General features: G+C 48.6%; 1 protein-coding gene across 2 annotated transcripts; it reads right to left on the reverse strand.

Annotated features, from left to right (window-relative positions):
* Positions 1–60,202: 60,202 nt before the first annotated feature.
* On the reverse strand, positions 60,203–230,634 carry LOC138503862 (dispanin subfamily A member 2b-like). Of its 2 annotated transcripts, XM_069623920.1 has the most exons (3): positions 230,383–230,634; positions 146,257–146,328; positions 60,203–60,734 (listed from the first exon to the last, which is right to left on the reverse strand). In XM_069623920.1, the coding sequence occupies exons 1-3, from the start codon at positions 230,626–230,628 to the stop codon at positions 60,522–60,524; spliced, it is 531 nt and encodes a 176-aa protein (XP_069480021.1). In that variant the 5' UTR covers positions 230,629–230,634; the 3' UTR covers positions 60,203–60,521. The 2 variants fall into 2 exon arrangements, with proteins under 2 accessions (XP_069480021.1, XP_069480022.1); XM_069623921.1 differs by lacking the exon at positions 146,257–146,328.
* Positions 230,635–288,358: the final 57,724 nt, after the last annotated feature.

Below are 288,358 nucleotides of genomic sequence, written 5' to 3' on the forward strand. Positions count from 1 at the left end.
GTGGAGATGTTTAGATTCTCCATGCATAGCTCATCATTACAGTGTATGTGGACATCAGCTCTTTTGTAGCCTGTGAGGGTAACTGGTGTCGAGGGCCCAAGTGATAGTCTGACTCGTTTTTCCAAGGCAGCAAGCACCACCGGCGCCAGTATGGAGTTGTCCGAGGGGGATGAGGGCATGTCATCAACTGTCAGTTCTGTTTGCACAGGGCCAGTATCCATCCGCATGCTCATAAAGCTTTTACGGAGAGCTTTAGGATTTGGATCGCTACAGGATGATTCAGGCTCAGGTGGCAAAGAGCTAATTGCGCCCATTGGTAGTGATTGGGCACATGCGTAGGAGAAGGCCACCTCATGTTTTAGTAGGTCATGATCAGTTATTGACGCCCAATGTGCTGGTGCTTCCGCACTCTTACCTAGTACCGTTTCGGCATTTTTTACAGTATTTTTAAACCTGGACATTTTTTTTTTTTTTGAGTTTTTTTAGAGTTTTTACAAGGAGACGATTCCAAGGGACGCCCACTACGGAGACTTGAGACCATTGAACCCACTCATACAAGATAAGAATTTTCGTTTAATAAAGTCCTAGGTCTACTTTGTCCAAGCTCCCAGCCTCACCGCCTAACAGCCCAACAGCCACTTGGAGCCCACTTCGATGCGCGCGCGCGATGCGCGTGCGCAAGGGCTATATAGAAGACTGCAAGCTGCAGGGGCGGGCAGATAGGCGGGGCCAGGCAGGGAGTGACTGCAACAACAAAACACAGAAGAGGGACAAAACAAACCGTTAGGATGTGGGCTAAAATGAGCACATAATAGGCAAGACGTAAAGGAGTAGCTGCGGCAAAGCCGCAGCGGCGCTATGCAAAAAGAAACTCAAGCGCCTTTGCAAAAAAAGTTAATAGATAGTCATTTACTTCTTAGCCTGTCCAATACAACGGCGTTTCGCCTGCAGTGGTTCTTCCTCTTGCGCACAACGCTCGTGTAGAACAAGGTGTAGGGCAGTCGCAAAGCAGTTCCACGGGATGTTTGGAGTGGAGCAGCAAGTCCGGGCAGCCCAACAGCCACTTGGAGCCCACTTCGATGCGCGCGCGCGATGCGCGTGCGCAAGGGCTATATAGAAGACTGCAAGCTGCAGGGGCGGGCAGATAGGCGGGGCCAGGCAGGGAGTGACTGCAACAACAAAACACAGAAGAGGGACAAAACAAACCGTTAGGATGTGGGCTAAAATGAGCACATAATAAGCAAGACGTAAAGGAGTAGCTGCGGCAAAGCCGCAGCGGCGCTATGCAAAAAGAAACTCAAGCGCCTTTGCAAAAAAAGTTAATAGATAGTCATTTACTTCTTAGCCTGTCCAATACAACGGCGTTTCGCCTGCAGTGGTTCTTCCTCTTGCGCACGACGCTCGTGTAGAACAAGGTGTAGGGCAGTCGCAAAGCAGTTCCACGGGATGTTTGGAGTGGAGCAGCAAGTCCGGGCAGCCCAACAGCCACTTGGAGCCCACTTCGATGCGCGCGCGCGATGCGCGTGCGCAAGGGCTATATAGAAGACTGCAAGCTGCAGGGGCGGGCAGATAGGCGGGGCCAGGCAGGGAGTGATTCTTAGCCTGTCCAATACAACGGCGTTTCGCCTGCAGTGGTTCTTCCTCTTGCGCACGACGCTCGTGTAGAACAAGGTGTAGGGCAGTCGCAAAGCAGTTCCACGGGATGTTTGGAGTGGAGCAGCAAGTCCGGGCAGCCCAACAGCCACTTGGAGCCCACTTCGATGCGCGCGCGCGATGCGCGTGCGCAAGGGCTATATAGAAGACTGCAAGCTGCAGGGGCGGGCAGATAGGCGGGGCCAGGCAGGGAGTGATTCTTAGCCTGTCCAATACAACGGCGTTTCGCCTGCAGTGGTTCTTCCTCTTGCGCACGACGCTCGTGTAGAACAAGGTGTAGGGCAGTCGCAAAGCAGTTCCACGGGATGTTTGGAGTGGAGCAGCAAGTCCGGGCAGCCCAACAGCCACTTGGAGCCCACTTCGATGCGCTTTTTCAATATAAAAACACAGGAATATCAGCAAATGTGATTTAACGAAAAAGTTAGAGCCTGTTCTTCAATGATTAAGATTGTGAGGAGCAGATTTTGTGAATATTCACTTATCCCGTTAATTGGGTTTTAAAAAATGAAGGTTACTCCAATTGTATTATATGGGATTGAATTACTAACGTTTACAGATAGGATGCTTACCTACATTTTTTTCAATCAGTGTGATCATACTTGAATTGGGTCTCCAGTCTCTATTGGAAAATATGTGCTGGGGGAGATAGTGGTATTTTTTTATCATTTGAGGCAAACCATGTTAAGGAATTCAAATACCTTCTTAAAGGATTTTAGAAAAAGATGTGTGGCTTTTATTAGACAGTTGGACCTTGATGAAATGGTCTCAAGAATTTTAAAGAGTATGATCAAAAAATGGGATAAGATATGGGAAATAGCTGACTTGCAAAGGTTAAAAAAATATAAAATTGAAAGTATACTATATTTACCATGTAATGAAAATAGACTATGGGCCTCTTCACAGCATTACCGCCAAACCCCCCGGGCGCTATTAGCGCCGGATCAAGGGTTTGGCGGAACTGTAATTCCCCATTCACCATTGGGCCCATTGGGGAATTCCGCATTCCCCATTGGACCTAATGGCAAATTTTCGGCACGATTACTGTCAGCGGTATTACTGTGCAGTAATTGTGCCGAAATTTTGTGAATTCCCGGCACGTTTACCCCAAGCTCAGAGATGGGGGTAAATGCTGCCAAACCCCTGATTTGGCAGATCCTTAAATGCGGCAGTAATAGCGTTACTGCCACATTTAAGGGTTACCGCCAAACTCAACTCAATGGCAGAGGCGATTGGATAATTCCTTTGGAACATACTGAGGGCAGGGACTTAGATTTCTCTTCTTTTAGACTTAGTAAAGTTTTTCATTCTAATCTTTGATGAGTTATGTAGTGTGATTGAACAAGGTGAAGTTCTATTGAGTAATGTTATATAATGTGTTTAGCTTGTTTTATCTGTTTTAAGATGTGGTAAATGAATATTTGTATAATGTGAATGAATTAATTTAATAATCTTTACAATTCATCCTTTTATATGTTGTGTAAGGTATTATGTGTATCAAAAATGCAACAATAATAAAAAAAACTTCTAATTGTTAAGATGCTTGGGTATGTATTCTGGGTTCAGTTGGGGACACTTGCTCACTTGAGTTTCTGTAACCAGTGGGCTGAACAGGTCAGCGCTCTTCCTTTCAGGGTGTGATACTCTGTCCTCATGCCTCTTCCTCTCCATAGACAGTTTCCATCCTTTGGCAATGCCTGATTGGAGAATAACGCTGTAGCAGCAACTGTTAACCATCGTCTCATAGGGATGGCCATTATTGCCTCTAGTTGATCTCATCCCCAGTGTCACCTGTGAAGCCGGCCCTGAAATGTTCACATACCGTAACCTTTTACTTGCCCGTCACCTTTTTCTTCTTGACCAGTTGGCCATCCCTCCACATCACCTCGATTTTCCTTTCTTCTCTACTCTTTCAACCAAATGTACCAATCTCCTTGTGTTCGACTTCCCTCCTTCTGGTCCTGCCAGGCTCAATCTGACCTATAGGGCAATGTCCAAGGTTCAGGCACAACATGCCACTGTGGGCCAGCTTTTCTTGTCAATATGGGTCAGTTCTTTTTATCACAGTTTGATGAGCTACTTCACTGTGCAGCCAGCAGTTTTAACTTAACGAAATTCAAGAAAATTCACAATTTTCAGAAACCTTTGCCAAAAAACTCCACCTTTGCTACATAGTATGTGACAAAAGGAACAAATTGACATTTGTGACTACGAGCCACTTTTTAATTTGTACCAGAGCCACTTGTTGGCCCAGTCTGACCCCGGCTCCTACCTGGAGCAGACCTGGCACGCCAGAAGATGCCTACTCTGTGTCCAGGGGACTGCTCGCCACCTTCTATACAGTGCCTTCTTTGCTACCAGATGTTCCTGCCTCATCCTCTTCGTTATCTCCTTCACTTCTACACGGAGAACCCACAATATGAGAGGCATAAATTGGTACTCGTGGTAAATCGTGGTTTGAGTTTTCGATGGCAAGTAGGTAGTTGGATGTTTTGCGTGGCTAGCCATACTTCCTCATCAATCTTATAGAGAGGGGCGTCCTGCCTTCTCTTTTCGGCAAACGTTTTCATTTGTTCTTGGGCATGTTTCAACTGGGAGGAAGCTTTCTGGAAACCCTGATGTAATTTTCTGATGTCTTCTTGTGCCGCTGGAATGAGCGAGGTCTCAGTTTTGATTATAGGAAATGACGATAGATGATATCCATATGGCAAATGAAATGGAGAATCAGCCAATGAGGACTGTTATGCGTTGTTGTATGCAAATTCAGCCATGGGCAAGAGGGTAACCCAGTTCTGGTTACAGACTGGCACACAGCAGCATAGGTATTGGTTGATCACTTGGTTCACTCTCTCTGTTTGACCGTCTCTTTGAGGGTGGTATGCTGAAGAAAAGCAGTTTCATTCCCAACAGTTTGCTGACTTCTCTCCAAAACCGCAAAATGACCTGGGGAAGACCATGTAGTCTAAATACATGTTCAATGAACAGACTGGCTAATGTGCATGGTGAGGGAATGGGAGCCAGGGCTATAAAATGAGCTGTTTTGGTAAACAAGTCTACAATAGTCAGAATAGTAGTTTGTCCCTGTACAAGAGCCAGATCGGTGATGAAATCCATGGAACAATGAGTCCATGGGCCTTAAGGTATGGAAAGAGGCTTTAACAATCCCATGTTTTTTTGACTGCTTGTTTTAGCTCTCAAACAAATACTACAACCTTGAATATAATCACAGATGTCTTTACCCCCAACCCTTCCACCAAGCGCATCTCTCCACCTTCTTTCGTGTTTTCAGCACAAAACGAATGTCCAACCCCAGTGATATCATGACACCAACATAAGAAACATGAATATCGTCTTGGTCGGTAACCAGCATTGGTGACCATGAACCAGAAGTCCTTGTTTGTGATTAAGAGGGTTTTCGTCTAAGAAGCATTTTCTTTGTGTCTTGGTGTAAGTAAGATGTAACTGCTCTTCATACCCATCCAATTTTGATTGGAGGGTTCATAGTATTTGGGGTGGTGCTATGAACAGAAGACGTCATTCAATGGGGTCAGAAAGCATCTGGTCTTTGCAGGATAGCGCATCAGCTTTGGTGTTTCAGTTTTCAGGAGTATAAGTCACCTTAAAATTAAATCAAGAAAAGAAATGTATACAATGGTTTTGCCTCCGATTAATGGATTCAGCTGTTTGCAGAAATTCAAGTTTCTTATGATCTGTTGTAACAATAATGGGATGTCTCGCTCCCTCTAAATAATGTCTCCAAGTGATGACAGCTTCTTTTATGGCTAGTAATCCTTTGTCGAAGATGCTATAATTCTGTTCAGCAGCATTGCATTTGCAAGAGTGATCGGCTATAGGGTGTTTCACACTGGAATAAGGGTCAGTTTGGAACAAGATTGCCCCCAGAGCAAAATCAGATGCATTGGCTTCTACTATGTACGGTAGGTCTAGGTTTGGATTCTTTAAGACGGGGCTGTGGTGAACTTAAGCTTTAAGTAATCAAAAGCCTCTTGGGTTTGTCTATTCCATACATAAGCATTTCTTTTTTGGAGGAAAGTGGTAAATGGAATAAGAGTCTTGTATAATTGCGGGATAAAGCAACAATAAAAGTTTGCAAAGCCAATGAATCTTTGTAGTTCTTTGATAGTCATGGGTATAGGCCAATCCAAAATGATGTCTATCTTTCGAGGATCCATCTCAATTTAGCCAGCTGGAAGGATGTAACCCAGGTAGGCCACCTTTCCCTGATGGAACATGCATTTAGATGCTTTTGCATAGAGATTCTGTCTTCTCAAGCAGGATAGTGCTTCTCTTACATGCAAGACATGTTCTCTCTTAGAGGCAGAGTAAACCAGGATATCGTTGAGATAGATAATAATGTAGACATCCAAAATGTCCCTGAACACGTCATTCAAAAAAATGTGTAAAGCTGCAAGGGCATTACATCACCCAAAGGGCATCATAAGGTATTTGCAATGTCCATATTGAGTATTGAATACTGTCTTCCACTCATCCCCTGCAGCTATTCACACTAGGTTGTATGCCCCTTTTAAGTCTAATTTAGTGTAGATGGTACTTAAACAGGCTTGGTCTAACAAGACTTGGAACAGAGGTAACGGGTAACGATTCTTGACAGTGATATCATTAAGTTGTCTATAGTGAATTCACAGCCTGAGCTCTGTTTCGTCCTTTTTGGGTATGAAGAAAATGCAGGCCGGAGATGTGAAATGGTATATGAATCCGTTTGCTAGATTATCGTCTATGTATTGTTTGAGTATGATGTGTTCCTGGTCTGTGACAGTATATGTTCTCCCATATGATATCTGGGCTCTTGGTAACAACTGTATTTGACAATGATATGGTCTATGAGGGGGAGTTTGTTGGCTTTAACGGGGTCAAAGACATCAAGGAAGTACGGTATTCAGGGTGTATATCAGGTGTATGTGCTGCAGCCAAACAAGGTTGCCTAATACTCTTGGGTTTAGTATTTTCCATAGGAGTTTGACATATTTCTAGGCATCTATTCCCAGAGAATTAAAGTTTCCTCAAGGCCCAATTTATCATCGGGTTGTTATGTTACATGGTTTTATAAGGCACACGGTCACCTAAAGGCATCATGGCGCTAGAGATAAAGGAGCCCAGGGACCAAGCAGCGAAAATGCAAACAAGCATATCAGGAATCAGAACAAAAGCATTTTAGAGCCTTTTGAAAAGACAAATGATTAGGTAATAGCTTCAGTGAGGGAGGGAGGGAGGGTATTCCAGAGCTGGTCAGCAGCAACGGAAAACGGTTGTGTACCGTCAGACACGGAATTCCCAATATCACCTGAAAGTGAGGGGCCGCAATAACATCGAACTGAATTACCTCTCGATGTCTCTTGGAGCATATCCATAACAGGACATTTCGTGTGTGATGGGTTCGGAAACGGATTGGATCTGTCTACTGAAAAGATGGGTTCTTCCAATTTTTTAGTAATGGTACCCTTTGGTCATCGGCAAACGTGGCATCAATAACATTTCCTGTAGCACCACTATCGACCATGGCCAGTACATCCATCCACTTCTGGGTGGCTACTAAGACAGTCACTAGTTTAATGAAATGCCTTTGTGGTTCTTTTAATCTCACCAATGGAGGAGAGGTAGAGAAGACTAAGTGTACACTCCTCGGTTTCTCCCTTCCAACCAGCGTTTGGTTTAGTTTTCCGATTTAGGGATAGGTTGTTTTAGACAGGATCATACCGGATGTGCCTATCCACCACAATAGAAACAAAGATTCCCTTTCCTTCTTCGTTCCTGTTCTTCTGGCATGATTTTTCCTTGTGTACTCTGCAATTGCATAGGCTCATGATCTGCTTGAGGGGAAATGGTTCCCTATCTGTTGGGTTGGTGGTTCTTCGCCACTCAGTGCATCTATGTTCACCTTTCTGATCTTGCTAGCGTTGATCTAATCTCACTTCCAATGCTATCACTCCTGCAGTGGCTGGTGGGTTCACTATTTGGCTAAGCGCATCCTTCAAATCATCTAGCAGTCCCCTCGGGAATAAGATTAACTGCACGTCTTCTGGCCCCATTGTTTTGGGGCGCTAGGTTGCTGAATTGAGCGATGTAGGATTGCAGTTCTTTGTTCCCCTGACGTGAACTAATTTCTGAGCGATTGTGTAGCATACTGCTGACCGAACATAGCCTGGAAAGCCTTATAAAATTCATCATATCGACCCAGAATAGGGTCAACAGAGCCTAGAGTTGTCTAAGACAGGGCTGTCTTGTCTCGATTAAGGAGGATTAATTATATCTTTGCTTGGCCTGAAGCATATAGTCCAGGTCTATTAAGGAAATGTGTTTTGCATTGAGTTACGAAGGCCTTAAATTCTTTAGGTTCACCCCTGTATTTCTTGGGCATTGATGGTGTTGGAATATTAGGACCTGCTGCTGGAGGCAGTAGTGTGGCCAGAGTTATTATAGGACACAACAAGCTGGTGGCCTTTGACCCACTGACTTGAGTATTGTTTCCCTCCGAAACACCACAGGGGTTAACCGCAGGCATCTGGCTGACCATTGTCTCGACCTTGTTTTGTAAAACTGTGACGGTCTGAAACAACATGGCATTTTCTTGCCTAGCGGTATTAACCGGAGCTTGGAGTTTCTGCATGGATTCCACTATTTTCTTAAGCATTGCTTCCATGATTCAGGAATGATGACGGTCTTTCAATCTGTCAAACTTTAATACAGACCTGAACTTTGGGACTCATGAAGTGATTACACCAGGACAAGGAAGAGAAGGAGGCCCCGACTTTGACTATATCAGAACCCCTTCCATTCCCTGCCCAGGTAATAAGGTGAATCTTGAATGCGAGTAGATTCGGGCAGGCAGGTCTTCTAGGTTGAAGAGCTGCAGCAAAGCAGGGAGAGATAGGAGAACAATGAGGGCACAGCTCGGTAGTCTTCCCCACCCTTAGAACCAATAGGCGGTATTAGTCTTACCGGACATGGGAAGTCAGTCCGCAATAAATGGTAGACTGCACAATAATGTGGCTACAATATTGTGAAAGCCGCTTCTGATGAGAGAGTGGCTAGGAAAGGAAATTATATGTACTCAGAGGTGCTATTCACTGGGTGAAATGAATGATACATAGCACTAAAAGTTCCAAACAAAGTCTGGTAGGCTATGGTTCAAGACACAGAGCCATGAATTGAGAAGAAAGTTATGACATGGTAGTTTATGTGGTCGAAGGCAGTAAGGTTTAGCATAGGCGTGAGTTTAAACCTAAGTATTTAGCATGAATTACACTTGTGATACTAAATACATAATAAGCAGTCTTGCTGTTAGTAAAGGGTCCCCAGATGTCTTCTTTGCATGGGCTGTGCAAACTAAATGAACGCAGTCTTCGAGAATGTGGCCAGTAAAGAAGTTTTGAAGTCCTTGCAGTGCAGATTGCATGAAGAGAAAGAACGCTGTCTCCTGGGTCTCAGGGAGCGAGTCTTGATAGATTGCAGTGGTTCGCCGCTAAAACCCGACATGAATGATTTTGAAACACAAGTGCGACGCAACACGCTTGTCCCAAATAGAAACCCCATTTTACTTCCGGATTAAACACACTGCAGGTTGAGATAGGGACAGTACCACCGCCTTTGTGAAAGGGAGGATGGATTACCATGGACCATATCTCCTGGTCCAGAAAGGCTGCCAGAGTCTTCCTGATTGGAGACGGGATACTGAGGTTTTAATCTTAGTGCTAGCAGTGTAAACCCTGACAACTATCCATGACAGTGAAAATCGAGTAAACCTGCGTGTGCATTCCTCTGCCTCACATGTGGAGGCTGGGTGTGACATATAATTTAGCCTGAATGATGGGGTTGAGCGGTATCGCAAGCCATGTGTGGGATTTCAAGTCAAATATAGTGCAAATGCATTAAGAATGTATTCAGGCAATGAGCAGAATTAAAAATTAAGAACAGAGAATTACATTTAGTTTGGTTTTCTGGGCTGTGCGCCAATCTTATCTTTGTTATGGAACACTGCGAGCACATTGCATATGCAATATTTCTGGGACGCACTTCAAACAGTCTGGGAAGTGTTTCAATGGCTTTGGTCTGTTATAGTAAACACAACTAAATGTTCTATCTAAAAATAACAATATAAGGAACTACAATGATCTGTGTTTCTGGTGAAGTTGGATGAGAAGGAAATAGCCGTGGCGCGATAAGAAAGCAACTCATAACTGAGTGAAAGGTGTAGGCAATTTTCTGTTGACCTTGCTGTAGGCAATAACAAGTAACTTTCTTCTGCTAAACGCTTACAGTGAGGTATGGCCTAAGCGGCACCCTGCTCCTGCTAAACGCTGATAGTGAGCTATGACGTAAGAGACATCCTGCTCTTGCTGATAGTGAGGCAAGCCCCTCCAATACTATAAAAAGGCTGAGTTCAGGAGGGCTGCAGAAGCTGTTCTGATGGGGCTGGAAGAGACAGGAGGCAGACCAGATGGAGGGTGTGAGGAACACCCATAGGGAAACACTGGATCCACTCTTTCTTATGGAGAGGGAAGGAGGAAGTCCCTCATTTTTACTCGCCTGATTTTTGACCCACTAAATTGGATGTGCTGGTGTTTGAGTCACCAAACGATTATATATATTATTTTTAATGGAGCTGTATGCTGTCTAAGGCACTCATCTCACCATCTATTCAACATTTACTATTGCCAACACCATGGTCAACTCCAATTGACACTCAAACCATTTACAGCATCTTTTCCTATTTTTTTTAAACACTTTTTATTTGCATTTTTGTAAACACAACAGCTAAAAACAAGTCCAGCATTCCCCTTCCCGCCAGCCCCCTTCATTTAAACACTTTTTATTGACATTTCAATATAACAGTTCCTCTAAACCTTCCCTCCCCTCCCCCCCACACCAAATCCCGAAAAAGATCTCTGTCTTCCATTAGTCACAGCAGCCCAGCACAAATGTTCACAGTTCGGTTAGAGTAGAGTCAATCCATCTGCAATCCCCATTTCCAAGATCCCCCTCCCGCATCGCGGCCTCTCCCCCAGATACCTCACTTCACGGAGGGCGCATATCATTATCCTTTGCAAGGTCATTCAACAATTGGGACCAGTGGACTGTTACCTCCCCCGCATCTTCCTCCACCTACAAATTCTGCAAAACCGTCAACTCCGCTAAGCCCCATCTTCGTACGTCCTTCCTCCATAACTGGATTGTCGGACCCAGAGGGGACTTCCACACAATTGCCAATCAGCGTTTTGCCAATATAAGTAGAAACCGACCCATTCTGTTCCGTAACTTGTTACGTTTCCCCCCGGTAGGTTCCCCCACAAACAAATCTCCAGACACCGCTCCAGGTTGGCTCCCAGTAACTCATTTACTCGTTTAAGCACCTCATCCCAGTACTCTATTATTACCCCACACTCCCACACCATATGCCAAAACCCTGCCTCCTCTGACCCACATCTGGGGCAATCACCCGGATGTTCCCTGTTCATCGCCTTAAGTGCCAATGGGGTAACATACACCCTACGCAAAATGTTAAATTGAACCAACTGGAAGCGGGCGTTCCTCGAGGATTTCCAGACCAAGTCCCAGACCCGCTCCCACTCCTCACTCGAAATCGAGCGCGCCATATCCGCTTCCCATTTCTCCTTCACTTTCAGCTCCCTTTCTGCCGTCCTCCATCCAAGGGCATTATATACATGCGAGATACGTCCTCTCACCACTGCCCGATCAAGTAATACTCGGAGCACCGGGCATGATTCCGGCTCCTGAGGGATCCCCTCCCATAACTCCGCCATCCTCCGAACCACCGCCCCATATGCCAGAAAAACTCCCCGTGGCAAGTCAAACTTATCACAACACTTCCTGCAGGTAAGGAGCTGTCCTCCCTCAAAAAAGTCCCCCACCGTTTCGCATCCTTTTTCCCGTAATCTTCGTATCCCTACCCTCCCAATTGCCTGTCAGCCCCCCATGGCAGATTCTTTTCATAGCGGCCCTTAACCCCCTTACCGCCCACGTATTTCCTCCACGTTTCTCTTACTGCTTCAAAAACCACTGACGTCCCCACATTGCCCAGTGGGTACCACAAGAGTTCCACCAACCTACATTCCCACTGCAATGGCCCCAACAGTGTTCCCAGGATGCTCCGCCTCTGGATGATCCCACACCAGCACCAATTGTAGTTGTGCCGCCACAAAGTACTTTTGTAGTCCGAAAGCCCAATCCCCCACTCTACCTCGGTCTCCGCAAAGTTTGCAGGGACATCCGTCTCCTCCCCGAGTCCCACAGCAATTCCCTGATCTTGTCATACAACATTTTAAAAAACACCTTTTTTGCCACATACGGTATATTCGTAAAGAAATAAAGCAACCGCGGGAGGATTACCATTTTACATAATGCCACCCTACCCATCAATGAGATTGGTAAAACCTTCCAGAACTGGATGGAGTCCCCTATTTTGGATAATGCCCCCCCAATATTGTGTACAAACATGTCCACTATGTCATGGAACACCCGCACCCCAGGTATCGAAAGGATTCTGTCTCCCATCTTATCCCCAATTCTGGTAGTTCCTCCACTGGACATTCCCATAGCCCTCCCAACGGGAACAAAACCGATTTCTCCGGATTTATACGGAACCCCGACATAGCTCTAAAATTACGCAAGATTTCTAAAAGGTACGGGAGGAATAACCTGGGGTCCCCTACGTATAATAACAAGTCATCCGCGTATAGGGATACAATATGCCTCTGCCCATCCACCTCAATTCCAGCCTCACCCATCTCCTGCCGCAGAAACGCCGCCAGTGGTTCTAAGGCCAAAGCAAACAAAATTGGGGAAGCCGCGCACCCCTGCCTAGTCCCCCTCTCCAACTCCCATGTCTCCGAAGCCCAGTTATTAGTTTTCACCATCGCAAGCGGATTTGTATACAGCAAGGATAGCCATCTACAGATGTTTTCCCCAAACCCAAACTCCTGTAACATCCGGAATAGCCACTTCCACTCCAGGGAATCAAACGCTTTCATGGCGTCAAACGACGCTATAGCCATGTCCCGCTTTTGTGACTTCACCCGATCCATCACATGATGCAGCCGGGAAATATTACCGACGTATTCCTGCCCCCTATAAACCCACATTGATCAGGATGTAGCAAATTCGGCGCAACCGCTGCCAGCCAGGCCGCCAAAATCTTCCCCAGGATTTTCCCATCTACATTTAAAAGCGAGATGGGCCGATACGCTGTGCAATCCCTCGGATCCTTCCCCTCCTTCAGGATCACTGTGATCACTGATGCTCTCATCGATTCCGGGAGACACCCCCCCACTGAAACGTCTCCTCATAAACCCTCAGAAGCTGCGGGACAATGAGATCAGAGAACTCTGCATAGAATTCCACCGGGAGCCCGTCACTACCTGGCGCTGTGCCCCTCCTCATAGCGCGTATCGCCCATCGTATATCCTCCTCCCCTATGGGGACCTCCAAATCCTCCCGACTATCCTCACCCAGCTTCAGCAATTGGAGCATCTCCATGAGGTCCTCCACCTCTACGTATCCCCTCTCACATGTGTAGAGCCCCTTAAAATATGCCACAAAGGCCGCATTGATCTCCCTTTGTGTCCCAGCTATCCCGCCATCATTAGATCGGACCCGAGTTATGACGTGGCTCGGGGTCTCCCTACTAATGAGCCATGCTAAAAGCTTGCCCGCCTTATCCCCTTCCCCGTGCAGCCTCACATCCCGTCTGTTATCATCGAAGTGTGCCAGCTCCGCCATGGTCTTCTGGTGGAGCTCCAGTGCTCGCGCCAGGGTTTCCCCCACCTCTGCCCCACCTGCTGCCTCTCTATCCAGTCTCGCTATCTGGGCCTCTGTCCGCTGTAGCGCCTCTAAGAGGCGTTTCCTCATCCTGACTATCATGGCCAATCATTTCCCCCTAATGGTCGCCTTAAAGGCGTCCCATAACATCCCCCTAGTGCCCACCGTGCCCTCATTTAATTCAAAGTACCGCCCAATATCTTCTCTAAGTTCCGCCACAAACGCCCCATCTCGCAACGCCTCCATTCTCAACCGCCACAACCACCGTGGTGGGCTCTCACTGGGCCCGCACAACATCGTCACTAGAAGAGAATGGTCCGATAGAATGGGCCCCCAATATATTGTTTCCCCAAAGTAATAACAATACTCCCTTCCCACTACCAAATAATCTAAGCATGAGTAGGAACCATGTACACTCTAGTAGTAAGAGAAACCCCTTTCCTCCCCATGTTTCTCTCTCCAGAGCTCCACCAAATCCATTTCCCGCATTATCTCCCATAATGACCCCGCCATACACTTCTTTGATCCCCCCCTAGTACCTTGCCCGTCCAGCCGCTCATCTAGATGACAATTAAAATCTCCCCCCATATTATCAATTCCCCCTTATAGGCCCCCATCATACGCAACACAGAGGGGAAATACTCTTTGTCATCCACATTGGGCGCATATGAGTTAACCAAGCATAGTGACACATTCTCCCATGTACCACGTGCCAGGACTGTCCCACCCCCCCATCCGTCATCCCCCGCTCCTGTTTCAACAGCAACCCCTTTGCCACCCAGATAAGAACCCCCCTCGCCTGAGTGGAGTATGTTGTACCCCGTATCTGACCCCCCCACTGCTTCTCAAGCTTCCCCAACACCTCCACATTTGCATGTGTCTCCTGCAACAGGGCCACCTGTATCCCCTGCCTCTTCAAATATTCCCCCACCCTCCTCCTTTTCTGATAGTTCCCCAGCCCTCGAACATTCCATGTCCCAATCTTCAAACTTCCCATTTTACTCCTTCAGCGTGTCAGACCTTTGCCCCCAAGTCAGCCCCTCTCCCATACATATGGCTCAACCCCCTCTGCCCTCTCCCACTTCTAGCTGTTGTGTCAAAGTTTACCTCCAATAGTCTTATACCCCTCTCCCCCTCCCGCACCGAACCCCAACTTGGTGCCTTTCACCAAAACTCTCCCCCCACCCCTGACCCTTCCCCCTATCTTCCCTCCCCCATTCCCTCATCCCTTCCCTTCGCTCCCTTCCCTCTCCTCCTACCATAACAGTAGACCCACTACACTATTCCACCCCTCTTCCTTCCCTCCCTCGGGGCTGGTAGTGGTGTTGGTTAAACCTGGGACCTCACCACCTGCCCCATGCAGCCCTGCCTGCAACTTCCCCTCCTTCCCCCGTACCACCTCACTTCCAAGAGTCGCGCCTGCCGGGGGTCTCCCTCAGCGGCCCCATATCAAACTTTGTCCATACCTTCCCCACCTCAAACCGACCCTCCCCCAGGGCCAACCGGAGAAGGATCCACTTTATATTGCCCCATGTCCAACCAGTCCCATACCTCCTTCGGGCTAGTGAAAAACCAGGACTTCCCTCCCGACAACACCTTCAACTTTGCCGGATAAAACATCATATATTTTAAATTGAGTTCCCTCAGACGGCTCCTCACCGCATCGTAGGATCTCCTCTGACGTTGTACCTCGAGCATAAAGTCCGGAAAAATCCTCAACTTTGCACTTCCAATCGCATATTGACCCACTCTGCGAGCATCCTGCAGAATGGCATCACGATCCCGAAAGTTCATGATTTTGGCCACCAGTACTCTAGGCGGTGCGCCCGGCGGCGGAGGTCTTCCCGGAACCTTATGTGCCCTTTCCACTGTAAAGAGATTGGACAAGCCCCTGATCCCCAGGACTTTTAGGATCAGGTTTTCCACAAAATGCTCCGCACTAGGGCCCTTCTCCCTATCCGGGGACCCCAACCAGACGGATGTTGCAGCACCTGGAGCGACCCTCCGCATCCTCAGCTCTAACTTCTAGGGTTCGAGTTGCGCCTATTAGGCCCGCCACCTGGTTTTTCAGCATTTGGACGTCATCCTCCACTGTACTGACCCTCTGTTCCACCTCTATCTCTCTCACATACTTTGCGGAGGTCCGCCCTCACCAACGAGACATCCACTCGAACCTCCTTAATGCTTTCCTGAACAGTGTCTCTGGAGACCTGTATTGCCTCCATTAGCGATTCTAAAGTCAAAGGGCTTCTTTCCTCCCCTGGGGGCATCCCCTGCCGGTCCAGGCCCTCTTGTCTCTGGGGCCTGTCTTTCACCTCTGTGTATTTCTCCATCCATTGCTGGCTTTTGCCCATGGTACCCTGGTTCCAAAAAGGGCCCATCCTCAGGCGCAATTCTTTAAGATTAGTCCTCAACTGGCAGCCTCGAGCCTATATCCTCCTACTTCGCCTGAGTGTCCCCTCTACTGCCTCCAACCTCCACCGATTCCACACTAACCGCCTGACTTCGGCACAGTCCTCCAACCTGCGCTCCTTTCTTTGTCAGCGATCCTCAGTGTCCACTGTACTATTCAATCAGGGCCGGTCTCCAAGGCCCTCTCAATGCTACCCGCTCCAGTCCAGGGGGGGGAGCCTCCTTCCCAGGGCCCCCCCCCCTCTTCCCACTCCACTCAATATATCCTTGTTGGGGCTGGACGTACAGACAGCCCAGAATCAATCAGGGAGACCCACAGAACCCCCATCAGAAGAGGAACCAGAGATCCGGTCCCTTGGTCCCCGCCCTAGGGGCCTCTTCCACCCAATCTTGTGCCACCTCCAAGGGCCTGCTCCAAGCCCACAGCCAGGGGGAGTCGCCGCCTCGTCCAGCTAACCCTCACCGGCGGAGGGTTAATATCTCTCCCAGCCTCCGTGCCCTCCTTACAGAGCCGACACCTAGGCCCCCTTCCTTTCAGGGACCTGCCGTCAGCAACGTAGACAGATCCCTCCACATGGAACCTGGTGCGCAGGTCCCCATCCACCTCCGGCACGTGGCCGCTGCGGCCGCCGCTCCCGCAGTCCCGCCACCTGGGCTTTCTGTTCCACCAAGGGACGCTCTCCCTGCGGCAGCACTCAAACTTCAGTCCCAGCCGCAGTGTTGGCCGGCACCTCCTCTCCCCATCCTCCTGGCCGCTCCTCCTCAGGCGTCAACCTCCAGCTCTCCGCCAGGACTCCTCCCACCGCTATCTCCGTGGGCCGAACAGCGTCCTCCTCAACAGCGACCCGCTCCGCTGCCCGCCGCCAGATCCATATCTCCTCGCACTCCACCTGCAAGGTCCATTCCCCCACCTCTGTCAGGAGCTCCTCGGTGTTCACCAGGATCCTCGCCGCCACCAGGGAGCACCACTCATCACCAGCCCCCGCGGGCTCCACGCGACTCGTCCTCCTCCCTGCTACAGCTCCACAGGGGCCATCTTGAGTCACTCTTCTCGCCGAAGCGCCAAAGTTTTCGGCGTTGCGAACACGTCTCACACAACTCCACAGCTCTGCTCAGTCTGATTGTTGGACACCCCGGCAGTTCAACTCCATTCCCCAGCGTTTCCTACAGCATCCATGGGAAATATACACAGGATTTCATGCTTATTTGCGGCGGCCGCACAGGAGCTCCTGAAATTCACCTGCACATGGATCGGCAGTTAGCCACGCCCCCCCCCCATCTTTTCTTATTTTTTTTGATGAATTTTGCTATCCATGGTGATTCTGATCAGTGGTGTTTGGATTTAATATTTGTTTGGTTTGGATTGTACAGGACACAGGCATCTGGGCATCCTGCCTACACCTCTCCTCTCCCTACCTTCTGAGGATAGCAGTGAGTATGAGCACATGTTTTACCCATCTATAATATCACATTGAGAAAGGGGAGAGGTATTGAGGGGGCAGGTCATTCTATGAGGTTGCTTAGTAGGATCTGATGAGATAGACAGTTACTTTTGAATGGCTATTATGCTTCTGAAAGGAACGATTGGTCTTGAGTAGACGGAGGCAAAAATAATAGTAGCTGCATATTCATTAATAACCTTTTGTGTTATGTGTAGTGACTATAATGGTAGTAATGTTTAAGTATGACTCATAATTAAATGATTTACACTATACACAAGTGTACAGGCATTCATTGAGTGTTCATTACTGAGAATCTTGTCAGAAGCATTTGAAAATGTGCATAATGTGTGGGGCATCTTTTTAAAAGTAATGTGTATTGATATGTTATATATCGTGCACATCATCAATACACACAAAGGGTACTGGAAGGTTTGAGCAGTGGACCATAAATAAATTATGTGACATTAGTAAACTGCTTCTGTGCAGATGAACGAGGATAGCCGCCCACTGCAAGAGGTTGTTGCCTACTCTCTTTACTGATACACAGTGACACGTATATGCTTTTCCCTACATCTACTCCTACCACAGCCCCTCTTGGGGGGGTCTTGGACACTCCCCTAGGCGTGAAGGGAAGGCTCTGCGAGGTAGGGATGATAAGAATCACTTCAGGTGGGCACACATGACTCTAAATAGATAAAAGCCATAGAAAGACATTATATTGGTTAAACTGTCCACAATCTAAGGCTTGTGAATCAGTTTTGATTCACATGCTTTGTATAGAACAGCAAACAGTACCAGATATAGGTGGTGGGGGAGCTGAAGGAATGATAAAAAATAAAAGCTTAAGTACAGCCTGTCCCACTGTGAGTGAGATCTCACTTGCATCTACACAATATAAGGCGAAAGAGTGCACAGAACTCCAAGTAGCTGCCCAGCAAATAGCATCCAATGGGACATTTGCAACGAAACGTAAAGTAGCCCCCAAGCTTCTTGTTGAGTGAGCTTTATGAGATAAATGAAGAGGTTTGTTTACTAATGTGTAACAGCTGAATACAGCGCACAATTCACCTCACAATGGTAGATTCGGGCCATAATACCTCGTCCTGGGGTTTCCCCAACTATTGCCCTTTCCATTCTGCACCAAATCTTCTCTGAGTTACCTTCTAGCCATTCCCTATCACCCTCAGCTGCGATGCCTCGTAGTATGTGTGGATGTTGGGGAGGGCCAAGTACCCTTTTGCTCGAGCTGCCATCATCACTTTCATTGATATCCCCCCCGCCCATATATACGTAGATATTTGTTTCTGAAGGGATTTAAAGAAAGCCTGCAGGGGTTTAACCAGCACTGCCTGGAATACATCAAATATTTCACCATTTTAATCGAATGAACTCTACCCAGCCAAGACACCTTCAAAGGACCCTGTTTGCCCAACAATCGTTTCACGTTCGCCAGGAGTGGCTCATCATTTGCTTCATATATGGAAGGTATAGTTGTGGTAACCTGAATACCTAGATAAGTGAGTTGGTCCTTCCCTATGGTGTAAGGCGCACTTTGTTTAAGTGTGGATTCTTGCATGGGGTGCATGGACAGATTTAGCATCTCTAATTTCTTGCTGTTGATTTTAAGACCTGCCATCCTCCTTTGCCCCCGAACCATCATAGCTTTTGGATGATTCCCGTTGGTCACCTCTGAGTCTGTGAATGAGAGTATTAGGTCCTCTGCAAATACCATGATCTTATGTTCCTGCTCCCGAATGGGATACCCTTGATTTGATTAGTCATTCGAATTTTAGTAAGTTTAGTAAGTAGGGGTTCTAGATAGATTGCGTATAACATAGGAGATAGTGGACACCCCTGTTTTGTTTCTCTCCTTATAGCAATCGGTTGCGACAAGGAACCATTTATTGCTAGTCTGATTTTTGGGTTCACATAGTTTGCCTGGATCATTCGAATGAAGACAAGGCCAAATCTCATGAACTCCATTGTTCGAAACAGAAAGGACTACTCCTCGCGGTCGAACGCTTTCTCCGCGTCAAGTGCTATCAACATGGCCGGGAGTTTAGTTCTACCAGGTGACAAATTCTTCTAATGTTGTCAAAGGTCTGTCTGTTTTTATGAGCCCTGACTGGTCCAGCAAGATCAGGTTTGGGAGTACGGATTCTATTTGGTTCGCCAGTATTTTCATGTATATTTTTGCATCCATATTGATCAGCGCGATCGGTTTGTAAGAACCGCATTGCCTGGGGTCTTTATTGGTTTTGGGAAACAACAACATTTTGACCTCTTGCATGGAGTCCGAGATCCTGCCACGCTTCCCTAGTGCACTATAGAGGATGGTCAGTCTCAGAGCTGGTGTGGCCCGAATAGTTGTATAGAATATTGCAGTACAGCCATCTGGCATTGGCACTTTGTTCAGTGAGGGTTCCTTGATGGCTAGGGTCACCTCTTCTTCCGTTACATCGGCTTCCAGGTGTTCTCTAGTGAGTGGTGTAATTTTTGGGAGGGGTAGAGATTGTAAATAGGTGCCCTGTAACTCTTGGCTAGGGGAGTCTAAGGAGTAAAAACTAATGGAACTGACTTAGGAATTGGCTTATTATTTCTCGGGTGTTTGTGATACGGCCCCTTTTTGATCTTTGATGTGGGTTATAATGCAGCTAGCCCTTTTCCCTGTAAGATATCTGGCCAATAGGGTATCAGCCTTGTTTGCCTTCACATAATAAAAGGGCCTTCTCAGCTCTCCTAGTGTATAATAGATTCAGCTGGCTGCGTACACGTCTGTATTCCTGTTTCGTTGTCCTGCTTTGGTACTGTGCCATGCGAGTCATGATCGCTTTTAATTTCCCTTCCTCCTCCACGGCCCTCATTTATTTATCCCTTGTCACTTATTTATATGAGGTGCCCCTCAGAACTGCTTGAAGGCGTCCCATACCATGGGCCCTCCCATGTCTGGATTGTCATTGTTAAAGAAATACTCCATCATCTTGTCCTTGATCTCCCCCATCAAGACTTTGGGGGTCATTCCGAGATTGGAGGTAAGGGAAAAACGATGCTGGTAATTGAATACCAGCATCATTTACCGCTACGGGGTATTCTGACCAACCAGACCACTATTTACGGTACCGTAAAGTACGATGCAGTAAATAGCGATTTTGGGTCGCGCGCGCGACACACCATGCCGATATTAGCGGCATGGCGTAAACCGGAGTTGATCACAAGTAAAGCGCACACGTAAATAACAGCCTCCTTAAGCCCGTAAAGTACCTTACCGGCATGGAGTACATACAGGCATCTCAGAGAAGGTGCAAAGAACCCTGAGCAGTGGTTCCCAGAGCCACAGGTGCACGCAATAAGCACAGGTGTAGGCAATGGAGTCTGCTACAGCAGAAAAGGATCACACCCACATACCAGACCCCCACCCACACCAAGATGATACCAATAGTGGTAGCAGTAAATGAAGCAGGAGGCCCTGCTTGCAAGGCCACAACTACAATAACAACACCTACAACACCAGGCCCCACCACAGAGGAGACACAAGAGGAGAAGGAGGGTGAGACAGGCCCAGCATGCAGCACCAGTGCAGCCACCGTCACCACCCCGGCAACCCCCATTCCCACGCATCAGGTCCGGTACCTCAAGCTAATCCCTGAGCAGATCCACACCCTGTACCAGATTGACTGTGACACCATCACCACCATAGTTGACCTGAGAAATGACGAGATAATGAGCATCATAGAAATACGCCCCACTATCCCCCCTCAACTGAGGGTGGAGTCTGTGCCCCACTTCCATGCCACAGGCACCTACCAGCACACAGTGGGGGCCATGCATGGCATATCACAACCGTTCATTTCACGGACACAGAACCAAGTGCTGGATCACCTCCTCAAGCACACAAGGGACTACAAATCCCTACCATGGACTACCCAGGAGATATACAACACAAAAGTTGCCTCCCATGTATTGGCAGTTATGCCAAATTGCATAGGTGCCCTTGACTGCACCCACGTGGAGTTGGCGGACCCGCATGACATGGAGGTGGCATATCGCAACCGCAAGCAATAGCACTCCACCAACATGCAGACGGTATGCAACGCAAGCAAGAACATCACACATGGGTGGGTCCGACATCCAGGACCAACTCATGACTCAAAGGCCCAGCTGAAGTCCACGCTACCCTGCCACATGGGGCGACATGCAAGACGACGTGCCTGGCTGCTTGGTGAGTTGTCTGACTGTGCCATGCCAGTGCATCAGTGTCATGAGGTGGGTGCCTACATACTCAAACCGGGTTGAAATGTTGATGCCAGTGCACGTTGTGCACCCCACCAAACACTGTGCCACAGGGCCAGTGTAACGGCACATGAGTACAGACTCCCACATTGATGAAGTAAGGCACACACCCAACACTACATGACCAACATGTGACAAGGCCACATACCACAACACATGCACCACTCATCAGCGGCCCTCACACACTGTAAGGGCATATAGGAAGACACACTGCATATGCCCTATGTGCTGCCCCAGCATATCACCACACCGGAGAGTCATCCCTGGGAGTGGATTGAACTGAGGCCAGCAGGGACACCACACCGCATCACCAGTTTGGCACACCCATAGGATTGCTGGAAGTCACCATAGTACGGATCAGTGCAGTATGATGATTATGCCACTGACTACAGCCAACACACCCAACTTCGGAATCTCACAGTACACAGCACTTCATGGATCTAACCCCAAGACAGCTGCATGCATAAACGATGCTTATACTACAAGATGTGCGTGCCATAGTCCATAGACCATCTCGAAGACGCTACCCCCTACATCATTCCATTGCACATGACACATAGCAGGGGCAGGAATGGGGTAAATGCATCCATGGACATGTGCGTATGGGCATAAATGACCTGCTGCCATGTAAGACTAGTTCAGTTCACCACCATGACAGTCCAAACACTTTCCTTCATTGCCTACACACGCATGTGTTGGTGGCTGTCCCTTGACATGCGCAGAGAGCCGGTGCTCCGGAAAAAGAACATCTGGGCACTAGTGGCCCAGAGGGTCAGCGCAGTCAGCACCACCCCCCACATCCCCAAAGACTGCCGCAAGCGGTGGGATAACCTGCGACTGAGGGTGAGGAGCATCTTCTCTGCCAACCACCGACAGGCCCAGGAGACCGGGGGGGGGGGGCCAAGTTCCCCGATGAAACTTATGCCATGGGAGGAGACGTGTGCCGGCCTGATAGGACAGGAATCGATAGAAGGCATTGGCAACATGGAGTGTGAGGCACCGTGGTCCGCTGATGGAGGCGAGTGTCCAAAGTCGACACTACCAATGGCAATTACATGATATACACTCCAAAGGGCCAGCCAAGGCACCTTGTCATGGTGCCCTCCCCCCATCCAAATCATGCCGAAACAACTGCCACCCAAGCAAGGCCCAAGTGCAAGGTCATAATGCACATCACAGAGTGCACTAACTGGAACATCCCATGATGCACACTGTGTAGCTGGGTGGCCAGTGTGCGAGTCAGACTGCACAGTACCAGGCCAGGATGAGTGACTCCGACACCTGCATACATATCACACCCATGAATAGAAAATAGTGCTGTTGCATACCCAAAAGGCCATAAACCACAAATGACTGAATATGTGAATATAGCCATGAATGTAATTTGCGTCTCAAATAGTCACTCATGCCGTCCCTCTCTTCTACCCCCACAGGCAGTGAGCATGACAGCGAGGAGCCCGAGACCAGCTGTCCCACCACCTCCAGGGGCAAAGGCAGGGTCCGCCGCACACCAGCCAGGAAGGACACACCCACACCGGCTCCTGCAAGGCCCATGGAGGGTGCACCACCCCCATCCCTCCCTGCATCGGCACCAGGTACGTTGTCTGCCCCAAGGTTGGAGGAGTCCAGCATCGCTGGGGAGGTGGCAGCCACGGCCCTCCTGGAAATCGTGCACAGCCCCTTGTCCATCTGTGGAGCGTCAGAGGAGGACTCATACCCCACCGTCCACACCCCAGAGCCCAGCAATTACCCACAGGTGTCGTCCAGCGACTCAGGGGAGCCTGACACACCTGGCTAATGTGCACGTGGAGAAGCACAGGAACACACCAATCCCATGCCCAGTCCCCGAGTCGAAGCCCTGTCAGGGCATGTAAGCCCAATCCCCTGCAGGGATGACACCCCGTCAAATGATGCACAGCGTGCAGCACAGCTCACTGCCCTCATCACTGAGGTGATGCAAGACAATTGCCAGGGCAGGGTGGAGTGGCTTGAGGAACTAAGGGCAATGCGGCAGGTGATGACGGACAGTACAAACTGCCTATGCGAAGTACTCGGACGCATTGCTGATGCACTTGAGGCTGCACGTCCTACTCAGCTGGCTCAGCAAAAGGACACCCCCGCAACCAGTTGCTCAACCCCGGCAAGCCCACTGCGACGTTCACTACATTCACAGCGCCGCCGGGACATGCCTCTCCCGGGCCCCGGGAGCACGGAGTAGTTTGCATAGCTGCCACATGTGGCCTTGATGGACACCATGGGACTACTGTTGGGGAGTTGGGGGGAAGGCGGTGAGGGTGTGTTGGGGAGTTGGGGGGAGGAGGATGGGGGGTGAGGGTGTTTTGGGGAGTCTGGTGGGAGGGGGGTGGGGTGGTGGAGGGTATGTTTTACACTTATGCACTTTAAATTTCAATACACCGTTTGTGATGCAAAGTTAAACCTGTGTGGACATTCATCATTGAGCATGTGTATCATGATATCTGACAGTGCATGGTGTACAAGTATCCCCACACCCAGTGCCCTATTTCCCCATGTCATGCCACCCTCTGCTGACTTGTGTTTCGGTTTTAATGTCCAATCAATGTTTGCCACACGACATGTCCCTCCTGTGCACCGGCACCATGATGCTGTCCTGCCCCTTCCTCCTCCTCCTACACTTCATCTGGTGTTAGCAGTCCCATGTCAGGGGACAGGGCCACGTTCCAAGGGATGCACATTTTGTGCATCATTACACATGACATGGGGGTCTTGGACACCTTCACATTGCAGTAGATGGGTGCCCCACCCGACCAGCTTAGGCAACTTATTTGTGCCTTCTACAAGCCAAGTGCCTGCTTCATCACCACACGTGCACGGGTATGGGCAGTATTGTAGGCCTCCTCGGGCCTGTTCTGTGGGTTTCTGACAGGGGTCCTGAACAGGGGCAGACAATGTACCTGGCGCCGATGCAGGGAGGGATGGGGGTGGTGCACCCTCCATGGGCCTTGCAGGAGCCGGTGTGGGTGTGTCCTTCCTGGCTGGTGTGCGGCAGACCCTGCCTTTGCCCCTGGAGGTAGTGGGACAGCTGGTCTCAGGCTCCTTGCGGTCATGCTCACTGCCTGTGGGGGTAGAAGAGAGGGACGGCATGAGTGACTATTTGAGACGCAAATTACATTCATGGCTACATTCACATATTCAGTCATTTGGGGTTTATGGCCTTTTGGGTATGCAACAGCACTATTTTCTATTCATGGGTATGATATGTATGCAGGTGGCGGAGTCACTCATCCTGGCCAGGTACTGTGCAGTCTGACTCGCACACTGGCCACCCAGCTGCACAGTGTGCACCATGGGATGTGCCAGTTAGTGCACTGTGATTTGCGTTATGACCTTGCACTTGGGCCTTGCTTGGGTGGCAGTTGGTTCGGCATGATTTGGATGGGAGGGAGGGCACCATGACAAGGTGCCTTGGCCGGCCTTTGGGAGTGTATATCATGTAATTGGCATTGGTAGTGTTGACTTTGGACACTCGCCTCCATCAGCGGACGACGGTGCCCCACACTCCATGTTGCCAACGCCTTCTATCGATTCCTGTCCTATCAGGCCGGCACACGTCTCCTCCCATGGCATAAGTTTCATCGGGGAACTTGGGCCCCCTCCGGTCTCCTGGGCCTGTCGGCGGTTGGCAGAGAGGATGCTCCTCACCCTGAGCCGCGGTCATCCCACCGCTTACGGCAGTCCTTGGGAGTGTGGGGGGTGGTGCTGACTGCGCTGACCCTCTGGGCCACTAGTGCCCAGATGTTATTTTTCCAGAGCACCGGCTCTCTGCGCATGTCCCCGCTGAACACGATATCAGCGTGCTCCTCAAGGGTGACCACAAAGGCCTACAATTCATCCGGGCTGAATCCCTGTTTGCGGAGCCAGTCTGCTGTTTTCTTAGGTGCTTTTGGCATTCCTCCAGATTCTGTTGTCCTTTTCCAGGTTTCAATCGCTGTTTCCACTTTGTTCTATGGCGGTATTGTTAATTACGGTGCGCTTCATGCTGGTAAGGGCTTTTTCAGACCCTTTTGCGGCATGGCGCTAGGTACTTTACCGGCATAGTGCAAAGCTCGTGCCCGCAAAGTCGTAATAGGCCGCAATTAGCGGTCTGTTACCAAATTGGACACATTCTTTGCTCCATGCCGGTAAAGCCTGGTACTGACCTCCAACCTCGGAAAGACCCCCTTTGTCTTTTATAATCTTTGTGGGGAAGGACCAGCGCCACAATTTATTGGGTCAACCCTGTCGCTGCATGCACGCAACTAATGGATCGTCGTCGAATAGCATAATAAGCCTTACTTCAACCTGCCTGATTTTGCCTATTAAAGAGGCCGCAGCCCATATATAGTCGATTCTGGAGAACAACCGGTGTACGTGTGAGTAGAATGTGTACCCGTCTGAGTCTTCTTTAAGAGTCCTCCATAAATCTTTTAGGGTTAGGTGGTCTATTCTACATTCCAGGACCTTCGAGGGGGTAACCCGGCCTTGATATATTCTGGCGCTGCCACCCTTTGATGGATCCCATTCGATATTCAGGTCCCCCATAAGAATTATTTGCCCTGAAGCAAAAGTCTCCAACTCTGCCAACGTAGACCTGAGGAGACTGCCCTGCCCAGTGTTTGGGGCATATACCGAGGCTATCGTCAACAACTGTGTCCCCATTTTGAATTTTACAAATTGGTCCCCATCTCCCTTCTCCCCCTCCGTGGCCAGGATATTGAAGTCTTGTATTTGCCTGAATCCTACGAGAGTGCCTCCATTTGTTTATGTTTATTTAGATCCCAGTCTGGTGGTGGGTGCACCACTGGAGCCTACATTAGTTTCACTCCATCCATGAAAACTTTGATCACTAGAATTTTCCACTAAGGCGCCTTGTGTTGCGAGGTAGTGTATGCTGCCAGAGAAGCTAAATTTACCAAAAGCAAATTGTATACGAACCCAGAGTCTAAAAGGCAGAGAGTTAGGTAACCATGTCTGGAGGTGAACAGTATATTGGATTCATTTCCTTCTATGTGCACCACATTACGAATAATTTCCACTTATTGAAATTGAAGTCTTATATTCCTGACAGAACGTATTAGGTCCATGAATCGAGGCAGAACCTCGTTACCAAAGTATGACCTCAGGAGCCAAGCTGCCAAGTTCACAGTTGATGGACTGGGGTGCATTACCTGCTGACTTTGTTGGATCAAAAGGGAGCAACTTGATTGATGGTTAAAGTGACAACTGTAGGAGGTGAAGATGCCACACTTATTAATCCTACATGCTCCAACATGACTCATGAGCACAACATCAAGCTCTCCCACAAGCAATTTATAAATTGCTTTGTGTAGTAGGAGAATTGGGGGAAAGCTTAAGCAAATCTTCCTTATCAGTTCTTACATAGTGTGTTCTAAAGACACCTTGGTTGCAGATACGTGAAGGCAAAAGATGGGCACTTTGCATCTGTGCTCGTCATAAACATGTCTGGATGTCCCAATTTTGCAAAGATCTAATTGTATTTGTGTTGACCTCCCACTTGTGCTCCTGAACCAGCAATCTTCTTAGGGGGTATCAGCGATACAAGTGTGCACTCCCAGTTGGTATTGAGCTTGTAATAACACTTTGTGAAGTACACACCACCTCCCTATTTACAGAACTTGCAGAAACAGCGTCAGTGAGTGCGTTACCCCTTGTGTATGTAGAAAATGACTGTTGATTGTGTGTTTAGGAGGACACTTTGTGTGAACTAGCGTTTTGAAGCTGCATAATTCCTGGTCCATTGCCAAAAGGTCTAACATGTTTATGTGGAGATGCTTCATGTGGTGTCCGCATGACCTGTGCTCTGACAGCTTGGCAGCGTGCTCCCCATCCAAACTTTGTGTTTGCTGCTACAGTCACATGCACTGGCAGATTTACAAAAGGTTGAAGTTTCAACATATTCGCAAGAGTCCACCATTTCAAAGCCTTTACCAGCTTTTGGAAAGCAATCACTAGCTTTCCCATTCGCAAGTTGATTGTGGCCATTGTCTTGATATCACCTCCCACAAAGGACACATTGTAATGCACGCAAATGGAAAGAGAAGTATGCAGGATGCCATCATTCCAGTCTCAATACAGTGTGCTCTGCACCAAAAGAGAATTAACCCTTACTTGTGATGGGTATCCCACCCATTTCTTTGTGTGCAGAGAAGCCCTGCACACTTTTTAGATTGTTTTGGGATCAAGTTTGACTTTGGAACCTTTAAAGAGAAGGTTAATTAGTGAAGTAGATCCTTGGCCTTTATTAGGTTCTCCTGGCAGTCGCTGGCGCTTTCCCGGATTTTGAGCCTACCATGCAGATAGTGGTAAGATAAGACCTTCTGTCTGCATAGGTTTGCTGTGACTAGAGCCAATGCCTCTGAACACGAGGTGCTGAAGCAATCCCAAAAAAATAAGTATTTTTAAAGGCTAATGCTTTCTGACTACCTTGCACTTGAGAATCTTCCAATGACCTCAGAACAGTAAATATAAAGGCGTGCATCTTTCATGCCCAGTGTTGTCATGAGTCCACTTCTCTCCCCTTTTAACAATGGTATTACTTATTGCAATATTATCATTCTTAACTTTTGAGGTTTGACAACCTTGTTTGCTGGGCGCAGGTGTAACACTGGCCTCATTGCTGGGTTCTTTTGGTTCGATGAAAGAGTAAATACTGAAGATTAGGGACTTCTTTGACGACCCCTTTTGGAGAAGTGTTGTCACTTCATCTTGCAGACAGACGTTGCACATGATGAGCTGGTAATCGTCTTTAACATTGGGGGTTAATTGCATTGTTGTCCAATTAGGTTGATGCATTAGACATGCTGCAGTGTGCTGAGCACCCACTTATCTGTTGTGATCCCCCCATGCATTGGTAAGCAATGTTATCCAACTTCTTACTGGGATGCTCGGGAGCATAAATGTAGCAGTGGGTCCCTGCTTGGAGGGCCTCTTACACTCCTAGAAACGTAGCCCTTGATGAACTGAGGTAGAAGAAGCTCACTGGCAGGGTGATATTCCTTGGTCAGGGATCAGAAAAACATTTCCTTTCTTCCCTCGCCCTCCGGCCCTCCCCTTCTACTCCCCTCCTTCTACCGCCAGTCCTTTTTAAAGAGACACGCCTTGTGTTTACATACACAACACTCCCCACCCCCTTACCCATCTCATTAGTTGTAATCATATTTCTTCTAGTAACGTTTGTGGCTTCTTGATCATTCCACGGGGTCTCTCACTATCACACGGTTCCCTCAGTCTTTCACTTTCGGTGGTTTCTTGCAATTGTTCTTCCCTTGTTTTTGTTTCTCAGTCAGAGTTCATTGCTCTTTTTGGATCATCTGAACCATCCCCTTCTTCTAGTGGTCTCTGCAAATGTTTAAAGCATGATGCTTCCCGGTATTTCTTGGTGGTCTGTTTGCGCTGTTATTGTCTCTCTCGTCCTTTTTTCTTCTGTTGCCTTTGTTTTACGGGTACTTCTCCATTTGTGAATTCTTTGGACTTTGTTTCTCTCCTTCCATCTATGCATTCATTTGTTTTTTGTTTCTTCTTATCCCTTCTGCATATGTTGTCTCTATTTCAACTGTTGATAGCCCTGTTCTGTATGATATCATGAGCTCCACTGGGGTCATTCCTGTAGCCTTGTGGGGTGTATTTGCATAGTGATGTAACATACAGCACAGTGTTTATTGTACTGACATATTCTTGATTGCTGCCCTTTGTAGTGTCTTCTTGATGGATACCAACAACCTTTCAGCCATTTTTTTCACCTGTGGCCATAGTGGTGTGCTCTTTTGGTGTTGGAAACCCATATTTCTTGAATACCTTCTGTCAAGCCCATGGAATGGTGGTCCATTGTCAGTCTTCGCAATCCCCCATTCACTGAATACCTCGCCTAACTTTACTGTAATGGGGGAGAACACAGAAGATTGGGTGGCCTCAACTATCGGGAATCTCGAGTGCGTGTCAATTGCCAAAAGGATAGATCTTCCTTCGGCCCAGGCTCCAAAGAAAACTTGTACAACTCGATGCCACAGGCCTTTTGGTATTTGTGTCGTGGGCAGCGGCAGTGGAGGACCTGTGGAGTAGGTGCACTGGCAAGCGAGACAGCGATTTATTATCTCTTCCACAAAACTGTCCATATGAGGAAACCACACCTGGTTGCGTAACAGATTTCACGTGACCATCATGCCCTCACCCTGCTGGTCAGAACACAGCTCACCTTTAGCTAATGTTGCAGTTTGTCTCAGATATAGGACCAAAGGAAAGCTTTATTTTCAGCAAGCAAACACAACTAAAAAAAACACCACATCACTACAGGTAAGGGCCTGTCCAGCCCCCACCGCGGGGACTAGAAGGACAGCCTGCATAGTGGGCCTCCCTTCTGAAAATTACGCCCCCACCCCCACCCCGGCGGCACTTACACCTAGCCTCCTCCCTGGGAGGAAGGGGCGTCTCTGGGCCCAGCCACATCAGACTGGGCTCTGGGGAGCAGTTATAAGGCAAGGGGGCTGCCAAGCTCCTTCTCATGTGCAGCCCACCCTGAAGTGTCGCTCGATCTAATTCAATAATTGAAGATTCGTTCCTAGAATATTTTGGAATTTCGAGGTAAATATTCTGTGGTTTCGGGCGTACAGGCCTGACCAGCGCAGTTTACTCAGTATTTGAAATTAAGGGCAAGCATTTTGCTGGACCGGGGAATGCATCAGCAGGCTGTGGCTCTCTTGGTTATGGGCAAGATTGCTCGAACAAATGTGATTGTGTACCCTCGGCGGTCAGAGTGTCGCGAGTTGTTCATTGATGTTGGCCTTCACAGTATCTGTTCCTTGTAGGGGCAGCGTCGTCCCGCACCGAGCCGCGGTTGTGGCTATTCAAATTTTGTGTTCGCTCTGCAGTCGGCTTGATGCAGGGACATTGTTTTTTCATTTGGTGGTGGGGCTTGGGCATTGGTCTCAATTTCAAGAGGTGAGGGGGGGGGACTTGTCTCTCGGTTTGTTGAATGGTAGGCGTCCTCCTTGCTTGGTACTGCATGGTGGTTTTACATGTACCGCAAAATATGTGTATGTTTATTTCATGCACCTCTTGCTGACGCCGTGTCGCACTTGATTTAATATGATAGCCTGGTTGTGAATGTTTAACATGTACCGCGAAATATTTGGCTGTTCATGTGGTTGTTTGTTTCATGCACCCCTTGTAGCCACCGTGCCGCACCAACGTTAATATGAGAGCGTGGTTTATTTGATGCACCTCTTGTGGACGCAGTGCCGCACTTGCTTTATGATGAGAGATTGGGAATTTTTTATGTGTATTGCAATGTGTTTAAATACTCATGTTGTTGAATTGCAGGCACCTAGTGAGCCCGCCGTGCCGCATCTGATTGAATGTGAGACGCGGATCCCAGGTCCGCGGGGTATTTAAAAGCCCCGAAATGTGTATGAACACGGACCGCAACAGATTTGTAGGGCTCGGTTCTTCATCCGCGGTCACCTTTTTCGGCCGCCGTAGTACATTGAACGGAATGTTCGGTTAGTCACGGGTTCCAAGCAAGCTTGGGTGCTGCAATTTGTCTAAAATGGACAGCGAAGCACTAGCAGGGACAGGTTATTTTTGTAATACACGGTTTGAAGCCGGCGTGCCGCATGGCTTCACTAATAACATAGTTATTAGGGTCCTCGGGTGGGTGTACCATCCCCTGCAGTCAATGGGTACCGGGACGTGGCACCAGCCTTTAAACATGGATATTTTTGCACCTATCAGGCAGCCTTATTGCTCACTTTGTTTGCTTTACAAGTGCGTGCAGCTTGCTTTTTCGAATTTGCTGCAACGTTATGCCAGAGGGGGTTTATTTATGTAACTCCGGCAGGTGAATATTTCCACAAAATGCACAGAGACTATGGGGCTTTGTAGGGTTTCAGCTCCTGCTTGTTTTGAATTTAAACGTTTCAGAGCACTTTGGGGCATGTCGCGGCGGCGCCGCTGGTTTAATGCCATCTAGCTTTGTAAGGCTAGCACATTTCAGGCTATGGGATTGGAATGGCATGAGAAAGTAACTTGGGGCCCATAACCTCTGCCGTTGGGGCAACTCAAACGGGTCAGAGGAGGTACTTACGGCCATTTGGGCAGGAGTTGCGTAAGGATCATGTAGGAGCAGCTTGGTTGAGCAGTAGTAGTGCACATTGTATGTTATCATAATTGGAAGCAAGGAAATGCAGTACAACACAGGTTCGAATTCACTGGATCTACTGGGTGTTAATTAGGAACAAGTTACCTGTAACTATTGTTCTCCAGCATGGATTCACATGCTCATGAATATTCCATCATCAGGCTGGGAATCCTCGGTAAAAGAAAAAAGTTTCACTTTCACTTACAAACTGTATTTCTCCTTTAAACCAATCACTGCCCTCTGGGTCATACTGCCCCATCCAATGACAGTCCTCTCCCTAAGCCCTTCCTCTGGCAGCCATCTTCAGATTTGCTAAGCACGTGAAGTGGCAGTATGACCAAGAAGAGGCGCAGAGGGGTCGGAGGGACTGTTCACATGTGAATCCATGCCAGACCCATGCTGGAGAAAAATAGTTACAGTTAAGTAACTTGTTCCTTCTCCAGCTTGGGGTCTGGCATGGGGATTCACAGTCTCATGAATAACAAACACATAGCAGTACAACATTACTCAACCACGGGAGGTGGCAAGGCAGAACAGAAGCAATTAACTCTTACCTCTGGAACAGACTCACCTCAAGCAAACAGGTTGTGTAGCACTGCCTGGCCAACTCTGGACTTATCCCTGGAATCTCTATTGACGTAGAACTTGGTGAAGGTGTGCATGAACCTCCACCATGTCCAGCAGGGGCACACCAGCTAGGAACACTGTTGTCGCAGCGATCACTCTGGTGGAGTGGGTTCTCAACAGCCAGGCAGCTGTCGGTTCGCCAATCGATGACAGTGCATGTTACAGCCGGAGAGCCACCTTGAGATGGTTCACAGGACCAAAGTTCACAAACAGTTGTGAAGTCTTGGAAAAAATCTTTGTGCGTGCCATGTAGAGTAACATGGCACGAGCAGTGTCCAGCGAGTGCACGGACCTTTCAGCCGGTGATGAAGGCTTTGGGAAAAAATCAGGCAACACCAAAGGCTTGTTGAGGTGGAATTCCGACTGAATCTTCAGCACGAAAGAGTGGTGCGTCCGCAGCACCACCCTCGATTAGTGTAAAGTTAGGTATGGCTGCTTGCAGGATAGGGCCTGGATCTCACCTACCCTCCTGGCAATGGTGATGGCCACAAGGGAAGCCGTCTTCCACGAGAGGAACTTCAAAGGGGCCTGATGCATAGTCTCGAAGGCCCCCCTCCCCCATGACCCTCATCAGAACAACATTGAGTTCCCACGTCTGGGCAGGAGCCTTCACTGGCGGGAAATATCGAAAAAGTAATTTGAGGACCTCCTCGACAAGTCAGTGAGACCAAAGTTAAGATCTTCCTGGGGTAGTGGGAGATGGCCGCCAGATGCAACTTGATAGAGGAGTGTGCCAGTCCGGCATTTGCCAAGGATAAGTAGGGAAGAATTTTCGGGCTGTGACCCTTAGCAGGGTATTCTTCTGCGACCAGTACCACGTAGTGACATGCTTCCACTTGTGACCGTAGCACTTCAAGGTCAACAACACCCTGGCCTTGCTGAGGACCTCTCTGCAGTCCACAGGTAACTCATATCCACCAAACTCTAGGGCTGCAAGAGCCAAGCCCTCGGGTTCAGCGATCCTGTGTCGTGATGCAGGATTGCGCCTCCTTCTCTGGTGATAAGATCCGGAACCACCGGCAGCTTAATTGAAGGTGACACTGACTGACTGAGAAGCTCCCGATACCAAATCTGTCTCACCCATGCTGGGGCGATGAGTATCACCTTGCACGGACACCATCTAAGTGTGTTGATGGCTCGTAGCAGGAGAGGGAACGAGGGGAATGCGTACAGGAACAGTCCTTCCCACAGGAAGGAGAACGCATCCCCCAGGCTCCTCAGCTGGTGGAACCTGCTGGAAAACTTCTTGCACTTGGAGTTTGTTGCCATCGCAAACAGATGACCTGTCTCTCTGCGAGCAGGCGGTCCACCGGATCCTGACAAAGCTCCAACTCGTGGCAGGAGCGCAATTCCCTGCTGAGGGAGTCTGCGATCGTGTTCTTGACTCCAATCAGGTGAAGAGGGACAAACATCCCCTGTCTGACAGCTCATCGTCACAAGTCCTGCGCTTCCTTGGAGAGCGCTGGGGATCGAGTGCCCCTCTGCTTCTAGATGTAAAACATGGTGGTGGTGTTGTCCGTGAAGATCCTCACCACCTTGAGTTTTAGAGACGGGAGGAATCACTTGAGTGCTCAGAACACTGCCTGTAGCTCCAGGATGTTGATGTGAAGATCCTTCTCCTCTGGCATGCAGACGTCCGATGTGCTCTCCCAATTCCCTCTAGGGAGGCGTCTGTGGTAACCATCTCCTGGTGTGGTGGGTTCTGGAATCTGTGCCTTGGACGATGTTGGATTGAATGCCCCACCATACTATCGCCCGCCAGAACTCATCGTTCAGCAAAATGTTGCAAAGCTTTCGGCCACCTGTATTCAGCAGGTGTCCAGGAATTCCTGGAGGGGTCGCATCTGCAACCTGCAGAACTGGACGAGGTAGATGCAGGACGACATCATGCCCAGCAACGACTTCATGGCATGCACTGTGGCTGTCTTCTTTGACGGCAGCCGCTGCACCTTCCCCAGAATGGCTGCTATCCTCTCCTCCGAGGGAGACACCAGGCAAGACACCATATTGAGTCTGGCACCTAGGAACAGCACGTTCTGTGATGGCATCAAGCAGGACTTTGGATAGTTGGAGAATTCCAGATCCGTTAGTAGCCGGACGGTCGCCCCGTGTGTCCTTCAGCTAGCTCTTGCGAGCAGGCACGAAACAGCCAGTCATCCAGGTATGGGTATAGGCGTACGCCGCGTAGGCGTAGATGGGCCACCACTGGTGCCAGGCACTTCGTGAACACTCTGGGGGCCCGACTTCAAGCCGAAAGGTAGGGCCTTGAACTGGTAGTGCTGTCCTAGCACCATGAAGCGTAGACATTTCCGATGGTTCTTGTGAATGGGGATGTGGAAGTAGGCGTCCTCCAGGTCCAGCGACGTCAAGAAATCTCCTATTTCCAGTTGCCCAAGCATGTGTGGCAATGTGACCATCCTGAATTTTTGGGACTTGAGGCATTTGTTCAGAAGTTGTAGGTCTAGGATGGGCCTCCAGCGCCCCGTCTTCTTTCTGACTAGAAAGTATCTGGAATAGACTGCAGAGCCCCAGAGTCACTGACAAACTAGCTCTATTGCCCCTTTTCACTGCATGGCCTGTACATCTTCCAGGAGCTGAGGGATGTGCTGCTCCTGATGGGAAACCCGGAGGCATATGCAGACACCTGTGCTGAAACTCCAGGGTATGTCCTTGGGCAAGAGTGTCCAGCACCAATCTGTCGGTGGTGATCTTTCTGCACTCGCTGATGAACCTCGTTAGCCGGCCTCCCACCGGGGTGCATGGGTGGTGGCCCAGTTTCCTGGTCGGTTCAGGCTTGTATCGGGGCCAGCATCCTGCCCTGCGGGCGACGACGGTGCGGTCCTCCTCTACTGTAGGCATTGATCTGGAAGGCTGATGGTACGATGAGGAAAAACCTAGGAAGACCTGCTCAACTTTCCCGTGGAGAAGCGAAAAGAAGAGCAATGCTGCTGGAGGGTGCCCATGGAACGGGCCTTCTTGTATCTCCCTTGATGGCCTGGAGGGACTCGTCGACGACCTTCCTCCATCGAAGGGCATGTCCAGTACCTTCGTGTGAACCTCCTGGCAGAAATTTGTGGCCTTCATCCAGCCTTGGCGACAAAGGCAGACCCTTTTCCCCATTTGCCAGAACCCTGTGTCGGTGACGTCCAACGCCACTGTGATGGCGTCTGATCATGCTACCTCCCCTTCCTGGAAGAGAGCGATTGCCTCCATCTTATTGTCGGGTGGAACTCCAAAATCGGCCCCAGCTTGTACCACAACTCCCTGTCGTACCTGGCTAGGATCGCTAGTGCGTTGGCCACCTTGATAGTGGGTGCCGCAGTGTAAATAACCTTCCTTCCGATGGCGTCCATTCTCTTCCCTTCGCTGTCTAGAGGAACCCAAGAGGACGGGTTGGCCGACCATTTCTTCGCGGCCATCGATACCACCAAATCCGGCGATGGCTGCAACCTCAGGCACTTTGTTACGGATTTTGGTACCCAATACTTCTTTTCCAGCCTATCCCTTTTGGCTGGAGTCATGCAAGGGTTCTTCATGAGGACCACACCCTCTTCCCAAAAGTTGTCCGGAAGGGGTACCGCCATGACCGCCTTTCTCTTGGCCTTGCGCCTCTGGTACAGGAAACCCTCCTCCATAGTCTCCTCGGGCACTAGCAGGAATAGCTCGGAGGCTCTTGATACCATGAAGTGGAACGATCCCACTTCATCCGGTGCAGACACCCTATGTGGAGCATCCAAATGTGGGGATTCGCCATCCGCTGCGACGATATCCTCATCATCATCCTCCGTCGTCGTGGCACGTATCCGTTCCTGTGTCTGCTGGGGGAGAACGGACCAGACATGGTGGTGGAGATTGGAATGGGGGCGTTGGATGACGCTTCCTCTTCTTCGTTGGAGGTAGATCGGGGACCTGGGGAATGACAGGTACTGGAGCCGGAGGCATCCTCAACTGGATCTCTGATACCAAGGTGTGTAGCGTCGACAGAATATCCAAGGAAATGTCCCTTGGCTGAGATGGCAGAACAGGAAAACTAGGTCCTGCACCGTCATCACCATCCTCATCCTCTTCCACGTCCTTGTGGACCGTGTGTAAGGACTCCTGCTCTTCGTCGTCCGTGGACGAGACCTCCATGGCTTGGGCAACGGCCTGGGAAGGCTGTTTCGGGGCTTGCTGGCCCCCCCCCTCCTTTTCTACCCCGAGCGTCTTGAACCAGGGCCTGAACCAGTTGCCCTGCTCCCAGCGTGCCAGCAGACTTAGCCAAAGTCACTGCAGTGGTGTCGCGCCTTGGGGGCTACCTTTGCAGGGTCAGCGCCCTTAGCTGCAGCAGTCACCATCTCAGTCATTGACAAGGTCTTAACCTGAGTCGATTGGGCCTGCTTGGGCTGCTCGGCCTTCTTTTCCTCTATCCGCGATTTCTCACAACGTTTAGCCGGGGTAGATAGGAAGAGCTCTATTGCCGGCTGGCAATGGAGGCAGGCAGTGTTGTCGATCGCTACTATCCACCTTGGGACCCACTTCTGCGGCAAACTCGGACTTGCGGTTCTTGACCTTATCTTGGGCCCCACAGATGAAGCGCCCTCATAGGACTTAGAAGACCGCTCCTCGGAACGTCGGTTCCTGGTGAGACATGACCCTGCGTGTCGCACGAACCAGAGGCCTTGGCGTTGAACTACACCACAAGTCTACTGTGCCTGTCCCTTGTCTTCTTTGAGAACCCGAGGCAAATTTCACACTCCATCTCCTTGTGGTTCCGGGTGCAGGAAGTAGAGGCATTGTAGGTGTTTGTCCTCCACAAACAGGTTCCATAGTCCACATTTGGTACAGGGCTTGAAGAGGGACCTTCCCTCCTTCTCCCCCATCATGGTGGAGGGTGAGGGAATAAGCCTGATGGTCTTCTAGAATCTTCAACGATCTTTGCCCTTGAGGGGCGCTGAAATTCATAGACAACGGATCCCACGATCAGCAGATGGAGAAGAGAGCACACTGGCTCCTTATAAACCAAAATAGATGTTTTTTTCATCGAAAACCACCAAAAACACATACAAATAGCTCAGAGAGCAAACTCGAGGACTCCCAACACTGAAGCGTGCAGTACAAATCTGAAGATGGCTGCCAGAGGTGGGGCTTAGGGAGTGGACTGTCATTGGGTGGGGGCAATATGACCCAGAGGACAGTGATTGGTTTAAAGGAGAAATACAGTTTGTAAGTGAAAGTGAAACTTTTTTCTTTTACCGAGGATTCCTAGCCCGACAACAGGGAATATTAATGAGCATGTGAATCCATGCCAGACCCCATGCTGGAGAACAACACCTCTTTCTGTACTATAACAGGTTCAAGGATTCCCAGAAAGGAGACAGTTTATTGATGTGTCGGTCAAGGTACAAGTGAGGAACAGAAATGGTAATGTTGCCCTATCAGGACGAGGGTAAAAGGCTTTGGGTGAACACAAGACCTAGGCAATGTCCACAGGATAGGTCAGGGTTATAATTGCATTCAGTAGGCCGTTACTTACAGTGGCCGCAGAACACGTGGTCGAGGTAGGGAGGCTTCTTGGCCCCCCCCCCCTTTTCCGGTTGCCTGCAAATTACCAATACGATTTGTTTTTCATCAATTTAGGACACACGACATGTCTCAACTACGTTCATTCACCAGACAGGTTTACCAGCATCAATATTTTTTTAACAGTCCCAGCGGTGATGAGTTCGAGGAAGAGGCCGAATTTTGTGCAATTTTCCAGGAGAAAATGCACAGCAAAGGGAAAGACTGGGCCAAAAGGATGCTGGAGGTTGAGCAAGAGTTACCCACTCACCAGCAGGTTGTGCAGGACTCAGCAAAAGGTTGTGCAGGCCATGGTGTGCGCACCCCCAGCTCTGGACACTCCACCGGCGAGTGAGATGCCTGCCATCAGACACCGTCCAAAACTAAAAGGGCAGTGCGTGTACCAAGGGGTAAGGTCGTATTTGTCTTGTCACAAGATGCTGTGTTGTCACAGGTGGCAGGTAGTCCTGAAGCAGCACCACCACCAAAGAAATGCGTATGCGTAAACTAGGTGGTAAAACGGTGGTCATCTTGCTGCAAGAACCCTTGTTGGTAGAGGTGGCAGTTAATACCGCAGGCCACCCTGTGGAAGTGCAGCAGGCGGTCCCGCCGGCAGCGGGACACGCCGCAATTCGGGGGATCAGTTGGGCAGTGGGTCTGTAGGTCCACTGCCTGCAGGTGATGCAGAGGTAAATCAAAAGATAAGCAATGCTTTGGATGAAATGCTTAAATTATTACAGGCAGTGGTGCAGGCACCAAAGGAAGGGGCCAGCAGGGACCATTAGCAGAGTTTGGGAGGGTCCCCCAGGACCAGCCTGCTGCAATCGTAGGAGTTGGGGGTAAGTAGCACATATGGCTTGGGGGGGAACGTGTAGTCCTGCCAATTCTTTAGCTGAACCGACTAGACAGTTTTGGGGGACTCAGGGGTGCAGTTTCTATAGGCTAAAGGGGTTGTAACCCCGGCTTGGGGGGGGGGGGGAGATATATATATATATATATACACACAAAAACACACACACACACACTTTTCTCTTGGTTGGCAGCGGTCTTGATGGAAAGATATCCTGAACAGGGGCTAGCCTTAAGGAAATACAAGGATGTTATTGGAAATGAACAAAGGAAGTATGGCTGCACGAGTTGGATAGATTATGGCAGAGATTTTCGATCTAAAATGGCAATGGTGCCCGACATGACATGGGATCAGAAGGACATGGAAGGATGGGTGTCATTCATGGGTGGTAAGGACAGGGCCAGTAAACCAAGTTTTGAAGTACCAAAAGCTACAAGGAAGCCATGGTATGGTAAGTCTGAACACAACCAAAAAAACGGTTGGTGGCCCTTTTAGCCAGGCCCCTCAGCACAGAGGAGGAATGATCAAGTGCACTGTTTTTTTCTGTAGGAAAAGGCCTGCAGATCATTTAACAAAGGGTCTTGTAGCTGGGGCTCTGGGTGCAGATTTCAACACCAATGCTCTAAATGCGGGGGAATCACCCAATTGCAATTTGCTTCAAACCTGAAGGGGGAGCAAGGGGCAGAGAGCAATTCATAGGTGCCCAGGAGGGGGAATTGGGTGAAAGGGCCCTCCCCTGTGGACTGGAGAGTTTTGCAGGAGTTTTTACAATATTATCTGAAAAAGGAGGATTAATTGATGGAGTGCTTTAGCCAGGTGTTCAAGCTCCCTTATGGGGGACCACTGACGGGTCGGCTGGCCAAGAACCTCCCTTCCGCATTTCAACAACCACAAGTGGTGAGCGACAAAATAAAGAAGGAACTGGAACTTCCAAATTGCATAGTTTCTCCTTTGGGCATTGTGCCCAAGAAGGAAAAGGGCAAGTTCAGATTTATCCACCACCAGTTATACCCGAAAGGGGACTCAGCCAATGATTGGCTAGATCAGGACCACTGCTCAGTGCATTATGCGTCCTTTGACAAGGGCATGGTGGCCGGCATGAGCAAATAGGCACTCTTGGCCAAGGTAGATACAGAATCGCCATTCCACCTCCTACCTGTACAGCCAGGGAGCTTTCATCTATTGGGATTTCAAAGGGGTGGCAGTTTTTACATCGACAAATGTATGCCAATGGGTTGCTCTGTGTCTTGCGCACTATTTGAAGGTTTCAGCACTTTTAGAACAGGCGGTGCGCGCAGGGTAGAGTAACAGGGTTGCATCATCCATTATCTGGATGATTTCCTGTTTATGGGTAGTGAAGGGGAAATGGACTGCAGTCATGTGCCGTCTTCCTTTAAAAACTTGGACAGAATGGGCATTCCGTTGGAGAAAACACAAGGACATACAGAGGTATTAACCTTTTTAGGTATTCAAATAGGTAAAAGAAAGGGTACTCGCAGGTTGCCAAGGGAGAACGTATATGTTGTTGATTAAGAGAGCACCTTATCGAATGACAGGACCACGTTGGAAAGAGTCCAATAATTGTTGGGGAAATTGAATTTTGCTGTCAAGGTTAGTGCCGCAGGAAGGGTGTTCACTTGCAGGTTGGCAAGGGCTACAGCTGGAGTAGCAGTGGCATCGCCATATCCGGCTGAGGTCATGGTTAAATGAAGACTTACGAATGTGGCGGTCATTCCTTTTAGGGGTTAATGGTGTGCAATTGTGGAGAACCCTGTGGCAAATGAGTGGGGAATTGCAGATGTGCTCTGATGCTTCAGGTAATGAGGGATTTGGGGTAATCCTGGGCCAGGAGTGGTGTGCACAGAAATGGCCGACCCAGTGGCACAAGAAGGGGGGTACAAAGAATATCATTGCGCTTGAGCTCTTCCCCATTGTCATAGCACTCATGTCGTGGCCCAAGAAACTGGAAATCAAAAAGGGGGAATTTTTGGTCTGATAAAGCAGTGGTTGAAGCCATAACTTTACAGTCTGCATCATGCCTGGCTGTCCTAAGCCTTTTGAGGAAATTGGTAGAGGTCTGCTAATACAGGAATATCGAGTTCACGGCTCGGCATGTGCAGGGTGTTGTGAATGTTGCCCTGCCCAGGGTGTGCACGGATGCATTTGAGGTGGCATTATTTAGGGCAGCATTTGCACTGCCATTTTCTGGGGCTTTTTGGGTCAGTGAATTAGTATCAGCTGGCAGGCGGGACCAATCTGGGAAGGCCTGCACCCCAGATGATGTGAAGTTGGTGTCAGAGGGCAACAGTGAGGGGTTCAATATCAAGTTGAGACAATGTAAGACTGACCAAGAGGGTAAAGGAAAGTGGGTTGCTCTGTACAGCCCTCCCCCACCCCCGCAGGGATAGCCGTCCTGTCCTTCTTGGTAATCAGGCCCCAGCAGCCACCCCCGTTCTGATGCATGCTAGTGGAGCACTGCCTACCAACTACCAATTTAGGAAAATTCAATCAACCACACTGGGAGTTGTGGGACTATCTGGCAAGGGTTGGTCCTCCCACAGTTTTCGAATAGGTGCTGCCACCACTGCCTTTATGCAAGGGATGCCCGCACCGGCGATAAAGAAAATAGGTAGATGGGTTCCAAGCCATGACCGGCGCTGTATGAGGCTGCAGGGCAAACCCAACCTCTGTCTGGGAACTGAACAGAGGGAGACATCAACATAGGGAGGATTAACTTGCTGATGTCCACTGCTTGGACACTGTATGACACTATGCTTTTGTACAAACAGATTAAGCGATATGAATTGTGGGGCATTGGTTTATTGCTCGGGCTGAGAAAGCGGCCCATCAATGGATCTTGAGTCCCGATTTAGGACTTCTAAAAAACAGGGTGGTTTGGCTCATGTCAGCTGGGATGAGGAGGCACTCCTTGTTGCCCGCAGTGCACAGGCAGCTGCAATGGAGACCGGCACCTAAGTTCTGGCGGTGTATTTGGGTGGAAATGACCTCGACATCATGGGGAGGGGCCACTTTTCGCTCAGATACAAGTGGCTCTGGGCATCGTGGCACAGGAATTGCCTGGCGTGGACATCATTTGGTCAGAAGTAGCACCCAGACTAAAGTGGCGGGGTACAGCATCCCACGCAGGGATGGAGAAATCTAGAAGGAATTTGAACAGGGGGGGGGGGGGATTGGGAAATTCACAAAAGCCAAGGGCTTGGGATTCATTAGACACTTGCTTGAATTTGCTCCCTTCCCACTACAATACTGAAGGGGTGCATTTAATAGACAAGGGGAATGATCTCTTCCTCACAGCAATACTGGGGGGACTGTAAAGGCGGGTTGTACCTAGATTCTTTGGGAAGTGTGAATTTCAGCATGTGGGGGCATTGGGTCAGTGGGGGGCCAGCCCCAAAGCGTGGCAGAGTTACGGGGCGGTCCTAGCCGGGGAGGAATTTGATTCTTTTTTATTTTTAAATTTGTTACTTCACAACAATTACTCATCATATAGGTGCATCTCTAATAGCCAGGCTATCAATTTTCCTGTTCTTACACAGTAACACATACATTAACATTTCAAACAAGGTGAACGTTAACCAGGGGCGTTGCTAAGGGGGGGCTAAGGGGGCTATAGCCCCTGATCTTTTGGTTGTAGCCCCGGATAGAATCTCAGGAGCTACAGCCAAAAGTCTAGCTAGCCCCCAGTCCCGACAGTTCCGACATCAGCTTAGCCCCGGGTCTTTTCCAGACCTAGCAACTCCCCTGACGTTAACTGTCTCCATATACTATCCTTGCAGATGATTCACAAGGTTCTAGCGAGGGGTGATCCAGCCATGGGGGAGGGGGGGACCGCCGAAGTCCTTCTGAGTTTATACACATCTCTCTCGTGGCGTCATTGGTATCAGTATAACTCAGGGTGGTCTAGGTTGGTTTGTTCATGGGGGTTTATCATCTGAGGGATGAAACAATTTTCTTGTGATGTCTTTCCATGCTTCTAGTGCCATACTTGAGTCTTCAGTGGATCTAGCTACACTGTCTTCCCAGGCATTTGTTTCAGCACTCACTCACCTTTCTAGCTCTTTATGCCATACCTTGTACTTTGGTCCTGCAGGCTTTTTCCAAGTCATTGCGATAGTCCTTTTTGCTAATGTGCACGTTACATCCATTAGTCTTACTTCATGCTCGAGTTTCACTAGCCTGGGATAAGTTCCCAGGAGGCATTCGGCAGGGATCCACTCGTATCTGGTCATGCCCGCCTTTTTGCATACCTGCCTTATTCCAGACCAGAGATTCTGTGTCTTGCTACATTCCCATAGCATGTGGACCAGATTTGCCTTATCCACCCCGCACCAGATACAAAGGGACAGAGCTAGTTTGCTGATTTTCGCCATTTTGCATGGGGTTAGGTATGTGCGGTGTAACACATTTAACTGCATCAATCGGAATCTGTGGTTTCTGGATACCTCCTTGGGAAATGTTAGTGCTCCGTCCCATTCCTTATCTGTCATTTCCTGTCCCAGGTCTGCCCCCCACCTGGTTTTCAGTTCAGCGGGGGTTGGGAGTATCGCTTAGGTGACTGTATATTTGAGACACTGGTCTCCATCCTTCCCCCAGTTTATATAGCAATGTCGTGAGGGGGGTCTGTGTCAGGTTCCTCTGGCCAGGTTTCCCCATTTGGTTCATGCTATTTTGTGGATCCTTTGATACCATAGGTATCGGCCGGTGTGGATATCCTCTTCTGCCTGTAGTAAAGCAAACTCCCGGAAGGTTCCTTCGGCATATAGATCACCCTAGGTGTAGACTACTTTTCTTTCCCAGAGCCTGATGTTCTTCAGGTCAGTGTCTGATTTGCCTAGGTCTGAGATCATTGGCACTTACGGGGAGTATGGGTGTTTTAAGTGCATAAGCGTGTTAGCCAACCTAGGAAGGAAAATATGGCACAGGACTAAGAAGGGTGCATTTCTCAACAGGCTGTGTGGCACCCAAATAAATTCCTTCAATTGTATTGGGGAGATCATAGTTTTTAGCAGGGTTGGCTCAGAGGTGGTTTCGTCTGCTAACCATTTAGTCACAAAGCTCAGTTGGGTGGCGAGATAGTATTTCTCTACGCTTGGTAGTTGGATTCCACCCTGTTTGTACGGTAGGACTAATGTGGATATTGCCACCCTGGGTCTGCCCTTTCCCCATAGGAATTCTCAGATCATTGTTTCAAGTAGTCGGAAAAAGGGTTTTGTCATGTAGTAGTGTACGTTTTGAAATCCATATAGGAATCTAGGGAGGACAATCATTTTGATTATTGAGGCTCTGCCCATCATTGATAGGGGTAGTTTCGCCTAGAATCCCATTGATTTGCGCAGTGCAGGCAATGCTGCCCTTGTGTTGTGCTCATGCATTAACTCGGGGGTGTGCATTATCTGGACCCCGAGGTATCGGAATTAGGTGGTCCGCCATTATATACCCACCCAGGGGAGTTCTTCTTTCCTTTTGTCTATCAGCCCTGCCAGGGGGAACAGACAGGATTTTGTCTTGCTAAAAATTGTATTCCGGAGACCTTAGTTAATTATCAAGGACTTCTAGCGTTGTTGGTACATTGAGATGTTTGTTTTTGACATACAGCAGTACATCGTCTGCATAGAGTGCGATGATATGATCCACTCCACCTAGTTGTATTCCTGCATCGAAGAATTGTTTCCTAAAATAAATGGCGATGGGCTCCAATCCCAGTATGTAAAGCATGGGGGAAAGCGGACACCCCTGCCTGGTCCTCCTATATAGGTCCCATGCCTCAGACGCATATTTCCCAGATTTCAGCCGTGCTCTCGGTTTGTTGTAGAGTATTTTGATCCATCTAATGAACCCCGAGCCAAAGCTTTCAATGACAGCCACAAACTACTCCCAATATATGGAGTTGAATGCCTTGATGGCATCTAGTGACAATAGCGCATACAATTCCCCATTTGTGTCAGTTTGGGCAATTATGTGTTGTAGCCTACTCAAATTCATAGTTGTGTTGAAACCTGGCACAAAGCCACTCTGGTCCATGTGTACGATGTCTCCTATTATTCTGGAAAGCCTTTTCGCTAGGATTGTGGTTAATATTTGCACATCGTAGTTGAGCATAGCAAGTGGGCGGTAGGAGTCACACTTGTTTGCTGGTTTATTTGGCTTGAGCACTGGGACCACCAGGGCCACTCTCATGCTCTCAGGTAGGACCCCTCATTCGTACGACTCTTGGTAGACCTCGTGTAGCAGGGGTGCAGAGAAGCTTCATATGTTTTATAAAACTCTGAGGGTAGTCCATCATTGCCTGAGGCCTTGCATGTGGCCAAAGATTTGATTGCTTCTGCTAGGTCTTCAGTTGTGATGTCCATATCTACTGTTTTGGCCTGTTCGGGAGATAATCTGGGCAATCCTATTTCTTCTACCGTGTCTGCTATTTCATCTTGGGGTACTCTGTGTTCGTGAGAGTATAATTGTGCGTAAAAGCCCTTGAAAGTGTCATTTATGCTCTGCTGAGTCTGGTGCACCTCGCCACCTTCATCCTGCAGTACAGTGGTTGTGTGCCTAGGGTGTTCCATTTTGCAGAGCCAGGCCAGCAGTCGGCCCGGTTTATCTGCTTCCACGTGTGCTCTGTTTGTTCTAGTAGCAGTCAAATTTGGCTAGTCTGTTCCACGCTTTTGTGCAGTCCTCTCTATGCGTTCTGGGTTGTTCTCTCTGTGGGGTGTCAATTCCAGTCTCTCCATTTCCCGTTCCCTTTGGTCCAATTCCCTTTGCAGCAGTTTTCTGATGCCTCCCGCATTTGCTATGATTTCCCCTTGTGTTACTACTTTTAAGGCATCCCACATTGTGCTTATGTGTTCTACACTGCCCGTGTTTTCTTCTATGTGATTATCAATGGTAACTTGTAGATCTTCTTTGAATGCCTGATCCTTCAAAGCTTCTACAGGCATTCTCCACATGGCGATGGGAGGTCTGGGGCTGATATTGTTCCATTCCACCAGAAGTGGCGAATGATCCGAGATGGTTTTCCCTAAATATTGCGCTCCTTCTATCTGGGGTAGGTGTTCCCTGCTTATGAAGACATAATCTAATCTTGTATGGAGGCCATGTGGGGACGAGAAGTAGGAGTAGCCTCACTCTCCAGGGTGTAATTCTCGCCATGTGTCTGCTAAACCCAGCCGGTCCGTCATGGTGTTCAGAGCTGTTGTAGCCGCCCATGGGCCTCTTGGTTGGGGTAAGGACCTGTCAAGTGCCAGGTTATGCACACAATTAAAGTCTCCCCCCCATATAAATAGGCCATCCCTGTATTTCATAATTTTAGTGCACAATGTGTTCAAATAAGCTGGGATGTTATTGTTGGGGAAATATGAATTTACTATGCATACTTCTGTTTGTTCTACGCGTCCTCATAGTATCACATATCTGCCCTCAGGGTCCTTTTCTGCTTTGGTTAGGTGAAATGGGAGCTGGGGATTGATCCAGGTGTACACACCTCTTGCTGTCATGATTCCTGCCCCTCATGTCCCCAGCCCTCCAAGATGTCAGGCTGGAGCCAGGCCACGATCATCTACATGGCCCTCAAGGGCCTCTCCATCCCTCCAAAGACCCACTTGGGAGTCAGACTTGGCGCTTGTGGCACCAGACTCACTCCCATAGGATAACATTGAGGATTGGACTTGTAGTGCATTGATGGGGACAAGATGGATGCCCCCACATATTTTTGTTCCCAGAACTGCATGTGCAGTCTAGTCTTTTGGGTGTGGTTCAGCCCAGAGACTATTTAAGCCACACCCAGGCTGAGAAGCATGCTTTGCGTGTTCTGCACCTGCAGCGTGACACTCCCCGTGTTCGGATCGGTCTCCAGTAGGCCTGCATCTTTCTTCTGCGCTTATCTTCTGCAAGAACACCGTTAGGAACAGCCTTACCTTGCAGCGCTTCTGCCCATCATTCATCGCTCCTTCTGTTATTTGGGCATCTTCGGCGGTGTCATTCCATCGCGGCAAGCCGCTTCCCAAGGAAAACTGTACGAGCTTCAAACGCTTACCTGAATCCCAGCCGCTCTGGGGGGGGAACTGTCTCCAGAACTTCTCATCCATCTGCAAGAGGGAAAAGACACTCCAGGTTAGCGTGGAAACCTCTAGAGGTGCCACATACCACTCTTACCCACCGCATTTATTCTTCATAACCGGCATCCACGCTGAAAACGTCACAGCACCTAAAAGACACAGAAAAAGAACTTAGCTCTATGGAAATACGAAAGGGGTGCATTGCGCATTGCGCTCTCACTCACCTTCAGCGCTACTCATCTCAGCAGAACGCCACCATCCCCGGACGCCGGCCATCATCTAAGGAAGGAAAGGAACGACGTTTGAGAACTGTTCAAAAGACTCATTATGCTTACCTGTTGGACTCTTGCCAGTGAAGTAACTAGGCAGCAACGAGCCCACATCAATCAACGCACCTCTGCGCTGAAAGCAGGACGGAGAGCACACTATCCAAGAAAACAAGGTGAGCTGTGGATCGAAGGGTTGGACCCCAGGGAAGAAGGGGTTCAAGCACACAGACAATAGGGGGTTAACCCAGGTCCAGTCTCCAATCGAATAGCCTCCAGGGAAGGGTTTGAGGTCGTAAGAGGTCAGAACAGGCTGAGTGACGTCCCCTTGGATACCAGGTGAGCGTTACACTTGCATAGCTTGAGTAGGAGGTCCCTAATCCCTGCCCCCCCCCCCGTGTTCCCTGATTTTGGCCTCAGATTCTGCCATGCAGTGCGTTTCTTGCAGTAAGGCTATCCCCACTCCTTTCCTATGAAGATAGGATTTGATTCTATTCCTGTGAAGATAGGTGCCCAGACCAAGCACATTCCATGTCATTATCTTTATTCGTCCTGCCATGGCGATTTAAAGGGGGGGGGGGGGGTGTTTCAGGTGCCCCCGACCCATATAGTAGTTGTCCAAGGTGGCTGTCAAACCACTGATGTTCCTCCTCAGCTGCATGTTCCGACTCATAAGGTCCTCAACTTCCTCCCACCCTCCTCCTCCCCTCGCTTTGCCACTCGGAGACTTACCAACTTTTGTAACCTTCATTCTGGTGAATGAAAAAACCAAACACCACAACGAAGAACTGCCCCTAGCAGTTACTTCCAACTCAACGCTCGGGGGCTCCCGAACCTTTTGGTACGGGCACGGTGTAGGCATTTGGCCTGCACTTTTTCTGGTGGGGTGGGTCGCTGTCTTTCTCTTGTTTGTACCTTTTTGTGCTCCTGTCCAGTAATTTCCTCCGTTTGTTGTGGCGTTAAATGAAATCTAATGGTCCCTTCTGTGCTTCAGTGGGAACATCCTCTTGTGGTGTTGGTCGTTCGTTTATCTCCTGTCCGCGTTCGCTATTTCCTCCGCGTCGTCTGCAAGGTTATGTTCAAGCCACATGTTTGCTGCAGCTGGAGTCTCTAGGAAGATTATAAGGGAAAAGCAAAGTACTTTGAGACGCGCTGGGTAGAGTAGCATGTACTTAAGATTAAGTTTCCGTAGCCTTGCTTTTACCGGTACAAAGGAGTTCCTTGCGCCTTGCACAGCAGGAGTATAATCTGGATACATGACTATTGTGGAATCATTTCTCCTGATCTCCCCCTCCTTCCCTTGAGAGTCGTAGTATCGTCTCTGTCACGAAAGTTTAAAATGTTCGCTATTATTGGTCACAGATGCGATCCTGGTGGGGGTTCCTTTTGCAGGGATCTATGGGCACGTTCTGCAGAGAACCCCTGGGTGATTTTTCCTGCTCCGATTTCTTGTTGTAGCATTGTTTCTATGAATTCTGTTGGGTTCAAGCCCTCCATATCTTCCAGGATCCCCAGTATACGGATATTATTACGACGGGCGCGTCCTTCTGCAGCCGCAGAGCGTGCCTCTAGTCTCGCCACTGTCCTCTCCAGTTCCTGGACTCTTGCTTTCAGGTCTTGTGTGACTTCAGCGTAGCCTTGTAGCGTTGTCTCTGTTGCAGTCACTCTTTCCGCCAGGTTACGGGAGTCCTGTCACATTAGCTGCATGTCTGACTTTACTTCCCCTATCGTGTCAATGAATGTGCTAAGCGCCGCAATGGCCTGCAGGACTTGCGTATCTTTGGGATCTGTCTCTGGGTCTGACAGTTCTGTGGAGACATCAGCATCTTGAGCTGGTTGCTGCTTGGGTTTGACTGTAGTATATGAGTCCAATGTGCCCTATTTTGATTTTCGTTTAGGGAGGGAGTGGGGGGGCGGCCCCATCTCCTTTCTCAGGGCTTCCAGTCCATTGTGGTAGGTTGCGTGCTGTGCCTCTGTGGCCTGCTTGGTGTGTCTCTGGCCGGCAGCAGGCCGCTCTTGCCTATATAGTATACCTTGGTTGGGTATTCGGGTACTCCGAATTTAGGTGGCACTCACAGCTCCACCTTCCTGTGTCGACCTACAAGTCTATTCAGGAATGTCTCAGTTTATTGTGTGCTCTGTTTTCGGTCCCTTCATTCTGCTCTGCTCTGTGTCCTTTATCTGCTAGTTTCCAACCGACTTGTTGGGTATTCTGTTCTCGGGTTTTGGGGGTGAGTGGGCTGGTGTTTCAATTGCTAGGGTGTTGGTCCTGGGGGGGTCTTGCCTGCAACCCGTCAAATGCCAGGTGTTGTGGTTTCCTGCTTTATTGTATCCGTTCAGTGGAACTTCGCCCTTCTTGTCTCGCTTGGTCTGTTCACTCGATGAGGCTCAGTTCATCTATTTGTTTTGTGATTGGGCTTCAGTCTGAGCATGCTAGCCGCTTCTGTAGGATCACTGCAATTTTCAGTAGAGTCCAGTGTCTTGGACAATCTCTGGGCATCAGCCAGCGCAGGGTGTGGTGGACGCCTTCAGTGGTTGAATCCCCTCTTTTGTGGGTTTCAGGCGGCTTTGTGATGGTGCATATCGGCAGCCCCTCTTGGGCCTACAATTTAGGGCTCTCCTTGTTTGTCTGTTCCATCTATGTTGTTGGGCTCTGTGCGTACTTTGCCATTGATGTACTCCGGCTGTGACAGAACTTGGCTCCTGACTGTTCTATGCTACACTGTTGCTGAATGGGCACTGCAGTTCCACTGCTACTTGCACGTAGCTTGCTGAATCGGTCTGTGCATGCCACCACTCACCGAAGTTTATGGCCAGCCCCTCTGTTTTGTTTCTCTCCTGATCCCCCCCCCTCTTTTGGTAACTGCTTACGCAGTCCACCTCACGGTATTGATCAAGCCGCTAATGGGGGTAAGGAGGTTTGGCGCCTGTTGATGCTCTACTCACAGTTCCCTGGTCGGCTGGTCCATGTGTCTCAGTCCCTCTCTCCCCCGGGGTTGCGCCGTCTCAGACTCCTTCACCTGCTGCCCAGTCCCCAGCAGTGTCGACGGACGGGGCCACGTTCTTCCGCTGCCTCGCTGTGCTGCTCGGTCTCTGCAGCTGTGTCTGTCTGTGGGTTTGCTGCAGGGACCTCTCCCACTTGGTGGTATTTCGCGGTTTCTGCGCCCGCTCCCTTCAGGTGATCCAGGGCTTCTACTGGCCCTGGTGTCTCACCTTCTGTTTACGGAGCTCGACGTTGCATGCTCAATAGGAGAGCCGCCTCTGGCTGCTGCGGTGTTGGGTGGGGATCCCTGCTGCAGGTACAAGAGACGCTTCTCGTGGCTGTCTTTTCCCATGGCACTGCCGATTCTCCCTTCATGCGCACCATCTTGTGGGAGCGTTCGATCCCGCTATAAGCGGCGCCATCTTGGGTGCCGCAGGGGCTCAGTTTTTATTGCTTCGTTTTCTGGGCTGCAGCTTCCAATTTCTCACTGTTCGACTGTACAGTGAACAGGAGAACAGCACACTGCACACTGTTCCTCTATACTGCTCTGCTCATTGTACCCTTGTCGGCTGGTCCGTGTGTCCCTGCCTCTTTCCCTCGGGGTTGAGCCGTCTCAGCCTCCTTCTGCCGCCCGGTCTTCGGCAGATGGGGCCATGTTCTTCCGCTGTCTCCCCGTGCTGTTTGGTCCCATCCGCAAGGTCCGTCCGTGAGCTTGCTGCAGGGCCCTCTCCCATTCGGTGGTGCCTCACTGTTTCTGCGCCCGCTCTCTTCCGGCGATCCGGGACTGCCACTGGCTCTGGTGTCCCATCTGTTGCTTACGGAGCCTGACACTGTGTGCCCAGTATTGGCGTTGTCTCCAGTTGCTGTGGCGTCGGGTGGGGACCCCTGTGGCAGGTGCAAAAGATGTTTCCTGCGGCTGTCTTCCCCTGTGGCACTGCCGGTTCTCCACTCAAGCGCACCACCTTGCAGCAGCGTTCAATCCCGCAACAAGCGCTGCCATCTTGGGTGTCGCAGGGGATCACTTTCTACTGCTTCCTTTTCCCGGTTGCAGCTTCCGATTCCTCTTGGCAATGAAGTCGGGCTTAGGGGAAGGGTTCTACTATTCCTGGATTCAAATCTTATTTCTGTGCGTGCTGTTTTAACGCCACAATGCTGTCTGTTACAGGATCATGGACAGGAGCTCCCCACGCCATGCGCGCTGACCACGCCCCCCGGGGAGGAACTTGATGCTGCGGTTTCAGCCGTGGGCGGTTTCCGATGGCCGCACTTGAGCTAAATTCAGACGACGGGCACAGAGTCCTTTATGGGCAGTTGAGACTCATCAACGAGATTCAGTGGTCCCGAAGAATTACTGCTTGACAGTTTACAATCCGAAGCGGACCTCCGCTAATCTGCAAACCAGAAGTGACAAGTGTCCCCGGAAACTATAATGTAAGGACAAGCCTGACAAAACAATGAGCTACCTTAGAAGTCTAAGGAGATGTGTACTTGCTTAGGGCTGGGACAGCCCCCACAAAATTTTGTACGACTCCAATAAATGTGTTTCCAAATACACATTTGTTCTTGTGATTCTTGAATGGGCAATGGGGTATTGCCCTGCTAAGGTGCTGACCAGCCCCCGCAGGGGGCGCTAGAAAGACAGCCTGCAAAGCAGGCCGCCCATCTGACCAACCGTTTCCCCCCCCCCCCCGGGGGCACTTCCACCTTACCTCCTCCCTGGGACAAACGGTCGTCCCTGCCCCAGCCACATCGGCTGGGCTCCAGAGAGCAGTTCTAAGGAAAGGGGGCTGCCCAGCCTATTCTCTTTTGCAGCCCCCCCACCTGAAGTCCTACCCTTCCTCTACCTTTAGGCAAGACAGCAGGGGTGCGAAGCTGGAATTTACCTAGTAGGTCTTGGGTCTGGGTTAATTTAGATGTAATTAAGGACGCCGATTGCTTGTTAGAAGGATGGTTCATTTATATGTAATTAAGGTTTGCTGAGTGCTTTTTCTTTTCAGCGGACTTCACAGGGTGTAAGTTTGCGAGCGTGTTTTGTTAATGAGTTGTGTACGGTTGCTAACTTTTTCTTTCTGTCACAGGTGGAGTTACATGACGGTCCTAGCCGGGGAAGGAGTTTGACGCTGCTGTTTCGTCATTGGACGGTTTTTCCAATGGCCGCTCTCGAGCCAAATTTGGACGACGTGCACCGAGTCCTTTATGGACAGTTGAGACTTCTCGTCAACGAGATTCAGTGGTCCCGAAGAGTTACTGCTTGACAGTTTTCAATCAGAAGTGGATATCTGCTAATCTGCAAACTGGAAGTGACAAGTGTCCCGGTGAACTATTAACCAGGTTACTCACCGTAGTGCCCACCTTACTCCTAGTCCATAGTCCCCTTTCCTCCATACTTATGGGACATCTCTCCATCCTGTGGTATGGGACCGGAGCGCTTTGCAAAAGCATCCAAACATTTTAGTCCCTCCTTTCTTTCTACACAGAGTAATCCCGCCCATCTCGGCTCCGCCCCGCGCATCGCCCATCAGTCCTTTCCTATCGCCAGGTCAGAGACTTTTAGCAATAACAGAGGAACCTTATTAGAGGGGACGGCGGGCGGGCATATGGAGGAAAGGGGACTATGGACTAGGAGTAAGGTGGTCACTATGGTGAGTAACCTGGTTATACTCCTATGTCCCGTCCCTTTTCCTCCATACTTATGGGAGATTCCCAAGCACTCCTTACAAGAACTACGGGTGGATGGAAAAACCATTTACTGAAAAAGGTTCTTCAGCACAGCCTGAACAAACTGGGCATCAGCTCTTGAACTCAGGTCTAGACAATAATGTTTACAAAAAGCCGATGGGGAGGCCCAAGTAGCTGACTTTGCAATGATCTCCCAAGGGACATATTTCTGAAAGGCACCCGCGGCTGCCTTGCCCCCACCAGGTGTGCATGAATACCTTTAGGGGCTTTCAGTCCTTTAACGGTGTAAGACTCTGTAATGCAGGCTGCAATCCATCGGGAGATGGTCGCCTCGAGGCCTGCTTAGCTTGTGGATTACCAAAAGGTGACAAACAGTTGAGAAGAGCTCCTAAGTCCGGAAGTTCCATCAAGATAGAACTTAAGAGCCCTTCTAACGTCCAGACAATGTAGAACCCTTTCCGCCTCTGAAGTGGGATTCGGAAAAAAGACCAACAAGGAAATAGTGTGGTTTAGATGGAACTCAGAAACCACCTTCGGCAAGAAAGTGGGGTTTGTCCACAGGACCACCCTATCCTTCTGAAAAACCAAGAAGGGATGTTCCACCACCAAAGCTTGAAGTTCACTCACGCGCCTTGCCGAAGTGACGGCCACCAAAAAGGACACCTTCCATGACAGGTGCTTGAGGTCCACTGTGGCCATTGGTTCGAAAGGCTTATGGCACAACGCCGTCAGGACCACATTTAGATCCCACGCAGGGTGCAGACTGTGAATCGGAGGATAAAGGCAGGTCAAGCCCGCAAAATCTCTCTTGACCACTGGATTAGCCAGAGAGTAAGAACATTGGTCTGTAGATAGGTAGGCGGAAACCGCCGAAAGAGAAGTTATACAGGACAGAACGTGAACACCCGACTCTGCTCGCTGGGATACAAAGGACAGCACCGTGTCAATTGTAGCCCCCCCATTGGGTCCAGCTGTTTATTCAAACACCAATGACAGAACCTGAGCCATTTGCTTCTGTACTGGGACCTGGTTGAAGGTTTCCTGGCTGCCTGGATAATACACATGTTATCCGCAGACAGGCTAAGATGTTCTAACGACCTGAACTCAAGCAATATGCCGCCAAGCAAAGTGATTGTGGGGAGGGGTGCCACAGTTGTTCCCCCTGGTGAAGAAGATCGGGGGTCACCGGTAACCTGATCGACGGATACACTGACAGGTGTTGAAGTTCTGAGAAGCAAAACCTGGCTGGCCACCACGGGGCTATGAGCAGAAGAGAACAGTTCACCGAGTTCATCAATTTGCAAATCGTTAGATGAACTAGAGGCAGAGGTGGGAAAGCATAAGCCGTCATGTTGTGCCATGGAATCTCGAGAGCATCCCCCAGAGAGGAGGCTCCCAGTCTGTTTCTGGAGGCATACAGAGAAAGCTTGTTAGCCACAGGAGTGCCCCAACGCTGGAAAATCCACGATAGGACCTCCGCCTTCAGTTCCCACTCGTAGCTGACTATAGACTGCCAACTGAGGGCATCTGCCGTGACATTCTGCCGTGACATTCAGCTGGCCCGGAATGTGTACTGCAAGTAGCCATACACCATGACGAACCGCCCATTCCCAAATATGGATGGACAGGTCCACAAGAGGGGGAGACTTGGCGCCCCCTTGCTTGTTGATGTAATACATTGACACCGCATTGTCCGTGCCAATGCGAAGCACTTTGTTGGCAATAATCAGTCTGAACGCCTTGAGCACTAGGAAAATCGCCAGGAGCTTCAGATGATTTATGTGGAGGAGCCTGTCCTGAGGCGACAAGAGAACCGAGACCTGAAGAAGATCCAACATCGCACCCCACCCGAGAAGGGAGGAGTCCGTCGTGACCGTTACCGTCGGAGCTGGATCATGAAACCCCACCCCCACCGACAGGTTGCCAGGAGACGACCACCAGTCCAGGTCCGCTCAAATGGAAGCCAGAATCGTTATCAACTTGGAGTCCAGATCCACAGCCTGAAGCCAAGAGCTCCAAAGAACCATCTGAGTCCGCCTCATCTTGAGACGAGCAAGAGGAAGAGCCAACACGCATGAGCCCATGAGGCCCAGAAGCCTCTGAAACCACCAGGCCGACATGCTCTCTGACTGCGCAAACATCTGACACGTGGTTAACAAATCCGCCATTTTGTCCCCGGTCAGGTACACTCTGCAGTCGATAGTGTTCCAGCGAAAACCCAGGAAAATCAAGTCCTGCAAGACCATCATGGAAGATTTCCGCCAGTTCACCGACAGCCCAAGATGGAACAGGAGCTGAGACTGAAGATTGCACGCGGCTTTCAACGGGCAGGGCCTGCGTAAGAGCCAGTCGTCCAAATACGGATACACATGGATACCCTGCAGACGAAGATAGGCCGCAATCACCGACATCTTCGAAAAGACACGCAGTGCCGAGCTGAGGCCAAAAGGAAGCACTCGAAACTGGAAGTGCTCCTCTCCCACAGAGAAACAGAGATCTCTCCTGTGTGGAAACCAGATCAGAATATGCATGTATGCATCCTGAAGGTCCACCACGCTGAGCTAATCGCCCATCTGCAAAGAGGACCGTATCTGGCCGGGCGTGATCATCTTGAATTTCTCTTGGGGTAGGAAAAGATTGAACTGGAAAAGGTCTAGAATGGTGCGCAGGTTAGCCTGGTTGGGTTTGGGCACCGTAAACAGCCGGGAGTAGAAGCCCTCCCCTCTCAAAGGGGAACAGGTTCCACAGCTCAGAGGTCCAGCAGTTTCTGAACCTCGGCTCTTAGAGAGGACGACCCAGACTGCTGGAAAGGAGGGTTGAAGGGTGGGGTAAGGGTAGGCGGAAGCGGAAGCCCGCCCAAGCGACTGACAAGACCCACCGGTCCTCGGTGATGGTCTGCCATGCCTCCCAATGCGCCCTCCCACCGGGGTCTCGTGCGAGCACAGAGAACCCTCATTTGGCAGGCTTTTCAGTGGTGTTACCACCTGAACCTGCGGAGGAAGCTGAGGAGTGGGAGAAAAACAGAGTCCGTTGCTGCCTCCGGCGGGAATTACCCGAAGGGGTATCCGCTCTGCGGGATTTCCGATCTAGAAATCCTCTGAAACCAGAGAAGGATCAGCTTTGCGACAACGGTATGTGCTCTGAAAGGGGTTTTAACTAGGACGGACAAGGACTTAGCTGTCTGGGTGCTGTCCTTCGTTTTGGTCAGTTCCACATCCTTTGTGGAATGGAAAAGCTCCTTACCATCAAACAGCAGGTCCAACATCTTTTCCTGCACCTCCTTTGAGAACTTGGTGGCATGCAACCACGCCTGACGAGAGGTATCAAACCCCAGCATAAGGCCCCCCCGAGCCGAGGTGTCGATGTGATGAGCCGCGGCCGCAACAGATACTTGGCCAAGACCCTGACATCGGACAATCCCGCCTAAAGTCCTCCAACTTCTCGACCGGAATGAACTCTTCGACCTCTGCCAGACCTTTCCACATCTTCATGTTCACCCCCGCTAACACCAGTTCTGCATTGGCCTGCCGGAGCTGCAGGGCCGAGTTAGCAAAAATCTTCCTCCCAAGGGAGTCAAGGAGCTTGTCCTCTTTCCCCAGAACCTGAGTCGCCGTCGTAGAAGAAGACGCTGCAGGCCTGGACTGCAAAGTGGCTGCGGCCACCACTGTGGAGGAAGTGGGTGGGCAAGATGACAGAGCCACCTCTTTCGAAGAATGCAGCCTGTATCTTACATCAATTTTCTTATTGACAAAAAGTACAGAGTGTGGCTTTTCCCAGACCCTGCGGACCTCGGCCAAAACGTCCTTCTGCAAGAACAGGCCAGTACGCTCCGAAGAAGACAAGGTGAACGCCCCCGATAGCACACCCTCCTGTGGAGCGGATGCCTTGGGCACTGGAACCTCCAACAGGCTCAGGCTCATCATGACCAGTACCCGGTCGTGAAAAGCTCTGATAGAGCGGGGCTGGTCTTCATTGCCCTAATCACCCTGTGCATCATCCGACAGGTCAGGTTCCTGCTGAACCGTGTCGGGCATCGCCTTGTCCACGGGGGAAAACAGGGGCAAGGGTCAGCGAAGGCACCTTAGGCAAGGGCGGGCATATTTCCTGGAAGAGACCCTTGAAATATTCCCTCATGGGATCGGTACGCATAAGCGTCTGAAATTTGCCGAAAAAGGCATCCTCCGGAGACGGTTTTGGTGCCGGTGCCGGAGGCGGCCTCTCATGAGGAGGATAATTCCAAGGACGCAACAGAGAGGGTTGCCAAGCAGGCCCATCCCCCAAAGTGTCCACAAAAATCAAGGGTGCCGAACCCACAGGCAACGAGATATTGTGGAAGGGGCATCCTAGCGTTCCAGCCGTACACTGGGCAAAAAGGATGTGCACAAGGAACTTTATGATCAGCCAGAGGACCCACTCCTGCACCGGCCGATGGCCGGTGGCGTAGTTGAAGGAGTATCACCCAAAATGGCCGCTGTGGTCGTGGCGGGAACAGGCGCCATTTTGTCATCACCTGAGGGGAATTGAGGCACGTGAGGAAGTGAGGCAAGGGTCCCCGTCGATGGATCAGGGGTCTTAATCTTAGCCTTAATGTAAGGAACCTCAGCTGAGCCGGTACTATGAGGCCTGGAATGTTTCTGCAACATACCAATAGCCGAATTAGCCTTCACAGGAAAAGCCCCGGCACTGCCGGTAAAGGAGCCTCTGCTCCCTGCCCCCTCAACAGTTCTGGCGTCGCCACAAGAGCGGGAAAGGTGAGTAACAACTTTCACCGAAAAGGCCTTGCCAGGCCTCTCAGAAGTGTTGTTAACTTTAGCCTCTCCACGAGGGACCTCGGACTCTGGTCGGTAACAGCCTTACAAGCGCGGCCCTCGAACATCCATTCGGTAACACCAAGCCCAGCCGAGGCCTCGGGCGTACCCCGGTACTGAGGGAAGCCGATAACGAGGCCTCAGAGCAAACTCTGGTACCCCACACTGCAGTAGAACAGGGTCTACAGGCAGCCCCCACAGGAGGGGCCTCGAAGCGTGCTCCAGTAATCACAGGCCCCTTACGGAGACCCTCGGAGAAAACTCCAGTACAATTATTAGGCCCCGAAGGCACTTCGAGGCAATCCCCGGTGACAGAGCGATCAACGCTCCTCCCGGCTTGGGATGAACCCAAAAAGGTGTCTCCCGGCCGGGGTGCTCTGAAAAGTAGCAAACTTACCGGGCGTTTCTTCTTTTCGTCGATAAATGCTTGAAAATGCAAAGGAGTCCGATGAAACCCCTCCTCCCATCGCTCCAACCGACGTTGAAGTGCCTGGACCGAGAGGGAGTCACAATAAAAACAGGAGTCACAACGGTGATCCGGACCCAAACACTCTAGAGAAAGAGGATGGGGATCCGCCCTCGCAAAGCGTCGGTGACACGATGAACAAACTGGAAAGTCTAACTTGAACGACAGACTAGTACACGATCGCTAGCGAGAGCCAGAGAGGAGGAAAAAAGGGAAGAAACTTCCGAAGATGCAAGTGCGTCCAGTCTCATTCGAGCGGAGAAAAGGACTGATGGGCGATGCGCAGGGCGGAGCCAAGATGGTCAGGGTTACGGCCGCGGGCCGGGCCCTGCGTAGAAAGGGAGGAGGGACTAAAATGTTTAAATACATTTTTGGATGTGTTTGCAAAGCACTCCGGTCCCGTCCCACAGGACGGAGAGATGTCCCATAAGTATGGAGGAAAGGGGACGGGAGGTAGGAGTAAATATAATGACAAGCCCAACAAACCAATGGGCTACCTTAGAAGTATAAGGAGCTGTGTCTTTACTTAGGCCTGGCACCGCCCCCACAAAACGTATGACTAATAAATGCGATTGCACATTTCCAAATATACACCATGTGTCCTTGTGATTCTTAGGTATGTGTAACCATTGTATGATGTCTTATGCCCCGCAAGGGGTGCAGGGGGAGGGGTGGGCAATGGCCCAGCTAAGTGTTGCACTGGTCATTCACAGTTACAGACTGAGAGGCAATAATACCCATCGAATTGGTAGTCATTTGGGTTATGATGATGAATGGATGAATCATGTATGCTGGGCATTCAAAAGGTAACCAAACTAGCAGACCTTTTTGAGGGTAAATTCCTGACATGATCTCTCCTAACTGATATTACCAACCTCAAGGGTGCATATGTATGCATCCTCTGAAGATCAAGTGGCTAAATGTCATTCTTGGGTGTCTGACTCATACCCAGCACTATAACCCTTTCAGTGATACAGGTCAGACATTTACTAGATATTGAAATATTATACACCTCAATGGAGCACCTATTAACAATCTCCAAAAGAGGTAAAGAAGATCCAGGCATCACCAACATACGGTTCCCCTTGCCCCTATAGAAGCCAAGCAACCCATTCTTCAAAAAGTCACCCAGGCTTATTCTGACTAACACCACCACCCACACAAACACGTAGTCATTCAACTAAAATTGGTCAAGCGCCCATGTGTGCTTACATAATGGAGTCAAATAGAGCGTGCCACTGGAATCGTATCCTCTAGATGCAGAAAATCCACATTGTGCACACACCACGTTGTACCACTTAATCTTAGTTTCCAGAAATAAAGTGTGGGAAATCAACACTGCCCCTGGGACTACTCATCTATGGGCCCAGATGTTAGCGGTTTTATGTAGATATTCAGTGGGAGAATCTCGCTCCAGACTTCTACATCAGGATCTTGCAGGGGAGTTTTTGGACTGGTGAACTTTGCATGAATAGGTATAGTCACTTGCGGGGTGATGTTTGGAAATGCAACTTCTGTTTTTCAGGTTCCCTGGCAAAAACATAAATCTAACTGGGTCAGGAGTTCTTACTACAGTGCGAGGTGGATGCCCACATCCTCAGCTTTGCATAGGTCAGGTGGGGGACATGGAGCTCCACGCTAAGGACGGTGCTAACAGCAACTAAAAGTCCCTGCATTGGCTGATTATAGACACGAGTTCCGCATTTTCGCTGAAAAATGTAGGCATTATTGATATTTGAGGCTGTTATTAACATATTGTATTATAAAAGGATTATGTGCGTGAAGTATGCTGGATTATTTCGATTCTGTGTAGAAGTTGCTATTACAATAGGATACTCAAAAGCTCAGTCAGGAGGGTGGCAGATCTTTGTACTGGGGTCTGTTTGTTATGAATATTTATGGTGGGGGAAATGCTGCAGGGTATCGTATTGACACACGAGTGGCCTTTGTCTTTTATAAAGGTAGGAGAGACTAAAGGAAGCAGTATAGCGGTCCATGGTGGTACACTGAAATACAGCTCTTTAGCTACAGAATAAAATACTCAGAGCTAGAGAGACACAAACACATAGTGTCAACACACTCACTCAACCGAAAGAGGTCTATGCTCTCCACAGTCACAAATGCACAATACAACAAGGAATACAAATGTGGTATGTATTTTACTAGTGCCCAAAACATCCCTCACAATGCAGAAAGCTCCCACAGAAAGGTGTTATGAAAAAAAAAGGCAACAAAACGGTTATAGTCTAAACTCGGAAAGGACTCATTCGTTTGCTCCGTGTAGGTAATAAGTGCTGCTACAAGAAAAGCCATTGCTGCTATAATGCAGGCTGCTTCTACAGAGTCAGGAAAGAAAGTAGCGACGCCTCACAATTCTCCAAGCGTGCCAGGATGGTGTAAATTTAGAAGTCATAGTGGTATATTCACAGTGCTGGACCGGTATACTGTGGTTTGCCAGGTTACTTCCCAGATCCAGGCCCCCAGAAATTGGGGTTTAATTCAGCCTGCTGGCGGATTGCGCTTTGAAAAGCAATCACACCAGTGGCCAGCAGGACGATGAAGAGGATGATGAAGAGCAGGCTCAGTACAAGGGCTGCGATATTCAGGGACTTTGCTGTTGAGCCATAGCTGGTGGCCCCATGAATATCCCCCACAATCTTTCGATCCCGTGCCTAAAAAACAAAAAGTAGAGATTAACAGATTTAGAGATGAAGACGGCATCTAAAGAAATCAGAAAGACTATGAATGGCAGTAGATCACAAAGGTCTAGGTGCGGTCAGCAGTGCATTGCATTCTACGACAATATATGGGATATTATATAGTGTGAACCCATCAAAGAAACATGGCATTGTACGGGTCGTTAAGGGCAACATAACGTAAAAAGTGGGTTACAATATGTGGCATGGAATGTACCAGCCACAGGGTGGGATGTGATGTGAGAATTCAAAGACCTAGTGGCACCAAGCTATTGACTGGAGAGTAAAGTCTTGCCTTCCTGACCTGCAAGAGCGTTGGTGCCGACTGGATTGACACCGGGATGGTGTTCCAGTGGGCAAGGGAAAGCTGGTTACCTTTTTCTTGGCATACCAGTTTCATTTTGAGCCTAGGGATTTTCTGGCTCCTGTAGGAGAAATAATTATTCTGCTAGGCAGGCTCCTGTACGAGTGGTGGTTGCCATATTGGTAACACAGGGAACTCGGAAGATTTCCTACGTGCCTCTTTTCTCTGGATACTCTGGTTTGTTTTCTACTTCTCTTACCCTCTTCTCCCAGTCACCCCGCCACTCCTTTTTCTCCACATCCCCTTGAAACAAGTAATGGGTTATAAAGCTTCCACAGTGTGTTATTCTTTACTTCTAGCAAATGTGTTAAGCCAGTTTTTGTTATATTTAACTGGTTAATTATGTAGGGACAAATGTGTTTTAAAATTTACTATTTAGACCAGTTTCAAAATTTGTTTGGCAGTCAACCCACTGAGCTCTACTTGAAAGGGGCTGGGCTTGCTCACTACCTTCGCTCGCCTAGTGCGACATAAGGCCACTTTGAAAACCATTTTATGGGGAACATTTCATCCCCAACCCAACCCTGAATACAGGCAGCTTAAGAAGGATTCTGGTTGGGGTGTGAAGTCAGTGCAGCTGCCTTAGGATGGGAGAAACGTGCATCTCTAGTTAGGAGTCGTGCTGCATTTGAATACTGAAGGTTTGTACTTGGGATTAATTCTTGCTCGAGGCCATGCAGCCTTGCGTCTTAGTATTGGATCCCACTAGAAGTGTAAAATGGACGTTGGCAGTAGTTTGGGCGGGGCTAGTTTAGGAGACATTTCAAGAGCCTTGGACTTGTGTGTGTTTGTTAATTTTGGCACTTCTGAACTACAGACTGGACCACGATACTGATGCCCTAGACAGTGCAAACATTTTCATACTTCGCTGTTGGTTTACAGGGTTATTACAAAGGGTGGATATTTCCCTGGGGCCTCTGACCCACAGCCCTCTTTTCGGAGCGAACTCAGAATGTTTGCTATTGCTGTATGAAGCACACAATTAAGATGCCATTTTCGCTTGCACAGTGCAACATGGGGGGGAACTTTGAACACAAAATCCAGGGCCTCTTTTGGTTCCTAGTCCACTTCCGACGGTAACTCAGCTCAAATTAGGTCCACTGGACTTTGTATCTTCATAACAGACAATTCATCAGGTTTTGGAAAGTGGCGCTGTGGAGGGATGTTTCTGCGTTTCAAAGGTGCTGGCTATGATCCATTGAATATACTTTAAGAAATCTGCACTGACACGTGCTAGACTTTTCACCTCTCCGAACAAAACCCAAGGATCCTAGTTTTGACCAGCTATTTGGAGCTCTACCGATATCTGTAACCAATCTGACATTTCTCATTAGATTTAGTTTGCACTGGTATTCATAGAATAGGGTGTATGTATTACACAGCCTCCCACCTCTTGATTCTTCCTTTCAGTCTCACCCATCCCTGTGGGCTACAATATATAGTGCGATAGCAAGTTGGTAATTGCAACTATCCTGCACAATTCATTTTTACTAATATTTTATTCGGTCATGTCAAACATGTCAATATTCGTTTGTCCCCGCATCTTTGAAACTTCACAGTTTGCACACACATATTTTGTATGTTTTTCCTGTAGAAATATGTCATTTTGTAACAATTACACAACAAAGGAAAAAGGGCTCTTTTAGAGACGGACATGACTTACTGAGCTGATGAAGGAATTTGAAAAGGTACATGAACATACATATATATATTTAAGGGAGGATTGGGGCGTAGAGTTAGGAGCAGACAAAAATAAGGTGTATATTAAAGAGCCTAAAGCTGGAACATGCATGTAGTGGTAGACTGGGGTCAGTTAGTGGTCGGCGGTGAGTGGGTGTGTGAGCGTGGCGAGTGGGAGTGCTTTGCTGGTTAACAGGTGGAGTTTAAGTCTGGCTTTAATAATGCCACTGATGGGCTATAGGTTGTTGAGAATGGCATTCCATTGGAGAAGGGCAAGTAGAGAGGAGCGGGATGTGGGCCATGGAGGCTGGGGGGACAAGACTGTGCAGAAAGGACGACTGCACAGTGCGAGGGAGGGTAGAGCAGTGCAGTCAGCAAGTCCATGGATACATTTATAGACTTAGAGAAGGAGGCTTTTATATGAATAGCCATTGAGCCTGGTGACAGCGGGAAAGGGATCAGAGTGTGTTGTAGACGGTGTAAGTAACAAAGTGGAGAACTCTACTTAGTGGGGAGAAGGAGTAGGGGGGCAAGGCGTAGGCTTAAATAGTAGCCTAGCTTGCTGAGCACAAGAGATCAGGCTTTGGCTGAACGATGGGGAAAACAAAGGCAGATTCTCATTCGGTTAAGAAGATGAACCCTGACAGCGGTTGGAGCAACAATGATTATTTCCTGGAGTCCTACGTCAGTCAAAGAAAACCCCAAGCTTTTAAGTCTTGGGTGATGGAGTGAGGTGGTCAGGAGAGGAGGTTAAGGTTAGCACTGGGGCAGGAAGAAAGAAGATTTCCGTCTTGGTGATATTAAGCCTCAGACTGCAATAATATATGGCTGAGAGGCAGCTGCATAATAAGTCCACAGAGAACAAGGGTGGAAGGAAGGTGAAACATCAACAAAGATGTAGTATTGAAAGTCAAAGGATGAGCGGAGTTTGCCGAAGTAGGAGGTTGTTTTATAGCAGGATCGTCCACTGGACAAAAGAACAGTCAGGAGCCACTGCTTTCTTTTTTCCCCCTCCTTTGCACCAACTTAACTTCCTTCTCCCAAACGCCTCCTCTTCCCCTACCTTCGACATGCTTCCCTTCTTAGTCTACCCTCCTTCTTAAAGAGTGTGTCACTTTATGGATACAACAGAGGTGAGATGTGGGTCTAGAACCGATCCTTGGGAGACTTGAAGGGGAAGAGTTCCAGGAGAGGAGGATGGAGCAGTTAGAGATAAGCTACCCACTCAAGAGGTCCTTGAAGCTAAGGGAGAGAATTGGATGGTTTGAAGGGTGGCAGGATCATTCATTGTATCAACAGCTTCTGAGAGGGCAAGTAGTAAGAGGATGGAGGAGAGCAAGTGAAGCTCAAGATTGTGGACAATACGGTTAAAGACATCTCGAGTATGGTCATACATGGAATTATTAATTATGGGGCCAAGAGTGGCTATTCTGTAGCAGGCAGGGAAGAAGCTGTTTGGGAGGGTCCGATTGAATGAAGTGTGGAGGGGTAGGCGTAGGTGGGCGTAACATTGATAAAAGGGGTAAATGGGAGCACTGGACGTGTGAGCGGAGGATGGGTAGGGGCTCATTGGGGAAGTGAGCAGGATAAGGTGGGGGAGGGGTGATAGGCAAAAGAAAGAAAGGTGTGCTTGGGAGATGCAAGAAGGTGGCCAGGGTGTCACATATCCGATTTGGGGGGAGGCTACAACAGGATAGGGAGCATATTTTGAGTAGTTTGGGGATGAGAATGAAGAAGGGAGGAGAGATCAGTATAGTAATCAGAATTGGCAGAGTGAAGAGCATTGGTAAAGGCAAGGACAGAGTTTTCTAGGCAATAAGAATCATGGGTGAGCGATCAATTCCTCAGCGACAGAGGTGGCGACACCTGGATGTCTTCAGTTTTGGGATGGCTGGAGAATCGGGAGTTGAAGGCGGGGGGCGATGCAAGCAAGGACAGTGAAGGCCAAAGAAGATGGCAAGTGTGTCAATGAAAGCAGAAAGGGAAGAAGTGAGGGATTGGTCAAAGTAAGGGTCCGAAGAGTCGGTGCAAACTTACTTTTGGAGATGGATGAATGGGGCAGAGCTGCTCAGAGAGCAGACGAGTTGCGAGAGAAGGATTGGAAGATGCTAGCGACGAAAATTGCATTAGGGTGGCTTGCGTCAGGCACGAAACTGCACATAAATACTAGCACATGAAAGACATTGTACCACTTTACTGACTTAACTATTGAGAATTACTTTTTTTTTTAAACCAACTAAGTGAACCGGGAAGCAACCATTAACCCGCTCCTCATTCCCTTCAACTACCCAGCGCTTTAGTAGCATATCTGTGGAAAAGCATGTTAGATGGTTGATATTTAGCCCCAAATCTCTGCTCTGCATGCCGTCATCACTAGCTTGCTCTAGAAGATACGAGGGTCTCTGCTCTGATAAGCAGCAAAATGCCGACCTTGGTCTTTTGATGGTGCTTGGTGCTAGTTTAAATCTCCATCCTCCCACCCATGCGCCAAAAGCCACAGAGGGCAGTGCTTGCATTACAGACAAGAGCCCCGGCCTCACCATGTGAACCGGGTACCTCACATACAAAACTAAAGGTTTCTACCACAGGGGAGACTGAAAAGGGTCTCATCTGTGAACCGATTAGCCTCTGGCATTAGATAACTAGTCACTCCATTAACACGCCTGTCGCTATGCTTCCTGTCTGACCGACCCACCTGTAACCAGGGTCCTTTACTGTTATTACGTTGTCTTACAAATGCCTGCATTTACTGTATGTAACCTACAAGTTTCTCAAGCGCCCAGTTACCTCGGGGTTCGGTGCGCGATTCAAATAAATACAAATCCCTCTCCCCGACTCCGACAGGATAACTGCATTCTGTCTGAAAGCAATGGATCCTTTAAAGTGTACTGGCCAATAGCGACTTTATAAACTGCATCCAACTTTAGACCCCGCCCAAGCACTTTATAAACTGCATCCAACTTTAGACCCCGCCCAAGCACTATCAGCGCACCCAAATTCTTCTACTTGGAGCACTCTTCTAACTGAACTATACAAGCCCTCCCTGACAAAACATCCCCACTACTCCAAACCCTGTTCCCCATTCCCTCATAACATCACTGCCTTTTGTTATCGCCTATGATTATAGTACAGGGCACTCCAACCTCACCCCCCCACTGGCCTATACGCTGCCGTCTCCCACGGAACCCTTCAAATCCCACAACCCCCCCGCTTAGATTAATGGCCATCATAGAAACCTTGATTACCCCCAATGACACAAATGATTGCTACCCCCCACACTGACAGACACCTTCAACACTCCCCAGATGGTAAGGAAGGAAGGAAGGCCGGACTGGTTTCATTATTAACCAAGCCTGTTTCTCTGTCCTTTTGCCATCCTACTTTCTCCAATTTTACTTTCAACACGTTACCATCCAACATATTGAACCTACAGCTCCTGTCCTCAACTCACCCTTGCTGGCCTTCTGTCCTGTGCCGTGGAATGACGGGTCACTGATGCTAGAAATGCATCGGAGGGACAGGGCCCCCGTATCCTTGTCCTTTACTGCTTTTTATCATGTGTTCTGTCGTGTTTTCTGCGCAGGAGTTCATGTGGGACTCCTGGCGGTGCAGCTCTCTTTCTTTTGGTTTGGTGAACGGACCTGTGGGATACCCTTATGGGACCCCTGGGTGGGGGTACAACCCTGTGCCCCTAGTGTATGTTTTTGGGCACCTGTGGGTGGCCCGCAGGGTATGGGCTGGTGGCAGCCCCATGCTGAAATTGACAGGTGCGTGGAGTATCCTCCATGTTGGGATACCCTGGCCCTGCTATTGGAATCAGTTGATTCCTGATGGAAAACAAGATGGCCCCGGTGGCCTCTTGCTTTCTATTACCCATTACCTTGTTTTCCCAAAGTCCTGGGAAGCCCTGACTCTGTCCCTTCCCCCTGACTGGCTGTTGGGTGGAAATGCCATATATGGTGTTGTGAAGGCCTGGCCAGACTAGACTAGCTGGAGCCTTCCCGGTGATGCATGTTGTGGGTACCTCCTGTGGGTGGGACCTGGGTGAATAGAGTGTGTAACTAATATGCATTCTGTGTTGTGGGTGTCTAGTATCTGGTGGTTGACACAATGACTGAGACAACCCTGCCCAAAAACGGTATGAATGGAGCTTGGAGTGTTGAATGGCTCGTAACTTGTTGTGAGTGTCTGGAGAGAAGTGAATGGCCTGAATACCTTGTGTGCCTGATTGGCTGCCTGCCGCATGAATGCCCGTAGTGGTGATTGGATGCTTGAGTGTGACCCAGCGGAATGAATGGGAGATCAACAGTATATCTGGGGACCTCTCACTGCTAGGAATCGTGTTCAGAAGCTGAAGTCCACTACGACGAGTAACTGGACTAACTGACGCTTAACCTTGAAGCCCTGCTGGACGAGAAGAAGTGCTGTTGCTCTCCTTCACAATCTGAAAGCTGCTGTGCCTCCAAGGACTGACCCAGAGAGGACCTGGTAAGGCGCCCTCTTCCCAAGCTACGAGGGACCATCGTGCACAGCTGATCTTTGCCAACGCTCCCTGGTAGACAGACCTTCGACAGGCTGCCAACCCAATACGGGGACAGCTGCGGAACTCCAAGGAGAAGCACTCTGACTGTTGTCCGCCACTGTCGACGACCGCTGTCGTCGACCGGAGCAGCTGTGCTCCCGTTTGCCTAAGAACTTCCATTGATCATCGGACACTCTCGTCTGCATCGCCATCTGCTTGTCTCCCGCTGGAGAAGGCCCGACCGTCGACGCGCCGAGGAGCATCCACCGGTGGGTTTCCCGCCACCTAAAGACCACAGAGACGCCGACGACTCGACGCCCTTGCTGGGCCACAGTTCTTCATCATCTCTTTGCGGTCCAGAACTATTGTCACCGAGGTGCCCCGCACGCCTCTTCCTTGCAGGACGCCAACGCTCGAGGCTGCCACTTCCCTGCCATAGTTCACCCTGTTCACCGCCAGACGTTCGATGACCCGTGACTCCTGCCTTAAAGGGAGGGCACTCAAGAAGGGCCGTCGATTCCCCGACACCGAACGCCAAGTTCCCGGACACCTCTCGACGATCCATGGCTCCCGCCTGAAAGGGAGGCACTCCAGGATCGGTCAGCGCATCGTCAGAGAACTCTATTCCACCAGGTACATTGGGGGGGTAAAACCTTAACAGGAAGAAGTAAGACTATTGAACATATGGACTGGGCTTGTGCGATATATCTTGTTTTACAGGTTGCCCAGGTGGGGGGGGCGGGATCTCCACACAGAACTGTGTCTAGGTAACGGGGCCAGCATTCTGCCTATTGTTTCAACCACCTTACGTTCCTGCCTATCTCTATTGCTGGTTTCCTCGTTATTAATCTGTGTGACATTTTAACCGTACAGTTGATGCACTTTAATGAGATTGGATAACATTAGTGGTACCACTTCAGAATTGTATATATTTATCGTTATTGACTTCCGAGTACAAAGTGCGTTATTGTGATTGTGTACATACCTTTGAATATTAATTATATAAAGACTGTTTTCAGTAATAGTGTGTGGACATTCCTTTGTGGGGGTTCGGGGACTACACTGTACTTAAGAACCAGCCCGCATCACCTCCTGAGAAGCTAGGCCTGGATTGCTCGTCCATTGCTACCTTATAGAGAATCTTGGCTGGGGTCTTCTGTGCCTCTCCTCTACCATATAGAGAGCAAAAGTACAGACACCCCTTACCAGTCTTTACAGTCACCCCAAAGGAGCTCAAGGGAACAGGCCCTTAAGCTTGGGAGCTGTCACTGGGTGAAGAAAGGCGACCATAAGGCATGCAACCCCGTTATGCCCCTGTTCACTCCTGATGAAGGCTCCCAGGAAGAGCTTGAAAGGGATGGGACACAGGACCCCAAAAGGTGCTAATAGGCAGATGGCACCAGCACCGAAACCCCCAGTGTCTCTCTCCCTATTCAAAAGGGGGAGAGAACACTAACAATAAGAGAGGGGGAGGTAGGAAGACACGTACATAGCTGCAAAGTGGCCATTTGGGTGGCATGCAACGAGCATGCTGCTGAGAGTGGTGGACACCATCAGCCACGGATTTAACATCAACAAGTCCATGGCAATCGTCTTCTTGGATGTCGCCAAAGCATTCGACAGAGTCTGGCACAAGGGACTGCTGCACAAGATGATTGGCTTGGGATTTCCAAACTACCTAGTGAAGACAATTGCAAGCTGCCTGGGAGACCGCACCTTCCATGTCGCCATGCACTCATATGTCATCACATCCCATCCGAGCAGGCGGGCCACAGGGATCGAACCTCGGGCCCCTCCTATTCAACATCTTAATTAATTACATCCCGACAGATCTCCACAAGACCAATCTGGCACTGTATGCGCACGATGTTGCAGTCCTCTCCCAGTCATTCAGCAAAAAGCAAGTGGCAAAAAACCTGCAAGCTTCACTGGATACCATCTCAACGTGGTACAGCGATTGGCGGATAGAACTCAACACCAGCAAGACAACTGCCATGTTGTTCACCAGAAAGAAGATCAAGGAGCACCCGCAGATGAGCCTCAACGGAGAGACCAAGTGGGAGAGCAGCAGCCGCTATCTCGGTGTGACCCTGGACAGCAAAGAAGCCATATCGAGAATACTCAGCAGAAGGTAACAGAAAAGATGGAAGCGCTGTACCCACTCTGGACAAAGATCCAAGTCCACAAGGCGATCATCAGACCTACCTTGACGTATGCCTCCCCAGCATGGATGACCTGCCATGACCAACACCAAAAGAGTCTTCACATAATCTAGAACCAGGCACTGCGAATAGCGTCTGGAGCTCTATTCTTCACAAGTATAGCTGAACTTCACACGGAACTGGACAGCGAGATGTTGGATGAACATCTAGCGAAGCCGAGTAAGAACTTCTGCCAAGGACTGGACCAACACGCGAACCCTCTGATCAGAAGATTCACTGCCACCACTGAAAACCCATTCGACCGCTCCACATAGACCCTGAAGAATCCAAACCCACAACTACATACTCAACCCGAGAAGCTGGGGTAGTGAGGCTCAAGCCTCGGTGTCCAATAATCACAGCTGAGGGATAAAATCTATCAGCAAGAAGAGCCAGGGGCAGCCCTGCAGAAAGAACACTGTGCTTGGAGTGCATCTGGATTCTGCACTCTTGCAGATCCAGCCATTTCTTTGGGTCCTCGTTTACTTTACTGCTCGTTTTACTCCCTGAACGGGGTTAGGTACTGCAGCTGGGGACGCTGTGGATCCAGCCCATCGGCAAAGTTAGTCATTCCGCTAACTTTCATCAGTGCTTAATCCGGCAGGCATGTAGCCCCGCACAGGGTTGGGAGCAGCAAGTGGCCACGACAAATCCAGTTGGAATATCCGTGGTGGGAAAAAGCAGCCCACAATGCAGAACATGCAGTGTTTGAATCCAAAGTGTGGTGGAAGGGGGACGAGAGGAAAAAGAAGGATCTGCAGCAAAGGCAGAAACCGGGTCACGGAGAAGAGCAAACCCGGCGAAAGATGTGCTCTTTTCTGGCCCGGCTCCAGCAGGGGGGCAAAGGGGCAAGGCCCCCCCAGAGCCAGCCTCTGCCCCCCCCCTAGAAAGGAGGCCATGTCAGTGATATTTATGACCACCAGGCAACCGAGTGAGTGGGGGGGGGGGGTGGTGGATAACCACAGGTGCACAACATGGGGCCCAAGTGCGGCCCCAGCATGTTGATTGTCCCGCAAGCAGCTACGGCCGTCCCCCATTAGGAAAGTCTTTTTTTGACTTGCCAATGGGCAATGCTGACCTTCTATTGGTGGACTGCATTCACTATGTGGCTCTTACTAGTCACGTAGTGCATGGGCTATACTAACAGAGGGCCAGCACTGTGGCTGGCATGGCGTGGAATGTTGCCGGAAGGCATTTCAGCCTTGCCACGCCAGCTGCAGCGCAAGCACATCCACAGTGCTGGTAAGTGGGGGTGCTCTCATGTTCTTTATCAGTGTTTGTGTGCTGGGAGTTTGGGGTGTGTGCAGGGGATTATCCAGCATTGCAACAGTGTGTCGGGTGAAGTGCAAAAAAAGTCCTGCTACTCCCCCCCCCCCCCAAAATGCAGTGTGCGCAATTCCATACACACAGCCTCATTCACGCAGCTTCACCTCCCATCAACTTTCTTTTTAGTAACATTAGTGGCATATGGCATTTTAACACCTACACTTGCATATGGATTGCACCAACAGAAGTGACTTCACAGAAAAGGACTTTGCAAGGAGCATCATCAGTTTTTAGTACTTGCAGGTACAATGGAAGTGACTTTAGAAAGGTTTGCCATAAGTAAGCCAAGTGGCAAATAACTTTGTGGTGTAAAATACCTAAATTGCACTGTTATTATAACTCTATAGTCATTAGGATTTGTTTTTCTTAATGACTTAACAGCATGATATGCTAACAAACTATGAAGTGAATCACTGCAGATAAGGCACAATGCGATTACATGATTTTCCCAGGATCACACACTTTGGTTCGTAGTGAAACCGGGATGCAGACAGTCATTTGTTGATGCCAATTCTATTTAGCTCACCGTCTTTGCGAAAAGGCTCTTGCGCTGATGCAATCCACTGGTCACTCTGTTTGGGGGTATGTGAGTATAGTGTTTGGTTGGGGGTGGTGGCCATGGGGCATAGTGTGGGGGTGCAGGTCATGGGACAGTTTTTAGTTGTGGGATTGTGGCCATGGGGCATAGTGTTTGGTTGGAGGGTGGGGGCCATTGGGCATAGTGTTTGGTTGGGGTGGGGGCCATGGGGCATAGTGGTTGGTTGGGGGTGGGACCAATGTGGCAAAGTTTGGTTGGAGGGGTGGTGGCCATGGGGCATAGTGTTGGGGTGAGGGCCACAGGGCAGAGTTTTTAATTGTGGGATTGTAGCCATGGGGCATAGTGTTTGGGGGTGGGGGCCATGGGGCATAGTGTCTGGTTAGCGGTGGTAGCCATGAGGCATAGTGTTTGGTTGGGGGTGGGACCAATGTGGCAAAGTTTGGTTGGAGGGGTGGTGGCCATGGGGCATAGTGTGGGGGTGCGGGCCACAGGGCAGAGTTTTTAATTGTGGGATTGTAGCCATGAGGCATAGTGTTTGTTTGGGGGTGGGGGCCATGGGGCATAGTGTCTGGTTAGCAGTGGTAGCCATGAGGCATAGTGTTTGGTTGGGGGTGGGACCAATGTGGCAAAGTTTGGTTGGAGGGGTGGTGGCCATGGGGCATAGTGTGGGGGTGCGGGTCATGGGGCACAGTTTTTAGTTGTGGGATTGTGGCCATGGGGCATACCGTTTGGTTGGGGGCCATGGGGCATAGTGTGTGTTTGTGGGGTGGTTGCCATGGGGCATAGTGTTTGGTTGGGGGTGGGGGCCATGTAGCAGAGTTTGGTTCAGGGGGTGGTGGCCATGGGGCATAGTGTGGGGGTGCGGGCCATGAGGCATAGTTTTTAGTTGTGGGATTATGGCCATGGGGCATAGAGTTTGGTTGGGGGGGGTGGCCATGGGGCATAGTGTCTGGTTGGAAGGTGGGGGCCATGGGGCATAGTGTCACATGCAAGAGTGAACCCAATCATAAAGCTAAGAGATGTACCTCCTTTGCCTTTTGTGGAAACCCGACACAACGAAGGCCATACTCCCAAGAGTATGACCAACTCAAACAGCAAAGTATAGCAGTCCAAAATAATGAGCTTGTGCCTTGCAAATCTAAAGCGGCATAATGCGTGAAATGTTTGAGCGCAGTGTTCTTTCTCCTGAATGATTTGTCTACTTTGTCCACTATTGCCAATATATCCTTATGAAAGAAATGAATTATAAAAATGGAAAATCTGTAGTACAAAATGTACATTTGAAATACACAAAGACCGGCACACCTAATAATTTTTTTTTTTTCCATGTGTTTAATAATAATTGAGGATTGAAGAACACTCCTGTCACTCCTTCGCCTGCCGCTCCTCCCGCATTTAGTTTTCGGCCCACTATAGGCAGCATGTAGGGTACATTCGGCCCTCTGGCAAAATCAGTTGTGCACCCCTGCTCTAAACATTCAGCAGCAACCTCAGAGACATCATTCTGAGAGGCTGAATTGCAGGAGGCCTGGCCAGGATTTGTTTTCTTACCCTAGACAATGATTTATGCCCCACAGCCATGAAAGTACAAACAACCAGGGAGATGGAGGGCCATTCACACCTCCAAGTTAAGTAGCACACTTATTCAAGCAGGCTGCCTACAACCATTTTCTGAAACCTAAAATCACAATTTTGGTTCTGTAATTTAAAGTATGTTTTTTTGTGGGAATATATTGGTTTTCCACATCATTCTTAATAAAATGGTTACCTATAAACTGACAGGGGGGCCTTACAAATTACATTCAAAGTATATATTCTGCTGCATTAACTACTTGAGTATAAGTGAAAAGATAAGGTTGGTAGTAACAAAAATGTAATTCTGGAGGGGGAGTGTAGTAAAATCAAAAAGTGATAGATGCAAATCAATGTTTGAATTAAACATTATCACTACCGTTGCTCTGCGCAACATTCCATGCCATCATTCTGTAGTATGTCTGTGCGATTAGAGAAGGGGACAAGCCATTAGCAAATGACCTTCGGTGCTGCCACCGAAAGGTGCAGTTCAATCTCAATTGCTAGGTAGTGTTGCATCTGCACTGGAACACAAGCAACCACATGAATTTTTAGGCCCTGTGGTTTAGCAGTTTTGGAAGGGCTTTTGACATTAGTGACAGGGCCAAGGCTGATATGTAAACAATGCAATGGAAGGCTGGTCAGAGCAATGGCGGTGGTTCTAATTGATTCAGAGACTTTCTACCTATTAGGTACAAACAGAACTCATGCTGTGGAACACAGATTCAATGGCAATAAACTGTCAGGAGAAACACACATTCTATGGGCGGGTCTGGTCATTTACCCACATAATGACTAGCCATGGCAATGTTAATGCCTCACCACCAAAACAAACTTTGCAGAGCTCTTTGAGCAAGCTTTATTACAAAGTAACAACAAACGTGTTACTGTACAGGGCCATACAAAGTAACAAACGTGTTACTGTACAGGGCCAGTTTTATATCTAAGCATTCTTTTGAGTGTTTAATTACTTAATTGCCTCTGTAAATGAGCTCCTGTTGTAGTAAAATTCTCTTAATGTGTGTCTTCAGCAAGTTGATTTTATAAGCAATATATTTGTCAATGCCTCTGACTTGCACTGAAGTCCTGTCTTAAACAGGCAATCACAAAGCCAGCAGTTTTGCCTTGCTTATAGGTATTAGCAGACATTTGGCAGGCAGTGCCATCATATGCCCAGTTACTGGCAGCATTTTCCAGCTTTTCCCATCTTATGGCCAGGTGGTACCGTTATGGCAGTACCTGGCAAATGCCTATCCGTGCCTAATCACAATCCCAAGCTGTTGGGTAGGCCAATGCATGTTGCCTTGAGTTAGTCTCCCTAAGTGAACGTGTATGCCCAGATGTGGGTGTCTTGCTTGCTATGCCTAGGGAATCAAGCTGTACCTCACTGAGCTGGTCCAACAAGGCCCTACCTGAAAATTACAAGGCTAGGTTGGCAAGTATTGACCAATTTCAGATCTTCTCATGCATACTTACCAGTGGGGCTCTGACCTAAATAGAATGTATCTTTGTTTGAAAGCCTAGTCTACTCTGCCAGAACGTTTCATGATTCAAATTGATAAGTACTGACTTGATAACCTCATTCTGTTTGAGTAAATTTACAGAGTTTGCATGCAAACAGAACAGGTCATGTGGTTTGTGGGATTTGTTTGGAAAGTATGATGTAAATCTTGGGTGCTGGGTGTTTAGGCAGTGCCAGAAATGAAATATGAACACCCCTAAAATAACAAAAAAGAAGAGTTTTCTATAATGTTACAGACAAAGAATAAAAAGTGTACATCTTTTATACTAAAAAGCAGTTTTTAAATATTTTCTAAAGAGTGCAATCAGAGGTGGATTTAACATTTGGACAAGGGACAAATGCCAACCCCTCCGCCCCCTGCTCTACTCTCTCCCCTCGAATAAGAACAGCATGGCTAAACAGGCCCTACCAGTGAGATCTTACCTTTTTAACGTGTCTCAGAGGCAGATTAATTACAACAGGAAGTGATTAGAGATGAGAAAAGGTAAAAAGATAGTGACCATTGCTGTGGCACTTTAAAAAAAAAGTTATATAGGGTTTTAAGAAGGTATTTAAGTGTGATTGTTGGGTGATTAGTAAGGGGATACAGAACAAGCTGTGTGAAACAATAACTTTTTCATGCATTTCATTTCACTTTGTGTCTGTATGAGATTTTGTGTAGGTTCACATTAATTGCTATGCTGGAGCTTGTAGGCTTCCATTCAGGATGGGGAAAATAAAGCTACAGTCATAGGGGGTAATTTTCCAGGTCAAGCGGTGTGGAAGAAGTGGTGCTAAATGCATTTAGCTCCACTTTTTATGAGCTGCACGATTTTATATGATTTAACAGGCGAAGTTGGAGAGCATATCTGACTTAACAAGGTCCCCCTGCCAAAACCGGTGTTCCACCAGCATTTATTTTTATGTTGGCGGAAAACCAATGGATTCCTAAGGGATCTGCCTGACGTTTACACCTGGTATAAGCGGGCAGAGTCCAAAGGAATACGATGTGGATGGCTCCCACAATCGTTAATTGTGGAAGTGATTTACACTTTCCAGACACGTAGTGGTAAAGTAAGGAGCAAAGGCAATTTTCGCCTGCGTTTTACTCTTTATTTTTCCAGTACTTGGTGGAAACAATTAAAATTAATGAATGTGCAAACAGGAGAATAACGCTCTGTGCAATATAGGATTCAAAACAAAACGCCCCCCTTAATCTTTTCATCAACATGTTTCTACAATGATGAATACATTGTGAGGTTGGTTTATCATGTGACTTGTGCATTTCTAAAGTAATCTGTATAACATTTAGTATTATTTTAGGTATACAAAGCCAAACTTAAACACACATTTGTACGAACTTGAGCTCGGAAGATGTGGGATCAAGTTTCTAAATTTCAGGCTAGACTCAAATTATGGCTTTACCACTTGATCAAATTATGGCATATTTTTAATTTCACTATGCCTTACCTGGTGCCCTAGAAGTGATTCAGTTCGCATTATAAGCTATTCCAAAAAGCCTCACTCATGGTTTAATAGATGGACAGCAAAGGCATTAGGACACACACACGCACATCTAACTTTGAAAATGTCAGGCCACATTTATTGAACAAAATTGTGTCATTCAATAGCAAATCAAAGTAAACACACCAAACAAAGAGTCATTATGGACAATTGCATTTATAACCAGTGTGTAAACAGTATGTACCAGACAATGATGTACAGGGGCACGCCCCACCAGGAGCGATACCAGGAGGCCACAAACCCCTCAAACAGCACCATCTGCCGCCTGATGCAGCCCTTACAGCCCCAGGACCCCCTTGCACTCTCAACTAAAATACATTTTGTGTTTAAAATGTAATTTTGGACATGAACCATTGATAGGCGACATTCAGAATGGGACTACTGTAGTGTTTCAGTTGGAAAGGAGGGGCGGGGGAGGTTGTGGAATGGGTGGGTTGTATATAAATGTGTATTTTATTGGAGGATATGTAGTTGTGCTCAAAATATTCTTAAGATCAAAAGACTACCTGTGTTGATTGGACATGGTATGTTCTGATCTTGAAATTAAAAGAAGTTGAAAAGAAATGTCATTTTGTAGGAAACAAAATCTCCTATTCCTTGCTTCAGTATTCTGCAGGGGGCTCTATCTTTCACAAGATGAAGGGAGCACAAGCGTCTCCTCCGGGGCATGCTGGGAGTAGCCACAGTGCTCAGGAAGGTATTGTTGGGCAGACACCATGTGAGATGGTACAAAGACTGGGGGCCTCACTGCTCAGCCCCCTCAGAGGATGAGGCATCACCCTCAATTCTCCAAAGCCAGGCAAGGAAAGGCATGCTGGGTGCTGGTGTGAATAGGTGGGAGGGGAGGTAAATGGGAACCGTGGATAGGGCAGCTAAGGGAAGGTGACTGGATGGTGAAAGGTGAAGGAGGATCCGATATAACAGAAAGGGGAGAGCAGATGGGAAGGGAAGATAGGTAGATTGATGTTGCAACACCATTTGCCTTGCTTCTCTTTTGCTATGTAATGTTTTTTATAGAGGGGTGCAAACATATTTTTGCAGATCTGGGAAGAAATGTTTTGCTGGATCACGGATCTAGGAAATCTGGATCAATGCCAGCACTTTGTTTAGGGTACTCCTAGACCCACACCCAATGGAATGTGGGGCCCCCTGATCACAACCCTGGCCCACCCAGATGAAAATTCCTGGAGCCAGGCCTGGCTCTTTTCAACACACATTACTCACAGAGCAGCAAGACACTGCATGGGTGCAGAAGTCCCCTCCTTCCCCCATCAGCTTGCATAAAAAAGTAGTCTGCTCGGCGGGTAACACCCACATGGTGGAAAGAGCAGCGAGGTCTGCTTACATCAGCAACTTCAGGGAAAAAGATGGACAGCGTGCGCTCTCCGCAGGAAAAAAAGTGATGTAACTAGTGATCAGTGCATGCTGAACACCTTTCTGGTGACGGTGCAAGACCCTAGTAATGGAAAATTTGCTTTTCTGCAGGCAGGGTCACCCCTCCCTCACACTTTTCTTTCACAACATCGTAGAGTACGATTGCAGATTTTAAGTGTGGGATATCATTGACAAAGTAACACGCAGTATTAGCGGTTTGAGCAGAAGCCTGCAGTCTGCACATCGACAGGGAGCACAGCACGCAGAAGTGAGAGCAAAAGTTCCCCACCCAGCAAGAGGAGAGACATGTCAATGTTATTGCACTAGATGGCACGGGCTCCGGAAGTCATAATTAACCTCCCAGTCACGAGTTTAGCAAGGAGAACGGAGCCAGATGCAGCTTGCCAACATTGTCAATATGGAAAAGTAGATAACTACATTAGGTAATTTGTACAAGCTCAGCAGCATAAGCCTGGAAGTGGCAGGTCTGTGCTGAAAACAACCCCCTCCTCAACATATATACAGCATGCACATGTAATGGCAGACCCATAAACAAGGTAAGGTAGGAAAACATAGGCCGGAAACTATTACACCAAACAAAATACTCGCAATAAAAAGACTGAAAATAAACCACGCAAGATATGCTTTTGGGGAACATGGGATCAGGTGAGCGGGGGCTCTGCTCCATTGTAGGACCAACTAGAGACCAATCCCTGCAGTCACCCTGAGGGGGTACTCAGCCACTCGGGTCCCCCCAAAAGACCCATATATACATCCTCTTTCTGCTAATGTCCCATGTTTCTTGTGAAAATCTCCATACCTGCTATTGAAAGATGAACTCGTCTTGGTGGAACAATTCATTGTTATTCAACAAAACGGCCCTGCGTTTGATAAACTTGAGGCCGGTGTATTGCTTAATGCTTTGTTTAATTTCCTTCTGGGTATTTCTATTGCTTTATTCAAAGTCTGCTCCCTGCCAGTGATGCCTAGGTAGCATCTCAGATACCATGACCTGTCTGTCTCCAACACCCTGCAATCCGCCTAAGAGGTGCACATTTCCGCCAAGAGTGACTACTTTCCCAATTGTATCAAATCATTGCCCCCTAACTGTATCATCAGAAATTCGGGTAGGGAGGTGGAAGGGTCTCTGACCCCTAAAAGATTGGCTAACCCGTTGTGTAGGTCCCCCGACTTCATGCCAGGCGTACCCAACCAAGCTGTAATTAATGTCAACCCTCTTGTGTGTCCTCCAACCATCTGCCTGCTCTTGCCACAAGTGTCCCAGATTCCAAGCTGACTTGTAGGTGATTGGTCTGCGGGGAGAAAGGCCAGTTTTAAAATTAAATCTTTCCTGATGTATTTCTTGTAAAAGCCAGATTTCCAGCCCCCAATTCCTTTGTTTTCTCACCCATCCCTCCCATCCAAGCTGAGGATGCTGCCCCAATCCGGAAAGAACGCGAACCAAACTCTGCAGAATACCAGCCTACTGCCCCGATTGCTTTTTAAGCACAGTTTGCAATTGGAACCTGCTGAGGGCCTTGCCATTTTTATGCCTAAACAGCTGCCCACCCGGTTGAAGGTGTATGCGGAGGAATGCTCTGATGGTGCACACAGGGCAGTACCTCTTGTCATCTATACAGTACAAATGAATAATTCTCTCTTTTCCCAGCTGATATGTTTTTGGATCTACTTAATCTAATGGCCATGCATTCCTTGCCCAAATTGATGTCGCATATCGCTAAACCCCAAAATGATTTAATGTGAAGACAGCCCTGAATAATGCTGTCTCATGTGCTGTTGCATAACTTATGCAAGAGGTCTATTACATGTTTCAGCTTTTCAAAGTTTAAGAGGCGCCTAGTGTCTTTCTTAACTCCCTCCAATTTGGCCCAGCCTTTGAAGGCATACCTTGTCAGCGAACTGTGTGGTCCACCGCCCACTAACCTACAATAAGAGACAGGCGCCAGATGCGATGATGCCCAAGCTTTGCTTGTTTTGTTTGAATGCCCATTCAAGAAAATCATTTGCATGCCTTTGTTCAATATCTCAGATGTCACCAACCTTAGTTATTTCACCAAATTCTTTTAGGCATTTGCTGTACAGTTTGGCAATTTATTGGGCCAATGCATTTCGTGTCAGCTCCCCCCAAATGACTGGGCTCACATGCCTCTGCTGGAAAGGGTTGCTTTGAGTCCTGCAGCACTCGTGCCTTGGGTGCTGTCATCTGCAGATTTTTGCCTTGCTGCACTTTCTTTTGAATGGATGTGAAATCAATTGTTTTTTCCCAATATCTTCCATACTTCTTCGGGTACTGCTGTCATCATCAAATCTGCTTGCGGATGTACTGCTCTGAAGGTTTGTAGCTTTAAACCAGATAATGCATCTGCAGCATCATTCTTGCCAGAAATATGTTGGGCTCTTATCACAATGTTGTATTTTAAACCATGTTTAGTTATTTCCTTTAATACGGTTAGTACTAGCTGGCATGATGTGGACCCTTTGTTTATGACGTGCACCACCACCATGTTGTCAGATCAGGTAATCAGCTCTGCATTAATCAGGGTGGCACCCCATATGTAGATAGCCATCCATATGGGAATAATTTCCAACAGTGATGTTTTTTTGTCCAACCTCTGTTCTGCCAAAGGGTTGGCCAATGCCCGGAGCACCATTGGTTACCAAAGCAAATTCCAAAACCCTTGCCACCTAAAGCATCCGTGAATAGGACTCTTGTTGCTGTAATTTACAGACGTGCGCCAAGTGACTACCATTTAAGTTTTTCAGCAAATCCTCCCAAACTTCTAGATCCTTCCAGATTGTGCTGCCTAGCCTTATGGGATGGTGCTTTTTTTGTTGCCCCGCTCATTTTCATTTTAAGGCTTCTGTGAAAAACCCTCCCTTGTGGCATAATCTTTGTTGCAAAATTTAGTTTGCCTGCTAGGGATTGGATTTTCTGCAATGTCGCCTTGTTTCCGTTAGTGATTGTGTCTAGTCAACCCGCTACCTTTCCATGTGGCATGCAACATTCCCCGTTGCCAGAATCAATTTATATTTTTGAGAAAGCCAGCACTTGCGTTGGCCCCAGAGTTTTGTTGCTTGCTAGTGGGATCCCTAAACCTGCCATGATTTCCTCAAATTTACTAAGGGCTGTGGTACACAAATGGGATCCTTCCGGTCCTGCAAACAAAAAGTCATCTAAGTAATGAACTAAAACCCCTGGCAGCACCTTCTGTAGGGTCCACTGTAAAAAGGAACTTGCTTGTTCAAAATATGAACATGAAATGTCACAGCCCATAGGAAGGCATTTATCAAAATAAAATTGGCTGTCAAAATGAAAAACAGAGCCAATGGAAAGCACTCATGAACTGGGAAAAGCCTAAAAGCAGATTGTATGTCTGCTTTTGCCATCTGTGCATTCCTTCCCGCCAATCTCACTATGCCCACTGCTTCCTGAAAGTTACTGTACGAAACTGCTGCCTCTGATGGAAATTCCATCATTCACTGAGCTGCTCCGAGGGTAGGACAGGTGGTGGATTAGCCTGAATTCACCTTTTTTGGGGTACTAGCCCCAATGAGGAGCATATACATTCCTTGAAAGGGATTTTGCAAAAAGGACCCTCCACCCTCCCTAGCTTCAATTATTGCTTTATTTTTGCCCTAACTATTTCTGGGTGAGCAATGATTGGGGATGTGCTGTGAGCCTTGCCCTCAATGGTATTCTGAAACCTTCTCTAAAAAACTTTTCAATAAAGTTTCTAGCTGTGATATCCGGAAAATGTTGAAGCCATTGTGTTAATTTGTTCAACTTAACCAGGGATGCCCCTAATGCAAATGTAATGGGTGTTTTTCCCTTCTGGGTTGTTGGGGCCTGGTCGGCAGGGCGGATTCTTAGAGCATCTTCCTCTGCCACGGTCTCCCCCAAATGTGCTGCACTGGTATTTACACTCCTTACCCCAACTTCAGAAACCTCTTATAGTTACAGCATTCTGCTGTGTTACCCCTTGAAGCCCCTTTGTTTTTTGTAGCTGCGTATCTGTGGCTCTGTTGGCTATTTTCAAAAGGGGTGCCTGGATCTGTTCGGAGGTGGTCTACCTACCTGGGTTCTTTGCGTGTTGCGGTATCTCGTATATCTCGGTATCTTCTGGTCCTGAAAATAATTCCCATTCTTGCTACTGTGCATGTTATGTGGGCCGTTTTCTTTCAATACATGAAACATATATAACTTCTAATCTTCCTAACCCAAGTCTGGGAATCTGTGCACCTTTCCTAAAACCCGGTCATGATTTAACCAGGTCAAGGTATGTATTATGTATTTACAATACCTGTGGTGGTATGCTACTAAAGCTGTGCCCTGTGTGAATTTTTCTAAAATGATTATGGATAGGATGTGAAAAGCTACTTCTCATTCGGTCTCTTAGCTCTCTTCCTATTTTCTGTGTTTTTTCACTATGTCATAACCCATTTCTTCATACTCTAATAATGAAAATCTCAATTAATGGTTTTTTCCAAATCCTCCTTTTAATTTTGGATTCAATATGCCAGGCGATTGTCTATCTTTGTGTGAATGTTTTCCCTGCTGTTCGCCTACCACATTTGGTGGTAGAAGGCCCTGGGCCCCCTTTTCCCCCGTTCGGCACATAACATGCTGTTACACGGTCTTGGGCATCCTCGCTACTGGTGAGAGTCAGAATCCGAACTTTATTTTTCACTATTGGAGCTGTCCCTGTTCTTCCTATTTCTCTTAATTGTTTTTTCCAGTTCCTCGGCCCCCTTCTTTATGCCACTGTAACTATTGTTCTAATATCACGCCCAACTCCTTCTGGGCAGTACCTTGTTTCTCTTTTCTTTTTTTTCCCCTTGTAATGCCCTCTGTTACAGGCATGCCGATTGTGCCCCTGGCCCTTTAAGGGCACGCACGCGACGGGGTGATGTTCACTCTGTCGCGTGCGCCGTATAAACGGGGTGCTCCCGGCGGCTGCAGAGCCACCGGGGAGCCCACATGAACTGCATCACGACTCCGTGTCTGGTGTGTTTGCGAGTGGGGGGGGGGGCTCACGATCATGCAGTCTCGGTGACTGCCAACAGTGACGACGAACGATCGGACCCAACCCCGGGACAGGCAGTGATCTTTGCAGAATGCGTGGATGATCTGACGCGAGTGCATTTTGCAAAACATGCCGCGGAGAGGGGAGTGAGACGCGGTCGGTGGCCATTTTGTTAAACAGGCCTTGGAGGTCACGGCTTCATAACAAAGCGCCAGTGAGCCATCCAAGCCTAATTTTTGGACGATCCAGTGGCGGATAGCCACTAGAAACAGCACATGTCATTTTCATAGTGACTTATTTACAGTTTCACTGTTTTTCACCGAGTACTTGGGTGAGGCACCAAGAAAGGCCTGCTGGGTGCACACTTTGGGGCCCACCCTGCTCAATTTTTGGATCCTCCACATCTGCCTGGTTACCTGATCTACACATTGTGGAACTGCCTATGCCTGGCTGCATCTGAGGAACATTGGTATCCGTGGGCTGCCTGTGGCTACAGTTAAGGACCATCCACTGCAGAGGAACACTGTCTTGTGTGGTGGTGAGTTGCGGCCCCATTACTTGGTCATCCCTGGGGTGCCTGTGCGCTTACCACCATGAGCCAAGCTGCAGCGGCTGCAGCTGCCCCCCCCCCCCACCCCCCAACAACCGGCTGTTCCTGCACAACAGCCACCACCCATCCTCCCACCAAGACCTTTGCCCAAGCCACCTGGTGCCCTACAACATATGCCCGAGTTTGATGTCTCAGGCACGCCATCAAGTCTGGGATCAAGGTGAAAGATATGGATGGACAGACTCAAGATATGCTTCAGGGCCACAATGGAGACTAGTGATGACAGTAAGTTGGCCACCCTCCTATACTGTGCAGGCCCTGCGGTACATGAGATATTCCTGTCCCTGCAACCAGCGAATGGGTCATATGCGGCAGCGAAGGATGCGCTCCACAACCATTTTCTGCCGATGGCAAATGCAGATTATGAACGTTTCCTCATGGGGGCTGCGCGACAAAAGGATGAGAGTCTTCATGTCTTCTATGGGAGGCTGCGCAGACTGGTGGTTCCGTGTGCATGGAACGACCCAGACACCACGATTGGTAACCAACTCATACAAGGGTGTGTGTCTGGCAAGCTGCGGCGCCAAATCCTGCGAGAGCCTGGCATCACCCTTCCCCAAATCCTAGAACTTGCAGGTGCCATGAGGTGTCCGAGCAGCGGGCACCCAGAATGGAGGCCGGAATGCGCCCCAGCAAGGCGGATGACATCTGCGCAATTGGCAGAGGCCATGGGTTGAGACGCCCCGCGAGTAGCCAAGGACCAAGAGCACAAGCAGGGAACAACTCATGCCTGAAATGCGGATACGATCTCCCGCACCCAGCAGAGTGCCCAGCCATGGGTATAAAGTGTGGCCGGTGTGGGGGTGCCGACCATTTCACCAGGATGTGTAGGGCCACAACTCCGAAGGTGGTTCCCAGGGGACCCGTCCGGGCTGGTTTCTTCCACCCCCAGAGGTTGTCTAATGTCGCCCAGGTGGACCAGGGTGATGATGGTGCCCCTCAGGAGGGTGACAAGGAGGAGGACGATGAAAGTTTGTGTCCAGCGTTAGCGTCCTGAAGAACCCCAAGAGACAGCCCAGGTGTAACATGTTGGTCAACGGGGACTCAATACCAATGCTAGTAGACACTGGTGCATCAGTCAATGTGATGGCCAGAGAACACTACGACTCTATGCAACCCCTGCCAGCTCTGGCAGCGCCAAAAGCAAGTATCTTCACTTTTGGGGGCGACCAGCCAATTCCCCTGGACGGCTTGTTTGTGGCAGGGGTCAAGTACGGGAACACATCAGTCCGAGCCAGGTTCTACATCACACCGGTGAGCAACAACACCCTGCTATGCTGTGCGGCGGCAGAGGCCCTTGGTATTGTGACATTTGCATACTCAGTATACCTGGACGACATACAAGTATTGCTGGGCAAGCACGCTTCCCTGTTTGAAGGAATAGGACAGATGGTGGGTGAACCTGTACGGCTACACATAGACGAGTCAATTCAACCAGTGGCGCTCAAACATTGGCAAGTACCCTTCCACCTTAGAGACCTGGTGGACCAGGAGCTTGACAACCTCGTTGGCTTAGGCATCATTGAAAAGGTGGAAGTCCCCACTCTGTGGGTAGTCCCCATTGTCATTGCCCGCAAGCCCAAACAACCCGATGCAGTGAGAATCTGTGTGGATATGCATCTCCCCAACAAGGCTGTAAAGAGGGAGCGGCATCTAACCCCCACCATTGATGACATAACGGAACTGCAAGGGGCGAAATTCTTCTCCAAGTTGGATTTATGAGCAGGGTATCATCAGGTGGTCCTGCACCCGAGTCCCGCTTTATAACAACATTCACCACTCATCGGGGGTTATACAGATATAAAAGGCTGAGCTTTGGGGTCTCATTAGCGGCGGAGGCGTTTCAAATCATCATCAGAGGGGCATTGGCGGACCTGGATGGAGTTCTTAACATCAGTGATGACATCCTGGTGTACGCCAAGTCAGAGGCGGAACACCAGGCACGCCTAGCCAAGAGATTTGAGCGCCTTCGCTCGCTGGGACTCACTCTGCACAGAGACAAATGCGAGTTTCTCAAAACTACCATTGAGTTCTTCGGGTTTGCTTTCAATACAGGCGGCGTGTCACCTGATCCCCGCAAGGTGAGGGACAAAGGAGACCAGAACACCGGAGAATGCAGCTGATGTGAGCAGTTTACTGGGCATGGTCACGTATTGTAGCAGCTTCATCCGGAATTTGGCTTCCCGCTCAGAGCCATTGAGGACATTCACGAAAAAGGACAGTGTGTGGCAGTGGGGGCCGCTTGAACAGGCAGCTTTCGATGACATCAAAAGCGCCCTTGCGGCTGAGGACACCATGGCATTTTTTGATCCGAGCCTACAGACTGAGATTGTCAGATACTAGCCCCTATGGTCTGGGGGCGGTTCTCACACAAGTCGGGAGTGATCAGGAAATCCGCCCGATAGCATACGCCAGCAAGGCACTCTCCGACACTGAACAACGGTATTCGCAAATCGAGCGAGAGGCCCTGGTGGTGCTGTGGGGTTGCAGACATTTTCGCCTATAGATCTTGGGGCGACCGGTGACTGCGATTACGGACCACAAGTCTCTGTTGCCCATCATGGCTGGCTTCTCATGCAAGCCACCAGTGAGGATAGAGCGCTGGATGCTTGCTCTCCTAGAGTATTGAGTTTCGATGATCTATCGTCCGGGAAGTAATAACGCTGCTGACTACCTCTCCAGACATCCAAGAGGGGGCTCCCAGTTGTCCACGTCAGCAGAGGAGGTGGATGAACATGTTCGGCTTGTCATAGAAACAGCAACCCCAAACTCGATGCAGGTGGAGGAGCTAGAGCAAGCCTCAAAGAAAGATGAGTGTTTTGAAATACTGAAAACGGCCATGGGGCAAGGTGCCTGGAAGACTGTTGGAAGCTTTGGGCCGAAAAACAAATGAGGCCAAAGTGGCGCTGTAACAACTCTGGCAGGTGCGCGAAGAATTGACATTCTCGGATTCTGGGCTTCTGCTGAGGGGAGACAGGATTGTGGTCCCCGAAGCCATGGTTCAAAATCGCCCTGGCGCACCAGGGTCATCAAAGCGCCCCCAAGACAAAGGCTTGGTTCCGTCAAAGGGTGTGGTTCCCGAAGCTGTAAAGGAGAGTGGAGGAGTTTGTGGCATCATGCGTGTGGTGCCAGGCTGCCTCACCGGCCCAGCGCGAAGCATCTATCGAAACGATGCCTCGAGGGACCCGGACATTGGCAGTGGTTCATGCTGACTTTGGGCCCACAACCAGGGGCACCCACTTCCTAGTGGTGGTGGACGAATGGTCTCGGTACCACGAAGTCGAGTTTGTGGAGTCGGTGGCGTTTGACAAGGTGGTGATAGCACTGGAGAAGGTCTTTGCCACCCATAGTCTGCCCACTGTTTTGTGCTCCGACAATGGGGCGCCCTTCCAAGGAGACCACTTTGCAGACCTCATGAAGGACTATGGCATCCATCATAGAAAAGTCACTCCACTCTGGCAAATGTGGAGGCAGAGCGCATGATGCGCACACTAAACAAAGTGTTTAGGATCGGTCAAGGAAAGGGCGAGTGCCTACAAAGGGCACTGTATGTGTTCCTTCGGGGATACTGGATGACACCCCACTCCTCCACGGGTGTGGCACCAGCAAAGCCACTGTTCCAGCGATGCCCGAGACACATACCCGAGGTGGGGGAGCGAGAGCCGGCTGTCATCAACAATGACCAGGTGGAAGAGGAGAGAAGGGTAAGGACTGAAATGGAAAACAACAAAAGAGCTCTGAGACCCCCAAGGATTGCCACGGGAGACGAAGTACTAGTGAGGAATCGTCACCCACAGGGCAAAATGTCTCACGTATGAACCGGCTCCATTGGACGTAGTGGCGGTCAAGGGGTCTATGGTGACTGCATCTGATGGAACAGCATCAGTGACTAGCAATGCCAGCTTCTTCAAGAAGCTGGCTGAGCCGAGGGCAGAGGCCATGTAGGACAGGGGCCTTTAAGATGCACCGGACGAAGGTGGGGGCGAGCCCCCACAATGGACTCTCCGGCCTGTGGGGGGCCAGGTGAAGGGACACCGGCCAGAGAGGCAGGAGTTCCCCCCTGAGAACAGGGCGTGGGACACCTGCCCATCTCACAGACTATGCGACAGACTGAGATGGTAAGGCTGGTCGATAGACGCCCAGGCCGTTTGGCAACGTGCCATCGGGGGGATCCAGGGTGGCTGTCAATAAACGGGGGACTGGGGTTTTCTAATGTGTGCTGTTAAATGTGTGGTAGTTTAGATCCTCTCTTTTCAAGTTTTGTTGTTATGGAAAAGGAGGAGTGTGGCGCTGGCCCTTTAAGGGTGCGCACACGACAGGGTGACGTTCACTCCGTCGCGTGAGCCGTATAAATAAACGAGGCGTTCCCGGCGGCTGCAGAGCCACCGGGGAGCTCACACGAACTGCATCACGTCTCCGTGTCTGGTCTGTATGCGAGTGGGGGGCTCACAGTCATGCAGTCTGGGTGGCTGCCAACACTGATCATGTCCTGGCGCTTCCTTTTCCCAGACTAATCCTCGTGCTCATCCTGGTCCTCTTCTTCCTCTTCGGCTTCTTCCGACCGGATGGCTGTTCACCCATTCCTCCTCCAGGGGTGACCACTGCAAGCTTCTTACTTATAGCATCCATGCAGTGTGCCACTTCCGCCTCCTTAGCCCATTCCAAGTGGAGCCTTTTAGCCATCATGGAGTGCGTCAGCCGTTTCTTACGGCTTGTTGCACTTCCGTGTTTATGTAGCTGCTGTTGTGCCGTCATAACTGCTCTCAGCCCAACGATAAGGATTATTATAATTGTTATTTTATAAGTCCCCAGTTGTTGGTTTCTTCAGCTCGTGTTACTGAAATCGTAAAAGCTCCTCTGCAGGTAGGATAATAAAAAGTGCCTTTTGCAATGCATTTGAAAGCAGGAAGCAAAAAATACCCAGGACCGTGTGACGCCACCTTCTCTCCTGCTCTGGAGAAATGACCCCTTTCACACTGAGATAGCTACTTGCCTCTTGAGCTCCGACTGTACTAGAAATATATCCGCTGCTTCAGCACCTGCGCTCAACCACAGATGAATAAGTTATTTTTTGTTCTGCGACCTCGGCATTCAGCTCTTATGAGCCATTCTGTAGTGTCGTCTCTGACAGTTGTTTCCGGCGGCATCACCCAGCATCCGTGGCTCTGCAGGACGTGCTCAGAGTGCAAACAGTTCTGGTATCAGTGGCAAAGCCCTTCATAGGAATGACGGAGCAGTTCCAGTGCAAAGAGCTCGCAACGCACCAGTTCATTGGCAATGTGGTGGTCATTAAAGTAATCAACACAAAACATAAAAGGAGGTTCTTGCATCCACTGTCTACTGTCTTTGACGTGCAAAAATATGTGGCGCCAAGTCATTAAGCAAAGTTTTCAACATCAGGAATAACACGTTTGGTCATGAAATCTGCAGATCTAGTTGGTTTATTACACAACTCCTTTCATTGCATGTATTAAATCACTGAAAGTACAGTGGGTTTAACTATAATAGTTATGTGGGCATTATCGTGCATTCAGGGACGTATGATTTACCACTTAGGATGGCAAAATTTAAAATCACAAGGTTACCCTGTTAGCATAACATGTTGCCGGAGCGATTTACATGTTGGCAGGTAGCCCTATTATGCAACCTGTTTTGAGAAAAAAAAAAAATCCAACTATTTGAGCAAAAATGGTAAAACGGCCGATCAGAGGAAAGGTTTTAGTGCCGACATCCACCAGGTACGTCTGTGCGGTTCCTCAGGCCAACTGGTGCGGTACAAGCATATCCACTCAGGCTAAAAGGGGATAATGGGTTAATGTCAGATTATGTGATTGTTCCGATTGATGTAGAACACGCGCAGCTACCACCCAGGGGCAGGCAGAAGTAGTCTGTGGCATGATCTGTTATTGCACATTGCCATAAACCCCTGGAGGAGTTGGGTCTGCAGCGCCTTGGGTAGTAGCGCCTGGTAGCGACCCGGGCAAGTGAGTTGGTTTAGGAGTTCTGTCAGTTACTGGATGGACACACTTCTGCTGCTGGCTACGTTTACCAGTACTGTGCCTTTAACTGCCATGAGAGACTGCATCCCGCACTGCAGGTGAATTAATTAGGTAAAATAGAAGAAAGGGGTTTTCTATGTAAGCCTATGTGCATTAAAATAAACAATCCTCCCAAGTTTAAATTCTGTAATGATTGATAGGTACACACTTGTTGGTGATTACAAATGGGTATGTTTTAATTCAAATTCTTCACATAGTGTCATTCTTTAGTGAACTTGTGCCCATAGTGAAATTTTTAGTGAAATTGTGCCATTCTTAAGTAAACTTCTGCCGCCTTCCAGCCCGCCCTCAACCCTGATAGGCCATCAAGATCTGCCTTGCTGACCTAGTTGCCATCACAGTTCCCCGTTCGCTTCCTTGCATCCTGCACTGCAGATGAGTTAAATTAGGTGAAGACACTCCTGGGACTTTGTTTTGGGTGACTTTGCCTGTTTAAGTGCGTAGGCCGGGGAAGGGGGCTCAGTTTCCCCGGCTTCTCCATTTCCCTTTTCCCCTCCCTCCTCCCAAACCGCCCCCCCCCCCGACCCCGATATGGCAGATCAGTGCTCATAACTCACCTTTCCAGGGCAGCTCTCTGCCCGTGTAGCCCCTGCAGCTAAGGGCCCCAAGCCAAAGGGCAGCTCCAACAGAGGCGGCTCCAGGTTGTCTGCCGGTGTCCGCAGGGGAAGCGAGTGGCCAGACATCAACCAGCAGCAACTACCACGGTCGGCGTGGCCGGAGTGTGGAATCGCTGTACTCTGAAGCCCTACCACTCAACCTATCCTCTTAAACTTGAGACGCACATTTAGGGAACTGTTGATGTTATATTGATTCACACCTAGAAATTGCCACACTGAGATGGTACCGTGCATTATGCATTGCACACTTAGAAAATTATTAATGCTAGATTGATTCTCACCTAGAAAGACCACTTTGCCATCCCCATCCACACACCTGCCCCTCCTCCTACAGCTCCCCTTACCCCCATCCTTGATCACAAATGCTGGAACAAAGTCAAGATACTCCCTGACCTAGCTGAAGCCCTGCTACTCCATCCCACTGCAACGCTGCTCTGTGGTAGACCATTAATGGTATTGTACAAAAGACTGCATCTAAACAATTGCATGAACAAAAAGTTCTAAAAATGCTACCACCAAAGGTTTGAACACCAAAAGTTCTGTGTGGTATAGTGAGCGGTGTGTTGCGGAGGACACCCCCGCAAAAAATAAATAAACTACTCTGCAGCGCCGGTTCCAGATCAGAGAAGTGAAAGGGAACTGGCGCTGCAGGGACTCAGTGTGAAGAACAAGGTAAGTGGGGTTTGTTTATGTTGGGGGTGTGGGTGATGTGTCATGGGTGTTTTGTGGGGTGGGTATGTACGTGTGTTCGCATGAGAAAGGTGCAAACTTTTGGTGCTTCACACCTTTCTCATGCAAACTTTCCAGCCGCGGCAAAATCAGCCGCGGTCGGATTACTTAGATCCCCATTAACCACAGATTCCTTCAACTCTGGTTTAATGAATCACTAATTCTTCTCACCCCCTCGCGCCACGCAACTTCAAGCAAAGAACCGTCCCCCAAATGGTTCACGCCCCACCTGAGGAATGTCAAACAAAATAACCCTTGAACGCAAATGGCAATCATCTGAAACCAATCTCAGCAGATCCATGCAAGCCCACCACCACCCTAATTACAAATCCGAGATCCGAAAGGCTAACAAAAAGCCTATTACAATAAACAAATTCTGAACTGTTGCAGCAGCAAAGAACTCCACAAGATCTCAGAATTCGTAAAACCTACCTGCACTGCTGCCCAATCCACCCCCACACAATCACTCTGCGACTCCCTCTTGCTACATTTCTACAACACCACACTTGACAGGATGGCAACCCTTAACACAAAACTGTCCACTCCCTACCCCACACCAACCCCTCCTAATCCCATTGCCCTGACGCCCACTTTACCGACCTTCGACTCCTTCAAATCCATCTCTAGAGACGAGTTCCTTGACCTAACATCAGCCAGCAGACCCTCCAGGTCGCAACTCGATCCCCGCACCGCCTCCCTTCTGAAAGAAATGTTCTCGTCTACCTGCGCAGGAGAACACGCAAGAGCCATACTAAATTACTCCCTCACCTCAACTCCCCTCTGGTCACTTCCCTGAAGCCTTTAAAATGGTGCATGTCAAGCCACTTCTAAAAAAGGCATCCCTTGAAGAATTACAGACCAATCTACAACACCAGATTTCTCATAAAACTATTGATCGGACTGCGTATTCCCAGCTCAACTGCTTTGTAGAATCCAACAAACTCCTTGACTCTGCACAATCAGACTTCAGACCGCAACATGGAACAGAAACCACTGATCTCGATCTGGGATGATCGCAAGGTCACGGCAGACTGAGGGTTGTGCCGCACTGATTCTCCTCGATTTCTGCAGCCTTTGACACAGTTAACCATTCAATCCTCCTTGACCCCCTCCACTGCCTAGGAATCCCCAACTCAGCACTAAAAATGGATTGCCTCTTTCCTCAGCAACGGGAAAGAAACTGTCCTTCTCTCCTCTTTTGTCTCAGCTGCTCGACCAGTGAACACTGGAGTACCTAAAGGCGCATGCCTTTCAGCTCTCCTTTTCAACCTCTATCTGACCACTCTACCAGGAATCATCCACACACGCAACCTCTCCTATTACAACTACGCCAAAGATACCCAAATTATCCTAAGAATCCCCAAGACGGTCACCATCCCGCGTCCTGACCTTGAAGCCTTTTTCCGCGATATTGACCTATGGATGACAACTACCTCCTTCTGAACCCTGACAAAAATGAAATCATGGTGTGCGGCAGGCAGTACTGCCCTTCTCTCACATCCGCTCCCATGGCCCACCACCCCCACTCTCCGATACAGTCAAAAACCTAGGCTGCACGATTGACTCTGGCCTAACCCTCTCCCGTCAGATCAATAATGTTTCAAAATGCTGTCACCATCACCTCAAACTTCTTAGATGCATTTTTCCTTACCTCTCCTACCCCAACAGACTCGCTTCTGTTATGGCCATTGTTATATAGAGACTGGACTATGCCAGCTACCTATACCTGGGAGCACTGGAATACCAACTGAAACTCCAATGAGCCCAAAACGCTGCCCCCAAACTCATCGCCCTGGGTCACAGCGACCATGTCTCTCACCAGCTCTCCGAACCCTGCACTGGCCCCCAGTGAGACAAAGGGTCACTTTCAAGACCCTATGCACTACCCACCGAGCAGTGCACAAGACCGGCCCAATGTACATACAAGAGAAGTTAAAACCCGACCTCCCATCTTGCACCCTGAGAACAACCACTGCCCTCTTTCTAGTGATCCCAGCCTCTAATTCTCTAAGGATCAGAGGATACACCTTCTCAGACTTGGCCCCAACTCTGTGGAACTCACTCCTCCCTCATAACCTACACTACATGACCTTCCGCAAAGCTCTAAAAACCTGGCTCTTTCCTTAAATCCGACTAAGACCATCTAATACGACTGAGACCTGCAACCAGATGACAAAGTTCAATGAAGTCCCAAACAATGATGCCACTGAATACGCCTGTTAAAGTCAATAATACGTTTACCCTGAATGCAGAAATCGCAAACGCGCACTTGAAATCTGGAATACCAAGCTCATTAAACCAAAACTCCTCCCAGACACTCACCTCTCCTATCTCTATGCTCACTCTCTACACCACCACACAATTAGAGCACAGCTACACCCCTCAATCAATTCGACCTAGCTGCTCACATACAAACAATACTCCGTGAACACCTCAACATTCTGATAAAATGCAGGTATACTGCCAAAAAAAAAAAAAAAAAAGAAAAATCGGCCTAGCTGCACACAAGCGCCCTACACAGGCCTAACGCAGCCAAAACCCAGTCTTGATGACCTCCCTCAAGACTGCACACATTCAACCGATAGCAAATACCACCACATAATGCTAGGATGCAGCTACCATCAGGCAATTGCATCAGCTGCACACAATTGGTGCACCCAAGCACCCTATGACACCCTACTCTCTCGACTGACGTGGACTAAGGTCCCCGAGGGCGTTCAACCCACCAGCGCTTTGAGGTCATACCAATCATATATAGAGCAGTATATAAAATGGCAAAATGACAAAACAAACCACACCGGGCGCGTAGCACTGGCGCGTGAGTTGGCTTAGGTGCTGTGTCAGCGTTTGGTCGGCAGAGGGTCGGCTATATGGAATAGTGGCCCGAGGACACGATGTCAAGTGCAACACCATGAGGCAACCACCTCAGCCCTCCATGAGTCTGACCCAGTCTTGGAGCTGGAACCAGATGACAACTTAAGGAGGGAGGCGAGTTCCAACTTAAAGATACCCTGCTATACTGCAAACACATCACAATGTAAATGGGGAGAACAACGCAGTGACTGTGCTGGATGATACTTAGGGCTTGAGCATGGAATACCCATTTGAAGTCGAAGTCCCTCTCGGAAAGGGTTGAAAGGGTGAAACAACCGTTGGGTCTCCAATTAAAGAAATTGGAAACTGTTCCCCCTCCCCAGCTATTTCTCTGTGTCTGGTTTTGACCAACAAGACAGCAAATGAAGCTAGCCCAGACGAGGAGAGGGTTTACGTGGCCCAGAACTCACGCGCTTCCAAGAACAATTCTAAAGCCGCCTTCTTAGATCTATTGCAGAAGACTAGCAAAGACCAAAACAAGCCGGCGAAAGACACACCATTAACTTCAAACAATGCTAGGATGGAATCAGAAAACATAACCAGCCCGAAGAATTTGAACTCTGGTGTTGTGTCAATGTTGGATGTTGCGATGGAGCCTTGCCACTCAACTTAGGGATCCCAAAGATAGAGTGCAAAACAAGAAGGACCAAGGTTTTTTTTTAATTTTTTTAAAAGAGATGTTGGGAATCGCGCTCTTATAGTAACCGTAAAATATTCAAAAGCGATCCCAACACCTCTCGACTGTGTTCACAAGCCTTTCCCAGAACCACAACCACCAATTAACACCCTCTGGACGCTAAACACCCACAGGTAATGTAAATTACATAGGGAGTGAGATCTGACATACATTATTATTAATACAAATGAACCCCATCCTAATAGAAACTCAAATTTATTAAATTCTTCATTTGTAGAGAAGGAGCCAAGTGCACTGCTCCCATGTTGCCTATATGTTGGGAACCAGAGTGTGAAATACGTGCAGTGCCAGTGAAAATACCAATACAAAGGAGAATCCCGGAAGAAAGGTTCCCATTGAGAAAAGCATGCCTGTATACACCAAAATTTGAATGAAATCCCAGAAGAGGGAAAAGTGAGCAAAAGGGAAGATTGGTGATGTCACACGAAGTAGGGCTGACACACCCAGAAGAGATGAAGAGGTAAGAGAACAAACATTCTGTAGGTGTTAAGAAGGCGATTTTCGGGATCGAGATGAAGATGTTTATGCTACAGAAACGATGAAGATATCAAGTCCTTTTACACGTGTACAGATGCAAGAAACGCAAGCAGACAAAGTATTCTTAAGGCTAGCTATGTAGTGAATAGTTTGCGGCATGCGCCAAAATATATATGTATAGGAGAGAATGAACTATGGACTATTCCACTACACATTTTAGCGAAGCTGGACCCAGAGAAAGAAGGGCTTTTCCAGTGTGTCTCAGTTGAAAAGCAATTGAATTTAACGGCGAGGCTAGACCAGCACCAAGAAGCCAAGGCCGCTTTGCTCCCAAAGGATCAGACAGTGGTTACAAGTGCATGAACAGAACAAACTCCTGTTCAGAAGATGGGCACGAGAGCAATGAAGACGTGATAGCTTCATGAGAGCATTTTAAATGCAGCAGAACTCGCATGGTCTTCAGTTACATGGATGACTGAAAATAGATAATCATGACATGCTTCGGCAACTCCAGGAGACAGTATGCTTATTCCCAGGCACGAAGAACAACCTCAAGGCCAATCTTCAAAGGGCTAATTGACTGGCAGACAGCATAGTGATGATGAATAGTAGGCTAAGTGGTGGGAATCTATGGTCAAGACCAGTCCACCAGCACCTGGATGCCATCCTGCGTGCTTTTGGCATAGGTGGAAAAGTACTGACAGATACAAGGGTGCCAACCAATTATAGAGGGCCATGTAGTTAAGAGCCCTATAGTTTGTTTAACCAATGGGACGTCGTGTATTTGATGATGTTTGTAGTGACGTGCACTAGAGAAGGGCTTAGTTGGCCCCACATGATGTTAGAGACCCAATCACTTTCCCCAACAAGTATGGAACTTGTACCTAGATTTTCCCTCTAATCCCATCACTTTCGCAAATAGGTTTTTGTAGTTTACTACATAGGAAGACGTTAGTAATGATGTTTTTACTATACAACCTGCTTTTTTAAAAATTTTGCTGAGCGAGAAGATCGAGAGAATTGTTGATGTTCATTGTAACTCCCCGTTTTAGACAATTACAAATAACAGATGTGATTTGCCAACTTCCTGAGTTAGTTTGATTGATGTTGGAGTATCTTCTGCATCCCCATCCATCTCAAGGTATTGCTACCTCGTCTCAAAGGACTGGGTCGATAACCCCAGTTCATATTAAAAAAAAAGTCATAAAAATTAATTCACATTCAACACATCATTCTAATTAAAGTGACTTGTGCAATACAATATATTTTATATTCTAGAAAGATAAGCAATCAAGGTCACCTTTACCCTAAACAGTGACACCTACAAACTGATAGCATTCGACTAGATGAAACATACAAATGTCTAAAACCTACAAACTCAGTTGTTGGGTACCTTTATCTAGGTCCTCAAAATAGACAAAAAAAATCCTTTTCTGTCATCCTGCTAAATTGAGCAGTGAACAAACTCCAAACACGTTTAGTTCATGTATAACTCAAAAACCATTTGAAGAACTTCAGGGGAAATTCTTATGTCACAACCAACACTCATCAACGTTCAGCACATCGCCACTGGTTGTCTAGCATCGAGATTTCCAAAGTTGGTTTGTTTTTTATAAAACCTGGTGGAACAGTACACATAGCTACAGTTAGTGCTCTAACCTTGTTCCCATTAATTACCAATCAAATGACTAACTGGGAACTTTCCGCGGAATCTTTAATTGACAATACACATGCAGTGTCAGAGAGCACCTTCTAAGTGAGTGACGATCTACAGACAAAAAGAGGCAAAGAGCAAGGCATGGATCCAGGACTCCCTGTAAATCATTTACAGTTAGATTTACTTAATTGTGACACTGGAGCACTACATTCATCCTGAGCCTCGAAGTGCATTCAACCTTCATAAATGCTTGACCAACTCCAACTATCCTTGTGAGCTACCCGTATACCAATAATGTCTTAAAAATGGAATACAAGATTTTCGCGTATGCTCTCAGTGTAAAAGGTTGAGAAGTTGCCTCTACGATTTGACAAACGGTTCAGTGGAATATTGTCAGCTGATCATACACATCCACTCACCGTAATGTCAAATTAGTGTTGGAATGGTCGGTTTCTTATTTTCCGCCCCCTTCTCTCCATACACAATGTTCATTGTTGAGCGTCGCGGCTTAGTCACTGCTGCAAAACAAACAGCAATACGCATTTGGAATCCGCACAGTTTTACATGCATACCCTCAATTGGCATACAAAAGATCCCTCAATTCAGCCATTTACCTCTTATAGCTTGGTGATAACACCCTGGTAACGCAAGTTGAACTCTAGTGGACATCCACTGACCAAACCAGTCCCTACGCCAAAGCGGTCTTATATTCTCCATCCAAGTCAGCATGACTGTGGGGCTCTGCAATGAACTGACTGCCGCCCAATAGCGAGCACCACGTCTTATACTGGAGGCCATCTTGGGAAGGCCAAATCATTATAATGGTCACTACAACCAATACCTCAGTCGTTGTACCGTGCTAACTAATGCACCCGAGTATGTTGTAAACGCCAGAAACTCAGCATTTCAACACACACAATCCTCATTATTCCACAGCATCAGCCCTGCATATCGCCACAGCAACAGTTCCCAGAATACATCCCCAATTGAGAGATGTAACTTGAATGCTGAAACATTCATTATGCATTCAACCAATCGATAGTCTCATTGAGGCCGTTTACAACAGTATTACACAAAAAGATGAACCGTTGTTTTTGATCAAACAACCTCTTATTAGATGGACTGCCAGAAAGTGTAATATGTAATAACACCGTCCATTTGAAAGAGTCATAAGGATGGCTCATCGCCATAAAGTGTCCCACCAGGGGTGCATTAAGTACCCAATTCTATGCTCTATGATAGGAGTCTTCACTTTCCTTTCCGTCATTCTAATATACAGTTTACTGCAAAGACACCAAATTGTGTAAACAACCATTCTGGAGTTAGTTCGTGAATAATTGTTGTGTCCAATTCCTCCTGAGTCATAGGTCCACTTCTTCAGTTCTGCTCGTCGAGCTACAACAGCTACACACCCCAGCAGTGTGTGACCCGCTGGTTTAGACAAACCCCAGTTCTCTGTAATAGTCATTTGTGACTGGTTAGATCCCCAGATATCATTCCTTGTCACCAGATCTTTAAGATTAGCGCCTCTTTTGAAGGCGCACAGTGGTGATTCTAGAGGGCCCTCCACCCCTGAGAATGTGCCAGTTCCTTTTAACGATACCATTGATTTTATTAGACATTGGGTTAAATGTGCTCCCAATTCGATTATTGGCTTCTGTTTTAGTCCTCTACTCGAGAAGAGCTTCCCTATTGTTTTTCGGCTGCTTCCGAGCCTTCTTAACAATTGACTTTCTCTTCAGATTGAATGAACATATGGATTCCAACAAAACGACCCTCGGAAATGGCTGCTCGATTATCACATAATACAGCGGAAATACAGTCCTTCATAGTAAATCAAAAGAAATGCAAGAATGTATTTGGTAAAATTCCACTCCAGGGCAAGAAGCGCCCGTTATCGAGCGCACCAATCTACTCTTTGAACGTACCTGCTGCTAACACATATGGCACAACTAGAAAGAAGCCACAACACCACAAGCAGCATATTGGTTCAGCCAGTCCCTTTAATGCCTCGACCCGAGCTTCCCATTTCTGTTGAACTCCATGGAGCTATAGAATTGACCTTACTGCCAACACGAGATATGCAAGATGCATCATTCTCAATGTCATCGTCTTTAGGTTCCAATATCTCGGGACGTACCCATGACGACACATAATGGGATGCTAGATGAGGTTGACTGAAACCTGAAATCGACCATGCTCTTACACCAGCGGGTGTGGCTGAGATCCAAAACAACGTTACATCTGCATTATCCATATCGCTAACCCGGTTCATGAAGCTTTACGAAACCATCAGGGACACACTAAAAGATCAATCTATGCTATTAGCCAGGATTCACTCGAGATCTTTTTGGAATAATTTACATCTATGATCCAAATGAGATTGGACAAGGAGGCTGAATAGTCAGCCAAGCGGCAAGCCTGCCTGATTGATTGGAAAAAGGGGAACAATACGACAAAACTGCAATGATGGCTTCAAATCTGGAATCAATGAAATGGCTCTGATCCATGGATCCCAGATCGATGAGTAAAACCCACCCTACTTCAATTAATAGACTGGATGAGTTGGTCCCGACTGCTGTGGCCATCAAGCTATGCAAAACTACAAGCAAGGAAACGGCCAAGAACCTTGCCCTCAGTAAAAACGTCTGACCGCCCTCAAAGGGGGGGAAACAACCTCTGGCAATAAAAGTGAGACTTTCACAGACCATCAAGACTCAACCAACTCAACGCCCGCCTTACCTCTTCCAAAGCAAGTAGCGAGTGGCACAATCTGTCCACAACCCTGCGTTGACTGAATGACCTGCAAAATGGGTGGTTGTATTCTGGAATCTAGAGCAGGAATACTCAATCTTCTGCAGTCAAAAAACCTTCCTCATGTTTGACAATTCCTCAAAAATGCTTATGGAAACAGGGACGGAATCAAGAATATACAACTGGAGAAAACCCCCAATTAAGAGCATTTGTAAGGAATAGAAGAACCCCTCAAACGTCTCCGCTAAACCCAGCTATAGCTCAGAAGATTAACCCCTGCAAAAACTCAAATTCAAATCAATTGGAAAGACGATACCCGGAATCTGCCACCTTGAATACTTCAGAAATAGATTAATGACTGAGTTTTAAGTTCTATTGGTTTACAGGTCTGACGAGGAGGTGGATGAGAAGGACCCGTGCTTACTCAGCCGTTCTTCTGATCTTCTCCTAAGACGGAAAGACAACAGTACAAATTAGGGACGGCGGATACACACCCTATTCCTGAGGAAAAATGCACTTATTATTTACTGCGTACAGATCTTAATATTACAACGTCATCTCTTATCCTTCTCTCGTGTATCTCGGGTGGGAGATTAATGCTCGCCTCCTTGTCTTTAATAGAATCAAGAGCTCCCTGCGCTATTAGCAGGGGGAATCTTCATTCTATGTCAAGACGGAGGCGAGCATTATGCTTGTTCAAAGCTTCTTACCATAGCTTCTGCCAGTGCATTAATTGGCTTAAAGTAAAACGTTCTGAACGTGCTATCACTCGCCCAATCGGCTGCTTTCAGAATATCTTGCAATGTCGCTCCTTGACGGAGTGCTTTGGATGCCCCCGCTCCTCTTACAGAGTGTGCTCCAAACTTCGCCATGTCTATCCCTGCTAGACTCATGACTTCTCTAACCCACCTTGCTATAGTGGCTGTCGCTACACCTTTATGCGGTTTCCTGCGCGCTATCAACAATTGCGTCGTGCCCGACGGTCTCAGCTCAGCTGTTCTATTTATATATTCTCTTATGCATGCGGCTACGCACCATTTAGGATGGTCTTGCATATATGGATACGTTATTGACGAGGAGTCTGTCTTTGTCCTCCTGGCCAGATGGAAAGTCACTCCGTCTGGCCCGTATATCATTCTGTCTACCTCCAAAGCTCTGACGTCTGCTACTCTCCTGCAAGAGATCATGCATAGAAGCATCGCTAATTTCTCCGACAGTCTTCCCAGTGTTAGGTACCTATTACTGGGCCAGTCGGCTAATAGTCGAAGCACGACTGTAACGTCCCATAGAGATTTATACCTCGGTTGCGGAGGCTTTCTGCATCTTATCCCTTTCAGGAGTCTAATTACTGCCACGTTCTCACCCACTGGTACTCCATCAATAGGCATATGGCCTGTCGATATTGCGGATCAATATACCCCTATCGTGCGGTAGGCTTTACCGTCCTGCAGAAGTTCCGCCAGGAAATTCACGATCTCTACTAGAGGGGCAGAAACGGGATGAAAACCTCTCACCTTGCACCATCTTGACCATTTGTACCAAGCTGCATCGTAGCTCCTTCTAGTCGATGGAGCCCATGATTCTGCGATTAGGCTCGCAGCTTGAGGCGAAATTCCCGGGAGATTCCAACGTCTCCTGCTATCTTGCACACCATTAGCGGCATCGTCCCCTTCACTCTCAGAGGGTGATACGACCCAGCTGGGTCCGTGAGGAGATCTTCCTCTTGCGGCAACACTCAGGGATAGACCGCCATCAGTTCCATTAACGCTGGAAACCAGACTTGGAACTTCCATATCGGTACTACTATGATCAGATTGGCTTCTTCCTTGCGGACTTTTGTTAGAACTCTGCTTATCATTATAAATGGAGGGAAAGCATATAGCGTTTGACCTCTCCAATCTTGCAGAAAAGCATCTGTCCCTGCTGCTACTGGGTCCAGCCTCCAGCTGAAAAACCTGCTCATTTGAGCGTTCAGTCTGGACGCAAATAGATCTGCGTGAAACGGTCCCTAGAGCTTCTCTATCCGCTGGAATGTCGCTCTGTGCAGCATCCAGTCGCTGGTGTCTGTGAGATGTCTGGAGTTCCAGTCTGCCACCACGTTCTGGGATCCTGGTAGATATTCTGCCGTCACTGCCGTTCCCGACTCGAGACACGAGTGCCAGAAGTCCTTGGCTATCTCTGCTAACAATCTGGACTTCGTCCCACCTAAGTGATTTATGTATTTGACTGCTGAGATGTTGTCCATCTTCAGAAGTATACATGAGTTCACTCTATCCTTGGTGAAGGCTCTGATAGCAAAAGAGCCGGCCAGAAGCTCCAGGCAGTTTATGTGAAGCTTGAGCTCCTCCGAGCTCCATCTGCCTCCCGTTTGGAGTTCTCCGCATCGGGCACCCCAGCCTGCCCTGCTGGCGTCCGATTCTATTACCATGTCCGGGCGGTCGCCAAAAATGGCTCTGCCGTTCCATGCCTCCATGTTCTGGAGCCACCACTCTAGCTCCGTTCGGGCTTCTTGGTCTAGCTGGACAAGCTGGTGATAGCCGAGCCCTTGCTGTAGGTGTCTTATTTTCAACCTCTGGAGCGCTCGGTAATGAAGGGGTCCTGGGAATATCACTTGAATTGACGCCGCCAGCAGACCCACAATTCTTGCGATTGTTCGCAGCGATGTGGTCGGTCTGGCGAGGCAGGTCCTTATCTCCCTTCGAATATCCCTGATCTTCCTGTTCGGCAGCTCCAGGGTCGCAGACCTGGTATCTATAATGAGACCTAGGAATTCTATCCTCCTGGCTGGTACAGTTTCTGATTTCTCTTGGTTCACTAGGAATCCCAAAGAGGTTAGTAGGTTCGCTACCCATCTGGTCTGATATTGCAGCGCTTCTTCGCTGCTTGCCATTATTAGGATATCGTCTAGGTAGATGATGATCCGAATGCCCTTCTCTCTGACTGCTGCTGCTACTGGTCTCATCATTTTCGTAAATGCCCAGGGAGCGGACGCTAGTCCGAAAGGCATCGTGGCGAACTGCCATAATCGCCCGTCCCAGTTGAAAGCCAGGAAGGGTCGGTATTCCTGATCTACTGGGATCGTGAGATACGCGTCTTTCAGGTCTATCCTTGTGAGCCAGTCGCCCTGTCTGAGCGTGTCTCTCAGTTGGTGAGTCCCTTCCATCTTGAAGTGATTGTAAACTACCCACTCGTTCAAGTCCTTCAGATTTATTACTGGCCTCACTTTCTCTTTCCTGTGAACCAGGAACATATTGCTTATAAATTTCGGAGCTACGCATTGGCTCGATGGCCCGTTTCTCCGCTAAACTCTGAAGTTCTGTTCGTAACAGGGCTGCTTCTGTTCTCGCTGTCACTATCAACCTGGGGGTTCTGTATTGGATCGGGGTCTGAGTAAATTGTATGTGTAGGCCTCTGACTGACTGAAGCACCCAAGCGTCGCAGGAAAGCGCGCGCCAGTTCTCCCAGTACATCGCTGTCCTCCCCCCTACTGCAGGGTAAGCGGATACTCTCACCTGTGGGAACGTATTGACCTCTTCCCTGTCCTCTGCCTCGCTTTCCTCTGGGGAAACGGCCTCTGGGTTGGAAGAAGGTGTCTGGCTTCTTATCTTCCCAATATTGCGCTCTGTTCGATTGAGGCCTTCTGGCTGACTGATAACGACCGGACGCTCGGCCTCTGTAGCGACCGGTCCCTCCAAAAACCCTTCCGGGGAAGATTTTTCTAATGGAGGCTTGCGCTTTCTCCAATGAGGTGTAGGTCCCTACGAACCTCCCCATCTCCTTTCCGAAGGTCTCGCCGAACAGCAGTCCTTGCGCGGCCTCTCCTGCTTCGTAGGAGGACAGGTCTCCTAGCTTTTGATCTATCTTCAAAAGCAGTCCTCTCCTGCGCTCTGAGGATATGGCGCAGTTCGCGTTACCTAACAGGCATACGGCTCTTTGGGCCCAGTTCGCTAGTACATCCGGGTCAATTTCTTCCCCTGTGTCTTTCGCTCTTTCTGCCAGGTCCATGATTGGCTAATGGGCCTGCTAGATCCATGACCTTCTCCTGACAACTCCTCCAGGAGCGGTCGATCCCTTTCCTAGGGTCTCTATTCGATTTCGCCACAAACGCTAACATTTTAGGGTCCAATTCTGGCGCTTCTGCTACCTTCCCTGGGAGTTCCGGCCTGGGGCATTCCGCCCTCATTCTTTGCCTCACTTCCTTCTCTAAGGCCTTGCGCAGCCTCTGCGTCATGTATCGTGCCACTCTCGGGGAGGGCACCCATTCCGAAGATCTCGGGTTCCTAATCTCCTCGGGTTGGAACATGTCTGAGGTTTCCACTTCTAGATGATTCAGTTTTCTCAGTCTCTTTTTCGGAGGCGGTAGGCTCCCTTCGTCTCCGTCTTTATCTTCCTCCTCCTGCGATGATGTTGGAGATTCTACGAATTCCTCTTCTCGAGGGACCTCCTCTCCTGCGTCTCCCATATTCTCTTCCCCTGGGTAGGGGGTCATGAGGCTCGGCACCTCCGACTTGGCCATAAAGGCTTCTCTGAGCCTATTGAAAGCGTCGGATGCCTCCGGGGCCTTTGTATTCGCCCCTTCAGGTTGGCCCGGGGGGGTCAGAAGAGTTCGCGCTCTTCCGGGCCTTCGTACACCCCTGAGGGCTCTCTGGCGTGGCCCTGGTGGACGTGCTTGTTGATGGTACGGTGCTTCTGTCCTTTTGGCTTAGGAAAGTCTCGATAGTTAGCAGGCGGTCCTGCAGGGGTCTGACTCCTAGAGCCACTGCCTCTATGAGTGAATCACCCAGCACGTCCTTGAAGCTCTGAGCCAGATCTTCCGAGTACGAGGCTTCTTGCTCCTCCTCACTCCACTCAAAATCGCCATGATATGTGCTGGTAGGTGCCTGATAGTACCTGAACAGGTGTAAGGGCACGTCCACTTCTCACTCCTTTATCTAGAGGCTGCACCTGACTGCAAAGCAGCTTCTTTACTTTTTTCAGTGTAGACACTGAGTTCACCAATTCGCTCTTATGAGCGCTCTCCGGTAAAGATTATCGATCTAGCTCTGCCGGGGAATCGGGTCGCACTGCCCGCGCAGCGGTTAGCTCCTCCTTCCCGAGGGAGGGAGGACTCGTCCCTCGCTCTATACGCAGAGTTCCTCGGCGAAGCCCCGCCTCCGCGACGGCGGAGGACTGGGGAAAGACGTATCTCCTCCGGCGTCGTCCGCGTTGGGCGTTAACTCTGTCTCTCGCGCCTCCCTCACGAAGGTGGGGGTCTCGCTCCCTCCTGTTGGCGCGAGTGCGGTGTCTCAGGCCGGCCCCTGAGGTGCTGATACTGCAGCACGGGGCCAGGCTAAAAAATTAAAGTAAAGGATTGTCGAATCCTCCCTACGCTGCGCGATCCCTGCGCGCTGTCCTAATGATAGGTCATGAGAAAAACGCTATCTATTATCGCTACAACTGATATCCCAAGACAAAAGCTGACAGAAATGCGCAGCTAAGTGAAAGGGTACTTATCTCTTGGAGAGCAGGAAAAGAAGAGGAGGTTTACAGGAAGAGGAAGGACTAGGTCACATGACCAGGACACTGGGTTCAGGGCCTAGGCTGATGGGAAATGAAGTTTTGAAAAAGAAAAAAAAAAAAAAAAAAAGTGTTTGTGCCATCGGTAAGATGGACATTTTATTTGTTGTGTTGAAACTGCTGGAGAGCAAATAAATAAGAAGATGAAGCATAATGCTCGCCTCCGTCTTGACATAGAATTATATGGTAGTGATTGAACAACTCCCGATAATGGTGGACGGGTTGATATTAAATCAAGCAAATGTTCTAAACCTTTTACGCTACATTCCTAAGGTCAAATTTATAGACTGATGACATCAAATTTGTCCAATTTGGGGAAGAATAGAGATTGAATTGGGTCATCCTACACCTATTCCTGCCACTAATTAAAGAAGCTTTGTTACAGGCGGCCTCCTACTTTCTTCTGTTGGGATTTGAACTATCAAAAGGATCGCACTGTAAGGTAATACCCCTCTCCAGTAAAAAAAAAAGTATCAACAGAAAGAGAAGCAAGTTTGTGAACATCGAAGGAAAGAAAACAGGATAGCTGCATAACATCAACTCAAAAATTAACTGAGATTGGGGACGACAAGCAGTCGTTGATAACAGTGAGATTTGACCAGATGAAAAGGAATGAGAAAATAAAGGTTAAGATCTATAGTAACAAACCCATGCTGCACAGCAGAAATGAGAATGGGCTTATAGACAGAAGAAAAAGAAAGCATGGGCTAGGATGCACCTAGCAGCCATAGCATATTTAGTAAAAAGTGGGTGGGGAGTGCGAAGAACCAACCCACAGCACACTGACAGATTATGCTTTCAAAGGGTGAGGCAAGTTCGAGGGGCCAGCGAAAAGATGAAATGCGGCCCCTGAATTTTGAAAAGCTAAAACAAATGTTAAGCCGGGTGAATACATTCACACATATATGCAACCAAGTATTGCCTTGCGCTGACCTACTTCGGGGCCCTCAGGTTCAGCAAGCTGATAGCCTCTGATACAAGGGCCAATGATGGTTTGGCAATGTTCGATGCACACATCTGGCGGTACTGCTTGAAAATAGAGATAAGAACAAACAAAAAAAATGTAGGTTGATCACCCTGTACTGCATCGAGGATAATGTCAAGCTGCCCGTTAGGCATCACAAATGATTTTCTTGCAACTTGCCCCCAGCTAGGGGGCTAGTTCTTAATACACAGGGGCGGCAAGGCCATTTTAAGTCCCAGGACACCCTCACAAAATGCTACGCCATGGGCTGGCTGGGACAGCACAAAATAGGGAACCCGCTTCTTCGGAATAGGAGCAGAAACCTCTGCAGGGAGTGGGGGCATAGACCCACAGGGGTCAAGGAAATAGGGGGCTGGATGTTTCAGAAGATGCATATGGCCAAATGTCTCTCAACAGATGGGAAGGCCCCAACAAATAGACCTAGATAGGGGGAATCTCCTTTATAGGCAGGACAGGTTGGTGATACGAAGAAAGCAGAGACAAAATACCTTTTAGAAACACTATAACCCCCCCCCTCTCCACCAGTGGGCCACCAGGGACAGGGATGACGTACATGAGAGGCTAGCTGACCTGGGTGGCATCCGAGACCCACCCCAGACCTAGTACTACAGCTGGGGGGCAACAAGCTTGTAGAAATAGGAAGACACAACACAAGACATCTGCACATCCCTAACAGGGATAGCAAGAAGCAGGAAAGAAATTGAGAGATTTATGTTGGAATGATGCCATGGAAGCGTGCCTCATCAAGCAGAGCCATTGACATAGCTAGGAGAAAGCTGAACAAAAGCACAGAAATTCTGCACAAGAAAATACCTGAATTTAGTCCGGCGCAGGATTAGAGTTTTTTTCCCCACACCAGACCCATTTCACAGATTGAAACCACCTGTCAGTGAAAGGGATGGAGCTACTTCACACAGGGATCCTGAACGCCTTAGCAACAACGGGATGTAAGTAGATCAAGTGTCTTTTGGGGGAGCCGGAGTGGCCATGAACCCACTCAGGTGTGGCGGCCTGGGCCATGGGCATGGGCCTGGAAGGAAACTGCCATCAGGCACAGGAGTGCTCACGAGTCAATTTACAGGTCCCCGACACACGGACCTGGGAGCTCATGCTGGGGCACCCTGTGAGCAAAGAAGGGCAACTTCCAGTAAGTACAGAACTAAGAAAAACACTGTATACCTGTGTTGGAGAATACCCATAATACTAACGCAAAACAAGTTTTTAATTGTTTTTATTTGCGTTTATGGAAAAGAGAAATTGCATATTAAAATGTTCTCAGCACGAAAGTTGGCATACAATGCGGGCAATACATTATAGTCACATAATTAAGTGCAGAAGAGTTGGCATCAATTACGTGTCGATTACAGTGAGAAAATGTGTGAGGGCAATTACTAATTAAATCTTTTCTCCCCACATAGATGGCATCCAAAAGAAGTCCATGCCAAACATTTTTATCCTAACAGATTCAAAAGGGGGGCATGTGGTGACTAAGAGTTTCAGTGTGATTTTTGTTGGGGCAGAAGCAACAAGCTGTTACTACTCCCTGACCCCAATGTATACAATGTTTCATTCGCTCTTTGGTTCGAAAAGGATTAAATTTGAAACTCATGTACAGCGCTCGTGCTTTGTTGCTTGGAAAATGTTGCAAGTACACACATCGTACTGAGCTTTTCTTTGTAAAACAGGCATACTCCTGATGCAAGCTGCAATTGCCTAGTGCATCAATTGTACAAGACCAGTCGTATGTGTAAAGCTTTTTTTTTTCACTCTGGATGTGTATTTAGTTCCTGTTCTTCTGCACCAATCTTAACAGTGTTTGCATTCTTTCACAAAACGTGACAACAGAAGGAGAATCCTGTAACATACCATTCAGGTCTTCATATAAAGAATTTCTAGGAGGATTACTAATAATACATTTGGAGTAATTGAGTAATCTCCATTGATATTTGGATGATAAGGAGCAAATTCACAATTTGTGCCTACCGATTAAGTTAGGCAATGATTTTGCAAAGTCTCTTTCCAAATTGAACCCTGAATGCGATTTAATAGTGGACTCTAAAAGACACATGTCCAGACCATTTAATAGGGTCATTTCAACTTTCAAATTATAAAATTCAATTGCTGGTAGTAGTAAAAATGTGCAGAGTTTTTCATCTGAGAAAGAAGCGGCCTGAGTTTGCATGTTAACGTGTTTCTCCACATTGTTATAGAAGGCGTATCGCAGAGATTATACCCAAGATAGCAAAGTCGAAAAACATGTTCAATCACATTGACCTGGCCGCTGGGAGGCAATTTAGTCTTTTTTTCGACCTGCAAAGACAACAATCTTTGATTTCTCTGCATTAGTTTGTAGGTTATTTGTATATGCGTAAACCATGAAGATCAGAAGTTTAGTTTGAAGCCCATATGGGGTTCTACCAAAAGGTAGATCGGCAAACGCCATCCAATTGATGCATAGTTTACGAGTCCAACAGGAAAAGTTCTATTGTCTTGCCAAATCTCAGAGATCAATTAAGTAGAGATTGACCAGTGTTGATGCCAAATTTCAGTTAGTGAACCTTCCTGATTGATACGCACACAATAGCTTGTGTTTTGGTGCAACAGTGATACGAGCAAGATTATATTGGCAGAGATTCCATAAATTACCATCTTTTGCCATAGAATGGCCCAAATAAGACAATCAAATGCTGAGGTCATATCCAGCGATGTGATATAAATGGGCGCAATCTGAGATTTTGACTGTCAAGAAGCTGAGCCAAAATAGTGCCATTTAATGTCAAACCCATTCTTTTTCAAAATACTATCTCAAACCGGGTCAAAATTGCAACGTGTTGAATGATGTTTTCAAGATCTTTAAGTATTAGAATGGAAAAGACTTTGGAAGAAGCATCCGTTATGGCACTCGGTCTATAATTGGAGGCATTAAGAGGGTCACCTTTCTTATGTATTATTGAACTATGAGAGATTGTAACCAACATTAAAGCCAGTAACCAACATTAAAGCCACAGTTTTGAAAATTAGGTCATATTTGATTTTCAAGATGGATGCCCATAAAGTGGGATCAGATTTATTTGAAAACACGCTGGAATGCCGTCTGGACCTGCTGCTTTCAAATATTTGTTTTGAAATGGCCCATTCAATGTCTTTAGTATTCAAACAGAGTCCCAGAATTACATTTCCAAATTGGGGAACAATAATGTATATAGTTTGGAGGTGTTTGATTTTTGCGTGTAGTGTCGAACCCATGCCTCAGCAGAGATTGAGAAGTCCATGGACACTACTTTGCCGCCGAATACATCCCTCATTGGAGCCCAACAAGATCTTTTATCTTGTTTACATAAGTATTTGATCATTTTCTGATGATAGTCAATGTGGATGTGAATTTTCAAAGAGGTTATTCTGTTCTCATTTATCTGTATAATCTGCTTTTTAATCTGATAATGTTCATCTGAGAGATTGAGAGCTAAAAGTCCTCTTAGTTATGATTTCTAGTTTAGATTCTGCAACCTCTAATTTATACGTAGGTTTATTACGAGTAGAATTAACCTGCGTAGAATCAGCAAGTGGATTTGCCTAACGCTATCATCAATTAAGTTTTCGGATTGCAGAATGCCCAACTCACAAATATATCCATCCATTATGTGCAATTGTCCTCTCGGTAGGATGAGAAATTGATTACATGGCATTATTCCATCAGCGAGACAACCCATACCGCTCAAACTCTACATGGTATAGAGTAGAATGTTTCATGGTATAGAGTAGAACGTGTTTCATAAATCACAGATCTGTGATGGAGATTAAGTTTAACAATCATGTGGTCTTCAAAACAAGAATTGAATGTTGTAGCCTTTTCACATCTAGTTATTATAGATGAAGAAACATACAAGCAGTCAATGTGTGATTTATAACTGCCTTTGCCAAGTGAAAGTGTCACTTTCATTTTTGAATTTCACTCAGTGAATGTCCCATTCCGATAGGAATGAGTTCCAACTTTGGCCTTTAGTATCGGAAGATGAATATCGCTCTGTGGTGTTTGTGAATCGGATGAACATCGCTAACTTGGCACCATTACAGTTAAAATCACCACCAATAATAACCATATTATGGGTGTTATAGTAAAGGCATTTTCAAGTATATTTGAGAGTTTGCCAAATATATGTCAGATAAGTCCATCTTCATGGGATTCCAATATAAGCTAATGATGAGAAAAGCAAAATTTGCAATTGAGTTTCAACAACCAGCAATCCCTACTGTGAGGATATCAACTTAGCTTTGGCTTGAGGATGTTATCTACAGCGATAGCTAACCCCCACAGTGCCCCCCCCCAATAGGTCTCCCTAAACTACCTCTCTTAGCTTGGGAGGTAAATGTTGCATATCCTTTTTAGTTAAACTGTTTGAGCATCATGGTTTCTTGTATCAGAATAACAGAAGGTTTACGAACTACTTCCAAATTATTAAACCACGAGTGCATGTCTTGTAACCACAGGAATTCCATGAAATAAACCTCAGACCTTCAGTGCTATTGTTGGGAATTCACTTGTTTGATGGATAGAACCGTCAATGGTTCAACCCACGATCAATCAAATTTTCGTTTGGTGCTGTGAGAGTGATGTTATGTGATTGGTTCATGTTCAAATTCACAGTTTCTTCTGTATGGGTTTCAATAAAAGCATGAGCATCATCCTTGGAGTTAAACATAGTAAATGTAAAGCCCCTATCTGAACGTTGTTCCCAGATAAGTTGTGATAATGAGTGAGTGAAGTTGACATATCATACGATTATTGTTTTTAAGAGGTAAGGTCAACCAATCAATATCGTCTGAGTTCAATAACCTCAACGATGTCATTTGTTTGAATATATCCAGAATGTAAGACCGATTAATTCTGTTCGTTCCATTAATTTCGATATCACTTTCGCACCCTAGAATGTTAGTAGAAATAAAGTGAGAAGAATTATATTCTCCCTCATTTGTGGAATCAGGTGCATGAGAGATGGGTAGCTCACCTTCAAGTGTATTAGAGCCGAGATTAGACTGAGGAACCGACTCTTCAATACCATTTTATTTCATCTTACTGGGTCAGCCATTACCATGGAAACAGCATCACCCTGTAATATTTTCTTACCCTTACTGGGGTAGAAATTAGACATGGTTTGTTTTATGTCTGTTCCACCACTAAGAAGTCTTGGCGGCAGAGACATTGAGTCCACTGACGGAATGCATGATCGTTCCTGAACATTAGCCACTAGCGCATTAAGTGAAGTTCCAGATGGGAACTTTATTTTTTGTATGTTTGGTGATAGAATCATCACTATTATTCTTAGCATTGTCATCAACAATTTGAGTGAAACTTTTCTTTTGCTCATATTTCTGATGGAGATCTAATATCTCATTGTCTTTGGACAAATTACAAACGTTTTTAATGGAGGAATTATGACCCAATATTTTAATCTGTTTTTAGATTTCTTTGATAACAAGTCTGTTTGCTTATTCCTCTTGGCTCTTTTCTTAGCTCCAAGCTCTTTTCACTTCATTCTGCGAGAGAAGAATGCCTCTCGTGATGGAGACATTTGGGCAACAGGTGCAAGTAAAGACTTGTTCATCACATTCTGTGCGGCTGTTCCATCTATTCGTTCTATGAAGTCAGAGGTGAAGGACTGTTGGGGCATCAAGATCGTACCCTGCAGCTTTTGTCCATTGGTATTAAAAATTGGATTTGCCCTGAGAGTCATTCTTAGCTAGTCCTTGCAGTGCCATTATATTTTGCTCGAGTTCAGTAATCTTAGCCATATTGATATACAGTTTCCCACAGATCTTTGCCGTTGAGTTGTAGAGTGTCAGAGACATGGTTGGAACCCTGTACGAAATTCTCCCTCGACAGTGTAGAATGAACTTGCAAATAATTTAGAGAAGCAGTTTGAGGTGATTGAGTTGAAGTGTGGGTCTCATCAGTTTGGCATGTTCTGGATGTGTGGCAACCAAGTTTAATATTAGTTGAGTTTTCAGTTATTCGAGTCCCTTGTGCAAAAATAAAACCCCTCCAATTTATACATTTTAGCAAGTAAGTGACAAAGTGGTCTTAACCTCCCAAATCTCATAATGAGTTACATCATGTCCCTTGTCCAACAAGTTTAAAATTCTTGTTAGAACCGGGAAAGAGTACATGTCAGAAGTATTCAAGTCTTGTGATAAATCAATGTTGGACAAGGAAGCATTTGTAGGAAATTCTCAGAGCATTAGTAAATAATGGCTTGTTCCTTAAAGAGCCCTGGCCCTCCATAAGGACATTATTTGAGATACATTTCTCATGATGTGCATTGGCTTTGATAGGAGAGCTTGATTCTGGAAGGTCAAAAGAGTAATTGTTAGGCATAGTGACAAACTGAGGATCATCCAAGAGTAATGACCTGGTACTTGCATTGGTATATAGAGGCAAAGGTAATAGAGCTCTGAGTGTGGGAGAGCCTAGTGATAATCTTACCCTCTTGCCCATTTCCGCCATAACAACTGGGGCCAACATAGAAACAGACACAGCATAATTTCCAAAACAATTGATCGGATCCACCCGATCGAGATTAGCAAGTATGCCAAATTCATTGGTGGCCGACTTAGTCTCAGGTGTATCTGATTTATTTACTTCCTGCAATGAATAGGAGAGTGAGTCAGGTTGCGTAGGGGAGAGATGATGGATCTCTGACCGAACTTGTGATTACATCATCACCATTAAGGGGATTCTTACATAATCCTATTAAAGCGCTTTTCTCATTCAAACATCTTTTAGGATTGCTAGGTGAATTTAGTAAGTGGTTCATGTTTGCACCTGCGGATGATGTTTTCCTAGGAAGACACCTGCCACTTCTAAGGCCAACAACCATCAATACGAACAAGATAGAAGCAGACTAATAACACTTTTAGCCAGTTTACAAGTGTAAAATCGGCTAAACTATAAAGGGGAGTGAAGTAAGATCAAGTCACTGCTAGATGAAAACAGATGGTTGATATCACATCCACCTAAACACAACAGACAAAATTTAAATGGGAATAAAATATTCAAGATTTTTTAATCACACCCATAAAGGTGTGATTATAGAAATTCAACGTACGCTTCAAGTAACAGTGCCTTTACGGAACAAGGCCATCTCACACCCAGGGATTCCTACCGTTAAGGTTCACTACAATCTAAAATTCAGCAACAGCAATTCATCAAATGAAGTACTACCAACTTGCCCCTTTACTGGCTATAAATTACGAGTTTGGAGGCATGGTTAAAAGAAACAGAATCATGCCATCAAATCACCCATAACTTAAGAGCAAGAGAAACAGTATAAAGTTGAGCTAGGATGTCCCCTCTCTCATATACAAAGCAATTTCAACACTGAAACAAGATATGTAATTATGTTGCAACGGGAGAAAGTATGTACTATCAAGTTTTGTAAGTCCAGGGAAGAAGAGTTTTTGTATTTAGTTCAAATCAAAGTTGCACACCGTAACAGTGAGGCACTCAGGGGCAGAAGATTCGAAAATAATGCATAAAATGTGCTAGCCAAGATAAAAACTTCCCCAGTACATCTAGTAAGGAAGACAAAAAGCCAAGGTTAAGTGTGTAAAGAATATAATCTTGCGGGCTGTGGGAGGCTCTGAACGCGAGTTGTTCACACTCCTGCGCACACTCCTGTTCGAAGAAGGCAATAGACGAACTGCTGTACCAAAGTGTTAGAAATCCAACCACAGACCTAAACGATTCAGCCGGACTGCAACAGGCTATGGACACTTTTGTTGCCCACACTCCTGTATTCACTCCAGTTTAAGAAGGAAGAATGCACGCTGTATGTCGCAGTAAGCTCAGCAATTAAGGTGAAAGCCTGAAGAGTGTGTGTTCTATTAAGTAAATAGAAGAGTTATTTGATACTTGTCAATTACAGTAGTGTGCAGAGCACCAAAAGTAGTATCAAGGCACACTGATGGAACAGTTGATTCAGTACAGTCCCAGTAATCTTCACATCAATATGCATATCTCAGGCGGCAGCAACAAATAATGCCTGACACTCCCAGGGGCTTAAGTAAAAGGCTTCTCCTTCACAAAGAAAAACACTGTAGAAAGACTGAGAAGGTGATAATCATCAGCTGAGACTGTCTCTGAGAGCCTCTCCGCCTGGAGCAGCCCGGCAGAAAGAATACTCTGCTCTGAGTGCATCTGGATTCTGTGCTCGCAGATCCAGCTTTTGCTTTGCCCGGATCCCACCCACCCCTGAAAATGGTACATTTGGACATGCACAGGACAACAGTTGTCTGAAAGTCGTGGAACAGAAAACAGAAGGCGGCATGGGCCTGGAAAGAAATTGCCATCAGGCACAGGAGTGCCCTCCAGCCAATTTACAAGTCCCTGTGATAAACCTGAAGGTATCTCACCCACTAGTCCCTGGGGATCTGTCATCCAGGTGGCCAGGGTATGGCCATCGCTTTTGGATCCAGTTCCTGGGAGTGGCCCAGTGCATGAGGATCACCTGGGGGAGGGGTCTTGTGGGAGTGGTACACCCGATGGCGAGACACGGTATCCCTTTCCCCCCAGCCTACCAGGTAGGATACTCAACCCCCATGCACCTTTCCCAACACGAACACTTTCTCACGGACAGCTCGCTATGAGAGAAAACGGGCTAACACCCAAGCCGTATACCTGACTTGTCCCAATACAAGAGTCAGGCAATTTTACACACACACACACACACACACACACACACACACACACACACACACACACACACACCTTCCATTACACTTCCCCCACATGGATAAAAGGCGGAGTACGAGAGAACACACTGAGCGAGGCAAAGCATACAAGGAAGCAGCAGCTCCAAGATGGCAGCTTAACACAAGGCGAAAAACTGCAAATCCGAAGGGGATCGCAAGGAGGGAAGTACCCTTGACCTTTTCGATGAGGAACCGTTACTTTCATGAACCTTCGAGAATAGAAAACTTAAGACCAGGAAACCAGGCTGAAGAATCCTGCATTATGTGTCGGCGGTACCTGGGATTCTCCTGCGTCAGTCAAGGCAGGGAGAATTGCTTGCCACCGTGGTACTGTCCTGGACTCCAACAAAGCAGTGCCTGTGCAGTTAGCACAGCCAGTGAGTTTGGCAGACTGATACCAGACCGGTCTGTATTGAAGCCAAGGGTGCAAGCAGCAACATTGTACAGTGAACGCTGATATTGTGTGAAGCGTATGTGATAATCAACGCGAGTAAAATTTAACAGATGAGTCATTGAACTGTCATGGCCACAGGCCCCAGAACACAAAAACCACACCATCTAGTGATGGGGAAATGGGTCACTTGACTCACTTATGTCCCTTTGGGACCCATAAACACAGGGGCCCTGGCTGGACTCAGTCCTGGTGCTTTTGGCGCCAGCCTCATATAGATATGTGAGCAGGAACACTTTATTTCAGTGCAGGGGGGCTTTTAATTTACAAGAACTTTCCAGGAGCTGAAAGCTTTTGTTCCAGAGAACATCTTCATGTGCTGACTCATCGGCTGTGGCAGGGTGTGGCAGGCAGTCTAAACCTGGTGGGCGTGGCTTCAGAAGCTCAGCTATATAAGTTACTCCATCCTTAAGGCCGGTGCTTTGCGTTACTGTGCACTCGCGTGCAACGTGACGCTCACCGCCGCTTGGACCAGTTTACTTACCTTTGAAACCAGGTTTTCTCCTGCATACTCACCTACAGGAAACAGGTGCTTCATCGCTTCGTCTGCAGACTCATCTCCTGACATCCGGTGATCTTTATCCTGACGGCGCAGCACCGCACTCGCATCCACGAACTCTGACCATGTGAAGAAGAAGACAGACAAGGTTAGAACATCCGTTCTAGGGCCGCGCTGCATTTGAACCCTGCGCACCTCCTAGTTAACAATTTAACAGCTACTGTACCACTGCAGCTTCGTTCCTCATTCCCTCCGGCTGCCGCCTCGAGCTCCGCAGCTTCTGCCGGGCCAGCAACATCACCTGCAAGGGAAGAAAGCAAAAGAGCAAACATCAAAAGTGGAACGGACAGCAATACAAGACAACAAACTTTACAATACAACAAAACAGACGAGGAAAGACAAAGGCAAACAGGAACACTTACCTGAAGTATAGTGGCTTAGTCGGAGCAGGACTGAACTACCACGTGCAAGGGACCAGTGAAGCAACTCGGTCCAGATCATACAAGCGCCGCTGCCAGAAGCAGCAAGACAGAGTGCTCGCCAAAACTAATCAACAGGTGAGCTTTCCAGGGACAGCGCATCACATGGGTACCACGGTTTGGGAGAAGGGGTCTGGAAGGGAATCATGCACACAGGCTGGCATACTCACGCCCCCTATTCTCTGAGCAGCATCACCTATTACCACCATTCACCAGATAAGCGCAGAGGGCGAAGTCAGACCCGAGCGACCTCACCCCCGGGAGGGCTGCAACCGTGCCCCAATGCCTCCGCAGAGACCAGGTTGTGTGTAACATGAACTTTGAAGCCAAGATACGATACCTTGGACAGAGTGGTCTGGCACTGCATGCATGCTCATTCAAAAGTTTCTGTAAAATATCCAACTGAAAGTGTGACAAAGAATTGTCTACAAAGAATTATGAATCGAAGTGGTCCTGCAACGGGTCAAGCAAAATCCTGTGCACAATCGAAAGTCTTCGATGTTAATAGCATAAAGAAAGTTTATGACAAAGTAGATGCAGTTGGTCCGAGCCCAGTAGAGGGAGATTAATTGAGCATTGTGTTAAAGAGGATCTGAGCCCGGCTGGTGGGGGTTTGAGGTGGATAGTGAATCCCCTGAGAAATTGAGTACTTGTGAAATCCTCAGAGGAAAACATGTTTGTCGGATCAGGCCCTCTGAAAGAAGAGACTGAGAGGCAGACACTTGGACACGGAAGGCTCTGATGCGAATGATTGAACTGCATCCTCATGCTAGAGAAGCCAGAGACTTTGCTAAGCCTCACTGTACCACCTTGTCCTGTGCTGAAAACGTGGGGAAGGGAGGCCAACGGCCTGAACATCCTGACATATAATTTTGTGAACACTTCTTTTTCAGAACACCGTTTCCCATGCTATTTGTATTTAGAGGTAAGGAGTTTATTAGTATAGGACCTTTTATTTTGACAAGACACCACTACACTACGATATTATCTGATGGTCGTAGCTTGCTCCCATCTGTAGATTTAGGATTAGATAGGCATTTTTCAAACCCTATTTGAATTCAGTAAACACCCTTCAACTGTGGTCACTTGTGTCCGTGTTACTGAAACACCTGTGTACTAGCGCGATATAAATAAAATATATCATACTGTTGATACCATGCCTTCCTTACATGTGGTGTCAGGGGTGGGATGCGATTCAACTGACAAAAGTTCAAAACCCATGCTAACAATCGTCATATCACCAGAAGGAGACAATAGGATTATTGAACTCCTTGACTCTGATAGAATTTACACAATAAAATAAATCTTTCTCCCAGCTTCAAATCCCAACAAAATTTGTTTTTCAAACCCAAGTATTGTTAGATACCCTTCCGCTCTCCCACTATAATATCCAACTATGGGATTGAACAGTCTTAAAAATAAGACCTGTACACCTCTTCCTAAGAGCTGGTGACCTGAATCTGCCTTTCCCTAACCTTTTTCCTTTGGTACCAGACTTGTTTCAGTTCCATGGCGTGTAGAGATCAAGCCACCTCTTCTCCTGCATCAGGATCCAGTTCAGCGGTGTCAGACGACTTCATAATCCTTTCGGAGGTTGAGACCCATTTATTCTGATTCAGAACGTGTCACAGAGGGAACCCTTACTCCTCCGGAATATATGGCAGACCTTGAAGAGGTCATGGTCCAACTGGCCACCCACACAGGCCACTACAGGGAAGTGCTCGTTACGTTTCTACACCTATACTGGGTCTAGACCTTCCTGTTACGTATTAACTTATGATATCACAAAAACAGATCGATATTTATCACTATTTCATTATTCAATTCACCAATTAATGTGTCCACTACATGCTATTCCTAACCAGAAGCACACCCTATCCCTTTGGGGTGTGCTGTCCCTAGACAAGAGGTGATGCACCGCCTAATAGTATAGATGAAGGAGAAGCTATGCCCATCACTACAATTAATCTAATAAACCAAAGTTAAAAAATGGCTGGGTTCCAGTCCCATAAACATATGCACACTGGACATTTCACGTGGTAGTATTTCTGGTTTCTTTATTCACTCTCTGTGAGGTGTGTACTTTTTGTGCGGAAGAGAAACACTTCTCTGTAAAATAGAGGTTAGACAGTAACACATTTCATTCCTTTTGTAGCCTGTGGCTGAAGTATTATGGTTTCAGAATCAAAAGGAAAATTCAACGCTTTCCACCAAACGGAAAGCGACCACTAAGATTTGATGCAAACAAGCAGTACTTGAAGTTGTTACTTATCCTGCGTATCCCAAACGCCACTCGGGGATATTGACACATTCACATGGTCGACCGGTTTCAATGACTGCTACTGTGGTAATTTTCTTCAGGACTTAGCTCATGTCCAGATGCAGTCAGTCATATGTCCATCAGATAAGATAGGGCACCCAACCCAGCCTAGGAGATTTAAACAATTGTTTACCCATGTGTAGCATCATAGACATCATTTATGAAGCATTTAATGCTACAAGAGACTGTTCAACGACAGTAACTCAACGAAGCGCTATTCCAAATAGCTTTATCAGCAGCTAAAAACCCTTTGAAAAAGGGGCAACACGTGTGCTCCGCAACAACCTCCCCCACTCATAACTATATGCAATAGGTTGTATTAAAATTGTATATTCAGAAAATATGTAATAAGGGGCAGGCATGCAGGGTTCTACAGGACCTATAGCCTGCATGATCAGTTACTTTGTTACTTGGCCCATCTCCCAGGCTTCATGTTGAAGCAAACACACGTGAAAAAGAAAAAAGGATTTATTATTTAGTTGCCTTCTATCATTTATTTTTTCAGAAACAATTCTGTGTAATGTGCGGCGCTTTATTTGTGAGAGATTCACATTTCCCATAGTGCGTCTTGATTAATTAAAAAATAAATTTAATATAGGGACCACGTCAGTCGTGCCCTGTTTCACATTAAATTACTAGCCGTTTTGTTGGGATGCCGTGGTAGCAACGTTACTTGTTGTACAGATGCAGCCACATGTGAATGCATTGTCCAAGAGGCAAGGCTATAAGCATTTTCTAGAGGCACGGTAAAGGATAACTGATGTGTTACTCGTCTCACGTTCTTTGTACTGTTTTTGATGGTTAGTTTCATATTTTACAATTAAGCTTCCATTTTATTCTAATGTATTCTTGTTGTTTAATGTAAACTGCTTTGGCGTAAAGCGCTATATAACCCTAATAAAATACAAATACAAAGTGTCACAGAGTGAACTCTTACTCCCCCGGAATATATGGCTCCACGATCTTAAATTTAGAGGACCTTGGAAAAGCCCAAGTATATCCACCTTGCAAACGGGAAGGGTTTGTGAGAAACCAGAAGGTGTCTTACCCACTAGTCCCCGGGGATCTGTCATCCAGGTGGCCAGGACACGGCCATCGCTTTTGGATCCAGTTCCTCTGGGTGGACCAGTGCGGGAGGATCACCTGAGTGAGGGGTCTTTGGGAGTGGGACACCGAATGGCGAGATGCGGTATGCCCTTCCCTGTAAAACCTTTACCCCAGCCTACCAGGAACTCAACTCACCTCCCCCTCCTTTCCCAATACAAACACTTTCTCATGGACAGCTCGCTATGAGAGAAAAAGCTGTATACTGGACATGTCCCAATACAATGGTCAGGTAGGCTCAGGCAATTACTGACCATTACACACACCTGACTTCCATTACACTTCCCCACACGGATATAAAGCAGAGCATGAGAGCACATTCGGAGTGAAACAAAGCACATGAGGAAGCAGCAGTTCTAAGATGGCAGTTTAATGCAAGGCGAAAGACGGCAAAACCGAAGGAGATGGCAAAGAGGGAAGTGCCCTTGACCTTTGACGAGGAACCGTTCCTTTCATGAACCTTCGAGAATCAAAAATGTAAGACCAGGAAACAAGGCTGGAGAATACTGCATTGGAGGAACTCTGGGCTCTCCCGCGTCAATAGTCAAGGCGGGGAGAGCTTGTCGCTGTGGTACTGTCCTACAACAAAGCGGTACCAGTGAAGTCCACAGAGGCGGCGAGTTGGGGAGACTGATACCAGACCGGTCTGTGTTGAAGCCAAGGTTGCAAGCGGCAACATTGTATATTTAAGCGTATGAGATAATCAACGCAAGTAAAATTGAACAACAGATGAGTGCTTGAACTTTGAAGTCAAGATACGATACCTTAGACAGAGTGGTCCGGCACTGAGTGTGTGCTCATTCGAGAGTCTCTGTAAAGTATCCAACTATAAGTGTGATAAATAATTGGGAGCAAAGAATTTTGAATCAAAATGGTCCAGCAACAGGTCAAGCAAAATCCTGTGCACAATTGAAAATAGCGTACAGAAAGTTGATGACAAAGTAGATGCAGTTGGTCCAAGCCCAGCGGAGGGAGATCAGAGATCAGCGGAGAGCTTTTGGTTAAACAAGTTTGTGTTAAACATTGAAATTGGTCCGAGCCCGGCAGATTGAACATTGTGTTAGAGGATTTGAGCTCGGCTGAGCGGGATCCGGGGAGAGCCGTGAATCACCCACGAGCATTGGATGCATGAATATACTACGAGAATTGTGTTAAAAAGGATCTGAGGTGAACAGTGAATCGCCTGAAAAATGGAGTACATGTGAAATCCTCATGTATCAGGCCCTCTGAAAGAAGAGACTTTGACACAGAAGGCCCCGATGGTAATGATTGAATGGTATCCTCATGCTAGAGAATCCAGAGACTGTGCTAAACTCGAGTGTACCGCCTTGTCCCATGCTAAAAAATGTGGGGAAGGGAGGCCAACGGCCTGAACATCCTGAAATATCATTTTGTGAACACCTTTTTCATAACAGTTTCCCACGCTATAGGTTTATTAGTACAGGCCCTTTTATTTTGACAAGACACCACTAGGACTGCATTATTTGCTTGTCGTAGCTTGCGCCATGCAGATTTAGGATTAGAAACAAACCCTTTTTGAAGTTCAATAAACACCCTTGAACTGTGGGCACTTGTATCCGTTTTACTGTTGATACCATGCCTTTCCTACATCCCAAACACACGGACCTGGGAGCTCACACGAAGGGCACCCTGTGAGCAAAGAAGGGCAACTTCCAGTTCCTGGCCCAAGTGCCCAAAAGTACAGAACTTAGTATTATGGGTATTCCCCAACAAACAGGTGTGCAGTGTTTTCTAAGTTATGTTTTCATTAGTATGTGTAATAAAAAGCCACTGCTTTTTTATTGCCATCACAAAACCAGTTTCTGCGTATTGTTTTATGTATTTACTGTATAGAGAGTATGTCCCATAAGGCTAGTGGTCACACAGCTTATGCTCTATAGGGAACAAGTTACTTACCTGTAACTGTTGTTCTCCAGCATGGGTCTGGCATGGATTCACATGCTCATGAATATTCCCCGTCGTCAGGCTGGGAATCCTCGGTAAAGAAAAAACCAGTATCAGTTTCGTTTCTGATCTGTCTTTCGTAGTAATAACCAATCACTGGTCTCTGCGTCATACTGACCACAGCCAATGACTGCCCTCTACCTAAGCACCGCCTCTGGCAGCCATCTTCAGATTTGGAAGCACGTGAAGTGGCAGTATGACCAAGTGAAGAGCCGCAGAGGGGTAGGCGGGAGGGTTCGCATGTGAATCCATGCCAGACCCATGCTGGAGAACAACAGTTACAGGTAAGTAACTTGTTCCTTCTCCAGCATGGGGTCTGGCATGGATTCACATGCTCATGAATAAAGAATACATAGCAGTACACACATGCACAACCACGGGAGGTGGCAAAGGCTCAACATTAAGCATTACATCAAACTCAACATTAAGCATCTTACCTCCTCACCAGGCTCACCTCAGGCGAACAGGTTGCGCAGCACTGCTTGGCCGACCCTGGACTCCTCCCTGGAATCCCGATCGACGCAGTAGAATTTCGTGAAGGTGTGCGTCGACCTCCACGTAGCAGCCCTGCATATGTCCAGCAGGGGCACACCAGAAAGGAACGCCGTGGTAGCTGCGATCGCTCTGGTGGAATGGGCTCTCGGACGGCCAGGCAGCGGTCGGTTTGCCAACCGATGACAGTACATGATACAGCCGGAGAGCCATCTGGAAATGGAAGCCTTCGAGAGAGCCTTCCCCTGATTGACAGGTCCAAAGTTCACAAAGAGTTGTGACGTCTTCCGAAAACACTTCGTGCGGTCCACGTAGAACTTCAGCGCTCTAGCCACATCCAGCGAGTGCAAAGTCCTCTCAGCCGGCGACGAAGGCGACGGGAAGAATACAGGCAACACCAAGGGTTCGTTGAGATGGAAGTCCGACGGTACCTTGGGCATGAAGGAGGGGTGCGTCCTGAGCACCACCCTCGTGTCGTGAAAAGTCAAGTACGGGGCCTTGCAGGAAAGGGCCTGGATCTCTCCCACCCGTCGTGCGGAGGTGATGGCCACAAGAAACGCTGTCTTCCACGACAGAAACTTCAACGGGGCCGAGTGCAGAGGCTCGAACGGAGGTCCCATGAGCTTGGTCAGCACCACGTTGAGCTCCCACGCCGGGGCCGCAGCCTTCACCGGCGGGAAAGATGTGAACAGTCCCTTCATGAACTCTTTCACCAGACGATGAGACCACAAGGACGTCCGTCCCGTGGTCCTGGTGTATCGGGAGATCGCAGCCAGATGAATCTTGATGGACGCGTGTGCCAGTCCAGCTTTGGCCAGCGTCAGCAGGTACGGCAGAACTTGGGGAGCCGTAATCCGTAGAGGGTTAATCTTCTGTGCGTGGCACCAGACAGAGAACCTCTTCCATTTGTGTCCGTAGCATTTAAGAGTCGAGGACGCCCTGGCCTTTGCAAGAACCTCTCTGCAGTCGGCCGGTATGTCGTATCCTCCAAACTCTAGCGCTGTAGGAGCCAGGCCTGCAAGTTCAGCGATTTCGGGTCCTGGTGGAGGATGGCGCCTCCTTCCCTGGAGAGCAGATCCGCGTCCACCGGCAGCTTGATTGGCGGGGACGCTGACAAGTCCAGAAGGTCCGGGAACCATATCTGCCTCGGCCACGCAGGTGCGACGAGGATCATCCTGCACCGTGACCTCTTGAGCTGGTTGACGAGCCGGATTAGCAGTGGCAAAGGAGGGAACGCGTAGAGGAACAGGCCCTCCCAGGGGAACGAGAAAGCATCGCCCATGCTCCTCGCCTGGGGAAACCTGCTGGCGAACCTCCGGCACTTGGAGTTCGTCGCCGTCGCGAACAGGTCGATCTGGGGAGTGCCCCACCGTCGGAAGAGGCGATCCACTAGATCCTGCCGTAGTTGCCACTCGTGGCACGAGCGCAGCTCCCTGCTGAGTGAGTCGGCGATGGTGTTTTTTATCCCTGCCAGATGAAACGGCACCAGAAACATCCCTTGGGCGACTGCCCAATGCCACAGGTCCTGCGCCTCCTTGGACAGTGCTGGGGACCTGGTTCCGCCCTGTTTTCTGATGTAAAACATGGTGGTGGTGTTGTCGGTGAAGATCCTCACCACCTTGCCCTTGAGGGACGGAAGGACGGACCTGAGGGCCCAAAACACTGCACGGAGCTCCAGGACGTTGATATGTAAAGATTTCTCCGTCGGGAGCCAAAGGCCCCTTGCGTGTAGATTTTCGGTGTGCGCTCCCCACCCTTCCAGGGAGGCATCCGTGGTCACTGTCTCCTGGTGGGCTGGGGTCTGGAAGTCCATGCCCGCCGTCAGATGCGTGCGGGTGTCCCACCACCGGATCGCTCGTCGGAAACTCTCGTCGAGTGTGATCCTTTCCTCGAAGCTGCCCGTCGTTTGGATCCAGCGCGCGTCCAGGAACTCCTGCAACGGGCGCATCCGGAGCCTGCACATGGGAATGAGGTAGATGCAGGAAGACATCATTCCGAGGAGGGACTTGATGGACCTCACCTTGGCCGCGTCGGCCACCAACATCCGTTGCACCTTGCCCAGGATGGTCCTGGTCCTCTCCTCCGACGGGGAGGCCAGAAGGGACACTGTGTTGAGCCTCACTCCCAGAAACAGAGCGTCTTGCGCGGGTACCAGGTGGGATTTGGCGTAGTTCACGGAGAATCCCAGGTCCGTGAGAAGTTGGATGGTCCTTGCCGTGTGAACCACGGCGAGCTCCCTCGTCTTGGCTCGGATGAGCCAGTCGTCCAGGTAGGGGTAGACGTGGATCCCCTCGCGGCGCAGCTGCGCCGCCACCGGTGCGAGGCACTTGGTGAACACCCTGGGTGCCGACCGTAGACCGAAGGGGAGGGCTTTGAACTGGTAATGACGCCCTTGGACCACAAACCTGAGGAATTTTCGGTGCCCCTTTAGGATGGGAATATGGAAGTAGGCATCCTCCAAATCCAACGACGACAGGAAGTCTCCTTCCTCCAGCTGACCCAGGACGTGCTGGAGGGTGACCATCCGAAACTTTTGCGCCTTGATGAACTTGTTCAGACGTCGCAGGTCCAGGATGGGGCGCCATCCCCCCGTCTTCTTCTTCACGAGGAAGTATCTCGAGTACACTCCGGAGCCCCGAAGCCTCTTTGGGACGAGTTCGATGGCGCCCTTCCTGAGCATCGCCTTTACCTCCAGGAGAAGTTGAGGGACGTGAAGTTCTTTCCTGGCCACGGGGGGGACGCGTGGACACCTTCTTTGAAACTCGAGCGCGTGGCCCCGGGCCAAGGCGTCCAGCACCCAACGGTCGGTGGAGATGGACTCCCACACGCTGATGAAGCTCGCCAGCCGGCCTCCCACCGGGGTGCTTCGGTGGGGGCCCGACCCCACGGTCGGTTCAATCCTGCTTGGACGAGGCTTTGCCGCCTCGACCTCCTTGGCGACGACGGCGGAGTCCGCCAGACTTGCCTCGTCCTCTGTAGGCCTCCTGAGACGACGAGCGGGCCGCTTGACGGTAGGTGGAGAAACCGCCGCCGGAACCTTTGGAGGCGCCCTTGCCTCCGTTGCTCCGAAAGGGCGTCCGTCGTTGCTGCAGAACTCCCAGGGCCCGGGCCGTCTCAGTGTCCGCTTTAATGGCCTGAAGGGAATCGTCCGCTGTTTTGCCAAACAGGTTGTCCCCATCGAAGGGCATGTCCAGGACTCTGGTCTGAACGTCTTGACGGAAGTCCGTAGCCTTGAGCCATCCACGCCGCCTAAGGCAAACGCCGTTGCCCAACTGGCGGAACCCAGTGTCGGCGATGTCCGTCGCGACGGTAATAGTGTGGTCCGAAGCCACCTCACCTTCCTGCAGGATCTCCAGGGCCTCTGTCCTCTTGTCGTCCGGCAGGAAGTCCAGCAGGGGAGCCAGTTTGTACCAGAGCTCCCTGTCGTAGCGGGCCACGATAGCCAAGGCGTTGGCCGCTTTAATCGTCGTCGCTGCCGACGAGATGACTCTGCGTCCCATAGCGTCCAATTTCTTTCCCTCACCGTCCGGTGGGGAAGTCGATGTGGAGGCCGCACCCCCCCCCGCTTTCTTCCTGGCCGCCGCGGAGACGACGGAGTCCGGGGTAGGCTGCGCCCGGAGGCACAGGGGGGCCGTGTCCGGGACCCGGTACTTCTTCTCGTACCGGTCTCTTCTAGCTGGCGTCGTGGAAGGGTTCTTGAGGAGGGTGAGGCCCTCATCCCAAATGTCGTCCAATAGAGGCACTGAGAGGACCGTCTTCCTCTTGGCCTCGCGCCGCTGATAAAGGAAACCTTCCTTCTTCTTCTCCTCAGGGCAGAGTTGAAAAAGCTCGGATGCCCTGGAGATCATGGAGTGGAACGATCCAATCTCGTCGGGCGGAGAAGCCCTGGTGGGAGGCGACGACGGTACATCCTCGTCGTCCGTACCCGTCGCTGCCGTGTCAGTCCCCGTATCATCCCCTCGGGTGGACGGGGAGGAAGGCTGGAAGGGGCGCGACGGCTGAAAAGGAGGCGGAGGGTGGATCCTTCTTTTCTTGGTAGGGGGAACACCAGAAGGTCCCGGTTCTGGGTCCCCCGACGGGAGAGGTTCCGTCGGCAACGGTAGTCTCGTCCTTATCTCTGAGCATAAGGACTGTATAGCCAACAAAATGGCCGCCGAGTTGTCTCGCGGCGCTGGCAGAGGGGAATCGGACGGGCGATCAGGGGCCCCATCGGTACCCTCGACGATGTCGTCGTCACCTACGTCGGGATCCATCCCGACGGGTCGGTCTTCTTCCACGCCGAGGCCGTGGCTTAAGACTTCGACCAGCTCCTCCTCTGAGGTTGAGGCCGAATCTACGACGACGCCCTGCCCCCTTTTTCTTCCCCACGGGGGATTTCACGGGGGTCCTATCGATGGGCACAAAAGATGACTCCCTCCGAGGTGGCAGGGAGACTCTGAGCCCCGAGGTCGCCACCACTGGTGTAGCCTGCACAGGCTGAGCCAGGGCCGCCGCGACAGTTTCGATAGAGGGCTTGGCCGGATGGATTAAGGCCTTCACCACCTTAGGTGCGCTCACCGCCTTATCCTTGAGGGGGGGGACACCGCCTCGCTCCCCCTCCGATGGGGCCTTCGAGCTCGACCGGGGCCTCTCCAGGAGCTTCGCCGGGTGCTCGGCCTTCCTCTTACCCGACCCAGAGCGTTGGCTCGTGGTTGATGGTGCCGGGGAGGGTGCGCCCTGCCTGGCGCCCGTAGAGCCCGACCGTTCGGCGCTCCCGGTGCCAGCGGACTCGCGGTGCTTGGCCTTATGTTGGACCCCCGTCGCCGGGGCGTCCTCAAAGGACTTAGAAGACCGCTCAGATTTCTTCTTCTTCTCGCCGGACGGGCTCTTCCCTTCTAGCCAGTTGGCGAGACGTTGATGGCGGTCCTTCATGGTCCGCTCCGACATGTTGCCGCAAAACGCACAGTCCTTCTCCACGTGCGTCTTGTCCTCATGTAGGCAGTAGAGACAAAAGGAGTGTTCGTCCTCCTTGAAGACGTTCTGCAGCTGGCATCCAGGGCAGACCCTGAACAGCTTTCCGGGCGTCGAGCTTCCCTTCTCCTGGGCCATGACCGGGCCTGAGAAACTTCTGGAGTCCTCCAAAAGCGTAGCTCGACGAATCTTCACCCTTGAGGGGCGCAGACGAATCCGACACGGGTCCCCGTTGATCGGATAGTGAGTCGGTGGAGCTTGAGGCTCTTTTGACCGAAAAAACGAAGTTTTTGAGAAAAAACGTGAAAAAATAGCACTAACGCTCGAGAGCAATAGCACGAGGATCCCAACACATGAACGTGCGGTAAAAGTCTGAAGATGGCTGCCAGAGGCGGTGCTTAGGTAGAGGGCAGTCATTGGCTGTGGTCAGTATGACGCAGAGACCAGTGATTGGTTATTACTACGAAAGACAGATCAGAAACGAAACTGATACTGGTTTTTTCTTTACCGAGGATTCCCAGCCTGACGACGGGGAATATTCATGAGCATGTGAATCCATGCCAGACCCCATGCTGGAGAAGTACAGAGCTCCATATATTCTCTTCCTGGACTAATCCCTAGTCTTGCTTCCCTGGGTCCTGGCTAGGTCGGAGGTGTGAACCTTTGCAGGGAAGTGGTAGGTGTAAGATCAGGTTACTGGTGTGAAGCCAAGCCCTATGAGCACAGGCTCTGGACCTGGTTACAAGTGGCAGGCTACAACCTAGCATGAAGGTGCTGGTGAAGGATTTTGTGATTAGTGTGCGGAGAGCATGCCTAGACCAATTGCTGGGGTCTGGAAATTGTCATTTGTGCACTGGGGCGGGAGGGGGGGGGGGTAAGAGGAGTAGGGGGAATTATTATTAGACCATGTGGTTCCTGTCACTTGTGTATCGGGGGCTTGCAGTAATAACACGGTATGAAACCCTATATTCGGTCATTGTGGTTTTAATCTTGGGCTTGGTGTGTAGGTCATTAGACTAGATAGACTAGAAACATATAGATCAGAGGGTGGATGCGTTTGCGCCTTTATATTAAGTTGTGAATCCCAACACTGGCGAATGCACTGGGGATTTGGGCAGAGAGCCTGCTATCACTGCATCAAGATGTGGATTCTAACAGTCATCTGGTGGTGTACATTGCCAATATGTGCATTCTACTGTGAACAGACTGCTTCTTTTAGATGCAGTCCATTCACATTTAGGGCCTAAACGGAGCAGGTGGCACTCGCGCCTCTATAGGCTAACATTGTGAACATTAGAGTACTGGGCTCTAGACCCTGCCTTTGCAGACATGCAGCAAAATGTGCCACACAACTGTGCTACAATAATAATCCTGGCTGTTGTGTGGAAACTATGGCACGAGAACACATGGGCCAGATGCCTGGAACTGATGCCCGCGGTATATGCATACAATTCCTGGCACTAACTTGTAGGAAAGTAAACCAGGGCACTACACTATGAAGTAGCTGATCTATGCAAATGTAATTGCGTGACAAAAAAGGGTTGATTTTAAAAACGGAAGAAGTTAACAAATCAGTACTACTGTAGCATTTCGACGCTGGCAAGAGTGTACTGGTGTTAACATACTGGCACATGTGTATTAGTAGTAGACCTGCGAGAGCGAGAAAATTCATGGGTAGGGTTGAGCCAGGGAAATGGTGCTCTAAACTGGGGAGGGGCCTATGTCAGGGGCTGGGGGAAGAAAAAAAAAAAGCTAAAATTAACTGGGCAAGAAAAGCGTCCAAACAGGACTAAGGGGAAACAAAAGTGGCTAAAGGTTTGGGGGAAGACAATTGGGCTAAAGGGGGTGGGGCATGAAAAGGGGCTAAAGGGAATTAGGGGCAAGAAAATGAGCTAAAGAGCAGTGGGGCCAAAAAAAGGAGCTAAAGGCAGCTGGGGACAATAAAAGGGGCTGGAGGCGAGAAACAGGGAGTAGTTGTACCGGGGGGTCACTGGTTATTAGTGGATGGAAGCACCTTAGAAGGGGGAGAAAAGGGAACTGGTGGCAAACTAGATAAGGACAACGCCAGTGTTCCGTAAGGGGGTGGTGGGGGGGGGGGAGAGACCTGGGGCAGAGAACAAGGTAACGAGGATGGTGGCCCAAGGGGAGGAGTTGTTGGGGAGACGGTGGGGTAGGGTAAAGGGGATGGCGGCACTTGGGAGGCTCGGGGAAGCGCTTGTGTTTGGGACGGGAGCTGGGCCAATGGTGCTTTGGGGAGGAGGTGTCAGACTGCACCAGTGCTTTTTGAATGGCAAGGGGAAGAAGGGGCATCAGAGATGGCAAGGAGATTGAGCATTGCCCCAACCTTTAAATTCACCAGCAGCTACAGTCAAATGAGGAAATGCTCCTGTCCTATCCCAGTCAGTCAATCAATGAGCGGCTGGGGTAGTACAGGAAGACAGGTGGCTGGGGCAGTAAGGCAGGCATACACTCCTGTAAGTGCTGCAGGGGCCTGGGGTCTCGTGGTCTGCCCCTAGTTTGGGAAGGCACTGACCCGAGAAAGAGTGGCCAGAGCCCCAGCTTTGACCCAGGCGGGCCTGAGCCCTGCTGTGCTCGCCAAGCTCAAATTAATAGATTGCATGTTACACACTATATGGACTTCTAGTTCCTAGCTCTCCGTCATTCAAATTAATGGGCTGTGCCTGCCCTATGATTAGGAGCTGGCATTTACTTCCCAAATCTATACAGACAGGCTGGACTTATATTAACTCGCTTCAGATAGCAGTGATCAAGCGGTCGAGGATAGATCTCAGAAAGGGTATGAGGTAGACATGAATACAGAAGAGAATTGCTTCGTTATATATGAAATACACCCCTCTGTTTTGACATTCACTTAGTGAAACGTACCTTAAAAACGGTTTCATGTGGAATAGTGTGTTAAAACAGCATAAGAAACTGCCCGAGGAAGTGTTCTAGCTCTGTGTTCTGAACCCCCACTGCCCCCATCACGGTCAAAAGCAGAGTTGTAAACCAGTCAGAAAAGTGTGAATACAAAGGCTTTGGAAGGATGAGACTTCAGTCGAAATGCCAGGGGGGGGGGGGGGGAGTTACCAAAGCGCTTGTACTGAATGTCAAAGCACATGTTATTCTCCTTCCACGCCCAGTTAGTTCCAGGAAGGCCCTTCAGCATTCCCACTTCTTAGTCGCAGGTTACTCCACTGCACCAAAAAAGTACAAGCACGTCGACAAGAAGGGCTGGGCAGGTGGGTCGTTTGAAGGAAGAGGAATGTGGACTAGGGGGTACAAAAATCGCTACAGTAGCTAACTTGCATTTATTATGCCCCTTCCAGAATATGCGAAGTGGCAGCAGTCACTACACAATGGAAGTAGCCTAAAGTATTTGACACCTTGCTCTATTTAAAGAAAGAAGGTGGTGTAGCCAAGGGGCAGGCAAGCAGAATGTGGGTGGGTGCTGCATGGTATTTTATGTGCGTCTTCTTTCAAATTGATTGTAACAAATGGCAAGAAGCTTCCTTTTCTATGCTTGGTTTCAGAGTGGCAACTGAAAAGCATTTCATGGAAAGTGCCTCCATGTGAACACAAATTGCTTGCAGAAAGCATGCAGCCCAAGTGGCTGTCCTATTGGAATGTGGTGCGTGGACCTCCACGTAGCAGCCCTGCAGATGTCCAGCAGGGGCACACCAGCCAGGAACGTTGTGGTCGCATCGATCACTGTGGTGGAATGGGCTCTCGGATGGCCGGGCAGCCGTTGGTTCGCCAACCGATGACAGTGCATGATGCAGCCGGAGAGCCACCTTGAGCTTGAAGCCTTGGACAAAGCCTTCCCACGGTTCACATGACCAAAGTTCGCAAACAGCTGTGAAGTCTTTCGAGAAAAAAAAAAAAAAACTGCCACATAGAACTTCAGGGCACGGGCAACGTCCAGCGAGTGCAAGGCTCTCTCAGCCGGAGACAAAGGTTTTGGGGAAAAAAAAAAAAAAAAAAGGTAACAAAGGTTTGTTTAGATGGAATTCTGACGGAATCTGGGCATGAAAGAGGAGTGGGTCCACAGCACCACCCTCGATTTGTGGAAATTCAGGTATGGCTGCAGGACAGGGCCTGTATCTCACCCACCCTCCTGGCGCAGGTGATGGCCACAAGGAAAGCAATTTTCCACAAGAGGACCTGGAGATGGGCCTGATGCAGACTCGAAGCCCCCAACACCCCCCCCCCCCCATGAGCCTCATCAGAAACACGTTCAGTTCCCACGCTGGGGCAGGCGCCTTCACCAGCAGGAAAGATCGAAAAAGTCCTTTCAGGAACTCCTTGACGAGCCGATGAGACCAAAGTGAAGACCTTCCTGGAGACCTGGTGTAGCGGGAGTTAGCCGCCAGATGTACTTTGATTGAGGTGTGCGCCAGTCTAGCCTTGGCCAACAAGTACGGAAGAATCTGCGGGCTGTGACCCTCAGAGGGGTAATTTTCTGTGACCGGCACCATGTAGTGAAACGCTTCCACATTTGACCGCAGTGCTTTAGAGAGTCGACGATGCCCTGGCAAGGACTTCCCTTCAGTCCGCCGGAAACTCATATCCTCCAAATTCTAGGGCTGCAGGAGCCAGGCCCGCAGGTTAAGCGATTCTGGGTCGTGATGCATGATTGCACCTACTTCTCTGGTATGAAGATCCGTGACCGCAGGTAGCTGGACCAGTGGTGACGCCGACTGGCTGAGAAGGTCCGGGTACCAAATCTGCCTCGGCCAATGCCGGGGCGATGAGTATCATCCTGCATTGACCCTGAGTGTGTTGATGGCTCATAGCAGGAGAGGCAATGGATGAATCATGTAAAGAAACAGCCCTTCCCACGGGAAAGAGAACACGTCTCACAGGCTCCTCAGCTGATGGAATATGCTGGCAAACTTCTAGCATTTGGAGTTCGCTGCTGTCGCAAACAGGTCGATCTGGGGCATGCCCCACTTGGAAAAGATGTGATCCACCTGGTCCTGCCAAAGTTCCCACTCGTGGCAGGAACACAACTCCCTACTGAGGGAGTCCGCAATGGTGTTCTTGATTGCCGCTAGGTGAAGGGGGACAAGGAACATTTCTTGTACCCCAGCACCACAGTTCCTGTGCTTCCTTGGAAAGGGCCGGAGAACGAGTGCCCCCTTGTATCCTGATGTAGAACATTGTGGTGGTGTTGTCCGTGAAGATCCTCACCACCTTGCCCATCAGAGATGGAAGGAATGACTTGGGGGCCCAAAACCCTGCTCCTAGCTCCAGGATGTTGATATGGAGATCCTTCTCCTCTAGCAGCCAAAGGCCTCTGGCGTGAAGACACCCGGTGTGGGCTCCCCAGCCTTCCAGGGAAGTGTCCGTCATGACAGTCTCATGGAATGGAGGTTTCTGAAACCCAGTGCCATAGGCGATGTTGAAACGGTCAGCCCACCACCCGACAGAACTAGTCGTCCAGAGTGATCTTGTCGGCAAAGTTTCCAGACACCTGCACCCAGCAAGCGTCCAGGAACTCCTAAAGAGGTTGCATCTGTAACCTGCAGAGCCAGATGAGGTAGATGCAAGACGGCATCATGCCAAGCAATGACTTGATGGTCCATACTGTGGCAGACCTCCTCAGCAACAGCCGCTGCACCTTCCACTGAATGGCCACTACCCTCTCCTCTCAGGGCGACGCTAGGCAGTACACTTTATCCAGCCTGGCTCCAAGTAACAGCGCATTCTGCGATAGTGTCAAGCAGGACTTTAGATAATTGATAGAGAATCCCAGATCCGTCAGCAGCTTGACAGCCGCCTCCGTGTGTCTGACAGCCAACTCTCACTAGCGGGCCTGGATAAGCCAGTCTTCTAGGCACAGGTATACTTTAATCCCTGGCAGTTGCCGAAACCACTGAGTCCAGCGATGGTGGTGACCTCAGGCACTTGGGGCAGATTCCAGTACTAGTTCTCCAGATTAGCTCGCTTGGCTGGAGCCATGCAAGGGTTCAAGAGGGCTAGACCCTCCTCCCACAAGCCATTCATGGAGGGGTATCGCCATGATTGTATTCCTCTTGGCCTTGCTCCTCTGGTTCAGGAAACCCAGCTTGTGCCCGAGGAGACAAGGAAAAAGGAACAGCTCGGAGGCTTTGGTGATCATAGAATTGAACAATCCCACCTCGTCCAATGGGGACACCCTAGGCTGAGGAGACCCACTGCCCGCTCCAACAAGATAGTCGTCCGTCATCGTGGCTGTGTCCATACTCGTACCCATGTCCAGATATGCTGAGGGAGATGGGACCTGACGTGGGTATGGAGGCTGAAATGGAGAGTCGGAAGGCGCTCTTTTTTTTCGTCGGCTGTTGAGCGGCCTGGGGGACCAATGGAACAGGCCCTTGTGGCATCCTCTTCTGGATCTCTGACACCAAGCTGTGGAGGGTTGATGGAATGTCCAGAGACACATCCCTCGGCGGAACTGGCATGATCGGAACACTAGGCCCAACGCCCTCCTAGTCGCTGTCGTCCTCGTGGACCGTGTGTAGGGACTCCATATCCTCGCCATCCATGGACTACATTTCCATGGCTTTGGCCTCTGATTGATCGGGGGCCTCCTTGCCTCCCTTTTTTTCCTTCCTGAGGGGCTGGATCCGGGTTTTGAGGTGGTGTCCCCTCCTCTGGAGTGCCGGTGGACCTTGTGAAAGTCACCATGGCAACTTCTCGCCTCAAAGAGGGATACCTTTGGTGCTGTGAGGGCTACCCTCTCAGGGTCAGCCCCTTTAGCCTTCGAAAAAGTAGCCGCCACCAGCTCTATCGTCGACAAAGCTTGGGCAGCTCAGCTTTCTTCTTCACCGTCCGCTGCTTCTTGGGCTTCTCCCGCAGCTTAGCCTGGTTTCTCTTTGAGGAGGCGCTCGATTGCCGGCTGGCAATGGAGGCGGAGGGTGATGTCGATCGCACCCTGTCTGCCGTGGGACACGCTTCTGCTGCGACCCCGGCCGACCAGGCCTTGGCCTCATCTTGGGCCCCCACAGATGAGGCGCCCTCACAGGAAGCCCGCTCTTCAGACCGACCGGCCTTTGGTGAGGCATACCCCTGCTCGGGGGATGGGGTAGAGGCCTTGGTGTTCAGCGATGCAGCCAGTCTACTGTTCCTGTCCTTGATCATCTTCTTGGAGAATCCGCTGCATATCTCGCAACCTCCTTCCTTGTGGTCCAGATGCAGCAGTAGATGCATTGTAGGGGCTTGTCCTCCACAAACACATTTTGGGTGGCCCACACTTGGTGCAGGGCTTGAAGAGGGATCTTCCTTTTTTCTTCTCCGTCATGGTCAGAGCGTGCAAAGCAGGCCCGATGGCCTTCTGGAAACTTTGACGATCTTCATCCTTGAGGGGCACCGAATTTCACAACAACGGATCCCACTCTTGGCAGATGAAGAGAAGAGCACACAAGGCTCTTTCAAAACAAAAATAGACCCTTTTCCCACATAACCAATGCCTGCTTGACTTCACATAACCTTGAGGAAACGTATGCTGCAATAGCATAGGAAATTCTCCAGAGGGGCAGGCTGGGACGGCTATGTTGAATACGTTGGAGGAACATCCAGTCGAAAGAACGTTACCAGTTGGTAAGTAACTTTCTTGGAATGGATTGTGTCCTCCAACGTATTCCACATCTTTGACAGACTCCCGAAGCAGTACCAGAAAATGGAGGAGGGAAAATAATTTAGAATACCCAATCAGAAGGCAGAATAAAGAACTGCCTTACCAAAGGCCATATCTTGACCATGGAGCGTATCCAGGGAGTAATGTTTGACAAAGGTGTGGATAGAAGCCCATGTGGCTGTGTCACAAATATTCCTAATAAAACTCCCTGCTGTACAGCTGTGGAAGTAGCCACGCCCCTGGTAGAATGAGCTTGCAAACCTTCAGGAAAGTCCTTTCCCGCCAATCGGTAGCATTCAGTAATGGTGAGGATAATCCACCTGGACAAGGTCTGTTTAATAACTGTCTGGCACAATCGGTGTCCAGCATTCCCCACAAAGAGTGGATCATCCACTCTGACCCTGGACATCCTAGAAATATAAAAGTTCAGAGCTCTCCTAGGGTCCAACCTATGGAGTCGCTCCTCTTCCTTACCAGTATGAGGAGGATAGAAAGACGGAAGAACCACCTTCTGGCTTAAATGAAATTCAGATACTACCTTAGGCAGAAAGGAAGGACGTACCCTCAGTACAACCCTATCCTTGTGGAACATAGCAAAGGGCGGCTTAGATGAAAATGCCTGCAATTCACTCACTCTGCGAGCGGATGTAACCGCAACCAAGAACACAGTCTTGAAAGACAAAAGTCTCAAAGTACAAGAGTGCAAAGGTTCAAATGGAGCAACCATCAGGAATTTCAAGACCAAATTCAGATCCCAAACCGGCACCTGGAACGGGGACGGCGGGAACACATTAGTGAGCCCTTCTTCAGACGAGCGCTTGAAGATAGATAGCGCCGCCAGGTAACCTTTAATGGTACCTACTTGAAGGCCCCTGTGGGCCAAGGAAAGCAAGAAAGAACCATGGGAATGGAACACTGAAAAAGGATCAACATTTTGTCCTCTGCACCAGTCGCAAAACTTATGGCAACAGTACAGGGATTTTGTTGCTGGCCGCATGGCCGAAAGCAACACCTCCATCACGTCATCCGGGAGGTCCCAATCCTTATACCTCAACCTTTCAGATACCAAGCGTGAAGGTTGAGAGACTTGACCTCTAGATGGAGAACCCAGCCCCTAACCCTCTCTCCCCACCTCCCCCTGTTGAGGTAATGCATGGCCACTGTATTGTCCATCATGATCAGGACACACATCCCCTGCACAGACGGCAGAAAAGCCTTCAGTGCTCGCCTGATGGCCCTCAACTCTAACAGGTTGATGTGGAGTTTGGACTCCGACGGAGACCAACGACTGTTGGCGGTCAAATCTTCGGCATGAGTCACTACTGTCACCTCCGGCCACGGTTGGCAAAACTGCTCCCCTTCATCAGGTTCCCCTCGTTGGCCCACCACAGCAGATCCTGTGAGACCAAGAGTGGAATCTGAATGGGATTAGACATCTTGCCCGAGAATTGTGACCACTGCATCCATCTTGAGGACCCACTACAAGGATCTCATCCTCAGCCTGGCCTCTGGCACCAGAAAAATGCAGGATGCCATGAGGCCGAGCAACCTTAAGAATTCGAAAGCCCGGAGACTCTGGGCATGTTGAAACTTGTCCACCATCTGCACAATGTGATGAGCCCTCACCTTGGGAGGCGAGCACTTCCAAGGACGTGTCCAACACAGCCCGATGTACTGGAGCTGTTGGGAAGGTGTCAGATGAGACTTCTTGAAATTGAGGGAGAAGCCCAGCTTGTGGAGGGACCGTCAGGTGAGACCGAGATGATCCATCACTTGCTTGGGATAAGGCGCCCGATCAGCCAGTCGTCCAGGTAGGGGTAGACGTGAATCCTCCCCTAGCCTGAGATACGCTGCAACCACCACCATTAGCTTGGTGAAGACCCTCGGGCGGTGGTCAATCCGAATGGCAGAACCCGAAACTGAAAGTGCGAGTCGCCAGCTGCAAACCTCGGGTACTTTCTGTGCTTTGGATGAATCGGCACATGAAAGTAAGCATCCTGTAGGTCCAGAGACACCAACCAATCCTGAAGTCGAAGGACCTGGAGGATCTGAGAAAGAGTGACCATCTTGAACTTGTTCTTCCTGAGAAGTTTGTTCAACCAACGGAGGTCCAAGATAGGTCTCAATCCCCCGTCTTTTTTTTTTTTTTTTTTTTTTAATTCCAAAGAAAAAAAAACAAAAAGAGGGGGAATACCATCCCTGGTTTCTCTCTGCTACAGACACCAGTTCTATAGCGCCTTTTTCCAGCAGGGTCAAGATTTCCTGCACAAGGAGCGTATCTCGAAGCTTCAAAGAGATTCCCCGGTGGATGGTCGTGAGGCCGCTTTAGGAAGGGAAGGCAGTAGCCGTGGGCTATTGTATCCAGAACCCATGCATCCGAAGTAATAGCTCGCCATTCTTCGAGATGTTGAGACAGTCTGCCCCCAACCGGCGAACAATGGAACATGGCCTCATGATTGATTTGGAGCGGCTGCGGCAGCACCTGAAGGCAAAGAGGCAGCTGCCCGAGCTGCTTTGGCACCCCCATTTCCTGGACCACCACGGGTACTTTTACGTTGACCCCTTTGACTGGCGGCTCCTCTCGTTCTACCAAAGGAAGAGTAGTAACGAAAAGAACCTCCCCTCCACTGCTGTCCCCAAGGACGAAGAGGTAGAGGTTGACGCACAGCTGCGCTCAAAGATTGCGCTGCAGCTTTTGAGTTCTGCAACCTCTCAAGGCTCACGTCAGCCTTGCTGCAAAACAAATGCGTGCCATCAATGTTCAAAAGACTGGCTTGCACATTCGGAGCAAAACCTGACTCCCCCCAACCACGCAAATTTGCGTATAACGGTGCTCGCAGCCATGGACCGGCTAACACTGTCGGCCGTGTCCAAACCAGACTGAAGGGATTCCCACATGGCATCCTTGCTATCCTGCATGAGAGCAAGGAACCAATCCTTTTCTTCCCCTTCGGGAATATGCTCAGCCACTAGAGAAACTATTCCACAGAGTGTGTGAAAATCTTGCCAATGCACAAGTGGAGTTGGCCGACTTCAGCACCATACTCCCCACAGAAAACACCTTGCGTGCCCAACCGTCGAAGCGTTTGTCATCCCGATCAGGAGGGATGGTAGGGTACCCGCTTGCCTCGAGGTGACCTTAGCCGCCTGAACCAAACTCTTGGGAGTGGGGAGAGATGAAAGGTAGATTGGGTCGCTACCGGAAGAGAGGTATTTTTTAGTTAATGATTTGTAAACCGCCGGAAGAGATTCCTGTGTCGGCCAAGCAGCCGCCACCCTCTTCTGCAAGGTCAAATGAAAAGGTAAAACCGGGTCAGAGGACGGACCTTGATCCAAAATATCTGTTAAGTCATACCGAACAAAAGCTTCTGGAGGACTAGACCAACCAAGATACTCAGTCACCCTAGCCATCAGTCTCCTGTAGGACTACTCAGTATGAGCCCCAGGCTCAGGCCTGCCAAACTCCACCTCAGGAGAAGTGTCCAAGCCACTTGCATCATGAAGAGATTGACATAACTGACTGTGCCCGGAAAAGACAGGAGCCACATCAGGCTCAATCGGGTGAAATTCTAAATCTGACCTCTCCTCATCCTCAGATGTCACCCACAGGCCTCACAGATTTGCAAGTAGCCTTCCCTGGAGGATCCACCGTACCATGGACCTCCATCAGCAAATTCCAGCTAAAAGGCCGTGAAGGCATTGAGGCCACTGACGGCTTTGGCGTCGACAACAGCGCTGACGGCACCGAGGGCTGGTGTGAAGGCAAAGCTTCGACATTCGTATCCGATGGACACAGCGCCGGAGTCAACACCGACCTTGAGCCCTTACCAGACTTCTGCGGTCTCGCCCGGGACGAGGACCGGAATCTGGAAGCACGTTTCTGGTGATTACCCTGAACCTTGTCCGAACGGGAACTCGAAAGTTCCTGATGAGTATCGCGCCAAGGACCCGAGCCCGAAGGCGCACGAGCCACGGAGCGAGACTGTTCCTTGCCGGCTTCTTGTGAAGGCGCGGACGGAACTGTGCCCTGGGATTGGAAAGTCACCAGCATCTGCTCCATGAAGGCTGCCCACTCCTCTGGAGTCGGGGACTTCGTAGAACAAGCCACTTTCCACACGGTGCCATCCTCCGAGGAGGACGGGGAAGGTGACCGGTGACGGCGCTTCCTGGCATGCCGAGACGAGGAGGACGATTGGCGGGCACCACTCCGGGACCGAGATAACCGGGACTCCTTCCGATGCGGAGAGTCGCCCCTCGAATCGTTGGTGGACATCCCCTTAAAAGGTTACGAGACTTACTTTGTTAAGAACCTCTACCTATCTGTAGCTTCCCCTTACGCTCCAGCAAGGCCTTAGCAGCCAGCAACTGGCACTTGGAGCAGTCATCTGTGTCATGACTCTCGCCCAAGCACCACATACAAATGCGATGTGGGTCCGTTAGCGACATCTTAGACTTGCAGTCCCGGCAAGTCTTAAAGCCAGACTACGGAGTCGGAGGGGTGGAAGAAGAAGACGTTCACGAGGAATAAATGAAGCGCGGCGAGTCTCCGAAGCAAACACGTTTGCGGAAAAAACTGAGGCTACGGGCACTGTGCGTCCCATTTATAACATCCGGTGACGTCGCCCTCGACGGAGGCCTTCGAGGGACATTGACCTGACGACATCGACGCAGGACGCCCTCTGCCGAAAATGTTTCCAAGCTCACAGCTGTGGACATTACATGCCAAAGATTTGGAATATGTTGGAGGACACAATAGATTCGTAATATGGTTACAATATCACTATAGTGCGATATGCATTTCATACAAGGATGGATCACCATATGTATCGTTAATATCAGTGTGGCCGATATTACCAAATTACTGTGAATGCAAGCAGACATCCAAGGCCAAATGATAATGATGCTGAAGTGCTTAGTTTAACTTGAGTGAGGTTTTGATGATATCAACTTTTTCAAACTATGCGACCAATTTCAAGGTGCTGAGATGCACGTGGTGTCGCTTGTGCGAGAGAAAAGAGAACCCTCACAAAGAACCCAAGCGCCATAAAAACCTTTGCATGAGTATGCTAATTTTTTTATTATTAGTTATTTTCCCGCAGGGGTGCCCTTTGATGACACGTGTTTCAGCAACGTAATTGCCCTTTTCAAATCTGGGCCAACCATGAATTAACTTTATTCAATACTTTGTCTCTATTCGTTACAATAAATTTAATTCTCTCTAGTCTTAAACCAGTTATACATATGTCATGATCACTGCTTCCAAGGAGCCAGGACCAGCCCAACGTCCTTGGAAGCAGGCCCCTAATCCTAGGCACCAGCCGGTCCCCACAGGGACCTTTTGGACCGTGTCCTGGCGCCGGTGGCACCAGGCTCATCAGAATCATCGGTCCCGGCACTGGAAGCGCCGGGCTCATCATTGGTGTGAAAGTGCTTGGGTGGACTTACCTGCGGCAGACCATGCTGCTTACTTACCAGCCTCTTAGAAGCCCTCGGTGAACAGGGACTACTTTCTTACCTGGGTGGGGCAGCTCCACTCCCTGGATACAGCACTGGAACTCTTCTGGAAGCAGGAACTCTTTTCTTACCTACGCGGGGCCGTGGAAGAAGACGCCTCATCACTCCAAGGCTATTTAAACCACACCCGATTGATGAAACATGCTTCGCGTTATTCTGCATCTGCAGCAGAACGCTCACCGAGTCTGTTCCAGCCTTTCTTCTTTTGATCCTGAACCTGCAAGAATTATACTTACCATTCCTGTACCCGATCAACATCAGCACCTGCAAAAGACCAGAAACAACAGGTTAGCAAGACGAACTTTACACGCAGTGCTTACTCACCTGATCCATCGGCAGCGGCCGTGTCTCACGCTGCACCTTCGCCTGCAAAGATCAACAGCATTGTTATACTTACCGGCACGCTGTGCATTCCGGATTCTTCACGCTGCATCTTCACCTGCAAAGACAACCGCATTGTTACACTTACCGGCACGCGGCGAATTCCGGATTTCTTCATTCTGCATCGTCGCCTGTAAAGACAAAGAAAGAGACATTAAGCAGGTACTTACTCACGCCCGTCACGCTCGTCGCAATCAAACGCCTGCGAATACTCCGGCGCCTCTTCAACACAAACTAATCTGCAAGGAAAGAGACAGTTAGAGCGCTTGCCATACTTACGGATTTCCAGGCGCTTCACTGCCACGCATTAAAAGACTATAAAGACAAAAGGTGTCCAGAAACTTACCGGTCGTGCAGACAACAACGGTAACCATCCTCTGAAGTCAAGAGGCCAATGTTTCACCAGTGAAGGAACTGGCAACGGCACCCTGCACTAGACGCAGATGGAGAGCCCAGCATTCACCTATCTAAGGTGAGCACGTTGACCTGGGAGGGGGGCTCTACAGACAAGCTGGGAAGAGAGAGAGAGAGAGAGATAGGGACATTCAACAACCCAGACCTTTAATCCCCATATTCTTTCACCTGCAGAAACCTCACCCTTCGAGTTCGACACACAGTGCGAAGAGGTTCGACCCCAGAAGCCAATCGAGTCCTGCACATCACTTTGAGTCACAGACACCTTCCTGCCAAGACCCGCGCCTCCGTGGGAATCAGGTGAGCGTTACAACATAGTGATAAGCCCCAATGCAGTGTACATTATTCAAATAAAAGATCACAGAAAAGAGGGGATGGTATAAGGCAGGATTGTAAGGGTTATAATGTACAAAAATCAAACGAAAAAATGCAAAGGAAAATAATTATATTCATTTCAGGAACACATTCTTTATAGCATATACATTGTGATTTCTTCAAATATCTAATTAGTTGCACCCAGTCGCATTGTGCTATATTTAATACAAGTTTCCTAATCTCATTAGTTTTACAAAGAATATATATATATATATATATATATATATATATATATATTCAGACTCTCTCCATAGCACTTTACATTGTTTGATCCCAAGGCCACAGAACTTCCCTTATTTTATAACACCTTCTTGGCTGATGTGCCTACCTAATTTCAATTAGATCAATTTTACTTAGATTGGTATGCAACATTTTGGAAAACACCCTGACCGTCCATATTGTGTCTATTCTTGAGTTAGTGTCTGCACATTTCTCAGGTTAAATCCGTCCTGTGAAAGTTAAATATTTTTACCTTTGATGAACACGTTACAGCTTGTAAAACTTGTTATAACACTTCTTTACTGGGTTTGTGTTAGATAAACGTATAATCCCATCATATTGCTTTAAATGTAAAAAGCGTCATTCATACATATGCTCGTAAATGTAACCATACAAGTGTTTTATATCCATACACCCAGTGTCTCAGTTCTTGTAGTAATGCCTATAGAGCTCATCCCGATTCACACAAACGGGTCAATTCAGATTCTATGCCTCACGGCCCAATTTGTTTAACAAAATACATGCGTTATTGCTTATCGAGCAGCCATATACTGAAAACAATGATGGTTTGGATTTACTGTGTTCAAACCATACAGGATTTTAAACTTAATGTCCAGTTGACGAACTGCAACAGATTAATTAATCTTGTTATGTTGTTTTCCTGCAGCTACTTGTTTTACAGTCTCGGCGCATCGGCTGTGGAGCAACCCGACGCGTTTGTTCCGGTTTCATAAAATGTGTGTATGTTCACATGGTTACCACGTGAGTCCTTCGTCGCTTACCATTTGCTTAAAAAAAAAAAAAAAATAAATAAAAAAAGGGCGCCATGTTTTGGGAACATCTATTGTTTTGTTGATTACGGCTGCGCCGTTCAGCCCAAAGTTAACTACTTTTGTCAGTTTCTATTCTTTTACGGGTTCCCCTCCCAGCGGATTCTCTTTTTGCCTATAATTTTTCCTTAAAGCCCCTAAAGTGTTTACAGAGAATAACAGATCAAGCTAAAACTAGCTGCAATTTCGTTGCACACAAATTATACGCACATAAACCCGAAAACTGGGATTAATTTGAATCATATAAATACATGTTTCAGAGTGAAAGGTTTCCATGGTATTCCGTGATTATCTTTTTTGTTGCATGTATTCTTATCCCTTCTTACATAGCTTTGTGCATATGGTGAGCAGACTTAAATAACACATTACTCACATAGCATCACAGATTATTTCTTGGATAACATCACGTGTTAAGGGAATCCACTTTCACTTAACATAGCTTCTAATTAAATCGTAACTTGTAGAAAACTAGTCGACTTCGTACTTGATCTTGTGTGAAGAACAGACAAAAATTAATTATTTAATTCACTCACAATAGCTATTTGAAATCCGCATGTTAGGTTCATATCTTCAAACACTTGTGTAATTAAGAACTACAATCCCCTCAACAAATGGTTCTCCAATTAATCTAAAGCCTTGACCCATTCTTGGCCCATAATTATTATTCCGTCCAAATTGAAAACAATCTTAGCGCTAATCTTTTTTTTTTTTTTTTTAAAGTTATACGTTTCTGTCCAATTCCGACCAGATTATGGTCATCTGTTGCCCTTATCTTGTCAATATGGGAAATATGACTTTATACCAATGTCCTTCTGATTTGCATTTATCCCCTCTTCTAGTTTGGGAACCTGGATGTTGCAGAGACTGGTTTTACCTATTTCTATATTAAACAGGTCAAATCATGATATTCAATTGTAAAATACAAGCTCTGTTTTGGGTTCTATATTCAAAAAGCCACCTAATTAACATTCATTCAAAACGACTTAAGTCATTCTATTTAATGTTTCATTTAGACCTTATACCTTATTTAGGTCATCCCATAATTTTCAAAGGAAAGATATCATCTCATTATCCTTGTTAAGTCCCATCTCCAATGTTCTGAATCTGCATATTCTCTTTGCTTCTGCTTGCCTGAGCAATAGTTCCCTGTTCCCTCCTCTTCTTCCCAATGTTATCTTTTTCAGTCCAATAAACTTTATGTCTTGTTTCAATTCCAGTTGGTGTTTTGTTTGCCAGTGATGTGCGAGTGGCAAAGCGGAATCTTGGCTCCAAATACCGGACACATTTTCTCTAATCCGTGTCCTCACCTCCCGTATTGTGCTTCCAATATAAATTAGCTTGCACACACAAATCAATGCATATACTACACACTTACTCCTACAGTTTATGTTTTCCTTGATTTTGATCATGTTGCCTTTGCGGTCTTGGAAATGACATGTGCTTGTCTGTGCAAATTTGCCTAGTGTGCAGGTCCCACACTTCCTGAATCCAGATAGATCAGTACTTAGCCATATTTGCAGTGCAGTATTAGGTTTTTCCCGGAAGTAACAAAGGGCTCAAATTGTCTTCTATGTTCTAGCCTTTCTGTAAATGATCTTAGGAAAATATTTTGACTAGTTTTCTACAAGTTACAAATTAATGAGAAGCTATGTTAAGTGAAAGTGGATTCCCTTAACACGTCATGTTATGCAAGACAGAATTCATCTTAATATGTGATGCTATGCGAGTAATGGGTTATTTATGAAGATAGAGTAGAATCTAAATAGGGAAGCCGTCTGCTCTCCATATGCACAAAGCCATGTAAGAAGGTACAAGAATACATGTAACAAAAAAGATAATCATGGAATACCATGGAAACCTTTCACTCTGAAATATGTATATGATTCAAATTAACCCCAGTTTTCGGGTTTATGTGCATATAATATTTTTGTGTGCAACGAAATTGCAGCTAGTTTTAGCTTTATCTGTTATTCTCTGTAGACACTAATGGGGCGTTAAGGAAAAATGATAAGCAAAAAGAGAATCCGATGGGAGGGGAAACCGCAAAACAGAAACTGACAAATTGGGCTAAACGGCATAGCTGTAATCAACAAAATAGGTGGTTGTTTTGGGTGCTGCGTGAATTTGGGTTTGGGGGAAATATTTGTAGGTGGTTGGCCCTCCTATATGAAAAGCCGCTGGCGATGGTCAGGACAAATGATTGGGTGTCGGATAGATTGGAGTTGGGGAGGTGGACCCGGCAAGGGTGTGCAGTCTCGCCAATCTTGTTGGCCCTGGCCCTGGAGCCACTTGCGGTGTTCCTGAGGCAAGAGATGATGGAGGCCGGGAATTGAAACGGGGGGCCTCAGACACCTAGTGTCTCTTTACGCGGATGACCTCTTGTTGTATATAGTGGACCCTGAGGTATACCTTCCAGATTTGTTGGATACTTCGGAATTTTAGGCGGATGTCAGGTTTTCGGATTAACCTGGAGAAGTCAGTGCTGTTTCTGCTAGGGGGGGGTACAGAGTCCCTCACTGGGGGAGCTACCAGAGCTGGGAATACGATGGGAGACGGAGTCATTCCGATATCTGGGGATACGAATATTTCATGATTTAGAAGACATGTTTGTGTACAACACGGGAAGGGCATTGTCCGGAATAGGGGACTCTGTCCAGTTCTGGAAGGTATTACCGCTTTCCTTGATGGGTAGGGTGGCCCTCTGTAAAATGGTGATTCTGCCGCGATTGTTGTATTTTTTTACTAATATACCATAAGTGGCCAAGAGTGTTCTTTAAAATGTTAGATGTTAGGATTAGGGAGTTACTATGGGATACAGGGAGAAGGAAGGTGCCCTTGAAGATACTGCAGAGGTCAAGAGAGGATGGGGGTCTGGGTCTCCCAGATTATGAGAAGTACTTTGTGGCGGTGCAGTTGCAGGCGGTGATGGTGTGGGATCAGCCGGGGGGGGGGGCGGGGTTAAGGGTTCTTGGGGGATTGATAGGTAGTTGGTCGCCAAACAATAGGCCGGTGGAGCTTCTCTGGTATCCACTGGGGGATAGAGGGAGAACAGTGGTTTTTGAGGTGGTGAGGGAGACGTGGAGGAAATATGTTGGTGGGAGAGGGGTAGGGGGGGCGGTACGAGGGTAATCTCCCGTGGGGTGTTGATCAGAAGCTTTGTCAAGCGATTGGGAGAGTAGGGGTACAGAGACTTAGGGAAAAAGGCTGCGTGACCGTGGGGGATCTTTTTGAAGGGGGAGATTGCTTACCTGTGCGGAGTGGTGCCAGAAATTTTACCTATCGCAGGGGTTTTTCCTAGCGTATGGGGCAGTGGTCCATAGGCTGGCGGAGTTGTGGGTAGAAATTCCGGAGGAGCCGAAAACATGTCCGGTTCTCAGAGTATTGCTGGACCAGGCAGGGGGGGCCCCGCATATCACGGATATAAAATGCCCTCAGGGAGGGGCATAAGGAGATTTGAAGCACAAGGGAAGATGGGAGGCGAACATGGGTTGCCCTATATCGAGTGAAGAATGGGTCAAGGTGTGGGGGTTGGTCCGACAGACATCGAGGAATGCCCGGTTTCAATTGGTTCATTCAACATCTTGCATAGAACATATGTGTCCCCGGTGGTGCTTAAGGCCATGAACAAGGATTTATCGGATGAGTGCCCTAGGTGTGGGGTGCCACGGATGGGGTTTTAGCATATGGTATGGAACTGCAGGGTAATAGTGGCGTATTGGGAGGAGGTTCTGAAAGGGGTGAATGGGTTGCTGGGAACTAGAATGGAGCATTGTCCGGAGACGTGTCTGTGGGGTAAGCTCCATGGGGGGGCAGGGTGGGGGAAGAGGCATAAAGGGCGGAATAGGATGAGCCGGTTCCTACTTATACTGGATAAACGCTGGATGGCGATAGCGTGGAAGTGCCCTCAGGGTCCGTCGGTGGTTCTATGGTGGAAAGATGCTCGAAGGTGGGGGTTGGCGGAAATGACAGTTCTGCAAAAGGTGGACTCCGGACTGGAAGGGGAAGGTGTTACGGTCCAATGGGCTCATCTGCTGAATGATCCGTCTAAAGACAATGATTTACGACCGCCGTGAGGATTTACGGATGAGGAGGGGGGGGTGGGGAGGTGACAAGGGAGGAAGGGGAAGGTGGGTGCTGGTGAGCTGGCAGGATAGGTTGGACTCTTCGGGAAACCATGGACGTGATGGATCAGTACTGTGTGATCGTTGGAAGGCCCGGAGGCCGAAATTTGGACATTGGAAGGTAGGGATGGGGAATTGGGGAATGGGCGGGGGAGGGGGTTATTACTCTGTTTGTTGGATGTATGTAAGGGAAGGAGAGGGGGGGAGAGGGGTTGGGTGTTCAAATATGAAATGCTAATAAAGAGTGTTACAAAAAAAACTAAAAAACAAATAGGTGTTGCCAAAACATGGCGCCCATTTTCTTAGCAAACGGTAAGTGACGAAGGACTCACGTGGTAACCATGGGAACTTACACATTTTATACAACAGGAAAGAACATGTCGGGTTGCTCCACAGACGACACGCAGAGACTGTAAGACAAGAAGCTGCAGGTAAGAAACAAAACAAGATTAATTAATCTGTTGTAATTTGTCAACTGGACTTAAAGTTTAAAATCCCGTATAGTTTACACACAGTAAATCCAGACCATCATTGTTTTCATTATATATGGCTGATCGATAAGCCATAACGCATGCATTTCCTTAAACAAGTTGGGCCGTGAGGCATAGAATCTGAATTGACCCATTTGTGCGAATCGGGTGAGCTCTATAGGTATTACTACAAGAACGGAGACACGGGGTGTATGGATATTAAACACTCGTATGGTTACATTTAAGAGCATATGTATGAATGACGCTTTTTACATTTAAAGTAATATGATCGGATTATACATTTATCTAACACAAGCCCCGTAAAGAAGTGTTATAAGTCTTCAAAAGGTAAAAATATTTCACTTTCACAGGAGGGATTTAACCCGGCAAATGTGCAGACATTAACTCAAGAATAGAGACGCAGCATGGACGGGAAGGGCGTTTTCCGAAATGTTGCATACCAATCTAAGTAAAATTGATTTAATTGAAATTAGATAGGCGCATCAGCCAAGAAGGTGTTATAAAATAAGGGAAGTTCTGTGGCCTTGGTATCAAACAATGTAAAGTGCTTTGGAGAGAGTCTGAATATATATATATAGATCTTTGTAAAACTAATGAGATTAGGAAACGTGTATTAAATATAGCACAATACAATGGGTGCAACTAATTAGAGATGATATTTGAAGAAATCACAACGGATATGCTATATAGAATGTATTCCTGAAATGAATTTTTCTATGCATTTTCTCTTTTTTGTACATTATAACCCTTACAATCATGCCTTATACCATCCCCTCTTTTCTGTGATGTTTTATATGAATAATGTACATTGTATTGGGGTTTATCACAATGTATAACTGGTTTAAAACCGTGTTTGGTATTATAAAAGTAATGAAAGAATTCAATGTATTGTAATGAATATGAACAAAGTAATGAATAAAGTTAATTCATGGTTGGCCGAGATTTGAAAAAGGCAATTAAGTTGCCGAAACAAGTGTCATCAAAGGGCACCACTACAGGAAAATATCTTTAATAAATGGGCATACTCATGCAAAAGTTTTTGTGGCGCTTGGTGTCTTTGTGAGAGATCTCCCTTTACGTTACATAGAACAGATACATACAATATCACTGAACCTGTGTTAGTAGCACTTTTTCAACCTCAGGCGGATGAAAGGCTGAGATGAGTTTTTTTTAAGAAGAGACTAAACCAGTGACTCTCGCACTGAGGTGTGCCTGAAATAAGTCTAGCAATTATTGTATAGAATTCCAGAAAGACAACCAATTTCTTATCCCCGTTCTTTCTTATTTAGGGTCTCTGCTGAAAGTGTTACACGTGTGGAACCCCCTGTTTTGTTTTAAGAGGCCTAAACAAGAAAGCCTGCCACCCCAGAAACAAAGATCCACATGGCGCTGGCCAAATCCAGGAGCTTACATCTCCACAATTTTAGGGGTGGCAAGAGAGACCTCAAGGGTTGCTGCTGCGACCAGTGTCGTCCATCCCTGGAATGCAGCCGCCCATACAGTATTTTCTCCCTTTAGGAATAACTTAAATAAATTAAACGAGACGTTGTCTACAACAAAGTTCAATCAAAAAACACATCTGTCACTTAAGAAGTGTCCTGGTCCACCCTGAATGTTCCCCTTGTACTCCCAAAATGTTGATGCACTGTTTCATAATAGTAACCATTTATATAGCAAACAGAAAAAAAGACCAAAACTGTATTTCGGCTCTTCAAAAAACATGGCTGTGCCTGGAAACGCTTTGGGAAATGTCAAATTTCATTCATACCCAGCACGGTTAAGTAAGCTAAGAAATCAAAGAGGATTTATAGAATCACAAAATTATATTTGGGGGATTGGAACTAAGTACTGCCTGACGAGGCCTGAGAATCGTGCTCCCAAGACTCATTACTCATTGACCCAATGAGCAACCCAGATGAACTCAAAAAGGGTGACATGGCCCTACCAATTCTCTCTCCCTCTCACCTTCCTTAGTATAACAATTCAGAACTAGATACACTAAATAGACAACACTTCACAATTGTTCATTGGGTCAATGAGTCTTGGAAGCAGAATTGTGTTGGATCCTGGTAGCCTACATCTTACTGAGTTGTACCATAAGATTAGGAATTCGCTTGAAAGGAGTGGAGTAAAGTAAATAGCCGGTGCAACCTCACAGATTGTTTTAGTTTTGAGGCCAGAGAAGGGCACATAGCCTAGAATAATTTAAAAAGAACACCTGGATTTCACAAGAGGGTGGCCTAACAGACGCCGTTGAGTTTTCTTAATTGGCATTAAAGTGATTAAAATCCATTGTAAAAAAAAACAAAAAAAAAATACTAATAAAAACGTGCGTTACGTCATTTATATAATTAGTCACTAATACAAAAACAAACAAAAAAAATACAATACAATCAGATCAATGCAGGTTCCAATTCCACAGTAACTCGATTTGAATGCCATTAACAATTTTAATGACCACATAAACATAAGTTGCAAAAAAAGAAATATTGGCTTCAGAAAGTTACGAGACAAATAAGCAAGTTCTACATTTCTGAGTGTGATTCTAAACATAGGCGACAGCGACATCTATTGGGCAGGAGCAGTGTCACCACTTGTCTTTTCGCTGGCTTTGAGTAGGGATTCAGGTGGGGAGACCTGGCCCAGTCCACTTCAAGACCGGATCTTGCCTGAAACGCCTCGGTGCCATACGACACTTCCGCCAACCCATTATTATTAGCTAAAAAAGGACTTTGCATCCTAGCTCTCGTAGGCACATAAACACCTGCCAAGTCTCATAAAGCCAACATTCAGGAGTAACTGAAAGTGTTTAGGCAATTTTATAGGTACGGGATGAGTTTACCTATGAAAAAAACCGAGCTGCTCAAAAAATCTTCTAGAACATGATCACGCTGGTCATTGGATGAATTTTCCAAAACCGTCTCTGTGGATCTCGGAAATCCAAGTGCACCATTCAAGGGTTTTACATCTCTAGGTTGACATACTGCAAGTACTCCAACCAATATTGTGCTGTGCTTTACTCTAGTCAGGCTGCCTTCCCCCTATGAGGGCAGGTCACTGGTCGACCACAGCTACCACTAAGTGAGCAAGTGAAAACTGCTTAGACCAGCATGTAGTACTCGACCGTAGGGCTAGGATTCCTGAGGAGGTCCACCTACCAACACGATTAATCCTCTTCATTGGGTCTCCCTGGCAGAGAAGTGCACCATTTAACCGATTCCAAGGGGATGTGTAGCGCTGAACAAAAGGCCTGATTAAGTAAAGAGTGACAGGCACCCCCAGAAGGAGAAGACATGACGTGTATACGAGAGCACCCCACAACACAACAAGAGGCGCACAGACTAGGAGAGCCTGTGCTCTGCATCCCAGTGGACCTCAGTCATAAGGTACACGAGTATTAGTGAACAGGAGCCTTACAGTTGCAGCACATGTTCTGCATCTGCGAGTACATTCTGGTTTGTAGAGAACACACTAGTAGCACCCGATCTACATCCCCCGGGCACACACACATCGAGGCACTCAAGGGCCAGTAACAGTGGGTACACCAATTCCAGCTTAAATACCCACATCCTCTGCAGTATCCATGCTCAACCCAATACACCACCAAATATAGCCACACATGGAGCGACTAGGAAAGCCTGCCAGTGAGGTATATAGATCTACATGTTTCGAAGATGCTGGGAGCTATTTAGCTGCCGCTCCTGACCTTCGAGAGCATGGTTAGCTTAAAACCAACAGCTCCCAGGAACTACTTCTGGCCTCACAGTCCAACTGGTGCCTTACAACATGCAGACAGGACATTAACTGAGTAGTTGAGAATGTTAATAAAGAAGAATTAAAAAACATCTAGTGCACATTTAAACATAATGAATCATACATAACAGGAAAAACACCTAAAGTGTGCATCTCCTGTGGAAGTCCGCTTTGCGGTGCGCTGGGTACTCACTACTTTTTCCCCCAGTGGCATCTGCTGCCTAGTGGGTGATGCCGGACACCAGGAGCTGGTTTTAGCTTCTACTCAGTGAATCTTAATTTCGAACCCTAATCTGATCCTCATCCCAACTCCTCAAATCTAAAATGGGACTTCCCCTCACCCCAATCCACTTGCACATAACAATGCTCCACTGAAAGCCACCAGCTGTACCAAAATCCATTACGCTGCTCTCCCCTGAATAAACCGCCTCATGCTTTTCATTTCTTGCAGTTATGCAACTCTGGGCCCATGCCAGGGGTGTTGCTAGGTATGGAAAGGATCTGGGGCTATGCTGATGTGGGGACTGTCGGGACTCAGGGCTAGCTAGCCTTTTGGTTGTGGATCCTGAGTGTGGTGTCACGTGCCCAGATACTTCCGGGTCACGTGACACCCGGAAATAAAGGAATCACCGGAACTGGCGTTAGAACGCCAGTCCGGGTTTATGCAGCCTAACGTGTGGTCGCGTCTTCCTTTGCGCCGCGAAGCGCTGCGCACTATGCCAGGCCCAAGCCAGGCCTACCCACGAGGTCGGGCCCCGCACACCAACAGGGACCCGACATCACACTGGCGACGAAGGGGAAGAAGAGCCCGTGAGCAGAGCCGTGTATCAACACGCGCGGCATCCGAGCCTCATTTTCACCCCCCAACATTCTAAATCAACACGCAGGATGTACAGAAACTTTAAAAGCCTCGTTCTCTGCCCCCCAACGTTCTAGGAGCATCACGCTTGGAACGAAGTGGCTGCAGCATGTCCCGCCTCATCCAAGAACAATTTAATTTTTTTTTTTCAATTTTATTTTTTTCTTATTGAACATTTCAATTATCAGGAGGCACAGCCAAGCCAACAAGGGTAACGGAAGACACCACTGCGAACCAAGGCCGCCACTCAGGCACCCAGGCACCTGCATCACGACACTGGTGAGAGAAGCTCAATAAGCCTGTGTTTTGGCTGCGCCCTCACCCCAGCAACGCAACATGTCCAGTGGACAGTCAAGCCCCTCAAGGGCCACCACTAACTCGTCAACCAGAAGGAGCATCACCACAGATCACCCCGACCCAGCGCTCACCACGCTCATGCCTCCGTTTGACCCATTCACCACTGGAGCAGCCATTCGCTGGGAAATCTGGCTACAACAGTTTGAAATGCACCTCGACGCCAGAGATATCACAGTATCAAAGAAGAAACGCACCTTCCCCTTGCTCAACATCGGGGCTGCTGCATTACACCTGTTCAACGCCATCCCAAACCACGGAGACGGAAACGACTACGACGCTGCAAAGACGGTGCTCACCAACATGTTCAAACCAGACCTCAACCCGGACTATGAACGCTTTCATTTCTGCATGGCCAGGCAGCAGGAAAACGAGACGGTTGATAAATTCCATGCACGCCTATGCGAAATGGCGGTCGGCTGCGAGTTCCCCGACGAGGAGTTCGCCATCCGCCTTCAAATAATCAACGGCATATCATCGGAAAAACTGAGGAGAGCTATCCTCTCAGAGAAGAATGTACGCCTATCCCACATCCTAGAAATGGCACGCCTTCGCGAGCAGACAGACGACCAGGTAGCGGTGATCGAAGCAGCGACCCAGAGACTTCCACTTGACAGCCCGAAACCAACGGAAAACATTGCAGCCATATCCAGACACCGGAACACTCGTGTGAAGCCTGAGCAAAAAGCCCACATGCCGCAAGGGAGGGACAAAGCCTGCAAATGGTGCGGCGGCCCATGGCACAAAGGCGAGTCCTGTCCCGCATGGGGGTCAACCTGCCGTAAATGCAACCGCCTCAATCATTACGCTGCAGTCTGTCTAAACCCGCCGAACCGAAATGACAGCAACTCCGCGACCAGGGCAAGAGCTCTGGAAAAAGTTTGCACTCAGAGAAACTCCATACCAGCCTAACGGGCAAGGAAAGGCCAGAGCTGTTGATCACTGCCAAAGATCCCCGGACACAAGTGATAGCGACGACAGCAAATCCCCCGAGAGGAGAGACAAAGACAGACGGAAAAGAGGGAACAAGTGGATACACCGGGTGCACCTCATCTCGGCCGTTGAACCACATCGATCCCGACAACGGAAGAGACCATCGTGCACGATCATCGCCAACGGAGAACCACTAAAAGTAGTCAGACACTGGCGCAACAGTGAATGTAATGCCCACGACCGCATTCGGCAAGCTCCGCCCGAAGCCTAAACTCCACGAGAAGAAGGTCCGACTATACGCCTATGGATGCAAGAAACCCCTACCGGTGCAAGGATCTTTTAAATCAGACTTTGCTCATAACACCACCAATTGCCGGGCACGCATATATGTCGTGGATGCTGGCTGCGAAATGCTGCTAAGCTGTAGGACAGCGGAAAAACTGAAATTAATACAATTCACTTTCAGCCTTCAACACAAAGAACTCGACGGCCTACTAGAACAATACCAGAAGATATTCCAAGGCATCGAATGCCTCAAAGGCCGAACCATCAAGCTCCACATAGACCCTACCATCGAGCCGAAAGCTGTACGTCACCGACGGATACCGTTCCACTTGAGAGAAGCAGTGGAGAAAGAACTAGCTAAGCTCGAGGACGCAGGAATAATAGAAAAGACATCAGGTCCGACCCCGTGGGTGTCCCCCATGGTGGTTTCCCAAAACCCCAATGCGGTACGCATCTGTATCGACATGAGACTTCCCAATGCAGCCTTCGGAAGAGAGCGCCACATAACTCCAACGATAGATGAACTCATTGTGGACCTCACAGGAGCAACAATCTTTAGCAAGCTTGCCCTCAGATCCGGCTATCACCAGCTCAGATTAGCCAAAGAGTTGCGATATCACTACATTCTCCTCTCACCTTGGTCTGAGAAGGTACAAACGGCTAAACTTTGGGATATCGTCAGCCGCGGAGGTATTCCAACACGAAATCCGCAAAGTTCTCACCGGCCTAGGGCGAACAACGAACATTAGCAACGACATTCTTGTGTACGCATCCAACGAAAGAGCACCACAAACGCCTGGCAGCAGTCCTAGGCAGATTGGAAGAAGCCAGTCTGACACTAAACGCAGAAAAATGTGAATTCACGAAGGAGGAACTATGTTTCTTCGGTTACATATTCAACGCAAAAGGTGCGTCGCGGGACCCCTCTAACGTTAACGACAAGAACACCAAAGCCCCTCAATCGGCCACTGAGGGGAGGAGTTTCATGGGGATGGCAACCTACTGCGCGAGGTTCATTCCAGACCTTGCCAGCATCGCAAGCCCACTCCGGGAACTAACCAAGAAAGATAATAAGTGGGAATGGACACCTGTTCACCAACAAGCATTCCAACAAATCAAGGACACATTATCGGCCTCCACAACTATGGCATTCTTTGACATAGAAAGACACACCGAACTTCTTGTCGAAGCCAGCCCAGTCGGCCTCGGGGCAGTATTAACTCAAACAGACAATGAAGGCAACGTGTACCCCATCGCATTTGCCAGTCGGGCACTCACCAAACCAGAACAGAACTATGCCCACATTGAGAAGGAAGCCCTTGCTATCCTGTGGGGATGCCGACATTTTAAAGTATACCTGCTGGGCAAGCAAGCAAAAGTATTCTCGGACCACAAGCCCCTGATCCCAATATTCCGAGGATCGGCTCCTCACCCACCAGCACGCATTGAAAAGTGAATGCTGCAGTTGCAGCCTTACAACATAGAAGTGGACTACTGCCCAGGGACGGACAATCCAGCCGACTACCTGTCCCGTCACCCGCGGCCCGCCACTGATGGGGAACAACGCCACGCGAAAGAAACAGATGAACACGTATGTCATGTAGTCGCCTGCGCCCGACCATGGGCTTTGACCTTACAGGAAATAGCAAGCGAGACGGAAGCAGACACCATCCTGACACTACCACAGCCATCCAGTCAGGAAACTGGAAGAACTACCTCACATCCATGGCCCAACGCACCAAGTCTGCTCAAGCCAAACTTCGGGCGCTATTTGGGATCCGACATGAACTCTGTTGCCCCCGAAGGTGTACTCCTCAAGGGTCACCGGATCGTGCTACCCGCGTCACTAGAGGAGAGCCCTCAGGCTAGCCCACAGCGGACATCAGGGCATCGTCAAAACGACATACTTAAAGTCCAGAATGTGGATGCCCAACATACGAGTAGTGGAGCTGGTGGAATCCTGCGCAGCCTGCCAAGCCTCCAGGAGGGCCGAGAAACCAGAACCCATCGCCAGCGCCCCAAGAAGCAGCAAGCGGTGGGAGGCAGTCAGCATGGACCACTGTACCATTGCCGGCGAAGGATGCCTACTCGTTGTGATTGATGAATTCAGCAGGTATCCACCAACGCGGAGACAACGATCCTCACACTAGAAAAGATCTTTGCAACACATGGGATTCCGACAAAAGTCAAGAGCGACAACGGACCATCGTTCGCCAGCCAAGAGCTGCGCACATTTTTCAAAGACATAAACGTAAAACACAAGCGGATCACCCCAAGATGGCCCCAAGCAAACGGTGACGCTGAGAGGTTCATGGGGTCACTCAAAGTTATCCGCATTGCTAAAGAACGAGGGCATCCATGGCTGAAGGCAGTGTACCGATTCCTGAGGACGCACAGACAAACTCCACACTCCTCTACAGGAATCAGCCCTGCTGCCCTCATGTTTGCGGTACCCATACAGGCAGAGCTCCCGATACATCCACAATGGGTAGCTCCGGAACCTGACATCCCAGCCGTAGATGCTATGAGACTGAGGCGAAATGAGCAAGAGAGTAATGCCAGGAGAGCCAGCCACCGAGACTTAACACCAGGAGACACCGTCATCGTCAAGAACCGGGCGACGCCCAAGAAAATGTCCCTCAATTTTGAACTCCAACCGTGGACAGTCAGCGCCGCAAACCACAGTATGATTAACACCACCCAAGGGAGTGAAACAGTGACAAGGAATGTGTTGCACTTCAGGAAGGTGCCACCGGAACTATGGGAAGAGAGCCCGGTATCCCCAAGAGGAGAGCCGGCGACACCTTGCACGCCCGGAGACCAAATGACACCCAGGACCTATGCCACCCCAAGAGAGCCGGAGACACCCCACCAACAAGAAAATAGGACTGAACCCGAGCGCCCAGTGGCAGACAAGCTGGAGAGGGGAAATCCCCGATACCTCCTGAGAGAGAAGCCCAGACCGTCGTCCCGCCTCCAGGGATACGTGGTGGACGGAGTCTACCTTCAGAAAACCCGGCCAAGATGAGGTCAGAGTGGCTCAGAGTGTACGGTACCCGTTATAACATGTTTGTTGTTTAACTGTTGTAAATCACCTCCAAGTTGGAGATGAATGTGGTGTCACGTGCCCAGATACTTCTGGGTCACGTGACACCCGGAAATAAAGGAATCACCAGAACTGGCATTAGAACGCCAGTCCGGGTTTATGCAGCCTAACGTGTGGTCGCGTCTTCCTTTGCGCCGCGAAGCGCTGCGCACTAGGCCAGGCCCAAGCCAGGCCTACCCACGAGGTCGGGCCCCGCACACCAACGAGGACCCGACATCACACTGAGCTTCTACCTGGGCCTACAACCAAGAGACCTGGGGCTATAGCCCCCTCAGGCACCTCTAGCAACACCTCTGGCACATGCCCATGTATTCTGTCACAGCGGCGGTGTCCCCAAAATTGATCAGTGAAACAAATCTGCATCGTCGCCACTCATCAAATCCCTCCCTATGGCAACAGTGCAGGGGCCTCACTGGAAGGCCACTTAAGAAGAGTTAGAGGATGGCCCAGCCCCCTTGTGCCTGGCCGCCACGCCTCTCCCGAGGGAGGCGAAAGAGGCTCCCTCCCTACCCTCCCACCCCCCAACCTGACAGCCAAAACCGGCTCTGGGTTGGGGCGCTTAAGCGGCCAGAGCTGCAAAGACTCTGCCTCTTTGCAGCCCGGACAAATGGCCGGGTACTGAGTCACAGCCAGGGCTTCGGTTAGCGCACAAGCCTTCAGAGAGTTTGTTATCTTCCAAGCCACCATTCTCCTCAATCACCAGAGCTCACATGTTTCCCGAGGCCATGCGTGAGAAGGCCAAACAGCAGTGTTTTTGCTTGGAGTTCTGGGACATGTTTACCTAGATTTCAAATGAAAAGAAAACACTACCATTTCCAAAATGCAAAGGGAAACAAGCATTGGCAATGCCAACAGTTTGGACTTCATGTAGGCATGGGAAAGGCGATTGCCAGGCACTGTCTTAGTGGTAATAACTGGCTATTGATGGTAGCAGGTGAAGGTGCCAAAGGGTGCGACTACATGGGCATCTAATAGCAGTGCCTGGCAAATGCCTACTAATTGTACACAAGCCAAAACTGTTGGCTTTGCGAGTGCTTGTTTTTAACAGGACTAAGGACACTCAAAATACTTATGAAAAGAGTGGCTGAAGCGAGACCAGGTGAAGACATTTTTATTGCACCAGTAGCACATTTACAAATTAAGTCATTAACTCTCATAAGATTGCTTTGAGCATTTCAAGAGCAACGTTTGATGTTAAGGCTTGATAAAAACGAGCTCAAAGAGTTCCTGTGGCGCTGTGTTTCGGGAGGGACAGGAACTGGGTGTGAATAGCCATAAAGATTTGCATGGCCATGGGCAGTGAACGGGTGGACAAATAACCAAATACCTACAAGCCATGTGTCCGTCCTCATATGTCATTTCTCCCCATCTGTACTGTACTGCAATAGTTTTGGCTTACGTGTGGCGCTAAAGAGCTAGCCAATAGCCACAACTAAAAAGGACTGATGGTCTTCTCACGCATGGCCATGGAAAACTTGAGAGCTGGATCACCCTCTGCTCTCAAGGTCACATGAAGACAATTCTGATTTTAAATATTGTTTAGCACACTGTTCAAAGCAACTTTTCCTCCATAGTCCATGGACACCCAAACTTTTAGCATTTCTTTCTGTATCCTAACCTGACTTTTTACAGAGGAGTATCGCTAAGAATTTGTTGGTGACTGTACAACAAGCCTTATTAGGAGTATGCAGTGTGGGAAAAAAAGTGGTGATAACGGAATTACTGCCACTTTTGCTGCTTCCCCATACGAGTTTGACCCCACAGTGGTGGGGGGGGTGGTGCTGGAGGTAAATCCTCTCAATTTCTGCTGGAACATTAAAATCAGCGGAATTATCACTGCGGTAATTCCGCCAAAATAATGAATGGCGACTAATACCACACCACCGTTTGTAATCCGGAGAATCAGTGGGACCAAGTGGTAGTAACAGTAATTTCGATGGGTGGATTCCAGTGGATTTACCGCGAGAATACCACCTAACTCGTAATGAGGGCCAATGTGCCTTGGAACAGACTGGTGGCCGCAGTAGCTTTTCTTTTGTTAGTGTAACTTTTTACTGAGCCCTACTGCGTTTGGCTCATGACTGTGGCTAGTGTCTAACATGGCTGGGTGGCAAGCTCTTTTGTCTGTTACTTTGACCATTTTTGTCTCTTGGATTCCCTCCCACCCTTCGCATTTGGGCATGCAGTTGCCCGAGAAAGCTTCTTTTGTGGGTCCTTGCAGGACACGCATATAGGAACCCAGGAAGTGGGCTGGGACTGTCTGGTCCCAATACACACTACTGGTTCCAGGCTGTCTGGTGTGCATGAGAACCCCAGTGGGCCCCGATTGGACCACTGCTGATGTGCATGCATAGAGCAGATATTGCCATTTGTGGACTAGGTGCGAGCACTCACCTGACTGAGGATAAGGGGACGGGTCCTACATTAATTCCAGCAGATCAGAAAAGATCTGAAGAAGGAGCCAAGTATTTTGGAGGAGCTGAGCAGAACAAAGGACGATCCTGAGACACACGTGAAGAGGGTTAGAACCAAAATCCTGCTGTTGTCTCGGTTGAGCCCTGCTTTGCGAATGATCTCAGAAGGCCTGCGAAGGTGCTTTGAACCCTTGCATTGGTGGGACAAATCACTCAACGTCTCCTGGTAACCCTGCAAGTGAGCCTGTTCTGAAGTGTTCCTGGGCCATCCAGTTGGCTTGGTTACCATGCAGGAGCTTCGACCTGAGACTGAGGAATCTCAGCTTGTACAACAAAGCACCCTTCTGCCGAATTTAGTCGGACCAGCACCTTTGGGCCACGAGGTAGACTGTTGTGTCATACTGTGAGTTGGGTTCCCCTGCGTCACTGTGCGACAGTGACTGTCACTGAAGGTGGTTTTCCCACATTCTTTCCAGTGCTCCAAGGCCTGCTGCATTGGTGCTTTCCTAGTCCTTCATCCAAATCCAGAGTAGCAGCTTCTGTCCCACACCAGACCTGTGTCCGCACCCCTAGCGCCTATGCATCTGGAAACAGAAACGAGGCAGGGAAATCGCACCAGACAACCACCTCTAGACCTGCCTAGTCTGGACCAAAACCAAGCTAAGGGCGGGAGTAGTGAAGTCACTTATCAGTGGCCTTTTGGTCATCCAAACACATTTACGCAATGAAGGTTATTTTTGGCCTTCCCGTTGGCTTGGGTAGTATTTGCTTCCTAAAGCCCTCCGAAAGTCAGGAACAATTTTGTTCATCATAGCAGATCCATCCTCTACTGACTCTTGGAACCTGTTTCACCCCTTCACAATTCTTCCCATAACTTTTTCCTGCTCTCCAAGAAATACTTTGTGAACTTTATGCATGACTGTGCGCTTTTACACTTGTTTGTTTGGTTGTTTATTTGGTAATGCGCACCAAACCCGTAGCCGGGCGCAACAATATACACAAGAAGTCTTAAAGTTTAGTTACAGTATTAAGCACAAATATATACAACACAAATGCATAAATACATAGAAGTACAGAGCATAGCTTGGGATGTCATGTCAAGGGAACATTGACATGTTTATCTATATAGACATACAACCATATTTATAAATCAACGTCATATCTATATAGCATATATAGCCTTATAGGTAATCATGCATGCACGGTTACCTAGAGTACAGAGTAGTTCACTGATGCAAAGGTTAGGTGGGGACAAGGTGTGGTAGGAGTGGTGTGGATCAGGTTATGTGTCATTAGCGCGCAGCCATTTGAGTACCTTATGTCTAAATTTAGGGTAGGGTTGTTCATGTCTGAGGTCAAGTGGTAACTTATTCCAGCATTGCGCAGCTTTAACAGGAAAGCTGGTTCCTCCTGCTGTCGATCGTTTGAACCTAGGAATCTCCAGCATGAATGTGTTAGCAGATCTCATAGGGCGGGTGGCTGTTCTCCTAGTGATTTTTCCACTAGATCTGGGGGAGCTAGGCTGTTCAGGCATTTGGAGGTAAGGGAAGCAGTTTTGAGGAGGATTCTATCCGTTATATTCAGCCAGTTAACCTCTTTCCTGAATTTGGTTATATGCTCTCTATAAGGGATGTCCAATGCTGCTCTGAAGGCGTTATTGTGTAGTCTTTGAATTTTATCGGTGATATATTTGTTGGCTCCGGAGTACAGGGCATTGCAATAATCTAATCTCGACATAAGAGTATTGGCTACTGTGATACAGCTAGCACTGGAAAGGTACGGTCTGGGTGCTCTGATGAGTTTGAAAGTGTAAGTTGTAGAGGAGACAAGGGTATTAACTTGCTTTTTAAGTGTGAGAGAAGAGTCCAAGTAGAATCCAAGGGTTTTAACCACATACATCACCTTGATAGGAATGTTATCAATGTTGAAAGATGCGTAGTTTGGGCTTAGTTTTTGAATGTTAGCTTCAGAGCCTAAGATTAGTATCTCCGTTTTATCGTCATTCAGGCAGAGGCCATGGGATACCATCCATGCCTGAATGAGGGTGTAGATCTTGTTCACCAAGGCTGAGTCCCACCCGAAGTTGCCGGAAAGGGGTATGAGGATCTGGGTGTCATCTGCATAGTTCATGTAGGGGACACCCAGTCCAACTTGTCAAAAAGAGGCTTGGTGAAGATGTTGTACATGGTAGGGGAGACACAGGACCCCTGTGTGACACCGCAGGTTATTTTGATAGGGTCAGAGGCAGAAGTGGAGAAGACTTGCATAGTGCGATTGGCTAAGAAGGATTGGACCCAGGCTATAGCATCTCCGGTGAAGTTGGAGGCAGAACTGAGGTGGTTGCATAAGACTGCATGATCCACCAAGTCGAAGGCTGCCGACAAATCCAGTAGGAGGAGCAAAGCTGTTTTTCCATAATCCTTTAGTTCCTCAATTTGTGTCTTAAGGTCTAGCAGAGTGGTTTCTGTGCCATGAAGGGGGCGGAAGCCAGATTGCCGCAAGCCAAGTAGGTGGTTGGCTTCCAGGTTTTCCTGGATTTGTATGTAGGCAGCTTTATCTAGGATTTTAAGTAGAAATGGCACAGTGGAAATCGGTCTATAGTTGGTGGGGATGGTGGCGTCCAGGGTTTGTTTTTTAAGTAATGGGAGGACCCAAGAGTCTTAGAGATTGGCAGGTACTGTGTTGGATTTAAAGGAGGAGTTTAGAAGCTTGGAGATAAAAGGGAGCTATGTCCCTAGCTGCATCCTTTATTATTTGAGCAGGGCAAGTGTCGCCCCTACAGTTTGAAGGTTTGAGGGAGAGTATTTTTTCTGTGTCAGTTATGGCGATCGTCTCAAATCTAAAGGGTGTGGTTGTCCTAGACTCGAGGTGGATATGTTTGTTGATCAGAAGATGACAATGTGGCCTTTTTTTGCAATTTTGCATTGGAGAGAGGAGATTTTGTTTGATAGGGCATATTGTATGTTGGTGCAGCATACTTTGTTTTTAGGGGCGTTGTCTGTCGGTTGAATTGGGGATTCCAATTCTCGGAGGATGGAGAATAGCTCTTTAGTATTAGAGTTAGCTTTCGCAATCCTGTCATTGAAGGTGTTCTTCTTAGTTTTGGTTATTTCTTTTTTGTATAATTTGGCAAATTCAGTTAGATTATTTTTGTTGTTTTCAGAAGGGGAGTGATGCCAAATCGATTGGAGCTTTCTTTTTTGTAGTCTGAGAGATTTGAGATGAGGCGTAAACCAGGCATTTAAATGGGCTTCCTGTTTGGCTTTGAGCAGTTTGGCAGGAGCGACTGCATTCAGTGCACTGGTCATAGCATCATTGAAGGTATTTACTAAAGTGTCAGGATTGTTACTTTCCGATCCAGAGATAGCAGGAAGGAGAAGAGGGATAAGTTTTTCAACAGTAATATCCTTCTTGCTTCTGGTCAGGAGAGCGGGTACCATATTGTTAATCTTAGGGCTGAGAAGATCTAGTGTCACAGAAGTTTATCAAGTAATGATCTGTCCATGTTTGTGGGACAATATCGGTGATGTAGATGTTGCAGTTCAGATACCCAGTCGAGGGTCCTTCCTTTAATGTGGATACGGGAGAGGACTTTCTGATTAAGACCGTGGTCATTTAGCAAAGCTGCAACTGACTCTGCATGTTTGTTATCGGCATCATTAAAGCCGAGATTAAAATCGCCCATCAGTAGAGTTTGAGAGTGGTCTTTGGTATTGTTATCTATAAGACTAGTTAGGTCATCTTCAAATGTGCCTAGTGGCCCAGGGGGTCTGTATATCAGGTGGATTGATAAAGTGCGGTTATTAGAGAGGGGCAATTTAGCTGTGAGTATTTCACAGGAGGAGTAGCATGCGGACGCGGTAGGTCTAATGGGATGGATATTTGAAGATGATGGCAGGCCACCACCTCTGGCATTAGGCCGGTCAGCTCTAAGGATTTGGTAGCTGTCAGGCACTGCTAACATGTCAGTCGGTCCTGCCGTCTCGTGTAGCCAAGTCTGTTATGGCCAATAGGTCCGGGTTATTATTTAGGATGTCTGCAATTTCAGTAGCATGGGCTACCACTGATCTTGCGTTGATGAGGGATCCTGTTAGCGTTAAAGAACTGTTAGGTTTGGTTGTTAGAAAGGTTTTAGGTGATGGGGTATTTTGGATGGTGCGAGTCGTGGTAGGGGTTTGAGCACACGTATGGGTAGACTGTGTTGCTGTCGGAGGAGAGTTCTTTGGCTGGGTAATAGTACGTCTGCTAGCATGTTGGGGTGGTTTCTTATAGGTTCGTAGATGCTAGGCAGTCTAGACCTGAGTCTCAAGTTTCTATCCTTAGGAGGGCTTGTTTTGATATTAAGGGCCATAATAGTAAGGATAGCAAAGGTAAGTAGTAGGGTCTGAGCGACTTTAGTGGAACAGGCAGGGGACATTGTCTGGCTATGCCAGGAGCATACTATGTACTAACATCTAGGTATTGTTCAGTATGGATAGCAATGTATATATTTCTGTGCTATGCCTAGAAGGTGCTATTCATCTTAGGGCTAGACTTATAAAGTTAGGGTTGCCATCTCTGAAGACTGTTGGCGCTATAAACGTCATTCACCCTTTCCCTTTGCAGGTATTTGTGGAGTTATCAACTTTTTCACACTGACTCCAGTGACGCATTCACCAAGTTGGGTGAGGTTACATTCGGGGGGGGGGGGGGGGGGGCAAAGTTATAGAGGGGTCCCAAACATAATTTTTTTCTCCATAGACTGAAAGTTTGCGCATGAATACAGCCCAAACAGATGGATGGATTTTCACCAAATTGCGGCAGGAGTGGGGTCAGAAAGCGTGCTTTTGAAGCATCAGAAAGCGTGCTTTTGCTGGAAATCCGACCAGTAATTCTTTTGCAAAATACTGAAATGAACATCCCAAAAAAATGTGCGATATCTGGGTCTGCTCTGCTGACACATTTCCCTGTTCGCTCCGCGGACTGAAGTCTCATTGGCCTGCGGTACGTTGTGATGTCGGCAAACATTGGACATGGCCGATGGTTGGCTGGAGGGAAGCGCGCTGTGCGTCAAAGCTTTTGGAAAACACCACTATGGTGTATCGGAGGATAGTGGTGTGCCGAAAGGTGTTGGAAAACATGGTTAGCAGGATGGGCTGGGTGAAAGAGGGCGAAGATATTGGCAATGTTTTGTGCTGTAGGCTACGGCTGGTGGTGGTTATGTTGACTTAGTGCATTTGCATTGTTTTACGGTGGTGGGTTTGTGGTGAAATGTTCCCATGCTGGTCTGACTTGGCTTGTAGTGATCGTGTGCAAGGCATAGCCTTTTTACTGCATGGGCATGGCATATAGAAAGAGCCTAGGGCTGGAGCACCACCCCAGCAATGTAATGCCTCCATGCATGGGAGAGCAGTGAGGCACTTATCGGTTAGATATGCGGCAGAGTACCTTAAGTGGTCAGTGCCTTGGGAATGGGTAGTGGATTGCAGATGGCAGAAACAAACAGAATGGGTGGCATTCGTACAGGGAAGGAATTCTGGGGATTTGGACGTTTTATGGTGGTTCTCACAGAGCATTTGCAGAGGCGACTATCCTTTTTTGGTGAGTGCAGGCAGACTGGCTGTATTGCCTTCGAGTGGATTTGGAAGGAGTAGGCTTTTGGGTACATAGATCTCCGTATGTACGGAAGGGGCCAAGGCTTGGTCACACAATTGCTGCAACGGAGGCCATAACGACATGGAGAAATGGAAGGATTGTTTGGCAGCACACTGTTGAGATATTGACCATTCCTGCAGCTACTGACATACACTGCATTGGAGGTTAGGTGCACAGGGAACTATCATATGTTGGTCAGTGTAGGCAGACTGTATAGGGGATGGGGAGTGCATTGGAGAGGAGGATATTTGCAGTCTGTGTACTATGTTGTGTTGTGCCTGATAAGGCCCTACTGCCTTGTGTGCATGGCTATGGCCCTTGGCCGTAACAGTGTGGGCACTGGTTGGAAGTAGGTGTGAGAATGTTGCCTTGTTTGGGTCAGTTAGTGTAGCTATACGTATGCAGGAAAGCACAGTGGGAAAGGTTACCATGTATGCCTCTATTGCCTTCCAGTGGGTGTGTAGTAGGACTAGGCAATTGGGTGCATGGACGGAGGCCATAGGCCTCTGCCTATGTACCCCAGAGCCTAGGGCTTGGGCTCAGTCTTGCTTCAGGGAGGGCAGTCAGACGTTGGCACATGGAAAGAATTTGTAAGCAGGTACTCACATTATACTTTATCAGTGGGCAATTGTAGAGGCAACTATCATTTTTTGGTGAGTGCAGGCAGACTCCATTGGGGATGGGGAGTGCATTGGAGACAATATGAGGATATTTGCAGTTTGAGTGCTATGTTGTGTTGTGCCTGCAAAACCCCTAATGGTTTGTGTGCATGGCTGGGCCCTTGGACATAACAGGGTGGCCACTGGTTGGAAGTATGTTATAGAACGTTGCCTTGATTGGGTTCATTACTCTAAATATGCAACTGTGGACAGGAAATGTAAGTTGTCACATGTTTCCATGAATGGCTCTATTGCTTTGCAATGGGTGTGGTGAAGGAGTAGGCTGTTGGCAACAAAACCGCAATGCTGCCATGTATGGGAGTACGGTGATATTGGTATCTGGATTGCACACATGTAGCAAGACTAGCGTAGGTGTTCGGCACAACACCTTAAACGCAATGTAGGCATGTATGGGAGGACTGTGGTAATGGTGTGTGAATTGCACACATACATAGTGCATTGAGTGCAGGTAGAGTGCATTGGGGATGGGGAGTGCATTAAAGACAATATGAGGATATTTGCAGTCAGACTGCAACGTTGTATTGTGTCTGCAAAACCTATACTTGCTTGTGTGCATGGCTGGGGCCCTTGCACATAACAGGGTGGGCACTGGTTGGAAGTAGGTAACAGACAATTGCCTTGATTGGGTTGATCACTGTACCGATATGTACCTTTGGTCAGAAAAGGTAAGGGGTCACATGTTTCCATGCATGGGTGTGGCGAAGGAGTAGGCTGTTGCTAACAAACTCGCAATGCTGCTATGTATGGGAGTACTGTGATATTGGTATGTGGATTGCAGACATATGTACAAAGAGTACTTTCACTTTGCCTTAGGTCATTTTCCTAAGTCATTATAAGCATACCTTGTGCCATACAATACACTTGTGAATATTTAAGTGTCCTAAGGTCCGCACTCTTTGCAGAATCACTGTGGAGGACATGGTGCAGTTCGTAAAGGAGCATTGGTGAGATAAGACACTATTTGCGTTAGGAGTGTTTGGCCGTGAACAGAGCATCACTTCAGGGAGTGTAGTAAGAAAGTGGGACATAAAAGGATTGTTTTACTGCGTAATGTTTGTGAGATGGCCCATGTATGCAGATACTAACATATAAAGCGTTGTGGGGTAGGTGCGCAGGCGACAACCTTGAGGATATTGGGGATGGGGAGTGTATTGCAGAGGATATAGGGATTTTTGTAATCTGTGTACCATGTTGTGTTGGGAGTGGCAAGCGCCTACTGCAGTGTATGGATGGCTACGGGCCTTTGAGGTAACAATGTGGCCATTGTTCGGAAGTAGGTTTCAGAATGTTGCCTTCTTTGGGTCAGTTCTTATACCGATATAACTCCAGCGTACACGGTTGGAAATATGTAGGTCTCCTGTGGGTGCTCACTGTCACAGTATGGTTGTGGAGGAAATTTAGCAGTTGGCACACCAGTAGAGGTGGCGTGATGTGACTGCGCTTGAATATGGAGTACATCATTGGCCTTGTTGCCATTCACGGACTGAGATGCCACAAATAGTACAGTATTTTGTACCTCTCAGAATAACCTGTACTTTAAGAGCGAAGGAAGCTAGTGCGACATGACACGAGTTAATAAGCATTGCACAAAGTATGGATAATGTACAGTCCAACACATACATTTGCAGCCGACATCATGAACGCTGTTGAGTACAGCCATATACAGGATGGCAGGTCAGCTGATTGTCACCTTTGTTTGGCATACTTGAGATGGGCAACGGAAGCGGTTGGAGCTTTTAGTGTGTGAAATTTTAATGTGTGCATCGCTTCCGTTAGCTATGCCAGTGTGCCACTTACACCATCGCAGTAGTCACAGGAGTCAGTGACTTTACTATGTCTGCACTCCAGGTATATGTGCGTGCCAAGCATAGCGCACTCTGTCATGCGAGCACCTAGCTCTGGAAAGGAACAAACAGCAAAAGCGGACATGCGCAGAGTATACGTTTGCAGAACACTCCATAGTAACAATACAGCGAGTGGTTGGAAGTGCTTTATTTTGCCACAGAATGTAACAACAACGTGCCAGTTGGTGCATTCACCGCTCTTATTTCGGAAACAAAATCCAGTGACCAATGCAGTCTGCACAATTCTGTACTTCTGTTCTCGTCTAGCAAAGTGGGAAAAGGAGTATGGAGGCGTGCTTGGTGGCCCGTGTGGAAGAATATATTTTCTTTGAAAGGTAGAGAAGGTAGCATCTGTACCTCTGGGATGCCTTACAGAATAAAGGTTTGCAGGTTAGTTCATATAGCAGGAACCGCAAGTGGACATACCGGGCCATATCAGTCGGCCCAGATAACGATGGAAAAGAAATTGCTTATGGTAATCTTCCAATGGTTGGTCTATCAGCCGTCTATTGTAATGTGGAAGGAGTGGCACGTGCAGTAAGGTGCAAGATATCCGAGTAGAAAGAGGAATAAGAGTAGATTTAAGTAGCAGGTATTAGTTGCAGCGTACAGGAAAAAACATTGCGGGAAGGATAATGTAGTAATAGCTGCCTACCTGTTGGACCATTAACTGTGTGTTAGTGCGTAGCGTCATTAACCCAATGCCTTGGTCTCTGGTTTGTAGGTAATACTGTGATTGTACGGCTGCACACAAGAAAATGTCTTGGAACGGTTGGGACTAGATGCTGTTTTCATGAGTTTCTTTTTTTACAAAAATGGGCAGTGGTAGCAAGTGTAGTTGGACATACGGCACAATGTGTCTGTAAAGAAAGTAATACAACAAGAAACCTAATTGGGGGTACCTCAGATTGCTGGAGAATGGATGAGCTGGTAGGTGATGGGAGACATAACAGTACAAATTTTGAGTATGTTATGGAGATTTGCTCCTAGGTACACTGTTGCTACGCACGTATAACAGTTGGCACTGTACTGTAGAAAAAATAGCAATACCTACTGGGTGTGGAGATGGGTAGCAATGCTGATGTTTGTGGGTGCAGAACGCGTAGATCATTGTACAGTACTTTCTCATGCAGGTGCTTTTGATATACAGGATATTTCACCTCTGCATGTTTAACAGCTGTTATGCACTGTTCAATAGATGTGATAGCATTAGATGCAGTTCTTGTATGTAATTGGTGGATGCAGATGTAATACTTTAACAGTAGCAAATCAGGGAGTGCTGCTGAAAGAGTACTTGAAAGAGAAGAAGGACTGGCCCCTGCTTTACTGGGCCTCTGTCATGATTCCTTCCCCTCATGTCCCCAGCCCTCCAAGATGTCAGGCTGGAGCCAGGCCACGATCACCTACATGGCCCTCAAGGGTCTCTCCATCCCTCCAAAGAACCCACTTGGAGTCAGACTTGGCGCTTGTGGCACCAGACTCACTCAATCCCATAGGATAACATTGGGGATTGGACTTGTAGTGCATTGAAGGGGACAAGATGGATGCCCCCACATTATTTCGGTTCCTAGAAGTGCATGTGCGGTCTAGTCTTTTGGGTGTGGTTCAGCCCATAGGCACCTGGGATACCAGAGACTATTTAAGCCCCACCCATGCTGAGAAACATGCTTTGCGTTTTCTGCACCTGCAGCGTGACACTCACAGTGTTCGGATCGGTCTCCAGTAGGCCTGCATCTATCTTCTACGCTCAGCTCGTTCAAGAACAAGAACACCGTTAGGAACAGCCTTACCTTGCGGCGCTTCTGCCCATCAGTCATCGCTCCTTCTGTTCTGCGGGCATCTTCGGTGGTGTCATTCCCATCCCAGCACGCCGCTTCCTAAGGAAAAGGGAAAAGAACAGAAAAAAGGCATTAGTAAGCATTCTGCAAATCTTCGCCTATTTTTAAATACTGGATGAGCTTCAAATGCTTACCTGAATCCCAGCCGCTCTGGGGGAACTCTGTCTCCGGAACTTCTCATCCATCTGCAAGAGGGAAAAGACTCCTGGTTAGCATGGAAACATCTAGAGGCGCCGCATACCGCATTTGTTCTTCTTAACCAGCATCCACGCTGAAAACGTCGTGGCACCTAAAAGACACAAAAAGAACTCAGTTCAATGCAAATATGAAAGGGGTGCATCGCGCTCTCACTCACCTTCAGCGCTACTCATCTCAGCAGCATGCCGCCATCCCCGGACGCCGGCCATCATCTAAGGAAGGAAAGGAACAAAGTTAGAGAACTGTTCAAAAGACTCATACTTACCTGTCGGACTCGTGCCAGTGAAGTAACTAGGCAGCAACGAGCCCGCATCAATCAACGCGCCCCTGCGCTGAAGGCAGGACGGAGAGCACCCTATCCAAGAAAACAAGGCCCAGTCTCCAGTCGAATAGCCTCCAGGGAAGGGTTTGAGGTCGTAAGAGGTCAGACCAGGCTGAGTGACGTCCCCATGGATACCAGGTGAGCGTTACAGCCGTGGCCTTCGCGGTAGTGGGGGAAATCGCACGTGATGCATGCTGTTCTTCGTAATGTGCTTGCCATGGAAATGGAACTATGGTTTAGGGATTCACATGGATGCCCATGACAACGTTCGTGCTTGTAGTGACACGTTGGTCAGTGGCGGTGAACTACTGCAATTAGTAATCTGTTGCACCATTTACAATGTACGCTGCAGACACACGTGTAGTAATATACGGAGGACAAGCTGAGAGCAACCCCTAACAAGGAGCACACAAAAAAGGTATTTACACGTCCCTTTAGCAAAATTAGAAAAAAAATTAAAAAAAATAAAACACTTTGCACAACTTCTACAAAGACGCCCACTTTCTATGAAGCTTAAATGAATGGTTCGCCCAAAAAATTTTATTGGCCAAAAAAAATGGGCAATAATAAAAAAAATATATTGGCACTATGTACAATGGAGAAAATGAAGCTCAAAAGGGAAGCACATGGGGGCATCCATTTTGTGAAATGAATTCCGGCCTGTGCTTGCTTTTGCGGCACTAATGAAGGAAAAGCCAGCCAGCTGTAGTAAACAAAAGCCACCACTGGGTGGCTTTTCCTTCATTGGTGCCGGGAGTCGGAGGACGGAGACTGGAGACTACAGGCAGAAAAGCTGCAGCTGCATCTCGGTAAGTGCTATTTTTTTAAATAAAAATAAACACTAGCTGTGTTTTTTTTCCTAAGTTTTCCGGGCTGGAGGAGCCCGGGGAGCCCAAGCCCCAAATGGGAAAGCTGCTATAGGCAGAAAACACGGCATGGAAACTCAATAACGCTGCAGTTTTTCTTTCTAAGTTTCTCAGGCTCCTCCGGTTCGGAGGAGCCTAAGAAACTTAGAAAGAAAAACTGCAGCGTTTTCAAACACAATAACGTTATATTTATGTTTGCGGTAGCTTCAAAAGCTACCGCAAACATAAATACAACGTTTTTAAAGCTGCGGTTTTATTTCTAAGTTTTCCAGGCTCCTCCAGCCCGCAAAACTTAGAAAAAAAAACGCAGCTAGTGCTTATTTAAAAAAAAAAAAAAAAAAACACGAGATGCAGCTGCAGCTTTTCTGCCTGTCGGTCTCTGTCCTCCGAGTCCCGGCGCCAATGAAGGCAAAGCCACCCAGTGGTAGCTTTTGTTTACTACAGTTGGCTGGCTTTTCCTTTATTAGTGCTGCAAAAGCAAGCACAGGCGGGCATTCATTTCACAAAATGGATGCCCCCCCGCCACCTCCTCCCCATGTGCTTCCTTTAGTACATTTTGAGCTTCATTTTCTCAAAATGTTACATAGGGACTTCAAGTGCCAATATATTTTTTTTATTATTGCCCACCTTTTTGGGCAATAAAATGTTTTGGGCGAACCATTCCTTTAAAATGTGTTTGTGCATCCCCGAACACAGGGCAATAGGTTGGCGAAAGCTGCACCTTATGGGGGTGCGCACGTGCTACATCCGGGTCTTTTGAGGGTGGCTGCAATGGAAATGGGACTGTGAAGGAGTTGGGATTGGTTTGTGGGTGTGGTGTGTAGCAGATTGTGCCAGAAGGTCCGTTTGCCAATAGGAGTGGACATGGCTACGGGGACGGGTGTGCCGTTCAGTATGCAGACTATATGGCTGTTGGGCGACTCGTGGATATATTAGGTACAAGTTCACGCACAACTTTGTGCACTAGCAGCACACCTCGATTTCCATGTCGTCGAGTACACTGGTATGGAATACGTGGGATGCAGTGGTTCCATGTGGGCCCTTTTTGTGCCAGTTTGGGGATGCTTGCTCATCCAGACAGTTCATTGTGGAGGGAACAGTTTAGGGCAAGTAACCGGCATTTCACTGCAGTTTGCAATGGAGACATTTCGGTAACTCATGGAAATGTTTCCAAAATCTCACATCATTTTTTCTTGCATTGCCCAAAGACAGAGGTGGCTGCGCTCTTCCGTCTGTGGCCCACAAATGGAGAAAGCGCGGTGCAATGTGAACAAGGCTGTTTGCGTGACATTGGCATGTTCTCCTTCCACAATGAAAACAACGTTTCGTAGTAGGAACATTTTTTTGTTCAGATGCAGTTCATCTTACTGATGCTGGCAATGAGATCTTTCTGCGTAATATCCAAAATGCCGTGCAGTGCTTCCTGCAAGCGTAGGAAGCATTTTCCCTGTGGTTGTTCACCACTTTTAACGTTGAAAATGCAAACAGCACAAAAAGGCTCTTTTCAGAGCCACAACTCTCTTGCAAATGTGCTCATTGTTGCCATCTCGGTGTGCTGCGCTTATAGGCAGCGTTACCACCTGCATGCTTGCATTCAACTTCTATTTTTGAACAGTGCAAGGTGGCTCTGAAAGGAGCCTTTTTGTTCCCCCCACCTTCTGGCTGTGTGGCATTTTTCCTGTTATAAGACACGCCAGAAAAGCCAGCAGTGGAAGGGATATTTGGCAAAGAGTACCAACCACAGGGATAAGAAATCGTACGTGGGGAGCAGATGTGGGGCGCACCTTACTTGGTTAGGGGGCAGTGTTGGTCATGCTACCGGACCGAAGCCTCAAGAGCACTTTACAAATGTTCTCCCCTACACAGTACCACGTCGCAGCATATGCACAATACAGTGACCTTTGAAAGGTAGGGGTCTGTTGCACTGCATATGTCCTCCAAGGCTGATTGCGGTAAGCGGTGGCCCACTGGAGTGTCCCTAGTGGTGGCAGGAGCAGATGGAGGATGCTGTAGAGGACAATAACCTACTGCCAGCTTGGAAGGGGACAACCCTCCGAATAGCTGCCTGTTGGTTCGCTTTCAGGTGCCACCGCATTGAGGTGGTGCCATAGCTGTACAAGCCAGGTTTTCCACAACACTCAGTGCACTGCACCTGGTTTGCACAAGATTTTGGCACATCTCCAATGGTCCTAAATAGTTTCCACACCCAGGATTGACGCTGGCTGTAGGCAATGGGTATTCCTTCTACTTTATTCTCGATGTCCCTCCACATTATGACGCAAGGAAGGGGCACTGGGAAATGGGGAAAGCGGGATGTGCAAGTTGGGCGGCAATATCTTATGTTCCCCATTATATGTTCTTCTAATTTCTCATGGCGGCAAATGCAGGAGCAACGGATCGATTTTGGCGTCCAGGCAGTCAACTTGTATATGCCTAGCGTTTACTTCAGTTTCGATGGCCGTATGTTCCTGTGGAAAAGGTGCTGCTTCTGGTGTACTGCTTTGCATTCCGGTATGCTCTGTTAAAAGACATAAAATGTGGTTAATTCACATGAAGTATTACAATGTGAATGCGTTAATCTTGCCACTATGGGGTTACTATGCTTACTCATTTGGTCATGCAGGAAATTCTCCTCCAGCCATTCAAGGGTGCATGCCCTTGCAGTAACCTTTTCCCTTTTCACAGTGCGGCGGGTAACAATGGGCCCATCGTCCCCACTCATTCCTTCATGCGGAGAATTCTCCTCCAGCCAATCTAGGGTGGAAACCACTGCTGCGCACAAACAGAAAACATCATGCTTTGCTACTATTGTACACTACCAGACCTTTGCAATTACAACAAACTTGTGTACTTACCACGTTGCTCTGACGTTCTGTTCTCAGTAGTTGCCGTCTGCTCATCTGCCTCTTCGATTGTGCAGCAGGTGTGCGGTAACATTGATGAAGGCAAACGTCACTTCTCTTGTTGGTGCTTTCCATTATGCTGCATAAAAGTACAGATTTTGTACAGGTAAGGCATTTTCCCTTCCCATTCATGCACTTGCTGCTGTTTGTATATGTGTTTTGTCTTTGCTGTATGCTAGCCCTTTTTATGACCACCCCTCCCTTTCGCTGCATGTTGGACTCCACCCGATCTCCACAAACGGACGCAGTGCTCCCAACCTTGGTGCCTGTTACTATAGAGCCACCAGCTTCAGTATGTTGTACAGTACATCTTTACAAACTAAGCGTATCCTGTAAAAAACGAATGCAATTCAGTGAAAGACACATTACTACAGGGACGCTATGGTTCGCTTGTGCAACTCAAACCCCATCACCATTCCTCAAAAAAAAATGTACAAATTTGTTTTATGCCGCTAAATATGGGGTCCTGGAGAATGCCTCCCTACTCCGGGTATTTTATTCTCAAATGCTTCTACAATGCCAGGGGAATGACTCCCTTTCCCCTGGCCTTTTGTTTGCCTTCACGACTTACCACACCAGGGAATAGGGCTTCCTTCCTCCAATGTGTCTTGGTTTCAAGGTGCACAACATCAGGAGGTACAGCTTCCTTCCTCTGATATCTCTTGGCTTCACGGTTCACAAAGGTTGGGGAATGACTCCCTTCCCGAAGCCCTCCTCAGGCTTAGTACTGCCAGGGAGAAAGGCCTCCCTTCCCCTGGCTACTTGGCTCTTTTTTTCACAATTCACATTTCACACTGCCAGTGGGATAACTCGCTTCTCCTGGCCCTTCAAAAGTTCACAATTAACAGTTCAATATTACCAGGGGGAATGCCTTCCTTCCCCTGGCCTGGTTTGCACTTCAAAAGTTCACAATTCACCACAACTCCCAGTCTTATGGGTGCGGCTCCCAGAACTGTATTTCTCTTGGACCTGGTTACTATCCTGCAAGGTACTGTGACTATGAAGATAACTTGGGTTAATCTTCATAAAAGGGTACAGGTCCCAGACCTGTGAGAATTTCTCCTCTTGGTACTGCCGACCTGATTCACTATGCTGCTAGGTACTGTGACTAGGGAGGGGACTTCGATTACTCGCCATAAAAGGGTGCAGGGCCCAGACCCATGTTCAGACACTTTTCAGGCCTTCTAAAGACCCACCAACCGTCCCGGCAACCCAGGTACCTGGAAAGGGTTTGCTGGTGTTCTTCAGTCGGTCGGGGCATATGCTCCGTTTCGGGCCTCTCGCGGCCCCTGCTTCTTCCCAGTGTGCTGCGGCGGCACTGCAGTATGTGGTTACTCGTGGGCTGCGTGTCTCCAGTCGACCGTGCGCTCCATCTGCCTTTCATGTCTGGACGCCTGCTTTTCCACGGCTCGGGTCAATCTTTCCATGGCGGACCAGGTAAGAACATCTATGCCTGTAAAGCAGCGCTTCCAGCCAAGTTCTCCTCTGCTCTCCACTCTAGTCGGCTTCCTGTCTCGCAGTTCCTCCAGGGAGGGTTTCCCTCTCCTTCCTGGTTTCCCTCTTCAGTTCTGAATGTGTTCTGCCCAATCAGGTCTTCGGAAACACTAGACTGTTCATTGAGTGCTCTTTATGCTTCTGCACTTCTTGGTCTTAGTACTGACCTTGAGGTCTTCCAGTGAGTCAAGTTGTCCCTCCCCCGTCCATGTACTTAAGGGATACACGTCCCTTGAGGAGTCCACACTCTTCCGCGTCCCATCACTTCCTATGTTGTTAGTCTGGGAAAGACATAGAACACTAGGGAAAGTGTTGGTATAAGGGAGGTAGGAAGGAGTGTTTGGTGGGTTATGGGAAACCCTTGTTCAACCCAGGTTATCACTAATGTCGTAGGGGGCTTCCCTCCCCATGAGATCCACCCACTGAGTACCACCCACAGGGGGACTTACAGGTAGCAGCATCACCTCCCTCGTGGGAAGGGAAGAAGTGACGGCATCTGGGGATTCATCACACTTCACAATCTAGACATATTATGAGTTCTCTCCATTTTCAATTGCACGCCCAAGATTAGTTGGAAATAGATTTAAGCGTAGTCGCAAAAATTTCTCTCTCCAACAGGCATTAGGAAACCAAATGAGGCACTCGTGTATTCAATGCCTTTTCCTGCTGCACAATTTGAGCGAATAACTTCAATTTGTTACATCGCTATACATCCTTAACCAATCATATTCCACTGTTTTTTCCTCACCAATAAAGAATTTTCCGTCATCGTATCGTTGTTCCAATTTCGTTCAGAGTGGTTTGGCAGATATGTACCCATTCATTGATAGACATTTGACTCATGTGATAGTAAAGTTTTTTATTTATTATGGCATGTTAGTTTAAAACGTTTGCAAAAGAATTAATCTAAAATCACAATGGAGGTTCCCAGTATTCCATTCTGTTCTTTCGTTTTAACTTTTAAACACGCCAAAGGGTGTTGTGCATTCACGATTTTTATCCAGATGGGCAACCTTTTCCAACTCACGATAGCCTCCAAATATAGCAATCCAAGTTCATAACTTATTGCACAGTTAGGAATGCATTGTGGTAGGTGCAAGACATGCTTCCAAAAGCTGCCCTAGAGTCGCCCCCAAGCTAAATTCTCTGTAATCAGCGTAACCTCAGCACCATACGTTATAGTTGGTACCACTTTCACTTTGTAGAATTCCACAATGGGGAGCATCGAGTAGTACCCATATTTGCCATTAATAACCAAGGCCTGGTGCACCAAACATAGGATCTTCGATCTGATTTAAATAGGTTATCCTTGTTAGAACCTGTAAATAAATAAAAACCCAAATATATGAAATAAGGCACCCTTTCTAATTCACTATGTTGAAGATGGCACATGTGGACAAGTGATTTTCCTTCCTGATTTTAAAATGCAGATGTTCCGTTTTTTTAAACATTTATCATCAGGTCATTGTTCACAGTGAAAGCCTACCATGCTGTCAACTAGCGTTGTAACCCAATAGGCGTCTGATCATGAAGAACTAGACCGTCCACATATAATAGCCAGATGACAGCCATTGGGCCTAACTGGGGAGGAAAGAAGAAGTCTTTAGTTGTTCTCCCATGTCAGATATAAATAAGTTAAAAAGCAAGAGGGCCAACACACAACCTTCCTCTGTTGGTCTTGAGCGCCAATGATAAAAGGCCTTGTTTATTTTATTTAATCTTATCTTAGCCATAGTGTTGGGGTGAACGGCCATGAGCATATTAAATAGGTGTAGCGGACTACCCCCAAATGAGACGTATGTGCAAGAGGTGATCTCTAGTTATGCTGTCGAATGCCATTGTGTAGTCAATAAAGGCTGCATAGATGGGTTTGGACTCGGATAGCTTAATTGTTTGGCAGGTTCAGTACAAAACCACCAGGGAAAGCCTCCAAGAATCCAGGATCAATTTGGAGGTCCGCACACTCTGAAATATCACTATGAGAAACCCTGGCCATAACGCTGGATTTGCTTTCAGGGTTACATATGATAGACCGTCAGGCCCGGGCTTCTGGAATTTTTTTAATGTGGACAATCAAGGCTTCTGTCCTCTATATGAAGGGGTAACTCCCATGTCTCAGCAGCTGGAATTGTCGAGTCGTGCACGACTATCTCTCTAAAGCTGTAAATAGATCAATAGGACATCCATGCGATTTCGTAAATTAGATTACGTTGGAATCTTGTTTGGACTTTGTCCCTATAAGTAATCAATTTCTAGAATTCTGGAGTTTTTTCTTATTAAGATCTTCAGCATATTCTGTGCATCTCCTTCCATGAGAGTACTTCTGTACTGTTGCAGCCAGTTTTTATAATGGGACTTCTTGCGCTCCCAAACAGGCGTAGGTGCCAATTACTATAGTTTGGCTTGCTGTTCTCTATTGTGATCACACACTGTTGGATCAAAACCATGACCAGTTGTTACAGGACATTTTGTCTGATTTGGCATTTCCTCGTATAGCTTACTCAACATCTCAGAATACGTGTATTGTTCTAGATAAGAAGCTATACTTATCTCACTGCTACAACCTCTTATGATGCCCCACTACCTGCTTTGTCACATGGGTAATTCGCATTCCGTTATTTAGCCAACGCTATTGAGTCTTCCTCTGCCCCATTACCTACATTGTCACTTGGGTAAATTCATATCTTGTCATTTAGCCTTTGTTACAGTTGCAATCACTGTTTTGATGCCCTATTGCCTGCACTGATCCTTAGCTTGTGCGTTTAGCCCTCGCCCTCCCTATCCCCCAGCACACTCACTTCCACTAGTTATATACAAGCCACCACTGTTAATCTTCATGGCTAATTTACGGGATGTCACGCTCACCATGACCACCCTACTACCTCTCTTTAGCTCCATCACACCCACCAAATTCCTTCCACCTGCTGCCACCAGCCAAGTGCCTAGACCCACCTCTGCAGACCTAGCAAGACATACCATTGCCGAGTCAGTGAGTAGTGATCACCCACTCACCCCCATCCAGTGGATTCAGCGCTATGCTACAAGGCCCAAGCCTAACATACCCTGTTCTACCACGGTTAAAAATACTAGACTTCACTCACACTAAACCCAAGTACTCTCTTCCGCTTAAGATTCCATCTACCAAACCGACATCAGTGCACAGTAACCTCACCTTCACAAACCATACAGTTCCCCCTCATGCGAATAAACAATACATTATTCCGCTTGCCCCACAAGTAGAGACCCCTCACATCCTCAACGCCAGATCCTTGATCGCTCATGCGCTAGATAGCAGATCTCATCGCCTCTAACAAACTTGATTTTTTTAGCAGTCACAAAAACGTGGCTTCACCCAACAGAAGGACCTTCCATCATGCTAGCTGTACCAGAACACTACCCAAACATCACAGAACATCTAGTAAAGGGGGTGGAGTCGCAATTGCCAAAAATACATTAGGCATCGGAGAATGAGATAGTCGCCCTCCCTCATCTGGAGAACTTCTCTCCATTAAACTCCTCTTTCAGCCGCATGCAGAGCCCCCATCAGTGAAACATACTCTTTCACCCACACAAACAATACTAATGCATCTTTTCTACCATCCCCCTGGCCCCTCTCCCTCCTTTGAAGAAGACATCATGAACCTCCTATCCTCTAACACCAAACTCTGAGCCCAATCTATCCTCTTAGGAGACCTTAACCTTGGCCTCCATGATCCGAACGACTCAAGCCTTAGCGGTGGAGAATGCCATCACCAATCTGGGCTTCATACATAGAATTACAACACCGACTCACTCCAAAGGTCGAACGCTAGACTGGGTCTCAGACCTTTCTATCACCATTCTCCAAAACAACCCATTAGCTTGGTCGGATCACCACCTCATCCTGTTCTCCATCCCTGGATCCTCCCCCTCTAAAGCCACCTCAGCCCTGCCCCCCCCACCCTAGCTAGAAATTGTCGCAATATCACCATAGACAATCTCCAGCCCCTCATTAGCAACATCCTCAATGAGCCAAAGTTCAGGAGCCTAGACCCTACCAAATTGGTAGACCTTAACGACACTCTTAAATCAGCACTTGATACTGTAGCCCCTCAAACTCAGGAAATCCAAACCCATTGCACACCTTAAGTGGTTCACCCCTGAACGCAAAAGCCTCAAACACCAAAAGATCAGCGGAATCCACTTAGCGGAAATCGCCCACCAACACCAACAAAACTGCATTCATGTCAGCCTCTGCAATTCACAAAGCAGCTATCCTTTCTGCAAAAAAAGAAGCCTATAACTCCAGGATCCACAATGCCAAGTCGGGTACTAAGGAGCTCTTCAGCATCCTTAAAGAGCTCGAATCTCCAGCTCCCCCTACACAAGACTTTCAAAGATGCAGAATGGTGCACAAAAATCCAGCAAGCCCTTGCAGATAATATCACTACTACAAAAAGATTGAAACCAAGAAAGCTAGCCTCACTATCGGCTCCATGTCCGCCCTGGACCCAGCAAAAATCTTGCATCCCCTTCACTTTCTTGCAAGTAACACCTAAGGAAGTAGAAGACATTATAAAAAGCCTAAAAACTTCCCACAGTCAGGGGCACACTTGCCCAGCCTCTATCATCAAGGAGGGAGCAAAAAACCTAGCCCCCTTCATTACAACTCTGATAAATTCTTCCTTCTCGTCTAACCTGGGTTATGTCTCAAAAACAACCTTGATCCAAATATCCCCATAAAGTAAAGGCCCATCACCACCGTCCCGTTCCTTCTAAAAATCCTGGACCGGGTGGCCCATCTGCAAATTCAGAAGCACCTAGAGGAGAATGAACTCCTAGCCCTTAGCCAATCAGGCTTCAGACCAAGATATGTTACGGAGACAGCTCTCCCGGACCTCAAGATCCAAATGGATGAGGCAAAGGATAAAGGCAAGCTAGCTATCCTCCTACTCCTTGACTTATCGGCTGCCTTACTCAAACACCTTACCACAGCTGCAGCATTCTCCACTTACGCATCCGATTGGGTCAAATCCTTCCTCTCCAATCGGACCACCAGAGTCTACTCCCCATCAGCCTCAGCAGACCCAACACCCATATTCTGTGGTCTCCCTCAAGGCTCTTGTGCGTCATAACCTTGTGGTTCCAAGGTTCAACCTAACAGCTGGTGGAGCCAGCTTCCCAGTACAAGCTGGGAAACAATGGAATTCTATTCCCATCCCTCTCAGACAAGAACCCTCCTTCCTCACCTTCAAAGCTAGAATAAAAAATTGGCTGAGCAACAAGTCCTTACCTTAAGATGTTACCGCTTTGTTATCCGACCACTGTTCACTGCTTTTGTATAATGTCTCCAGTGGTCTCACCCACCTGTATCTATGGTCCCAACCTCTGTCGCTAGATTTGCCTTCAATGTACACTGCCTTCATCATGTATCTAACATCTAAGTTTCTCAAACGCCCATTTACAATAGGGTTCGGTGCGCGATATGAATACACAAATACAAATGCACACTTCTTATCCACATCGACCACCTGGTCTCATTTCCTCCTTCGAGGAAGACATCACTCTCCTCCTCTCCCAGAACACTAAACACAGCTCCCAAATCATGCTTTTGAGCAATCTGAATCTAGGCCTTCATGACAATCTACACCCAAATGCCACAGCCTTAGAAAATGCTCTCATGGGCACTAGAGAGGCTGCATCCGAGATGCCCGGGTCTCCGTGAGCTCTCCACTGAACCTACATCAAGGGGAGGCTGCAACACTGCCAATCAGGAATAAACCCAGATCTAATACTGCAGGGACACTGCCAGAGTGCTCGCCAGCCAACGGCTCAAGTTTAGAGACGGACGGGGTGCTGGGTGCGCCGCTTCAGAGCACCAGAGAAGTGGGCACACACTCCTCTGGAGCGTGGCTAGGCGCCAGCCCTGTCCAGAGATGTGAAAGCTGCCCAAACCCTGCGGACCACGAGCGGAGTGGTGGCTGTGGGGAGAACGGGGTCCTTGTGGGGAGCTGAACTTGGGAAGGCGGCGCAGAAAGGAGCAGTGTCCGAGGCCCTGTTGCGGTGGGAGAGGAGTGACAGCCTCAGCGCGAAACTGCAACCTGCGAGGAGCAGTTGCAGGCAAGAGGAGCGGGTCGAAGTAACGAGGCCAGGCGGCTGGGGACACCATTCCCCACATCAGGGGTATGCACAAAAGCCCAGCAGCTGTCTAAGACGGTGAGTGCGTTGCCCCCAACACGAAAGTTGGACAAAATTGAAGGAGGACCCGAAAACTAAGCTTGGTGTGCTGAACAGGGGGTGTACAATTGCTGGCGAGCCGTGCCTGCACCGAGACGGCGGGTGGTCCGTTTCTGAGTAGCGGGCCCTCCCGGTGGAACAACACGCGGCTGGGAAAGTGTGTGATGGACACCCTGCCTAGCGAGAACTGACAGGTGTCCTCCTAGTGAGGAATAGATATAAGTTGTACCCTGTCTGGGCCGCTGAGACAGGGAGCGAGCCGAAAACCCCAAGAGGCTCTTTTGGACTGTGGGACCCTGATCCTTAAGTGAAGAGGCTCAGTAATCCGTGTCCAACATAGAGGCGACCATATTGTTACGAAAGCATATCTAGGTTCTGGTTTCCTGGATCTCCTGGGGACCTCTTTACTGAGAGGTAGACTCAAAGCAGGGGAAAAACGCTCATCTGACTTACTGCGTCTGAGGCGGCTGGCCTGAGGCAAGTGAGCCCGGCCGCTGCTCCAGCCAGAATTGACATTGAGGCGAGAGCTCGGGGCAGGCAACGCTGGAGCACATCATTCACCGGGCCCCCCATGGCGGACCTTCAGAGTGAGTCTGCTGACACGCTCAGTGGGGCGGGGAGCCTGCCTCAGTAAACTTAATCTGGCCTCACAGTCGCCCAGGACAAGAAGTCATACTGCATCAAAGGAGCGGAGGGTGACGCGTGGCAGTGGATAAGCGGACCCGGCAAGTGGAGGGGTGACCCGGAGGGATCTGATGCAGTCACTGGACATGCGCGGTAGGGGCCTACACTAGAGCCTCAATGCTGGGTCCGGGCCACATGGTAGGTGCTGCATGCGCATTCCTGAATGGCCTACATGTGTAGAAGTGGGGTACAAGCCCACCACCATTTAGACAGCATACAAGGGAGATTGTGGGCCCGGGGGTGACCTCGCCCAGGGTGCATTATCCACAACGAGGAGCCTGCATTGGGGATGGGGGGGGATAAAGTGGTGCACCCCATATAAGAGCTATATGGCTAAGGGAAACAAGCGGCAGTCCCGCTTGCCATTAACGCAGAAGGAAGGACTACACAAGTGTGCTAAAATGACGGCACAGCAAGGTCCCTCAGACAAGTCTCCGCCAGCGATTCAAGTGGAGATAATGGCAGGAACAAGGGTGGATACTCTGGTGTCAGAACTTGGGCAGGTGCTGGCGGAGAGGAGGTTGGGCTTTTCCTCCAACACGAAACTGGATGGAATGGCGTACAAGGTCGACAGGATGCAGGAGCACATCGAGAAGGAGAGTGGCAAAGCCTCGGAGGTTGAGCTCCGGGTGAGCACGCTGGAGGATACCAGCAATGAGGTGACACAGGCAATCCGTGATATGTGGCGTGAGGTCAAGTCCGTCAAAGATTAGCATGAAGACCTGGAGGTGAGGTCGAGAAGAAATAACAGTCGGGTGGTGGGGATTCCAGAGAGGCATCCTCGCAACAAAGAAAAAAAATATGGAGGTCTTCAACAGGGAGGTACTGCAGGGACCGTCGCCATCATCAATTCCTAGTGGAGAGAGCCCACTGGGTGTCACAGGTTGCTCTCAGACCGGGCCAGACTCCCCGCCCAAGTTTTGTCTATCGAGACTTGGACACGATACTCCACAGAGCAAGGGAGCTAGGGGAACTCACTTATGGAAATAATGTCAGTGTCATTTTACCCGGACTTCACCCCCATCAGTCCAGAAAGCCTGTCTCTCCTTGGCGGCAAAAAGGGCACTCTGGGATCGTGGGCTAGAATACTCCATGGTGTATCCATCAAAACTACGGGTCCAGCATAGAGGCCAGACACTTCTTCACAGATACGGAAACGGGGCATGAGTTCCTTGAATCACTTCCGAAATGAACAGCTGTGCCTTACAACGCAAAGATCAATAGACTGGGTGGAGGGGCGGGGGGGGGTGATGCTCCCGGTCCTACATGAGCCGGGTCTATGTGGCCTCTGGTAGCTTTGACGTTGCTTACTGGGTTCACCTGATGGGTCTTGTATGAATCAGCTTGAAAATGATAAGTCCAATTGCATATCATACAAATGTTCTGCAGTCCTCCCCTCAAGGTTCAAAGTGGTGGAGGTTGCTTGGGTAGCATTGCCCGGTGCCCCCGGGCTGTTGCCTATGGTAATTTGGGGGGGGGGGGGTAAGTTCTTGGGGAATGGGGCTCATGTTAGTTAGAATGGATTCACATTGCGGTAGACGGGTCATTAGTCAGTGTATATTCGGGGCAAGCAGGTAGATAGGAAGAGCCTACATGTATAGCCCACACCCTAGCAATGACGAGTCAAGTGATCAGCTGAAACGTGCAGGGGACTCAATAACCCGTAAAGCCCACAGGGTAGTCCAGTACTGTAAAAGATACAGGGCCAAAGTGATTATGTTGCAAGAAACTCACCTTGTGGGTAGGGGGAATGAGGGTGTAGCTAGAAGCTGGGGGGACTGAAAATACTATACCTCATACTAGGCCGGGGTGATTACGTTGGGATTTCACATTAGTGACACTGGTTGATCCACAAGGGAGATTTGTCATCATCTCGGGTTGCTGTGGTAGCACAATGATCACGTTTATCAACATATACCGCCCTAATGTGGACGATCCCGAGTTCTTTGAGACCCTAGTGAGCAGAAGCCAAAAATACCTACAAACCTACATTTTATGGGCAGGGGACCTTAACATCACACTAGACCCTAAAAAGAGATCTGCTGGGGAGGAGAGGCGACGGAGGCAGTCCAGAGGGGTATGCACGATTTAGAACTGGGGGGGATGTCTGGAGATTGTTCAGGCCGGAAGTGAAGGAGGGAGTACTCGCATCACTCGACAGTGCATGGCACATCGTCCCGGTTGGATTATATCCTTGCTTGCCCGCAACTTGTGCACCAACGGCAGACTGCGAGCTGCTCCAGAGGATTCTCTCTAACCATTCCCCCCTGTCCTGTGGACACTGCTCGGACCAGGTAATACCCCCGTCCTCATTGGAGATTTAAGTCAGCAGCAGTGTCAGATCTGGTGTTTAGGAGTGTAGTCCAAAGCATGGTTAAGGACTAGTTCCGTGAAAATCTGGGTACTGTTGCGGGGGCCAGCTCAGTATGGGAGGCGTTCAAGGTGGTTCTCAGGGGGTGGGGGGTGCCACTACCTGGAATTGGGGGGGGTGCTACATCTGATAAGGAGGCAGTTAAACTAAGCCAAGCTAGAACTCAAGGGTTGGATGGTAAGGTGGACGGGGAGGCGGATCAGTGATCACTGGCTAAATTAAGGGAAGTACTAGATCGCTTCAATGATCTATCCGAGTGGGAGATTACGTTTCTGGCCAGCCCGGCAATGGCCCATCGGTACGGCGAGGAGGGGAGGCCGGGCAGACTGCTGGCGGCAATGGTAAGGCAAGAGAGAGGGAATAGGGAAATAACAGCGGTGAGAACTGTGCAGGTGGCAGTAAAACCGGAGACAAAGCAGACGTTTTTAGACGCTTTCACTATTATGAGTCGTACACCTCGCAGGGTACATTGTCTGAAGCAGAGCGAGGCGTATATCAGAAGCGGTGTTGCCAAGACTCAGCGAAGAGGCCCTAGCGGTACCCATCACAGTTGACGAAATCCTAGGGGCGATACGATCCTTGCCCTTCTCCAAAGCGCAATGCAACAATGGGATCACAGCTGAATTTTACAAGAAGTGGGGCCCTGAGGTGGCTCGGCATATGCTTTCGGTGTGCGAGGAGGGTTTGGAGGCTGGATGTTTGCCCCCATCTGTGCGCGAAGCTGTGATAACATTAATACACAAGCCAGCAAAGGATCCCCTCGAGTCCTCCACATACCTCCTGATCTCACTGTTGAACCTGGACACAAAAATATTTGCAAAGGTATTGGCGGATCGCCTGCTCCCACATGTCTCATGCATGAGACACATGTGGACCAGTCTGGGTTTATCCCAGGCTGGTCAACCTCATTAAACCTGCGTTGATTGTTTGCTATTCTGGCACAGATCGACCCAAAGGTACAAGCAGTGGCAGCGCTACTTGACATGGAAAAAGCGTTCGACTCGGTGGAGTGGGAATATCTGTTCGAAGTGCTGCACCAGTGGAGGAGTCCCGGGGTATTATCTCTCCATGGTGAGACTATTGTACAAAGGGGCGAGTGCACCTATTGGTATTGGGGGTACTAGATCTCGTCTCTTTAGGTTGGGGTGAGGGTCCAGGCAGGGTTGCCCGCTATCTCCCCTACTTTTCACTATGGCAATAGAGGTCCCTCAAACCACGCATTTGTTGAAATACATAAGGTGTTCGGCTGGGAGCAGAGGGGTGGTCTCTGCGATTTACAAAGTAATCCAAACAGGGTCTCCCAGGGAGCCCCTAAAGTGTAAAGTGAAATGGGAAGAGGACACAGGGACGCCCCTCACAGACAAGTAGTGGGCAGTTATTGTGGATGTACACACAAAGGGGCCTTTAACACCAGACTGCAGCTGATACAGCTTAAGACTCTCCACAGAGTATCTCTCCCCGGCCCGCATGCATCAGTTCGACAACACCAGCGCTGCTTCTTGTCCAAGATGTAAGGCTGACTCGCCGACTTTATACATATGATATAGGCCTCTGTTAAGCTGTGTCCATTCTGGGGGCGGGATTGGGGGGTGGCGGAGACCATGTCTGAAGTGCTGGGGCAGTCAATACCTAATGATTTGCTATGTTGTATGTTCGGGTGGCTCCCGGGGCTGCCCAAACAATATCGGAAGCTACTCTCCACTTGTATCATTGCGGCCAGGCGATGCATTTTGATGAGATGGACAAGCCCAGCCGCCCCCCCCCCCCACCCGAGTGTGGGTGCCTGGCTGACAGACTTGGCCTGGCTCAGTGATACGGACAAAGAGTATGCTAACCTATGCGGACTGCAGAACCGGCCTAAAAATATTTGGAACCCCTTCACCGCCTTTTTGCTGTCGGCGTACTGACTCAGTTTCAGTAAGCTCCTGTGGGCTGGTCGGGTTGATCCAGGTGTGAGGTTGTCGCTAGTAGGTGTGGGATATGCACAAGAGGCTGTTCCCCCTTGATCTACGCATTCCTCCAGCATGCTTTGCATGTCCCGCAAGTATAGGTTGTTCGTTGTGGTTTGGGCTCCAGATTGCAAATGCCCGATTTCCCATGTTATGTTTAATTGTGATTTTGTTTGATCAAGGTTGTTGAATAAAGAATGTTTTTTTTTTAAAAAGCTCTCACAGAACTATGCTTCTCACTGCGCATCTCTGACCCAACACACTGGGAAGGCAGAACCTTGGATTGGGCAGCAGACCTAAACTGCAATACAATAATCCTCACAAACTGTGCTTGGTCAGAACATAACGTCATCTCTTTTGAAATCCAAGACACGAGGCAAACATTACTTAAATGATCAAAGAGTTCCCGGGCCCTAACCAGAAACAAACGCCTGATCACTCTGGAGAGTATACTCCTCTTACTTCATCCCATCACCAATCCACAGAATAACCTAGACCCAGACCCTACCATGCTGGTGGATTTATATAATCAGAACCTACCCAAAGCCCTCGACCAACTAGCTCTGCTTAAACTGAGGAAAGCTAAACCTCAAGCACATCTAAACAAATGGTTCACAGCTGATTTGAAAGCATTACGCAAAACAAAGATTAGTGCCTCCAATGCCTATAAAGTTGCTATCTTTATAACTAAAAGTGAGACGTTCAATAATAGAATTCATAATGCCAAATGAAGTACCAAAGAGCTCTTCACCATCCTCAAAAGAGTTGAAGGCACCCATCTCCCTGCCAGACTCCTGCAATAAAGATGCCCTTTGGTGTGCAAACATCTAAAAGGCCCTATTGAACAAAATCACGCTAATACAAGTGAAAATTGAAGCGAGAAAAACCAGCCTCACATCTACAGCCAAACTTAGTGAACTGAACGAGTCACCTTCCAAAACATAGCACCCACCTGCCTCTGACCTCTAAACTGGCCAGTCTTTGAATTTACACCAGTTACACCCAAGAGGTTGAAACTATCATGGCGAGCCTTAAGCCATCCAGATGCCAAAGCGACATCTGCCCTGCCACAATCATAAAGGAGGGGGGCAAGGAATTGGCCCCTTTTATCACTTCCTTCATTAACTCCTCATTTGCCTCAAGCAATGTCCCCAAAGATCTCAAGGATGCCTGGGTCATGCCACTAATCAAAAAGCCTAATCTCGACACTAGCATTCCTACTAATTATCACCCGATTATAACTAAGCCCTTTCTTTTGAAAATATTAGATAAAAGCAGCCTACATCCAGATCTCGAAGCCAATAATCTTCTGGGCCTCCGGCAATCCATGTTCAGACCTTGACATGGGACTGAGACAGCCCTCCTGGATTTAAAAACTCAGATGTATGAGGCCAGGGATAACGGAAAGCTGGCCATACTCCTATCAGCAGCATTTGATTTAGTCAATCACAATATATTAACTAAACTACTCACCTTACCACAGCAGCCTCCTTTTCCACCAAAGCCGTAGCCTGGGTCCAGTCTGACGGATATAGGAGGGTTGTTCCTCCCGCTGCATCTGCAGAACCCTCCCAAATTATTTGTGTAGTCCCGAAGAGTTCGTGTGTCAAACCTTTACAACATCTTCACAAAGCTCTTGTTCGACCACTTAGATGATCTTGGTGTTTCTTACACCAACTATGCGGACGATACGCAAATCAACACACTTTCAGGCATATACGACTTAGACTCAACACTCCTAAATGAAATATATAGCAAAATACAAGCTTGGATGGCCAAGCATGGTCTAGGTCTCAATGATGACAAGACCGGTCTACTGCTCATCGGCTCTAGGCAACTACTCAACAAGCTAGGTCACCAATATTCCTCCTTTAACATAGATGGGACAAAGATCAAAGTACACAAGGATGTCAAAACCATAGAAGTCTATTTGGACTCCACCTTACCTCTCTCTCTAGACAAGTAAACGCAACAGCATCAGCAACTGCAACAGGTCCAGACTTATAAATGCATACAGAGACCCTTCCTGTCCACCAACTGCTGCATCACTTTGGCAAGAGCTCTTATACTCTCTAAATTAAGCTATTGCAATAAGGCACCAGTCAGCAAAACCTTAACAAGTTACAAGTATTGCAAAATAATGCCCTTAGAGTTGCCCCAAACATTCATCGCTCTAACCACATTTCACAAACCAAACGGAACACAAACTGGCTCCCAATAAAAGATAGGATCACATTCAGAACCTTAATGATCACCCACAAATGTCTGACAAACTCAGCCCCCCCCCCAGTACCTGGTTGACTTTCTCTAGAAAAGAATCTTCTAGACCCACAAGAACGAATTACGCTCATTGTCTCACCATCCCCAAATTCAAACCGACTAAAGCCAGTGGGGCGGGGGAAATCTAGCTAGCAGCCAAGACTTGGAATGCTCTGCCCCCTGCTCTAAGGGCAGAGCCTTCTTTCCCATCCTTCTGGAACAAAGTAAAATCAATCTCCCAGTCTAATTAATGACACATCGCCCTCGTGACTGCTGCTTAAACCATGTGACCACAAGGACTACAGTCTTAGGGGCCGATTCATGGAACAAACGTGCGCCGAAAATCTACGCGCAAGTAGGCGCAAGCAGGCGCAAGCAGGCGCAAGCGGAAAAAAAACAGGCGCACGCGCACGCGCGCGATTCATGGAAGTCCCTGCGCGTGTTCACCGCGCGATGTGCGCCAAACCCGTGCATGGCGCACAAGTCACTGCAACATCGCGAAAGGCGTGCGCGACGGTGCGCGACGCGCACAGTGAAAGCGCACAACCTCAGCGCACACAGCAGAAAGTGGGCGGGACATGGGGCGTAACGCGCGGAATGGGGAACAACACGCGAAAATAAGGGCGTAACTGGGGATGCACTGCACGGAAGCAGAGGTAACGCCCACACGCACACGAACCACACGTATTCATGGAATGGAATAGGGCAAACCCACGCACAGCCAAAGCCGCGCACAAGCTGAAACACGTCCGCCACACGAAGGCAGGCGGTAGAGTCCCAGCGCATCAAAAAAGTGGCGCCGCGGGAAGTAAAATACGCGATTGAGCGGGGTACGTGTATTCCGGGGGTGCGCGGGAAGTTACACACGCGAATGAGCGGGCTACGTGTATTCCGGGGGTGCGCGGGAAGTGACACACGCGATTTGGCCGGGTACGTGTATTTCGGGGGTGCGCGGGAAGTTCCACACGCGATTTGGCCGGGTACGTGGATATCAGGGGTGCGCGGGAAGTTCCACACGCGATTTGGCCGGGTACGTGGATTTCATGGGTGCGCAGGAAGTTCCACACGCGATTGAGCGGGGTACGTGTATTTCGGGGGTGCGCGGGAAGTTCCACACGCGATTTGGCCGGGTACGTGGATTTCAGGGGTGCGCAGGAAGTTCCACACGCGATTGAGCGGGGTACGTGTATTTCGGGGGTGCGCGGGAAGTTCCACACGCGATTTGGCCGGGTACGTGGATTCCAGGGGTGCGCGGGAAGTTCCACACGCGATTTGGCCGGGTACGTGGATATCAGGGGTGCGCGGGAAGTTCCACACGCGATTTGGCCGGGTACGTGGATTTCAGGGGTGCGCGGGAAGTTCCACACGCGATTGAGCGGGGTACGTGTATTTCGGGGGTGCGCGGGAAGTTCCACACGCGATTTGGCCGGGTACGTGGATATCAGGGGTGCGCGGGAAGTTCCACACGCGATTGAGCGGGGTACGTGTATTTCGGGGGTGCGCGGGAAGTTCCACACGCGATTTGGCCGGGTACGTGGATATCAGGGTGCGCGGGAAGTTCCACACGCGATTTGGCCGGGTACGTGGATTTCAGGGGTGCGCGGGAAGTTCCACACGCGATTGAGCGGGGTACGTGTATTTCGGGGGTGCGCGGGAAGTTCCACACGCGATTTGGCCGTGTACGTGGATTTCAGGGGTGCGCGGGAAGTTCCACACGCGATTGAGCGTGGTACGTGTATTTCGGGGGTGCGCGGGAAGTGACACACGCGATTTGGCCGGGTACGTGGATTTCAGGGGTGCGCGGGAAGTTCCACACGCGATTGAGCGGGGTACGTGTATTCCGGGGGTGCGCGGGAAGTTCCACACGCGATTCGGCCTGGTACGTGGATATCAGGGGTGCGCGGGAAGTTCCACACGCGATTTGGCCGGGTACGTGTATTTCGGGTGTGCGCGGGAAGTGACACACGCGATTTGGCCGGGTACGTGGATATCAGGGGTGCGCGGGAAGTTCCACACGCGATTGAGCGGGGTACGTGTATTTCGGGGGTGCGCGGGGAGCAGCACACCCTCTACAGTGTACCCTCTACACCCTCCACGGCCCCTGCAGGTGGCTCACACCACAGGGGCCTACCCAGCACATGTCCTGCAGGCACCCCATCCACCATGGCCATGCCCACCAGCCAACCCACATATCAACTAGCACTACTGCCCACCAACGCATGTCCCCCTGCACCCCCAGCCACCAGGGGCAGCCTCCAGCAGGCCCCCACCCATGTCCCCCTGCACCCCCACCCCCTAGCATCCAGGGGCACCCTCCACCAGGCCCCCACTCATGTCTCCCCCCACCCCCCACCCCCCAGCAGTGCAGGGGCAGCCTCAAACAGGCCCCCACTCATGTCCCCCTGCACCCCCACCCCCTAGCATCCAGGGGCACCCTCCACCAGGCCCCCACTCATGTCTCCCACCCCCCAGCACTGTGGGGCACCTGCCAGCAGGCCCCCACCCATGTCTCCCACCACCCCCACCCCCCAGCATCCAGGGGCACCCTCCACCAGGCCCCCACTCATGTCTCCCCCCACCCCCACCCCCCAGCAGTGCAGGGGCAGCCTCAAACAGGCCCCCACTCATGTCTCCCACCACCCCCACCCCCCCAGCATCCAGGGGCACCCTCCACCAGGCCCCCACACATGTCTCCCAGCACACCCACCCCCCCAGCATCCAGGGGCACCCTCCACCAGGCCCCCACACATGTCTCCCAGCACACCCACCCCCCAGCATCCAGGGGCACCCTCCACCAGGCCCCCACTCATGTCTCCCACCACCCCCACTCCCCAGCAGTGCAGGGGCACCCTCCACCAGGCCCCCACTCATGTCTCCCACCACCCCCACCCCCCCAGCATCCAGGGGCACCCTCCACCAGGCCCCCACTCATGTCTCCCACCACCCCCACCCCCCCCAGCATCCAGGGGCACCCTCCACCAGGCCCCCACACATGTCTCCCACCACCCCCACCCCCTAGCATCCAGGGGCACCCTCCACCAGGCCCCCACTCATGTCTCCCACCACCCCCACCCCCCAGCCACCAGGGGCACCCTCCACCAGGCCCCCACTCATGTCTCCCCCCACCCCCACCCCCCAGCAGTGCAGGGGCAGCCTCAAACAGGCCCCCACTCATGTCCCCCTGCACCCCCACCCCCTAGCATCCAGGGGCACCCTCCACCAGGCCCCCACTCATGTCTCCCACCCCCCAGCACTGTGGGGCACCTGCCAGCAGGCCCCCACCCATGTCTCCCACCACCCCCACCCCCCCAGCATCCAGGGGCACCCTCCACCTGGCACCCACTCATGTCTCCCATCACCCCCACTCCCCAGCAGTGCAGGGGCACCCTCCACCAGGCCCCCACTCATGTCTCCCACCACCCCCACCCCCCAGCCACCAGGGGCACCCTCCACCAGGCCCCCACTCATGTCTCCCCCCACCCCCACCCCCCAGCAGTGCAGGGGCAGCCTCAAACAGGCCCCCACTCATGTCCCCCTGCACCCCCACCCCCTAGCATCCAGGGGCACCCTCCACCAGGCCCCCACTCATGTCTCCCACCCCCCAGCACTGTGGGGCACCTGCCAGCAGGCCCCCACCCATGTCTCCCACCACCCCCACCCCCCCAGCATCCAGGGGCACCCTCCACCTGGCACCCACTCATGTCTCCCATCACCCCCACTCCCCAGCAGTGCAGGGGCACCCTCCACCAGGCCCCCACTCATGTCTCCCACCACCCCCACCCCCCAGCCACCAGGGGCACCCTCCACCAGGCCCCCACTCATGTCTCCCCCCACCCCCACCCCCCAGCAGTGCAGGGGCAGCCTCAAACAGGCCCCCACTCATGTCCCCCTGCACCCCCACCCCCTAGCATCCAGGGGCACCCTCCACCAGGCCCCCACTCATGTCTCCCACCCCCCAGCACTGTGGGGCACCTGCCAGCAGGCCCCCACCCATGTCTCCCACCACCCCCACCCCCCAGCATCCAGGGGCACCCTCCACCAGGCCCCCACTCATGTCTCCCCCCACCCCCACCCCCCAGCAGTGCAGGGGCAGCCTCAAACAGGCCCCCACTCATGTCTCCCACCACCCCCACCCCCCCAGCATCCAGGGGCACCCTCCACCAGGCCCCCACACATGTCTCCCAGCACACCCACCCCCCCAGCATCCAGGGGCACCCTCCACCAGGCCCCCACACATGTCTCCCAGCACACCCACCCCCCAGCATCCAGGGGCACCCTCCACCAGGCCCCCACTCATGTCTCCCACCACCCCCACTCCCCAGCAGTGCAGGGGCACCCTCCACCAGGCCCCCACTCATGTCTCCCACCACCCCCACCCCCCCAGCATCCAGGGGCACCCTCCACCAGGCCCCCACTCATGTCTCCCACCCCCCAGCACTGTGGGGCACCTGCCAGCAGGCCCCCACCCATGTCTCCCACCACCCCCACCCCCCCAGCATCCAGGGGCACCCTCCACCTGGCACCCACTCATGTCTCCCACCACCCCCACCCCCCCCAGCATCCAGGGGCACCCTCCACCAGGCCCCCACACATGTCTCCCAGCACACCCACCCCCTAGCATCCAGGGGCACCCTCCACCAGGCCCCCACTCATGTCTCCCACCCCCCAGCACTGTGGGGCACCTGCCAGCAGGCCCCCACCCATGTCCAACTCATGTTCCCCACCCAACATGTCATCACAGTCCAGATCCCTGGTCTCTATGGTCAGCCCCCAAATGCAAAACACCCACCCGAGTATTGCATCCACCCACTCATATTCTGCAATTACATCACAGAACACCAATTGCAAGTTCCAAAACAAACACATGTCCCTCACATACACCCAATGGGTGTCAGTGAATCTCAAAACACATAACATGAAATGCATGAAAACAATGAGACACCACACATTGAAGTGCAACAAATAAATAATGTATTAAAGGAAAGATGAATAGAAACAAAAATGAAGAAACTGAAATGTGAATGGAAAAAAATGAAAAGAAGCATGTCCGTCCAAAAAAAAGAAAAAATCAAAGAATATAGAAATCCAAAGTAATGTACTACAAAGTCAATGTCCACCAAACAAAATCCAATGTGAAAAAAAAACATAAGCCATTGATCCATGGATAATTCAAAAAAAAAAATATGTCCAAGTCCACAACTATGTACAAAGCAAGAAGCCAGGGTCCATCATCCCAACAAAATAAAGGAAACCTAACTAACTACACTAACTAATAAAAAAAACTATATACAAAAATGTGGCCAATGTCCAAAAGGTCCAAATGAAATAAAAACAAAAATGAAACTTAACACTACCTACATAACTATGTACAAGGGCAGCGGGCTAGTTCCACGGCTCACTTCTGGATGTGCCGGGCCAGGGCATCATCGAACTCCTCCTCTATGTCCCGGAGGCGGTCCACCTCCATGGCCCCGAGGGTCCGCAGGGCCGTCGACGTGTCCACCTCCAAAGCCCTGCGGATTGCCTCGAGGCACTCGACCCGCCTCAGGGCCCTCTGCATGGAGTTCTCCGCCCTGACCATTGAGAGCCGTGCCTCTTCCGCCCGCTGCCGCTCCGCATCTATGGCGTGGCCCAACCGCTGCCACACGGAAGACACTTTTTGTCCTGGGTCCTCCTGCCCTCCGGCCGATGCCTGCCCCTCCGATGTCGAAGGCCCCGAGCCTTCATGGCTCCCACCATGGAGCTGCTGCTGCTGTGCCTCTGCCCCTGCACTGCCTCCTGCTGCCTGCACATCCTCCGCCGGCTGGGGTGCAGTCGTTGACGTGGCCACCCCTGCTGGACGTCCGACTCCCGACTGTGGCAGGGATGCCTCCTCCACCAGCCTGGCCGCACCGTCAGAGGCAGCTCCACAGGGCACCCAGGTGACTGATGGGTGGGAAGATGGCACAGAGGACGACTGGCGCGTAGGGGGTCCAGCTGAGGAGGGGGTCGTGGCAAGCCCCATCAGACGGAGGAATCCGGCCTGGGTGACCTGTCCCAGCAGGCTGACGTGGTCAACGAGCCATTCGAGATGACCTGCAGTCTCTTCATGAAAAGACTGCAGGTCGCCTCGCATGGCCCGTTGACGCAACGCCACTCCAGCCAGGACAGGCTCAACCCGGGCCTGGATAGCCACGTCCGCAGGCAGGGGAAGGCCAGTTGACGTCAGCTCATCCCCTGCCTGAAAACTGGTCTGGACATGGGCATCCCTGCTGGTGCAAGATGATGCAGGGACAGGATCAGAGACAGGATTGCACACAGGCACCTCCGCGGCGGCCTGTGCTGCCTCCTGTCCCTGGTCCTGCACTGCACCACTAGCACCAGTGGGATCCCCACCCCCAGACCCCGTCTCCGGTGCTTGCACGGCCTCCTCCTCCACCAAACCCCCCACCAACCTGGATGACTCTGTGCCATCTTCCCCCGTTGGGCCCTGTGGGGTCCCAGCTGCCCCTTCTGCTGCCGAGGAGTCCAACTGCAACCTCCGCCTCTTGGACCTCCCCCCGGCAGCTGCGGCCTGGGACGCGGCACCGGACTCCTCACTCCCCGACGAGATGACAACCTGGGAGGGGAGCCGGGCCTTGCGTCTCCGGCTGGCGGTCGGATCCCCGCCGCTGTGCTCCACAGCACCTTCTCCGCCCTCTTCATCAGTTGACGCTGCAGACAGGGAGAAACAAAACACAGGCATCAGGGCACTGTACAATGTACACATACACACATGACAGTTGTACATGAGTGGCATTGGCAAACCTCTGACATGTCATCACAATCCCCAACACACATGTCATTACAACTTGCACACACGAGCCATACCACAGCCATGTTGCAACTGCCAACACCATCCATACACATACAACAGCATCAGCAGGCAAAGGTGAGCCAGACATCACATGCAACACAGGAAGTGCACCACACATGTACACACACCACCACACTTGCATGCATGTGTACACCTCTGCTAAGTGTCGCAGTGTTCAGACGGGCATCCATGTCACATCTGCCAATCAGGCTTCCACATACCGCTGTCACATGCATCCATGTTGCATCACTGTTGCACCCTTGTCAAATACACACACATGCACATGTACACAGCGCTGATACAATCAGCTGAAAACAACATACATGCGTGACATCACGGACATGTCTACTCACATACACATTCATACAGACTTGTGTGCCCACACAACTGCATTTGGCATGCAAGCCCACACACACAGGCACCATCCATGTCTCACACATTACAGCCCTCGCATGTGTCAGCCCCACGGCCCTGTACACCCGCACCCACACACCCGCACCCATATTCGACCCCATACAAACAGATGTGCAACCTGCACACTACTGAACAATCACCACACGCACTGCTCACAATCAGGATGCATGTACACTCACCGCTCGACTCCAGACGGGTCTGCCTCTCAAGGACCTGGACGTGGAGCGCTGGGGATATGTGTTCCAGGACCCTCATCTGTTCTTCCGACAAGTGGCCCCGGCGCCCCTTGGCATCCGCTGCCTTCAAGAGGCGCCGGGCCTTGGTCAGGGTCCTGGACCTGAAGTCCTCCCAGCGCTTCTTGACATGTTGGAAGTCGCGGACTGCCACCCCCTCCGCGTTGATGGCAGTCACGATGTCAGTCCAGATCCGAGTCCGTCCTTCCTTGTCGGCGCGGCAACTTCCGAAGAGGGCATCATACTGGCCCAGGACTTGCTCCACCAGGACACCAACTTCGGTGGCACTGAAGCTGGTGCCCCTCTGCCTCTCTGGCCGGGGGTTGTCAGTGGTCACAGATGGAGTTGGCCCCGACATGACAACCCCAGAGGCAGGAGTGGGTGGGCAACTGGGTCCTGGGGCTGGGCTGTGGAGCGATGGAATCCCAGTCGGGAGTCTTTGGTTCCAGCAGGGGTGGTCACACCAACAGCACCCCTGGCTGATGTGCAGGCAGCAAATGGCAGGGCACGTGGGCAGCAGGCAGTCAGGCAGCAGCAGATGGCAGGTGGGAGCGTGCTCGGGGCTCTGGGGGGCAGTAGTTCGGCCTTCTGGGCAGGAGCGTGGTCTTCCGTGTGCTTACGCGTGGCCAGCTTGATACGGAGTGATTAGGCACGTGAAAATTCTGCACGTCAGCGTGTAATTCGAGGAAAGGCCCTTAGCGCGTAAGCGCGTCTGCACGCATACGCATTTTCATTGGACCAAAGGCCCTCAGCGCGTGAGCGCGTCTGTGACGTGACGTGCGAGGGAGTATCCCTCATTGCACGTGATGACAGTACACACGTGGATCCCAACCAATCGCGTGTGAAAGTTCACGGGACCCCGAAACACACGTACCCCGGCCAATCGCGTGTGGAACTTCCCGCGCACCCCGAAACACGTACCCCGGCCAATCGCGTGTGGAACTTCCCGCGCACCCCGAAACACGTACCCAGGCCAATCGCGTGTGGAAATACCCGCGCACCCCGAAACACACGTACCCAGGCCAATCGCGTGTGGAACTTCCCGCGCACCCCGAAACACGTACCCAGGCCAATCGCGTGTGGAAATACCCGCGCACCCCGAAACACACGTACCCAGGCCAATCGCGTGTGGAACTTCCCGCGCACCCCGAAACACACGTACCTAGGCCAATCGCGTGTGGAACTTCCCGCGCACCCCGAAACACGTACCCAGGCCAATCGCGTGTGGAACTTCCCGCGCACCCCGAAACACACGTACCCAGGCCAATCGCGTGTGGAACTTCCCGCGCACCCCGAAACACACGTACCTAGGCCAATCGCGTGTGGAACTTCCCGCGCACCCCGAAACACGTACCCAGGCCAATCGCGTGTGGAACTTCCCGCGCACCCCGAAACACACGTACCCAGGCCAATCGCGTGTACGCCCGCTCCCCTCCGATCACACGCGATGACACCAGAATACGGGAAACCAACGATTCCGCCCACACGGAGGCGTCCCGCGCACAGCATAAAAGTGCGCGCAAACAACAAACGCGTAAATACAGCGACGATGAATGCCCCATTTGTTGCTGCAGTGATTGTGGGACACCGCAGGAGGAGGAGAATAGCCAGGCCACGCATTTTTGCACCACGGACAGGCCTTTTTGGGATGCCTGACGACCAGGTCTACGGCAGGTATAGGTTTCCACCCCATATCATCCTAGACCTGGTCAGGGAGTGGGAAGATGACCTCACATCCCCCACCCTTTGCTCCCAAGCATTGAGCCCCTTGGAGAAGCTGCTCAATGTCTTGCATTTCTTGGCCACTGGGTCGTTTCAGTGGACCACTGCCATAGTGGGGGGGGTCTCACAGGCCACGCAGTCACGCTGCCTACACCAGGTACTGGCAATCATGACAGCGCGCCCCTCAGTCCGCAGGCACATATACATGCCCAGAACACCCGCAGAAAGGCAGGCCGTTGTCCTGGATTTTTTCAGGGTGGCACACTTCCCCAAAGTGCTCGGTGCCATAGATTGCACCCATGTGGCCCTACGTCCACCTAGGGCCACTGAGCACATATACCGAAACCGCAAGCACTGGCATTCCATCAATGTACAGGTGGTATGCGATGCAAAGGGAATCATCACCTCTGTCTATGCAAACTACCCTGGCTCCACCCATGACAGTTTCATATACAGAATGTCCGCCCTGAGCCGGGCCCTGGAAGCTGGGCAGCATGGCGACACATGGCTCCTAGGTGAGTACAAATGCCCTTGCACATGCATGCAAGTCACACACAGACAAATATACCAACCCCAATAATCTGAACAATTATCACCTCCCCAGGGGACAGTGCCTACCCTCTGAGCAACCACATGATGACGCCAATCCGGAACCCCACCACACCACCCCAGGTAAGATACAACGCTGCCCATATTGCAACCAGGGGCATAGTGGAGCGCACATTCGGAGTGCTCAAGTCACGTTTCCGCTCCCTTGACCGCTCTGGTGGGCAACTACTCTATGCACCAGCAGTTGTGTGCAGGATCATTGTGGCAGCATGTGTCCTGCACAATGTTGCAACACGGCAGGGCGTCCCGGTGGACATGGTGGTGCCCCCACATCCCCAACCACAGGCACAGGCGCTGGCCATGGGAGGGGACAGGGCACGTGGCGAGGTAGCCCGGACCCAGCTTGTGGCCACATTTTTCACCTAAACTCCCACCCCTGCGGAGTGCACACAGGCCTGGCACATACCAGGTGACAATCGATGATGACAAAGTGACAGTCAACTGTCACAACCCTACCACCCTGAGATAGTTGCCATGGAAGTGCCACATCGTCTGCATCCCTAGCTACTTAAACACAAGCGATCCTGTGCAACCAAAATGCACACATATGACATGTGACATGACATGAGCCATACACAAGTATTACAAGGCACAATGAGGCAGGGGGGGGGGGGGAACAAGGGAACACAGAGAATGGTACTACTAGGCCAGGTGTCATTGTGATTGTGCAAGTGCAGGGGTAGGGGGAAGGGAAAAGTGCAAGGGTGGGGGGGAGTCCAGTACAGGGGAAGTAGGCCAAACAATTATACATAGGTCGCCTGGTGGCAACTGCTAAGGTAAGTGCAGACGAGTGCTGGGAAGGGAGGGCTGTAGGGATAGAGAGACAGTACTGCAGTGCAGGGGTTGCCAGGGTGGCAGTGCAAGTGGACAGTGGCTGGCCCAGGGACCGAGGTTGGTGAGAGTGGCCCAGTTGCAGCTCCTGTGCAGTTCCAGTGAATAATTCTGCAAGGGAGAGGCAGAGAGTAAGCAGAAGCAAAGAGGAAGGTCTTGAGGTGCTTCCTGAACTGGAGATGGTTCCCCTCAAGTTCAAGTCAGGAAGTCTGTTTGAGGGGGAGGGCCCTGCTGCGGAGAGAAACCTACCCCCAGCTAGTTGCTCTGAGAAGCGGATGACCTGGACATGCAAGGTGTGCATCACACACACCTGCAAAACAGGCCATGGCCATCACTGTCATGACAGTCAAACCCTCCCAAACATCAACATGACATGGCAAGCAATACCCATACACCCACCCAGTAACGATAAGGTACACATTTCCATGTCCTAAATGTACAGTGGCATCGGACAATGATGCCTGACCCGGAATCCGATGAAATGACAGACCAACAAAATGTCCCACCAAAAATTAGTCGATTCCAAATGCATTACAACAGTCGTAGACGTAACATCACAATGAATGCCTGGCTATATGCACATGATGCATTGCAAAATGAACACCGCAGCTCATGTGTGCAATGTCCTACTCCTGCATCACACTGCTCAGCGCACAGCACAGTGAACAGCCATTGTGTGTGATGCACACCCTGAGCATCACATCTAAGTGACAGACTACATCAAACATCAAATTAGGCATGTACTCGAACCATAATCGGTCACAGAACATGTGCTGGCGGGACACAGTGGCCACCAGAAGGCAAACAGTGTACACGTGGATATGCAAGGGTGGGAGTACATGGAGTGCATCCGAGTGCAAGTGTGTGGTTCTGCAAGGACATGCACTCCACATATGCATGTGCACTCAAGTGACCATCAGTGTTCCCTACACATCACATGTGAACATCCACCATGTGTACACCCCAGCATGTCAAACCACTACTATCCCCTCGCACCTGAAAGGAAAACACAACACATGAACAGGCATTGATCAGCAGAACACAACATGTACATAGGACAACAACATTACAATGTCAGAGTTCCCATCACACTGCAGGGCAACGCAACTATCAACAACAACCCCCCCCCCTCGCAAATGACCATGACCCACTGAACAACTGCACCTGGGTCATGGAGACTCCAACCCTCATTCCCACCTGGCCACAGGATCACCTTTACCCTTCGTGTCCATCTCCCACCTTGTGTGTAAAGAGATGCCTGAACCCTCAGAATCCACACTCATTTCCAAATTCACATAATCCAAGGCATGAAAAGGAACCCAAACACCCTCCAGTAGATGACTTGACATAGCAGTACGTCTCAAAGGCCAAGTACTACCACAATGATGCAACAACCAAGGTAGCACAGCAAAACAATGTCACGACTGGATGTGAGACATGTGTGGTACATGACATAGGATGATGCACCATGAATGGATGTGTACTGTCACAGATCCCCTGTACAGGCGCTGGAGTCTCATGAAACAACCACCCACACCATGTCCCGGGTGCCTGCAAGGTCAAACTCACACAGGCCCCTGAGATCCTGGTGGGGAAAGAGGTTCAGGGATATGCAGTCTGGACAGGTGTAGACACACTGGATGACTGGAATGCGTGGCAGGTGAGGGGAGCAGGAATGACACATGAAACCAGGGAATGCACGAAAATGTACAACCTGCATGAACACATGCACAATACAAACAAACTTGGACATCATTGTCATGGCCTTCTGTAGTCCAGGCTCAGGAGTGGTACGAACCAACCACCCCCTCTAGGGTTTTGGCGCCTGCAAGTTCGGGGCTTACACAGGCATCCGCAACCCCAGTGGGGAAAGAGGGTCAGGGAACATTGCTTGGATAGGCATGGGAAGCAGGAACACCGGGTAGAGGGTACAGGTTTCGAAATTGCATAGGATCAAGGGTGATTAGGGTAAAAAACATACCAAATAGGACCACACATACATCCATGCATCAGTACACTCCCCAGCAAGCCTATGCAGGGCAGTTTGTAAGAAAATACAACAAGACACTTAGCTCTGGTTTTGAGTGCTGGCCTCCTGCCTGCGCACTCTCAGGTCCAGTTACAGGAGCACTGCAATGCTGCAAAGAGAGACACAGTCAGCAACCAGTACATGCCAATTGCACAAAAACACAACACAAAACATGCCCCATAACAACATACACCTCTACAAACAGAAAATCTGTGCTCCATGCTTCGTACCCATATATAATATCAACCCTGTGACGGGTCATTCACAGTCAATGCAGTAAGTCAGCCGCTGGTGGGTGCGTGGCAAATGGAACACCAATGTGTCACAATGCACACAACATGCAATGTTCCCTGGGTAAGCAGACAGACCCATATGGCAAGCCATGACTACAGATCAAGTTGCGTACCACCATGACCAAAAGAAAGTTGCCAGTGCATTTATCATGAAGTACGTGGAATAGACATGCACTGCACCCGAGTATGTCCCTTGCTGTATGTCCCTGTGAGCTGCCCCTTTCCATGTCTTGGAAGGCTACATGGTTGATACAAGTGCCTCAATGAACCCTGGTGTACCGCAGGGTATGTGCCACTGCCCCCGCATGTGTCCCAGACAACCCTACTATCAACAGCCATCAGTCCACAAACACATCTGAGCTGCATTCTGTGCTTCAACACCAATATTTGTCTAAGCTCACCCTCAGTGCTGTGACTAAGCCTGCACGTGCAACTCGCCTGGTGCAAGCTTTGCTGTCTCGTGGCCCCCCTGTGATGCTCACCTTGCCTGGAGTTGCTTGCAACATGTCAGCAGTTCTAGGATGTGGGTCTGCAATCACTGTGGCTCTGCTTGTGCACACATGTGCATGTGGGCACCAACAAACGGGTCAGGAATTAGGTCGTCCAATGGGCCATGTCTGCTGGCAAAGGTGCTCTGATGCCTCATCCCCCTGCAGAAAGTGCATGAAACACATGATTAATGCATCAAAGTGATCTGTGTGTGTCTCATCAGGCATCTCATTACTTGACCATGTCAGAGAGTCACATCACAAATCACACCATCAGTCCGTCTTTCACCTCCAAAGTGTGGAACACTAACTACAGCATGATTTGCAACAAGCACGTGTACAGGAAAGATATGAAACATAATACACAATGCATAGCAATCAATGTCCACATTAATCATGACACGCCCCATCTAGCAAAAGCTGAACAGTGGACAATTACACCTAAATCATCCCCACTAGGGGTGTCAACACAAGTCAAAAAGCACCAGACATGCCACAGATATGACAGTCCAAAGCCCTTGTGTAAAATTCTGTTACACCGAACCATCCTTGCGAGCCCATGGATAAGGGAGGCAGGAGTGGCATATGTGAGTCAAGGAACCCAAGCAGCAAACACATACACAAGACAACCATGAAGGGCCCAGCTGGAACAGACAGTGGATGCCTTCAAAAACCACAAGGCACCGCACTGTCACATGTAAGCACAATAGACTACAAATTTTAAACTAACTCAACTATTAACTAATTACACTAACTAAGGAAAACCTACATTACCTATTTAAACTAACTATCAAACAGAAACTTAACTAACTAAACTAAATGAAAAATCAAAAATGGCCACATACGACCCGGGGGGGAGGGGAGGCACCCAGGAGGGGGGAGGTACAGGGTGCTGCTCAACATCCACATGCGATGATGCTGAGCCAAAAAAAAATACCTCCATGGGCTCAACGCCTTCACAGCACGACCTATGTGGGAGATAGATGGTCGTCCGAGTCTGGCTCATCCTGGAAAGGAGGACATGGCACAGTAGCCTGGCCACGCCTAGCCGCAGCTTGCCCCTCGTCGGCAGCAAGTCTGCCGGACAGGTGAGCCTGGTTCTGTGTGGCGATGTTACATAGGTCTGCATGCAGGACCTCACGTGATACACGTGCTTCCTCTTGCAAGGTAGCACGTGTAACACGGAGTTCCTCCTGCAAGGCCTGGCTGGACAACCGCTGCACCTCCCGGCAAGCCTGTAGCTCAGCCGAGATGGTGCGCTCAAGCTGTGCAAACCTCTCCTCTGCCCGCTGCCTCTGGGACATCATAAGGACACCCAGAGTGGATCTGAGGGAGGCATACTCCTCCCTCAGGGCATCCATGTGCGCCTCTGCGTGAGCAGCAATTGCTTGACGCAGAGACGACATTTCAGCCTGGCGTGCCCTGTCTGAGGCCGCCATGCCCAGCCTGAGTGAGCGGGCCGTGGACCGTGCCGCCTGCTGCTGGAGTAGCACCTGCCGAGCAGGGGGGAGCACAGATCGGGCCACACGCTCCATGCTGTCAGCGATGTTCTCCATTGCTGCCCCCTGACGTTCTGAATTGGCAGTCATGTCTTGCTCCCACTCAGTATACAGCGGTTGTGCGCGGCGACCGCGTTGCCGGGCTTGACCCCTGCGGGACCCAAGGACCGGGGGTCCTCGCTGTGTTGGCACCGCCTGCGGCTGCACGACTACATGCCCCCGTCGACGTGATGTCCCAGGCACATCAGTGACTGGTGTGGAGGGTGACCCTGCGTCCCGATCCACCACGGGCGGAGGAACCAAGACTGTCTGATCCCTCAGTGCAGGGGTCGCAGACAGAGGAGTGTCCACATCAGAATCACTCACCCCTGACACATGGACTTGATGGTCATCCAACTCAACATGGACGTCAGAGTCGTCATCAAGGCTGGACTCATAGACAGCCAGAGACAGGATGGACTGCAGCACTTGGGGGTTTTCGTGGCCTACCACCCCACGACCCCCACTAGTGCCGGGTTGATGTGGTCTTACCAACCCTGTGTCTGGCATGACAACACCATCCTCTGCATCCATTGCGTCATCACCTGAAAAATAGAGAGGAAAGGGTCAGTACACATGTCAGAAGCACACAACACACACACACACACCGACAGCAAAGGCATCTGGCAGACATGTGACACACAACATATGACCATGCATGCATGCTGGGTCTACTTAGAATAGCTTCTGTGATCAGACCTGTTGAAAGGTGGCAGTTTGCATGGAAGTGGGTCTATGCAGTGCAGAAAATGTGTACGCCACTCACTACCTACATGTACAAGCACTCCATGGTGTGTGCCAGGAAATGTGAAGGCAGTGCAATGTCAAAATCAGACATCACGTGCATTGTGTATTCAATGTGTACCATGTCTAGAAGGCAAGCACCCCTCCACCCCAGTACCAAAGCAGGGATGCCTAGCATGGTATCAAAAGGCTGAGCATACACCTGTGTATTGACAAGCAGTGTTGACTGGCATCAACAGCTTAATGTGATTTCAATTACAACACTGCAAATGATGCTGGGACAGTGGGCAGGACACATGATGGAAGATCCGGAGGCCGGCCACGTGTGTAGAAGACACGACAGGAGTTGGACAGAGTCATTGGCCATTGAACAGGCTGAGGCCTGTGAGCCACACAGATTGTCAGAGCCTAAACATGTGTGCAACGCAGGACTGAGCCACAGTTGACATGGGGAGGCCGATAATAGGGCAGGCAATGTATGTAACCAAGGACTCATATTACAGTGATCATCCAGTCAAGGACACATAGGGGCATGTGTGCAATGCACATGGAGCATTAATGGGCACTCATGTCCCTGCGGGACATCTGAGCCATGCACAGTACAAGTGGGATGCCCTGCATCGAGTACTAAGGCTGTACCACACGGCATATGTCTGGCAGTTTCTAAGCTGGAAGTTAGCATCTACACAGGACACATGAACATGAAACTACACATTGGCAAGAATGTAGCAGACCAGTGCAAAGGTGGAACTGGGGTGCAGAGTGGCGGTGGAGGGGCAAGGGGGCATGGCCACATGGAGTCCCGCATGCAGGCAGAGGAGACATGCATGACGGTGGCATTGCATTACTTACACATCAGAACCATGTACAGGTCACATGTAGCAGCAATCATGCACAACACATCCCACATGTGAAACACACACGTCCTCAACAACTACGCATCAACACTCACTGGACTGGGCATCAAAGTCCAGCATCTCTCCCACACCTTCGACCAATTCTGGTGGTATGAACTCCGCAACGAGAGCCTCATGCGGAGTGAGTTCTTCCTCCTCTGGTGCAGGCCCACCGCCAGTCACCAGAGTCAAGTTGTAATTTGAGGCACGCTTGGCCTTAGTGCTGCGCTTGATGTCATTCCAGCGCTTTTTGCACTCCTGCGCCGTGCGCACCTCATGGCCGAATGAACTGACATGTTCCGCCACATGCTTCCAGTGGGTGTCACGTTGGGCAGCCGTAGTCTGACTATTGGCACCCACTAGCATGTCACGGCTGTGTCCCCGCACGTAGTCCACGAGGAAGTCCAGTTCCTGCTTACAGAAAGGCTTCTTCCTCGACGTGCAGGAGGTCGTGGCTGTGTGTGGGGTCCCAGCCTGTGCTGCAGATGCAACCTTCCTCCTCTTGGACTGTGGCGCAGACCCTGGCTGGCTAATGCCGCCCTGACCAGTATGGCCAGTGGGTTGGGTGGATTGAGCCGAGGGAGTGGCAGGTGGAGGGATGACCAAAGGCCTGACTTGTGTCAGTGGCAGCTGGGTGCCCACTAATGGACCCTGCGCAGCAACATCAGCTGTGGCAGGGTCATTGACCGCAACGGTCCTGGTTGGCAGACTCACAACCGGGGTGCTGTTGGGTGCATCTGCCCCTGCACTTGCCAACGCCCGGCTGTTCGGGGCAGCAGATGACATGACTGCCCCAGGGACACGTGTCTTGGTCTGAGCAGCCCGGCCTGCCCCAATGGTTTCCCCCCTGGCCTGTTGGAGATCTACCAAGGGCTCTTCAAGTGCCAACGCAGCCTGCGCTGGCAGACCCTGAGCCTGGGTGGCGGTGTCCACAACTGCACCTGCAGCTACCGCTACCCTTGGGCCCGTGGCAGTCGATGTAACAGACTGCCGGGTCATACGGGTGCCAGTGCCAGATGCAGGAGCTGCATCCCCCTGAACCACAGGGGGTGGTGGCATGGCTGCACCGACACATGGCACAACATTGTGCTCAAGTGGCGCACCCCTGCCTCTTCCCCCTCTGTGGCTGCCCTGGACACCCTGGAGTCCCCCTACTCCCTGGTCACCACGGCCACGTCCCCGACCACGCCCGCCACGAGGAGGACGCCCAGCTGAGGCGCCCCTCACCTTTGGTAGCCTCCCTACCATGGCACAGATGTTATAGTGCTGGCACAGATGGAGTGGTGCCAATGGGAGGTGTACAGCACAATTGACCTGGGCAATTGGGGTGAAGGGGGTGGGAAGCAAGATGTTAACAGCCCCCCTGCACCTGCAAGGCTGTATGTGACCCCGGTGATGTGTTGACGGGTCACGCAACGCTCAGGCACCCCAAAACTGCAGTAAAACCGTGCACGCAACCCTGCAGCCTACGTGCGTGGATTAAACCTCCCGCAGTACGCGGTGGCACCCAGTAACACGTATAACGCGTACGCGTGGGACACGCAGGCTACGATGACATCGAAAATGGGTGCGATACACAGGGGCACCCGCAGTGGGAAAAGGAGCGTTTGCGACTCACCGTCTGACTAGCGCGATGCAGAAAAACACGCGTAGCCAATACCCCCGCCAAAAGAAGAGATACGTCCTTGAGAGCTGTGAAGTAGATGGCGCGCGAAACAACTGGAAGCAGCAACACACGTCGGTCTCCACGATAGGCACGTACAGCGAACTGCTGGGCCCGCTCACCTTTAACCCGTGCTGAGGGAAAACGCACGCGCGCGTCAAGTCACATGCGGACGTGCACTTTTTCACGTTTGATTACGCGCATTACACGCGGACGTGCAGTTTTTCACGCGCGCACGCTTATGCATGGGCCCTTTCCTCCTATTACACGCGGACGTGCAGTTTTTCACGCGCGCTTACGCGCATTACACGCTGCGTGCAGATTTTTCACGTGCCTACTCACTCCGTATGAAGCTGGCCACGCGAAAACGCACGGAAGACCACGCTCCTGCCCAGAAGGACACTTCACTGGCCCCCAGTGCCCCATGCAGCCTCCCACATGCCATCTGCTGCTGCCTGCCTGCCTGCCTGCTGCCACCGTGCCCTGCCATTTGGTGCCTGCACATCAGCCATCTGCAGGGGTCCAGTTGCTGTGTCCACCCCTGCTGGTACAGAAGAGTCCCGACTCAAATGACATCGCTCCACAGCCCAGCCCCAGGACCCAGTTGGTCACCCACTCCTGCCCCTGGGGTTGCCATGTGGAGCACAACCACATCTGACACCAGTTGCAACCCCCGGCCAGAGGGGCAGAGGGGCAGAGGGGCACCAGCTTCACTGCCACCGAAGTTGGTGTCCTGGTGGAGCAAGTCCTGGGGCAGTATGATGCCCTCTTCGGATCGTCCCGCGCCAAGAGGGAAGGACGGGAGAGGACGCGGAGGGGGTGGCAACCCGCACCATCCAGAAGGTCAAGAAGCGCTGGGAGGACTTGAGGTCAAGGACCCTCATGAAGGCCCGGCGCCTTGTGGAGGGGGGCCGGGGCCGCATGAGTTCCATCCAGTTGAGGGTCCTGGAACGCATACACCCAGCGCTCCATGCCCAGGTCCTTGAGAGGGAGACCCGTCTGGAGTTGAGCGGTAAGTGGCCAAGCATTGCTGTGTGAGACAGGGCATGTTGCAGTGTGCTGGTTGTCTGATACCTGCCTGTATGTGTGACATAGGCCATGTACGCATGTATGTGTGCAGGGACATCATGGTAATGCATGTGCGACCTGTAATGTGTGAACCGCATGGTTGTTGCATGTGTTTGAATGTGACATGGGGAGCCCTGTGCAGATTGCACACATGACAGCATGGAAGTCTCTGTTCCTGGACATGGGTGGGGGCCTGGTGGAGGCTGCCCCTGGTGGCTGGGGGGTGGTGGTGCTGGGAGACATGGGTGGGGGCCTGGTGGAGGATGCCCCTGGTGGCTGGGGGGGGGTGGTGCTGGGAGACATGGGTGGGGGCCTGGTGGAGGCTGCCCCTGGTGGCTGGGGGGTGGGGGTGCTGGGAGACATGGGTGGGGGCCTGGTGGAGGATGCCCCTGGTGGCTGGGGGGTGGGGGTGCTGGGAGACATGGGTGGGGGCCTGGTGGAGGCTGCCCCTGGTGGCTGGGGGGTGGGGGTGCTGGGAGACATGGGTGGGGGCCTGGTGGAGGCTGCCCCTGGTGGCTGGGGGGGTGGGGGTGCTGGGAGACATGAGTCGGACATGGGTGGGGGCCTGGTGGAGGCTGCCCCTGGTGGCTGGGGGGTGGGGGTGCTGGGAGACATGAGTCGGACATGGGTGGGGGCCTGGTGGAGGCTGCCCCTGGATGCTAGGGGGTGGGGGTGCAGGGGGACATATGTGTGGGGGCCTGGTGGAGGCTGCCCCTGGTGGCTGGGGGGTGGGGGTGGTGGGAGACATGTGTGGGGGCCTGGTGGAGGCTGCCCCTGGTGGCTGGGGGGTGGTGGTGCTGGGAGACATGGGTGGGGGCCTGGTGGAGGATGCCCCTGGTGGCTGGGGGGTGGTGGTGCTGGGAGACATGGGTGGGGGCCTGGTGGAGGCTGCCCCTGGTGGCTGGGGGGTGGGGGTGCTGGGAGACATGGGTGGGGGCCTGGTGGAGGCTGCCCCTGGTGGCTGGGGGGGTGGGGGTGCTGGGAGACATGAGTCGGACATGGGTGGGGGCCTGGTGGAGGCTGCCCCTGGTGGCTGGGGGGTGGGTGTGCTGGGAGACATGGGTGGGGGCCTGGTGGAGGCTGCCCCTGGTGGCTGGGGGGTGGGGGTGCTGGGAGACATGAGTCGGACATGGGTGGGGGCCTGGTGGAGGCTGCCCCTGGTGGCTGGGGGGTGGGTGTGCTGGGAGACATGGGTGGGGGCCTGGTGGAGGCTGCCCCTGGTGGCTGGGGGGTGGGTGTGCTGGGAGACATGGGTGGGTGCCAGGTGGAGGGTGCCCCTGGATGCTAGGGGGTGGGGGTGCAGGGGGACATATGTGTGGGGGCCTGGTGGAGGCTGCCCCTGGTGGCTGGGGGGTGGGGGTGGTGGGAGACATGTGTGGGGGCCTGGTGGAGGCTGCCCCTGGTGGCTGGGGGGTGGTGGTGCTGGGAGACATGGGTGGGGGCCTGGTGGAGGATGCCCCTGGTGGCTGGGGGGGGTGGTGCTGGGAGACATGGGTGGGGGCCTGGTGGAGGCTGCCCCTGGTGGCTGGGGGGTGGGGGTGCTGGGAGACATGGGTGGGGGCCTGGTGGGGGCTGCCCCTGCACTGCTGGGGGGTGGGGGTGCTGGGAGACATGGGTGGGGGCCTGGTGGAGGCTGCCCCTGGTGGCTGGGGGGGTGGGGGTGCTGGGAGACATGAGTCGGACATGGGTGGGGGCCTGGTGGAGGCTGCCCCTGGTGGCTGGGGGGTGGGTGTGCTGGGAGACATGGGTGGGGGCCTGGTGGAGGCTGCCCCTGGTGGCTGGGGGGTGGGTGTGCTGGGAGACATGGGTGGGTGCCAGGTGGAGGGTGCCCCTGGATGCTAGGGGGTGGGGGTGCAGGGGGACATATGTGTGGGGGCCTGGTGGAGGCTGCCCCTGGTGGCTGGGGGGTGGGGGTGGTGGGAGACATGTGTGGGGGCCTGGTGGAGGCTGCCCCTGGTGGCTGGGGGGTGGTGGTGCTGGGAGACATGGGTGGGGGCCTGGTGGAGGATGCCCCTGGTGGCTGGGGGGGGGTGGTGCTGGGAGACATGGGTGGGGGCCTGGTGGAGGCTGCCCCTGGTGGCTGGGGGGTGGGGGTGCTGGGAGACATGGGTGGGGGCCTGGTGGAGGCTGCCCCTGGTGGCTGGGGGGGTGGGGGTGCTGGGAGACATGAGTCGGACATGGGTGGGGGCCTGGTGGAGGCTGCCCCTGGTGGCTGGGGGGTGGGTGTGCTGGGAGACATGGGTGGGGGCCTGGTGGAGGCTGCCCCTGGTGGCTGGGGGGTGGGGGTGCTGGGAGACATGAGTCGGACATGGGTGGGGGCCTGGTGGAGGCTGCCCCTGGTGGCTGGGGGGTGGGTGTGCTGGGAGACATGGGTGGGGGCCTGGTGGAGGCTGCCCCTGGTGGCTGGGGGGTGGGTGTGCTGGGAGACATGGGTGGGGGCCTGGTGGAGGCTGCCCCTGGTGGCTGGGGGGTGGGTGTGCTGGGAGACATGGGTGGGTGCCAGGTGGAGGGTGCCCCTGGATGCTAGGGGGTGGGGGTGCAGGGGGACATATGTGTGGGGGCCTGGTGGAGGCTGCCCCTGGTGGCTGGGGGGTGGGGGTGGTGGGAGACATGGGTGGGTGCCAGGTGGAGGGTGCCCCTGGTGGCTGGGGGGTGGGGGTGCTGGGAGACATGAGTCGGACATGGGTGGGGGCCTGGTGGAGGCTGCCCCTGGTGGCTGGGGGGGGGTGGTGCTGGGAGACATGGGTGGGGGCCTGGTGGAGGCTGCCCCTGGTGGCTGGGGGGTGGGGGTGCTGGGAGACATGGGTGGGGGCCTGGTGGAGGATGCCCCTGGTGGCTGGGGGGTGGTGGTGCTGGGAGACATGGGTGGGGGCCTGGTGGAGGCTGCCCCTGGTGGCTGGGGGGTGGGGGTGCTGGGAGACATGGGTGGGGGCCTGGTGGAGGCTGCCCCTGGTGGCTGGGGGGTGGGGGTGCTGGGAGACATGGGTGGGTGCCAGGTGGAGGGTGCCCCTGGTGGCTGGGGGGGTGGGGGTGCTGGGAGACATGAGTCGGACATGGGTGGGGGCCTGGTGGAGGCTGCCCCTGGTGGCTGGGGGGTGGGTGTGCTGGGAGACATGGGTGGGGGCCTGGTGGAGGGTGCCCCTGGTGGCTGGGGGGGTGGGGGTGGTGGGAGACATGAGTCAGACATGGGTGGGGGCCTGGTGGAGGCTGCCCCTGGTGGCTGGGGGGTGGTGGTGCTGTGAGATGTGTGGGGGCCTGGTGGAGGCTGGCCCTGGTGGCTGGGGGGTGGGGGTGCTGGGAGACATGAGTCGGACATGGGTGGGGGCCTGGTGGAGGCTGCCCCTGGTGGCTGGGGGGTGGGGGTGCTGGGAGACATGAGTCGGACATGGGTGGGGGCCTGGTGGAGGCTGCCCCTGGTGGCTGGTGACTGGGGGTGGTGGGAGACATGGGTGGGGGCCTGGTGGGGGCTGCCCCTGCACTGCTGGGGGGTGGGGGTGCAGGGGGACATGAGTGGGGGCCTGCTGGGGGGTGGGGGTGCAAGGGGACATGTGGCTTGGCTGGGGGGCATGCCCATGGTGGATGGGCTGCCTGCGGGACATGACCAGGGGTGCAGGGTAGTCCCCTGTGGTGTGGGCTGCCTGCAGAGGTCGTGGAGGGGGTAGAGGGGAGACCTGGGCGGACCCACACTGGCAATTCACCTCTTCAACTTCCCGCACACCTACGTAATACACTGCCCCACTCGCACAGGCCCAATCGCGTGTAGAATTTCTCGCGCACCCCGTACCCAGGCCAATCGCGTGTAGATTTTCTCGCGCACCCCTGAAATCCACGTACCCAGGCCAATCGCGTGTAGAATTTCTCGCGCACCCCTGAAATCCACGTAGCCAGGCCAATCGCGTGTAGAATTTCTCGCGCACCCCTGAAATCCACGTACCCAGGCCAATCGCGTGTAGAATTTCTCGCGCACCCCTGAAATCCACGTACCCAGGCCAATCGCGTGTAGATTTTCTCGCGCACCCCTGTAATACACGTACCCAGGCTAATCGCGTGTAGAATTTCTCGCGCACCCCTGAAATCCACGTACCCAGGCCAATCGCGTGTAGATTTTCTCGCGCACCCCTGAAATCCACGTACCCAGGCCAATCGCGTGTAGATTTTCTCGCGCACCCCTGTAATACACGTACCCAGGGTAATCGCGTGTAGAATTTCTCGCGCACCCCTGTAATACACGTACCCAGGCCAATCGCGTGTAGAATTTCTCGCGCACCCCTGAAATCCACGTACCCAGGCCAATCGCGTGTAGATTTTCTCGCGCACCCCTGTAATACACGTACCCAGGCTAATCGCGTGTAGAATTTCGAGCGCACCCCTGAAATCCACGTACCCAGGCCAATCGCGTGTAGATTTTCTCGCGCACCCCTGTAATACACGTACCCAGGCTAATCGCGTGTAGAATTTCTCGCGCACCCCTGAAATCCACGTACCCAGGCCAATCGCGTGTAGAATTTCTCGCGCACCCCTGAAATCCACGTACCCAGGCCAATCGCGTGTAGATTTTCTCGCGCACCCCTGAAATCCACGTACCCAGGCCAATCGCGTGTAGATTTTCTCGCGCACCCCTGTAATACACGTACCCAGGCTAATCGCGTGTAGAATTTCTCGCGCACCCCTGTAATCCACGTACCCAGGCCAATCGCGTGTAGATTTTCTCGCGCACCCCTGTAATACACGTACCCAGGCCTATCGCGTGTGGGGACTCCCGCACACCCCTGAAATACACGCTCCCCGCACTGCGTTTGCTGCTGCCCTTTGCGCTGGATTGGGGATTTTGATGGCTTTTTCCTGCGCAAGGGGCGTTCTTGGGGGCGTAACTGACGCTGCTGCAGGGTCGCTGCGCCACTCTGCGCCACGGCTGGTTGTGGATGTTGGAATCCATGAATACGCTGTGCGCCTGAATGTGTTTCGGCGCACGCGGCTGGCGCAGCCTACCGCACGCGCACACTGTGCGCCAGCCGCGTGCGCCACTTGTGCGCCGAATTCTATGAATTGGCCCCTTAATATGTAACACTAGGCATCCATCCTGTAGGTCTATCTTCTGAATTTATCGGCAATAGATAAGAACATTGTATATACCTGCTTTCTAAATCCTATGTTCACTGTAAATATGCGACTTGATCTGTTACACAAGTCAAGTATATACATGTTCGGCACTGCACTTTTTCCGCCATTATTTGTCTTCACATATCCTGGTATTATCATTACCATTTCCTTGTAACAATTGTTGTATATTCGAGTAAAAGCGCCCAGATACCTCCGGGTTTGGCGCGCTATATAAAGCAAATAAACTAAACTACCATTAAGCTAAAGTAAAAAAAAAAAGTACAACATGTCCATCGGAGCTAGCACTGCCTTTTCTCTCAATTTGGCTGCTTTTTTTCAGAGCGATCTGATGTCAGGGACTCATCCACTTGCGAGGTGCTCATGGGATTCCAGTATATAGACCAGTAAGAAATTTTTCAAATGAGGATACCTTCTCTTGTCCCAAATTAGCTCTATAGCCTGCATGAAGGAGTTATGGTAATCCCAAACTTTAGCCGTAATCCCCATCTTGTTGTGAACACAAGCCTAATAGGTCGACCCATCACTCCTCAATGCTGGATTTAAGAACATAAAGTAGCCATCCAACATAGGTTAGTTCCATCAATAACCATGGCTCTTGTAGTGTGGAAATTACTGATGTTTCCAAATTAAAGCTGCCCTTTTTTTAATTTACATTTTTATTGATTTATGTCATATGCAGACAGACACAAAAATGCACATTACTAAACAATTATCGAGCACATCATCTTTCCACATTGTAACCCCACTACCACCCCCCATACGGAAATACAGAAACACTTTATGGGCACTGTATTGCGTATACAAAAAAAGATGCAAACCCTCAATATGTCCTTAGAGTGGAAACACCATCTGACCAGCCTTCCAGCCCTCTCACTGAGGGTAATTACCCAGAGCGTGTACCGTTTTCCTGAAACCATCATAATCCACGTCCTCCATGGACACCCATTACTCAATGTTGTGACACTTCACAACCTCATATTTACTATGAAACTCCAACCATCCCGCTTCCACCCCTGTAGCCCTTCCACGGAGCGTTGCCGTAATCTTTTCCAAAGGGGTAGTTCACTCCAAAATATTATGGTTTCAAAAGATTGGCCATAATGAAAAATATATATAAAACATACGCTTGCACTAGGAGGCATCCATTTTGTACAATGAAGCAGCCTCCTGATTTTCTATTAACTCTGCTCTTGCTGCACTAATAAAGCAAAAGCCACCTTCTGGGAGCTTTTGCTTACTGCTGCCGGAGTAGAAAGAATGCTGTCAAGCGACATATCGAGGCGGCCGGCGGCCGCTGCAATCCTATGTTAATGAACTTCATTAATATAGGATTGCAACGGCCGTCCGAGTATTCCAAACTGGCCCGAGTTTCATTTTAAGCTTCCAGCACAGGAATCTTAAAGCGAAAGTCAAAGCAATTATGAATACTCCGCTGCACGAGTTCCTGAATATAGGATTGCGGCGGCCAGAGTAAATATAAATAGAAATTAAGGGGTGGGGGCAGCACAGGGACAAGCCTCCAGCTGCAGCCTGCTAGCATTCTCTGCTCTTCAGCAGCACTAAGCAAAAGCTTCCACTAGTGGGCTTTTGCTTGATTAGTACTGTGAGAGCAGAGTTAACATGAACTCAGGAGGCTTGCTCATTTCACAAAATGGATGCCTACTATTGATTAAGATCCTGAATTTGAGGCTCATTTCCTGATATTTTTACATAGGAACTTTTGTAAAAATATTTTTTATATATGTTTTTCATTATAGCCAATCTTTTTAAAGCATAACATCCTGGAGTGAACTACCCCTTTAAGTATAATCTCGGCAACTGTTCCCTCTTCCAATATGTCATCAACCATGATGTCGCTGCTACCAACAATAAATGCTCCATGTGAGGCAGGGCTTTCCACTCAACATCTATCTCTTCCAACCCAAAGAGTATTAGCATGGCATCTAGGTTCCTGGCGATCCCTTCCGCCTCTTTTATCCACCCCAACACCTCGGACTGGTACACCTGAACCACCATACACAACCACAACATATGCCAATACATGGTCCGTTCCCCACAACCATGCCAACAATAAGGACTCACCCCCGACAACATCCTGGAGAGCCGAACCTGGGTCATATGGCCAATGATGCAATAATGCAATGTAGCTTATACTGGCAGGAAACAGAGGTTCGAAAGGCTCCATTACACATTACGTGCCACAAAATGTCCATCTACATACTGTACCAGGTCCCTTTCCCCATCTAGCCCTCAGTGTCTCGCACGTTCGCCTCTACCAATGATGCGTACAACAAGGAAATACGTCCCTTCATCCCTCCATGAGTTCAATCTTCTCTGTCCTTGCGAGCACCTTTTGTATCGACTCTTTCCACTTCTCTGCTGTCAATACACCCTTTAACTGCCGCTAGGAAAACACACAGGCAGCGGATTACATGTCCACAATTAGGATCAGCTAAACCTACATAGTGAGAAATGGATCCGCAAAATTTTATTTCGTGGAATATAAAAGGCATTGGGTGTACAATCAGGCGACAGAAGGTTCTGGCGCGGATATGGAGGAGCAGGGGAGATGTGGTATTTTTACAAGGAACGCATTTGAGTGAACAAGTTGGGTGTTGCTTATCTAGTCACAAATTTACACAGGTAGTTTCAAATGACTACAATACTAAATCTAGAGGAGTAAGTACTACCAATACAAAATAGGAAAGACTTCAAGATGAAGAGGGTCGTATTCTATTGATTGACATACTGTGCAATGGGAAGAGGATAACGGTTGGGACAGTATATGCTCCACGCACACTGAATGTTAGATAGTCTCCTGGATCAGATGAGATGGAGGGGAAGTTGTAATTTTGGGTGGCGACTTCAATTTGGTGATGGATAGTAAACTGGATTGGAGATCAGATTGTTGGTACAATGGTGAAAAATTCAGTGAAGAAATGAAGCAGTTTGCATTTAAGTATAAACTAGTGGATATATGGAGGGTACTCCATCACAGGGATAACGAATATTCATTTTACTCAGAGGTACATAATTCGTACTCACATATAGACTATTTTTTAATTAGTGATAAGCTAGTTGATCAGACATCGTGTTCAAGTATCATAAGAGAAGTATTTCTGATCATGCGTTACTAGATCTGAAAATTAGTGTGAATATGTGCGGAAAAACAAGAAGGTGGAGAATGCAAGCTAATGCTCTTAATGATCCAATGAGTATTACAGGTTTAGAGGGTTTCATAGGGGAAAATTTTAGGGAGATATTATGGATCAGCAGATGTAAAGACGGTATGGGACTGTTTTAAGGCAGTTTTGCATGGGTAAATGATATGCAGAACATCGCATGCTAAAAAGAAAAATCAAGTGAGAATTAAACAGCTGGAAGAAGAAGTTGCAGAATTACAAAAAAGTTGTGTACATGGGGAACGGAATTAAAAACATTTAAGTTAAAAAGACTGGAAGAGGAACTGAAGAATCAGGTGCAGACACATGCAGGAAAAGGGTTGTTTTATAACAAAGCAGAGATTTGGGAAATTTGGTGACAAGAATGGTAAACTCTTGGCAAATAAACTTAAAAGGACTAATGACAGACTTGTATCTCTTCCAAAGAAAATTATGAGGGGGGTACGTTACATAGAAGTGCAGATATTAGCGAATATTTCAAAGATTTTTAAGAAAAGTTATAAAGGAAGAATTGCATCCAAATGAAACAGATCTAAAGACTTTTTTTGATAAAAAAAATCTTTCGGAAATACAAAGCGATAAAAAACTAGTACTTGAATCCATGATAGATGTGACGGAGGTGAACAATGCAATTCTACAAATGATGGAAGGGAAATCGCTGGGGCTGGATGGGATCATCTCAGTTTTATAAGACATTTGCAAGTCAATTGTCACCTATGTGTACTATTTAATGATTTTTTAATGTCCGGAACAAAATGTGGCTCAATGAGTGATGCTCTGATTATTGTTATTTCCAAACCAGATAAAGATCTTAAAAAGTGTGGTAACTATAGGCCGATCGCTGCTAAATGTAGAGATATTTACCAAAATATGGGCAAATCGGCTTATGGCTAATATGGGAGATCTAGTTGATGAGTCTCGGGTGTGTTTTATTCCAGGAAGGTATGGCTATGATAACATCATAACTGTATTGAATGTCATAGGAATGCATTACAATAAAGGTTCAAACGGGATCATAGGGTTTTTTGAAGCTGAAAAAGTGTTTGATAGGGTTAACTGGAGATTTCTACAGTATACGTTGTTGAGGATGGGGTTTGGGCCAGTATTTATGAAAATGATTTAATGTTTTCATCATGAGGTTAAAGCTAGAGTGACTGTAAATGGTTTGATCTCAGGGTATTTTCCGTTATCTAAGGGCACGAGACAGGGATGCCCACTGTCACCATTCTTATTTGATTTGGCACCAGAGGGCAAAATCAAATACCTGCTAATATCAGGCAATGTGCAGAAATTAAAGGACTGTTGGGAAATTAGAGGTTAAAATCTTGCCCTATGCAGATGACATGTTGGTCCTATTGTCAAATCCAGATACATGTGGTGCTTTACTGAAGCAAATGTTTGAGGAAGTGGGAATGTTATCTGGACATAAAGTAAATTGGGACAAGACCGAGATTTTCCCCCATTATCGAAAAATTGTAGCAAGAATATTCTAAAATTGTGGAATTGTAATGGTCCCCTGAGGGTGTTCAGTATCTTGGTATACACATCATTGGTGATTTGAAGACAATTGTTCAACATAACAGACAAGATAATAAATAAAATGAATATCTCCATAAAAAGATGGGAAAGATTGAAATTAACTTTATGGGCAAAAAAAAAATGAATGCAATTAAGATGGTCTTGCTGCCAAAAATATTATATATTATGTAGTCAATCGCGCTATTGCTTAGTAAGAAGCAAATAGATAAGGTTTTCCAATGTTTCTAGTGGGGCTTGGGTACAAGACCTCGAATTCCAAGATCTATGCTAATGCAGAAGGTTGAAGAGGGCGGATTTGGTTACCCAGACTTGGTAAAATACTGTAAAGCATTCCTAGCATTCCTACTTAAGAAGGTTTCATTATTACAAAGATGATCTGGTTGTGCATGGAAAAAGATGTATGCACTCCATATCATTTAAATAGCCTTTATACAATGGGAATAATGACGAACAATAGGTTAAAACCGATAGTGGCAACTAGGCAAGCTTTTTGGATGTGAGAGAACGGACAAAAATATGGATTCAGAGAGGATGCATTGCTGGTGTAATGAGGCATTACAACTTAATGATAGATGCTTGAATTGGCAGAGCTGGGTCAAAAAAGGAATTTTGACTTTAAGTGATATAATAAATGGTGATCGTCTATTACCTTTTGAAGAATGACAGAGGAAATACAATCTGATTAGAAGAGAACGGGGTAAATACATAGAGCCGATGTTGTTGATTAATCTCAGGACAAGTATGGTTAATGATTCACTGGGGATTCAACCAGAATTGTGTCAACTGCTTTTGGGACAAGAGTATAATGTACGTACATATATGAATTTCATACAAATGAAAACTGACATTATGGCATGGGAAAAACAGAGCTACATGGTCAGTTGATGTGAATATAGATTTTACGGCTAAGGATTGGAAAGATATACTTAGGGTGAGTGCCAACTTGGGTCGAGATTTAAATTTCCTTATGATCAGACAGAAAATAGTTGGCAGAGGATACTGGACACCAGTTAATATGTACAAGTTAAAATTGCAAAAGTATGATTTATGTTGGAGTTGTGGGAATGATAGGGGTACCCTTTTACACCTACTTTGGAATTGTTCAAGGTTTTTGGAATGAGGCGATTGATAGAGTTGAAATGGTTTTAAAAATCAGAGAACAGCGGTGAATATAATTTTACTTCAAGATAAGGATACATGTAAAAATTCTCGAAAGCATAATAACTGGATAGAGAAGGTTATGTTAGTAGCAATGAGACTGATTCTCAGGGTCTGGAAAACAAGAAACCTTCAGTAGAAGACTGGTGGATTTGCTAACTTTATCCAGTTATGAAAAGCTCTAATTAAAGATCCTCGCCAGAACAACGCCCTTTACCTTGGAACGAGCCAAAGAAACATTGATAAACTTCAGGTAACCCAGAATAACGCCATCAGGGCTGCTCTTAACATACCCAGGCGCGCCCACATCTCATCCACCAGATGCAACATACATAGGCTCCCCATTTCACAGCGTATCGCCCTTAAAACACTTGTTCTAAGCCACAAAGCACAGAACAATGCGGCACCGGCCTACCTCTCAGCGCGCTTCACTGAACACACAGCTTCCAGACCTTTAAGATCTGCACAAGCACACACACTCATCATTCCCAGTTTCAAGCTTCAGACTGCCAGAGGTTCGAGCTTCCCAGTCCTGGCAGCGAAGCTCTGGAACTCCCTACCCAATGATCTCAGGAATGTCCCTTCCCTCCAATCCTTCAAAAACAGAACAAAACAATGGCTCTATAAGCAAGACGATGCTCTGCCACCCCTCTGTAACATATGCTGCCTGCTGCGTCCTCCCGATTACCTTTGTTGTATATATTGGATCTGACTGACACCCCCTTGTAAATGTATGTATATATTTATGTTTTATGTATATATAATTTGTAATCTGTAACTGCCTTCTGTAACACTTTACTGTAACCACCTTTCCAAACATGAGCCCTGATGCCCTTGGGCAGGCTGCGCAATATAAATAAACAAATACAAAGGCAAGAGGAAGAATACCTTTCATTATGGGGACCATTCAATGCCTTATATGATTGAATATCTAGGGTGTGGATTGTAATGGGGAGTGAGGTTTTCCTTTTTTTTCTTTCCCTCTGCTTTGTTCTTTTCACCTTTCTTCGTCTTCTATGTTGGTGGTTTAGTTTTGTTCGTCTTTGTGAGGTCTTGTATTGGGTTTGTGCTTTACTAAAATTATATTACATTTTTCACTACTTGACTAAAATGATAATTGCTTGGTATGTCTAAGGGGGTGGATTTGATTGTAATTTTTCATGTACATGGATTGCGGTAGTAATATAATGTTAATATGTTTCCTTTATAGCTTTACTGAACACTTCTGTAATATTTTATGTGATGGAATAGGTTTGTTGACACTAATAAAAAGATTTTAAATCATTTTTTTTTAAAAGGAGAACGCAGATAAAGTCCCAATCTCTAATGATGCTTCTAGTTCCTGTAAAGTAATACATTTCTCCTTTACCAACAACTGACCTACTCTTGTCAACCCTGGATCAAACCAGCTCTGATATCTTCCCGGGTGCGGAATGTAATCTCCATCATTGGTGCCCAAAAATGACTGAGCGATGAAGGCCACGTGGTGAGTCCCCTCATCCTCTGGCCACGTTTCCGAATGCTCCAAATCACTACCAATATAGGATGTTCCTGAATCCTTCTCTGCAATCTTCCCTGGGGACCCATAACCATTCCCCTACAGTCATTAGTCTCATATGGTAATTTTCTAGATAAACCCATTGTTTATCCATCTCAAGTGAGGTAACAACACCCCCAGCTGCATGGACTTTAAAGATTGAGGTCTGGGAACCACACTCCTCCTCGTACCTTTGGCAGTGTAAGAGTATTATAGGCACCACGCGGTTCCTTCCCCTGCCAAATGAAGTGGAGCATACGTCCTTATGTGTCTGGTATTTGTATAGGAAGCATCTGTAACAGATACAACATTCTTGGTAGTAAAGTAATCTTAAGGGCATTGAGCCTGCCCATCCACAAAATAGTTTGCTAACTTATTGACATTCTCCATACAGTTTCTCCAGCAATGTGGGGTAATTCCAGTGTATAAGTCACTTATGGCCCTGGTAAACATCACACCTAGGAAAAGTATCCCTTCTGACTTATCACCATCCCTGGGTCCCGAAGGGACTCCATATCTCTACATCAAAGAGAATCAAGAGATTCTGTCTGTTGACCCAAAACCCGGAATAAAACCAATTTTCTTCAATCACTTCTATTGCCGCCAGGACCAAAGTTAGTGGAGTCTTCAAGTTCAGCAGGATGTCATCCGCATGCATCCCCAACTTAAATTCCTTCTGTCCCACCTTTATCCCCTCAACCCGAAGAGCACCCCCTCAACCTTTCTGATAGAGGCTCGAGGGACAACGCGAACAGAAGTGGCGAGAGAGAGCATCCTCGAATTGTCCCCTCATTAGTGCAATCCCCTTGAAATTCTCCCATTCACCACCACTCTCGCTACCTGTTCTAGATCGCCTTGATCTCATTGAGAATGGATTGCCTAAACTACTATTAACGAAGGAAAGCGTAAAGCTGCCTTTTTGAAACAAATGGGCAAACCCCCTCATGCTACATGATGTAAACTGGGGATTCCCGTTTTTTTCACGAAGTAAATTACTTTGTGGAAATAACTTTGAAATTAAATATATTTGTGAGTTAAGAGGTTAAATGGGGGGTGGGGAGGGGTTTGCAGTGGTGGTGAAGTGGGGATTTTAGGAGGGAACCACCGCCATTAAAAAAATTGAAGTAAAAATGAAGTCATTACCTCAAAGTAAATTACCACAAAGTTACCTTTGTTGGAAGGACATGGAACCATAATCTGGATGCTTCCATTTGCTGCCAAGCATGGTTGCAGTGCTTGGGACAACCAGCTCCAATTCTCCGCTTCATTTTCAACCTGTTTTCAGAGCTCACCTAATTGAACCAGTCTATTCATTTGGGGTTCCCTAAAACATGTCACCTGCATCTAGGGAACTTTCATGGGGTAGGAGGTTTTCGACCCCCCCCGTAACTCACAACAACGACCGAGGTAATATATCAGATCTGTTCAACACCTCCGATCATTCATAACCATACCGCTAAAGTTTGTCTGCCACTGCAAGAAGTCTTTTTTGAAATAAAATTGGATTTAAGGTGTTAAATCACCCGGTCAAATACAAGGTCACTTACGAATTCCACCTGCTCAATATCACAGGAGCTAAACCCCTCTTAGGAGTCAAAGCCCTTAAATAGCAGCACATTTGCTGCATGGCTCCTGCACAATCTGTAACTTTTCCAATAGCAGGCACTGTGGCTCCAGTTTATGAGGCTTACCTTGGGCTTTAACACAGGTTTCAACATTTGATTATTATTCAGTAAGGCCAGTCTTCTTTCTTCCAAAGATTTAAACATTGAGAATTCAGGCACGCAATTCTTGTCTGGAGTTTTTATTTCCCTGTTTTGTGACAATGCAGGCTGTTCTGCTGTTGTAGGTAAAGATGTCTTTCTAACCGGGCAATGATTTTTCCAGTGTCTGTGTAGGTTCGTTCATCGAATATGGCGATAATCCTAACAAGGAAGTCATTGACTGCTTGCGATGACACTAACGGGATGAGAACCTGCTCCTGCATTTGACTTACTTTTACTGATTCCACGTGTTGAAGGCAGAGTAAAGTATGAGGGACCAGTTTACCCCGCTTTTTCTTCTGAAGGCCCAATTTGCTAATAGACCTCTCTACCTGGCCCAATTCTCTTGCTGGCAGACTAAGATTTTGTAAAAATGTACGGGAGCCCCGATTGTTGCTAATATTATCAGACTTTTTGTTTTAAGATTTCTTCACTTTAGAGGCTGCTACTGTTAGTTCTCCTTTTCTTTTGCTTTTAAAAGTTTGACTAGGTCAGAGACTCCTCCTGAGCTCTCTCCATAAGAACGAGGATAAGTCGTGACATACTGCTCTGGCATTAAAGATAATCAGACTGATCAAGTACTACGCAGGAGGATGGCATTCACAGCCCTAATTTCCTCCTCTTCTACTGGAATCACTCTGTCTTCGCTGTTCCCTAGAAGTAGATGGAACTACAAATTAATGTATATTCATTCGAGGGGATAGACAGTTGCTCCTGCACATCTAGAGGGTTTCACCCCACCCTTTTGCTTAAGAGCGGTTCGCATTAGTAGGCACGATCATGGCCCTTTTTTCATTGGTGTTAGTGTTTATGTTCTCAAAGTTTTACTAAGTCACTTAATACAAAGTTTAGGCCCAAAACGGTTGTTGCCCCTCAGGGGTGGATTCCTTGTTTGCTCCTGTGTAGTGTGTGAAAAAAGATGAAGCAGAAGATTGCGTTGCTTTAACTTCTCTTGAGATTCTGGGATTGCTCCATTATTGGGTCTGTCCCTGGTGAGACAGCATCATTGCTAGTTATTGTAATTGACGGGTGGGGTAGGCATCAGCTCACAATGATTAACAATCTCTGCGTCTGGGATCTGGTGCACGACTACTCTATCTCGGCCACCGTAGATGCACTAGGTGGCCCCAATTGTACTTCCTGTTTCTCAATTTAATTTAGCATACGAGGGGCACACAATAAGTGGTCATTGTGCAGGTTTACGCCCTTCCTGGGAGATTTAGGGGTAGATACCATCTCCTCCCCAGGGAAAACGAGAGAGCCCCTTTCATTAGCAGGTCTGTGCCCTCCGAACTGGGAACAAGTAATAAATAAAATGTTACTCACGGCAGTGGCTACAATACTCCTAGTCCATAGTCCCCTTTCTTACATCCAGTACGATGGAAGGACCAGAACTTTTTGACAGCAAAAAAAAAAAAAAATAAAAAAAAAAAAGTTCCCCTTTAAATTCAGTGTAGCACTCGGGCAGGACCACGCATGCTAGCCCTGCCCTCCGGTACCTCACCCCAGTCCCTTTTGCAATTCGGACGCTATAACCTGCGGTCCCTGGACTGTGAAAATTCCATTTTGATGGCGGATGGAAAGTGGGTCATATGGAGGAAAGAGGACTATGGACTAAGAGTATTATAGTCACTACAGTGATTAACATTTTATTACTCCTACATCCCGTCTCCTTTCCTCCATCCTGTATGGGTTATTCCAATGTAACCCTTGCTATTAGGGGGTGGTGGGGCTCTATATGATTTATGAGGACAGAAACTTTTTTTTTTTTTTTTTTAATACCTAGGAAAAGGCATACCCGGAGGAAGCAACAGCTCCACTGATACACCAAACCACAAGACACACTCAGGACCGAGCTGTGAACACACAGGACCTGCACAGACCACAACGGGACCCCACCCGAGGCCAGACCCGCCAATTAACTTCTAGCCTTGATAAAGACCCACAAGGTCGAATCATGTGTCAGCTGACCAGGACTATGAGTCCACACTACTATTAAATAAATCTGCACTGTTTAAACCGCAAAGAGTGTGGAGAATCTGCAAGGTAGCCAGGACCCCTTTTCCTAGCCAAAAGGAGGTGTGGGCTTCACCTCAACAAAAAACTGACCTTCCATCATCATCTTTAGCATTACCAGAGCTTAGCTCTGGGGTGTTCCAACTCTAGGGCCAAGTCTCTTCTCTGTGTTTTTTAATACTGCCTGTCGAAGGTTGTGTCTGATCTGGAGCTGGTATCCAAAGAGTAGTGCTTGCAGAAGGCCGATAGGGAGGCCCAAGTAGCCGCTCTGCTGATGGCATCCCGGGATGCATGTCTTTGAAATCCGACTGCTCTTACTTTTGCCCTTACAGAGTACACATTAATTCCTTTAGGAATACTCTTGTAGGCTTATACAAGGCTGATACTATCCACCTGGCTAAAGACGCCTTGGAAGCTTGCGCTCCCGGCATGGCGACACCGAACGTGAGAAAGCTTCGGTTTTTCGTGATTGCTTTTGTACTCGAGAGGTAGAACTTGAGCGCCCTGCGTAGACAGAGTGCAGTGCTTTCTCTGCCTCCAATGGAGGATTTGGAGAACAAAAACTGGGAAACAGATCGCCTGGTTTATGTGAAAAGGCGAAACGATCTTTGGGAGGAACGTGTGATGCATTCTGAATACCACCATGTCTTTGTGAAATACTGTGAACGGTTCTGACACTGACAGTGCCTGGATCTCACTAACTCTTCGAGCTGAAGTAAGGGCTTCTAGCAAGACTGTCTTCAGCGTAACCCACTTAATGTCTATTGAGGCCATAGGCTCAAACAGCTTGTGTGCTAGAGCCGACAAAACTACATTTAGATCCCAGTCAGGGTGAGGCCTGTATGCCGGAGGAAATAACCTCAACAGTCCCGTAAGGTGACTTGACCGCACGGTTGGCCGCAGTGAAGATGGTTGTTTGAATTTTTGTAGACACCAATAACCGACAAGTAAGTGTGGCATGTTTCCACCTGAAGATGTACCACAAAAAACAGCACATCATTGAGGGGACAGGTGAGTGGGTCAATTTGTTTATCTTTTGCACAGAAGCAAAACCTTGCCCATTTGCTTTTGTACTGGTTTTTGGTTGACGGTTTCCCCGAGCACACTGAATGATGCAAAGGTTACTTTCAGATCGTTTCCAGTGGCATAGTTTTAGCTGATCAGGAGCCAGGCCCCCCGGATCCAGGTGGATCACAACTCCTCCCACTTCTGCAATAGAAATCCATGAAATTGATGGCAACATGATCAGGCCCTGTGTTGCCAATGGGAACAGATCAGAGTACCACACCATCGAGGCCACCGTGGGGCTATTAGGACCATCCTGCAGTTGACTGGGGTCCTCAATTTGTGTATGACCATCTGTAACAGCAGTGTTGGGGGGAAAGCATAAGCATGAAGATGATCCCAGCTGATCTGGAAAACAGCTGATCTGGAAAGCATCTCCTAGGGGGTTGATTCCCTGACCCTCCCATGATGCAAACTGGAGACATTTACCGTTGCATTCCGGTGAAAAGAGTGCCACTTGGCAAAAACCCCATCGATTGCTGCAATGGAACTGCATTTGTAGTTCCCACTCGTCGTTCTTGCCTAGCCTACCCAGCCTGTCTGCCTCTGAACTGCAGTCCCCCAGCAGATTAACTGCTCTGAGCAGTATGTTGTGCGACAATGTCCATTCCCAAAAGCCCACCGCTATCAAACAGTCTTGTGGATCTGGTGCCCCCTGTTTGTTTACGTAAAACATGGAGGTTGAGCTGTCTGTCCTCACCAGGAACAACTTGCCCTGTATTTGAGTAAGAAATGCACTAGGCACAAGACCAATCCCTTTGAATTCCAGCACATGTATGTGAAGCTGAGAGTCCTCTCTGCCCCAAACTGCATTTATGAAATTGTTCACAATGTGGTCCCTAGCCGCTCATTGAGGAGTCCATGGTTACCTTTCTCACAAAGCTTCCCAGTAGCTTGTCCTCCTTGGTGAGACAGTTGATGAGACGACGAAGGCGCTGCCGAAGCAGAGGGCTTGGAGTAGATGGAAGCTGCTGCTACCACGGACGAGCGATGCTGCGCGTGCGTCGAAAGCATCTGCGTCATTTTTCAACTGCGTGCATCCAAGCGCTTGCTGGTTTGCGAACTGGAATGTGGTTTTTGCCATACCTTTTTAGCCAACATTACCATGTCCTTTGGCAGGGGAATGCACGATTTGTTGGCGGCCCTGAACAACAGAATTTCTGCTAACCCTCTGGGCTACTGTTATGCCTTCTTGGGAGACAGCACAGTTCGGGATTCGGACAGGCCCTCCATGCGATCATGGAATGATTCAGCGGAAGCTGTGTTCTCCTCTCCGTCATAACCATCATCATCTGGAGCATTACCCTGGCCTTGTCCCTGACCCTGTAAGGTGCCAGTGTGCGTAGCATCCTGTACTGTGTTATGTGCCACTGTGGCTATGGGAATCAGAGGTGCCTGTGGAGGAGGCAGTGGTGAGTTGGTTGGCAATGTTGGAAGCGGAGGCTGCACCCCTAGTGGAGCATGTGGAAACACCAAGAACCATGTAGGAGGAAGCGGTTGCTGCAGCAACATTTCAGGAACCACTTCCCTGATAAGCCCTTTAAGGATCCCCTTCTTTAGTGCTAGGAACCTGTTGAAGAATCTGTCCTCGAAGGCCCCCTTTGAGGACTGCTGTGCTGAGGAATCCTCATAGGTGCTGGGCCTTTGACCTGCAGACTGCTCCCCTTGGCGCCGGGATGCGAAATGGTATTCTTGCTGCACCTGATAGAAGTGCCCATGATGATGCAGGAACCAGCTGTCTATGTACCTTGCAGCTGCACTGTATGCTGAGCGTGAGGACAGTTCACTTGCAGCCTGTGTTGCCCATTCTGGAGACAATGAGTATGTGTGCGAGGACAAGTATCCAACACTTTTACTGCCTACTGCGTGGCTGGACGCCATTTTGTGTGTCTGACCTGGTACCTCAGGATTGCGCGGGAAAACAGGGTTTTCGGGCAGTGTCCCTTGTACTAGTTCTCTGCGAGGACGAAGACCAGGATGTGTGAATTGAGCGGGTCTCGGAAGATGCTCCACTAGGCCTAATGCCCTCAGTTGACTGACTGGTAGCCTGGCTCATGCTGCATCCCCTCAGGCGTATGCGCTGTCACAGAACCCCAAGGCTCCTCACACGTACGTGTAGTGGAAGAGCTTTGGTCTGTTCAGTGCCAGGCCCGGAAGTAACTAGCGATCCCTCCGAGTGGACACTGGTTGCTATGAACTCAGTACTAGAGTCTCAGCAACCCCTCCCTGTGGAAGATCTTCCCGAAAAGGAATCCCCCTGCTTGGTGCCTTGGTAAACGATGGACTTGCTGACGAAGTCCTTGATGTGATCCGGCAGAGATCAGGAGAATATTTCCCTCCACCTTGTTAGTCTCTTTTCTTGAGTGTTAGCAGCGCAAGCATCCCACCAGTAACCGAGTCCCAGGCACACCAGGCCGAGCGTGAGGGTCAAATGCCAGGAGGGAACCGTCCTGTGACCGACATGTGTCAGGGAAGGAGAAAACTGGAGGCCAGGGAGGATTGAAAAAGTACAAAAAAGTTAAGGTTAGCAGCCGTGGAGTAAGAAGTGCTCACAGCGATCGCTTGTAAGTCCGTTCACGCCAGCGTGGAAACAGGGCCCGAGGTAAGGAGCTGGATGACGGAGCTAGCAGGAGTCTGGGGAGCCACATTAGCCCCACCCCCCTGCCCAGCTTGGCTAAGTCTTTCAAGGGCTCCCCGAGCTGTGAAGGCACAGCAGGCCCCCTGTTGAAATTAAAGGCGCCCGCTCTCGTGCTGGCGCTGGGCGCTCCAGCACGAGAGCGAGGTGCCTTTTATTACAATAGGAATCTGCTGCAAGGGAGCGGGATGTTAAATCACTTAGAGGGCCGCAGCTGGGCGGCCCTCCATTTAGCTGAGAAACTGCAAATGTAGTGCCCCCCTTCCCGGCAACGGGGGGGAGCGCAAAATGTGTAGAGGGGGGGGGGCACAACATTCCACCCCGGTGTATTCAGAGCTAAGGCAGCCCTGCCCCCACTGGACACGGTCTGCCTAGGTCCATCGGTCGGAGAGGGTTTATACATCCTTATTACACAACCTCTGCACCTTTACCGACACTCACTCCTACACAAAACAACTTCTGCGATCACTCGCCACTGGCTTACTGCAAGACAACACAGTCTGGCTCTCCACTCCACAACCGGGGTCGCTGGAATGTGAGCTCAGTTCCCCTGTAACGCTCCGTCCGCCGTTCCATGCACAGACCTCTCTGCTCACCTCAGAGGAAAGGACCTCTGCACAGACGTGTCAAGCTGCACCACCAGGCAGCCAAAGAACCAAGGGGGCTTCCGACAGACTATGCGTAGACTTCTGATCCGTACAGTACGTGACGAGGATTAACTGTAGTTAAGAATGAAATGGAGTGTGCTTCCATACTACTGGTACTCACCCGTTCTACAGCAAGTCTGAATCGTGCCAATAAGCAGAAGCATACCGCTATAACCTACGAAAGACAGGCTTTGCTAATTATACAGCTCAGGAGACAATTAGCAAAGCCTGTCTCCTTCATGCACTGGCCTTTGCCACAGGGGTCCAAGTGGTAGTTGAGCGAGACTGAGATCGGCCACAGTCCTGTAGATCCTTGCTTTGCCCTTCCGCTCACCTGCAACCCCCTGTTCACGCCCATAACCAGGGACAGTGTCAGGGCCCTTCAACCTTTTCAAATTAAAGGGGCCTCGAGCCCTAGGGGGCACCCCTTACTCCCCCCCCCCCCAAAACTGCCTCCATATTGCCAGTCAGCAGTCTAAAAACACGACAATATATTCCTAATATATCGAAGATGTTCTGGGGCTTACAGTCTGCGCTTTGCAGCACTCGCCTTACAAGCTGTGTTGGCTTGAGCCTGTCCGGCTGCTATTTTCATTGGGGAAAACAAGTGTTATCACCTAGTTACAATTCAACGCTGGTTCCTCCACGTCAGTCACTTGCTTTCAAAGAAGGATTGATTGCTATTCAGCGGGCATTCAGTGTTTCAGCTCTCTGCTGGCTCGCAGTCTTCATGATAATTGGCAGCTATTAACCTCATCTTTGTCTCCATTATTATTCTCTCCAACTGCTTACAACTCTAAACAAGGGGGGGTAATCATGTTGAAATGGGGCCCCACACATCTTCAGCCGGGCCTAACCATAATGTCAGCAGAAACCAGATGTACCGTCATAGGGGGTCAGCAGGCCAGTTCTAAGGCCCCATAATTCATGACTCCTACAGTACCTTTCCAGGGTAGGGGCCTTAATGTGAGAGCTCTGCTTGTAAAATAGATAGAGTGTCCAGTGCTGGAAATTTACATTTTTACTGGGGGATCCCAGCCAGCATAGGGGTCGGGGGGCGAAGGAGAGCAGGTATTTTACTCATCCCCCACAAATATTTGCCTCTCAGCCCCTCAGATGATTAATCACAAACTCCTGGAAAATAGCCCAGTTTCTTATAATTTCAGCAAAGTATAAAACATGCACACTTTGTAAACCTAAAAATTGTACTTTGTCACAACCTGCTGTGACGTCTTCCCATTGCCCATGTTATAAGGCCCCCATTTTTCTTCTTTTTAAGACTTGCCCTGCCACGTACCCATGTGTGTCAGTCATCAAATGTTGGATCCAACTAGCCTTAGAGCCAATTTTCTAGGGAATTGTGTGGGCTTCATAAGCTGTTAGTAATTATCTATTGCCGTTAGCCTTGAAACACGTTCATTTCCAACATTAGTTTCAGGCTTGATCATCTAATATTACCATTGATAGCAAAGAGGAGACCCAGCTGTTTCCAGTTAGTCAGACCCCTACACACAGGTGACTAATAAAGACAACTTTAAATAAAAAGCTTTTGTCTAGAAAGTTCACAATTGTGCACTTATGAGCAATTAACTCCCCCCACCCTAAGCTCTGCCTCCATGACCCGCCCACCTAGGACCCTTTATCAGGTGTTGCCCACTGGGCCCTTTGCCCTAAATCTGCCACTGATAGCCCGGGGTCTTTTGGTTGTAGCCCCGGATAGAAGCTCAGGGGTTACAACCAAAAAGGCTAGCTAGCCCCCAGACCTGACAGTCCCAAAATTAACATAGTCCGGATCTTTTCCAGACCAAGCAACACCCATGCTATAAGCAATGGCAACCACAGATACTAGTCACCAATAAATGCAGTTCTCAAGCATTTATAATTGTAAAGTCTGGGCTAGTCATTGGGCCGGCTCTCGCTGGATCCGAGATCTGGCACCAGATGTGTACCCGGAACTCAGGATCCAGCCAGAGTCAGCCGCCCCAAATCCCTGCTCTGCATTGGAGAGAAGGAAAGAAAAAAGCACCTGCGAGCAAACTAACTTCCTCTGGTGACTCCATGCAAGAGGAAATTAGTCTTCAGCTCCAACCCGGTTTATTTATTCATGCAATGTTTGTCAGATACATGGACCGGGACCTCGATTATTTATTTTTGTAATGTTTTTCGGACACCTGTATATACACACAGGTAAACATTGCATAAATAAATACCCTCTATTGAAATAACACGATGCAGCCACCCACCTGTTTTCAGAGGGGAGCTGCAGGGGCTGTGCTGGATGTGGTTCAAGTAAATGAAAACATTGCTTATGGCGAAGAGAAATCACCGTGTTTGAATAGTACCCGAGGGGCATATGTTTTTATAAAATGGACGCAAAGTGTGCATTTTAAAGATTTACTCCGCAACACCGGTCAACATAGTGAAGTAACTCATCACCAGTGCCATGGAAGTGGTTTAAAGTGGAATTGATATATAGTTTGGAAAAGAAGCAGCATGAAAGAAATGGTGCCGTTTTAAACTTATTTCCGTTAATCACGGTTCAACTGCAGATCGCCCCCATAACCCCGCCTCCCCAGGCACCACGCCCCAAACCCCGCCTCCACCCCTGCTCTTGTGGGACCCCCCACCAATGTTTTTTCCATTTCCACCACTGTGTAAAGTGGGATGTTCTGATAAGCAGGATAAATTTCCCTACGCATATCTCTCAACCATTTATGTCGCAAAAGCGGGTGAAGCCACCCGATTTTACTTTTGGCGGGTGAGAGGCCCATTGAAATGAATGGGCGTGCATGAGGTTTGGCGGGTGAGTCCGCTGTTTACAAGGCGGGTGACACCCGCCAAAAGCGTGTGAGTTAGGAGCTATGCCTACGGTTTCGAGAATCAAAGAACTGCAGCTGTACAACTTGTCCGAGAGGGAACCTCGGTCGCTAGGCCAATGTAAAAACAGTGAATCTAAAAGAGGGGTCGCCGGAGTAGGGCAGGCAAAGAGCGCCGACTCACCTTGACTGAGAAGACGAGCGCCAGAAATCCCAGGCAGCAGAAGTTCATGAACATGGCATTGAAAATGGACCAGATGATGTGGTCCCGGGGCGGCTGCTGGTAGGTGGTCATGTTCACCGTGGTGGAGTTGATGGCAGTGCCGTTGGGGCGAGAAAGCACCTCCATCTCCTCCTTCATCGGCTCATAGGGGCCGGCTGTGTAGGGGTAGCGGCCGACGGCGGGCATCTGGATGTTTCCGCCGTCCATTCTCACTCGTTGGTGTTACTGATTGACAGGCGTACATTTTTTTTATCCTAAATTCTCGCACGTCGAGCGTGGTGTTTCACACTTTTCTCGCGAGCTGTAGCCTCACAAGCTTAGTGGTGGGGAAAATAAACGCGTGCACGTGGTGCACACCCACGACGGGCATCCATGGTGGGAGGTGTGTGAGTTCCCAGCACTGTAACCCTGGCTAGTTGGTGCAGAGCTGCGTAACCTCTGCCAGCAGAACAGGAGGGGCTGCTACCAGCGGGGCCACAAACACACGTGGGGAAGGAAAGGGTGTGCGCAAGGGAAGTGAAGGGACGCTAGAGGGGGATAGGGAACATTGGATGAAAAAAGGTGGAGATACAAGTTGAGGCAAGATAGACGGGTGGGGCTGCGATAGTGGTGGCTAATGGGTGGTAATTAATTGAGGAGCACATCTACCTAACAAACTAGATCCAACATTTCGAACTCCCCCTCCAATTGTCATTCAGAAGTTATGCATGGTCTATGTACTTTCTGCTATGACTGCAGCCATACTGGCAGAATACTTTTTGGCTTACTGCACAAAACACCCAGACTCGCTTGTAGCGGAAAAGGTCGCTTTAATGTGACAGGCCAAAGCTCACAAATAACCGCTAACCTGGCTCCTTGGCCTTACAGACTAAGAAAAATGTTTTAACAACCAATTTAATAATTCAACACTTTCATTTCCCCCAACAAATAAATAATGAATTAGATCCACTTCCTCCCTACCTATCGCTTGGTCCCTACCGTCTCCTTACCCTATTCTCAAGGCGTCCCGCTTTCTCCCCGGGGCCATGCCCCCCCATCTTCAAAACCTGTTCCCCTGTGGTAGCCCGTTTGTGCAAACAGCACCACCCCCATCCTTTCCAGCGCTATTCCCCCATTGCGTTTCACTCCCCCCTCATCTAAAGGGGCCATGCCCCCGGCAACCAACAACCTGCCCCGGCAACAGAAAAAACCCTCCACCGAGGTGTTCTTTCTGCCCCCCCCCGCACCACCTCTTTCTACTTCCAACTCCTTACTACCTTACTATCTCTTCCACCTGCAAGGTCAAATCCACCAGGTAATAACTATTCCCGAAAATTGACAGGTGAACGCCATCCTACCTGAGAATCTTGGAACCCTCATAAACTATTTCTTTGTGCTCTAAAACCTTCACCGCTGCCTAGGCACAACATTTTTCCATTTCTCTATTTATTCCCTTCCTTGCTCGCTCTATTGCTCCCTCACTTCTCGCTCCCCTCCACACTCTCCGCGGCAACAGCTTAGTACAAACTACATGTGCTTTGTGCCACATTTCCCGGACCCATACCAAATCCCTTTTCATTTTTCTAAGAAAAGCCCCACTTGTGTCTCTTCTAGGTCATTTTCCCCTGCATGAATTATCACCCCCTCTGGAGACCCATAGCGTTTCTTCAGCCCCGCTGGCCTAGGCAGTAGCTGATCACAGAGAAGCCCCCCTAAACCGGACCACCTTACCAATGCCACTCTGTAGCTGCAACCCAATTGCCTGCCAAAAACTCTTTTCTCCGCCTCCTTCCCGCCCACTTGACAATAGAGTGGCCCACAAACCAAATCTGCGGCATCTCCCCCGGCTTCCTTGCAGCATCTGGAAAAGAAATTACAATGTCACTTTCCAGTCATGACCACCCCACCACATTCAGCCCGCCCCTAGACCCCGACCCTATTTCAAACAGCCCCTTTACCCAAGTCCCTAATATCCCCTTTGTACCTCCCAGACCTGCACCGACCCAAACTTTTCACCTTAGCCTCGGATAAGCCCAACCCACTACCTTCAGATGCCGCTCCCATTCTAAACCAATGAGTTCCAACTCCTACTCCTTTTCCCCCACCGCTACCCACACCTTCCTTAGACAACCCATCCTCACCTACCCACCTCCTTATTCCCACTACGGAAACACCCCCCGGTTTCCCTAGAAATTGCACCTTAATACCCATCCTTTAAACAATACACCTACCCCCACTTAGACCCCCTTTCACCTCTATCCTATTACCCTCCTGTTCACCCTTGCCACCCACCCTCCATCACCTTCCTACTATTGTCCCATGTTGCCCATCCTGCACCGGGGGCCCACGTGCACCCCCGTCCATGCAGGCCCTTTTCCTCATTACTCCTCTCTACTACTGCACCAGGGGCCAAACCTTTTTCCCATCCATGCAGTCCAATCCATATAACTTACTCTTCCAGCACCTTGTGCCCATTACACCATGTATCCCACCTGCACCAGGGGCCCTCGGGCACCCCGTCCATGCAGTCATATCTCATCATTTCACCCGGCTGCACCAGGGGCGCTCCTGCACCCCCGTCCATACAACAGGCCCAGTTCCTCCTGTGCTGTGCATACTCAATTCCCACCATAGCATGTTCCCTATCTCCTGCCACTCCTCGAACCGGGGCTGCTACCGTACGTTCGAAGTTGCAATATCTTCTTAACCTCTGTGCTTCTCTCCGTATTGACTGTGTGGCGCTATAACCCTCTCATGTCCCCCCAAAGCTTGCTCACCTTGTCGTGCGGCAAACGCGAGGTCTTTGCCACCGTCTTCCATGCCCTCCCAATGACGGCCACCACCCCCTAACATTTTTCACAGTTACATCCCCCCCGCTGCAATTCCCCCGCCCTACCTAAGGGTCTTCCTCCTCACCCCTCTCCTACACCCTTGGGATCGCCCCCCAAAACCTCCCCCCAAACTTTGCGCCCCCCCTCCATTTCCAATAAACTGATCCCCCACACTGAAACCCCCCACTTTAACTGCTCTACAGTCCTTCCCCCCACCTCCTTGCCCCGCTCCTCGCCCTTTCCTACTGTCCCCTGCCTGAAAACACTGTGTAATCGGATGCCGACCCACACACCTGCTGCAGCCGTGTTTAAATTTGCACATTATCCTCGTGCAGCCTTCTTTATTGAAAGCCCAACATGCTGCTGAGGGCTGACCCCTGCCTCCTCCCCCACCCCTTCTGGGGCGGGGCGACTGTTTGTGCCCTGCAAAAAGAATAAAACAGACACTCCCCAGACAGGGAATAAGGGACAAGAGAGCAAGGGAAGAGGACCCAAGATTGGAGTCCTCCCGTCCTCTGCACACTCTAAGGCTACGCAACAAGGGCGTAGATTCTTAAGGATATAGTTTGCAATATTCGTTTTTAAGTAATCTTTAGAGAATTGATTCAACAATATTTATAACTTCAAACAGAAGAACAATGGTTTTTGTTTTTTAGGTGTTCAGGGATAAAGTGAGCACCTATTTATTTATACATAAAAATGTAGTGAAGACAGGAGAAATTACAGAACAACATTATAATGTCAACATAATCAAAAGTTGATGGAAATTCCACTTTCAATGGCTTGACACGTTTCAAGGTGATTCCTCTTCTTCAGAAGCCTCTGTGGATCTATTGTCTAGTCATAATGCATATAGGAAAAAAATCAACAGAAGGTATAATTATAAATTTGTTAACCAAATAAACAACAAGCAGCATTGCTTCATTCAAATTAAGTATCTACATGTAGTGTGGTAAACAGTGCAAACATTTAATTTAGTTTGACCAGAGTAACTATATGGTCATGCTTTTAAAATTCAAAACACTGTCTAGTATAATCCCGTGCACCTCTAATGGGAATCCAACCAAATAGAACATCAATAGTAATCTAAAATTAGAAGCCATAATGAAGGCTGTTACTTCAGTGAGTATTTGGCAGATATAAGGCAATTATAATGGATCCTACATGGTTTCAATGGAGTCATGAGTACTGCGTGGTGGCACTGTATTCGTGGGTGTATTGACTATTCTCAACTACAGACCAAGTGCAATTCATCAAGTATAAGCGCCTAAAAATGGCTCACATTCTATGTGGAAATTCAATTCAACAAATGAAACATATTCGAATTTAAGGACATATTCAACCAGTGTACGTCTACTGTTAAGCATGGTAAGTACGGACTACTCACCAAAAAAGGTTTTTTTTACAAAGAGGATATTTTAGAAATAAAATGCACTAACCTATTGAGGTTTAATGTTGTGGCAGGGAAGCCATCTATGGTGAAAAATAAGTCCAAGGGGACATGCTTGCAGTGCCAAGACCTCGATTTAGGTGTTTTCTTGGTACAGAGAGGTGCTTCAATACTTCCGGTAATCTCTGTGGAGAGCAACGTTAACGCACGGGTCACTGTGTGTGACTAAATATATATTCACAAGTACACGTATGCGTTCATTAGTGAGGAAATGACCATGTACCTGCTGTAATTCGTGCGGTAGAGCACGTGGGTATGCTGCGGCAGGGTTCGATGCACGGCGGACGTGCTGGATCCCTCTGTGTTGCATCTAACGTCGCAGGAAGAACGGGTGCAGCCAAGACCTCGATTTAGGTGTTTTCTTGGTACAGAAAGGTGCTTCAATACTTCCGGTAATCTCTGTGGAGAGCAACGTTAACCCACGGGTCACTGTGTGTGACTAAATATATATTCACAAGTACACAAATGCGTTCATTAGTGAGGAAATGACCATGTACCTGCTGTAATTCGTGCGGTAGAGCACGCGGGTATGCTGCGGCAGGGTTCGATGCACGGCGGACGTGCTGGATCCCTCTTTGTTGCATCTAACGTCGCAGGAAGAACGGGTGCAGATAGGTCTGGGAACTCGTGAATACGAATACTTTCTGTGGAGGACAGGGGGTGCTAGTGAATATTCAAGACTATATGGATCATTGATCGCACGGTCAAAAACGTGTACAGTATTCTATACATAGCGCGTACCTGTTCAGCCTCTATGTACATCCAGTTGTGCTTCGCTCTGTTCGTTGTTTGCACGGTCCCCATGGAAACGAGGGACCGTGTACAAACAGCCTAGTATTTGGCGGGCTAGATCCTGGGGGTAGGAATCAACAACAGACTAAACCGATGTTCGAGAAATGTTGCGGCCATCTTTAGCTATGTAAAGGAACCCTGTTAAAGAAGGTAGTTACGTGTGTAAAATTCTGAAAGTCATCTTCTAACAACATAATCAAAATTCTATTAAGAGTAACATAAGTTTGAACAATATAATGATGACAGCAGCGGTCAAATGTCAAAACAAAGTTATTTTACCAAACATTTTCTACACGTGGTGCTACTTATGCGCATGGCACTTCTGTATCATTCGAGTGTATCCAGACATCACAATATGTCTATTTACATCCTTTTATCTAATTTGCTGGACAATCTGATACATGGTACCAGATGTCCTCACATTCGTGGTTATGCACACTGTCTACTTGTTCAGTATTACAATTGGCAAATGTAAATTGCTGTGAGTTCCATCATATACCAGGACTAACAGTTATAAGTCCTAGCGTGCAACTATGCATTTAAATGTGCATAATACGTAGCGTGACGTGAAGAATGTTCTTCAATGGCTATGACCACACGATTCGTGCTGCTGATATATCAGATGTCTAGTTACTTCAATAGGGTGCCATTGTGATATTAATTATCCCATTCACTTAACAGTCAGTTGTGGGGTCGTTGCTGCCCTCCCATATCCAAAACCATAGTGAATTGTTGGTGCATAGTAGAGAGTGCAGGGTCTACAAGACAGAAATTCCTAAAAAGTTAAAAGTATCTAAATGAAGCAGTTCAAGGATGTTTCCTCGTTGAGACCCCTTGGGTATTTGGTGTCTAAAAGGTATATCCAATATTTTTCTCTTTGTGCCAATAGTCTTGTGTAGTTACCACCTCGCTGTGGTTTGCTTACAACTTCAACGACTTGGAATCTCAATTGACTGATGTTGTGTTTTGCTTCCATAAAATGTCTGGCTACTGGTGATTTCTGGTTTTGGCACCGGATGGTAGACTTGTGCTCTGATATTCGTTCTTTCAAAGACCTCGTAGTCTGTCCAATGTATAATTTGCCACAAGGGCATTTCAGAGCGTATATGACGCCTGCTGTTATACAGGTGGCGAAGCTTCTGATCTTTATCTTTTTGCCTGTTGATGGGTGAGAGATGGTATTACCCTTAATTACATTGTTGCAGTTGGTACAATTAAGACATGGAAAAGTACCCATTTTTTTAGTCTGTAAAAGCATCTGTTTATCCTTATTTGGTCTTTCAGCTTTCACGAGTCTGTCCCTAAGGTTGCGTCCCCTTTTGAATGCCATCATTGGTACTCTTGGAAAGAGTTCTTTCAGGTGTTCATCACTTTGTAGTAAAGGCCAGTGCTTTCTTATAGATTTGCTGATCTGGAAACTTTGACGTGAATATATGGAAATATACATCAGTGGAGTAGAATTAGTTCTGGACTTAGGTACTAACAGGTCTTTCTGTGTTAGACGGTTCGATCTATCGTTGGCATCTTGTAGAATGTCCTGGGGATATCCTCGTTTCTCAAATCGCTCAATTAGTTGAGTGCATTCAATGTCAACGCCAGCTGGGTCTGATATGATTCTTTTTAGTCTCAATATCTGACTGTAAGGAAGACTTTTTAGCATGGGTTTGTGGTGAAAGCTGGTGAAGTGTCGAAGATTATTGGCATCTGTGGGTTTAAGGTAAATGGTGGTCACTACCTTTCCTTCATGGATCTTCAAGCTGACCTCTAAAAAGTGGAGGTCTGGTTCTCCAACGTCCATCGTGAATTTGATTTTTGAGTGTACTGTGTTCATGTAGAGTAGAAACTCGTCCAATTCAATTCTTGTGCCGCACCAGATTCCAAATATATCGTCTATAAATCGTTTCCACAGTATGATCTTACATGACCATATTTGATTATCTAAGACGTGTTCTGTTTCAAATCTATACATAAAGGAGTTTGCATAGACAGGTGCCATAGCAGAGCCCATGGATGTACCTGATATTTGATTGTAGAAGGTCTTTTGGAATCTAAAGTAGCTATTATGTAAGATGAGTTTAAGTAGTTCAATAATGAACTCTGGGTTACCTCGTATTTGTTCAGAGTTGGAGAGTAACAACTCCACAGCGTTAATGCCTTCATCGTGTGGTATAGAGGTGTATAGAATGCATACATCCATACTGAATATGATGCAGTCGCTACTGATGGCTGAGATTTCTGCTAAGCAGTTGAGGAAGTCTGTGGTGTCTTTGAGGTAGGTAGGAATTTCCTGGATTAGAGGCTGTAGAAGGCGGTCAACATAGATAGCTAGGGGATCGAAGATGCTCTCCGTCCCTGCAACTATGGGCCTTAATGGAGGTTTCTGATTGTCCTTATGGATTTTTGGAATTCCATAGAATACTGGTGTTATAGGATGTTTATTAATGAGAAATGGACTGGTTTTAACACTAATCCAATCATTGTCGAGTGCATTGTCAATTAAGGTCTCGATAATGGTCTTTATACTCTGAAGGGGGTCGCCATTCAATCTATTGTATGTTGTCTGGTCGTCGAGTTGTTCGAGGCATTTAGTGGTGTAGTAATTCGTGTCCATAACTACTATGGCTCTGCCCTTGTCTGCCGGTTTAATGGTGATATCTTCATCTTTTGCCAAGGTCTCAATGTGCTCAAGCTGACTATTCTTGATATTGATCGGAGATGATTTGTGGTAGTTGATCCGTTTCAAGTCATTAAGTACCTTTTTCTCAAATAGATCGAGTATAGGATTTTGGATAGGTGGATCGAACAAGATCTTGGGTCATAGTTCTAGATTGTCTTCAGGAGTGTCATCTTGTCCCGGATCATTTTCAAAAAACATCTTTAATCTAATCTTTCTCATAAGTCGGTGTAGACAGACTTGCTCTTCAAACATAGATGTGTTACTCGTGGGTACGAATGATGGGCCCCGATTCAGAATAAAACGTTGGTCACTTGATAGATGTTTACTTGAAATATTCATCACTATGTTTTCAGTTACTTGTTTTTTGTGGCCTTTTTACCTCTTCTGGTCTTTCTCTTAACCAATCTCTTAGGCCTAAAAAAGCCCCAGATGGTGTTGCTATTCGTCCCGTGTGTTGATCTATTGGTGTCTCTGCTCTGGCGTTCTCTATCTCACTCTGTGATGTTGTTGGTTGATGTCTTGAGGCTTGACTGATCGGATCTCCTATACTCCCACTGCTGCTATCGCTACCCGAGTTGGGAGAATTCGGGTGTGGTGGTCTATTTCTGTTCTGGTTCCGGTGGTGGTAAAACTCTTGCCAGGAGTAGACGATGTCGTTCAAGTAGTCGAAGGTGTCTCTTTTGAACTTTCTTAGCTGTCTTTGTTCAATGTCCACCTTATAGTTATTTAGTTTTTCGTTAATGTCCTCCAGAAGACCTGTAAACTCTTCTGCTGTTTTAAATTCCGATAGTTGCGTTTTTAGAGCCTCAATGTCTGTATCTATAGTAGTCAATGACTTCAAAAGTTCTTCAATAGTTAATAGAATAAGATCAAGCGAGCACTTGTTTAAGATCTGGTCCCATTTGGCAATAAATGTTTTACTCTCGCTGCACAGGGTTGGTCTCAGATATACCCTTAGACCTCTAGGGATCCTCTGGGATTTATAGTACTCAACTAATGTTGTAGCGTGAAGTTTTTGTGATATTTCACGTCTAATCAATTTTTCCAACTGTGAAATTAATCTCTCCGGATTTGACGTAGACTGTAGGTTTTTCTCTGTACTCTTGATCAGAGACAAAATGCGTTTCGCTTCCTCTGTGCCAAAAGCGAGGGTTGTAGCGTGTTTGTCTGTCAGTTCATTAATACGTGAAAATGACATATTAGTTAGATGTTTAGGGAAAGGGTGCTACCACTGGTTGTGCTACACTGGAATGAATCCAATGAACAAACAACAAGGTATCGTGGTGGAGTGAGTGCACACCCAAATAGAGGAGATGTTTGAAGATATTATTTTGAAAACCACAGAAAGTGGTGTCGATACTTTTATGAAGTGCAGAGGAGGAAAGGAGGGTTTTGGCACAAAAACCCTATAGCAAATGAGAACAATGGAAGAGGACCCAAGATTGGAGTCCTCCCGACCTCTGCACACTCCAAGGCTACGCAACAAGGGCGTAGATTCTTAAGGATATAGTTTGCAATATTCGTTTTTAAGTAATCTTTAGAGAATTGATTCGACAATATTTATAACTTCAAACAGAAGAACAATGGTTTTTGTTTTTTAGGTGCTCAGGGATAAAGTGAGCACCTATTTATTTATACATAAAAATGTAGTGAAGACAGGAGAAATTACAGAACAACATTATAATGTCAACATAATCAAAAGTTGATGGAAATTCCATTTTCAATGGCTTGACGCGTTTCGAGGTGATTCCTCTTCTTCAGAAGCCTCTGTGGATCTATTGTCTAGTCATAATGCATATAGGAAAAAAATCAACAGAAGGTATACTTATAAATTCGTTAACCAAATAAACAACAAGCAGCATTGCTTCATTCAAATTAAGTATCTACATGTAGTGTGGTAAACAGTGCAAACATTTAATTTAGTTTGACCAGAGTAACTATATGGTCATGCTTTTAAAATTCAAAACCCTGTCTAGTATAATCCCGTGCACCTCTAATGGGAATCCAACCAAATAGAACATCAATAGTTATTTAAAATTAGAAGCCATAATGAAGGCTGTTACTTCAGTGAGTATTTGGCAGATATAAGGCAATTATAATGGATCCTAAATTGGTTCAATGGAGTCATGAGTACTGCGTGGTGGCACTGTGTTCGTGGGTGTATTGACTATTCTCAACTACGGACCAAGTGCAATTCATCAAGTATAAGCGCCTAAAAATGGCTCACATTCTATGTGGAAATTCAATTCAACAAATGAAACATATTCGAATTTAAGGACATATTCAACCAGTGTACGTCTACTGTTAAGCATGGTAAGTACAGACTACTCACCAAAAAAGGTTTTTTTTACAAAGAGGATATTTTACAAATAAAATGCACTAACCTATTGAGGTTTAATGTTGTGGCAGGGAAGCCATCTATGGCGAAAAATAAGTCCAAGGGGACATGCTTGCAGTGCCAAGACCTCGATTTAGGTGTTTTCTTGGTACAGAAAGGTGCTTCAATACTTCCGGTAAATCTCTGTGGATAGCAATGTTAACGCACGGGTCACTGTGTGTGACTAAATATATATTCACAAGTACACGAATGCGTTCATTAGTGAGGAAATGACCATGTACCTGCTGTAATTCGTGCGGTAGAGCACGCGGGTATGCTGCGGCAGGGTTCAATGCACGGCGGACGTGCTGGATCCCTCTGTGTTGCATCTAACGTCGCAGGAAGAACGGGTGCAGGTAGGTCTGGGAACTTGTGAATACGAATACTTTCTGTGGAGGACAGTGGGGTGCTAGTGAATATTCAAGACTATATGGATCATTGATTGCACGGTCAAAAACGTGTACAGTATTCTATACATAGCGCGTACCTGTTCAGCCTCTATGTACATCCAGTTCTGCTTCGCTCTGCTCGTTGTTTGCACGGTCCCCATGGAAACGAGGGACCGTGTACAAACAGCCTAGTATTTGGCGGGCTAGATTCTAGGGGTAGGAATCAACAACGGACTAACCCGATGTTCGAGAAATGTTGCGGCCATCTTAAGCTATGTATAGGAACCCTGTTAATGAAGGTAGTTACGTGTGTAAAATTCTGAAAGTCATCTTCTAACAACATAATCAAAATTCTATTAAGAGTAACATAAGTTTGAACAATATAATGATGACAGCAGCGGTCGAATGTCAAAACAAAGTTATTTTACCAAACATTTTCTACGCGTGGTGCTACTTATGTGCATGGCACTTCTGTATCATTCGAGTGCATCCAGACATCACAATATGTCTATTTACATCCTTTTATCTAATTTGCTGGACAATCTGATACATGGTACCAGATGTCCTCACATTCTTGGTTATGCACACTGTCTACTTGTTCAGTATTACAAGTGGCAAATGTAAATTGCTGTGAGTTCCATCATATACCAGGACTAACAGTTATAAGTCCTAGCGTGCAACTATGCATTTAAATGTGCATAATACGTAGCGTGACATGAAGAATGTTCTTCAATGGCTATGACCACATGATTCGTGCTGCTGATATATCACAAGAGAGCAGGCTGCGAGAGTTCAAGGAAAAGTTTATCGAGATCTCTGAGACCCTCTTGCAAAGTTAATGTTGCAATGCATTATATAGGAACAGAATACAGCGTCTAACATATGATACTATGATGGACCCGGATTGGTCAACTGGAGTGGTGCTTTAGGTGTGGGCATCATCTCGTCCCCCTGGTTGGTTGCTCGGTTGGCGGGAGGATGAACATCAGACATCTGTGCTCCGGATGGGTGAAGGTCAGGTCGCTGTGAGACACGGTAGTCACTATCTAAGCTAATCCAAGCTAACATAACTCATTCTCTATAATGCATGCACTAAATATTAGTGGTTCAAAAAGACTATCAGTAGTTCATCATGTCTTCTATAAAAGTCATTCAGGTGCCTATATCATCTATAGCATTTAGATTATACAAGTCATAGGTTAAGGGTCTTGACCACTATAATACAATGACCAGAGTGTATCTTACACGTGCAAAAATCTCAGGTATGTAGCATTTGTTAGTACTGGGCACGATATACTGCAGCGGAGGTCTAATGTTAGTTAGGGGTCTGCTGGGTGGACATCACGGCATGGTCAGTGATCTGGCACATGAAAGGAATATCTTGCAGGGACACAGGGTCAGAATGGCAGTAAGTTTCCACTGACGAGGGTAAGAGGGCAAGGACACTTTTGTGGAGATGGACGAGCTATGTGCTTAGCTCATGTTGGATCACATGCAGGATAGTGATCTCAGAGGAAAAAAAGATGTGTTACATTTATTATTTGTTGCAAGCACCTCTGGCTTCAGCGTGAGAATGGTGCTGCAGAGTTTTCCAGCCAGAGTGGGAACAAGGGTGGGGGCCTTGTGCTCCGAGCTTGGCTGCTGCGAGGGAAGGGAGAGAAGCATTTTGTACTATCGCAGTGAGGCCTGGTCACCAAGATGGAGTCCAAAAGGGGGTACAAAAATGGATGCCCTGTGTCCTGCTCAGTGGTCCCATCTACGCGAATGTAACCCAAAGTTAACATCGCATAAGGGCAAGGGGCGAACCCACTACTCGAGGCACTTGGTCCGAGTCTTGTACTGAGAAGTGAAGGATGCCAGGGGCCTAATGGCCCCTTGCTCCCACACACGACCAATAAAGGGCCGGTAAGGCACGGGTAAAGCTTGCCGTGTGTACCGTTGGAGCTGGCCTTGTCAGCGCCATCCATTGCAACCAGAGATCCATATCTACCCCTAAACCACCTGACTGTCCTCCGCCAACCTTGCTCTAAACTCCGCGTCATAACACAGCCACGCGAAGCCCCCAAAACTCGTGAATGCCTTTCTAATCACGTCCATGTACTTTAGCAGAGCCACACATCTCTCTGGAAACTTTTCATAATAGACACTCGCATAGACAATAAAAGCCGACGTCCAATTCTCGATGGTCACTGGCACCTTTGGACGTGAGGCCAGCTCCCTCTCCTCCTCTTTAGAACCCTCTTTGGCTCTCACTTCCCTATGAAGCAGCTTAAACACATCCACAAATACCCCAGCCCATATCTTATCCTTTGTTGTTGTCATCAAATGTGCTCCCGAAGGTTTCGTAATGCCCATGTATGGTAGCTTTTTCTCCTTGCCCTTCACCTCTACCTCTTTCTCCTTTGGAACCTGTACCTTGAGCGCCAAGGGCTCAATCAACTTGTCTGTCTGCACCTCCACCAAGCAATTCACCTTCTCCCCAACCCCAGCTCCAATAGCCTGTACACCAATCTCTCTCCTCACCCGTTGCAACCCTGACCCTTTCCTTCTTGTCCCCATTCTCGTGTCCCCCCTCTGCCATGCAGCTGACCAGTCCCCTTCCCGCTCACCTTTCTGTCCTGCCGTCGCTCGCCTGCAGCCTGACCTCCACTCCGATGCTCCTCATCTCTTTCCTTACTGGGCTCCTGCATTGTTGTTGCGAGCACATGCTCGGGCCAGGCAGATCCTCCTTTTGTGAGTGCAGGGCGTCCGCCCGCCACTCCTTCGGGGTTTTCTCGGCGGGACCACAGAAACCCCTTCCTGGACCTCTTCTCTCGGGCGAGGGGTCCTCTCCTCCACCCTGTGGTCTTCCTCGCTAGGGGCCATGCTGTGCCCTCTAGAATGTCCTTGCAAAGATCGTGGAGGGGCCGTTCCTAAACCCTCTCCATATTCCACATCTGCGACAGCGGGGTCTGCTCTGTGCCCTCTGCCCGAAACCATCCTAGCCGGTGGGGGGGCGTTCCGCGCTCCTCCTTAACCTCACTAATCGAAGGGGACGGCTCTCTCCTCCTCCCACCCGCACTCTTCTGCAGGTATTTTCCACCCTTGCCCCTCTGCCCCGTCACCCGTCTCTGCACCCCGTCACCTCCATCTTCAAGCCCCACCTGACCTACACCTTTTTGGATGCCTCTAACGTCCACTTCATCCACATGTTCATTATCCCCCAAACCCCTTTCTGGCCTCTCTCCCAACTGAACTCCCCCCCTGGAAGCTCTCCTGTCAATCTCCCTCTGCACCTTCCTACCCCTAGACTCCCAGACCTACCTCCTACCCGCCGCGAGGCTGCAAGCCCCCACTGCCGCGAGAGCCCCATCAGCTGCTGCTCTCCGCTGCAGCCTTCCTCCCGACATCCCCTTCACCCGTAACCTCACCCACGGCTCCCTCCAGCTGGGCTATGGGTGCCCTGCTGATTATCTCCAAGGCTTCCCTCAGGGTCTTGGCATCCACAAATCCCTTCTTCTTGTCCCCCTGACCCACCATGGCGAACCAATATAAATATGGTAGGGCGCCAAAATATGCCCCTTGATGCTCGCTTAAATGCACTAACCCCCGAGCCAGAACCTACCCGGGGAAAATACGCGTGGGGGGGGGCACTCACTCCCTTTGCCCACTCCTGGCCAGGATAACAGGAAAGCTTCCTTTCAGAAAACCCCAGTAATTCCCAGTGCCCAACTACCCACTAAACCTAACAAAATCTGGGGAGCCCCCAACCTCTACAAAGAAAGGCTTTAAAATCAGCCCTTTGCACAGAGTGCAAATTGACAGCAATTGGCTGCCCCCTAACTTGCTGGACCTAATTGTCTCAATATACCTTATTTTTTATATATATTTTAATTTTATTATTTTTTAATTCATTGGGCCACCCCAGTCAACCAATCAACCTAAAAACCCTGCCAACTGCCCCTAGTGCCCCCCCAGTTCCTTAATTGATCCAAGACTTAAACCCCTACCCCCACACATCAAGGCTGCCATTGCACACAAGGGCTTAGAAGCAGCAGTGCTCACCGCCACCTGGAGGCACGCGGGCAGATCCGCACCGCAATGCCCCGAGGAAAAGCTGCCGTCCCTCTCCCCACTCAATACAAATAACAGTGCGGTCCCTTTAAGGGTTCCGCACTGCCACCTCTGGCTGCAACCTGCTACCGAGCAGGGAGCTCTGCGTAGCAGCTTTCTCACACAGGGCGATGAATGCACCCCCGACACCTGTCCCAAAACCCCCCAACCGGCGCGGGAACACAACAGCGGGGACCAATTTTTGCCCCGGAGAGGCTTGCCGTCCGCCCAGCAGCAGCTCTCCTCCAAACAGAGCCCCAGGGACCGGCAGCTACCACACTGCCCAACGAACTTCCCGCAACATGCAGGACCGGATTGCCTAAGCCCTGCCCCCCACATGTAAAGGATACCACGAGGAGGCCGCACGAACGAAAGCGGTAAGGAGGGGGTACCTTATCTACGGTACCCCCGGCTATTGTATTAACATATACATTATTATTATTTTTTTTAAATACACACAATGGAATTACTTGGTCGTGAACCTAACCTCCCCCAACTAACCTACCAAAAAACCCTACCTCCTTTCACTAACCCCCCAACCTAGGCCCAGACGCAGGGAAGGCTCAGGAGCAGGCGACCTGACAAACGCACATCCGAACCATCGCCTGCTCCAGAACCTTCCCTGCCCACTTAAATACCACTCAATGTGTGGGCCAGCTCGCTGGCCTGTGCAGCGCCAAAAATCACCACGGGGGAAACGCTTCACGTTACCCCCGGGCCACACCTTTCTACAAGTCTTCCTGGAGTGTCAAAATACAATACAACAAGAGGCACGTGTTTGGCACACATGAAACGTTTGACACACATTACCACAGTAAATGCAGTGATCATTTTGGTTTCCAGCGTTTTTTTAGTCCATTGATACACGTTGTCTTCTCTGGTGGCAGACGTTAGGGTATTTTGCTGTTCCCTCTGCTAATTCTGCCATGTGTCCAAGGATGAAATAAAGCTGTTCTTGTGTAGTTTTACTTGCAAAGACCTTCCTAGTTTTGCAAAATGCGGTTAAAGAAGTGGTTTGTATGTCTTTATTGCAGGACAGTGCAGGAGAATGGAGGTGGACAAGCCAAGAAACTTATAGGGAGAGAAAAGACGCAGCTGAGGCAGACGCCTGGCTTGGTCATAAGTGACAGAGCACGAGCCGAGCTATTAGAATAAAAATGCTTGTAAAATAGACAATATTTTGTAAATAACTGAAATGAGCTAATAAACATGTCTGATTTATCTTGTTATGTTAAAGGATATTTATACCGTGCACTATCACCACCAAGTGGTCCCCTGACACTCTGGCGAATTTGAAAGGTAAGAGGGTGGGGTCAGTTAGTAGGGTGTAGCGGGATAAAGGTAAAGCGAAATTTGTGATGTCCTGTTGGCAGCTTCAGTTCGGTTAGCACCGCTCGCTGAGCATGGGTGCGGTTTACGGATCTGTGGGCTCCCATGTGCTGTTGTGCGAGACTATGCTTGGTTTGATGTTGCAATGTAGTCAAGTGCTTCCGGTTTGCTGTGCGAAAAGTGGTTGTGTTTGTTTAGGTTTTGAGAGGTGCGTACAGAGAGTTGATGTTTTAGCAGATCGGTTAGTTGGGGTACCTCGTTATTTCAGACATCTGCGTTGGGGTTCATTTCGGCCTCGCTGTCTGCTTGAGCGTTTCTCTGTGGTTCATTAGCTTGGTTCTGTGCAAGGCAGTGGCCTATTTCTGTGGGCGAGATGGAGGCGAGGGCCTCCCCCGCCCAGGGTTGAGATTGCTAAGGTTGTGGGTTGCTCTTTAATTGTCAGTGGGCTCTGCCAGGCATCGCCTCCCTGTGCTCCTAGGGAGCGCTCCCCTCCCTGCAAGTTGTAAGCAGTTCTTGTCCCGTCGGCACTAGTTAGTGCCTAAAGCTCCTTCGTCTCTAGCTACAGTCCCTGACTATTGAGCCATAGTCTTTGACTAGCAGAAGGGGTTTGGCTTGGGCGGAGTCCATCCCATTTTTTTTGTATATGATTTTGTTTGGTTCTGGGGTGAACAGTCAGGTTTTGAGTAGTTTCCTGAATTTTAAGTGGCCCTTTGTATTTTGTATTTCCTTTGGGAGGGTTTTCCACATTTTTGCTTTCAGGTGAGAGAAAGAGGACCCCCCCCTTTTTTTCCTTGTGTATGGTTTTGGTTCCAGGCGGATGTCGTTGCTTGATCTCAGTGTTCTTGTCGGTTGGTAAATAGTTAATTTCTTTTTGTAGGAATTCTGCTCCTTGGCCGCCGATTGCTCGATGTTACTCTTAAAACAGTACAGTCCTAATTCATCACATACTAAACTATAAAAAGGTTTCATTTTCATTATCTACAAGCAAAACTGGTCTAGACGGTATAAATCACTTAATTACCATTAACTACTCATTCGTGAACTCTGGCTCGCTTTTTCCATCAAACCGAGTGCCATGTGTACTTACTATGGTGTGGGCCTATTCAATTATACAGCAAAAGCATTATAAAGTACGAATAGAGAGTTCATCTATGTACCGGGCTTGGGGTTGGACTGAGCCCAGGGATTTTGGTCACGTTGCAGGTCACAAGGACACATGCAATTTTTTCAGGGTTACTTAGACTTCTTAAAAATGCACCTGAAAATTACAGAATTTCTGCCTTTGTTGTATCTTTGCAGCCTAGTAATCCTGGCCAAGACTGTTTGTGGAAACTACTTCTATCATAATACACTATTTAGCCTAGGTGGGAGGAGAGGCAACTAACACCTCTCTTCAATCAGCCCAGATTGCTCCCGTTCATGTCTATGAAATCATCCACTCACAACCCACACATCTCACAGCGAGACACATCCAAATGATTCTAGGCGTAGACATTGGGCTAAATTAATATTTTGAAGAATCAAAGCAAGAAAGGTATGATTAAAGGGTCATTTAACTAAAAATGAGTCAAGAATCATGATGGCCCCCCCCCCAAACAAGGCTCACTTTTGGGCTATGGTCAGACGTCCTCATTTCAGCTTCCACATGATGCGGTATATGTAGAAAGGGGTGACAGCTGAACCACTGGTGGAAAAGTGCGTAAACTGGGTGGCCTGATATTAAGTAAACAGGGGTGACATAATAAATGATGTTGTAGTTACTGTCATCATTATACTATACAATAAAAAGGCAACTTTTTAATTATCCAGAGAGTAAAATTAAAACGTGTTGTCAATGTACATAGTGTAGTGAGAACAACCGACAGACGCTACGCGGCATCCACAAGAATTAAGGAGCAAATCCAAAGAAGAAATACATAGGACTGTGGAACCGATCCTGTATCTTCCAACAAGATCAAACAGCGAAGACAGGGGTACCTTCCAACAAGATTAAGCAGCGAAGACAGATTCCAGTAAGGAATATATCCAGTTGAGCCCAAGAAATGCTCACCAGACAACAGGAAGAAATGAGAATATTCTGCATAGAATACAGGATTTAGGGATTGATGCAACAAGCCCACTGGATACCCGAAAAGATCCTTATAACCTGCAAAGTTCTGGACATCGCATGTAGAATACTAAATTCATAAGTATTCGTCCTGAAGAGAGCGGCTACTAACTAATCCCGCTGAAACCGGTTGACCTTTAAAAAGTAGTACTGGATTGATAACCCAGACTCTGATACCCTACACACATAGATGAAAGGGCTCGCACAAAGAAACTATTGCAGCTATTCACCTCTAAATTCACTACGAGGTGAACAGAAAATTAGCTTTTTAAATATTCTTTGGCCTATGGTCACAGATCTTTTTTGTTATAAGACACACGTACTGGAGGCGGAAACATTAAATATACATACCGAACCTCCAACATGTGTGCACTTACTTTTAGAAATGAGGAAAGTAGTGAGAGAGGAAAGGGACAGGATCTCTACACCCCATGTTGTAGTCGGCACACCAGCACTGACTAGGGCTGGCACCGACACTGTAGGAGTTTCCTCAACACAGGGCTAATTTGATTATCGCTAGGGACCCAGCTGTAGGAATAACTTTCCAACAACCATCCTCCTGTCATTTATGTGATACAAGTCAATGTGCATAGCACTGTACAACACAACAGTCACTAACACTGGAAGGGGTATGAATGATAGAGTTATGTCATTTCTTTCATGTCATATTTATCATACTTCTAAGCTCTGTAATAAACAGTGTTATTATTCGCCAATTCGGATTTTACCTGTGACAATGGGTTTTGAATATTTCCGGTAAGTGCTTAACCTGTTAAGCTACCTAACATCGTTAGATGCGCATACATTAACATGTGAAAGTTTTGCCCATCTAGACAGTCACTGAAGATTACGTTTACAGTGTCTTGCAATGAGGGGTAGTGGATGGTAGATATTGTGCACTTTTCTCAGATTCGTATCCCTGCACATGACTGCCTGTGATTTTCTTTCTGTAACGCTCACCTGTATGCAGGATCTTACAGGGGCGCTGTGAGGACTCTGTGGAAGTCCCCACCACTCCCACACCAATCCAGTTGGAGCTCTATGGTGCTCTTACGGGATGAGTGCGGGAGGACTGGTGGTTGTTGGTGTGGAATGTATTGGGTGTTTTCCTCCCCACTTGCCTCACTGTATATATGCTGGTTTTCTGCCAGGTAAGCAAGAGCGTCAACTTCCTGACATGCGCCTCTCGTCCCCGCAATAGCTCCCTGCTATGGTTATTATTGTGGGGCCTGTGGTGGTCACACGGCCGGCCTCATCATTGCTGGGGGGGCTTGTGGATGCCGGGAGAACCCTGGATGAAGTGTGGCCTGGCAGACCCAGGGCACCATGCTGATCCGAGGGGCCACAGACCAGCAGAGCCTGCAGGACTGTGATCACAGGGTGTGGGCCTGCAGGCCAGGGCCGCAGGACCGTGATCACACTTATAGGCCTACAGGCCCGAAATGAGAGACAGAGTCGGCAGTTCCATTGTTGGAGTCTGCAGCCGTTCTGCTGCACGTGCCTGCAGGAGCTCCTTTTATTAGGTCGGGCCACACAGTCATGGCCCATCCTAAAAGGGCAATACACTTGGGAGGGTCACACATAACACTCCTCCTTTTTCATAACGAACAGAGACAAATGTTACTGAAATACAAACTAGGAGCGTTGGATAAACCAATGATACACACATAGGGACTCAGGTAGTTGCAGACATATAACACATTTCCAACACGCTACACATATTCAGCTGGTCACAGTCGTGGTTGGTGAACTGACGGTATTTTGGCAGCTCTACCACATTCTAAGAAACCCTTTATTAACCTGGGGTGTGTGGAACTTCAACCATTGCATGGCACTATTGTCTGCTACTGGCACTACCTAAATGATTGTGCTATTTTGGAGACACTCCCACGAAAACAGCCACTTATACGTGGAATGAGATTAGATTTTAGCACAAGATGTATTGTGGGGTTAATAAAAATGCAGCTATAAAATGTTTGGTTGATTTTCTTGTTGAAAATGACACAATGGGCCTCGCCTCACTACGAGTTTTGCAGTAATTCGGCGTAAATCCACCGAATTCCCACCAAACTCGATTACCATTACCACCAACATTACCAACTATAGGTTTACCCACTTCAAAGTCAAACCTATAGTTTGGTGGCGCAGTAAAAATGGCAGTAATTCTGTTACTGCAAAAAAAGTGGCAGCAATGGAATTACCACCTGTTTTATTTCTGTATCACCGAACTTGTAATGAGGCCAATATATATGTCTAATTCTGGGCAAAATATATATAGCATCTCCCCCAAGCATACAAAGGCCAATATCAGACCAAGCAGAATCAGAGCCATTGCTGGCTGCCAAGTCTGAGGAAGTGGAAGAGGAAGGGCTTCAATTACCTTAAAAACCCTCCCTCAGTGCAAATCACTGCAAAGGATGAGGAAGAGCAGTTGCAGCAGTTACGGCGAGTGAGGCAAAGGTGACTATTAACATTTATTTGACTGAGTGTTCTGAGGTGCGCTACGCATAACATACTTGTCCTGCAAGAACGCAAACGTGAAGATTGCTGTTCACATTGAAAGCGAGTCAAGTTCAGTAACCGTGACTTATGTCACACCTCTGTGATAGAATTGTTTTTTGCTTCAAGGGTTCACTGTCTGGAACTTTTAAGGTTTGGGGTTTTATTAGTGATTGAGGCAGAAGGCGTATTGGTCAGGATTCAGCAGACTCAGTGTGGATAAAGTGATATCTTAAAACGTATTGGCTTTTTGTGGTAAAGGAGACAGAATGTTTCTTGTGGTTTGTGTTTGGTGCAGGTTTCATGGAGAAAGGGGCTGGCCTCCCCAGACGCCACCCTGCCTGAGAGCTGAAACTCAGGCAAGGGGACTCCTGGAAGACTGCCGGAACCAGGAAAAACCCTACCAAGGGAAAAACCTGTATAAGACCCGGCAGCACTGATGAGATACGGCTGGCAGAGGCTGAACAGGAACCAAGCAGGAAGAACACGAGAGCCAGGAGGAGGAAGGAGGAGCAGGAAGGAAGGAAGGCCACAAGGACGAAGGTAAGCCCTGAGCTAAGTACAGAAACACTAGCATTGAGAGGTGCCGAGCTTCGGCAGCGTCTGCCTAAGAAACCGCAGTGTTGAGGACTGAACCAGAGACTAGACCATCACGCGAGCTTTCTGAAGTAACGTCGGACGCCATCTTGGAAAGAAGGATGGCGTCCACTGCTCGCAAATGGAGACTCCATACTGCCCGCAAGGACCAAGGACAAAAGGGCATGACATTATCACACATCCAAAACAGTTGCCCACCGGGTGTGCCCAGATGAAGATGATGAAAATGGCGGAGGAGTTGTGGTGCATGAACGTTGGTAGCGGGTTCCCATGATTTTTCGCTGGGGCGGGGAACCCTTTCTTCCACTAGATACTGTAATGGTCCTTTCCTGTATCTTGAATCACACAACCTGGGGATTGTATATTCCAGTTGTTGATCGGCAGCGACAACAGGGGTGGCACTGGTGCCTTCTTGGATGGAGAATTATATGGCTTCAGCAGAGAAGTGTGAAATACAGAATGTATGTGCCTTCAAATAACAGGTAAGGTCAAACGAAAGGCAACTGGGTTGATGATCTTGTTTACGACGAACGGACCATAATAACGATGGGTGAGTTTTCTCGGACGTAGATGTCTGGGTAAATGCTTGGATGATAACCAAACCAAATTCCCCACCGCATATGGAGGAGACTCCCAACGTTTTCGGTCATCAAATACTTTGATGGTTCTCTGGCTTTCAATCGATGTTCTCCAACCAACTTGTGTATGAATGTTAACTCCAAGACCCAGGAATCCACAGTAGGAATGTCCAGAGGGTACAGAAGGTATACCGGATGGATGGTAACCATAGTTGCAATAGAAAGGACTAGTTTTCAGCGAAGTGCCAGTTAAGTAGTTGTATGCAAATGTTGTAATGGCAATCAATGTAGCCCAATTGTCATGTATTTGTGAAGAGAAAAAACAGAGAAACTGTTCAAGGGTCTGATTGATGCATTCAGTGAGTCCATTACTCTGAGGGTGATACCCGACAGATAGTGATCTTTGGACTCCGAGCAATCAGCAAAGCTGAAACCAAAATCTTCAAGTTTATTGACTACCACTGTCCAAATTATGGTGGCTGGAAGTCAATGGAGTCGAAATATTTCTGTGAGGAACACGTTTGTCATTTCTGAGGAAGAGGGTAGTTTATCCAATGGAGTAAAATGGGCCTTGCGGGAGTATGAATCGATGGTAACCATAACAGTACAACCCCGGGAGGGGTGAAGATCCACTATGAAGTTGGTGGCTATGACTTGCCAAGGTCTAGAAGGCAGTTTGGGTTTGTAGAGTAATCCGGAAGGTTTATAGTTATCATGTTTGTTTTGGGCACAAACCACACACGAATGTACATGTGTTTTAACGGATTCTGCCATTTTGTGCCACCAGAATTGCCTTTGGACTGTCTGCAAGGTGACCTTTTCTCCTTGATGGCCCGCGAACCTAGAATCGTGACATAGTGAGATAATAATTCCTCTAGCAGAATCCGTAGACAGAAACAATTTGCTTCAAAAAGAAGACCATCTCTAGTGGTAAGGCCCAAAGTGTTACAAAGTAGGAACAACTGCCAGTCCTTGCTCCTAGCTGTGTCTTGACGAACCTGCTCTAAGACATTATCAACATGGCAAAGAATTACTGAATCACGAAACATTCTGGGATAGGCTACTGAGGTTTCTGACTGAAGATTTGGGCCACATGAAAGGGCATCATCGACGATATTCTGTTGTCCGGGTATATGAATCACCTGGAATTGAAATTGACTGTCGACTATTCCTGCATTCCATAGATTGGAGGATTTGGAGATTTCGGTGATCTGTTATGACTATTATCGGAGGTTTGGCGCCCAATAACAAATGACGCCACTCTAGGAATGTTTGTCGAATAGCCAGAAGTTCCTTTTCCAGAACAGAGTAATGCTTTTAACAATCTGTAAGGGTTCTTGAAAGATAAGCCAAAGGATGTTTCTTTGAGTCCTCTTGAAGTTTTTTAATGACTGCACCTATGGCACCATCAGAGGCGTCGGTCTCAACAATGAAAGTTTTTTCTATATCTGGTTGTCAAAGTATGGGCCCTTCTGTGAATTTTCTTTCAACAAGAAGAAGGCCGGGTCTTGTTCCTCAGGCCAAACAAAGGGTATGTCTTTCTTTAGTAGTTGGGTTATGGGTTGAACAACGGTTGAAAAATTGGGTATACATTTCCTGTAGAAATTTGCCAGACCTAAGAATGATTTAATTTGTTTGATTGTGGAAGTTTGAGGCCAGGAAGTAACTGCAGAAACCTTACAAGGATCCATGGATATACCAGTTGAAGATATAACAAATCCCAGATATCAAATAGAAGGCACATTGAATTGGCACTTTTCTGGTTTGGCCAGGAGGTGGTTTTCATGTAGACGCGTCAAAACCTCGACTACATGGTCCTGGTGTTTGGTCGGGTCTCGGGAATAAATGAGGATGTCATCCAGATATACGATGATGAATTGAAAAGAATGTCTGAAAAAATATGGTCGATCAATCATTGATAAACAGCCGGGGCATTGGATAACTCAAAGGGCATCACCAGGTATTTGAAGTGACCAAAGGGTGTTCGAAAGGCCGTTTTGCACTGGTCTCCTTCTCTGATTCGTATGAGGTGGTAAGCCCCACGTAAATCCAGCTTGGAGAAAAGCAGAGCTCCTTTAAGGGCTTCTAGGATGTCAGAGATAAGGGGCAGTGGATACCTATCCTTCTGGGTAACCTGATTCAGACCTCGGTAATCCAAGCATGGGCGAAGTTCAGACGTATCCTTTTCAGGCACAAAGAATAAGAAAGCAACTGCCGGAGATTTAGATGGCCCAATCAATCCATTTTTGAGATTATTCTCTAGTTATTCCTTTAGGGTAATCATTTCTGGCCCTGATAAGATGAACATTCTGCCAAAAGGCATTATGTGCTAGTCAGAGGATTCTATGGCACAATCCTCCGGACAGTGCAGTGGCAGGTTTTGTACCAGAGATTCTGAAAAAACATCAGCAAATTCTTGATATTCGGTGGGTAAATGATTCAGATTGGAAAGTAAAAGCTTCTGGTCTTCAGAGTCGATTACTGAGGGGTCTTGATAACCATCAAATATTTGAGCTAGACAGTGGGTCAGACAAAAGTCAAGTCAGACCCCAGGAACAAGGATCTAGCAGTTCAATTGATGTAACGATTGTGCATGTGAAGCCGGGGCATTCCTAAAACCACCGGGTAGAGGGCTGCCTTGATGATGTCAAAGCATAAACGTTCACAATGTTTGTTGATGGACAACAGAAGCGGTTTGGAACATTGCATAATCGGCCCGGAAGACAAGGGACTACCATCAATCCCTTCAACTGTTTGAACTTGTTCCTTGTTTTATCGAGGTATTTGATGACTGCGTGCCCATTCGTCATCCAGGAAACAACCCATAGCACCACAGTCAACCAGGGCATGGACAGACAGGGAAAGGCCTTGACCGAACTGCAAGGACACCTCTAGGACCACCAAAGAAGGACGTACCGGGGGTCCAAGGCTAGCAGAAATAAAGGAGCAACAATCATCCTGTCATTTCTCAGCTCCATTCAGGAACGGAAGGTAGCATTTCCAGAACGCCGAGGAGGCACGATCGGACAATTACGCACCATGAGTTTTGGAGAGGTGCAATACAAGCAGAGTCCCAACTCTATGTGTCTACTCCTTTCTTCGGTAGTAAGTGGTCCTCAAAGGGAGCCCATTTGCATGGGTTCTGGATCTGCAGAGGAAGTCGAAGGAGGTTCCCTGGATGTAGGGTAGACTGGACCAGGTCTAGAAGTAGGTGCGCAATTCTCAGCCTTTCTTTCTTGCAATCTGAATTCATGGAGAGAACACATCTCCGGAGAAAGGAAAGCCCTCCACTGGTTGGCTATGGAGGAGAGAATCGCTTTCAAGTCTCTCACCATAGTACATCGTTATCTTTATGGCACAGCCCCGGCCTACCTCAAGAAACAGTTTAAATGGTACGAACCGTCCAGGAGCCTCAAATCATCAAATATAGGCAAATTACAAACCATTACCACTAAAAAACAACATGGCCTAGGCAAGGCTTTCCCGACAATAGTCATCGGTAAATGGAATGACCTACCTACTTCACTAAAACTTGAACCTAACTATCTCATCTTCAGGAAAAAACTGAAAACCTTACTTTTTAAGTAAATCCTGGACACACACTGTACCACGTTGAATTAATTCAGGCCTCTTCCGCCTAGTCCCGTCTTCATTCTTTGTTGTCCAGTCTATATGTAAGCGTTCTGATGCCCGTGGGCTTTAACGCTATATAAACAAATAAATAAATAAATAAATAAATAATCTGCATTGCCAAATCCAAAAGAGCCTAAAGAGTTTTGAGTCTAGCAACCAAAGCCAACTCCTCCTTAATTTTCATTGTTTAAACCCTTCAGAAAAATAGTAAAACATGCATTGGCCGACCAATCTGCCTCTTTGGCGAACTGCTTAAAGCGGGTTACATATGACAGCATATCCAGGAACCGTCGTTGGCATTCGAGCAGCTTCTCTTGGGCTGAAAATGCCACATCAGGTCTATAAAACATGGCCTTAAAAGAGGTCATAAATCCAGCATAGTCGTCTAACTGGGGGTGTTCTGAGGAACCAAAGGATTTGCCCAAGAAAGGGCATTGCCAGTCAAATGAGAGATGACAAACCCTACCGTAGCCCTGTCAGAGGCATAAAAGATGGGTTTGAAAGTGAATTGGACCATACATGAGTCAAGAAATGAAATGTTTTTTGGGGATCCATAATATTTGTCCAGGGCTCCGCCCATAGTAGAGCCTTCTTAGGCAAGGGCATCCTGCGACAGGAACAGTTGCCTTAGGGCGGCATTCTCTGCCTTGAGGTTGTGAACTTCAGTAGAAAGCTCCTGCATACCGCGTAGGAAATCTTGATGGGATGGATCCATATGCACAGGTTCAGGGTTTTTTTGGGCGTCTCAAACTGTCAGTGTCTGAACTTTCAGAGGGATGGCTCACCTGTGTTTTCTTGCGTTAAGATTTACTTGGCTTTTTAATTTTTTGTGGTTTCTGTTTGGGGCAGGTTTCATGGAGAAAGGGGAAAGCAATCCCAGACGTCACCCTGCCTGATAGGTGAAACTCTGGCAAGGGGACTCCTGGAAGACTGCCAGAACCAGGAAAAAACCCTTCCAAGTGAAAAACCTGTATAAGATCTGGCTGTTACGGATATTGTTATTACACCCGATTGAAATAACAAAGGTTTCAATAATCTCACCTTGACAGATCGAATGATCCAATGTGAAACAATCAAATGCCGGAGTGAAAGCTCCCCTGTGACTGCCCTGTCCTCTCCGGGCCGGAATGGAGGTACCCGGTGGAAAGGACAGGACAGCCAGGGAAACCCTCAAGAGGGAAAAAACCCTGGTGGAGTCCGGGAGACTTGTGGATCAGGAAGGATGCCGAAGTGTCCTCAAATCGTGGCAGAAGTTGGCTAGCGGGAAGGCTTCTTCTAGGTGCACAAACGGACAAGGTAAGAATATACCAGAGACAGATAGAATTCGTATAGTATAGAGGTAGGTAGAATATCGAGTTCTCTAACCAGAGACGGTGGGACTCGATCAAAAGATGATTGGTTTTTGGTCTTGGGAGTGTGATAACTGGAAGGCGGGTACCCTAGAAATAATAGCAGGTAAGTGCCGAATGGCGAAAATAAGGGAGAGACCCTGAGAGGAAAGCACTTACTCTAAGCGGGTATTCAAGCAATGACAGAGTCGAAGCTAATAAATTAGCGTAGCCGAAGGAGACGCCGAATCGGCGTGTAATTCTCAACGCGGTAGTAACTAGAGTCGAAGGGGAGAGCTGGTAACAGGATCTGAGAAATAGGACAGTACAGAGTTAGTACAGTAGAGAAGTTCAAAGGAATCCAAGGTAGAAGATAGTATAGAAACGAACTCACGGAGCGTCTGTGGAAACAGAAGCGACGCAAGTTGCTGTTGGCTCAAGTTCCGGATAAAGGATCACGTGAGCGGTTACGAGCGTCTCAGGAAACCGTGGAACAACTAGACTGCTACCCTCTGCCTGGAGATCACAATAAGCAGTCCTCCTGGAAGAAGTATGGTGAAGCAAACCGCACAAGCGATTACGGGCCCACAGAGACTACCTCCCGCAATGTGTAACAGTATGCCCCCTCCTCCTGGGGGGAGACCCAGGCTTCCCCGGATGAAGTTGAAAAAACCTCCGAATTAATTTGGGAGCATGAACCCCAGAGGCGGGTTCCCAAGTTCTTTCCGCAGGAGAATAGCCCTTCCAATCAATCAAAAACTGCAATCTTCCCCTCCTATAACAGGAGTCACAAATATTCGCTACCTGAAATTCAGAACCAGTATCAGTAAGGATAGGAGGTGGTTGGGACGTCCTCATCTGTTGGAAACGATCCGGTATTACCATCTTGATTTGAGATATATGAAATACTGGGTGTATTCGTGACCAGGAAGTTGGTAGGGCAAGTTTGACTGCGGCCGACCCCACCAAAGATAAGACTCGAAAGGGTCCAAAATATTTGGGAGACAGTTTTGACGGGACAAGATGACAAGGAAGGAATCGAGATGCCAACCAAACAGAGTCTCCCACCATAGGATTAGGGGCATCTCGTCGGTGTCGATCCGCATTCTTCTTGGCTCGATCTTGAGCCCCTTGCAGAGACAGCTTGGCTAGCTTCTGACCTTCCTGAATGTCTGTGATGAGACTGTCAAGCCCCGGGCATCTGGAAGTAGGAACAGTCACGGCAGGTACGAATGAGGGGTGAGAACAGTAAGAACAATGAAAAGGACTGGTGTTAATGGCAGAATGTCTAGCATTATTGTAGGCGAATTCTGCAAAAGGGAGCAATTCGACCCAGTTGTCTTGGGCTGCCGATACAAAACATCTCAAAAAACCCTCCAAAGTCTGATTTAGGCGTTCGGTTTGCCCATTGGTTTGGGGATGATATCCCGAACTAAGGGCCCGTTTGATACCCAAGATGTGACAAACCTTTTGCCAAAACAGTGACGTATATTGGGGACCTCGGTCTGACACAATAGTGTCCGGGAGTCCATGTCGAGAAAAGATCTCGGAGAGAAAAACTTTGGCCATTAAAGCTGCTCCTGGTAGTTTGCATAATGGAGTGAAATGCGCCAATTTGGTAAAATAATCTATAGTGACCATGATGGTGGTTCTATTTTCGGAAGGAGGTAAATCCGAGACAAAATCGGTGGAAATGATCTGCCATGGTCGGTCAGGAATAGGCATTTTAGAGAGCAATCCTAATGGGGGCTTACGTGGAGACTTGGCTTGAGAACAGATATTGCATGCTGCGACATAGTCGCAGACATCAGCTACTAACCCCGGCCACCAGAAATAGCGTTGTATTAACTCCAAAGTGGATTGAGAACCCCAGTGACCAGCTGCACGAGAGTCATGACACATCTGTAACACCTCCTGTTGTAAAGAAGGAACTGGAATTAGGACTTGGGTTCCATAAAAAAAATAGTCATCTTCAGCAGTGAGATGATGTTTGAAGGCAATATTCTCACATAACGATTCGTTTTGAAGAGTGGCGGTTTGTACTTCTTGGAGGAAATCGGTCAAGACCGCTATGAATCTAGCTTTAGGAAACATCTTTTCTGAACTGAAGCAGGGTGTATGGGGATCCTTACGGGAAAGAGCATCTGCCCTCGGATTGTGTTTGCCAGGAAGGAAGGTGAAGTCAATCCGGAAGGGAAGGAAAAAATATGCCCAACGGGCCTCTCTGCTGTTTGTGGTTTGTGCATTCTGGAGTACTCTAAGATTCTGATGATCGGTGCAAACCTTGATCGGAAAGGAAGAACCCAACAGCAGATGTCTCCACTCCTCGAAGGCCCTTTTAATGGCTAAAAGTTCCTTCTTGAGTACAGAATAGTTCTGTTCTGCAGTGTTAAATGTTTTAGACAAATAAGCCACTGGTCTTTCTTCCCCCTGATCTGAGAGTTGTAAAAGGACGGCTCCTAATGCGTATTGGGAGGCATCAGTTTCTACGATGAATGACTTGGTCTGATCAGGGGTGATCAGAACTGAAGCAGAAGTAAACAACTCTTTCAGTGTTTGAAAGGCGCTTTGGGCAGCTTGGTTCCAGGAAAAAGAGGCGCTCTTTTTTAATTGTCGGGTGATGGGTAAAATGGTTTCTGAAAAACAGGGTATACATTTCCTGTAAAAGTTTGCGAATCCTAAAAATCGCTGAATGTCTTTCGTACAGGAAGGTGTTGGCCAATCCAAAACTGCGGACACTTTCTTTGGATCCATGGAGATGCCTTGCGATGATAGTACAAATCCTAAGTACGTCACTTGTTCCTGATGGAATTCACATTTTGTGGCTTTACAATAGAGGTGGTTAGACTGGAGGTGGTCAAGAACAGTGTTAACATGCCGAATGTGATCTTCTGGGTTGATGGAATACACCAGGATATCGTCCAGGTATATGATGACAAAGTGGAACAATATATCCGCGAACAAATGATCCATAAATCGCTGGAAAACTGCTGGTGCATTAACCAGTCCAAAGGGCATTATGTGATATTCATAGTGTCCGAAAGGTGTACGGAAAGCCGTTTTCCACTTGTCCCCGGGAGCTATTCGAATGAGGTGGTAAGCTCTTCTAAGATCGAGTTTTGTGTAAAGGGAAGCCCCCCGGACTGCTTCGAGGATTTCAGTAATCAAAGGCATCGGGTACTTGTCGGTTATAGTAATTTTGTTAAGACCCCGGTAGTCAATACAGGGACGGAGTTCGTCGGAATCCTTTTTAGGTATAAAAAAGAGAGAAGCGCCTGCTGGAGACACTGATTCAGAGATCAGACCGTTGTGTAGATTAGTTTGGAGGTATTCCTTTAATACTGTTTTTTTTCTTTTTGGGAAAGAACATACATTCGACCAAAAGGAATAGGTTGATCGGGAAGTAGGTCGATGTGACAGTCGTCCCTCCTATGTGGAGGTAAAGTAGGAAATTCGGGATTCTCAAAGACGGACTGAAACTTTCTATGACATTGAGGAATAATCTCTAGTTGATTTATTGTGGACACTGCTGGGAGATGTGTTGTTTCTGTAGGAATCTGGATGCCTACTGACTCTAACAATAGGCAATGATGAACACAATGTTCGGACCCCAGGAATAGAGTCCCAGCTGACCAGTTAATGAAGGGGTTGTGAAGTCGCAACCACGGGAGACCCAAGATGACAGGGAAATGTACCGCTTTAATAAGGTCGAACACCAGAATCTCTTTATGATTGGCAATCATGCAGGTAATCGGTCCGGTTTGTTCCTTAATAGGACCTGAACTCAAAGGACTTCCATCCACTCCTTGGATGGGAGTTACGATGGTTTTGGATACATGTGTTATCCCATGTTTTGTAGCCCAATCATTGTCCAGAAAATTTCCTGCGGCTCCACAATCAATTAAAGCGGGAATGCCTGATAAGATTTTTCCAGATAGTACCATGGATAAAGACACTACCACCATTGTCTGGCTAGTTGCAGTATCAAGAGACATTCCCATTCGAAATGGGGAAATAGGATTGTGAGCTCCTACCGTTCTTCCCATTGCGGTAGGGCTTTGAAGTTTCCCGATTTCGGATTAGGTGTACGCTGAGGAGGAACAAGGTTACAATCTTTCAATACATGAAAGGAGGACCCACAATACATGCATAAACCAAGAATCTTTCTCCTCTCTCTTTCAGTAGTGGATAGCGGTCCCCTTATGGCCCCTACCTGCATAGGCTCTTCGGTAGGGATGTGGGACTTTCCCATTACCGGACAGTAATCTGTATGTGATTGAGTTCCCTTATTCTTCTTCTTTTCATAGGACCGTTCTTGTAAACGGTATTCAATCTGCATAGTAAGAGTTATCATGTCGGCCAGGTTTGCTGGGCGTGGGACTTTAGAGATCTCATCTTTGAGTTTGTCGTTTAACCCTCTGCGAAAAAGGGTGAGAAGACCCTCATCTGGCCACCCTAGTTCGGAAGACAACTGTTTAAATTGCTTGATGTACCCTAATAAATCCTTACTACCCTGTTTCAGATTGAGGAGTCTTTCTTGGGTGGCAACAGAAATTTCCTTTCTACCGAACATAGTCTTGAGACTGTTTGTAAAAGCTGGGTAGGAATCAAGGATAGCATTACTAGAAGTCACTAAAGGCGTGGCCCATGCTAATGCAGGGCCCGAAAGATGGGAAATTACAAACCTCACCTTGTCTTTTTCAGTAGGGAAAAAACGAGGTTTGAATGTAAATTGGATAGTACAGCTGTCAAGGAATTCCTTGAGTTTATGGGGATCGCCATCATACATGTTCGTGTGTAAGGTAGATGGGGGAGTGTCTGAAAATGCTCTAGCGACTTGCTGTCGCAGTTGTACATTATCTTGTTTTAAGGACTGAACCTCTAAGGACATGGCCTGCATTGCGGCCATCAGCAGCTGCATTTGTTGTTCCATAAGGATTTCGTCTGTCCGTACGGGTGTCGCTTACTGTTACGGATATTGTTATTACACCCGATTGAAATAACAAAGGTTTCAATAATCTCACCTTGACAGATCGAATGATCCAATGTGAAACAATCAAATGCTGCAGTGAAAGCTCCCCTGTGACTGCCCTGTCCTCTCCGGGCCGGAATGGAAGTACCCGGTGGAAAGGACAGGACAGCCAGGGAAACCCTCGAGAGGGAAAAAACCCTGGTGGAGTCTGTGAGCCTTGTGGATCAGGAAGGATGCCGAAGTGTCCTCAAATCGTGGCAGAAGTTGGCTGGCAGGAAGGCTTCTTCTAGGTGCACAAACGGACAAGGTAAGAATATACCAGAGACAGATAGAATTTGTATAGTATAGCGGTAGGTAGAATATCGAGTTCTCTAACCAGAGACGGCGGGACTCGATCAATAGATGATTGGTTCTTGGTCTTGGGAGTGTGATAACTGGAAGGCGGGTACCCTAGAAATAATAGCAGGTAAGTGCCGAATGGCGAAAATAAGGGAGAGACCCTGAGAGGAAAGCACTTACTCTAAGCGGGTATTCAAGCAATGACAGAGTCGAAGCTAATAAATTAGCGTAGCCGAAGGAAACGCAGAATCTGCGTGTAATTCCCAACGTGGTAGTAACTAGAGGCAAAGGGGAGAGCTTGTAACAGGATCTGAGAAATAGGACAGTACAGAGTTAGTACAGTAGAGAAGTTCAAAGGAATCCAAGGTAGAAGATAGTAACGAAACGAACTCACGGAGCGTCTGTGGAAACAGAAGCGACGCAAGTTGCTGTTGGCTCAGGTTCCGGATAAAGGATCACGTGAGCGGTTACGAGCGTCTCAGGAAAACGTGGGACAACTAGACTGCTACCCCCCGCCTGGAGATCACAATAAGCAGTCCTCCTGGAAGAAGTACGGTGAAGCAAACCGCACAAGCGATTACGGGCCCACAGAGACCACCTCCCGCAATGTGTAACAGTATGCCCCCTCCTCCTGGGGGGAGACCCAGGCTTCCCCGGATGAAGTTGAAAAAACCTCCAAATTAATTTGGGAGCATGAACCCCAGAGACGGGTTCCCAAGTTCTTTCCGCAGGAGAATAGCCCTTCCAATCAATCAAAAACTGCAATCTTCCCCTCCTATAACGGGAGTCACAAATATTCGCTACCTCAAATTCAGAACCAGTATCAGTAAGGATAGGAGGTGGTTGGGACGCCCTCATCCGTTGGAAACGATCCGGTATTACCATCTTGATTTGAGATATATGAAATACTGGGAGTATTCGTGACCAGGAAGTTGGTAGGGCAAGTTTGACTGCGGCCGACCCCACCAAAGATAAGACTCGAAAGGGTCCAAAATATTTGGGAGACAGTTTTGACGGGACAAGATGACGAGGAAGGAATCGAGATGCCAACCAAACAGAGTCTCCCACCATAGGATTAGGGGCATCTCGTCGGTGTCGATCCGCATTCTTCTTGGCTCGATCTTGAGCCCCTTGCAGAGACAGCTTGGCTAGCTTCTGACCTTCCTGAATGTCTGTGATGAGACTGTCAACCCCCGGGCATCTGGAAGTAGGAACAGTCACGGCAGGTATGAATGAGGGGTGATAACCGTAAGAACAATGAAAAGGACTGGTGTTAATGGCAGAATGTCTAACATTATTGTAGGCGAATTCTGCAAAAGGGAGCAATTCGACCCAGTTGTCTTGGGCTGCCGATACAAAACATCTCAAATATCCCTCCAAAGTCTGATTTAGGCGTTCGGTTTGCCCACTGGTTTGGGGAAAATATCCCGAACTAAGGGCCCGTTTGATACCCAAGATGTGACAAACCTTTTGCCAAAACAGTGACGTATATTGGGGACCTCGGTCTGACACAATAGTGTCCGGGAGTCCATGTCGAGATAAGATCTCGGAGAGAAAAACTTTGGCCATTAAAGCTGCTCCTGGTAGTTTGCATAATGGAGTGAAATGCACCAATTTGGTAAAATAATCTACAGTGACCATGATGGTGGTTCTATTTTCGGAAGGAGGAAAATCCGAGACAAAATCGGTGGAAATGATCTGCCATGGTCGGTCAGGAATAGGCATTTTAGAGAGCAATCCTAATAGGGGCTTACGTGGAGACTTGGCTTGAGAACAGATATTGCATGCTGCGACATAGTCGCGGACATCAGCTACTAACCCCGGCCACCAGAAATAGCATTGTATTAACTCCAAAGTGGATTGAGAACCCCAGTGACCAGCTGCACGAGAGTCATGACACATCTGTAACACCCCCTTTTGTAAAGAAGGAACGGGAATTAGGACTTGGGTTCCATAAAAAAAGTAGTCATCTTCATCAGTGAGATGATGTTTGGAGGCAATATTCTCACATAACGATTCGTTCTGAAGAGTGGCGGTTTGTACTTCTTGGAGGAAATCGGTCAAGACCGCTATGAATCTAGCTTTAGGAAACATCTTTTCTGAACTGAAGCAGGGTGTATGGGGATCCTTACGGGAAAGAGCATCTGCCCTCAGATTGTGTTTGCCAGGAAGGAAGGTGAAGTCAATCCGGAAGCGAAGGAAAAAATATGCCCAACGGGCCTGTCTACTGTTTGTGGTTTGTGAATTCTGGAATACTCTAAGATTCTGATGATCGGTGAGAACCTTGATCGGAAAGGAAGAACCCAACAGCAGATGTCTCCACTCTTCGAAGGCCCTTTTAATGGCTAAAAGTTCCTTCTCAAGTACAGAATAATTCTGTTCTGCAGTGTTAAATGTTTTAGACAAATAAGCCACTGGTCTTTCTTCCCCCTGATCTGAGAGTTGTAAAAGGACGGCTCCTAATGCGTATTGGGAGGCATCAGTTTCTACGATGAATGACTTGGTCTGATCAGGGGTGATCAGAACTGAAGCAGAAGTAAACAACTCTTTCAGTATTTGAAAGGCACTTTGGGCAGCTTGGTTCCAGGAAAAAGAGGCACTCTTTTTTAATAGTCGGGTGATGGGTAAAATGGTTTCTGAAAAACAGGGTATAAATTTCCTGTAAAAGTTCGCGAATCCTAAAAATCGCTGAATGTCTTTCGTACAGGAAGGTGTTGGCCAATCCAAAACTGCGGACACTTTCTATGGATCCATGGAGATGCCTTGCGATGATAGTACAAATCCTAAGTACGTCACTTGTTCCTGATGGAATTCACATTTTGTGGCTTTACAATAGAGGTGGTTAGACTGGAGGTGGTCAAGAACAGTGTTAACATGCCGAATGTGATCTTCTGGGTTGATGGAATACACCAGGATATCGTCCAGGTATATGATGACAAAGTGGAACAATATATCCGCGAACAAATGATCCATAAATCGCTGGAAAACTGCTGGTGCATTAACCAGTCCAAAGGGCATTATGTGATATTCATAGTGTCCGAAAGGTGTACGGAAAGCCGTTTTCCACTTGTCCCCGGGAGCTATTCGAATGAGGTGGTAAGCTCTTCTAAGATCGAGTTTTGTGTAAAGGGAAGCCCCCCGGACTGCTTCGAGGATTTCAGTAATCAAAGGCATCGGGTACTTGTCGGTTATAGTAATTTTGTTAAGACCCCGGTAGTCAATACAGGGACGGAGTTCGTCGGAATCCTTTTTAGGTATAAAAAAGAGAGAAGCGCCTGCTGGAGACACTGATTCAGAGATCAGACCGTTGTGTAGATTAGTTTGGAGGTATTCCTTTAATACTGTTTTTTTCTTTTTGGGAAAGAACATACATTCGACCAAAAGGAATAGGTTGATCGGGAAGTAGGTCGATGTGACAGTCGTCCCTCCTATGTGGAGGTAAAGTAGGAAATTCGGGATTCTCAAAGACGGACTGAAACTTCCTATGACATTGAGGAATAATCTCTAGTTGATTTATTGTGGACACTGCTTGGAGATGTGTTGTTTCTGTAGGGATCTGGATGCCTACTGACTCTAACAATAGGCAAAGATGAACACAATGTTCGGACCCCAGGAATAGAGTCCCAGCTGACCAGTTAATGAAGGGGTTGTGAAGTCGCAACCACGGGAGACCCAAGATGACAGGGAAATGTACCGCTTTAAAAAGGTCGAACACCAGACTCTCTTTATGATTGGCAATCATGCAGGTAATCGGTCCGGTTTGTTCCTTAATAGGACCTGAACTCAAAGGACTTCCATCCACTCCTTGGATGGGAGTTACGATGGTTTTGGATACATGTGTTATCCCATGTTTTGTAGCCCAATCATTGTCCAGAAAATTTCCTGCGGCTCCACAATCAATTAAAGCGGGAATGCCTGATAAGATTTTTTCAGAAAGTACCATGGATAAAGACACTACCACCATTGTCTGGCTAGTTGCAGTATCAAGAGACATTCCCATTCGAAATGGGGAAATAGGATTGTGAGCTCCTACCGTTCTTCCCATTGCGGTAGGGCTTTGAAGTTTCCCGATTTCGGATTAGGTGTACGCTGAGGAGGAACAAGGTTACAATCTTTCAATACATGAAAGGAGGACCCACAATACATGCATAAACCAAGAATCTTTCTCCTCTCTCTTTCAGTAGTGGATAGCAGTCCCCTTATGGCCCCTACCTGCATAGGCTCTTCGGTAGGGATGTGGGACTTTCCCACTACCGGACAGTAATCTGGATGTGATTGAGTTCCCTTATTCTTCTTCTTTTCATAGGACCGTTCTTGTAAACGGTATTCAATCTGCATAGTAAGAGTTATCATGTCGGCCAGGTTTGCTGGGCGTGGGACTTTAGAGATCTCATCTTTGAGTTTGTCGTTTAACCCTCTGCGAAAAAGGGTGAGAAGACCCTCATCTGGCCACCCTAGTTCGGAAGACAACTGTTTAAATTGCTTGATGTACCCTAATAAATCCTTACTACCCTGTTTCAGATCGAGGAGTCTTTCTTGGGTGGCAACAGAAATTTCCTTTCTATCGAACATAGTCTTGAGACTGTTTGTAAAAGCTGGGTAGGAATCAAGGATAGCATTACTAGAAGTCACTAAAGGCGTGGCCCATGCTAATGCAGGGCCCGAAAGATGGGAAATTACAAACCTCACCTTGTCTTTTTCAGTAGGGAAAAAACGAGGTTTGAATGTAAATTGGATAGTACAGCTGTCAAGGAATTCCTTGAGTTTATGGGGATCGCCATCATACATGATCGTGTGTAAGGTAGATGGGGGAGTGTCTGAAAATGCTCTAGCGACTTGCTGTCGCAGTTGTACATTATCTTGTTTTAAGGACTGAACCTCTAAGGACATGGCCTGCATTGCGGCCATCAGTTGCTGCATTTGTTGTTCCATAAGGATTTCGTCTGTCCGTACGGGTGTCGCTTACTGTTACGGATATTGTTATTACACCCGATTGAAATAACAAAGGTTTCAATAATCTCACCTTGACAGATCGAATGATCCAATGTGAAACAATCAAATGCTGCAGTGAAAGCTCCCCTGTGACTGCCCTGTCCTCTCCGGGCCGGAATGGAAGTACCCGGTAGAAAGGACAGGACGGCCAGGGAAACCCTCGAGAGGGAAAAAACCCTGGTGGAGTCTGTGAGCCTTGTGGATCAGGAAGGATGCCGAAGTGTCCTCAAATTGTGGCAGAAGTTGGCTGGCGGGAAGGCTTCTTCTAGGTGCACAAACGGACAAGGTAAGAATATACCAGAGACAGATAGAATTCGTATAGTATAGCGGTAGGTAGAATATCGAGTTCTCTAACCAGAGACGGCGGGACTCGATCAATAGATGATTGGTCTTTGGTCTTGGGAGTGTGATAACTGGAAGGCGGGTACCCTAGAAATAATAGCAGGTAAGTGCCGAATGGCGAAAATAAGGGAGAGACCCTGAGAGGAAAGCACTTACTCTAATCGGGTATTCAAGCAATGACAGAGTCGAGGCTAATAAATTAGCGTAGCCGAAGGAAACGCCGAATCTGTGTGTAATTCCCAACGTGGTAGTAACTAGAGGCAAAGGGGAGAGCTTGTAACAGGATCTGAGAAATAGGACAGTACAGAGTTAGTACAGTAGAGAAGTTCAAAGGAATCCAAGGTAGAAGATAGTATAGAAACGAACTCACGGAGCGTCTGTGGAAACAGAAGCGACGCAAGTTGCTGTTGGCTCAGGTTCCGGATAAAGGATCACGTGAGCGGTTACGAGCGTCTCAGGAAAACATGGAACAACTAGACTGCTACCCTCTGCCTGGAAATCACAATAAGCAGTCCTCCTGGAAGAAGTACGGTGAAGCAAACCGCATAAGCGATTAAGGGCCCACAGAGACCACCTCCCGCAATGTGTAAGAGTATGCCCCCTCCTCCTGGGGGGAGACCCCTGCTTCCCCGGATGAAGTTGAAAAAACCTCCGAATTAATTTGGGAGCATGAACCCCAGAGGCAGGTTCCCAAGTTCTTTCTGCAGGAGAATAGCCCTTCCAATCAATCAAAAACTGCAATCTTCCCCTCCTATAACGGGAGTCACAAATATTCGCTACCTCAAATTCAGAACCAGTATCAGTAAGGATAGGAGGTGGTTGGGACGTCCTCATCCGTTGGAAACAATCCGGTATTACCATCTTGATTTGAGATATATGAAATACTGGGAGTATTCGTGACCAGGAAGTTGGTAGGGCAAGTTTGACTGCGGCCGACCCCACCAAAGATAAGACTCGAAAGGGTCCAAATATTTGGGAGACAGTTTTGACGGGACAAGATGACGAGGAAGGAATCGAGATGCCAACCAAACAGAGTCTCCCACCATAGGATTAGGGGCATCTCGTCGGTGTCGATCCGCATTCTTCTTGGCTCGATCTTGAGCCCCTTGCAGAGACAGCTTGGCTAGCTTCTGACCTTCCTGAATGTCTGTGATGATACTGTCAACCCCCGGGCATCTGGAAGTAGGAACAGTCACGGCAGGTATGAATGAGGGGTGATAACCGTAAGAACAATGAAAAGGACTGGTGTTAATGGCAGAATGTCTAACATTATTGTAGGCGAATTCTGCAAAAGGGAGCAATTGGACCCAGTTGTCTTGGGCTGCCGATACAAAACATCTCAAATATCCCTCCAAAGTCTGATTTAGGCGTTCGGTTTGCCCACTGGTTTGGGGATGACATCCCGAACTAAGGGCCCATTTGATACCCAAGATGTGACAAACCTTTTGCCAAAACAGTGACGTATATTGGGGACCTCGGTCTGACACAATAGTGTCCGGGAGTCCATGTCGAGAAAAGATCTCGGAGAGAAAAACTTTGGCCATTAAAGCTGCTCCTGATAGTTTGCATAATGGAGTGAAATGCGCCAATTTGGTAAAATAATCTATAGTGACCATGATGGTGGTTCTATTTTCGGAAGGAGGAAAATCCGAGACAAAATCGGTGGAAATGATCTGCCATGGTCGGTCAGGAATAGGCATTTTAGAGAGCAATCCTAATGGGGGCTTACGTGGAGACTTGGCTTGAGAACAGATATTGCATGCTGCGACATAGTCGCGGACATCAGCTACTAACCCCGGCCACCAGAAATGCGTTGGATTAACTCCAAAGTGGATTGAGAACCCCAGTGACCAGCTGCACGAGAGTCATGACACATCTGTAACACCTCCTGTTGTAAAGAAGGAACGGGAATTAGGACTTGGGTTCCATAAAAAAAGTAGTCATCTTCAGCAGTGAGATGATGTTTGGAGGCAATATTCTCACATAACGATTCGTTCTGAAGAGTGGCGGTTTGTACTTCTTGGAGGAAATCGGTCAAGACCGCTATGAATCTAGCTTTAGGAAACATCTTTTCTGAACTGAAGCAGGGTGAATGGGGATCCTTACGGGAAAGCGCATCTGCCCTCGGATTGTGTTTGCCAGGAAGGAAGGTGAAGTCAATCCGGAAGGGAAGGAAAAAATATGCCCAACTGGCCTGTCTACTGTTTGTGGTTTGTGAATTCTGGAATACTCTAAGATTCTGATGATCGGTGCGAACCTTGATCGGAAAGGAAGAACCCAACAGCAGATGTCTCCACTCTTCGAAGGCCCTTTTAATGGCTAAAAGTTCCTTCTCGAGTACAGAATAATTCTGTTCTGCAGTGTTAAATGTTTTAGACAAATAAGCCACTGGTCTTTCTTCCCCCTGATCTGAGAGTTGTAAAAGGACGGCTCCTAATGCGTATTGGGAGGCATCAGTTTCTACGATGAATGACTTGGTCTGATCAGGGGTGATCAGAACTGAAGCAGAAGTAAACAACTCTTTCAGTATTTGAAAGGCACTTTGGGCAGCTTGGTTCCAGGAAAAAGAGGCGCTCTTTTTTAATAGTCGGGTGATGGGTAAAATGGTTTCTGAAAAACAGGGTATACATTTCCTGTAAAAGTTCGCGAATTCTAAAAATCGCTGAATGTCTTTCGTACAGGAAGGTGTTGGCCAATCCAAAACTGCGGACACTTTCTTTGGATCCATGGAGATACCTTGCGATGATAGTACAAATCCTAAGTACGTCAATTGTTCCTTATGGAATTCACATTTTGTGGCTTTACAATAGAGGTGGTTAGACTGGAGGCGGTCAAGAACAGTGTTAACATGCCGAATGTGATCTTCTGGGTTGATGGCATACACAAGGATATCGTCCAGGTATATGATGACCAAGTGGAACAATATATCCGCGAACAAATGATCCATAAATCGCTGGAAAACTGCTGGTGCATTAACCAGTCCAAAGGGCATTATGTGATATTCATAGTGTCCGAAAGGTGTACGGAAAGCCGTTTTCCACTTGTCCCCGGGAGCTATTCGAATGAGGTGGTAAGCTCTTCTAAGATCGAGTTTTGTGTAAAGGGAAGCCCCCCGGACTGCTTCGAGGATTTCAGTAATCAAAGGCATCGGGTACTTGTCGGTTATAGTAATTTTGTTAAGACCCCGGTAGTCAATACAGGGACGGAGTTCGTCGGAATCCTTTTTAGGTATAAAAAAGAGAGAAGCGCCTGCTGGAGACACTGATTCAGAGATTAGACCGTTGTGTAGATTAGTTTGGAGGTATTCCTTTAATACTGTTTTTTTCTTTTTGGTAAAGAACATACATTCGACCAAAAGGAATAGGTTGATCGGGAAGTAGGTCGATGTGACAGTCGTCCCTCCTATGTGGAGGTAAAGTAGGAAATTCGGGATTCTCAAAGACGGACTGAAACTTCCTATGACATTGAGGAATAATCTCTAGTTGATTTATTGTGGACACTGCTGGGAGATGTGTTGTTTCTGTAGGGATCTGGATGCCTACTGACTCTAACAATAGGCAATGATGAACACAATGTTCGGACCTCAGGAATAAAGTCCCAGCTGACCAGTTAATGAAGGGGTTGTGAAGTCGCAACCACGGGAGACCCAAGATGACAGGGAAATGTACCGCTTTAATAAGGTCGAACACCAGAATCTCTTTATGATTGGCAATCATGCAGGTAATCGGTCCGGTTTGTTCCTTAATAGGACCTGAACTCAAAGGACTTCCATCCACTCCTTGGATGGGAGTTACGATGGTTTTGGATACATGTGTTATCCCATGTTTTGTAGCCCAATCATTGTCCAGAAAATTTCCTGCGGCTCCACAATCAATTAAATCGGGAATGCCTGATAAGATTTTTTCAGAAAGTACCATGGATAAAGACACTACCACCATTGTCTGGCTAGTTGCAGTATCAAGAGACATTCCCATTCGAAATGGGGAAATAGGATTGTGAGCTCCTACCGTTCTTCCCCTTGCGGTAGAGCTTTGAAGTTTCCCGATTTCGGATTAGGTGTCCGCTGAGGAGGAACAAGGTTACAATCTTTCAATACATTAAAAGGAGGACCCACAATACATGCATAAACCAAGAATCTTTCTCCTCTCTCTTTCCGTAGTGGATAGCGGTCCCCTTATGGCCCCTACCTGCATAGGCTCTTCGGTAGGGATGTGGGACTTTCCCACTACCGGAGAGTAATCTGGATGTGATTGAGTTCCCTTATTCTTCTTCTTTTCATAGGACCGTTCTTGTAAACGGTATTCAATCTGCATAGTAAGAGTTATCATGTCGGCCAGGTTTGCTGGGCGTGGGACTTTAGAGATCTCATCTTTGAGTTTGTCGTTTAACCCTCTGCGAAAAAGGGTGAGAAGACCCTCATCTGGCCACCCTAGTTCGGAAGACAACTGTTTAAATTGCTTGATGTACCCTAATAAATCCTTACTACCCTGTTTCAGATTGAGGAGTCTTTCTTGGGTGGCAACAGAAATTTCCTTTCTACCGAACATAGTCTTGAGACTGTTTGTAAAAGCTGGGTAGGAATCAAGGATAGCATTACTAGAAGTCACTAAAGGCGTGGCCCATGCTAATGCAGGGCCCGAAAGATGGGAAATTACAAATCTCACATTGTCTTTTTCAGTAGGGAAAAAACGAGGTTTGAATGTAAATTGGATAGTACAGCTGTCAAGGAATTCCTTGAGTTTATGGGGATCGCCATCATACATGATCGTGTGTAAGGTAGATAGGGGAGTGTCTGAAAATGCTCTAGCGACTTGCTGTCGCAGTTGTACATTATCTTGTTTTAAGGACTGAACCTCTAAGGACATGGCCTGCATTGCGGCCATCAGTTGCTGCATTTGTTGTTCCATAAGGATTTCGTCTGTCCGTACGGGTGTCGCTTACTGTTACGGATATTGTTATTACACCCGATTGAAATAACAAAGGTTTCAATAATCTCACCTTGACAGATCGAATGATCCAATGTGAAACATTCAAATGCTGCAGTGAAAGCTCCCCTGTGACTCCCCTGTCCTCTCCGGGCCGGAATGGAAGTACCCGGTGGAAAGGACAGGACGGCCAGGGAAACCCTCGAGTGGGAAAAAACCCTGGTGGAGTCTGTGAGCCTTGTGGATCAGGAAGGATGCCGAAGTGTCCTCAAATCGTGGTAGAAGTTGGCCGGCGGGAAGGCTTCTTCTAGGTGCACAAACGGACAAGGTAAGAATATACCAGAGACAGATAGAATTCGTATAGTATAGCGGTAGGTAGAATATCGAGTTCTCTAACCAGAGACGGCAGGACTCGATCACTAGATGATGGGTCTTTGATCTTGGGAGTGTGATAACTGGAAGGCGGGTACCCTAGAAATAATAGCAGGTAAGTGCCGAATGGCGAAAATAAGGGAGAGACCCTTAGAGGAAAGCACTTACTCTAAGCGGTTATTCAAGCAATGACAGAGTCGAAGCTAATAAATTAGCGTAGCCGAAGGAAACGCCGAATCGGCGTGTAATTCCCAACGCGGTAGTAACTAGAGTCGAAGGGGAGAGCTGGTAACAGAATCTGAGAAATAGGACAGTACAGAGTTAGTACAGTAGAGAAGTTCAACGGAATCCAAGGTAGAAGATAGTATAGTAACAAACTCACGGAGCTTCTGTGGAAACAGAAGCGACGCAAGTTGCTGTTTGCTCAGGTTCCGGATAAAGGATCACGTGAGCGGTTACGAGCGTCTCAGGAAAACATGGAACAACTAGACTGCTACCCTCTGCCTGGAGATCACAATAAGCAATCCTCCTGGAAGAAGTACAGTGAAGCAAACCGCACAAGCGTTTACGGGCCCACAGAGACCACCTCCCGCAATGTGCAACACTGGCAGCATTGATGTGATAACGGCTGGTAGAGGCAGAGGCTGAACAGGAACCAAGCAGGAAGAACACAAGAGCCAGAAGGAGGAAGGAGGAGCAGGAAGGAAGAAAGGCAACCAGGAGGAAGGTAAGCGCTGAGCTAGGTACAGAAACATTATCATTTTATTTTTATTTATTTATTTTATTTATATGGCGCTAAAGCCCGCAGGCATCAGAGCGCATTCCAAAAAGACAGGACAGTGATTACAAAAACGGGACAAGAATAGACATACAGAAGATCATATCACGGGGAGCTGCGAGAGGTCGCTAGTCCAGTTTATTTGAAGAGTAGGGTCTTTAACTTCTTTCTGAAGAGTATGTAGTTGGCTTCTAATTTCAAGGATACGGGCAGTTCATTCCATTTATGGATGCTTCTGTTTGGAAAGGCCTTGCCCAGGCCGTTTTGCTTTTGAGCTGGGGTTGTCTGGAGTAGACCTTTGTTGGAGGATCCTAAATTTCTAGATCGTTCATGCCACTTGAAGTGTTTTTTCAAGTATGCTGGGGCTTTGCCATACAAGCATCGGTGGACCATTGTGAGGGATTTAAAAGTAATTCTCTCCTCCATGGCCAGCCAGTGTAGATCTTTCCTATCGCCTGTGATGTGTTCCCTCCTTGGCCTACCCGTGATTGTCCTAACGGCATTATTCTGAATTACCTGGCATTGCTTCAGGCATTTCATATTAGCTCCCAGAAGTAAGGAGTTGCCGTAGTCCAGTCTTGACAGTATAGTTGCTCTGGCTATGGTAATGCTTTTTTTTGGTTGAACAAGGGTCTAATTTTTCTCAGGAGTTGTTGATGGTATTGACAGTTCCTTTTTAAATATGCTGTATGGGCCTCTGCTCCTAGTGAGGCTTGTAAGTAGACTCCCAGTGTCTTTACTTTCTCGGATATTGGAATTAGGGCATTTTTTAAACTGAATGCGGAGTATGAAGGAGTTAGTTTTTTTCCTGGCGTGTGTGGATCCAAAGATCATTAGTTCCATTTTGGTCCCATTCAAACACATCCAGTTGTCTTTCATCCAGCCCTAGACGATGTTGTATATAGTCGTAAGTTTTTCACCGTCTTGATTATAGTCTCCACTAAGCTCAAATACCAATTGAGTATCGTCGGCGAAATTAGTGAAGAATATTCCCAGTTGAGTTAGCATGGTACATAGGCATTGCATATACAGGTTAAACAGTAGAGAAACTAGCTCCCTGCGGGACTCCACAGTCCACTGGTTTGGTTCCGGAGGCCTTATTTCCCCAGACAATCCTGTATTGTCTGTCTTGTAGAAATGATGATATCAATTCTGTTGCCTCTAGCGAGCAGTTTCCTGAGAGTTCTAGGGCCTCTCGGAGCCTCTTGTGATCGAGCAGATCAAAGGCTGCCGAGAGGTCCAGTAATATCAGGAGACCTGATTTGCCCTTGTCCAATATACCTAGCATCTCGGTCTGCAGATCTAGTAAGGCTGATTTGGTGCTGTGGCCTGTCCTAAAGCCCGACTGTTGGGAGTGCAGCAGGTTGTTCTCGTCTACATGGTTCTGGAGCTGTTCAGTGGCTACTTTATCTAATATTTTCAACAGGAAGTTGCAATTTGTAATAGGTCTTAGATTTGCAGGGTCTTGTTGGTCTAGTTCAGGTTTCTTTGGCAATGTGGTAACCGTGACTGTTTTAATTATAGTAGGTACTGATTGATCCCGGAAAGATGCGTTTACCATTTTTCTAAGGAAGGGAGCGAAAATGTCTGGGTTTTCTAACATTAGTTTAGGTGACAGTACATATTCTGAGCATGTAGTGCTTCTGATGTTAGAGAGCATTTTCTTCATCTCCTCGATTGTTATAGGTCTAAACTGAAATTTAGTAGTTTCAGTTTCGGCCTTGCTTTCGTTAAGTTTGTCTTGGGTCAGTGAGCTGTAACTCTGGCAATTAAGGATATTCTCTCTGGCCTTAATGATTTTGTTTTGGAAGGCCGTTTGAACCTTCTCACAATCTAATTCTGTCAGCTAAAAGGGTGGGGTGAGTGCCTTAGGTTTATCAATGGATTTAAGAATTTGGAAGAGTTTGCCATTGGAGTTGGAGGCGGTGTCAATAAGTTCATTGTAGTGATTTTTCTTAAGGTCTATGATTTTTGTCTTGTATCTGTGATCAGCATTCTTCCATTTCATTTTATTTGTTTCTGTTGGTTCTTTTAACCATTTCCTTTCTAGGTTCCGTTTTTCTTTTTTGAGTTCAATAGCTTTGTTGTTGAACCATTTTTGGTGATTTATATTTGACCTGACCTGTTTATTTTTCAATGGGGCTTGGCGGTCGAGTAATTCTTTCATGCCTCGATTATATATCGATGTGATATTTTCGCATGAATCATCATCTTTAATTTCAGTCATGATTTTGTCCATTTCTTCTGCTAGCAATGTACCAGTGATTTTTTTCAGATTCCTGTCGAGTTCTATTTTGGGTGAGTTGTCTATTTTCACCGTTTTTTGTTTTAGAGTGAGGAGGATTTCGATTTTATAGTGGTCTGTCCATATACATGCGTAGGTTCCTAGCAGCGCCACTTCTGCGTTATTTTTGATTATCCAATCAAGCTGATTCCCAGTGGTAGCGGTCGGACCATTGTTGATTACAGTAAAAGCACAATTAACTAGGTCTTCCTCTAGGGCGATGGCCTGTGGGTCATTGTGATTGCCCCTCCATCTATTAATGTCCCACAGGAGTATAGTCTCTGTATTGGTGGATTTGAGATTATTAAGGATGGTGATTAGTTCATCATTGAATTCCGATAATAGCGCCGAGCTGCGGCAGCGTCTGCCTAAGAGACTGCAGTGTTGAGGACTAAATCAGAGACTAGACCAGCAGTATTCAAACTGTGGGGTGCACCCCTCTTGTGGGCCGCAGCCTCATGCCTGGGGGGGACGCATCCACAGCCTGAAAAGTTAAAATTACAGGATACATTACAAAAGAATTGGGCTGTTGCTTCATGAACAAGCAACAGCCCGATCCACGGCCCCTGCCACACATGCTTAGTGCAACAGGGGGGGGGGCCTTTGTGTGGCCTCAGGCTCCATTAAGAGCCGATTTATGAAGACGAAAGAAAAAAGCACACACCTTCTTTTGCCGTGATGACCAGTCATTGCGGCAAAAGAAGGTGTGTACTTTTTCTTTTGTCTTCATGAATAGGCTCCTTATGGAGCCTGAGGCCCCACAAAGGCCTGGCCCCTGTCACACTAAGGACAGGAGCCAAGCCTTTGTGTGTCCTCTGTTTCCATTAGGAGCCTATTCATAAAGACACAAGGAAAAGCACACACCTTCTTTTGTGGGGATGACCATCCCCTCTCATCTGAATGCAGAGCAGGAAATCACTAATGATGCCTCATTAGTGACATACTGCCCTACTTTCAGATGGGTGGCAGGGTGGGTGGGCAATTCCATGGCAGCCAGCTTCTCTAAGCTTGCATTTGGCAAGGGTCACAAGCTGTGCTGCTGGCTCAACCTGGCTGACTGACAGCCAATGAGGATGGAAGGCGCACTTCTTCCAACAATAAATAATACTCACCAACTCAACTCCGGAGTTTCATGCTGGAAGGAGGTTGCTGCTTTTCTATTCTTTTACTTTCAAAAGGTAAGTGGTATTTATATACATGACCAATAAATAAATAAAGTGCCCAGAAACATGAGGAAACATGAGGCGCGGGGGCCTTTGTTCTAGTTGATAGAACAGAGGTCCCCACGGTCCTCGTTTCTCCTGCAGCAGCAATGGCCAGGGAAGGCGCCAGGGCATTTCAACCTTTTCAAATTAGAGGTGCCAGGGTGTTTCAAACTTTTCACATGAGGGGCTTTCACTGAGTCTTAGGGGGACGGGATGCAACTGCCCACATGTTGCCAGTCAGAATTTGTTACGCTCATCAATATATTCAGTTCTCGTTTTTTTGTCCTGGTGCTTAAAATGTGCGCTTTGCATTACAAGCTGTATGCCGCAGACTGGTTCCACTCTAAGCGGGGGAGAAATGAGGATTGTGGGGACTCTGTACAAGTGAATAGAACAAATACCCCATGGTCCTCTTTCTCCTGAAGTAGCAGTGGCCAAGGAAGGCGCCCGGGCATTTCATCCTTTTCAAATTACAGGCGCCAGGGCATTTAAACTTTTTCATATGAGGGGCCTTCACTGAGTCTTGGGGGGAGGGAGAGGGATCAACTGCCCCCATGTTGTAAGTCAGAATTCATTTATCTCAGCAATGTATTCAGTTCTGTTTTTTTGTACTGGTGCTTAAAATGTACACTTTGCCTTACAAGCTGTGTGACGCAGACTTGTTCCACTCTAAGCCGGGGAGAAATGTGGACTGTGGGGCTATGTACAAGTGAATAGATGAGACATATCAGGGTATTTCAACCTTTTCACATGAGGGGCCTTCACTGAGTCTTGGGGGGCATCACCTCCCACGGGATGTGGTACAGTATTATCACCTCATTGCTTTCTAACACTGGTTCCTTCACATCAACCTCTGGCTGACAGAGAAGGGTTTATAGCTGTTCAGTGGGCATTTAGTGGTTAAGATCCCTGCTGTTCTGCCATTTTGTGATAAACGCCAGCTACAAGCCTCACTTCGCCCACAGCAACAGCAGAGCCTGCTTGCCAGTGCCTGATAATCCCAAAATTCTCTTTAATTTTATGCAAACCTGCATTTTATTTTTACAAGGTTATTTTACTCACTGAATGCTGATCAAGTGTTTTAAGTCTGTACTTTATTAACTACGTGCTTGTATAACGCTCACCTGGCTCCCACGGAGGCGCTGGTCTGGTCTGGGTTGCTGTGGCCTCTTCAAGCGTGATGCGCAGAATTCGGACCACCGATTGAACAGGACCCCCAAATCTTGCTTGTCTGGCCCGTAGGAATATCCTTCTGCAGATGAGAAAGGGGATTTACTGTCTGCTGAATAGTGTGCTTGCTCCTCCCTTTCCCCCTTCGTTCTCCTCTGACTTCCTCCAAAACCCCCCGGTTTAAGCTCACCTTATGGTTTGGAAGGATGAACTCTCCATCCTGCTTCTGGTGCAGGGGCGCGCGTTCGTCCAGTTACTTCACTGGTTTTCAGAATGGCGCTGGCAAATCCACTTGACTTTTCTGAGCGATACACCGTAAGTATGAAGATGCAAAAGTTCAAGTGTGAGCCTCCTTTTATGTTGTTTCTCCTAACCTGTGATCTGTCCTTTATTTCAGGTGCAGAACCAAGGCGATGCGTTGAGGGGTTAAATTGCCGGTGGTAAAATCAGGTGAGTTAGTGATGAGGGCGACCCCTCTAAATGTCTTTATAATTCCCCAGTAATGTCTTTTGTCCTTTCCTCATAGGGGCCGGGGTGCGGTACCTGCCAAAGATGCGGCGCCGACCCGAGATGTGGAATGGTTCGCCAAGAAAAGCCGGTAAGTAATATGGCTGAAAATTCGGCTTTCCTCTTGTGTTCCCTTGCTCACCTTTTGTCTCTTCTTCTCTCCCCTAGGTGCAGAGATGTGGTGACTGGTGCTGAGAGCCGCGATGGAGCCGGGCGGCGTCTCGGGAACAGGTGAGTGAAGTGCGGCGCTGCAGCGAGCAACGCTGTGCTTTTAAATGGAAGTGTTCCTTCAGGAATGCTGGCGTGAAGATTCCGGATGCAGGTAAGAAGGTTGAATAAGTTCTTGGCTTTCACCTTTCTCTTCTCTTCTTTCCTTACAGGTGTTCCAGGTTCGAGGCGGGCGTGGCTGGAGTCCAGGTGCAGGAGCTGACACGGTGAGCGTTCAGCTGCTGGGATGCAGAACAACGCGAAGCACGTGTGGCTGTCCGGGCGTGGCTTAAATAGCCTTGGAAGAAGTTCCAGGTGAGTATTCTTCCACAGCCCCACCCAAGTAACAAAATAGTTCCTTCAGAAAAATAGTCCCTCCTAAGCCTCATTTGGCTTGGTTCTTCATGCAGCATGGTCTGCATCAGGTGAGTATGCAGCATAGTCTGCTTCAGGTAAGTGCACCAAACACTTCCCCTTATGAGCCTGGCGCCTATGGCGCAAGGACTGATGTCCAACATGAGCCTGGCGCCAACGGCGCCAGGACAGAGTCCAAAGAGCCCCTATAAAGGGCCGCTGGGCTTTTACCCGGGGGTGTGATGCCTGCTCCTGGGGGTGCTGGGCCTGGCCTGGTACTCCGGGGGTAGGCATCATGACAGCACTCCCCCCCAAGGCCCCTCCCAAGGTCGTTCTCTCAGGAGGTTTCGATTTGTTCGGGAAATTCCGATGGAACCTTTTTACTATCCGAGGTGCATTTCCTGAGGCCCGTACCCCTTCCAATCAATTAGATAGAAAAGTTTTGATTTTGAGATCTTAGAGTCCAAAATGTTCTTCACCTCGAATTCAGGCTCCCCATCTATCTGGATTGGTTCTGGTGGCTTTATTAATCTGGTTCCTGGTTGCACTGGTTTCAAAAGCGACACATGAAAAACGGGGTGAATCCACATGTTAGCTGGTAGATCTAGCTTGACTGCCACTGGGTTAATTATAGCTTTGATCGAGTAAGGGCCTAAATACCTTGGATTAAAAGTCCGAGGTCCCTTGAGCGATAAGTGTTTGGTAGCCAACCATACTTGATCCCCTATTTGGTATGGAGGCGCCTCCTTTCGATGCAGATCCGCATTCTTTTTGTATTTCCCTTTCGCATGTTGTAAGTGTGCAGTAGCATCCTTGAAGGCTTGAGTAATCGTAGAATGCAAATGGTCCACTGCGGGCATTTCGAGGCTCAAAGGTGAGTCCAAGTCTAAAGTACGAGGGTGATGTCCATATAGGGTATAAAAGGGGCTCTGACCAGTTCCAGAGTGTATCGAGTTATTGTATGCATATTCAGCCACCCATAAAATATCCTTCCAATTACCCTCCGATTGGTGCAACATACATCGTAGATATTGTTCAAGGGTCTGGTTCGTTCTCTCCGTCTGACCATCGGTCTGTGGGTGGTGGCTGGTTGAAAGTCTTACTTCGATTTGTGCAAGTTGACAACACTTTTTCCAAAAATGAGAAATAAACTGGCTTCCCCGATCGGAGATTAGTATGGACGGGAATCCATGCAGATGGATGATATTTTCGAGGAATTCCTTGGCAAGAACAAAAGCTGAAGGTAAACCTTTCAACGGAATAAAATGGGCCATCTTGGAAAATAAATCCACCACAACCAGAATAGTATTGTATCCATTACAAGAGGGCAGGTCCGTGATAAAATCTAGTGACAAGGTGTGCCAAGGTGCTGGTGGAATGTCTAAGGGCTGAAGAAGACCGGCGGGTTTTGATTTTTGACCTTTGTTTTGGGCGCAAACTCCACAGGACATCACGAAAGATTTAATATCCTTTCGCCAGGACGGCCCCCAGAATTGTCATTTAATTTTTTCCTCTGTTTTGGCAATGCCAGGATGTCCTTCCATCAGAATATCGTGATGACGGGAAATAACCAGTTCTTGCAATTCCTTTTCTGGCAAAAATAAACATCCTCGGAAGTAAGGTAAGCCATTGTTGATTGAAAAGTCAGACCCCCTTTTGATCCAATCCTGCAAGGCTGAAGAGTCCAAGAATAGTTTTACCCGTGCTTGAATGTCTTCAAGGGTTTGTAAAGTGGTTATCCCCAAGATTCTTTGTTCGGGAATTATCGGCACAGGTTCTGAGTTTGTGTCCATTTCTCCCATTCCAATTCGAGATAGCGCGTCCGCTTTGCCATTCTTACAGCCGGGACGGTAAGTGATTACAAAATCGAACTCAGCAAAAAATAAAGCCCATCGGAGCTGTCGTGAAGACTGAGCCTTGGCAGTTTTTAAATATTGTAAATTTCGGTGATCAGTGATCACGGTGATGGTATGCCTGGCGCCAAGAAGATAATGCCGCCAAGCCTTAAAGGCGGACTTAATGGCTAATAATTCCTTATCAGTGATTGCATAATTTATCTCCGGCGGCGAGAACTTTCTGGACCAAAATGCTACGGGGTGCAGTTGGTTGGTTTCGGGGTCTCTCTGGGACAGGACAGCTCCCATGGCTAAGCTGGATGCGTCGGTTTCGACTATATATGGGAGATCAGGACGCGGGTGTTTCAAAATAGGTGCGGACGTAAATTTAGCTTTTAATTCCTGAAAGGCCTGTTCAGCTTCCTCGGTTCATTCAAAACGTTTATTCTTCCGCAAGAGTGCAGTGATGGGTTGCACCACCCATGAAAATTCCGGGATAAACCTGCGATAAAAATTGGCAAAACCAAGCATGCTTTGGACACCTTTCACCGAACTAGGTGATGGCCATTTGAGGATGGCATCCACTTTCCGTGAGTCCATTCGGACCCCTTTAGGTGTCAGGATGAATCCAAGAAACTCAACCTCGGTGGTATGGAAAACGCATTTCTCCAGCTTTGCAAACAGTTTGTGCTGGCGCAATTTCTCAAGGACGGCCCTGACATGTTTTCTGTGATCTGATTCCGAAGAGGAGTACACCAGAATGTCATCGATATAAACGACAACACAGACATCGATGAGTTCCCGAAGGACATCGTTCATGAAGAATTGGAAGGCAGCAGGCGCGTTGCACAACCCGAAAGGCATCACCTGGTATTCGAATAGTCCATATTTTGTACGGAAGGCCGTTTTCCATTTGTCGCCTTCTTTTACTCGTACCAGATGATAAGCCCCCCGGAGATCTAACTTGGTGTATATGCTAGCATCCTTCACCTGATCAAGGAGTTCAGGGATCAAAGGCAGAGGGTAACGATTTTTAACAGTTATCTGGTTCAATGCGCGGTAATCGATACAAGTTCTAAGGTCGCCTTCTTTTTTTGGCACGAAGAACAAAGCCAAGGATGCCGGAGACTTTGACAGGCGAATGAAACCATTGGCTAGGTATTGATCTAAATATTGTCTCAAATGCAGATTCTCCGGCTCAGTAAGGGCATAAATCCTGCTACAAGGGGGTTGAGCACCGGGCACCAGATCGATTTGGCAATCGTACGATCTGTGAGGAGGTAACGTGTTGGCCTGTTCCTTTTGGAAGACGTCCTGAAAGTCTTGGTATTCCGGAGGTAGTTGCATGGAGACAGAGGTTACTGATGCTAGACTGATCTTCAGATTTTCTGGGTAGCAGGTTCGTGCACACTCCGGAAAGGTTATTCTCTTTGCTCGCCAATCAATTCGAGGATTATGTGTCTCTAACCAAGGGATTCCAAGAATAACCTGAAACTGTGGAGCCTTGATTACATCAAACACAACTGCCTCCCGATGGCCGTCCGGACCTACAAGTGTCACCTCAGCTGTGGAATGTGTTACCGGTCCCGAGGCAATTTCGGTTCCATCAACTGTGGTGATGACATCTTTGCTGGTTTTAGGACGCAGAGGGAGGTTAATCCTGGAGACCAATTCACGATCCACGTAGTTTCCTATAGCCCCACTATCGATGTATGCCTTTATTGCATGCAACCGCTTAGGCTGTTCCGGATCTACGAGGACCATTGGCACAATGAAATGCGAGGTCTGAGAGTTGGTTTTCAAGCTCGGCAAGCGGACCCCTACGCTTGTCGGGCGGGGTCGTTTCCCGATACAGAGGTTTCATGGATTTTATCAGCGGCTCCTACCACCTTCCTGGGCGGCCTTGCCGGGCAATCTCGTAGAAAGTGTCCAGAGGATCCACAATAAAGACATAAGTGCATTTGCCGTCTTCTTTCACGTTCCTTTTGAGTTAAAGGTCCTTTAACTCCTCCGATTTGAATTGGCTCAGAGGCTTCAGCCCCCTTGAGGTTAACGTGGGTCTTGACTAACACCCGGGTCTCAAACTTGGACCGATCTGCTTTTCTGTTTTGCAGTCTGTGATCCAATTGGACCACTAAGTCTATATATTCTGAGCATTCTTGGGGCAGATTTACAACTTGCTCCAAGACATCTTTAAGTTCTCCGCGTAGACCTCGATAAAATAACGTGATTCTTTTATCCTCTGGCCACCCAGTTTCCACAATTAGTCTATTAAAGGTTGCAATGTAGGAAAGGAGGTCTTGATTGCCCTGTCGCAGAGATAGAAGTTCGTCATCTAGAGCCTGCCCCTGGGAGTGACGAGCAAATAACCTTTCCATGCTTGCTTGAAATCCTTGAAAATCACGAAGAATCGGGTCATCTTGAGTTACCAGTGGAACTGACCAATCGGCAGCACTGCCGCTGAGATATGACAATACAAAGGCTACCTTGGTCTGGTCATTAGGGAAGGCCCCAGGTCTGCACAGGAAATGCAAACGACACTGATTCATGAATACGGCGAATCGTTTGGGGTCCCCAGCAAAGCGTTCGGGTGGGGCCAGCGGCATGTTTCCTGGTAGATTAATCTGCACCGGGTTACTGGAAAGCACAGGAGCGGGGTTCCCTCCGGAACCGGGTAAAGGAGTTTGTCCAGCTTGACCTTGCAAAAGCTATCTAGCCAGGTCATCAGTCCTTTCCTTTGATACAATCACTTCCCTCCTGAGAGCATTTGTCTCTTGACGAGCGGCGTGTACTTCGGCCCGTAATTCCCCCAGTAGTTGGGCTAACTGGTCAGTCTCAGAAGTTTCCATAGCGCCTGGGTGGGAATTTGTAGGAAGGCTTCGAGTTCTATAATGCTCACCTGGCTCCCACAGAGGCGCTGGTCTGGTCTGGGTTGCTGTGGCCTCTTCAAGCGTGATGCGCAGAATTCGGACCACCGATTGAACAGGACCCCCAAATCTTGCTTGTCTGGCCCGTAGGAATATCCTTCTGCAGATGAGAAAGGGGATTAACTGTCTGCTGAATAGTGTGCTTGCTCCCCCCTTTCCCCCTTCGTTCTCCTCTGACTTCCTCCAAAACCCCCCGGTTTAAGCTCACCTTATGGTTTGGAAGCATGAACTCTCCATCCTGCTTCTGGTGCAGGGGCGCGCGTTCGTCCAGTTACTTCACTGGTTTTCAGAATGGCGCTGGCAAATCCACTTGACTTTTCTGAGCAATACACCGTAAGTATGAAGATGCAAAAGTTCAAGTGTGAGCCTCCTTTTATGTTGTTTCTCCTAACCTGTGATCTGTCCTTTATTTCAGGTGCAGAACCAAGGCGATGCGTTGAGGGGTTAAATTGCCGGTGGTAATATCAGGTGAGTTAGTGATGAGGGCGACCCCTCTAAATGTCTTTATAATTCCCCAGTAATGTCTTTTGTCCTTTCCCCATAGGGGCCGGGGTGCGGTACCTGCCAAAGATGCGGCGCCGACCCGAGATGTGGAATGGTTCACCAAGAAAAGCCGGTAAGTAATATGGCTGAAAATTCGGCTTTCCTCTTGTGTTCCCTTGCTCACCTTTTGTCTCTTCTTCTCTCCCCTAGGTGCAGAGATGTGGCGACTGGTGCTGAGAGCCGCGATGGAGCCGGGCGGCGTCTCGGGAACAGGTGAGTGAAGCGCGGCGCTGCAGCGAGCAACGCGGTGCTTTTAAATGGAAGTCTTCCTTCAGGAATGCTGGCGTGAAGATTCCGGATGCAGGTAAGAAGGTTGAATAAGTTCTTGGTTTTCACCTTTCTCTTCTCTTCTTTCCTTACAGGTGTTCCAGGTTCGAGGCGGGCGTGGCTGGAGTCCAGGTGCAGGAGCTGACACGGTGAGCGTTCAGCTGCTGGGATGCAGAACAACGTGAAGCACATGTGGCTGTCCGGGCGTGGCTTAAATAGCCTTGGAAGAAGTTCCAGGTGAGTATTCTTACACAGCCCCACCCAAGTAACAAAATAGTTCCTTCAGAAAAATAGTCCCTCCTAAGCCTCATTTGGCTTGGTTCTTCAGAGTCCAAAGAGCCCCTATAAAGGGCCGCTGGGCTTTTACCCGGGGGCGTGATGCCTGCTCCTGGGGGTGCTGGGCCTGGCCTGGTACTCCGGGCGTAGGCATCATGACAGCTTGTAATTGCAGCACTATTTACAATCTGAACTAGAGGTGTGTTTGCAATGTTGATTGTTCCAAAATACATCCCCTAGTGTGCTGCTTTGGGTCAAGTGGCCACCTTTAGGCTGTACAAAATGATACATTGTCTGGTTGACATACTATGTGATTTGTGTATTTTGAAAAGGAACCTATAAGACCACTAGAACTCATCACCCCACAAACACCCAATCCCACCTTTGGGGGCATTCATGGGGATGTGTGAACTCTGAGGGAAGAGCGATGTCGGGGTAACCCGCTGAATTTCGGTTGTATAGTTATTTTGGAGTGCTGTAAATTGGAGGGGTTGTGTTTTCCAAAACGCTGCCTGTTTTATTAATTTTTGGGTTAAGCAGCTATGGTTGGGTCTGAAGGCAAAGGTAGAATTTCTTTCTTAGAGGACAACCACTTAATGCCCCAATGGTTTGTGGCTAGCACAAGCAGTCTGCAATGTCCCTTGCCTTTCTTTGGATTCTGGAAGCTAACCAGATCTTCAAACCGGGACCCATAGGACATGTAGAACACCACAACACTTGTGGTGCACTATTGGAGGACCATGTTTTTTCCAGCACCTAATTTTTGCTCAAAAGCTCTTCTGGTACATGTGTGATTTTGTCACAGTGACAACATGCTTTGTATTTTTGTTTTCGAATTAACGTTTTCAAATCCTAGTGTACCTCATTCGGTACGTAAATGCAGCTATCAGCACATAATAGGACAAGGCATTTATATTTTTTCATAGGTGAGGAATGCATTTTGAAATGGAGCAGTTCTTTTTGCCCAAAAACAGTAGTGTGAAAAGGAATCAGAGACAGACATTACCACAGAAAAAAACCCAGCAAAAGCAAGAAAGTATGATGGGACATATTTAGACCCTGGATTTACTTCCATTGTGATCGGAGGTGAAACGAGGCCTCAGTGTGTGGTGTGTGGAGCAACTTTAGCCAATGATAGCCTGAAACCAACCAAATTAAGATGCCACTTGGAAACAAAACATGGGAATCTCATTGGCAAGAGCAGAGGCTTCTTTGCTCGCACGTTACAAGTCATCAGTCAGCAGAAAAGTACATGAAGTTGCCTACCTCCTTTCCAAAAAATAAAAAACCTTTCAACGATGCTGAAACAGTCGTTCTACCAGCAGCCATGGCAATGTGCAGGAGAATGGGTGCTGAAAGTGTAGTGGACAAGCTAAAAAGTATTCCTTTGTCAGAAACCACCATCAGCTGATGTGGGTCTGAGATGGCAGAAAATATCACTGCACAATTAATCGCACAGCTGCAAACCAGTCTCTTTGCGTTACAGTTGGATGAGGCAACAGATATGTCCCGAGAGGCTCATTTAATAGCCTATGTAAGGCAGTGGCGTAACACAAAATGTGCCCCCCCCCTGCGAGGCATGCTGAGGCCACCCCTCCCCCAACTTGGCAACAAATCACAGTTCGCGCCACACTCTGGGCCGGCCTAGATTATCACACTTGCGCAATGCGCACAAACGTGCTGCTGAAGGTTTATACAGCGCACTGCACTAGGAGAAAGGTATACATATGTGTTTTAATGCAATATACAGCACACTTTATGGGAAAAAGGGGATATAAAGTCACAGTGTTTGCATTTGTTTTGTAGGGTAACACCAATCCAATACGTGCAAGTCACCAACCCAACAGTGCACAGGAACATTAATGCTTTGCTATTAAAAATGCCATGCCACAATGAAAACATGTCCAACTGGCTGCACAATGTAGACAAATGTAGAAACCTAATACAATTACAGTAAAGCATGCCTGGCCACATTTAGACCTACCTAGACTTGTTGCACTAAAATGCCAATCGAAGTAATAACACTCATCAATAAGAGACCACACATTAAAGCCTGTGTCTCCGCAGCCTCTAACAATACTGCCAAAATCTTTAAAATCTGCAAGCAACTGGTCAATCCTCTTGCGGTCTCTAACTCTCCTTTTCCCTCCCAGGCCCTCTGTACGGCTCTGGCCTCTCACTTCTCCGCTAAATCTCAGGACATCCTGTCCTCTATCTCCTCTTCCTCTCCCTCTTCCTCTCTCAGCCCCCTTTGGCCAGCTCTACCTCTCCTCCTCCTTTTTCCTCTTTCTCTCTGACAGTACCTGACAAGGTTTTTAGACAAGTCTGATCTATGAAAGTGTTGTCCAAACAGGTGCTCCCCTGCTCCTCCAGAACCATCAAGACCATATTGACACCCTCGGCCAATTTCTGTAATCACTATTTTGCCACTGGAACGTTCCCCTCTCCCCTTAAGCACTCTCTTTTGCATCTGCTCCTCAAGAAGCGGTCTGTCGATCCTACCTGCCCCGCAAACTATCGCCCAATCTCCTTCACCCCTTTCCTGGGCAAACTCTTGGAAAAGCTTGCCATCTCCCAGCTTACTCTCCACACTGAATCTGTTGGTGTCTCCATGACCAACAGTCTGGCTTCAGAGCTGCCATAGGCATGACAACTGCTCTCCTGAACACCCGAAAAGATCTGCTCTCTAACCTTGATTCCAGCATTCCTTCTGTCATTATCCTTCTTCTTTCCTCTGCTTTCGACATGGTTAACCACACCATCCTGATCAATCGACTCTGAGAACCTGGGCATGAATGATTAGGCCCTGGAGTGACTGACCTCCTTCCTTTTGGACCGCCCCTCCCCTCCCAGGTCCAACTTGGTCCCTTTCTCTCTGCCACTTCTCTCTACCTATGGCATTCCCAGGGCTCTATCCTCTCACCCTGGTTTTTCAACCTCTGCTTGGCCCTTTTGGCCCACCTGATCTCTACTGTCTCCTCTAG

Source organism: Ambystoma mexicanum, chromosome 11 (assembly GCF_040938575.1).
Source record: "Ambystoma mexicanum isolate Mex_15411 chromosome 11, UKY_AmexF1_1, whole genome shotgun sequence".
Classification (NCBI taxonomy): domain Eukaryota; kingdom Metazoa; phylum Chordata; class Amphibia; order Caudata; family Ambystomatidae; genus Ambystoma; species Ambystoma mexicanum.

Bases quoted from the DNA above. Each gene is read 5' to 3' on its own strand.
- LOC138503862 (XM_069623920.1), bottom strand. From the start codon at position 230,628: ATGGACGGCGGAAACATCCAGATGCCCGCCGTCGGCCGCTACCCCTAC. The intron at 146,329-230,382 runs GTGAGTCGGCGC...TCTTACCTGCAG, and splicing joins CGCTCGTCTTCTCAGTCAAG to CTTCTTGTCTTACAGTCTCT. The intron at 60,735-146,256 runs GTAAGTTCCCAT...TTTGTTTTTTAG, and splicing joins TTTCCTGTTGTATAAAATGT to GCACGGGATCGAAAGATTGT.